Genomic DNA, 245,000 nt, shown 5'->3' on the forward strand with positions numbered 1-245,000 from the left:
AAGCACCAACGACACCTACTTGCGACATGACATTTAATTATAGCGTCAACTCGGTCCCGATAAAACTGACGTCTATGACCTAACGCGACTACCTACATTACGTCAGGCAATGAGCTGCACCTTTCTACACCTTTGTCAATGGCCCATTTAGTGGGAAGGCTCTGGCCTATGAATGTTTCACCCACACGAGAATAAGGAGCAAGACACTGCACCCTGTGCTCCGCATTCAAACGAGCACTGTTGCTTTTTTTAGGCATTCATAGCGGTGAGGCTTCTGAAGTGAATAAGTGGCCTATATATAACGTATATGAAGATTAGAATACGATGTTTGCTTCCACCTTCTTAGGAACTTTCTTAGAATTGTATACCCATATGTCGCGGGATCAAATCCTGGCTGCGGCGGGTGTATTTTTGATCGAGGCGAAAATGCTGTAGGCCCATGTGCTCAGATTTGGGCGCACGTTGAAGAACCTCTGGTTGTAGAAATTTTCGGAGCCATTCACTACGGCGTCTCTCATAATCATAAGGTGGTTTTGGGACGTTAAACTCCAGATATCAATCATTGAAATTAATCAATTCCGTTAAGCTGCACTCTGCAATAAGTGGAAGTGTCAAGCGTTCTTTAGACTGACAACTGTTTTAAAGAGCCGTGAAACCACCGCCCGGTAATAATTCGAAGCACTTTTTCATTCTGCCACTGGGTTTAGAGTGCAATAGCGCTCCTTTCTTTTAGTTGTTTGGCACTGAAATTTATTTTCTTTTCAGAATGCGCTAGCATGAGTTCGCCATGATGTTAAAGTTGCACTGACTGCTGCGCATTCATGGTGCACACTTGTGGTCCTTAAAAAAAGTGAAGTGAAGCAATAAGTGATGTGGAGAGCAGCGCAGTGTCCCGTCTTCTTTCAAGTGGTGTCGTTTCGTGCTAAGAGTATTCACTGCAGACTAATACCCAAACAGTGGGTCTACACCTCGCGGGTAAGAGCAGTCGAGCAAGAAGAAGATGACACATGCGAGAGGAATTTCGATGTCGTGTCCCCCCCCTAAACCTATATCTACACAGAGCTGGTCAGACAACATCACCCCTCTGCGCATTCTGCGGAGAAATGGAATCACTAGATCATTATTTTTTGTATTGTCGCCGCTACGAAATACTTAGAAAAAGGTTACTAGTTATGCCATTTCGGAAAATAGGTCTTACATTGACGGCGGAAACGGCGCTAAGCTTTGGCGCCTCAGCTTTGGGACATTGCCACAGGGATGCTTTCAATGCCGTTTGCGATTATATTCAGGCAACCAAGCGTATACCTTTGTGATCTTCAATCAAAAACAAAAAAAAATTATTTATTACTCCCAAGGGCAGAGTGAAGTAAACGCAGCTAAGTGGTAAACATAACACCTCAAATCTCAAAATTGCTCAACTTGATTTTTTTTTTCGTTTGCTCTTTTTATGTTGTTTTTATTTTTACATTAGTCTTATTATAATACCAATTCATTACACATAGTTAAAATGATTATAGATAAACTGCACTACACTTTCTTGGCCAATCCCCCTAAGTGGGTATGAGCCAACCTCCCAGGGAAACAAAACAAAACAAAGCATGAGCCGAGTTGTTTCAGGTGACAAGGCAAGACAAGGTTCTGCATTGGAACTGACGGTATCGCCCCTGCATCACCGCTACCGACGTCGTTCAGGTCCAGAGGCACCCACGGACTTATCGTGTGCCGAGTCCGCACTCCGGTACGGGTCGTTCGTGGTCCTCGCGGCGTTCTCCGCGACCGCGACGTTACTTGTGACGCCCGCGTTGCTGTTGCATGTCGCCGGGAGCGCCGGCTGCGGCGACAAGTGCTTCTCACTCGAGGATGAGCTGCTCGCCTCCATCGACCACAGCGTGCACCCGTGCGACGACTTCTACCGGTGCGGCACTTTCCCATTATTCTGTTTTGATTTCCCGCTTTTAAGCGAAGTGTTTACTGTGGCACATATTCATCCTCATCTTTCAATCACCATTGGTTTTGGTTGATCATCCTAATCTTTTTTTCGGTGTGCTCTTTATCACCGGATCCGTGGCGCTTGTTCACTCCAGAGTTTACAGCCATGTCTGTGGCCAAATGAACATCAGCCAAATAAACCCGACCAAACAAGCGGCCAAAAAAACGAGTTCGCGGACAAATGAACGTCGCGATGACCGAGTCATCATACATTGTAGTGGTTAAAAGAGGAGAAATGCACCTAACTTCTGCAGCCCGGCCGGGAGCATGGCGCAGTGCCTGCCATCATACGTGGTGAAAGTATATTCACGTCCTCGGTCCTCTCCTAACCTCACCTGTTCGGTGGAGCTCCATTCGGGCACGCCTTGCACTCTTTGTCCTCCAACGTGTCGCAGAAGTAAGGCACCTGGCCTCTTGCATAATCGCCTTGAATAAGGAGGAGGTTGCTATCTTGTCGTCAGTTCCATATCACCAATGACCGGTTGTTCTGCTCGCCACCACACGACGGAAATAGAGACTGTGGTTGCTGTCGCTCCCGCTTGAACGCGCTACAAGCAGCCACCGGAGTTCACGGGCCATGCGTTCGCGTGTTCCCTTTCATAAAAATTGATACTGTACACTGTAGTTATTTATAAAAGGGAACGCGTGTCCTGCGCTCTTCGGCGGCTGCCTACAGCACCATCAACCGACAAGTGAAGAAAGCACGTTCGCTTTTGGCGTCATCTATGGTCAAGCAAGATAACGAGTCATAACCGGTAGACAAGCGCTGCTAGATTACGTTCCCTCACCGCTCGCATGACCAGCGATATCGAGTGATTACTGCGGTCTGCGCAATGGTGGTGGTAGGGGTATTGGTTAGAAGAGGAGAAAGGCACCTAATTTCTGCAGCCCGTTTGGCAGCATGACGCAATGCCTGCGCCGTGGTCGCGCACAACGTTTGGTATGTTGGCATTGAGCTACGCACTGCAGGCCTGAGCAGAAAGGGAATGCAATCTAGCATCGCTTGTCTACCGGCCACAACTCGTTTTTTTTTTGGGGGGGGGGGGGGGAACAGATGATGCTGAAAGCGAACGTGTTGTCTTTTGCTGTCACTTGATGGTGCTGCAGGCAGCCGCTGCAGAGCACAGGCCACGCGTTCGCGTTTTCCTTTTCATAAAGGACGACAGTGTACATCTGAAAGGTTTTAAACACTATGTCAGGGCGTTTGCTTTAGCCGGTGGTCGGTTGGTTGTTGGACATGTAGCGTAGCGAGTAAGCGCCGAACATGTGTTTCCCTAAGCAGTCATCATCGAGTAAGTGGACTTGGAAGGATCTCGTCAGGATCTTGTCGATGTTCTCGTCGAGCCGCTACTGCTCGAGCTTTAGCAGCAGGGTCCTGTTGGCGTTGTCGACGAGCCACAGTTTCCCGCGCTCACAGCTCCGAGTTAGCTTTGCGTAGTTGTTTTACCGCCGCTTTTCGAGCTCGGAGCCCGGGGTCAACCACGTTAAAGATGCAACACGCAAATATATTGCCACGTTCCTTCCTCAAGTTCTCTTATCACCCGTTACGCTGTACGCGATTCTCGGTGCGAACCGCGCCTACAGTGTTCGAGAAGATTCAGGACTGCAGTAGATCATTTTGTTAAGATTACGCCCACTTCGTGAGCATTTCAGATTATTCTGGAATCTACGTCGCCGCTATAGCGATAACGTTAGAATGTTCGATGGCGAGTGTATAAATGCCGTCACGCTTCGTCGCTTGTCAGTTGATCGACGACTGACGCTGCATTTGCCGCTATCAGTGCAAGTGCGCTACTGTAACCCGACTTTCCGTTTACCGGGCACAGGATCAACCCAAATAAACACTTTGGCCTAACCATCTAGTCTCCTGACTTCAGCCACGTCACAACCCCATGACAATATGGACATGGCTTACAGTAGAACCAAAACTTGAAATGACCCCCTTATTTTTTATGTTATGGTTCACCTTGTCGTGCACACTGCTCAACATCGCCCCGCCGTGGTGGCCTAGTGGCTAAGGTACTCTGCTTCTGATCCGCAGGTCGCTGGATCCAATCGCGGCTGCGGCAGCTGCATCTACGAAGGAGGCAAAAATGTTGTAGGCCATGGTGCTCAGATTTGGGTTCACGTTAAAGAACCCCAGGAGGTTGAAATTTCCGGAGCCCTCCACTACGGCGTCTCTCATAACCATATGGTGATTTTGGGACTTTAAACCCCACATATCAATCAATCAATTAACCGCTAGTACTCGGATGATCATGTGGAAGGAAACAGTTAAGGCATTACGAGTTACAGGATTGACACTGCCCTATAAATCAAGGCGCGAGTTATACAGATAAAGTACTGGTTCGATAATGAGAAGCGAATATAAGCATTTTATGAAATACCGGAAACGCATTGCTGCCAAGTTTCACGTGTGACGTGCCTTTGCTTGGCGAAGCGAAAAGGTCTTCTTTTTCTCTTAAAGGGGCCCTGCAACGCTCTTTGAGCATGGTCAGAAAACGCTGCTGATCGGTATAGAGGCTCCGGACAACACGCGAGCGAAATAATAAATAACAATACGTGGCCTGGAATTCACAATAAGTTATCAAATTCAACTAAAAATTGCTCTCTTCTCTCTAGAAATGGCGGAATATGCCCAAGAATCACACCTGAATTACCCATCTATCAGTCATTGGCCGATTTTAACACGGCACGCTCACTCGTTACAGAGATCGCCGCGGGAGGCCATGACTTGTCCACACGTGCGCGCGCGATCTCACCAAAAAAGCGGCGCATTCGAAGAAAAAAAGTACTCGAGGCCACGAGGCACGTGTGACGTTCTTTTGTGGCCCTGCTACCCCTCCCCGCTTAGCTTCCAGCGCTTTTGTTGGGACGAGAGAAGAGAGAATGCAATTGCAGCATGCGACAAGCCTATGTAACTCCACTCTCACTGAACGAATTTTTAAAAATTTTTGCGGCATTGAATTCGTGAGGCAATAAAATATTCCAGTGAATTCAATCCGTGGTTACTTGAAAAAGCGTTTCAGTGCCCCTCTAAAAAATGGCCAGCTCACTTCCGACTGAAAATGTAACGAGATTCCCGTGGCCTCTGCATTATCGAGATATAATCGATATATCTTAATTGTATTCCACTACTGAGATAGAAATGCATTTTGAAAATGTATCTGGATATAGAAACACAGATACTCGAAAGTACCTCTAAGTTACTATAGCGATACCGATGTATCGCAATAGTGCTGAGTCCTGCTTAGTGACTTCTGCTTCACCCGCTTCATCATTCAGGCACGTTTGCGGCGGCTGGGAATCTGTTCGTGGGCGCCGCCATGACGTGCCGGTGCACAAGTACCGGCGCTACGCCGACCGCCAAGTGATCAACACGCTGCTCGGCCGCGCCATTCCCCGGTGGCCCGAGAGCGCACTCGACAAAGCGGCCGTGTTTCTCCTGCACTGCTTGGGACAGGTATATACGACGCTGCACCCTGCATTACTCGGCGGCTTACGTGTGTCGATGATGAAACGCGTAAAACTCATTTGTCATACAACGATCGCTCTCGTACAATATCATTGCTCATTGTGATGATACTGCTCGACGAATATGTTTTTCATGCCGCATGCTGCTTTTCGACTGAGCTGACGCCGTTCAGTTTTCTTTACATCGCGATGTTACGCCGTTACATTTGTACCAAACGTGCGCAGTATGTACATTCGCGTGTGAGTCGCAATATCTACTATTATTGACCTGCAGCCTGCAAAGGAGTGCGGTAATGATTTGTTGCCGCATACTATCGGTGCTTTCGCGCGTTTTAAAATGCCAGAGCTGCCGCTTGCCATGTCAATTTGGCGCAATAGATACACGCCTTTGCAGTCCAGAACAAAATGGCGTCGGGGCGCGAGAGTATGCCGCCGGGATCCTAGGCGTCTTAGTACAAAATGGACCTGCTCTGGTTTGTAATCATGGGCCGATATAAGTGTCATAGAAATGCTGAAGGTGAGTTCATTGAACCACAGGACGGGAAGAAAAAATTGGCCCCATATCTGCATGTAATCTGCAAATGCCGTCGAAAGACGATAGTCTTGCATGTGGAGACAGTGAACAGTTATTTTGATGTTCTGCGCAAGAAAATCGGTGAATGGTATTTTGGAGGCGCTGCGTTAGAGTGACTCCAGCATGCAGTGGAGGCGAACAAGCGTATTAAGTCACGTCACACGTTAGACATGAGCGCCAACTGGCAGTCTTCTTGCAAAACAAAGTGCGTGTTCTGATGCGGGTGCGCGCGCCCGTCTCAGATGTGATGAGGTGAGAAACGCAAAGCGACAGGTAGGTGCCACCACCATCGCGTTTTAGCAAAGCGTTGGAAACACTCACCTTTTCGTGCAAGCATTGAGTGGTCAGCGCAGCGAGTTAAGCGCTATGTTGCTTAAAATTACTTATGTATGCATTTTCTAGTAAAAGATGATCAGGCAGAATATATACGTGTTCTTATGGTGCCCCAGACTTGCGCAATAAATGCTTATTAATTGACAATTGCACAAGTATGAACGCTAAACCTGGAGCAACATTGCTGGGCGCTGCGGGTGGGGTCGGCCGTTTCAAGTACCTGGGGCCGTTAGAGTGGACAAACAGAGAAATGTACAGACAAACAGGCAGACAGACAGACCAAAATATTTTCGTCGAAGGCCCCCAAGAAAGAGTTAGAGTTATCGTCTTTAAAAGGAGAGCTCACTTTGATGACACCGACAAATGTATTTTGTTTTTGGGGCTCCTCTCACGTATACTGACTAGTAAGCTCCTCAATGGGACTCACTCGGACTCTGCTTGAATACATTTTGTTTTCCAACGGGGTTCGCTCGGACTGAAACTCACCCAAATTTTACTAACACAGACTCGCTAAAACACAGACTTATGGCCCGATGAGTCTGATGTCTTAGAGTGAGTCAACTCATCAGTGAGTTAGTCGACATAACTGTCACGCCATGTATGCGGCAAACGCAGGGCTTGCACGAAGGAACCTCAGACATGAAGGACTTTCTTCGTGAGCTCGACCTGACGTGGCCCAACCCTTCGGCCGCCACTCGCGCTAACCTGCTGCGTTCGATGACCAAGTCATCGCTGGGCCTCGGGCTGCCGTTGCTCTGGGGTTTCCACGTGGGCCGGGACCCGGAGCAGCCGACACGACGAAACACCCTGTACGTGGCGTTCGACAAGCGAGTGCTCGGATGGATAAGCGACGTCCAGAAACTCGTCAAGCGTCGCACGTTCCGACTCTTTCTGCGCCGCGCTGCCGAGGTGATCGGCGGCGTCGGCCAGTCGTACGCGCTCATGATAGCCGACGTGGCTGCCACCCACAAACAGCTAAGCAAACAGGTAACTGCGATTCAGATTGCTTGAAAATGTGGCTGTCTATGTGCTGCGCTAAGTATATACAAGGTGGCGTAAGGTCTGTTGCACAGGAAGTCACTGAAATCCCGCAGATCCCATGCAGCGGCGATGCAAAGTACCATGTGACTACATTCGAAACCTTGAAGCAGCGAACGGGCTGTAGGCTGGAATGACTCTGACTTTACCATTGTGCACAACAACCTGCCTTCTCTAAATAGAACGTTAGTTACCATGCTAATAATAAAATTACCCTATCAGATGCTAAGTGGGCCGGCTAAGCCTCGTAAACCACTGCAGAAAACGTCATTACGACGGTAGCAAACAAATATTTCACTTTCTTTAAATAAAGGGTTTCCAAACACAATTCTTGAAGGACCCTGTGCATTGAAGGTGTCATGACATGCAATTTGCGACCGTAATATGAGTTATATCGGTTAATACTTGACTATTCTGAAATAAGACGGCGAAACTTTAGCGGGCTTCATTTACATATAAGCTGGCGGACTTTCAGCGTACTTATTTATCGGCTTCATTATTTTTGAATATTTTTACAAACACGACAATGTCTGAGACTCACCTGCATTCCAGCGATTGATATTTTTTACGCGTTCACCAGCGTGTAAAATCCAGATTTTTTACCTTTCCTCTGCTTGGCAGAAGAAAGCCGAGCAGAACATTTAGTCGGTGATGACGAAAGCACTCCTTGCTGCTCGTGACGTCACAGGCGTCTTGCAAAAACGGTGGTGGCTGGTAATAGGCGGCATTTGCAGCCGGTGACTTCTAGGACCTGTTACGCACGAAAATATGAATTTACGTCCAACTTCTAATACCTGCATAGGCATAATAGACCCTGCAAATCTTGTTTCGGCCGCAACCACAAATTGTTGGGTGACCGGGTCATGGTCTTTTAAATAGGATGACAGCAGCCTATGAAATGTATGGTGCTTTATGTGTATCACGTTTCCTATAGGTTCACCATCTGTGATTTATTAGCCGATCCGTATATGTCAGTGGTCATGTTTCCAATACCAGCTTATATTCAGAAGTGTGCACGAGTCTCTCTAGCACTAACATGTTTTGCAGTGAAGCATGTCAGCGAAACAAGGATGTACGACTTCCGAAGCATAGCTGAGAGAAAAACTGTCATATCCCACTTTCGGAATTTGGTACGCCTATGAAATTCTCAGTCGGATTTTGCAAAAGAGGCACGCCGGCCTTGATTACAGTGCAGTAGAATAAAATCTCAGTGTTAGAGCACTCCATGGTTACATATTTCGTGTATATTTTTAGAGAATTCCTGTTTTGCAAAGTTCATTGGGCAGTGGCTGTTCTAATGTATAACGTCGTATTATCAGCACCAGGGCCGTAGCCAAATTTTTTTTAAAGAAGGGGGGTGGGGTAGGTTCCCCCTGAATTTATAAGTGCTTTTGCGTGCACTTGTAGGCTTGCGTATTCATATGCACGTGCACAACAGAAAAAAATTGAATGGGGGGGGGCTCCCCTTCCTGGCTAAGTCGGTAACTATCGCTACGAAAAAAATTCCAGCATATCCACGAAGTGAATGACGATAAGTGGGACGAAGCCTCTGTGCATCCGTCCGTCTGTCTGTATCTGTTTGTATATATGTCCGTCTGTCTGTCCATCCGTTCATCCGTCAGGGCGTCCGTCTGTGCTTCTGTCCACCCTTCCGTTCGTGCGTCCGTCTTTCCATCCGCTCGTCCGTTCGTGTCTGTCTGATACTGCCGGTTCTGCCGATGCAGGACAAGGTTAGACTAAGTGGAGCTTCACCTCTACACCTGACTAAGAATTTAAATACGCACTCTCTGGGCTTCCATAACTGAAGACATAGCTATTCTGGGACTTTCATCACAATGTTGAGATTGCGCCAAGAAGCAGACTTAGGACTATTATACGCTATAGGCCATCGATGAAAGACTTAGCGTAGCGCGTATGCGCGCTCAGGTGCAGCGCCTGTGGGACGAGTTCTCGCCACCAGCGTACCAGGCGCTCAACGACAGTGACCTACGGCTGGCCATAAACAGCGAGTTGCCGGACGACTCGCAGCTGTGGTACGACGAGGCCGTGGTCAACCTGCAACCGCGCCTGTATAGAGAGTTCGAGCGCGAGCAGCTGTGGGCCGATGATCTCAGCCGCAAGAGGCTGAAGCTCTGGCTCGGTGCCTACGCCATGTGGACGGCGGCCCCATTCGCCTCCAGGTTCCTCTTCTTCTCTCTGCTCGATGACATCGGGTACGTCGACCTGAAGGTCGAACGACAAGAGCTTACCCAATGAACGATTTATTTCTGATCTAAATTTTATAAAAGATAACCTTCAGCCTGACCGCGCCTATATCAGGGTCAATGATTATTTCATGTTAAATAAATCACACAGTCCTGTACTTACTGGGATATCATACCTTCCGTAGACTTCGTAATCTCCTCCGGCGCCCCCTCCACCCATAGCGTTTTGCCACAAAGCTAGGTGGATATGTGACTTTCTCCCGTGACATTAAAGAACCTCCATTCATGTCAATTTCACAACTATCACACGTTACAGGGCCGAGTTAGGGCTAATATGATGTCATGCAAATTTTTCCTTGCAATATTTTAAAATATCGACATTTATTCGCGTTAAATTTTTGTGTTTTGTAGAACGTGATGAGTGATTACTATTGTCTTCGTGTCAATGAGAGCGGATATGTATACGTCGCTTAAAACTTCAGAAAGCGATTGTGAGCTTACAGTTACTGTCCTGTCGCTCAAATTTAAGGAATCTTATAACAGTGCAACAGACAACTACTGGCGAAGTATTACCAGTGTGGCGTCTCGAAATGTCAAACACCCCGCCACGCTATTAGAGTGAACGGACATGGCAGACACAGTTGGAACAAACCAAAGAATACACATTTATTTAACCAGTTTAGAACGATGATATCGTCCGACGAATTATTGTAACATCAATCGTGATCAACACGCTAGGACATCTTTACACAATGATAAACAATGCTCAACAACATGACAAACAAGGCGGTGTCGCTAACGCCTGACTCACCACGTGGGCCCACCACAGACGGCCCGTGGTGCCATCCACGGCAGACCCACCTCTAGAGGCAACCGTCCGCGCCACCGCCCCACGCCAAAAAAGACTCGCTCAACTCTATCGCCTGCCACCAAGGCTTACATGTCGCCAGGGGTCACCGCCAGCGCTACCGCTCTAACAACCATGATGATGATAGCGGTGATCTGCGCTCGCGAACACAACGCCACCTACCGCTCAATACTTGTGACCCCGAAATACGGCTTCTGCGCGAAAGACAAGTGCTACGCGGCGCAAACAACTCCACAGGAGGTGTCAGCACCCCCACGGCAGACAGCGCTTACTTTGAGCAACATGTATTGTCAAAGCGAACACCATACAAATGTGGCATGGAGGTATGCGTAGAAAGTGCAGTTATCGACCATGCCGATCACTGTAATGCGACAATGGTGAGCGCTGTGTGTGTGGTATTCGCCAGTTCTTGTCTGTGACACTGTTTTTACATGTTTAATGTCCCAGCAGTTTGTCCAAGTTTCCAGCCTTGAATTCACATATTATGCGGAACTACCATATCTTACGGCTCTGATAATTGAATGAAACGCGAGAAGTATCTTTTCTTTTGTTGTTGACAAGGTCGTCGTCCAACATGGCATTCGACTGATCTTCTATTGTACAAATGAAGCACTATGAGGGCAGCGAGGCGAAGAAGAACGTGGCAAATAAGAGTAAATGTGGTACCTCTTGCCTTTCCCTATGGTGATGCCACCGTTTTCGCGCTTAAATGCTACCACTCATTGTTTGCCTAAAATTGTCACATAGACTGCTTGCGAAGCTGCAGAAAGCATCTTTTCACAGTAGAGGGCAGCATGATCGATAGAGAAGTGATTATGGAAGGCACTATGTTACGAGTTGAAGCGAGCTTAGCGGGAACTACTTGAAAGTTGAAGCACGTAGATTTTCGCGCTTCATTATCGCCAAATGTTGTTTGCGTTTGCATTGGTAACAGTGGTGAGCACTGCATATGACTATCTGCAATTTCTAAATAAATAAAGGGTTGCTTAAAAATTGCATTAAAATGAAGAACTTTTTTTCGGACCATAAATTATTTTCTCATTATATCGCAAGTAAGACAGTTGCTGCGCGAAGAGACGTGCTAAGCGAGAAAATGCAGGAAAACAAATGCTGGTGGTGATGCCACCTTGAAGTTCCTGCAGCAATCGCCATGACGTCATACATTTTTCTGGCGTCTCTCGTAGCCGACTACGTGTCCCAGAAGTAGTAAAAATGAAGAAGTACATAGTTCTTTAGTAAAGCTTGCTGTCGAGCTATATTTCATAGATGCTTCAAGGTTATCTACTTACAGGTATGTTCGCGCATATGTTTACACGGCTGGACTTATATCAGCACATGAAAAACTCAGACATTACAACAAAAATTGACCTATCACCACCTACACCTACACATACCTTCACTAAGCCAATGGGCGGCTTGCTTGCTTCATTATTGGATGACGATAGTTATAGCGCGAGAACATAACGACGACACAGAGACAAGAACGACACGAAGGACACGAGCGCTAACTTCCAACTTCGTGTCCTTCTTGTCTCTGTGTCGTCGTTCTGTTATCGCTCTATAACTATCGTCATGTCACACCAAATAGCCCAAGCTGCCACACTTCGTTATTGGAGTTTTGGTGCCGAGGATATCAACTCATTGAAGTATGCACGCTGGCGCTTTCTTTTGCAGTTCTAGACTTATCCATGGAGAATACAAGTTAGCTCAAGGGCTGCCACACGCAAGCCGCTTTGCGGCCTCGGCACTGAAGCTCTCTTTAACATTGGACAGATATAGTTGGCGTCCACCGCCGCTGCGCGAACGCAGCCTGCAAGCCATTTCCTGCAACTGCTTGTCCGCAACTGCTTTTGCAAAGCTGTTGCGGACGCTCGACCATACCTGTCCATTAACATCACGCAGGAAACGTGGCGCGCACGTGCCGAACGTAGTCCGAGCTTGCGTCAAATCCGTGGACTTAGTGCTGCCCCTGGTGGTGTGGAAGATTCAGACGGACACTGTGCCGGACTTGACGCCCGCCTGGACGGCGCTGCACTCGGTGCGCAAATCCATGCAAGCCCTGGTGGCCGCGTACGCACCCAACATCGCAGCCCGAGTTGGTGCAGTGACGCGCTTCGTGTCAATCAACGCTCTGAACATGAGCGCCAGCTGGCGGGTGTTGGACGCAATTTATTCGTTTTTGACGGTAAGTCGATGGCATCTACGACGAAATGTGCGTGTCTGTTTTAGCATGTTTGAAAATAAGAACAATGATATTTCAGATGCAATGCAGCTTTTGCTCGGGGCTGTGTCCGTCTCTCGGCGACCAATGGCTCCGCCGCTGCACATGCGCCAACTCTTATCCTCTCCTTGCACTCACGTGAGGAGGTGGGAGCACCGCAGTTTTGCGTGAGCTTGAGGAGGTGCGGTGACGAAGGTGGCAAAGTGTTGCCTTCCCCTCTCCCGTTTATACACGGGAGAGGGGAAGGCATTATATACGGTTGCACGAGAGCTGTGCAACCGTATATAATGCTGCACACGCTCGCTCCATTGCACTCTCCTAGCAAATGGGACGGGGGACGGGGGTAATAAAAGCGGTACATGCCATTTGCGCAGCTCATTAGAAATAAGACATACACGGAAAGGTACAACTGCAGACACATGTGAACACCTGTGTGACTTCGCATTTCCACATGGTTCCCTTTAATAGGAGGTGGTGTAAACTTTAATGTATCTGAAAAAAAAACACTTTAAAAGGCTGACTGGTGGTCTGCACATTAGTTGTCCTATTTGTGCGACTAAAGTAGTACGTGTAAAATGAATCATTCTAAATGGTGCTGATATGTGCCATACATATTATTCTGTTTTATTACTATTTTACATTCATCTCGGAAGTTATAAATATAACATTGGACTGGTAAATCGCCCTTTTGTGCCTCTTGCGTATTTAGGTTTTCTTTGGATACATTATGCTGTATCTGAAAATCAATTTGTGCAGTACTTACCAGCTGCTTAAGCACTTGTGCATTGTATCATGATTGATCACACCCTGTGTTCCTTTTCGTTTCTCTAGTTCTTTTTTTTATTTGCTGTTTTCGGGGTACCTTGAAAGTTTAATTAAGTTAGCTTTACTTTTTTGGATGTTCTGAAGCTGATAAATGAATGTGCAAATGTTTATTATCCTCAGTGAATTTTTATGCAAAGGAAATAGTGGGACAGTCTTGTTAAGCTTACCGCATAGCAGGTTTAGGTGTCAACGACGCATTTTCTCCCTGCAATTCTCGTAAGAAAAATGCGGAAAAAACTTGAAGCTGATAGTAAAAGATGATGCATATTCTGTCTTCCAATGCCGTAGTAAAACTACGGCATCTTTATAAAGTTTGACACCTATGTTTTGCAATGCAGTCGAGCAGTAAATTACTGTCACGCTTGAGGAATATCTGTCTGTAACGTCCTCCTAATCTGCCAGGTATATTTGTAACGCCCTTATACTGAAAGGAAAAGGCATTTTGTCGCATCAAAAGACTGATATCAGACAGGGAGGCGCATTGCAAATAGCACCTGTGGTAGTGAAGAACAAAAAAAAAAAAGAACACTACAGCATAAAGCAGAACTGCAGCGGAAAGCATGCCTTCGTGGTGTCCCGCGTGTCAGAGCATTCGCACGGCAAGCAGCGGCCACTGTCTCATGTTCTATTACACTGGCTAGTCAGGAGGGACAGCAAGTTTTCAGTTTAGTATCTTAAATATTACAAGAAAACATTAGGGATGCAAGACTCGTCTTTCACTCGCTGAGACTGAGCTTCACAACCCAGGTTAGCGTGATGACGATGGCTATGTACAAATGAATAGATGGAGCACATGAATAGTGCTCATTATGAGCCCCCTCCCCCCCTCCTCTTCACGCAAGCGGCTAGCCCGGCCGCGCTTTAGATATAAACGAGACGTTGAACTAATGGTTTCATACACGAAACATGAACAATCTCAGAGCCACGACAGTGACGGTCCGAAAAAAGCTCGGTTGGAGTTAAATAGGGATGTTTGTTGACTGACTATAGGGCCAATAAACCATGACTGTTGTTTGTCGCACAAGCCTGCAGTACGAGTGGGCGCCCGAAGCAGCACTTCATCCCCAGGACTGAAGGAAAGATCGCAATGATAGCTGTCGTAGCGTTGTTTCCGATCTTGCTGATTAGCATCTGCGTTGAGGCGAGCGCGATACCGGTTTTGGTAAAGTCTGGAAAACAGCTCCGATGAGATTGCCGAGACGTCGGCGGGAATATTAAGGAAAGAGACGTCAATGGTGAATGTTTGCGAAGAGCCGTACACAAAACACGGAATCGTCGAAAAGGCAAAATTTTATCCCACTTGTCGTGGTGTGGTCCGATATACATTTATAATATGGCTAGCAGTATGGAATGAAATTTCTCATTCAACCCATTCGTTTAAAGGTGGTAGGCCGACGTCGTCTTGTGCACTGTGCGCCATGTACTCAGTAGATCTTCAATGACAGTGGAGAGGAAACTTGCCGCGATCTCTCAACAGGGCCTGAGATGCACGATGACAAAATATCGATGGAGGAGAAAATGCTGTAGGCCCGTGTGATCAAATTTGGGTGCACGTTAGAGAACCCCAGATGGCCGAAATTTCCGTAGTCCTCCACTATAGCGTGTTTAATAATCGTGTGGTGGTTTTGGAACGTTAAACCCCACATATCAATTGATAAACTAATCAACGATGACATAATACAATGTCTTTAAGGAAGAAATCTGCGACATCTGAAGTAGAACTTATACGTAAAGGAGCCGTCTCTGCCTACCGTGTCAGATGATCAAGAGCTATCACGACCCATCGATTACCTGTTGGCTTGATGGAGGTCTATCCCCATGGAGGCGAAAGGTGTCTCGGCACGCGGAATGCGTTTTTCATTAGGCCAGCCGGACCCGAAGTTGGTCGCTTGCACTTTCACGTACAGGACAAGATGAAACGTGCTTGACCACAAATAAAGACCAGGCCAGAAGAAACGCTGCCTAGCGCGGCTGCGAGTTTTGCTAAATCCCAAGTAGCCCACAGACGGGTCGTCGAGAACGGTTTCTAATACTTGTTGACGTAGAGAATGGGGAATAACTAGAACACAGCGGTGTCCATCCATATAGTGTATACGTAACGATGTAGCACTTTGTTATTGATCTTAAATGGTAGTAGTTGTCCCGTTCTGGGATCATGAGGGGGTCATCTATCACTTAGGTGTTCGTTATTGTGCTTGCAGTATTCGTGATCACTCGGGATCAAGGTGAACTGAGCGTGGTGATTCGAAACCTGCGTGTCAGAACCCGCTAGCTAGGATAATGTATGAGGTGACGCAGCGTCGGCATGACGTGACGAGAATTGACTAAACTGTCTCTATGGCAATAGTGTCAGAGGGCAGCGAGAGACAGTGTCCGCAACTTGGTGATATTTGCGAGATTTGCAGATGACATCGAAATGGTACTCTTGCAGGCAGAGTACCCAATGAACCAGACGACCAGACAAGTTTTTCAGTGAAGATAGCCAACATAAGGTGTGATGATCTGTAACAATTGTGAAGGGGTGTCCGTAACAATATATTCCAAGTTTTTGTACGGCCCAAACGACAGGAAGACAGTCCTGCTCAGTGATGGCGTAGCTCTGCTCAGCAGTGGTTAGAGCACGACTCGTGGTTATTTTTTGCGCTACGTATAGACGGACGAGAAGAAAGACATCATGAGCAGAAATTCGCAACTGATCTATTAAAAACAACAAAATGCACTTTTATCTTCGAGAATAACAAACTCATCCTGACGTTGGTCCTGTACACCTACGAGATAAGTCAAAAGATTTCTGTTGAATCATACATTATGAAAATAACACACTAACAAATTTTGAGGCTGACGTCACGCACGCAATCAGCAATCGTTACAAAGCGTAGGCTACGAACATCGTTATCTGAAGAAAGTGCAGTGTCTGTCATATGAATGGCTCTGTGTCAGCAACACATTACCGCAGAAGCTGAAGAGAGAAAGTCTCATATCAATATCCGTGACTGTGGTAGGTTTCTTTGCTGCCAGAGCGTTGAATGCTATGGCGTCGATGCCTCTGAGCAGATGTCGAACGCGGCCATTCTCCGCCATCGAGCAGTCGACGCGGCGGCAAAGAGCGAGGACGTCTTCCATATACAAGGTATTGGACAAGGTACCGGACTCGCCTGAGTGCTGGACCTGCACAGCAAGCTTCCATTTGGCAATGGCGGAGTGGACAGAAGGATGTGCAAGGACCTGACAGAGGAACTGCTTAAAGGCGGCCCAGTTGGCGAAATTTAGCTCATGGTAGAAAAACCAAGTCATGACAATCCCTGTCATAGAAAGCAGGACACAAGATATTTTCGCAGGATCGTCCAAGTGGTTCAGCAAACTCACGCAGTCATACTGCTCCATTCATTCCTGAGCATCTTCACCGCAAAGGCCAGTGAACTCCGAGGGATCCTTTTAAGGGGTGGAGGCAGATCAAGAAGGCCCCCCGTGGGCGCAGGTGGGGCTCATGAAGGCGATGTGCTCTGCTCATCGTGTGACATGGCGGAAATCGGGTTGTAAGGACGGCGACTCGAACGTAGCCCCATAGATGTTTTGTAGTGGTAGCAGATGAGGACCCAATGTACGGAGTAGACTAGAGGACGGGAAAGAACTTTACACCACATGTAAGGCAACGTTGAGGATGCAATACTCTTCTTTTATTTGCTGAGACTAAGCCCCACAACCAAGGCCAGCATGGTGATAATGAGTATGAACAAATGAGTAGATAGAGCGCACGAACATTTCTCACACTATACACGCATAGCGAGAAATGCATGCGCGAATATATATGAAATATTGTTAACCTCCTCCGCCTCCAGACAACCCTCTGCTGAGAAAAAATACCCCCGCCTCCCCGAAGGGAATCATGAGGAAATGTGAATGCATTTCTTGTGCCGAGAGAGGGTAACATTACCGTCAGAGATTCGCCTTCACCGACTTTTGCCACCGTCTTGAGAGCTGCCCAGCCAGCGAAAGGTCGATGATGATGATGATGTTTGATGTTGTGTGGCGCAAGGGTAATTTCACGGCCAAAGAGCGCCAGTTCATCTTACAAAATATATGGACAATGATTGTAATAAGCGGCTGTATAAGGGCCATAAAATTCCTCGTGGTAAGGCGGGCAAAAACATACAAGTAGTAAAATCATGACCATGCCGTAAAAGGTGTGTGTGGTGTGAATAAATCCCAAAAGTTGGTGTTAATAGAAAACGATGGTGGACATGTATGGCATTAGCACAAGTTCCCCACTCATTCATACCCTTGCGTCCAAGGGCTGTGAGGCAAGGGCTTTGTTGAGTGTAGCCACCGTAGCGAAAACCTCTCTGGAGAGGTCGTGCTACGGAATGCCCGGGTATATGATATGAAAACTACGAATTTTTTTTAAAAATGCTAACAATAATTTATGACTGAAAAGTGGTTCCATACTGACGAACATTGCAGGGTGTAAAGGTATATGTTGTCGGTAGGGTAATGGAAAGTGTTGTTTTCTTAGAGTTTCTAACTGTTTGCACTAAAATAAAATGCGAAGAACTGTTAGTGCTTGACTACATCTGTCACACAATGGTGGATCGCCACCGGACAAAAGATATGTGTGTGTCGTGTATGTGTGTCCTATCCTGAGCCTCGTTAGTATGACATCGGTATGACGTGTTTTTGATACTGGCGGCCGATGGCCAAGGTATGGCTTAATGATGTGTAGTTTGTTTTGTGTGTGTCTATTCCACTTGCTCTGCCAGTAGTCCCTGAGCATTCGTTTGAGAGAAGGCTTCAGATCAAGGGCCGGCATTGATATGGGTGTAGAGGCAGTGCTTTCGTGGACGGATGCAGCAAGCTGATCCGCCATCACGTTGCCTTGGATCTCGTGGTGCCCTGGCACCCAGTAGACTACAACATGTTGTTTGAGTGTATAGAGTGTGCATAAAATGGAGTAAAATGAGACGAGTACAGGGTTTTTTTGTTTTTTGAAGGGTTTGCAGAGCCGTTACCACACTGAGGGAGTCTGTATAAATTACTGCTTTTTGTATTTGTAATTGTTTGACGTGTTTAGCCGCCACAAGTATCGCGTAAGCTTCCGCTGCGAAGATACTTGTGCCTGGATGTAGAGGGCCAGCATCCGAAATGGATGGGCCGACAGCAGCGTAGAACACAGAGGAGTTAGACTTGGAGGCATCTGTAAAGAACTCAGGACGTGTGTATTTGTGAAGTTCCTGGAAGTATGTTCGGATATGGGCAATAGGCGCATGTTTTGTAACTTCTGGGAAAGACACTCGCAGTATATAGTCTGCCACTGCCACGGTGGCGGGTATGCTAAAGGATCCATTAAACTGTGTTCAAGTGACACTCCAGTTTTCTCAGCTAGATCCTTCAGGCGAACTGAGAAGGGCTGCCTAATCGAAGGCCTATTTTGAAACAGAATGGAGCTCAACAAAATAATAGTAGGCATCCGGTGTTGTCTGCGGACACCGCCGCAGACAACGCCGGATGCGTGACATAGCCCGAATAAGAAATGCATTCGCATTAAAAAAGCTTTGTAGCCATGACCCTTTTCTCTTAGTCTTGCCCATGTGGCAGGCACACGACAGGAATGGTCTTGATGTGCACGTGCACTCCTTCCCGCTGCTTTAGCCGCGGACGAAGAGAACAAGGTGGGGGAACCATTCAAACGACACATGTCTGTTGCTATAAGCCGCAAGTGCGAGAATACGAAGCTTCAATGCCAAAGGAATGCACACACACGTTTTCTTGGTTTGTACCAGAGAACATACTTCTGCACACTTTCACGCTGTGATAATCCTTCATGCACAGCACTTAAAGACAGACATGAAGTTTATTGGAGGCCAACGAGTGACAATCTCGTTTCCGGCAGGTCAAGGTGGATGGCAGCTATTTCCGCGTGCCCACCCGTGCCACCACGAGCTCAGTGCGCTTCCTCGTGCGCTCGCTGCATAGACCCAAGAGCAACGTGTACCACGTGGCCGGAGTAGCACCGATACGCACCTACCGACTGCTGGTGGCACGTGAGCTGGTGGTCAAGGACTTCCTCCTGCGGCCGCCACTCACGGAGGAACGGCATCCGCCAAGCGTACTGACCGCCATCTTGGGAACACCAATGGCACAGCAGATGTTCGCGCTGATCTACATACTGTTCTTCGCTAACGAGCGTTTCGAGGTGAGTTTGTTGTGCAGTGGTGCGTAGAAACTCGCAACATCCCAGAGCGCACATGTGAAACAAGCTTTAGGCGACTGCCTAAGGACCGTTCCACGTGCTACCCGTACAGCCGCAACGCATGTGCTGGCACATCTGCTGCACCCAAGCTGGAGAAAAATCAGTGAATCGGCGACGCTCTTTCACCCTCCGTTTGGGTGTGGCCGGGGTTTCGGCATGTGCGTTGCGGCCGTGCGGGCAGAGCGTGGAACGGCCTCTATGCATCCACCTAAAGCCTGTTTAACATGCGAGCGACTCAGTGCAAGGTGGTGGTCTCAGCGATGGGCAGCAGCAGCACGTGCGAGTGCGAATTCGTTTCACATGCTGTTTTGTGCAACGCCCGCCGATCTGAAGCGGTGTGTTGCCCGTGCTCGGCGGTAGGAGCTAGTTCCTTCCGACAGTGCATGTGCTCCTCGACTCCGATTCTGCCGTCCCATGCTCCTGGCGCCGCTGCTCCGTCGTAGGCCAAACCCTCTGCTGCGAGTGAATTTTTCGAGCTCTGGTGATGTTTAACGCCGCGTCTACAACACGCCCTGGAACCCTGTTTCGGGCTCATTCGACGGCTGCCGCTACGCTCTTGGGACAAAATCGCTCTCGTCTGAAACAGGCTTCAGACGACTCGAGCACAAAAGCCATCGTCTTTTCTTATAAGGTCACGTATTGACCCTCCCCCGCTCCTCCTCCAAAAGATTTCCTCACCTAACCACGTTTCTCACTGCCTTCGAGATTGGGCTATCTTTGACCAAGCGATATTGTCATGTCGACGGTGTCATAGTAACGCAATGATCATGTCACAAATGTATACAAGCTGTGACGTCAGGCTATGTTGTTGTGATGTAATGACGTGATAATGAGCTTTATCGTCATTCGTGTTCACACAGCTAGAAGTTTAACCTTCGCGTTTGATGAAGTGCTTGAGACGTTTGCCTTAAAGTGCATCAAACAAAATTTTCAAGTTGGCAAGAAGTAGTGCATGATTTCATGAGAGATGTGCCGCAAGGAGTGTCCCACTTAGCATATATGTACGCCATTACCAAGCATGAACCAGTTATTATTATATACTGTAGAAAGTTACAATTTCGCTGAAGGCGGCATGAAAGTGTCACAATCGCACCATAATATACTACGGCATGTACAAAAGCGTCTAGGAACATAGGTGTCTTAGCAGTTGCCTAGTTAGACACTCAGAAAGGCTCCCTGGTTGTTACCATGAAATTTGCCAGCTTTACTAGGTGCTGGCCAGTAAGAGGTGCCGAGGAGCTAGTAGATCACGTTAGCAACGAGAAAAACTTGTGCATGCATGTGCTGATCATTTCCTAATGATTTAAAGAGCGCTTTCAGCGTTAGAGTTTTAGAAGATACATTGTATATTCACGGAGTTCCAGTTACAATATTTCTATGACGTAGAATTACTGGAGCGTTATGCCCGATGTCGCTGTAGAAAATGAAGTTGCTATAGGGTCTCCATTGAAACTGATTTATCATTTTTATTGGCGTGCTTGAAGTTATGATTAACCCGCGGTGGCACTGTGCTCTGCAGGTGTAGTGATCGGCGGACATAACAGAGCAACCTCCTTGGAACGTCACTGGTGTCGAAAATTAAATCTGTAACCACGACGAACTCTTCATCTGGGAAACGATCTTTATGAAAAATCCACATGAAATATTCAGTTGTTCTTTGCAAGTTGTTGTTTAGGGCTAAGGAAGACGCGTATTTCTTCGAACCATAGGTAATCATGGCGGAGCTTTGCCGGGGTTGATGGACGAAACATAAAAGACAGGAAAAAGACTCCACCTTTTCGGAATGTGTGCACAGGACCAAAATACCAGGTCAATTTACCTCACTCTACTAAATGAGCAGTTGTGCGAGTCAGTTGGGTGGCAGATGCTTTGTCTACCACTTGACCATTGTACCGCTTGGCTGTTGTAGCTTTATACAGCGAACACGTAGATGAAAAATTATTTTTGTCTAGTGGATGACCCATTTTCTTTATTTCAAGCTTCCTCGAGCTGGCGGTCTTCTGCAAAACGGTTTCTTCAGGTTCCCTAGTAGTAATCCTTCCGCACAGGACAACTGCAAAACGTGGTTGTACCGCAGGAACTTTCGCGGGCTGACCTGAGCCCCGAGCAGATTGCCATCGAGGCCGAGGTCCAACGATTCAGTTCGCTGCTGGCGTCCACTACGAGTGGACTGGGGATACTGCGCTTGAGCGAGATCCGGCTACTGACCACGATGAGCCTCGGGGCCGCCGCTGCTAGCCACGCGGCGTCCGCCCTCGAAGCGGCCAGGTTGCGGTTGGCAGCGGAAACGCGTGAAGACGGAGGCAACGCCACGTTCGGCGGCATTCCTCGCGACAAGCTCTTCTTCCTCGCGGCCTGCTTCCCGTCGTGCGGTCTGTCTGGCAGGTCGCTCATTACGCAGGTACGTCGTCATCGATCTTGAATTGAACGTGAGCCACTATAGGGTTCTCCAAGGGTGTTAAGAACTTGAGGTCACGTTAGTGTTCCATTCAAGTGTGTTTAATAGGTTTGGTCTGTGTAGCGTTATGGTAAAGTTTCGGTTAAGAAAGAGAAATTGACAACCACCCGTTTGTAGGATGAAGCGATAAGATAAAGAAATGCATGCATTTGAATCTCTGAGAACGAAGGTTTCATAGCTGTCAAAAAAAGTCACTGTGGTTCGGGGAACGCACCCCGGACCAGGGCCTTTGGGGGATGGTCCCTATTTCGATTGAGCTAACCAGGAAGCTAGCTGTTGGTGGTTGTCAGTCTGCTTTTATATTTATTTACTGTACCTTGCGGGATTCCGTGGAACTTATTTACAAGTGTATGTTGCATTGGTTAGATCACATGTTCTATTTTGGTCGTCGACACACATAAGTTGGAAGGACTCCTGAATGTTGTTAGGTCTGTCCAAACCCTTTGACATTGCAGAAGCACTTGATTTTATGTGGTCTCCTGAATCAACCCTAGTGGAACGCTGTAACCCGGATGAAATGAATTCAGAGGCCTTGTAAAACCTTTTGGTTTGGTCGCAACAATTTCACGGGCTTCATGAAAACAGGGTGCTTTTTGAATGAACTCATTCAATTTACAACAATTGTGATTTATGTTCATTGGCCTTTACTCTTGATAAACATATTCTCTGACGCATGCAATGCTAGTGTTATCTTGATCCATCACCTCCCTTGTATATGAGTTTAGGGGTCCTCCGACACACCTGAGAATATCAGGCCTTATGGTTATAGCCTCGGAAGTTTAAAAGTGAGGAATGCGACGTAGCTAGAGCTAGTGCCATGAAAGCATATATGCTCACTAACCCTTGGCTTATTTGACGACCGTATAAGTGGCAGAGAGAGTGTTCAGTAAGAGAAATGGTATTACGAAGCAGAACTGTGCTCCAAAAGAGTTCGTACGAAAAACTTCCTCTATATTGTAACTGGACCTACCGTAATGGTCGAGTTATGGGGCTGGACTGTCGACTCAGAGATCAGGGGACCGAATTTCGGCCGCGGCGGCCGCATTTCCGTCTGAGGTGCAAATGCTTTAGGCCGTGAAGTTACATGTCGGTGCGCGTTAAAAGAGCCCACGGTTGGTCGAAATTTCCAGATCCATCTTCTTCTTCATGTCTCATAGTCATATGGTGGTTGCGGACGTTAAACCCCTGAAACATAAACCCCTGAAACGTTCATAGCGTGATTGTACATGAGTAAAGGTAAGCGGACAATGGCAAAAACGAAAGTCGCGACAAGAACAATTGTCAACGCGGCTCGAAGTTTGTGTATATCGATGACTAATAAAATACAGTACCAGTCACGTTATTAATTGCTGAGGTTTTTAATTCGCGCTCGGGTAAATCACCAAAGACACGGTAGAAATACAGGCCCACAGAACATGATACTGCAATCAAGATCACCCAAAAAGCACAAGAAGCGCTAAAATTGATACAGCTAACAGTTACATGTATGAAGAATTCATCCCAGCACTTAAATAGTTCAGTAGTGTAAACCTGTGGGCCAATAGACTTTTTTACTAAAATATTGAAACACACCCTTAAAGCCAAGTTCACTTTTTGCTTTTGGAGGGCGAGAAAGTTAGAAAACTCGCTAAAAAGCATTCTCCTAGTTTACCTTAGCGAGAGGATTTCGCCGTGGGGACAGTTTAACGCCGTTCCGTTGTCCTGGAAGGCGTGCTTTTACTACGCTTCTAAGTCACACGAGGGGAACATACCAACGCGAATTCATTATGCAGGTTCAGGAGTCAGTGGTAAATCAACGACATTATATCTATATCTACCCGTTCAGCGTGACCAAACCCTCCACGGACGCGTGCCCCAGCAACATGATTTGTATTGAAACTGCCAAAGAAACTGAAATAATCAGAACATACATGGTGTATTATTCACGTACCTCAGTAGATCTCGCGTATCGATGGTCGAGTAAATTCATAGACGCCGCTAGGTAACTACTATGTAGCTTCTACTGGCGCTTCTTCGCTTATACAGATTCTACTCAAAAGAACGCCTTCAAAAGTAAAACGAAACTATTACTTCTCGACATTGGATAACCATAACAGAAGTTTAGCATGGAGAAATAGGTAAGCTTCTATGCACTTGTTTCATCTGCTAACAAGCTAAGTGCCGAAAAAGGTAGCAGCTGCAGCCTAGCAAATGCAAACGTCTCACTGAATATCGCTGCAATGCTTTCTTGCGTGTATTTGCATTTCGTTCGGCTGCGACTGTCCTACTGTCAAATTGGCCTAAGCAACTACAACAGCTTTGAAATACGTGAGTATATGAGCACAGGTGTAATCTATTCCTGTGGGGTTGCGGATTGAACCATTGTTGATGATTTAGATTCCAGCAACTAAACGATTTTTATGTTATATTTACTGTTCAACACTGATCACTTCTTTGTTAAGCTAATGAACATGGTCAAAACAAAAAGTGGTCAAAATATATTTCATGAGATGCACCCGAGCGAACGCGACTGCCCTTTGAAGCGTGCTAGATGGATGACCTTCTGGCAGCGGCGTTAATTGTTAAAGCAACTCAGTAAACACTCTGGGCAATGTTTTGCCACCGCTGTCATGCTCCTTATAAAATCTTTATCACTACTATCACTTCCTCCATTTTTCATGTATGCGATATATTGTCCGGTACACTCTTGCCTTATTTGGTGATCAATCCGTACAACTACCTTCTAACCTGGTGGTACATTGTCAATTTTTTCGTGCCTTTGCATTTCGTTTGGCCACGACTGTCCTGCTGTCAAGTCGGCCTAAGTAACTACAATGGCTTTGAGAAACGTGGGTATGTGTATGGGCATAGGTTGTCACACAGGTCCCGTCAATTCGGGAGGCAATCGCCGGGCTAATTCCAAGGGCCGAAATATCGGCCCCCCGAACCGCACCACGAAAGCGTGGACAATTTAGAAGTGGTCCTTTTTGGCGCGCCAGCGGACGCCGGCTGTGGCCCAAAGAACAAGTCATAGCCGAGAGTTGATAAACAAACAAAATTATATTCTCACTAATGGCAGATCGAAAACAATACACAAGTATGCACACTTCACAATAGTTAAGTACAATATGTCACCAATCAAACAACGTACTACACAGTACAATCAACCACACTCGAAACAATGGACACAGACAACAATACGCACTACAATGCAGTCGCATGCATTGAACAACCAAGACACTTAAAGACTAAAGAGATAGGAAACCTATTCAGTCCGAAGTTCTTGGAACAAAAGTCTGGATGATACTCTTCCAAGAATCACTCACTAAAAGTCCAGCGTTGTTGTCGTTCCGCTGCCCTCGAAGTTTCTCTTCCAGGAAACCTCGCCGAAGTTTCTCTTCCAGGAAACCTCGCGTCTTCAATTGGCCACTCTCCAAGCTTCAAACTTCTTCGCCGGAAACATGTCGGCTTCACACACGCAGCTGTTGCCACGCGTATTCGCTCGATAGCGGTAAACACACACTCTTGCCTGTAGCTCGAGTCGTCACTCCTCAGGTGGAAACCCTCTTCTTCTCCTGTTTTGTCTCTACGGACAAAACCTTCGCCGACTACACGGCGGAACCCCTACGCGCTAACTTCCGTCTTCTCCTGATTTGTCCCTACGGACAAAACCTTCGCCGACTACACGGCGGAATCCCTACACGCTCGGGCGCTAACTTCCGTCTTCTCCAGATCTCTCATCACGGCTGCTCGATTAAATACCTTCCGCGCGAGATTCCAGAAAGTTCTCATCATTTCGTCGGCGCGATGGGCAGCGAAGGCTGCGGAAAGGTCGAGACCATACGAGGGCCGTCCTCGACGGGTGACTCAACCCGGCACGACCACGCCTCTTTCCTTCTAGAAATTTCGAGTGCTTGCTCGGCCGCCGATGTGGGGTGAGGAGGTTCGTCGGCGAAGCCACACTTCCGAGAGGAGAGGGAGCGTGCCCGGGGAGCTTGTTTTCTTTTTTCTCTTTTTCTTTTGACCTCGCGGCGTCACTGCGGCGTTTCGTCGCGGGAATTTGGCGGCGCGCCCTTTTTGAGCGCTCGTTCTGTGACATAGGTGTAATATCATATTGTGGGGGGGAGGGGGCGGACTGAACCACTGTTGATGATTAAGATTACAATAAGTAAACAATTCCTGTGTTATATTTATTGTTCATCACTGATCACTGCTTTATTCAGCTAGTGAACATTATGAAAACAAAAAGAGGTCAAAATATGCTTCATGGGAGGCAGCCAAGCGAACGCCACTGCCCTTTGAAGCGTGCTAGATCGGTGACCTTTTGGCAGCGGCCTATATTGTTAAAGCAACTGAATAAACACTCTGGACAACGTCTTGCCGTCGCCGTCATGTTTCGTATAAAATCGATATCACAACTACCGCTTCCTCCGCTTCGCATATATGCGATGTATTGTATGTTACACTCTTGCCTTATTTGATGATTAATCCGTACAACTACCTTCCAACCTGGTAGTACATTGTCTATATTTTCGTTTCTTTCCAGATAGCGTTCTGCAACGTAGCTCTGCCATCATCGGTGGCGTTCAGGCGGGCTTTTCAATGTGCTCCCACCCACCGGCTATGGAGCAATTTTACGTGGAAGGAATTTTGATGGGAACGCATTATGGTAATCACCTGTTAGATCCAGCTTGTGTGCCAACTACTGGAAGACATCGTCGTCTTTGAGATCTAGCCAACGTGACTTTTCTTTTACGAATTGCCACAAAACAAATTTGAAACCTTTTTGTTTAATTCATATTGTGTACTGAAATAAATTTATTGACGGTTTCGGCTTCGCTTTGCCGTATCATAATGTTGTTCTTATTTGATGGGGACACACAGAAAACGCAAAGGCATGAAAGAATTAAAGAGGGAAACGACCTGACAGCGGCCATCTAAGGGTGCACAATGCCGGCCTGCTTTTTGGGGAAAGGAAAAAAAAAACAGAAGAAAGGAAGGTGGGAGAAAAAAAAGAAAAAAAGAATAATTAATAACACATACGTAAACACAAATAAGTAGTCACATAGAAAAGCAATTAAAGGCGAGGCTAACCAGGTCTTTGTCAACAAAGTTGATAGGGCTCTGTGGGCCTGATAACGCCGTGCGTCACATCCGTCCGGCAACAGGCAATCGTCAGGGGTTGTGCTAGCGCCGCCTCTATTTTTTCAGTGCCTCGGCGAAAGCTCTCTTCAGGCCGTCATGCGTGCGCTTCATTTCCACTCGCCGCGGCCACGTGGCGGTGCTGAGCGAGTAGACTAGGCCGTGAGCATAAGGTACAGGAAGTGATGGTAGAAATAGTGAATAAATACAAATATTTGGGTGTATGAAGAAATAATGGGGCTCAGTATCTAAAAGACCACGTAAGATACGTAATGACTAAGGGCGCCAGGAATGCAGCTGTAAAAAAAATGGGGCACTATGGAACTACAATAGGTACGACGTTGTGGGAGGGATTTGGAAAGGTGACATGGTTCCGGGTTTTACGTTCGGCAATGCGATCTTGTGCATGAAATTAGAGGTTCAAGCAAGATTGGGAAGTAAACAACGTGGCATAAGTAGACTTGCCTTGGCAGCACACGGAGCAGCCCAAATCAGGGGGTACAGGGTGACTTGGTATGGACATTGTTTGAGTGCAGGGAAACTAGCAGCAAGATATAATTTGAGGAGCGATTGCGAAAAAATGGGAGGAGAGCGTTGGGCTAGGAAAGTTTTTAGGTACTTGTACATGAAGAATGTTGATACTAAATGGGGGAAGTGAACTCAAAAATTGTCGAGCAAGTATTCAGAAAACAGCAGAATACGAAGCCAAAAGGAAACATCGGATAAGATGCTTTGATGCATGCGCGTTTCAGCGCACCCGGCGTCCCTCCGTCACGAAAAGAGGGGGACGCAGAGTTGTCTGGGTAACGCATCGGCGCAAAATTCAGCATGTCACATTTCGCGCCGATTGCCGTGGGGCCGCGCCGACGAACGGTGGTCGCGCCTGGCATAAGACTATAAAGTGCTCGCGTATTGCTAACGTTGCATCGCTGTGTCCAGCGTGCGCTAGATTAACGTATATTCAACGCTAGATTAAAGTATATTGGGCCCTACATGATGCGCTCGCGGCCGTTTTGCTAGCTCCACATTTACCAAATCAGGTGTTACGTGACGTCAACGGACGACGAAATATATGACTGATGCAAACATGATAATCCTGACACGTGTGACATGTAAGAACATGACAACATACCAAGCTCATTACGTGCTGGCAGCCATTTCACTAGCTCCACATATACTAAATTTGGTATCACGAGACGTGAACAGATGACGAAGGTAAACGACACATCCAAACATAATAATCATGACACTGAAGTCATGTACAGCATCATTTACCTCCACCTTGTCACGTTGTGCTGATCTTAAGTGACATATCAACATTTCTCATTCGTTTTTCGCATATCGATTCCCACTGTACGTGGGATCTGCCAATTTTTTCAATTGGGAAATCGCAGACGCTGGCGAACATCCTTAAAATGGTGCAGCAGAATTTCGTCATGCCTCTCGGTACTTAAGTTCCAGGAAAACCTGCAAATAATGAGTTTTGTGCAATAATTTGATGTCTTTAGGCATGACTTAGACATCATCCAAAAAGAACTTTTCATGGAACCTTCTGTAGCGTAGGCTACACAGGCTGAATTTGAGCAGTTTCACGTCGCTTACGGTGAGCAGTTCTGCGCAAGCGTGAGGAGCAGTGACGTCACACGGCGTACAGTTGGCACGCCAGAGGCCTGAAAGCTCCTAGAGGGACATGTAACTAGTGGCCTGGAGCTTGAATCCAGTGAGATCGCTCACTCACTAGTCGATGCTCCATCCGTAATTCATCTGTCCATCCACCCTTCATTCGTCTCTCCAACCATTCGCCCGTGGTTCGTCCATTCATACGCCCATCCGCTATCGTTGGTCCGTCTGTCCATCCCTCTATGGTTCGTCCGTCCATTCATCCGTGTTCGTTGATGAGTCCGTCACTCCGTCCATTTGTGGTTCATCCATTTGCCCATTCATGACCGGTTCCTCCATCGGTGCTTTGTTCGTTCGTTTGCCCGTCCGTGTTTTATCTATCTGTTCATACGTCCGTGCGGCCGTAGCTCTCACTACGTGTACCATGGCATAGCCGAGCTTAATCCACTGTTAAATTTTGTAGAGATGATATTGGTTATTTAGAATACTATAGCGTTTTTAACTTTGACTGCTGCCAATGATGTTTGTGATGGCAAATATATTTTTATTAGCTGCCCACAATTTTTATTATTTATTACTTCAGCAGTCACAACAGTTACAAGTTCATAATTAGGGAAGAATTCAAATCCGACGTTACAGTCGTGCAGACTCCCACTTTGAACCCCTCAGAGAGAAAGATTGTTTGATTCCTTTCATCTTTAAATCGCATTCACTTTTCGGGAAGAGGCATGCCGTGAGGAAGATGGAGAAGCGATCCTGTTAAAGCCTTGATTATAATTATTCTTCTTTAGACATATGCTTTATAACAACAATGAGCTACTTTAAAAAATAATTGGTTTTTAAAGCAATTCATTTTCAACGCTAGTGTTTTGGTGAAACAATCTGCTGCCTGATTCTTGCATATATCCCCAATTGGCTTACCAAGGTTACGTGAGAACACAACCAACTTTGCCAAGTATTCATTGTGCTCACGAGAAGTCCCAGTGCCGCAAAAAAAATAGGGAAAACTGCCAAGCTACACTGTTTTCATTTTATGGTGTTCAACTGTTGAGTAGATTTAAATTCAGGTTACATTTCTAAATTGGGAGCTCATATATCTGTGAATATAGTAGTACGAAAAACCATCAGAGGCCTAACTTGGCTACGTCGGGATTTACGTAGCGTGGGCTACGAATTGATGGACGAACGAACTACGCATGGATGGATGGATGGATAGGCGAACCATGGACGGATGTACGAACAACCACGCGCGGATGAAACGGTGGACGCATGAACCCTAGATGGATGGGCGGATGACCCATGGACAAACAGACTTGCGAGCGAGCGATTTCATGCGAGTCAATCACCTACTCATTAGTGCACGTCACTACAGGAGCTTCCAGGCCTCCTCTGGTGCGCCAATTGTGGGCTGTGTGACGTGGCCAATCCTCACGCTTGAGCATAAGTGTTCACCGTAAGTGACGCGAAACTGCTCTACCTCAGCCAGTGTAGCGTACGCTACAAGATCAAAAAGAGATGTGTATATTATAAAAACTTGTCTTCGTTAATTAGGGCGTTGTGTGATTCTCTGCAATGGACATGTCTCATCTGCTAAGATATTCGAAACCCAAGAACAAATCGTGGAAGAAGAAGCACTGCTCACTAGCTGCGATATTGTCCATGTGCTCATGTTACGAAGAAACAGAAACTATTTAACGTTATTTTATGCCATGTCGCCATTATTTATTAGTTACAAAAAACTCTAGTTACTGCATTTTTTATAGTAGGCTTAAGCTTACTCCGGAAAGTGTTCCAACTTAGCTGCCACCGTTTCAGTGCATTTCAAGAGACATATATATGATGCAGCTTGTACGTTTACTGAAGCCACTCAACGCATTGTGTCTACTTTAATAAATACTAGAGAAATACTCGTGAAATAATTGTAAAGTGTGAAAAATTGTAGAACGTATGTTCGAATGTGATCGTGTCAGGTAACCTTAGCTATCACGTCAGCCGAAAATTTCAAACTTTCTTTCTTGTATTTATTTTCTTTTTTATTGTTTGCTCCTTATCATTGTACTTCTTTTCTCTTTGTACACTTCTAGTAGTAGGGTTGTAAACAGAAGTGCAGTTATAATCCATAGGCTACAATAAGCTATCCTGGTGAATCTCCAGAGGGAGTATGTGCTATAGTCGACAAGTCACAAGTAAACAAACAAGCTGCTATGCTTCTAGTTTGCTGGGGAGATTTGCTATTTATAGAAGTTTTATTGACAGAAGTTGTTAGGCTTCGGCAAGCAAGAATACGTGGTGCTGCCGGAATTTATCCCTACAACTTGGGCTTCGTGCAGGAAAGAAGACAGCGCCCAGAAATCACTGACAACGTGGCCCTCCGATAGGTGTGTGCCATATACGAAGGACAAGAAGAAGAAGAAGAGGAAGAAGGAGGTGGCAACAGCGCCGACAATTTTCTTGCGTAAGTGTGTACTTTTACAATTTTCGATTACTATACTTGGCTAGACCTAAAGGGCCAGACGAGTCATTGAATAGGCAGGATTCAGTAGAAGTGATATGCACAAAAGAGATCAAAATTGCATAAACTGCTCATAAAAAGGTACACAAAACTAATCATGTTACAACAAAGCTGTATGTATGAACACTGTTCAATATATAAATAATGGGATGCGGGAGTCATCTATATGTGCCCGTAGGATGTAATAAGGACATCGTCGGAATAGCATATGTGCACGAAAATTCATGTTCGAAAAACAAATTGTTAAGGTGAAACTTATAAGTCACAGTGGGATGACTATGTACACAATTAGCTGTGCACTTAGCTTAAGAAGTATATAGAGAACGTTTTACCACACGTGATCAGTAGGTTAGTTTAGGGTTGTTCACCTCTTATAGTTTTGCATATAGTCACGTACTTCAAAGTGAATAGCGTGCCACAAGATCCCAATATACAGCGATTTCATTATTTATTCGTTATTTGAAGCATCCCGCCCGAGTTCATGAGATAGTGACGCGCCGAGCCACCATTCTCTTCGCCATTGCTGTTCGTCAGAATTTATAAGCTGCCTAGTGCATACTGCAGATTGTGCCACCACAATCGGCAGTGTGGTCAGAGTCCATAATATCGTAGTTCACAAATTTCAAATGCGCCTGCATTACAAAACATATTGTCAACGTAAATGAAGACAAAGTGAACAGACAGCGGGTATATAAATTTTTCTCACATAAGGTCTTCTTTTGGTCAAGTACGACGATGTTCTTTTCGGTATACGAGGCTTCATGGCACCATGTGTGTATCTTATGCGAGAGACAAGGAACGGTCATACTACCGCACGAACAAAGGAAGATGTAATTGTTCTATTGAACTTGGCATGGGAAACAAGTGTTCGTTTCTTCTCAGCAAAATTTCCACCACACTTTAAGGTTCTTCACTATTACCGACTCTAACCACGCTGATTATTTTCGTGGCAGAATATGTCGGTGTGAAGTAGGCAGCTTAGGGACCCTGATGAACAGCTATGGTGCGCAGAATGGTGGCTCGGCGACGTACACAAGTTAGGAAGGACCATGAAGAAAGCAAAATTGTGCTAAATGAGTTAAAATTATTAGAGCGTTACACAAAACTTAGACATACCATTCAACCATACTGAAAAGGTGGCCAATGTTTACGTAAAATTCTCAACCTTGGCTCCTCATGAAATGAATCCATGAGGATGGCTTGTAAGATCATTCAATCAAGGTAGCTTTCCCAAATGATGACATTGTGCTTCCAACTTACACAAATAGAGCGAAATTAAAAAGTTCCTTTTTACTTGTCTCTCCCATAGAAGAGTACCATGTAACCTAAATCGTTTAACACTTTCATTCTAAACAACCACAATCCTGCCCACGAAATTACGAATAATTAAAGGATGCCTATGTTGTCTTGGACATAAAATTGTCAGATTTTTTTTGCTTTGAAATCATGTGGGTAGCTATTTATTTGTCTGATAAAAACTTGACTTGGCTGGTGAGTACAAACACAAAAATTAATCATTAACAATTTTTCTTTGCACCTTCTTGAAATGAAGATCAGTTTCTTGAGAAACCTCCTTGTCAACACTTTCATCTGTAGCCTTAGTTTTTTATACCTGACAGTTATTCAGCCCATTGCCATTAACATGTTACCAAATTGGGCATTTCAGCTCACACGTTAGCGATATCTTCGAAAAATGCGAATAGCGTTTATATAACGCTTCGAGTTTCTCGGTGTTTCAAAGTCTTGTTGTTCGCTCCCTCATTTTGATGTTTGTCTCTGCTGTCCATAGTCTGCAACCCCACATGCTCGTTAAGTGAAAACTCATTGACACATTTTTTTTTCACACTACGCATGCAAACACCAACACTATAATGTAGTATTGCTAATTTTGGGGAACAAGAGTATTTTATTACTTGCATTAACACCCACCAGACTCGTAACTGTAGAGAAATAGTGAAAGGCGGGTTAATTGGTTCATAACCACCCCCCCCCCCCCCAAAAAAAAAATCGTCGAGTCATTTCCTTTCGCCCTGTCTTTGCGCTGTTTTTCAACTTTTGAGACATACCTTTGGCCGTGAATTCTCATCTACGGTGTATTTGTCTCTCGCCGCTTGCTAGTCAACGGAGAAATTGTAGACACCGGGTGTTTAGGATCCTTTTCCATGCCTCAAAATACGGAAACTTTAAACACTTTCTGTTCACGAAGTACTGCGTAATCCGTCTTTTACAAAACGAGGAAAAAAAAGGCGCGACATAAATTTCGCCTCAACTTGGGGCCCTTGAGCAGGTTAGAATAACTGTTTTCGAGAATACATTTCACGCAATCATCATGTTGGACCCATTGTTACCAGGAACAGCCGGCCAAATAAAGTAAACACGGTTGACTTTTCAGTCATAGGAATCAGTATAACGAGGAATCGAAATGTGTCTACAGATGTAGTTGAACTTTTATCTCACTTTAATATATAAAAAATGACACTATGCTATCAGTTTTTGAGAGCTATATCACCGCTTACCACGTTTGCACCGACCTTCACGCCTGCTGTCGGTTGCTTTGCCGTTAGCGTAGGGGTAGTGAGCATGGTATCACTACCCGCAGTCCGAATGGTCATAAGTTCGACTTCCAGATAGTCCGCATAAACAAAAGCTTCATTCAAATTTTTTGGTTGTCTGGTTGAATGCAGTTTAAGAGCGACAGTCTTGTGATAGATTTGGCGCCAGTGCAGTCTTGGGGGCTCAAGGTATAAAACAGTTTTGTTAAGCAACACCTTGTGAACCTCCGTCGCAGGTTTGCTACAACACGAAAGTGGAGCGTGTTTTCTTGGAGGCAGTTGAATATTCATTGCCTAAATAGGAGAGCTTTCACAACGCTTTGGTCGGGTATCATTGTCCTTTTGGTTACATTTACGGCCTTACACTGTAAACTCACTCATAGTTATCTCCATACTCACCCAACACGTGCTGAAATGACAATGAACTCAAGAATAGAAAGAGGACTTTAAATGAAAATTTGAGAATTAAACTGTACCCTAGCACCAAACTGTAAGAGAAGAGACCCCATTTTCGCGACCGATTGGCAAACTCTGTGATAAAGTGCCGACTAACCGCCAGTGTGTAGCAGTGGTTATGGTGCTCCATTGCGTCATAACTTGAACGGGATCGGGAGCTCGATTCTGAAGTGGTGACATTTAGATGGAGGCAAAACACTAGAAACCCGTGAACTATGAAATGTCGTCACACGTTAAAGGACTGCTCAAAACTTCAGGAGCCCTCCACTACGGTGCCACTCATATTCATATCCTAGTTTTTGAATGTAAAATTGCAGGTATTATATTATCATTGGGTGCTGAATAAATAAAAACCTGTATCGAAGACGAAAATATTTGTGTAAGTCAGCATCTTCAACTGTACAGCCACCAGAAATAAGGTGTTCTAAGCTATCAGTAAACACACGTTAGCTCAATATTGGCCCAATAAGATGCATAACTGCATAGCTCATTTATTTGCGAAACTTTGCAGGTGACATCCCGCCCTTAAATGTCCAGACCACCAGACGACCCCAACACCAACTACAACCAGTCAACTCCCAGTACTGGTCCTGGTCAGAGCTCGACAGAAAATCCTGCCCCAGGACGCACAAATTATGGCGGGTCGAGCCCGCAGCACATTGTCACCAAACATGAAGCTCGCAGCCCCAGTACGCCCAGTGAAAATCGTAGCCAACAAGGACCATACAGTTCCACCGTACCTCAGAGCACTCAAGGCCCACCTCGGCACGTTAGCGGTCAGACGACGCCAACGAACTTAAGGGGTGGTCAAGCCGAATCAAAGCCAGGCGCCTCCACTCCTCAAGAAAGTGCACAGCATTCATTTGCTGCAGCGTATCATCGACAGAACGAGCAAGGGTCCCCGAGTCCTGGTAGACGAAAAATCAAGCAGAAAGCGCCTGGCTATCCCGAGTACGACCATGCGACGTTGAGTGGTCAAGAGCTTTACAAATACCCACCGAAATCCAACGCCTTTGGACGCATGAGCCCACTTTTCCCGAAAAGTGGCCGGTGGAGTCCACCCAGCCCAGCTGCAAGTGGCCGAGTTCCTTGGAGGTGTCTAGGTTACCGCTTGAGTAGCCCTAAGGCGTGAGTTTTAGCCGCTGTCAGGCTCCTACAGGCCTTGTTCGTGAGCTTGGAAATGCACCAGGAGTAAGAAGCCCGCAAACGCAACTGTCACAGGCCCTGTGGCTGCAGCATGCAGCTGCTATTAGCAAGCTCCTTCCGTCTAGTGCGCTTCCAAGCTTTGTAAGCAAGGGGAAAAACAGCGTTGGTTCCTTCGTGCAGGTGTTTGTAGCACATTTTACATGAACGAAATGATTCGATTCCATCATATTCCCTTCACTGGCTAAACATCTCGTAATGACAAGGGTTGAATTATTAGCAAGGATGACAGCGAAACCACATTCTAAATGTTTCTAAGCCAAGAGCATAAACCAAAAGCTAACTCGGTTCGAACGCCTCTCAGGTCGGTACTCTCACCTTCTAGGCTGGCAGCACAAGCAGGGGCGTTTACTAAAGGCCTTCTTTCACCAACCAGGAATCAGCCTACGACACAGACAGATCAGGTAAGCAAAAAGATGTTATCTCTTAATCATGAATTGCTCAGTGTACGTGCATTTCTCTCTTTCATAGTTCATCCATCTGGTTCAAGTGATCACGATGTTCATCATTATTCGATAACTGCATCGCTGCCCATATCGTGTGATCGCTTAGAGCTATTAAACTTGATAAGAGAGAGAACTTAACTGCGATCAACGCTGAACGTGCAACATTCTTAGGTTAGTTGTTCTTCTATCCCTGACAACGATTGATTGAAGAGAAACTGTAGAACGTTCAGGATTATTATAATTTAACTACATGATCAGTTAATCCCTGTTAAACAAGTCTTCCAATAGCGAGGCACCGCTTTGTGAGAGATTGCTAAACCATCTCTAAAACAATATTTTTAATTAGGAAGCTTTCGATATATATATATTATATATATATATATATATATATATATATATATATGTGTGTGTGTGTGTGTGTGTGTGTGTAAATTAAATAAAATTTACTTTATTACTCTAAATATTGTGAAACAACAATATGTTACTAGAACGTGGATATATTGTGGGTTCTGGTTAGAACGCCCATAAAGACGCAGGTTTTGCTCATTTGACTACATTGAGAGTGATCAAGTTCCATTTTACGTTTATTGAGCCTATTTGGGTGGAGAGTTACATGTAGGGAGAGGTATGCAGAAAGACGTCCCTTAGTGCGGCCACTTCAATGAGACCTCCTGTTAGAATACAAAAAAAAATAAAAGCAGAAGCATATTCGCGAGAAATAGGCGTGAATATGCGTACAGAATATTAGGAGGGGCATTATTGTATGTCATAACGTTTAGAATATTTGACATTACGCATAAAAATTAATTCAGGAAGTCAAATGTAACAAAGTGCAACGATGCAATCCTTAGGAGTGTACACAACTAAATATTTCACAATAAAAAGAAACTAAGGAAAGTAGATAAAGAAAACATGAGAAGCATGACAAAAGAGGCATGGCAGTAACTACACATAATTCAGAAATTCAAAGAATGATTTATATAAAGGCGAACTGAATGTTCAAAGACATTTATGAGGGGGAAGTTTTAGTCTCCAGAGGCAGAGTGTTTCATATCTTGATTGCGGAGGGACTTGCTGTTTTCAGTCCGTAATTTGTGCGTGGCTTCGGCAGAAAGATATTGAGTTGAAGGGAGAAACGTGTATTACTAGAAGAAGTTGTAAATTTTTTTAGAACTTTAGCACTGCACTCTCAAACGTGCTACAAATTAAAGGGCTTCCACAAAGCATCAGGATGTAATTAATGACAATCCATGTGCTTTACGCACCAAATTTTCACCCCGTACATAGATGACAATGCGTGACCATTCTGAACAGTACATTTGTGCGGTCACTTTCACCTTTGAATCTTGCCGATGATGTGTCTCTTACTAGTCTCGCTTCAATAAATTTCATAAGTTTTCATTCCACTGACATAAAAGAAATTAATAATGAAAATTTCAGCCCGTGTTGTAGAGCAGAATGCATCACTTTAATAAAAAAAACACCAGTTAGTTTTCCCCATCACACAAGTGTATATTCTGGTACAATCAACGTAGCCTGCTTCATTGCCGCAGGACTACAAGATAGGAAAGATAGCGCTAAAACTTGTCAAGCGCTTTACTCTTAATGCATATCCCTTCAATCAATAGCATGCATACAGAATAACGCAGCATGCTATTTTCGCTCCTCTTGTAAACTTTATTAAAGATAATTGCATATTTCCTAATCTTCGACATTGATTTCACTAATATTGCTCTTTTGAAACCCAGCTGTTTTCATTTACTCACGACGCACATGTTTACTTTGATTCTGGCATTTATACTAACTCCATATTTCTCTATTTGTCAAAGTCCTCTCATATTGCTAACCATCCTCTCCTTCTGCAGAAAAAAGAAGAAGAATATATACTAAATAGAGGGCCTGCAATAATCACCATGATTTGTGCGTTGTTTGTTTTTTGGCGTCAATATGTCGCCGTAATGTTATGACGTCTTACATTGCCCCTGTATAATACGGCATTCTCAAGGGCTCCTTTCTCTGTGTTTAACCATGGCAAGATGGTTATATACAGCATTTGAGGCAATAAATCATAAGAGGCCTAAATCATTTGCAGTTTTAATAAGAGAGTTTCTTGGTTCTGTCTAGTAGGAGAATTACAGTTCTCCATGTGAACCAGCTATTCCAGCATCATGTTTAGAAGTGACCTCAAGTTATTATTGTGACACGGAGACATTCAACGAAAATCAACAGCGTAGCCAAAGCTGAAGCATTAATGAGCACAACAAGCTGATGACCAGGACGTCGCCATTTTTCTCGACAACTATAGGAGAAGTGTAATTCTTTCGCGTTTGTTAACATATATGTGCAAGGCGTGCCATATTTGCAAGCGCAGCCCACACACCCACTCATGGAAGTCGTTAGATGGCTGAAATGACGACGCTCACTCATCATGAACGTCTCGGAAAAATATGGCAGGTGCATTTTTTGGTGTTTCGGTTTTGGTTTCGCCGCTGAATTTGAGTGAATTCGATTCGCAATTACTGTTAGAGGCCACATTTTTGAACTCTAAAAAAACAACAACAAAAAAACGGGGTTCTTCGCATGAAGTACTTCGATTCCCCTCTTTGACGTAACTACCCCAGTTCACTAGTTAAAAAGTAATTAATACAACTCTCTTAATTACAGTTCCGAATGATGTCTTCAGACAACTAATAACGCCGTGGCTACAGAAGAAGTAATTGTAATTGTAATTAACAAATATCATATTTGCTGATTTTCGATAATTTTGGACACATTCCTTAAAAGACCACGTGTCCTACGATATCCTTTTTGGAAAATCGTTTATACGCTGTAAACTGTCTTATGTATTGCGATGAAACCCCAACTTGTATCTTGGAAATCTGCAGATGACCACGATGCATGGACATGTCGACATGTGGCTTATCACGTTGCGCATAGAACATAAAAATAAGAATGCAAACAGATGCAAACTTCATCTTTCAGCAGAGCATGCTCCCTACATGAAATTCACAATCCCACTCTCGAAGTTTAACATCTCACTGACACCATCTCGCATGTAAAAATCATGTCCAACATGTAATATCTAAAAGCAAGTATACTCTGGGGGACAAAATGGATTATTTCCTCGTTATGTTTTCGTTCGCATGAATCTATAATAAATGACACATTTCAAACACTACGAAATTGCTCCGTTCTTTTCACATAAGCAAACTGTCTTTCTAATTGAAGCCCAAAAGTGTTTAAAAATCCTAGAGAGGCCCTGTAACACTTTCCGAGAATAGTCAGAAAACGTTGCCTATATCGGTGAGGTGAGAAAACATTACCCATGAGGATCACGAGTACATGTGCGCCAAATATTAACGCGCAGCATGCTGCCTGGAATTTGCAGTAAGTATTAAAATATAGCTAAAAATCGCTTTCTGTTCTCTGGACAAATTATTCTATGTACTCAAAAACCTTTTGTGTAATTGGCCCAAGTATCTCCATATTAGCTGATTTCAGCATGGCGTGCTCGGTAGTAACTGGGGCAGCCGCGGGAGGCCGCGACGTGTCCGTGAGTGTGCGCGTGATTGCACTGAAGAGTGCCGCGTTAGAAAAGGAACGGCTCAGGGTTTTCAGGCACGCGTGACGTACTTTTTTTACCACGTGCCATCCGCCCTTGCTTAGCTGCCAGTGTTCGCGTCGGGACAAGAGAAACGAGCAAGCAATTTCAGAATGCGACAAATATTTGTAAAACTCCGCTCATGCTTGACGGATTGTAAAAGTGTTTGCGGTATTTTATCCGTAAGTCAATAAATTTATTTAGTGAGTCCATTCGATGGGTACATAAAAATGTTTTGAATATTCCTTTAAGGAAGCCGCTAGGAGGCAAGACCTTCTAGCCGACACCTAGGCGGGAGCCCAGCCCACTAACACGCCAGGTACAAAATAATGTTTATTCTATCCATGCATCCTTTTTACATCGCATTGCTCGCTGAAAACCGAAAGCATTCTCAACCGTATTTCACTTTTCCATAAAATGTACTGTCACAGTATCACTCTGCAATTGCTCTTCGTTGATCCACCGCCATTCGCATACGTTCCTTGGGATTATCGCCAGAAAGTTAATATCTCGCCCTCTAGCACTGACACTTGCCCGCAGTCATATTACTCCCAAAAACTGGCTTGCAAGAAAAAACTTGACGTCATCAATGGCATATATGCGTGGTCGAATGCTTTCCAAAAGCAATTTAGCTATACCATCATCTATAGCTACAAGTTTTTTTCCTCTATTTAGGTATGGCGGACTAACGCCCTTTTCCTCCGCTACATTGTGGTACATTTTCCCTGCGTGAACTAAATTGACATTCGAGTGCGGCATTGTGATTTTTCAAATGAATCTTAGTTTTTGCTGTTTTATTTTACTGCGCATTGCCGCTGTACTCGCTACATTGAACTTACGCGTGGTTTTGCATGCTAATTTATCCATTCTTACAAATACCAGTGTTCTTTACTCGTTCCACTTATTTACTGTATTCTAACTTCATATTATCTTATTTATACTGTAAGCACATCAGCTATGACAGGCTCTCGTGTTAGATAGCTGTCAAAGACAAACACAGAAAATGTTGAAATAGATGCCCCACTGAGTGCTCGAAAAAGCACAACATATCAAAATTTGGTAACAATAATAGGGGGCGGGGGTTCAACATCCCAAAACTACCACATGAATATGGGAGACGCCTTAGTGGAGGCCTTCGGAAATTTTGACCACCTGGGGTTCTTTAACGTGCACCTAAATCTGAAAACAAGGACCTCAAGCATTTTCGCCTCCTTTAAAAATGCAGCCGGTGTGGCTGGCATTCGTTTCGTTTCTGTGATCCGCGCGTCAGCAGCCGAGTGCCTTAGCCACTACCCCACCATGGCAGCTACCGAAAAAAGAACAAAGAACAGAAACTGCATAGAATAAATGCCGTACTTCTCAGCCATATGGAAAAGAGAAAAAAAAACATATGCAAATACACCCCGCGTATGTCAGCAAAAAAAAAAGGAAGATTTAAAGTGATATACTACACTACAAATGTTCAACCAACAAGCGACCTAGAGCAAGACAATATTTTGACGAAGCCTTTTCAACGCCACATATATCGCAACATTCGACTATATGTTCAGGTAACTGATTCCAATCGTCAATGTACCGGCATGGTCAAAAGTTCTCAGACTGCTATTTCATGTAATTGTGAGGCAGTGTAGACTGGCAACTTCTCATCACTCCTGTACCTTGAGCATTTGCTTAAAAATTGTTTACGGAAAAAATCACAGCATATTCACTGAATGATTGATGATGAGTGGGGCGAAGAGACCGTCCGTGTGTCTGGACAGACGGACGCTTGGACAGAAGCACAGACAGACGGACGGAAGCACAGACGAACAGAAGCACGGACGGACTCACACATTGACGTACAGATAGAAGCACGGACGCACGCATGGATGGACGGAAGCATGGGCGGACACACGCACAGATGTACAGAAGCGCGGACAGACAGAAGCACGGATGGACGGAAGCAGGGACGGATGAAAGCATGTATGAACGGACAGTCAGACGGATGGACGGCAGCATGCACTGCTGCCCAACCCTCGCTAAACCTTGCTAAAACCAAGGAGGTTAGGCCCAGCGAATTTGAAGTGGCAGCCCTTTCTGCTCGGGTAGTGCTCAAAGTGTGTCCTTCTGATGATAGTTTCGTTTAGTAAGCATCAAAATCGAGGCAAATTTTGTTGTACATTAAGTCACCGATATTCGCCTTTGTTGGTTATTTCTTCGGAAGCAGTTATCTTTTGATTTGTGATTAACGTGCGTGGATTTCCTCCTAAATTCAAATGAGCGTGTGCGTGCCGCTCCTCTAGTCCGGTCATGGAGACGGCTACCATACTACAACGCACAACTACTACTACATACATTGCGGACGCGCGACCCACGGCTTTAGAAGCTTCGCCCCTAAAGTTTGTTAATGATTTAGAGTACTTGGTGCTCTACTATGTGAGAGGTGGAAGCCATCCCGCGGGCTTCACACATGGCCCCATCGACAAGAGCGGTACAGCACACAGACGATGTTTTAAGAAAAAGTATTTGGCGATTCGGAGTACTTAGTACTCTAGTAAGGGAGAGCAAAAAGTTCTCCCTAAAAACCAGAAGCAAAACGAAACACAGTGCTGCATGTTTAGAATAAACAGTGAACGCTTTTGAGTACTGTATGCACACTACTATGGGAGAACCAAAAGCTGGACTCAGCACCAACATTGATATGGTCCGAGAGATCCAACTACACGAGCGTTAACGCACGGCTTTTAGAACAAACGTTCAAGGATTTACAGTACGCTGTACTTCAGTATGGGTAAGCACTAAGCTGCCCCTGCCTTACTCAAGAGTACCATTCGCACGGTGTAGGAGTATTTTATTTATTTATTTATTTATTTATTTAAATACCCTAAAGGCCTCGAGAGGCATTACATAGGGGGGGGGGGGGATAATGTTAAAAACAAGGTATACATCAGTTCATATAAAAGGACCGCACACAGCGATCAGACATTACTAGGTAAAAGGTAGATTTTACGACAAGGATCTAACACATGGCTCATTTCACATCTCCAGTACATTTCAATTCCAGGAATCCGCATGGCACTAGTTCTTCATCGTTTCACTGGTACACAAGATATAACAACAGGGTAAGATATAGTAGCAGTAGACATATTACACATCAAGAAATGTACGCAGCACTGATTGGAATGCAGACGGATCATTTATCATCACAATCTCGGTGGGAAGCTCGTTCCACTCGGTTACAGATAACACAAAAGGGGAATTTTGGTACTTTTTGGTCCTTGCAAATATGGACGACACTTTACGAGCATGGTCAGTGCGATTGGACACATAATGGGCTGAAAAAATATGAGCGCATGAAAAAGGTGTAATACCATGATACAGAGAGTGAAAAAAGGTCAAGCGGAAGAATTTACGACGAGTGCTAAGTTCTGGAAGATTAAGAATCTGTTTAATGCTGAGACACTTTGGTATGGCGAGTACGAGTGCAAAATGAAGCGGGCAGCCTTGTTTTGAATAGATTCAATACAGTCGGACAGTATAGCTGTGTGAGGGTTCCAAATAATTGAAGCATAATCGAGGGTTGCACGGATGAGGGAAGTATAAGTGCGAAGTCTAGTTTCATGGTTTGCGAGATATAAACGGCGCTTAAGAAAGCCAAGTTTTTTTAGTGCCTTGTTTGTTACGTGTTCAATATGCATGGCCCAGTTTAAATCAGGAGTAAATATCACACCAAGATACTTGAAAGATAAGGTTCGTTTAATAACCAAACTGCATAACATGTATCAATTTAATGGAGTATTTGGATTCGAAGAAAATGACATGACCTTTGTTTTATCTGTATTAATTTCCATTTTCCACGTGTGGCACCATTTAGCCAGGGTATTTAGATCGCTTTGCAAAATAGCTACGTCATCAGTGCATGTGATCTGTCTATAAATTATACAGTCATCGGCAAACAGTCGAACTGTTGAAGTTATATTGTTCGCAATGTCATTAATGTATATCAGGAATAATAAAGGCCCTAAAACTGATCCCTGAGGTACTCCTGACCTAACGACACAGGAACTGGAGAGATTATTATTTATATTTACTTTTTGAGAGCGACCAGATAGAAATTCCTGAATCCAGCGGGTAGTTTTTATGTCTAACTTTAGGCAGTTTATTTTTTGGATGAGCCGTATGTGGGGAACACGGTCGAAGGCTTTAGAAAAGTCAATAAATACAGCATCTGTGTAAACCGATTTGAGCAAAGAGTCATGTAAATCCGTAGATAATTCAAATAACTGTGTCTGGCAAGACCGCTTGTACCTGAACCCATGTTGATTTTCGAATAAAACTTTATTAGTATTAAGATGTCTCATTATGTGGGAGTAAATTATATGTTCGAGCAGTTTACAACAAACTGATGTGAGTGAAATCGGGCGGTAGTTTTTTGGACTTGAGGGATCACCAGACTTATAAATGGGTTTAACGTGACCAGATTTCCAATCGTCAGGGACGCACCCAGAATCAAGCGATTGCTGAAAAGTTAAGGACAATAAAAACGATGATACGTGACTAGTTAATTTCAGTAGTTTTGAGCTGATGCCGTCAGGTCCAGGGCTGGACCGAAGCGGAAGTCTAGCAATTGCACGTGATACACCTACTTCCGTTACGATAATGGGCTCGCTGGGGCAAGCAATTGGAGTAGGAGTGACGGAACAGGACTCGTCAAGAGGTGGTTCGTCTGCAAAAAGATTGCCCGCAGCTTCCCTCGGGGGAACACTGAGGAGGATGCGGAGCATATAATTGGTTAATGGGGTGTTAAAGTGCGACTTACTTGGGTCGATGGCTAAATTGGTTAACGTGGTTGTGAAATGGGGTGTTAAATTGCGACTTACTTGGGTCGATGGCTAAATTGGTTAACGTGGTTGTAGGAGGGGGTGTTAAATGAGTGAACACGTACACACGTATGCGAAAGGGCGGCGCTGGTCGAAGGGACGTCGATCATTGTGTTTGTGGATTCGTTGGAATTCATTTCACCGCGACCTTGGACGTCGACACGCCGTACAAACCAACCGACGAGCGGCAACTGAGCGAGTGAGCACCGACCTTGAGTATATATACAGCGCGACGGCGCATGCACTGTCAGCTGTTGAGTGTTCTCGAAGCGCGACGGCGCGTCCACTGCGCGTCCACTGGAGAATCATGCGCGTCCACTGGAGAATCAGGAGAATTGTAGAATGTTCTCGAAGGGGAGAAGCGCGCGCGGCACAGATGGTGGGTGACGGTGCATGCGCGCGTCAGCTGTCGAATGTTCGAGAAGGGGAAGAAGCGCAACGGCGCATGCGCGCGCGTCAGCTGCCGATGTTCTCGAAGCGCGACAGCGCATGCGCGCGCGTCAGCTGCCGATGTTCTCGAAGCGTGACGGCGCATGCGCGCTACATTATACAGCTAGCGAATGTTCGTGAAGAGGAGAAGCGCACGCGGTGTGTAGAGGAGGAAGGGTGCACAGATGGTGGAGGAGTGAAGCGCGCGCGGTGTGTAGAGGAGGAAGGGATGCACAGATGGTGGAAGAAGGAGGAGGAAGCTTGCGGACGGCGCCGCACTACAAGCCTCGAGTATTAGATGCTCCGCATCTAAAACTTCGCTAGAGACATTGTTTAAAACCTCAGCACATTCAGAGGTAGGTACAATCGACCCATTTGCGTCTTTTAATGTTATTATGGTGTCCGTATCCTTAGCGTTAAGAACTCGCCAAAACTTTTTCGGATCAGATTTTAACAGATTCGGCAGCGTATCATTGAAATAATAATCCTTAGCTTCTTTAATAGCTTTTTCTGACTCCCGAGCTAGTTCTTTATACCTATTCCAAGTGCGGTGACTTAATTTGCGAAGCCTTTTTGTACGCTCTTTTCTTTTTGTTTAGGCAACTTTTAACCTTCTTTGAAAACCAGGGAGCACTTGTTTGTGATGTGAAGGAAGCCACAGGAATGCACGTATTTTCAATTTTTTTAAGGAAGTCCCGATATATTATCCAGTTTTCATTTGTTGTATGATCGCTAAATTCGTTCTGAAAAGAACATAAAAACTCAGTTAACATGCACTTATTTTTTTTCAATATCTGTTTTTTTGTAATTTAGTATGCGTTTAGGCTTTATTTTCTTGTTAAGGAGAGGCAGAGGGTGGGAACAGTGTACTACTCTGTGGTCACTAATTTCATCAAGGACTTGGACTACAACGTTTGTCGGATTGTTTGTAAAAATTAAGTCGAGGATGTGATGGCCGCGCGTCGGTGCAGTTACCATTTGAGTTAGCTCAAATAGTTTTAAGGTACGAAGGAAGCGAGATATTTCAAGTCCGACAGATAATGATAGTGATGATGGTGTGACCCAGTTAATGGAGGGGTAATTGAAATCACCGCCAAGCAGCAAGACACACTGAGGAAATTTGTTAAAAATTAATTCTAGTACATGGGTTAGGCGATCAACAAAATCTGGTTTGCTGTCAGGCGGCCGATAGCAGACCCCGATAACACAAGTGCAGCCGTCAAATTGGGTTTTTACGCAGAGTAGCTCGAGAGTGGTATCAATAGTAACAAGGGAGGGTTGATAAGAGTTTCTTACAGCTATTAAGACGCCACCGCCCCGAGACAAAGTTCTATCTGTACGGAAGACCGTGAAATAATCTGGAAGTGATAGTTCACAATTGCGTATGTCTTCACGGAGCCATGTTTCAGTGCCTAGAATTATATCAGCGGAGCATGCGGGACCTACTGAAAGCAACAAGTCAACTTTATTTATAATGCTACGGAAGTTTGCGAGAAGAATAGATAAGTTTTGAACTTTTGTTTTTCTAGGCTTGAATCGGACAGCTTGTCAATCCGTGATGGGAATTTCCGGAGGGTCTGTCTGAACTACTCTTGCGGAAACCACGTCATAGTGGTATATGTGTCCTTTGAGCTTCAGTTTGTTATACCGTATGCTGTAGCGTTCATCCTTCTCTTTGTTCTGTTTAGCGAAATCGCGGAGCATTTTACTTGCGAACTGTATTTTAGGGGAGAAATCTTCCTCGAGCCAGACTTAGGGTTCAGTGTTTTTGAGTTTATGCGCATTTCGAAGAAGGGAATCCTTCGTCTTGAAATTCAAGTACTTTATTATCAGTGGGCGCGTAAAATCAGGACGAGGCTGCCCAATTCGATGCGCCCGTTCAATGTCACCGGGTTGCAAGTTTATTTTTAGTTTCGTGGAACAGAAATCCCTGACTAATTTTTCGCTAGCCTCATAGTCCTCTTTCTCCTCTTCCACTAAACCTTTAATTAGCAAGTTATTTCTTCGTGAACGATTATTTAAGTCATCGACAACACCTTCAAGGTCACCATTTGTCCGCGACAAAGTCATTTTAAATTCCTCAAGTGTGTCATTCACTGCTTTGACGCCCGCGCCTATTTCAGGTACTTTAGGTAGATTTTGTTCAACTGCGAGAACTCGGGACCTAATGTCAGCAACATCCCGTTGAATTTCGTTTAAGGTTGCTGTAATGGCGTCAAAGTTCTTTTTGTTAGTTTCAATGCATTCTTTCAGTAGAGCATACACATCATCTACTCTGAGGCCTGGATTGGCTTCAATATCCCCAGCACAGAGCAAAAGCAACGTTAGGCAGATTAAAAGTGCTAGTGAGGGTTTGGGGCACAAGATACACAGAAGGCGGGACTCTGCATAAGGGCGTTCAGCATCCGCTATCTTTTTTCTGCAGCAGTTTGTAAAGCTTCCAATAGGAACCCTCTAGGTTGCAATGTCAACCCCCATGACACAAGAGACCAGGAGTGTAAGGCAAAATACAACAGTGGGGAATCAGCAGCCACAGCAAAGAGTAAAAAAATAATAAAAACAAAAACAACTAGGGTTCCAATGCGTACCTATAACAAAGCAGGAAGGCGTTTAATTTCTGCGCTGCGTGGCCGCATATCCCGGAGGGTCAGGGGCGAGCAGTCCTTTTATGCTGAGTGGTGGCGCTGCGACAGCGCTTAGCTCTTCTTGGTCTGTGACGTCAGACAGCCGAGACGATGGTCCGTTCCCTATCACCTTCCAGGCAAGAGCAGCACGACGCACGGGCAGCAGGCGGTGATGATGGCCGATATCTATAACAAAGCAGGAAGGCGTTTGATTTCTGCGCTGCGTGGCCGCATATCCCGGAGGGTCAGGGGCGAGCAGTCCTTTTATGCTGAGCGGTGGCGCTGCGACAGCGCTTAGCTCTTCTTGGTCTGTGACGTCAGACAGCCGAGACGATGGCCCGTTCCCTATCACCTTCCAGGCAAGAGCAGCACAACGCACGGGCAGCAGGCGGTGATGATGGCCGATATCTATAACAAAGCAGGAAGGCGTTTGATTTCTGTGCTGCGTGGCCGCATATAGTAGGAAGGAACGAGGTGTGTTTTCAAAATCTGTTCAACGATTAGGAGTATTGTGTACTCTATACTACAGGAGAGCAGAAAGCCGCCCCTATGATCTCGCGAATAAAGCAACGAGGTGTGTTTAGATAGAGTGGTTAACGATTTAGAGTACTTGGTACTTTACTATGGGAGAGCATAAAGTAGTCCCGTGGGCGATGAGGCCGCGCCTCACAAAAATGAGATTGCGGGGGTTTAGAAAAAGTGGTTGACTATTTTGAGTACTTGGTACTCAACTATGGGAGAGCATAAGATTGTTCCTCCTGTGTGTTTAGAAAAAGTGGTTAACGATTGAAAGTATTTGGTACTCTACTAAGGGAGAGCATAAAGTAGTCCCGTGGGCGATGAGGCGGCGCCTCACAAAAATCAGATGGTGGGGGTTTAGAAAAAGTGGTTGGCGATTTTGAGTACCTGGTACTCAACTATGGGAGAGCATAAGATTGTTCCTCCTGTGTGTTTAGAAAAAGTAGTTAACGATTTAGAGTACATAGTACTCTACTATGGGAGAGCTGAAAGCCGTCTTGTTGACTACCGAGCAAGCCAAACTGCAACAAAATACCGACAAATGGAATAAATCAGGACTTCATCCAAGCAGAGCGCAAAGACGACTTCGACTCGCGACGCCGTCTCTGTTTGCCAGGTCATGCATGGTTTCTTGCTATACCTAGAGAGAAATATGGCGCTGGAAGTTGCTCCGTGTTTGAGAATCTAAGGAGATGTCGGAATAATATTCAAATTTCGATCCAAAGATCTGATATCTCGAACGCACGTCTTGATAATGCCGCATTGAATGCGTCAAAGAGTTTTCCTCGTGTTGAAACAACGCGTAAAGAGCTATTATTATTTTCTTGCTGCTACACGCTAACTTGTTTTCAAGAAATGTGGAAACTTCCTATACATCCTATATAAAGAACAAGCTTTCTAATGGAGCACTGAACGACCCAGTCGTAACGAAATTCACTTGGTGTGGCACCTGCAGCTGATCCTTTGATGTTTGAAAACAATTTATCACTCATACTAACGCGATTTCTTTCTCGACATCAAGCCTGCCTGAAGCCAGTTATAAACGAGCTCTAACCAAGCACTAGCGTGTCTCAGTGGCAGAATACTGGGCAAGCATGTCGCGAACCCCGATTGGAATCCCATTGTATCATTTCTGTTTTTTATTTACCGAGTTTTTTTTTACGTTCGATGCTGATTACATGTGGCGGCGGAGAACTACGGCGCCACGCGTGACCCGTGTTCTGATCTCAAAACAGTTCTGATCTCAAAACAGGAAGCCTCCATATGTTTTAAAACGTCCCATTCGTACTACTCGATGTCTTATATATACCCATCTTTTGCAGCTGTTAAGTATACCTCGTTCGCAATTAGTTCAGTTTATTGTTTGTTTACTTGTTTGTTTTTGCCTGTACCACTCCCTTGTGGGGGAAGTTTTGGGTGGTGCGATTTCAACAGCTTCATCAATGAGAGGCACTTTAGGTAAAATGAACTTACAAAGTAATTTTTTGTTGTTGTTGTTCTCCTTGAGGCACATCGCAACATCAGAAATTTGAGTGTTGGGAGCGTAGCGCTCATGCAAATATAAGAAACGCGAAATCCCAGAAATGCAGAGCCGGTGCTACATTAACTACCTTTCAGAAACGAAGCGCTCACTTGTATTAAGCGCATTCAAGTACTGGCTTTTGTAAGTGCGCTGGAAACGATGCAAACACGGTAGTAATGTTATAAGCCCGTCATTTCATTATTCGTTATTTACCCAATATGTGCACTAAACATAGAAACATAGTCGTCATTATTTTTAGGTGCTTAACCTTCTCGCCTCTGAGTCGGTGCTCTCCGGGCACGTGTCGGCATATATATATATATATATATATATATATATATATATATATATATATATATATATATATATATATATATATATATATATATTGTAAGCACATTCCAAGCATTTGATCGTTCTCACTTGCACATACCCATCATCATCGTTCTCACTTGCACATACCCATCATCATCGTCCGCTCTCTTGGTGTGGTTCTGAGCGGAGCCAGACATCGCAGAATAAACGCTTCTGCTCGCCCTGCCTGCTCGCCGTACCTAGTCTGCCTGCGTCTTTCTGGACAAGCCAGGCCAGAAGCAGCGCGTCTTGATGCGATCGTAGGTCTTGTGGAAGCCTAGATGACCGGCAGCAATATCATCGTGGAATGCTTCCAAAACTCGAAGACGAAGGCAGCGGGGAAGAACTGGCACCCACTTGTTACCGGTGGGATGGTAAATGTAGCGCTTAAGCACACCGTCCTGAAGGCGAAATTGTCGAAGCTGGCGTCGCAAGCGGCTGTTGGGTGGTTTAGTGACACCGCGAAGGCGATCAATGAAAGACCGACAGTAGGAATCTGCCAGCTGAAGTGAACGTAAATCGGAGTTCGAAGATAGCTGCATTGGATCCAGCGATGCGAGCGATACGTGTTGTGAGGCAAGCTGGGTGTCAGAGTCATTCGAACGCGATGCGGTGGACGTATTGTCACGAGAGAGCGAAAGTGGGCACCGGGACAGCGCGTCGGCATCATGATGACATTTGCCAGACTTGTACGTAACTGTAAAGTCGTACTCTTGTAAGCGCAGTATCCAGCGCGCAAGACGTCCTGACATATTCTTCATTGATGAAAGCCAACAGAGTGCGTGGTGGTCGGTGATGATGGTGAAGTGCCGACCGTAGAGATACGGGCGGAATTTCTGTATCGACCATACGATAGCCAAGCACTCCTGCTCCGTGATGGTGTAATTCCGCTCAGCTGTTGACAGAGTCCGGCTAGCGTAGGCCACAACCTGCTCTTTAGAGGTGGAATCACGCTGCAGAAGGACTGCTCCAATGCCTTGTGCGCTTGCGTCAGTATGGAGTATGGTAGGCGCTCTCTCATCGAAGTGGCGCAGCACTGGTCCGGAAGTCAGGCGTTCTTTCAAAATTTCAAATGCAGATTCGCAGTCGTTGGACCATGAGAAAGGAGCACCAGTGGCCAATAACTTATTTAGCGGAGCCGCTAAGGTAGCAAAGTTGCGTATAAAGCGACGAAAATAGGACGCGAGACCAAGAAAGCTGCGCAACGTCTTTTGGTTGGACGGTCGAGGGAACTGTAGCACAGCTGCGATCTTCTCGGGATCTGGTTGGATTCCGTCTTTGGAAACGACGTGACCGAGGACTTTGATGCTTTTGCTGGCAAATGTACACTTCTTTGTATTTATCTGAAGGCCAGCCTTGGAGAGACATTGTAGCACCTCGTCTAATCGTTGAAGATGTTGGGCAAAGGTACTTGAAAAAACAACGATATCATCTAAGTAACAGAGGCAGGTCTTCCATTTTAGGCCACGAAGAACAGTATCAATCATTCGCTCAAACGTGGCTGGAGCGTTGCACAAGCCGAATGGCATTACATTAAATTCATAAAGGCCGTCCGGTGTGGCAAATGCAGTTTTTTCTTTGTCAGCCTCGTTCATGGGGATTTGCCAGTAACCTGATCGTAAGTCAAGGCTCGAAAAATAGTTCGCCCCTTGCAGTGTGTCTAAAGCGTCATCAATTCTAGGCATAGGATATACGTCCTTGCGTGTGATCTTATTTAACGCGCGGTAGTCAATGCAAAAACGAACAGAGCCATCCTTCTTTTTAACTAAAACGACTGGAGATGCCCAGGAACTCGAAGAAGGTCGTATTATATTTCGCGATAGCATCTCGTTCACTTCTTTTTCAATTATTTCTCTCTCTGATTGCGAAACCCGATATGGGCGACGGCGTATCACACGAGAACCGTCGGTTTCAATGCGATGTACAGCCGCGGAAGTCTGACTCAGTGTTGTGGTACAGCTATCAAAGCAGGCTTTGTGCTTAGCCAAAAGGGCCAATAGTGCTTCAGACTGTTTTGGTGTGAGGTCTGAACCAATGACAGGTCGAAAAGGGAAAGAACGTGAACCTGGAGCTGGTACTGGTGACGAAGACGGGCAGAGTGTCGCGATGGAGGTCAATGGAGAGAAGTCAATCTTTGCCACTGTCATTCCCTTGGGCAGCAGCACAGATTCTGCAGTTGTGTTAGAAACGGGCAGAAAAGCGCAGCCAGAGGAAAACCGGAGGAGGCAAGAGGCGACGAGAATTCCACGGGAGGTGCAGCGAAACGAAGGAGCCACAAGTGCATCACCGTCGGTTACTTGGGTAGATGCGACAGCTATCACGTGTTCGTGACCAGGGTGCAGGACGCAGTCTTCAACAATGACCAAGTTGGAGATCGAGGGTGATGAAACTGGAATGGGCGCATCCGTTGTATCCGTTATGTGAATGACGTTCTCTTTAAAGGATATAACAGCGGAAGCAGAATGCAGAAAGTCCCAACCAAGGATAAGTTCATGAATGCACGTGGGCAACACAATATATATATATATATATATATATATATTGTGTGTGTGTGTGTGTGTGTGTGTGGTGTGTGTGTGATTTTAATATTTCCGAAGTTCTCTAAAGACGAGACCTGTACGTAAGAAAAAATTCCCATTAAAGAGGCTAAATATCACTTTTCATTCCTGGGGTCAAGTGCTGTATTTTGCCAATGAAATGCCGCAATCGAGACAGTGTACGCCTGACATTTTTAACCTTTTCCTATCTGCAGCTTAATTAAGTTACGGTGCTATTGAAGCTCGCGTTTGAAAAGTATATGTCAAAGATAGTACATTAAAGGCCGATTTCTCTCAGTCCAATCTATTTTTTCTATTAGCCGGAATATTCGTTCCCCTGTCTCAGACTGTCATTTGCATTAGCAGTTTCTTCTTCCGTAGCAATACATTTGTCGCGGCGTTTCATTCCTCGAAATTCATTAAAATTATTTTGCGGGCATCTAGGCCTTATATGATGGCCTTAATGGGTTACTTTTAAAGCTGAATTCTACAGCCCTTTTAGGAAGCGGTGTACTCTTTATCACGAGCTTTATTTTTGTTCACATCAGCACAAATAAGTTTTTGTATTTCGTGCAAAGAAGAAACTTGTGAAATTTTGAACGTTCATGTTGACGTCGTTGTGAACCATTAATTAAAAAAATAAAAAATGGCGAGCTCAAGTCCTTTACATACAAAACATTGTACCCGTCATTTCGATTATCTTTGCATTGGAGATAAAACAAAGGAAACAAGGGTGGCAGAATTTCTGTGACTCTCTTTTGTTATTCTGGACGCTATAACAGCGCAAGGCTCCTGTTGGCGGTGACTCTCCGAGCCCTGGAAACGCATCTCCGCTCTGGAAATATATGTCACGCGGCTCGAGAAGCCCAACTAGTGCAGGTACTCCAGAAGGCACGGTTGGCCTCCAGTCTCAGACGAAGCCATCTGGGTGAGTCATTCTTGCATACTTCGCGTAAACGGCTTCAGGCGGGCAACTTGCGTCCCCTCTGTCTTGGATGAACGTCGGCCACTAGTGGCGACACGTGCAATTTCATAGTTGACTTCGCTGAGACGATGCAGTATCACGAAAGAACCGGCGTAGTGTGCCAGTAGCTTTTGGATCAAGCCACGTCTGCGTACTGGGGTCCACACCCACACTAGATCACCTAGATAGATCACTTGATAGGTTACATGCCTGTGTTGACTGTCGTAGCGAGTTTTGGAGGACCCTTGCGCTGCCAGTGTACGTAAACAGGCAAGTCGTCGTGTCTCTTCCGCATGACACAAAGTTTCCGCAATTGTTAAATCGTCATGGACGACAAAAGGAAAGATAGTGTCCAGCGTATGTCCAAGTGAGCGAGCGTAGAGCAGATAGAAAGGGCTGTAGCCTGTCGTTTCGTGTTTTGACGTGTTGAAGGCGTACGTGACGAATGGTAATACTTCATCCATGTTTTTGTGGTCGGAGGCGACGTAAATTGACAACATTTTGATCAACGTTCGGTTTGTGCGCTTGGTGAGGCCGTTAGTTTGTGGATGATACGCAGTTGAGTGTCGGAACTTGGAGGCACATAAGCACAGTAATGATTCGACAATATCAGTGGTAAATTATCGTTCACGGACACTTATTCTCACGCGAGGAGGTCCGTGTCGGAGGATGACTGAATGAAACAGGAATTCCGAAACCTGGACTGCCATGGCGGAGCATAATGCAGCAGTCTCGCAGTACCGCGTCAGGTAGTCGGCGCATACAATTATCAACCATTTACCCTTTGAGGAGCGTGGAAATGGTCCCATCAGATCAATGCCTACCTTTTCAAAAGGGGAACCGGGAGGCTTTATAGGCTGCAGGTGACCAACTGGACCCTAGGAGGGCCGCTTGTGGCTCTAGCACTGCGTACTGCTGGCCACGTAGTTCAGAATTGTTTTGCTCATTTTCGGCCAGTAGAACCGCTCTTTCGTGCGACTAAGTGTTCGTGCGGTGCCTAGATGGCCAGAGGTGGGGTCATCATGCGTGAGACGCAGAACAGACGTTTGGAGGGACGCAGGAACAACCAGCAGAAAGCGGGCGCCCGTCGTGGACAAGTTTCTCTGGTAAAGAAGACCATTTCGGACGCAGAATCGGCCTTCGCTTAATGAATTTCTCGCTCCAGGGAAGAGAGCTTTCAAGCTTGGGTCATTACGCTGCTCAGCGGCGAAAGTCACGACATCGGGAAAGCCAGACGACAGAGAAGCGATAAGGTGGTCAAAGTTATCGGCTTCACAATCTGTCGATGGTAGCGGCATTCTGGAGAGGCAATCCGCATCAGCGTGTAGACGGCAAGTCTTGTATGAAATGATGAATACATGTTCTTGCAAACGAATTGCCCGTCGTGCGAGGCGGCCGGATGAGTCACGAAGGTTGGCCAGCTAACACAGGGAATGGTGATCTGTGACGATAGTGAACGGGTGACCATAGATGTATGAGCGAAACCGTTGCACGCCAAATACTACCGCTAGGCATTCCTGTTCGGTCACTGTGTAGTTGCGTTCAGGCTTGCTTAAAGAAGGACTTGCGTACGCCACAACGTGTTACTTCTTGCCAGAACGCTTAACGAGAACGGCACCGATACCGATGCCACTTCCGTCTGTGTGAATTTCCGTGGGCGACGAAGGATTGAAGTGCGAAGTATTGGCTGCGAAGTTAACAAACACTTCAGTTGTGAAAAGCGGCATCACACTCGGAGGTCCACTGAAACGGGCTGTGCGTAGAAGGCTCGTCAGGGGGTGAACGACATCCGCAAACTTGGGTACGAACCGGCGGAAATACGAGCAGAGCCCGATGAAGCTGCGCAGTTGTTTCACAGATTTAGGACGCTCGAACGATTCGACAGTCACTGTCTTTTGTGGGTCAGGTCCAATGCCATCTTTGTCGACGAGATGTCCTAACACCAATGTCTGTCGCTCGCCAAAGTGGCATTTTTTTTAATTCAATACAAGGCCAGCTTTTTCAATGCAGCTGAGCACGAGATTTAGGATAGTGTTGTGCTCCTCAAACGTACGTCCAAAAATCACGACATCATCAAGGTAACACATGCATATATGTTATTTTAAACCACGCAATATAGAGTCCATAAATCTTTCGAATGTCGCAGGAGCATTACATAATCTTAATGGCATAACGTTGAACTAGTAAAGTCCGTCGGTCGTAACGAATGCCGTCTTTTCTTTGTCAGCTGCGTGCATCGGAATTTGCCAGTAACCTGATCTCAGGTCGACAGATGGAAAGTAGGACGCGCAATGCAGGCAGTCTAGAGCATCATCGATGCGCGGCAGCGGATAGACGTCTCTCTTGGTAACAGAATTCAGTCGGCGGTAGTCAACGCAAAATCTCCACGTAACATCTTTCTTCCTCACTAGAAAGACGGGAGCAGCCCACGGACTTGCCTATTGCTGTATTATTCCCTTTTCTAGCATTTCTTGGACTTGCTCGCTGATGATCTTCCGCTCCGATAGTGCCACTCGGTAAGGTTTCTGCCTAATGGGATGCGCCGACTCGGTGTGGATCTGATGTCGTATCCGGTACGCTTTGATTAAGGGCCTTTGGCTGTTTTCAGAAAAATCGAACACTTTCGAGTGCTTAGATAGAACGTCGAGCAGTGTATGACGTTTGCTTTGGTCGAATGACTTGCTGACCTTTTGTAGCAATTGAGCATCTTCTCAACCTTCTAAGCCTAGATGTTAAGCTTGCCTTGTAGCATCAACAAGCGCAACCAGCGTCGTACATGTTTCGGGTCTAAATACTGCAAGTTTCATGCCGCCTGGCAGAATTGCAGGCTCCATGAAACCGTTCCTTGTCCACACACCTGCCCGTCCATCAACGACTAACACTATACAATGGGGAATGAGAATGACCTTTTTCAGTCATGCCAAGGGAATCGGTTCAAGCGTGGCGTCAAACGTGCCACAGTTGTTGCTGGAACATGTCACGGGAGCACACACAGAAGAAAATGCAGGAACGACTGTGTCCACAGAGAGGAAAAAGATGCATTCCTCCGGACAGAAAATTTCCAAGAGCGCCGTTGGGAAAGTACCGTGTATAGAAACATGCCAACTTTTGCAGTCTACAGTTTCCCCACACTCGCACAAGATGTGAATACTCAAGATAACGTCATGTGTTGACCGCGGGATAACCGCAAACTCTGTGCAAAACACCTTGCCACACAGCGAGACGTCCACAGTACAATATCCCACCAGACACAAGACGTCCCCACTTACACCACGGAATGTCACCCCACGGTTCGGGCAAAACATCACTTTTGGTCCTAGCAGGTTCTTAAAATTTACACTCATCACCGAGACTGTCGCGCCTGTATTCACAAGTGCCATAATAGCCACTACCCACTTAAAGTCTATTTTGCCCTCACTGTTTCTAAGCCCCAGTGCTTTGAATAACTCTGCACCGTCATTATGAACTATAGGGCACCATCATTCTGAACTACAGAACATTATCAAGTGTTAGGCAGTTTCCTCTTCCTCTCCACAAGCACTGCATACCGTGTCTACCCATTCGTATTTGGCTCGATATGTCTTGGTTCGGAATACTCCCATCCTGGCCTCAAACAATTGAGAACTACCCCGAGTATTATCATAGATCCTTTTCTTGGCAATTTCCTGCTTAAAAGTTCAATAGATGTCTAGTGCGGACTTCTTAATCATGCCGATTCTCCACATATCGTTCTCAGCTTCCTTCACCTTCTGCTTAACCGATAATTATTTTTGGTTTGACCCCCTGCTGTTTTTAAGTATTTACCAGTCATTTTTCTGGTTCGCTTCCTCGATTTTGTATCGACATTCTTCATGTACAAGTAGCTGAATACCTTCCTAGCCCAACGCTCCTCCCCGATTTCTCTCAATCTCTTCTCAAATTTTATCTTGCTGCTAGCTTCCCTGCCCTCAAATGATGTTCATCGCATATCACCTTGTACTCCGTGATTTGGTGTATTCCCGTGAGCTCCTGTAAGGCAAGCCTACCTTTTCCGCGTTGGCTAATTTCTAATCTTGCTTGAACTTCTGATCTCATGCACAAGACCGCATTGCAGCACGTATGGCCAGGAACCATGACGCCTTTTCATTTTCCTCTCGCAACATCATACCTATTGTAATTCCACAGTTCCCTGTTTTTCATCACCGCTGCATTCCTGTTACCTTTAGTCGTCACGCATATTTGGTGTTTCCTTAGATACACAGTCCCATTGCTTATCCATACGCCCAGATATTTGTATTTATCTGTTATCTCTAGCGTGACCTTCTGTATTCTAAGCTCACTAACTTCATTATCATTAAAAATCATGACTGCTGATTTTTCCTTACTGAATCTAAAATCTAACCTATCTCCCTCATTACCGCAGATGTCCATCAATCTCTGCAAATATTCCTTGTTGTCGGACATTAGCGCTACATCATCTGCGTACATAAATGCTGGTAGTCCCTGTTCAATGAGTTTTTCTTGTTTGAGGAAAGAGAGGTTGAAGTCCAGACCACTTCCCTCTAATTTGGCCTCTAATCTTGGTAGGTACATCATGAATAACAAGGGTGAAAGAGGACACCCCTGCCTAAGCCCCCGTTTTATCCCTGTGGGCTTGGATACCTGTTTTTCCGACTTAATAACTGCCTTGTTACCTTTATAGATATCCTTTAAAAGATTAGTGACTCCATCTTCCACACCTAGTGTGTCCAGTATTCCCCACAAGTCCTCTTGAACCACGCTATCGTACGCTTCCTCTATATCCAAAAATGCTAGCCACAGGGGCCTGTGTTCCTTTTCTGCTATCTCGATGCACTGCGTCAGTAAGAACAGATTGTCTTCCAACCTCCTGTGTTTCTGAAACCCATTCTGCAGTTACCCCAGCACCCCCTCATCCTCTATTCATGCCTGCAGTCTTTCCTTTATAATCTGCATCGCCAGCCTGTCGGGCACTGATGTCACTGTTGTAAGACGGTAGTTGTGTATGTCAGCTGTGTCCCCCTTACCTTTATAAATCATGCTCATCCTGCAAAGTTTCCATCCTGCTAAGTTTCCATCCAAATTGTAGTGCTGGCAGCGCTACCTCGCGGCCACGGCTAGGCCGCTGCACAGCTGATGCTGCTTTCACAGAAAACGGTGACGTCGCACTGGCGTTTCGTCTTCTTGGAGCTCATGTACAGGCAGTCCAGCTCTGAAGGCGTAGACACGCCTTTGTCGCCAACATCGTCGTCCTCGCTGTCGTCGTGGTCAACATCGGCAAGTGATGATGACACCGACCGCCGCGATTGGCGGCGATGCTTGCTTGACATGCTCCGCGTTAAATGTAATGTATTCATCAGTCCCGACCGTACTGTCGGAGCTCAGGAACACCAACTACGCACCTCATGTCGCGAACGTTTGGCTGAATCGCTGCTTTCAGTGAATCGCTGCTTTCAGCTGCAACAGGGCACACGGTAGGAATATCCTCAGCCTCGAGAAGAGGCCTGGTACTGCCATATGAAACCCAACTGGTTCGCCAACACAAGATTTACCCTGTAGCAGCTCGCCGCAAAGTGAAGAGAGCAAATGCGGCTGTTCTCTACAGGTGCCCAGTCCCTCTGTCCAACGGCGCGTACGAAGTCAACCTACTCGCTGCGTTGAGGTTCAAGGCTTAGAAAGGCATGAAGTGCACGCACTTTCCGCTTTCTCCGTGCCTCGACATGCAGGTCCTCACTACGCAGCGGTTCCTCGACATTCTGGCACGTATTGTCGCTCTGAATGATCGTACTTGCACGCAGTGAAGCACAACGCAAATCAGTCTGTGCGACACGATGAATCGCACGCACGCTTCAGCGTAGCAAGGAGAGCCACCAGTGAGAGCATGGCTAGGAGTCGGCTCCAAACACACTCAGAGATCGTCGACGTCATCGGTAATAGCGCATCGTCACTCAGGAGGGTATTTGTGGAATGTATCACACCGAACACGTAGCACTAGTGTCGATTTCGCAGGGCAGTCTATTTTTCGTTTTTTCTCAGTAGCTTTTCTAAGCTGTTTGACGTCGAAATAAAAGAACTTCGACGTGACAGACACTATTCAAATCTGGCCAAGAAGACTTATGCATACCAAGTTATTGAATGATGGGGACATCTCGATCTTGAAATTTGATGTCAGTGCTCCTTTAAGGCCCGTTTGAGTATATTTAGGTGCACATTAAAGAACACTAGCTGGTCGAAATCTCCAGAGCCCTCCACTACGGCGTTCTTGATAATTATGTCATGTCTTCGGGACGTTAAACCTTAACAATTATTATCGGTGTTTTAGGTCACTGTTGCACCGTACGCCTGGCCTCGACGCAAGCGTACTCGGCTTACTCGTGCACTCACTCCCGATTTCTGCTGTTTAGCGGGTCTATTCGCACCACGATCTTTTTTGCGTGCTTGTTTCTATCACTCACGCACGTTCCGAGTTTCGATCTGCATTTTGGCGACACGTGTAGGTGAAATTTAACGGGTGCACTTTGCTGAAAAGTGAGCGTCCGAGGATAAATGATAAAAAGCCTTGCTTCCAAGGAGGTTGTGCTTGCAAACGACATACAGGCCACCTCCTAAAGTATCAGCATTTCCTCCATTTTGAGAGAGCCACGTATAAACGAGAAAACCGAGAGCTGGCCAGGCACCACGAGAAATGAAGATAAAGACTGCGAGTTGCTTAATAGTGGCTTGCGCGAAGCAATCATGAAACGTGAAAACAAACAAAAAAGCTGCTCTAAATCTTCCTTCCCAAGCAGTTCGTAGAATTAATCACGCATTTGTATTTTTCACAAAATGTATTTCGAGAACTCTGTCCTTCCCTCTTTGCTCGTACACCCAGCTCAATTTCGTTCACAACGGCTTGATCATCATCATCATGAATTTAACGCACTTTATATACCGGGTGTTCAAAATTAAGCTTTATGATTTTTTTAAAATTAGGCGCTCGAAGGCACGTGAGAACCACTTGTGCAAATAAGTTAAGCGGCCAGGGGGACAGAAAGTTAGATGATAATTATCGCTGTCAGCAGCCCAATTAACTAAAATTTAATAATTAACTTTTTACTGGCTGCGGTAAGTTGGCATGTTTATATTGAAAAAATGTAGGCAGTGGTGTTTGTACACAGTTTCAGTTGGAAGATTTTTTCTAGCACGCCTGTGTTCCGAGATATCCGGCTCCAAAGTTTAATTGTCTTTCGCACGATTACGCATGCAAGAGGGTGAGGGTCCGCGCAAAGCTCCTCCCTAAAGTGACGCATCTGTTGCGTGTGGTGTTTAGTGTGTGAAGAGGGTGGAAGCGTAGGCATAGGTGATAGCAATTACCCTTGCCCTCTTCGGCCGGCGAAATCAAAATGTGACAGCGCGGTGCGCCATGAGCCTTACGCATGATCCTGATGAACGCGATAACAGGAGACCATTTTTCGCGACGTTTTTTCGTGACTTTAGATCACACTGAGACATCTTCTTGTGAACGCGTTAGCAGGACCGTCCTGCACTAGGGTGCCTCCGGTTAGAGCACAGCGTCTCTGCATTGAAGGTCTACCAAGGAAATCCACGTGGAGTCCTTTCGAGCTAATATGGCTGCTTCTGGCGTGAGGTATTCTACCAAAGTAAAAGTAGACGTGGTGCTTGCAATGGCTGAAATGAATGGCAACGCTTCGTTAGCAATGGAGCTTTACGCGTCTCGCCACCCACACCGTCCCCTTCCAACAAGGCCCACTTTCACAAACCTGTTTCGACGCTTCTGCACAACAGGCTCTGTCCACCTTCCGAGACGGACCAGGAAGGCAATCGTCGATGAAGACTTTGAAATCGACGTTGTCGCGTGCGTAACCTCGATGCCAGAGCTCAGCATCCGACAGATTGCCGATCAGTGCGGTCGCAGCATCGGAACAGTCACAAATGTTTTAAGAAAGCACAAGTTCCATCCATATCACGTTTACCTTCATCAGGACCTAAATGAGGCGGACTTTGAAAGGCGAGTTGACTTCTGCAATTGGGGCCTCATCAAAACTGATCAAGAAAATGACTTTTTGCACAGAATAATTTGGACTGATGAAGCTCGGTTTTGCCGAAATGGAAGTGTTAATCTTCACAACGCCCATTATTGGGCACAAGAAAACCCACACTGGCTGAGGCAGCACAAGCATCAAGTTCGCTGGAGTGTGAATGTGTGGTGCGGCATACTCGGGGACAGGATCATCGGACCTCACTTTTTTGAGGACAACTTGAACGGAAAGATGTACACAGAAGAAATATTAGGTGTTGTCATTGATGATCTTGTCTGCAGTCTTTCCCTGAATGACCTGCGCCAAGTATGGTTTCAGCACGATGGAGCACCACCACATTTTTCTACCAGGGCGAAGAACTGGTTGGACAGACGTTTTCCACAACAGTGGATTGGGCGCGCAGGAGCGATGTTTTGGCCACCAAGATCACCTGACCTTTCTCCGCTCGACTTTTTCCTTTGGGGCTACGTTAAAGATCGAGTTTACGTAACAGAGCCCAGCGATGTTAATGACATGAAGGACAGGATAACATCTGCCTGTGCGAGTATTCCTGCAGAAGTACTGCGCCGAGTCATCGAGTCGACGCGACAGCGGTTCATGCTTTGCGTTGCTGCCGAAGGCAGGCATTTTGAACACTTTTTGGGGCATTGACGTCTTGAGAGGTGAAGAGTTTCGATGAGATTTGTGCATGACCGAAATATGCTTATGTAGCAGCAGGAAATATGCGTTAGCAAGGATAAAACTGTTTCAGTTATTATTGGTGGAGTTGTTGCTCTTGTTTCAATAAAAGTTACAGTACTCGGACATCAGCAGTCACGCTATTCGCGTAGCCCAGGCAACGACCACGCATGCTTCTCTAGTGATTATTACACACGCGCACTGGCATCCAGATTCTCCGCTCGCACCATTATCTCGGCATGGTATCTGCCACTATCGTTAGAGGCTCTGCAGTTGCGTGTTACGACACTGGTTGCAAGCGTTCTTCGATTTTTGATTTCGACGGCCGAAGAGGGCAAGGGTAATTGCTATCACCTATGCCTACGCTTCCACCCTCTTCACACACTAAACACCACACGCAACAGATGCGTCACTTTAGGGAGGAGCTTTGCGCGGACCCTCACCCTCTTGCATGCGTAATCGTGCGAAAGACAATTAAACTTTGGAGCCGGATATCTCGGAACACAGGCGTGCTAGAAAAAATCTTCCAACTGAAACTGTGTACAAACACCACTGCCTACATTTTTTCAATATAAACATGCCAACTTACCGCAGCCAGTAAAAAGTTAATTATTAAATTTTAGTTAATTGGGCTGCTGACAGCGATAATTATCATCTAACTTTCTGTCCCCCTGGCCGCTTAACTTATTTGCACAAGTGGTTCTCACGTGCCTTCGAGCGCCTAATTTTAAAAAAATCATAAAGCTTAATTTTGAACACCCGGTATTTCTGGACTACTGCGGGCTCTCAATCACTTGTTCCCAGCATAGATTTTCCTTAATGTACACTATAGAGGGAACTCTGGCGCAAGTGTCTATGGGAGCTGCAACGCACTGTGCTTCAGCGAGCATAGGAATGATGGGTAATGCTAGGATCTATCCAGTCTTCGTACTTCTGGCTCCGTGTGTGTTCGTGTGCCATTGGTTGAAACTGTTTTCTCGCGAAACGAAAATGAGCAAATGTTCAGCGTTTGCGCTTCACCACCTTACTCTGTTAGGCTTACCATTTCGAATCGGGTCACAAAGTTCAAAAGGGTTCGTTTTTTTTTGAAAACGAAACCGTAAGCAGCAATAAACAAAGCCGCAAGGACGATTCGCTGCGCGCAAGTACAAAGGCTAGGAAAATCTGTGTACTACCTATAATTCCCATGGTTGCTGAACGATCACAGCACCAGATTCTCCTCTAGTTATTATTACGAAGCTCTATGGTTCGCAGGACAACGGGGCATTGAAATCACTGATCTACATGACCAGGATTGAGAGACATGTGCATGTAGCGGAATCTATCGTCGGCCACAGCGGTGGCCTGCTGTAACTGAATGCAGGATAGGCGAAAAAAAATCATACCTGAGAAAGAAAAGCTAGTTAACACAAACGAATCCCGGTTTTATACAGCAGAGACTTACATCGACCCGTCTGGCAATGTTACAGTGCCGCACTACACACCCCTAGCTTCCCACACCGTTTAATGTTTAACAATGAAACTTCATGTCTTCTTACGGGTGGTATTCAATTGTTTTGGGAAGCCACCCACTCATTAGTGTGATACTGCATTGTTGCCAAAATTTACCCGTGGGCGTCTGCTACACATAGCCCGGGGTAATTTCTGATAACTTTCTTAAAGAGATATGACTTTTCTCGCCTATTTCCCATTCAGTTATGGCAGGCCACCTTTTCTGCAGCCAAGATATGGCGCCATGTTCAGGTGTCCCAAATTCCCGAGAATACCTTTAAACTAATATAACTAAAGCCGCTGCGTCTCAAAATGTCCTATCAAGCTTACTGTACCATTGCACGTTTTTTTCTTCATCACTGATTGTAATTTGCTTCACTGGATGTTCACTATTGTCGTGTACAAGATTTTTGCGATTATTCTGTGTAATGCTTCTATTTTTATGTTATTTGTATGCTTTTCTTTTTCTTGCTAATAACGCCGCACCCCCTCTGCAATGTACGTATTCCCTGAGGGTGAAATAAATAAATAAATAAATAAATAAATAAATAAATAAATAAATAAATAAATTATAGCCAAGCACGCGCGATCATGCTTAGCCCTGATGTCAACGTGACCACCATGTTTGGTTACTAGCTGAGCAAGAAGTTGGGCAGGTGATTTTGCGTCTAATCTGACATTGTGGTGGCACATTATGGAATCATTTCATCGACATTGGTAGCTTTGATGAATGGCTAAATTGAACACAAGGCAGGTCGCCTCCCTAATGTTCCTTGAACGTCCTTCCGCGCACGGAAGGCGGGGTTGATTTGCATTTGCGTCGATGTTAGGTAGACAAAATGATAAGCTTTTACGTGTTAAATTAACTATATTACTACGAGGCACGTCGTGGAGGCCAGAGGATAATTTTAACAACGCAAGGTTACTCATGTCACCCGAAATGTCCGCTAAGGGGTGTGTTGGAATTTGTGCTAGATTTGAACAGAAGCGTAGCGGCCGCAAATCAAACTCGTAACTACCTTCTTAGCTGTGAAACTATTACGCGTTCGCGTAGCTTCGAACCGTAAAATACTTAGGCATTCATAACCCAGTACTCCTTTTTTCAGATCACAGAAGGAATTTTTGCACAAGTATATATACGCCTTGATTGTTATTTGTATTATTGCCGTTTTCCTGATAGCCATGTTCGTGTTTCTCTTCATATTCTTTCCAGGTGAGTTTATGATTTTTATTTTTCTGGTTATTATAATTGAAATTAAACGAGTCTCATTGATTATAGTTCGATGGCTTGCCAGGTATGGATGCTTTGCAGTTGTAGAAGGCTGTAGCAGCTCCTTATGTAATAGCAATGACTATTTGACATCTACAGGCACTTGTATATATATTTTTCCCAGAACGTTTGGCGCAATAATTTGCTGTTATTTCTTTCTTCTTTGATATTTTTGGGCCATCCTCTCCATATATGCTTTTAGGGAAAGTAAGAAAACAGTATCTGTAAAGAATTCAACAAATAAATTGAAGGGCACTTCAGAAAAGAGCTCTTTTACCGCTAGGTGTGCTTGTAGCTCAGCTCTCCTGTAGATTTTGGATATCGACAATCGTTGTCGAGAGGGCACTGCGCCTGCGTAGGGACTCTGCTTTCTCAGAGGGAACATGACAGCCATATAAAATCTGTATCTTCCTTCACGATAGCCCAATGGTGCCATCTAGATTTTTGGTATGTTTGATCTCACTCCAGCAGCAAAGCTCGGGCGATATCTCATTCGGGCAAAGCTCGGCCAAAACTCGGACATCTCCATGTAGTTCGGCATATCAAGGCAGAAAAACATAGATCTCTTAACCGTGGTACCAATCGCGAGCAGATTCGAATGTCACTGCCACAAAAATAGGCGCCATCTGTCGAATGAGGGAAAAACTGCCAGTAGAAAAATAAATGGTCCTCGCACCACATGGTAGAAAATTCTCATGGTTTGAAGCGAGTCGACCATTACTGCAATGCGTTGAAGTTCTCATTTGTTGGTTGAGGCTACAACCAAAGAAACACTGACTAACGAACCACGGTGAAGGCCAGCACCTGAGCGCGAAAGATACGATGTCTTTTCATCGGGGCTGGAATCGCGGGACGATGTCTTTTGCCAATGCTTTTTGCTCTTGGTCAGTGGTCAGAGAGACGGTCCGTCCGCGTTATTAATGCGATCAACCAGCTGCCAGTGGTGGATGCTAAGAAAAACATAGCCCGATGCATAAGGCATCGCTCGTGATAGCCCCACAGAACCGAGCGACACACGTAAGTTGCAGCACGGTGAGAACATCTTGTAGCCACCATTGCAGGCTATAAAGTCTAGACCATCACATTCTGTAAAAACGCACAGTCACCGTTTGTAGCTCTGCAATATCAATAACTATAGCTTCTTTCTATACGTTCGCCTGGCAAAGCTAAGGTTACGAAGATCAACGCTGAGAAGATAGAGGAGGGAACTCCGAAAGACTGTATACCGGGTAATTCTCATTTATACGAATATTAGGGAGGCATCATCTCTGAATGCAGGTTTTCTATCAAGAAATGTGCATCTTCAAGTTTGAGTTGTAAGTGGACATGCTCTCGGCAAATTTAGTTGTTATCTGTGCAAGGAAAAAGAATCACCAGAGCCAATCCTTTTCTTTATTACATAAGTTGCTGTCACTACACAACACTTTTTTTTTCATTACGTAGCTGTAACTCGTGCAAGACACCGAACGCAAAGTAAATGCCCGTGGTAGAACAATTGTTTCATTGCGAAGCTTCTTCGCACGATGTCGCGCTTCGGCGTCGGCGGCTTCGGTGGTGGACACCGAAGAGCTCGCATTTCCTTCTCGGTGACAGCAGTCACTGGCAAATCGAAACCTACGCTACATTTGGCGAAAGGAAGCATAAAATGCCACCACCCAATTTCTGTTTCGCAGCTATTTCGAGTTATTCCTGGCCCGTCTCGGCTTATCAGATTTTTTTACTGTCAGTTAACTTTGGTCTGCGGATGCTTGCTGTTGTCCTGGTTGGAAGCGTGCTCGTGTTGTAAAATCAGCGGCAATCAATGCTCACATATTAACACATGATGATTACTTAAAATGTCTATATTGAGTTTTTATAGCACAGAATTGTCTCTGAAATAATTGCCTAATAAACTTCCATGCACGTTTTTTCGCATGTTTGCAGATTCCTTGTACGCAATTTTAAAGAAAGGTAAGCAACATATCTCAATAAAGCAGGGAGTGCCCATGTTGCACTATTAAAAATCGCACTCCTCGTATGGCTTTCAGAGCGGCAACGGCTCTGTTTTACAGGTGCCTGTAGTGCTTTTAGCAGTAGTGGGGGTATGAGCGTTTGTCGCATGCACAACCGCCGTCGAGTAGGGCACCGCAGGCGAGGGTGTGTTCAAACATTAGGCGCTCCGGGGGTATGCAAATAAAACTGAAATAAATTATTAGAAGCCAAAAGCCAAATTTAACCACACCTTAGCCAACAAAAAAAGCCTAATATCGGACAGTCGAGACAACATGCAACTGTGCGACACCGAGCTGCGTACCCTCCGGAATTCGTCGACGTCCCCGAAACCGGAGGACATTGTCTTGAATTAAGATGGTGCATCGGTAGTGTTCGATACATGAACCGGCAAAGCTCGACCTTTCATTCCGGCACCGCTTCGCAGACGCCTGTTCGATGCTGTACACAGTCTGTCTCATCCTGTAATTCGCGCGACACAGAAACTCATTTCTGGTCGCTACGTTTGACCTCTGCTAAACGCGCAATTCCGAGACTGGATGCGCTGTTGTTTGCCGTGCCAACGCTTCGAGATCCAGCGCTATCCCGTCCCTCCTGCAAAGTCCTTCCTTCCACGGAATGCACGTTTTGACACCGTACACTTGGCCCTGGTCGGCCTTCTCCCACCTTCCAAGGCCTACCGCTACATGTATACTGACATGCGTCGAACCGCTAAACATGGCGACCAGAAGCTCCACCCATTGCCGACATATCAGCGCCAACAGTTGCAGTAGGTTTCGTGTCGACATGGATTGCAAGGTTCGGCGGCCAATCTACTATAGTCAACGATCGCATTCGGCAGTTTGATTCGGCGCTCTTCAACGAACTCCTCAAGCTTCTCGGAACGACACGTATGCGCACGACCGCTGAACACTCACAAACAAATGGGCTGGTCAAGCGTTTTCACGGTCATCTCACGTGGCAGGGAAACAGGCTACCCAACCATTGACGGCAACAATTGGTCCGGCCCAGCACACGAGTCGCCTGCTCTGCCTCAAGGACAGAGCCACAGGGCAGCGTCTCCTAGTCGACACTGCAGCGGACGTAATAAGCGTTATTCCTGCTCAACGCTCCGACCGAAAAAAAGACGCTGGTGCCGTTTTTACAAGCCGTCAACGGTATCAAGATTCCAGTTTACGCATCACGTCCGGGTCACCAAACTGCGGCAAATTTGCAACTTTGGAGACCGGCGAAATCTCGGTCTTCCCAGAGAAAGAGAGAGAGCGAGCCCGACATGACCGCTGTGATTAGAAGTATTTTAATGAGTGTCTCGAACGCCAGCGTGCGCAGGCCCGTGGCAGCGTCTCCTGCCTCGTGCTAGAGTGAGCGTTTCCTCGTCTTCTTCCTGCGACGTCCGTACAGCTGCCGCTACAAAGCTTTACTTTGCAGATTATTCTAGGGGTTCCACGAAAAGCTCGCAAAAGTCCCAGCTGTTTGTGATGTTTTAACGCGAAACAAAAGATAATAAATCGCACATATTCACGACGGATTCAGTGATGAAGAGTAGGGCGAAGCGTCCGTACGTCCATCCGTCCATCCATCATCCATCCATCTGTCTGTCTGTCTGTCTGTCTGTCTGTCTGTCTGTCTGTCTGTCTGTCTGTCTGTCTGTCTGTCTGTTTGTCTGTCTGTCCGTCTGTCTGTCTGTCTGTCTGTCTGTCTGTCCATCTGTCCATCCGTTCGTACGTCTGCTCCTTTCGCACTAGAACACGCATAGAACGGACGGACGGACGCGTTGCCCCACTCGTCATCATTCACTCTGTGGATATGCTGCAAACTTCTTGTTATAACAGCACAATCGATCCTCTTTGAATCGCCGACTATACAAAAACCACTAACGCCTTCTAGTGATAATATTTCAAAGGACATATATCCGCAATGCTATCTAGCGAACGATTCCTAAATCTAATTGCAAGTGGCTACTACAGCATACTTTGAGAGAACGAACCACACCATAAGTAGCTTCGCCCTAAAAAATTACACCATTTTCCGTTAAAACTGTACTCACATGACGGACGTGATCGCGGACAGACCAGTCACGTAACACGAGACGCATTCCTGGTCCCTCCGAAGCCAGAATTGATACAACAGGGTAGAATTCACCTTGCAAGCGAGGATTTCGGCATTGCTCTCCGAGGATCTCAACATCCACTTGGGGATCCGCAGTTTCACGAATCGGTCCGCGAGGACGGAAGCGGATACGGCTGACGTATTGTGACGTAGTACGCAATCCGCAGGCTTCGAATCCCGATTTGGTCCATCGTGTGAATACAGCTTACAGGGACCCATGTGTAAATGCGAAGCAGCGGTCGCTAACGCTTACACTGGTGGGAACGTTGATTCTGGCGTTTATCGAGGCGTTGAGCAGGAGGAAAACCTGGGGAGGCGTGAAGCACGCAGTGATGAAGCAGCGTTTCGTACGGGAACACGTCAATCGCTGCTAATGGCCAATGAGAGACAGAAGACCCCGATCGGACACAGAGACCCACAGTCCGCTTTTCTTTAATGCGTACCCTGTGAATAATTATTGTTGCACAGAGCACAGAAGAAATCTCCCACCGGCACTACTTTGGAGGTAAAGATCCAGTGCCTATATACCAGGTGTTTAAAGTTCCGCTTTGCAATTTTCATAAAAATCAGAATAGCGATAGGTGATTGCCTTTTTGATGAGGTTAGATGTTTGTATTGGACGGGACGGCTTTCTGCTCTCCTATAGTAGAGTACATCGTACACTAAATCGCTAACAACTTTATCTACACACACAGGTAATGGAAGCCCCCTGTGCAGTTAACTTATGTATCCAGGCGGACACAAAGTGAGAGAATAATTTTGGCTCTAATTGGTCCTAATAACTAAAATTTATTAAAGAACTTTTCAGCAACTACAGCAAAGTTGCAGGCAGTCGCGTTTTTACACCATTGCAAGTGGAAGAACTTATCCAGCATGCTTGCGCTTCGAGATGTTCCGTGGCTAAGTTTACCGTAATTGTGCTTTACGAGATTACGCATGTAGGATAGCACTGGCGCGAAGCTCTTTCCCGATGGGCCGTAGCAGTTGCGTGCGTCCTTTAATCTGATAACGGATCGAAGGCATAGGGAAAGATAATAATGGTTACCCTTTTACTACCCGCTGGCGATAGCAAGCTTTGGTTGTTCGGCACATTGAGGTTGGACTCAGCACCCTGCATGCGCAATCATGGACTGCACAATCTAATATTGCCTCGGGATAGCACAGAGCGCAGACATGCTAGAGAAATTCTTCCACGTGCAATAGTGTAAAAACACGACTGCCTCCATCTTTTCATTACATATATGCGCGCTTGCAGCAGTCATTCAAAATTTAATTATTAAACATTGGTCATTTGGAACACGGACAGCCAAAATTACTGTCTCACACTATGTCACCCTAGTAAATATCTTATCTGCAAAGGTGGTTTTTAGTCCTTGCCAGTGTTGAATTTCAAGTGAACATTAAAGCTCAAGTTTAAACACCCGGTATATACGGGATGGCCAGTAAACAGTTGTGCAGCGCGAGCAGTGCTTTTTAATCAAGGAACTCGCTAGCAGGCGTATCTTGCATCGGCGTTGCGAAGCGAGAAAGGGGGAGCGTTGAAGAGGAGAGAGGGAGTGGACCCGCATGCGCAATAAAAGTGGTTACGCCGCACACTGTATTAAGTTCGACCCTAAGCTGCTTCGAATCTAAAAGGAGATCGGCGCTCATCGGCAGTAGTGCATAACCACCACAATGTGGCTGCTAAACCTGTCAGTCCTTACAGCCACAGTCACTCCGGCATACTGGAAGAGGAAAAAGATCCTCTAGTGGCTTGCGTGTAGGTACAGAAGCACATATAACCTCGGAAGCAGGAATACCTCTCCCAATAACGTGTGACTATCCAACGTATCATCTCTGTTTGTTATTTCAGAGCCATAGCTCTACTTTATGTACATGCCCAGAAATCACCTGGTTTCGTGCTTGTTTAATTATGAAGCACAGCCAACGTCATGCCAGCTTCTCTGGCACTTACAGGGTTGCCGTTGGGTGAAACTTAAAAGGCGCCAGAACTCAAGCCAAATGTAGCCGAAATATCCACGTCATTGAATTGACAACGCTGAATTGGAAGCCATGTAGAACGGGAGTGTTATTTTGAACAGAGTCTTTGAAGAATAAATAAAACCATTTTAAATGAGTAAAACCAGAAATTTAAAAGTAGCCAGTAAGTAGCCATTGCGCCAACTAGAAATTTTGTCACCAAACGGCTCGAAAAGTAGCATATTTGGCGTAAAGTAGCCAGAAGCGGCAACTCTAGGCACGTCGATCATACGCTTCTTTCCCCATGCTTATCATCGCGTCCCAAGGCCTGCGAGTGAGCTTCATCGAAAAGCCAGTCCGCCACGTTTGCGGAAACAAATAGTGTTAGTATTCATGATTCACATAAAAAACAGCGACAAAATGGAGGACAAGGAAAAAGAAGGAGACAGCGGCAATGACTGAAAACAGGATTTATTCGCTCAAACCGCGCTATGTATACCTAAGCAGTATCTGACAAAATTTGAAAAACGAGAAAACAATGAAAACAGATTTCACTTAAGACCACGTAATCATCTAATGTTTCGCTCCGCCACCAACAGAAGCGCTTGATTCATGTACGTTTTGTCAGCAGGAACACGTACAGTGAACGAACGCAGTAAACGCAACAAAGCGGCTCAATATCCACTACGCTCGAAGCGGTGGGTTTCTATATCGTCGTCAAAATTGAGTTGCGAATATCTCTAGTAAAGGTGTGTTGATTTCTCACAAATGAGTATGCACAAATTGTGACGCCCTGCAGTTTCCAGTTATAAGCTTTTAAGTTTCCCCTTTTGTCAAACATGTAAGGATAGTTAGATGAGTTAGTTATTTTCCATTTCATTGTTGTTTCAGCTGCTGAAACGTTTTTCCACGTTAGCGTTTAGTTTCTTTGCGAAAATCACCCGAAACTGGGCTGTAAAAGCATACTTTATGGAAATATCTGCATTTTTAATAGAAATTCTGCATGCGCTATTAGCGTTATAAGTTTATTGGCCTTATAAGTTTATAAGCGTAAAAGTTTATTGGACACACACACACACACACACACACACACACACACACACACACACACATACACACACACACACACACACACACGCACACGCGCACACACGCGCACACACACACACACACACACACACACATGACATCATTGTTCCTACGGCGTCGACAGCCAGCCTTGAATTTATATTTCCAGCCGGTTTTCAAATGCGCTATAAAAGTTTATGGTGCAGTTCAACCGGCTACTGTTACAGCATGCAGTTAAATTCATATTCGGAATATTTAGTCCTTTCTAACATTTGAGCGCCACCTTACAAAGCGTACCTGTCGTGGCTTATTTGTCCAAAATGTATACATGGTAAGTCTAGCGCCTTGTTTCGATACATCAGTGCAGCACCACTTCCCCCCTCACCACCCTCCTCTCCACGTTTTTTTGTGCAACACTGCTATGCAATAAAATATATTGCAGTATGCGGTTTACAGTTGAAAGCCTCTTTTCTGTCGAAAAGGGATTTCGCGAAAAACTGTAGCATCCCCCCCCCCCCAAAAAAATGGCAGCATATCCACGGAGGGAATCATGGAGAGTGGAGCGAAGAATTCGTCCGTCCATTCGTTCTTGCTTCCGTCCGTCCATGCGTCCGTCAGTGTGACCGTCCATCAGCCCGTCCGCGCGTGCGTCTGTTCGTGCGTCCGTCCCTGCGTTCGTCCATGCAGCCGCCCCTGCATCCGTTCATGCATCCATCCATGCATCTGTCTATGTGTCCGTTCGTCCATCTATTCAACACTCCAAGTACCACCATCTCGCATCTTTTCATCACATATTCCCCTTATAAAAGCACCGCCATCCAGCGGACATTCCAAGGACTAAACGAGAGGTGGCACACGCACACTTTCTTACGGCTTGCGCTTCGGGTCAACTTCCCACCTTTAACCACCTCGAGTTCATGGTATATACTAGTTCACTGTATTCATGGCACTGTGGCCAAACGCTCGCTAAACCTTTCGAAAACCAAGGAGGTTACGCCCAGCGAGTATGACGTAGCAAACTTTTTCAGTCAGATAGTGCTCAATGTACATGCCAATGTCTGCTAATGGGAAATTAGAGGCGGAGAATTCGGCTTTTACTTTCTTACGGCTTGCGCATCGTATCTACTTCCCATTTTTAACCACCTCGAGTTCATTCATGGTTTATACAAGTTCATTGTATTCATCGCACTGCGGCTCAACGCTCGCTAAACCTTTCTAAAGCTAAGGAGGTTACACCCAGTGAGTATGCCGTAGCAACCCTTTCTTGTCAGATAGTGCTCAATGTACATGCCAATGGCTGCTAATGGTGATCGCAGCCTGCGCGTTAACTAAAAGCCGAATGCTCCTGTCTCTGATTCCGCATTAGCAGCCATTGACATGTACATTGAGCATTATTTTTTTTGTTTAACAACGCACAGAAGAAGTCTTTCAGCGGCGCCACCTAGGAGGTCAAAATGTTATACTTGGTACATACTACGGGGGACGAGCGGGTGCCGCTATAAGGAGTTTTGCCCCTAAAAAAACTTCCACGTATCTCAATTGCTACTTAAAGAAGTTTACTTTCGAGACAATATAAAAACATTAGTGTCATTAGCTTTGTAGTTCAATTTTCAAAGATGAAAACTACAATGGTTTCTGCCTGCCTCAGATAACATTTTCAAAATTTTTGCGCGTCCAGTGAATGCGTAAAGCTTGCGGACAGCAACGCAAATAGTACAATTAAGTTGAATGCCAGTATTACTTTATTTTTCAATGTTAGTAAACAGGCCTTTAAAATGTTTAAGTGTGCAGAACATTGCTCATAGGAATGCCAAAAATATTTTACAAGACCTCTTTTTTGTGTGTTTTTTTCTGCACATAGCTGAGGCACAGCTTGAACGAACGACCACCGTGAAAGCGATATAGGCGCAAATGAAGGTGAGCTTGCTTTTTTTATGAATATTTGATTTTAATGTTTCCAAATTATATTATTCTTGTGGTTCTACATGAGAGATTCAGGACTATACGGAACGCCATGTCATAAAGGTGCTGAAATTTCGACCGCGTCGGGTGCTTTAGCGTAAATGTAAGCACATAGATTACTGGAATTATCGAATGTATTGAAACGCGGCCACTACAGCTGGAATGCGATTCCGCGATATTAAGGTAAGCAGACGAGGCAATATAAGCGCTTGAACACCACGGCAGGTTTACAAGATATATATCAGTAAAACCTTGTGTATTCTACAGATGGGCATGTTGCTCAAACTAGAGTGTGGTGTGTATTGAACGTGGATTGACAAATGTTATTTTTAATAGAAGCCACTTTATTCATTTGCGAGCCACACATTCTTTACAGTGATTATTAGTGATGTACACACCATGGTTCAACTCCGCAGAATTCGGACTGTGGCGTCAGTATACTTGTATATTTAGTTTGAAGCACAAGCATTTTTTGAGGTCCACTAACTCTAGTGTTATCCTTATTGGCATGGCATTTTCCTTTGTCATGCCCACAATGTTTTCAATATTTGAATATTCTAAGAGCCCGGAGGGCATTACATGGGGAAGATTATTAAAGAGTGAAATACAATCACATTTCAGGCATATACAGCAGATGCAAATAGAAAACTAGAACTAAAAGGCAGAAACAACAACATTTCACAAACAACGATAATATCAAGATAAACTTCTAGGTTTGTTAATTTTCTGAAATGAACCCAATCAAAGATGACATGCAGTATAACATACAACAAAGGGATTTGCTGAAATGTGTTAACCCGCTCTAGAGACGAGTGTAGCTCTAAGTGAAGAGACTGATGATGGTTGATAGCGGCAATGCTAGATGGCAGTAAATTCAATTGATCTGTTGATAGCGCAAGAGGTGAATTCTGGTATTTTTCAGTCTGAGAAAAAAACAACTAATTGACTTTACATGCGTGGTCTAACCTAGAGAAGATGAGATGGATAATAGAGTTGACACTAGAATACAGAGCTGTCAATACGTATCGCAGCCTAAATTTCTTTTTCCCGTATTGTGAATGCATAACTCTGCCGGGCAGAACCTGGAACGTACCACGTGCATTCTAGTCGGCGTGCTAAAAATGTTCGAGGATTGCTCATTTACGACAGTAAATAAAATCATCCCTACGTGCCGTAATGGAAATCATCAGTGCCAACAGCATTGTGTTGAAAGGAACTTGGCAGCAATTTATACTTGCCAAAGTTTAAATTAAACCAATTTGATGAGCAGTAATGAAAATAAAAAGCCATCACACGGTTGGAACCAATGCGGTATCTGGATGAACAGATCTCAACCATGTAAACTGTTAACCGAAGGTATTGCATTCAGGCATGCGAATGCAGAAAAATTATTTAAAAAGTGGAACGGGTTAAACTAAACGCCATATATGATTGAGTGGACTGTAAACTATGTCACAACTGAGAATGCGCTAACGAACTACGAAAATATTGCGTGTTTATGGCACATGACTCTTGAAGTTCCCTCTTTTTTGGTTCTCCCTGCCGAGAAAACTGAGGTGTCACGCCTCTGGGTAGTGGATAACGTAGAGTGAATGACTGAGAATGATACAGAGGCGAAAAAGTGGTAGCAGGAGATGCTGCTGCTGTGGCGTCTGCGCTGGCTGAGCCATTCCATTCCTCGCACTCTCGAATCCTGTCACGCGGCTCTTTCTTCGCCAGGGCCGGACGTACCAAGACGTTAGCCGCACGCACTTTGTGGACGCGTCTTGTGTTCCTGCAGCTCAAGGTCGTAACGACTTGATGAACGACCTCACGAGGCAGATGTAGCACTGTGAATGTGGGCGGTTGATTCATGGGAAGTGCTATAATAATGACAACGACATTCGCGAGTTCCATTTATTGCTTTTCGTAGTAGGGACACACCTGACGTGACACAGCTTGCTCACCACGCTTTTAACAAGATAACAACGCCCACAAAAAATGCTCCCTCATGCTCTAAGCACTAAAGGGCAACAGGGCAGATAACATTGCTGACATGTTTCTCGCGATTACAACAGGAATCACCCGGTCGCCGCTGCTCGTGAAAACACGGCACATCAGTGACCTTATTTCGCCAGTTCTCACACCTGCGTGAAGCTTTGGTAGGAATTTCTTAACTAGCAAATAACTTTAGTAGGACTTTAGTAACACCAAAACAGAAATGAAGTGCAAGGAGACAAGAAAGACTAAACAGGACCAGTATGGGCCTAGTTTTTTTTTCTTGACTTCATTTTATTGCGCTGTTTGAACCATGATTTTGTACCAACAAGCTTAAGTTCCTACACTTTATAGCATTGCGTAACACATTACTAACTTTTTTTTCTTTACAGACAGCATTCTCAAATGTGGCTCTGCTGGTATCAGCGGCGTTCTCACCTGCCATTAGGTGCATCTGTATTTACTACCTGTGGATAAATATCAAGTGCAATGTGTTATGATGAGAGCACATTCTTATCATCAAGCGGTACACCCAAATACCGGTTCAACTGCCACAAGACTTTCCTGATCGTGTTCGAGTTGACATGGTTTTATTTTCATTGATTTCCTGGCAATGAAGTTTTCCTTGTTTGATTTTGCGAAGTTTGTGTGTCAAACTAATTCTCAGACTGTCCTGAAACCTCGTTGGGGCAAAACGAGGGATAATTTTTACAGACCCAATTTATGTGTGTGCTTGCGAGAAAGATGCAAACACATGTCGATGACGTATAGGGAATAATACAAGATGACTCGAATGCTACGTCGGCGATATGGCTAGTTTTTGAAAGTAAGTTGTATTTTGCTACGCACCTTTCGAGCACTCACAGGTTAGTGCTTCAGAACGCTACACCATTTCCCTAGGCTTTAGTTACGGGATATTGTTGTGGATGAGTGGTACCACGCTACAGCCCATCAAATTTCTACATTGTAAAAGCTTTCGTTACTGAACGGAGCAGCTTAGTGTTAGAATTTCCACCAGACTTATGTGGCGCATATTTTATTGCGTTGAAGTTAATTAGAAACGTAACTTATGAAGTGCAGCGTGAAAGCGTCGTGTTATTTAGTACACAATCCAGCTATTCGGATGGAGGAAAGCTAAACTGCGAGTGGCTACGAAGTGAAGCTTCGGTTATATCGCGACGAACTGAAACTTCGTGCTCGGTATTTAACAAAAAGAGGACGTGTGAAAATTGGACGCATATATTTATCTTTCGGCCTCTATAATCTCAATCGAAGCTTTTCGAGGAACTTTGAAGTTCTTGTTGAATAATCTTACTTCAACGAGGACGAGTAGGCAAACGCTTTTTGGGGACAAAAGAGCGTACAATGAGCAAAAAAAAGGATCAGAAGAAGGAAGACACGCCATGTTGGGTCCGAAGGGAGAATGTGAAACATGATATAGTAAATGAAGAAGAGTCAGAAATCACTGGAGACTCGGATAATTAACCACAAAACCACAAACCCACAAAGGTGTGTAAATGATTAACGATTTTGAGTAATTTGTACTCTACTATAGGAGAGCATAAAGCCGTCCCGTTGACCTCTAATGGAAGACGAAGAGTCAGAATAAACTGGTGTTCTGACTGACGCCATGTCTCATCTGTTACACTAAGTCGACAGGATCTACCGCAGCAACATCATGAGCCCACCCAAGAAGATGATCAGCCTGCTGAAGTACACCGGAGCTGAAGACGACGTCCCTGTAGACAAGTGGTTGCACCTCTTCGAAACGAAGGCGAGCAACGTCAGCTGGTCCGAACGAGATCGCATCGACTGCGTCAGCGAGTACCTGGAAGGTGAAGCATTCCGCTGGTACCTCACCGAGATTTTTGAAGTAGAAGATGCGTGGGAAGGCATCAAAACAAGCATGATATCATGATTTTCTGCACCTGTTAGCGACCCTTTCCGCCAGTTCATACACTGCAGGCTCAAAAGAGAACAGCGAATCAGGCACCACTACGAAGAGAAGACACACCTTGGTCGCTTCGCAGACTTGAAAGACGTTCACATAGTATCAGGATTGGCCGACGGTGTACCTGAAGAGATTGAAAGGCGCCTCGCTGGCTTGACGCTCACCACCCCGGCCAAGTGGCTTGCTGCTGCGCTTCAAGCGGGAGACTCTGTCCACAGAGATGCTTCCGAACACTCGTCAGAACGGCAGCTCATGCGTCGAGAGCCTCATTCTACGTAGCCATGGGTGCCTCGCCGCGGTGGTCTAGTGGCTAAGGTACTCGGCTGCTTTACATGACGTCGATGAATGACGAAAGTATATGACTGGTGCAAACATGATAATCCTTACACGCGTGTCATGTAAGAACATGACAACAAACTACGCCCATAGCATGCTCGCGGCTGTTTCGCTAGCTCCACATATTTTAAATTTGGCATCACGTGACGTGAATAGATGACGAAGGTAAACGACACATACAAACCTGTTCGGTTAACTAAAGTCCAGCAGCAATCATCTTCATATGATTGTGCAAAGTATGAACATGCTCAGTGGACTCGTCAACGTAGGGGTTGGAAAGCTGGTGTACGTGTTGAAAGGTGTTGCCGTAAAGATAGAGCATCAATCGGGTTCCGACCATAATCCGGCTGCATCACGCACAGTAACAGAAAACACTTTAGACTCGATGAACTAAAGATTCCGTAACATAATTCGGCCTCTCTCATTGTCCCATTCTTTGTGACGCAACTCGTAAACACCACATTACAGCACACCTCCTAAACGAATGTTTTCGTGTTCTCATCTCTGAAGATATTGCTTAGAGATCCTCTGCAGTTTTTTGTATTATAGTCACCTGCATATTCGGCAAAAGGCCAAAAACAATTGATCACGTGGCCAATGAAGGCTGAGACTCCACATTCCATTCGACCAACTTTCACAGAACAAAAAAAAACGCTGATCTGGTGAGGCAGCATGGGATCTGGCACTTACAAATCCAAAATTATTTCGAAGAGCCTCACAACCTAATTATATTGCTTAGGCTTAGGTGTATAGGAAAGTACAATGGCAGTAAAGCATGACGACATCAGCCCTACTAAACGTGTTTCACATGTACGTCAGCTAAACAGGCATAATCGGGACATCCGAGAGTGGGTTGAACTATTATAATATTGTTGAAACTCGATTTAACCTAGTCAGGACCATGCACTAAATAAAAGTGGCATGCATGTTCGTCAGCTAAGAAAGAAATTTTTTGATGTTTCAAATTTTAAGGTAACGCTATTACAGCATTATCTTTGCCGCCGACCCACGCACCAGTGCGTGTGAGAAGATCGCAAATGTGGCTCGAGATCATCCCCGACATGGGTCCTTCCCTGTGCTAGGATTACGTTTAGTTGATAAAGGCCAGCTATGAACTATTTTACCTAAGACATATGGGTGCCGTCATCTTGGGGTGTTAATTGTATGTTTTCTTGTTTCTGTATATTGTGATACGAATAAATAAGAGCAATAAAACATCGTATTCATCAACTACATCATTTTCATGTGCATGCATCCACCATAACATTGTTCATTTAGTTGTGAGAGACGTAAAACACATATGTTAACAGCACAACAAGAAGGCACTGTAACCCTTCCGTAAAATAATGTACATATTGTGGTCATGCAAAGCTCTGACTTGCTACCGATATGGGAAGACTCATAAAACAAATGTAGGTGTTGTGTGTGCAATGAGACAATCATAGCACTGAGGATAGTTTCTGTGCTGTGTGTGACACAAACCATAGAATAACAACCACCTATGCCATGGAGCCCGGTACATGAGCGAGCTACTAATTTCCTTGCTGTGTCGTACATATAATTCGGCGCAAACCATCGTCACAATAAAAATAGGGCCCTGGGTCACGCACCTCCATGTTTTGGCGCGATAACACTAAAGCGTAAGAAGACATCGTTTCTGTAAGAATTCGAAAAAAAAACTTGCTTTTTCAATCAACCATCGATGGGAAAAGTTCGTTACATAAGTTTGCTGGTCAAGTTAGTTCGTCAAAGCACAAAGTCCTGCAGTGTTTTCCAACGAAGGTAAATTTCTTCAGTTGGTCAGGAACTTTGTGAAACTGGGCTTTGTTAGATCGAGATTCAACCTGAAAGCATTGACTGTGCAAAGGTATCATTACTTTCTGCTGTCCTCTGTTGAACTTGAAAAATCAAGAATTATAGAAAAATAACAGGGCCTATATGAGCAGGTCTAGAAACTGAATTATCATTCGAAGTACTGGTGTCAATACACAACACCGGCAAACTTTTTTTTCATTGCTGCAGTGACACACATTTCGCGTAATTATTCGAATGAAATAATTGCCGCAATACTGTTAAGTTTGGCCTGGAAATTCGTCTGGTCAGACGCCATTGTGCGTAAGCCGGTCCACTGGGAAGGCTCTCAATCCCTTCGGCGCCCAGTCTGACAGATGCTGTCGAAGATGTGAGCAATTATCCAGACCATGCGGCAAGCAAAGGCGAGTTCCCTTCTTTCAAATGCGGCCTTTTTGTCGTCTCTTCGAGCAGAAGCGGTGAATGATGCCCTCGGCCACTCCGCGGGCGACGGGGAAGCTGGCGTGACCGGCGCCAGAGCTGACAGGAGAGTGGCGCTCCTTTTAATCCCCAATCAAGTAGACGACCGGCCAGCTGCCTGTGCCCGCCAGGCATTGTCCCGGCAGGCCGGAGGATGAGACATCGTGTCGCCACGACGCCACGACGAGGGAGGACAACAAAGAAAGCATCTTCCTGGAAGAGACAGCGGCGGCCACCGCAAATCACACCGCTAATTGAGCGAACAAAATCGGCGGACCCTTTGAGGTATGCTGTCCGGATCGTGGGATCTCTCGACTAGCGGCACACACACGACGAGGAAGAGCCCTGCTGGCGCCACCTTGCAGTGCAGTGTTCATGACCCAATCTTGGACGTTCACGTGGACCGTGCATGCTTGTACCCCTCACCTGTTGTGCGTGTGTGATTGGTGCTCCCCTCAGAGAGGAGGAGCCCGACAGGGCTTAAAACGACGCCGCATAGTGCTGGACGTCGCTCTGAACTATGTAACGTTCAACCACCACGCTCGTGGTTTGTGAAACCACTAACTTTTCTTTTCTGTAAATATGTGTAAATAGTGCCATAAGCCTGTTTGTTCTCGTGTCCTCCTGCGACCTTCCTTCCGAACCTTAAGAACTGGTGGCCGCGGTGGGATGCCATCATGAGCAACCTTCTTCCCCAACTTTACAATACACAGCAGGCGACGCGAGAAAACCAGTTCTCAGCTGACGCGACTTCCCTCTTTCTCCACAAAATTCATCACATTTTACCAATCAGCTTGAGAGCATAACAATTGACTCTCCGTCCGGGGTGTGGCTCAGATGGTAGAGCGCTCGCTTAGCATGCGAGAGGTACTGGGATCGATACCCAGCACCTCTAGACCTTTTTTTTTATTGTTTGCCGTGGCAGGTCATGTTTTGCTTGATTTATGAAACAAAACAGTGCGCGATACAAGCAGCCGTCGACGCGAGAAAACCAGTTCTCAGCTGACGCAGCTTCCCTCTTTCTCCACAAAATTTGTCACCTAATTACCGATCAGTTTGTGAGCATAACAATTGGCTCTACATCGGAGGTGTAGCTCAGATGGTAGAGCGCTCGCTTAGCATGCGAGAGGTACTGGGATCGATACCCAGCAACTCCAGACCTTTCTTTTATTCCTTGCTGTGGCAGGTCATGTCTTGCTTGATTTATAAAACAAAACAGTGCGCGATACAACCAGCCTTCGACGCGAGAAAACCAGTTCTCAGCGGACGCGGCTTCATTCTTTCTCCACAAAATTTGTCACCTAATCACCGATCAGTTTGTGAGCATAACAATTGACTCTCCGTCCGGGGTGTAGCTCAGATGGTAGAGCGCTCGCTTAGCATGCGAGAGGTACTGGGATCGATACCCAGCATCTCCACGCTTTTTTTTATTCATTGCGATGGCAGGTAATGTTTTGCTTGATTTATAAAACAAAACAGTGCGCGATACAAGCAGTCGTCGACGCGAGAAAACCAGTTCTCAGCTGACGCGGCTTCCCTCTTTCTTTACAAAATTTGTCACGTAATTACCGATCAGCTTGTGAGCATAACAATTGACTCTCCGTCGGGGGTGTAGCTCAGATGGTAGAGCGCTCGCTTAGCATGTGAGAGGTACTGGTATCGATACCCAGCACCTCCAGTCCTTTTTTTATTCGTTGCTGCGGCAGGCCATGTTTTGCTTGATTCATAAAAAAAACAGCGCGCGATACAAGCAGCCGTCGACGCGAGAAAACCAGTTCTCAGTTGACGCGGCTTCCCTCTTTCTCCAAAGTATTTGTCACGTAGTTGCCGATCAGCTTTTGAGCATAACAATGGACTCTCCATCGGGGGTGTAGCTGAGATGGTAAAGCGCTCGCTTAGCATGCGAGAGGTACTGGGATCGATACCCAGCACCTCCAGTCCTTTTTTTATTCATTGCTGCGGCAGGTCATGTTTTGCTTGATTTATAAAACAAAACAGCGCGCGATACAAGCAGACGTCGACGCGAGAAAACCAGTTCTCAGTTGACGCGGCGTCCCTCTTTCTCCAAAGTATTTGTCACGTAATTACCGATCAGCTTTTGAGCATAACAATGGACTCTCCATCGGAGGTGTAGTGTAACGAATGGGAAGGAAGGACGCTGGTGGCATACGGAAACAGAACATGGGTTTATGACATTATTTACACATATTTACAGAACAGAAAGGTTAGTGGTTTCACAAACCACGAGCGTGGTGGTTGAACGTTACATAGTTCAGAGCGACGTCCAGCACTCTGCGGCGTCGTTTTATGCCCTGTCGGGTTCCTCCTCTCCGAGTCGAACACCAATCACGCACACACAGGTGAGGGGGCGAGCATGCACGGTCCACGTGAACACTGCATTGTGGTGGCGCCAGCAGGGCTCTTCCTCGTCGTGTGTGTGCCGTTAGTCGAGAGTTCCCACGATCCTGGCCGCATACTTCAAAGGGTCCACCGCACAGCTCGCCCAATTAGCGGGGCGATCTGCGGTGGCCCTCACGGGCTCTTTCAGGAAGACGCCGTCCTTGTTGCCCTCTTTCGTCGTGGCGTCGCGGCGACACGACGTCTCCTCCTCAGGCCAGCAGGGACAATGCCTGGCGGGCATAGGCAGTCGGCCGGTCGGCTACTTGACTGAGGATTAAAGAAGCGCCGCTCCGCCGTCAGCTCTGTCGCCGGTCACGCCAGCTTTCCCGTTGCCCAATGAGTCGCCGAGTGTATTAGTCACCGCTTCTGCTTGAAGGTACGACAAAAGGGTCCGCATTTGAAGGACAGGAACTCGCCTTTGCTTGCTGTTTGGTCTGGATAATCGCTCAAATCTTCGACAGCGTCTGTCAGACTGGGCGCCGAAGGGATTGAGAGCCTTTCCATAGGACCGGCTTACTCACAACGGCGACTGCCCAGATGAATTTCCAGGCCAAACTTAACAGCTCCTCCGCCGCCCGGAAAATCTCGGCTGGCCAGCGCTCCCAACCGCTGGGCACGAAGAGAATGGTTGGTGACGAGGACGATGGCCTGGTTTTTCTCTCTGCAGCTACGAACTCGAAACCGACTCCCAAACCAGCTCACAATGATAGACAACAGCAAGGTGAACCACACAACACTACCATGCTGCAGCCAAGCACATTGGACCCGCTTAGGACCCTCCAGGCTTCTCAAGAAACACAAACAAAAGAGAAACCTGTACGCTAAAATTTTGAGACAATTTGGTGCCGCCAAAGTTACAACAATCATGGATGTGGAGATGCTTATCAAAGATGGAATTAATTGCTGTGTGAGAAAAGCACACAAAGGCAAACATAATTGGGCCCCATATAACCATAATCCTATCCTTTACAAAACTAGCTTTCTCCTACCATCCGCACTACTAAGTTGTAACTTGCATTTAACTTCATGACTCATTTCATGAAACACAACCAAATACCTAAATTCCACACAAATGCAGCCTGAACCTACAAAAGGTAACTGGGCGCATTCTCTATTCTCTCAATAACCGAACTGTGTAAACCCTTAAAACGCATCCCTAATCTCAACGTTCGGTATATAACATAATGCTCAGCTAAAGAATCCACCTGATCCCTGAGCACATACTAAAATCACAAAGGGAAATGCAACTCGTGTACTAACACGCTCATTAACTGAATGTAGCGTCATGCCAGCCCATGTTTTTAAAGAACGCACAGGACGATGCTGTGCGCCCTAGCACGACATCATACTCTCATTCAAAGAACGGTACCACACCAATCGCACTCCTAACCGTAGGCCATTTCCCTGTAACTCAAGTAAAAACACTTGCAATGTTTTTTTTGTAATCTAGAAGGGGAAAAAACTGCATCTAAACAAACTAGCCATGAAGATGCCACAGGAACACCGCTTTAAAATCAAATATAAACAAACAAATATGTTTCCAAAAAACTCCTGTGTCCGACTCTCCAGCCTACAGCTGTCGCTCCCTCTTCAGTCGTACACGTGGCGGTCGAGGACTTGGCGGATTTCGAGGGCGCGCGAGGCAATGTCGCGTAAGTGCTACAAGCTGAAAAGCGCAGTCACGCATCATTCGCGATTTCTGCGGGCTTTTGTCAATCTGGCGGAGGGAACTCGAGCATTTCAAGGGAAAGAGTGACGGTGTCCTCTTTGGTCTAGCTTCCGAGCGGTGTTTAGCTATTGTGGCCTTTCTTCTAGGACCACGTCGAGACTCCTTTCCATGAAAAGCCCTAAATCTCCCCCGCGCATACCGTCGCGAGCATGCGCGCTGCGGCCTACCACCTCGCCGCTGGCGTTTTGCTGCACGACACAAAGGCCTCCCCGTCGAACTGGCCGATAACCCACTTTTCCGTTGTTCACCCGGCTGATTGCTACCTCCTTCATCCCTTCGCTTTGTCACTCGTGTACGCTTCTTCCTTTTACGGCGGCGTTTGCGACCGACCTTTCCCTCATTGGTTTGAAATTGGTCGCGGGTTGATTCATCGGCAGTACTACAGTTCAAAGGCAACCCATGATACTTGCCCTTTCCACGTGATTGCATTTGTAAAGAACCCACTATTCTTTTACTTGTTGTCCGGTGGCTCGGACTCATGTAGGATAACTTTGACGCCGATGAGAAACGCCTAATTTTGCCTGCTATGCTCAAATTTTGCGAGCTTTCTTCAACACGCATAGTGCCTTTTTTCGCGCTCGCGGCTCTTTGGCGTCTCTTGCGTCTGCGCCGCTTTTTGCGTCTCATTTCCGAGCCTCCTGATCGCATCTCACACTCGCGAACCCTCACACACCTTGCGTCAGCTGTTGAATCCACGCAGTCTAAATGATTTTCTGCAAAATCATCTCTCTCGCACTTAAGACTGGTGGAAAGCTCAACACACTCAAGAACACTGCCGCAGTTTTCCTTCACACAATCTACCTCGAATAGGTAGGAGCTGTCGGCCACAGTACTGTGATTCTCACTCTCTGCTTTGGCTGCTGCTCCTGAGCTTTCTCGGGTTTCCTTGCCTACTACCACATTGTTTGCAAGTTTCACCGTCGCGACAACCTCAGTTGAGGCCTGTACCAGCCTGTCTACAGATATCCTAGCTGTTTCGCTAGCATATAACTGGCACAGCACCTCGTCGCACACACTCTGGCCTTTGTCGGTCTCTCTACTCAGAGCAGCACCTTTCGCAGCTCTCAAACTCGATTCGGCTTTGAAACTGCTGCTATTTTCACACGTGCTAGCCTTCTCTTTGGCTCTAAACTGCACCTCACTAATTTGATCGTCGCACTTCTCGTGCGCTACACTTGCGGATGGCTGAATCTTTCGCCTCATTGCCTCGATTTTCTCTTCCAATTGTTCGAGCACGAAGGCGCGTGCTCGATTACGCTCTTTTCTATCCCTTTTTTTCCTTTTCTTCCCTTTCTTTTTTCTGTGTTCGTTCCTCCAACCTTTTTAAAGCTTTTAACGCGGTATCAATATCCACCTCACTGGCGCTTTCCAAAATTAGCTCTAAAATTTCGAAACTGCCCATTCCTTCCTTAACCTTAATACCCAGGTCTTCACAAATGTACAAAAGACCATCTTTTAGCAGTGTCCTCACCTCCATGATTGCCGTTGTACTTTGGTCCTGCATTTCACACATAATTAGGTGATCACTACAACTCAAAACTCACAAAAGGTAGTCTCCCTAATTCACACACAATCCAGCTTCTAATAAACTCACACAATTGAAGCCTGGAAAGTCAAAGCAAAGACCAAGCACTCACCACAGCACAGCACCATGTCGTGAAGTTCATCTCACCGCTGCCAACCGGTTGTACAGGGTCGGGAAGGAAGGAGGTAGGTCGTTCGCTGATGGCATCCCACCACTGCCAACCAGTTCTTAAGGTTCGAAAGGAAGGACACTGGAGGATACGAGAACAAACAGGGTTTATGACATTATTTACACATATTTACAGAAAAGAAGGGATAGTGGTTTCCCAAACCACGAGCGTGGTGGTTGAACGTTACATAGTTCAGAGCGACGTCCAGCACTCTGCGGCGTCGTTTTATGTCCGGTCGGGCTCCTTCTCTCCGAGTCGAACACCAATCACGCACACACAGGTGAGGGGGCGAGCATGCACGGTCCACGTGAACACTGCACTGTGGTGGCGCCAGCAGGGCTCTTTCTCATCGTGTGTGTGCCGTTAGTCGAGAGTTCCCACGATCCTGGCCGCATACTTCAAAGGGTTCCACCGCACAGCTCGCCCAATTAGCGGGGCGATTAGCGGTGGCCGTCACGGGATCTTTCAGGAAGACGCCGTCCCTGTTGCCTTCTTTCGTCGTGGCGTCGCGGCGACACGACGTCTCCTCCTCCGGCCAGCAGGGACAATGCCTGGCGGACATAGGCAGTCGGGCGGTCGGCTACTTGACTGAGGATTAAAGAAGCGCTGCTCCGCCGTCAGCTCTGTCGCCGGTCACGCCAGCTTTCCCGTTGCCCGATGAGTCGCCGAGTCCATTAGTCACCGCTTCTGCTTGAAGGGACGACAAAAGGGTCCACATTTGAAGGACGGGAACTCGCCTTTGCTTGCTGTTTGGTCTGGATAATTGCTCAACTCTTCGACAGCGTCTGTCAGACTGGGCGCCGAAGGGATTGAGAGCCTTTCCATAGGACCGGCTTACTCACAACGGCGACTGCCCAGATGAATTTCCAGGACAAACTTAACAGTAGCTCAGAAAGTAGAGCGCTCGCTTAGCATGCGAGAGGTACTTGGATCGATACCCGGCACCTCCAGTCCTTTTTTTTATTCATTGCTTTGGCAGGTCATGTTTTGCTTCATTTATAAAACAAAACAGTGCGCTATACAAGCAGCCGTCGACGCGAGAAAAGCAGTTCTCAGCTGACGCGGCTTCCTTGTTTCTCCAAAATTTTCGTCACGTAATTACCGATCAGCTTGTGAGCATAACAATTGACACTCCGTCGGAGGTGTAGCTCAGATGGTAGAGCGCTCGCTTAGCATGCGAGAGGTACTGAGATCGATACACAGCACCTCCAGACCTCTTTTCTTATTCGTTGCTGTGGCTGGTCATTTTTTGTTTGATTTATAAAACAAAACAGTGTGCTATACAAGCAGCCGTCGAGGCGAGAAAACCAGTTCTCAGCTGACGCGACTTCCCTCTTGCCCAAAAATATTCGTCACGTAATTACAGATCAGCTTGTGAGCATAACAATTGACTCTCCGTCGGCGGTGTAGCTCAGATGGTAGAGCGCTAGCTTAGCATGCGAGAGGTACTGGGATCGATACCCAGCACCTCCAGACCTCTTTTTTTATTCATTGATGCGGCAGGTCATGTTTTGCTTGATTTATAAAACAAAGCAGTCTGCTATACAAGAAGCCGTCGACGCGAGAAAACCAGTTCTCAGCTGACGCGACTTCCCTCTTTCCCCAAAATATTCGTCACGTAATTACCGATCAGCTTGTGAGCATAACAATTGACTCTCCGTCGGGGGTGTAGCTCAGATGGTAGAGCGCTCGCTTAGCATGCGAGAGGTACTGGGATCGGTACCCAGCACCTCCACGCCTTTTTTTTATTTTTGTGCTATCAACTGTCTCATTCTATTTGGTTGATAGACAGGAAGAAGCGTAATAAAGATGCGCGGGCACGAGGAAACCGCTCCGCAATGCCGTCAGTGTTCTTCCTTTATTGCCAACGGTGGCAGGCGAGCACAGATGAGGTCGTCAACATATGCTTGGCATCTCCGTCAGGGGTGTAGCTCAGATGGTAGAGCGCTCGCTTAGCATGCGAGAGGTACTGGGATCGATACCCAGCACCTCCAATCCTTTTTTTATTCATTGCTGCGGCTGGTCATTTTTTGTTTGATTTATAAAACAAAACAGCGCGCGATACAAGCAGCCGTCGACGCGAGAAAACCAGCTCTCATCTGACGCGGCTTCCCTCTTTCTCCACAAAATTCGTCACGTAGTTACCGATCAGCTTGTGAGCATAACATATGCCTCTACATCGGTGGTGTAGCTCAGATAGTAGAGCGCTCGCTTAGCATGCGGGATGTACTGGGATCGATACCCAGCATTTGCAGTCCTTTTTTTTTATTCGTTGCAGCGGCAGGTCATGTTTTGCTTGATTCATAAAAGAAAACAGCGTGCGATACAAGCAGCCGTTGACGCGAGAAAACCAGTTCTCATTTGACGCGGCATCCCTCTTTCTCCAAAGCATTTGTCACATAATTACCGATCAGCTTTTGAGCATAACAGTGGGCTCTCCATCGGGGGTGTAGCTCAGATGGTAGAGCGCTCGCTTAGCTTGCGAGAGGTACTGGGATCGATACACAGCACCTCCAGTCCTTTTCTTTATTCGTTGCAGGGGCAGGTCATGTTTTGCTTGATTTATAAAACAAAACAGCGCGCGATACAAGCAGCCGTTGACGCGAGAAAACCAGTTCTCATTTGACGCGGCTTCCCTCTTTCTACAAAGCAATTGTAACGTAATTACCGATCAGCTCCTGAGCATAACTATGTACTCTCCATCGGGGGTGTAGCTCAGATGGTAGAGCGCTCGCTTAGCTTGCGAGAGGTACTGGGATCGATGCCCAGCACCTCCAGTCCTTTTTTTTATTCATTGCTGCGGCAGGTCATGTTTTGCTTGATTTATAAAACAAAAAACGCGCGATACAAGCAGCCGTTGACGCGAGAAAACCAGTCCTCATTTGACGCGGCTTCCCTCTTTCTCCAAAGCATTTGTCACATAATTACCGATCAGCTTTTGAGCATAACAGTGGGCTCTCCATCGGGGGTGTAGCTCAGATGGTAGAGCGCTCGCTTAGCTTGCGAGAGGTACTGGGATCGATACCCAGCACCTCCAGTCCTTTCTTTTTTATTCGTTGCTGCGGCAGGTCATGTTTTGCTTGATTTATAAAACAAAACAGCGCGCGATACAAGCAGCCGTTGACGCGAGAAAACCAGTCCTCATTTGACGCGGCTTCCCTCTTTCTCCAAAGCATTTGTCACATAATTACCGATCAGCTTGTGAGCATAACTACGTACTCTCCATCGGGGGTGTAGCTCAGATGGTAGAACGCTCGCTTAGCATGCGAGAGGTACTGGGATCGATACCCAGCACCTCCAGTCCTTTTTTTTTATTCATTGCTGCGGCAGGTCATGTTTTGCTTGATTTATAAAACAAAACAGCGCGCGATACAAGCAGCCGTTGACGCGAGAAAACCAGTCCTCATTTGACGCGGCTTCCCTCTTTCTCCAAAGCATTTGTCACATAATTACCGATCAGCTTGTGAGCATAACTACGTACTCTCCATCGGGGGTGTAGCTCAGATGGTAGAACGCTCGCTTAGCATGCGAGAGGTACTGGGATCGATACCCAGCACCTCCAGTCCTTTTTTTTTATTCATTGCTGCGGCAGGTCATGTTTTGCTTGATTTATAAAACAAAACAGCGCGCGATACAAGCAGCCGTTGACGCGAGAAAACCAGTTCTCATTTGACGCGGCTTCCCTCTTTCTCCAAAGCATTTGTCACGTAATTACCAATCAGCTTGTGAGCATAACTATGTACTCTCCATCGGGGGTGTAGCTCAGATGGTAGAGCGCTCGCTTAGCTTGCGAGAGGTACTGGGATCGATGCCCAGCACCTCCAGTTCTTTTTTTTATTCGTTGAAGTGGCAGGTCATGTTTTGCTTGATTTATAAAACAAAAAACGCGCGATACAAGCAGCCGTTGACGCGAGAAAACCAGTTCTCATTTTACGCGGCTTCCCTCTTTCTCCAAAGCATTTGTCACGTAATTACCGATCAGCTTTTGAGCATAACAGTGGGCTCTCCATCGGGGGTGTAGCTCAGATGGTAGAGCGCTCGCTTAGCATACGAGAGGTACTGGGATCGATACCCAGCATTTCCAGTCCTTTTTTTTATTCGTTGAAGTGGCAGGTCATGTTTCGCTTGATTTATACAACAAAACAGCGCGCGATACAAGCAGCCGTCGACGCGAGAAAACAAGCTCTCATTTGACGCGGCTTCCCTCTTTCTCCAAACTATTCGTCACGTAATTACCGATCAGCTTGTGAGTATAACTATGGACTCTACATCGGTGGTGTCGCTCAGATGGTAGAGCGTTCGCTTAGCATGCGAGAGGTACTGGGATCGATACCCAGCATTTCCAGTCCTTTTTTTCATTCGTTGCTACGGCAGGTCATGTTTTGCTTGATTTAAACAAACAAAACAGCGCGTGATACAAGCAACCGTCGACGCGAGAAAACCAGCTCTCATCTGACGCGGCTTCCCTCTTTCTCCACCAAATTCGTCACGTAATTACCGATCAGCTTTTGAGCATAACAATGGACTCTCCTTCGGGGGTGTAGCTCAGATGGTAGAGCGCTCGCTTAGCATGCGAGATGTACTGGGATCGATACCCAGCATTTCCAGTCCTTTTTTTCATTCGTTGCTACGGCAGGTCATGTTTTGCTTGATTTAAACAAACAAAACAGCGCGTGATACAAGCAGCCGTCGACGCGAGAAAACCAGCTCTCATCTGACGCGGCTTCCCTCTTTCTCCACAAAATTCGTCACGTAATTACCGATCAGTTTGTGAGCATAACAATTGACTCTACATCGGGGGTGTAGCTCAGATGGTAGAGCACTCGCTTAGCATGCGAGAGGTACTGGAATCGATACCCAGCATTTCCAGTCCTTTTTTTTCATTCGTTGCTACGGCAGGTCATGTTTTGCTTGATTTAAACAAACAAAACAGCGCGTGATACAAGCAGCCGTCGACGCGAGAAAACCAGCTCTCATCTGACGCGGCTTCCCTCTTTCTCCACCAAATTCGTCACGTAATTACCGATCAGCTTTTGAGCATAACAATGGACTCTCCATCGGGGGTGTAGCTCAGATGGTAGAGCGCTCGCTTAGCATGCGAGATGTACTGGGATCGATACCCAGCATTTCCAGTCCTTTTTTTCATTCGTTGCTACGGCAGGTCATGTTTTGCTTGATTTAAACAAACAAAACAGCGCGTGATACAAGCAGCCGTCGACGCGAGAAAACCAGCTCTCATCTGACGCGGCTTCCCTCTTTCTCCACAAAATTCGTCACGTAATTACCGATCAGTTTGTGAGCATAACTATGTACTCTCCGTCGGAGGTGTAGCTCAGATGGTAGAGCGCTCGCTTAGCATGCGAGAGGTACTGGGATCGATACCCAACACCTCCAGTCCTTTTTTATTCGTTGCAGCGGCAGGTCATGTTTTGCTTGATTCATAAAAGAAAACAGCGCGCGATACAAGCGGCCGTCGACGCGAGAAAACCAGCTCTCATCTGACGCGGCTTCCCTCTTTCTCCACAAAATTCGTCACGTAATTACCGATCAGTTTGTGAGCATAACTATGTACTCTCCGTCAGGGGTGTAGCTCAGATAGTAGAGCGCTCGCATAGCATGCGATAGGTACTGGGATCGATACCCAGCATTTCCAGTCGTTTTTTTTATTCGTTGCAGCGGCGGGTCATGTTTTGCTTGATTTATAAAACAAAACAGTGCGCGGTACAAGCAGCCGTTGACGCGAGAAAACCAGTTCTCATTTGACGCGGCTTCCCTCTTTCTCCAAAGCATTTGTCACGTAATTACCAATCAGCTTGTGAGCATAACTATGTACTCTCCATCGGGGGTGTAGCTCAGATGGTAGAGCGCTCGCTTAGCTTGCGAGAGGTACTGGGATCGATGCCCAGCACCTCCAGTCCTTTTTTTTTTATTCATTGCTGCGGCAGGTCATGTTTTGCTTGATTTATAAAACAAAACAGTGCGCGGTACAAGCAGCCGTTGACGCGAGAAAACCAGTTCTCAGTTGACGCGGCTTCCCTCTTTCTCCAAAGCATTTGTCACGTAATTACCGATCAGCTTCTGAGCATAACAGTGGGCTCTCCATCGGGGGTGTAGCTCAGATGGTAGAGCGCTCGCTTAGCATGCGATAGGTACTGGGATCGATACCCAGCATTTCCAGTCCTTTTTTTTATTCGTTGCAGCGGCGGGTCATGTTTTGCTTGATTTATAAAACAAAACAGTGCGCGGTACAAGCAGCCGTTGACGCGAGAAAACCAGTTGTCATTTGACGCGGCTTCCCGCTTTCTCCAAAGCATTTGTCACGTAATTACCGATCAGATTTCAGCATAACAGTGGGCTCTCCATCGAGGTGTAGCTCAGATTGTAGAGCGCTCGCTTAGCATGCGAGAGGTACTGGGATCGATACCCAGCACCTCCAGTCCTTTTTTTTATTCGTTGCAGCGGCGGGTCATGTTTTGCTTGATTTATAAAACAAAACAGTGCGCGGTACAAGCAGCCGTTGACGCGAGAAAACCAGTTGTCATTTGACGCGGCTTCCCTCTTTCTCCAAAGCATTTGTCACGTAATTACCGATCAGATTTCAGCATAACAGTGGGCTCTCCATCGAGGTGTAGCTCAGATTGTAGAGCGCTCGCTTAGCATGCGAGAGGTACTGGGATCGATACCCAGCACCTCCAGTCCTTTTTTTTATTCGTTGCAGCGGCGGGTCATGTTTTGCTTGATTTATAAAACAAAAACAGCGCGGGATACAAGCAGCCGTTGACACGAGAAAACCAGTTCTCATTCGACGCGGCTTCCCTCTTTCTCTAAAGCATTTGTCACGTAATTACCGATCAGCTTTTGAGCGTAACAGTGGGCTCTCCATCGTGGGTGTAGCTCAGATGGTAGAGCGCTCGCTTAGCATGTGAGAGGTACTGGGATCGATACCCAGCATTTCCAGTCCTTTTTTTATTCATTGCTTCGGCAGGTCATGTTTTGCTTGATTTATAAAACAAAACAGCACGCGATACAAGCAGCCGTTACGCGAGAAAACCAGTTCTCATTTGACGCGGCTTCCCTCTTTCTCTAAAGCATTTGTCACGTAATTACCGATCAGCTTTTGAGCATAACAGTGGGCTCTCCATCGGGGGTGTAGCTCAGATGGTAGAGCGCTCGCTTAGCATGTGAGAGGTACTGGGATCGATACCCAGCATTTCCAGTCCTTTTTTTATTCATTGCTTCGGCAGGTCATGTTTTGCTTGATTTATAAAACAAAACAGCACGCGATACAAGCAGCCGTTACGAGAGAAAACCAGTTCTCATTTGACGCGGCTTCCCTCTTTCTCTAAAGCATTTGTCACGTAATTACCGATCAGCTTTTGAGCATAACAGTGGGCTCTCCATCGTGGGTGTAGCTCAGATGGTAGAGCGCTCGCTTAGCATGTGAGAGGTACTGGGATCGATACCCAGCATTTCCAGTCCTTTTTTTATTCATTGCTTCGGCAGGTCATGTTTTGCTTGATTTATAAAACAAAACAGCACGCGATACAAGCAGCCGTTACGCGAGAAAACCAGTTGTCATTTGACGCGGCTTCCCTCTTTCTCCAAAGCATTTGTCACGTAATTACCGATCAGCTTTTGAGCATAACAGTGGGCTCTCCATCGTGGGTGTAGCTCAGATGGTAGAGCGCTCGCTTAGCATGTGAGAGGTACTGGGATCGATACCCAGCATTTCCAGTCCTTTTTTTATTCATTGCTTCGGCAGGTCATGTTTTGCTTGATTTATAAAACAAAACAGCACGCGATACAAGCAGCCGTTACGCGAGAAAACCAGTTCTCATTTGACGCGGCTTCTCTCTTTCTCTAAAGCATTTGTCACGTAATTACCGATCAGCTTTTGAGCATAACAGTGGGCTCTCCATCGGGGGTGTAGCTCAGATGGTAGAGCGCTCGCTTAGCATGCGAGAGGTACTGGGATCGATACCCAGCACCTCCAGTCCTTTTTTTTTATTCATTGCTGCGGCAGGTCATGTTTTGCTTGATTTATAAAACAAAAACAGCGCGGGATACAAGCAGCCGTTGACACGAGAAAACCAGTTCTCATTTGACGCGGCTTCCCTCTTTCTCTAAAGCATTTGTCACGTAATTACCGATCAGCTTTTGAGCATAACAGTGGGCTCTCCATCGGGGGTGTAGCTCAGATGGTAGAGCGCTCGCTTAGCATGTGAGAGGTACTGGGATCGATACCCAGCATTTCCAGTCCTTTTTTTACTCATTGCTTCGGCAGGTCATGTTTTGCTTGATTTGTAAAACAAAACAGCACGCGATACAAGCAGCCGTTACGCGAGGAAACCAGTTGTCATTTGACGCGGCTTCCCTCTTTCTCCAAAGCATTTGTCACGTAATTACCGATCAGCTTTTGAGCATAACAGTGGGCTCTCCATCGTGGGTGTAGCTCAGATGGTAGAGCGCTCGCTTAGCATGTGAGAGGTACTGGGATCGATACCCAGCATTTCCAGTCCTTTTTTTATTCATTGCTTCGGCAGGTCATGTTTTGCTTGATTCATAAAACAAAACAGCACGCGATACAAGCAGCCGTTACGCGAGAAAACCAGTTCTCATTTGACGCGGCTTCCCTCTTTCTCTAAAGCATTTGTCACGTAATTACCGATCAGCTTTTGAGCATAACAGTGGGCTCTCCATCGGGGGTGTAGCTCAGATGGTAGAGCGCTCGCTTAGCATGCGAGAGGTACTGGGATCGATACCCAGCACCTCCAGTCCTTTTTTTTTATTCATTGCTGCGGCAGGTCATGTTTTGCTTGATTTATAAAACAAAAACAGCGCGGGATACAAGCAGCCGTTGACACGAGAAAACCAGTTCTCATTTGACGCGGCTTCCCTCTTTCTCTAAAGCATTTGTCACGTAATTACCGATCAGCTTTTGAGCATAACAGTGGGCTCTCCATCGTGGGTGTAGCTCAGATGGTAGAGCGCTCGCTTAGCATGCGGGATGTACTGGGATCGATACCCAGCACCTACAGTCCTTTTTTTTATTCATTGCTGCGGCAGGTCATGTTTTGCTTGATTTATAAAACAAAAACAGCGCGGGATACAAGCAGCCGTTGACACGAGAAAACCAGTTCTCATTCGACGCGGCTTCCCTCTTTCTCCAAAGCATTTGTCACGTAATTACCGATCAGCTTTTGAGCATAACAGTGGGCTCTCCATCGTGGGTGTAGCTCAGATGGTAGAGCGCTCGCTTAGCATGCGAGAGGTACTGGGATCGATACCCAGCACCTCCAGTCCTCTTTTTTTATTCATTGCTGCGGCAGGTCATGTTTTGCTTGATTTATAAAACAAAAACAGCGCGGGATACAAGCAGCCGTTGACACGAGAAAACCAGTTCTCATTCGACGCGGCTTCCCTCTTTCTCCAAAGCATTTGTCACGTAATTACCGATCAGCTTTTGAGCATAACAGTGGGCTCTCCATCGGGGGTGTAGCTCAGATAGTAGAGCGCTCACATAGCATGCGATAGGTACTGGGATCGATACACAGCATTTCCAGTCCTTTTTTTTATTCGTTGCAGCGGCGGGTCATGTTTTGCTTGATTTATAAAACAAAACAGTGCGCGGTACAAGCAGCCGTTGACGCGAGAAAACCAGTTCTCATTTGACGCGGGTTCCCTCTTTCTCCAAAGCATTTGTCACGTAATTACCGATCAGCTTTTGAGCATAACAGTGGGCTCTCCATCGGGGGTGTAGCTCAGATAGTAGAGCGCTCACATAGCATGCGATAGGTACTGGGATCGATACACAGCATTTCCAGTCCTTTTTTTTATTCGTTGCAGCGGCAGGTCATGTTTTGCTTGATTTATAAAACAAAACAGCGCGCGATACAAGCAGCCGTTGACGCGAGAAAACCAGTTCTCATTTGACGCGGCTTCCCTCTTTCTCCAAAGCATTTGTCACGTAATTACCGATCAGCTTTTGAGCATAACAGTGGGCTCTCCATCGTGGGTGTAGCTCAGATGGTAGAGCGCTCGCTTAGCATGCGGGATGTACTGGGATCGATACCCAGCATTTCCAGTCCTTTTTTTTATTCGTTGCAGCGGCGGGTCATGTTTTGCTTGATTTATAAAACAAAACAGTGCGCGGTACAAGCAGCCGTTGACGTGAGAAAACCAGTTCTGAGTTGACGCGGCTTCTCTCTTTCTCCAAAGTATTTGTCCCGTAGTTACCGATCAGCTTTTGAGCATAAGAACGGACTCTCCATCGGGGGTGTAGCTCAGATGGTAGAGCGCTCGCTTAGCATGCAAGAGGTACTGGGATCGATACCCAGCACCTCCAGTCCTTTTTTTAATTCGTTGCTGTGACAGAACATGTTTTGCTTGATTTATAAAACAAAACAGCGCGCGATACAAGCAGCCGTTGACGCGAGAAAACCAGTTCTCATTTGACGCGGCTTCCCTCTTTCTCCAAAGCATTTGTCACATAATTACCGATCAGCTTTTGAGCATAACAGTGGGCTCTCCATCGGGGGTGTAGCTCAGATGGTATAGCGCTCGCTGAGCATGCGAGAGGTACTGGGATCGATACCCAGCACCTCCAGTCCTTTTTTTTTATTCATTGCTGCGGCAGGTCATGTTTTGCTTGATTTATAAAACAAAACAGCGCGCGATACAAGCAGCCGTTGACGCGAGAAAACCAGTTCTCATTTGACGCGGCTTCCCTCTTTCTCCAAAGCATTTGTCACGTAATTACCGATCAGCTTTTGAGCATAACAGTGGGCTCTCCATCGGGGGTGTAGCTCAGATGGTAGAGCGCTCGCTTAGCATGCGAGAGGTACTGGGATCGATACCCAGCACCTCCAGTCCTTTTTTTTTATTCACTGCTGCGGCAGGTGATGTTTTGCTTGATTCATAAAAGAAATCAGCGCGCGATACAAGCAGCCGTTGACGCGAGAAAAGCAGTTCTCTGCTGACGCGGCTTTCTTCTTTCTCCAAGATATTCGTCACGTAATTACCGATCAGCTTGTGAGCATAACAATTGACTCTCCGTCGTGGGTGTAGCTCAGATGGTAGAGCGCTCGCTTAGCTTGCGAGAGGTACTGGGATCGATACCCAGCACCTCCAGTCCTTTTTTTAATTCGTTGCTGCGACAGAACATGTTTTGCTTGATTTATAAAACAAAACAGCGCGCGATACAAGCAGCCGTTGACGCGAGAAAAGCAGTTCTCTGCTGACGCGGCTTTCTTCTTTCTCCAAGATATTCGTCACGTAATTACCGATCAGCTTGTGAGCATAACAATTGACTCTCCGTCGTGGGTGTAGCTCAGATGGTAGAGCGCTCGCTTAGCTTGCGAGAGGTACTGGGATCGATACCCAGCACCTCCAGTCCTTTTTTTATTCATTGCTGCGGCAGGTCATGTTTTGCTTGATTTATAAAACAAAACAGCGCGCGATACAAGCAGCCGTTGACGCGAGAAAACCAGTTCTCATTTGACGCGGCTTTCCTCTTTCTCCAAAGCATTTGTCACATAATTACCGATCAGCTTTTGAGCATAACTGTGGGATCTCATTCGGGGGTGTAGCTCAGATGGTATAGCGCTCGCTTAGCATGCGAGAGGTACTGGGATCGATACCCAGCACCTCCAGTCCCTTTTTTTTATTCATTGCTGCGGCAGGTCATGTTTTGCTTGATTTATAAAACAAAACAGCGCGCGATACAAGCAGCCGTTGACGCGAGAAAACCAGTTCTCATTTGACGCGGCTTCCCTCTTTCTCCAAAGCATTTGTCACATAATTACCGATCAGCTTTTGAGCATAACAGTGGGCTCTCCATCGGGGGTGTAGCTCAGATGGTATAGCGCTCGCTTAGCATGCGAGAGGTACTGGGATCGATACCCAGCACCTCCAGTCCTTTTTTTTTATTCATTGCTGCGGCAGGTCATGTTTTGCTTGATTTATAAAACAAAACAGCGCGCGATACAAGCAGCCGTTGACGCGAGAAAAGCAGTTCTCATTTGACGCGGCTTCCCTCTTTCTCCAAAGCATTTGTCACATAATTACCGATCAGCTTTTGAGCATAACAGTGGGCTCTCCACCGGGGGTGTAGCTCAGATGGTAGAGCGCTCGCTTAGCATGCGAGAGGTACTGGGATCGATACCCAGCACCTCCAGTCCTTTTTTTTATTCATTGCTGCGGCAGGTCATGTTTTGCTTGATTCATAAAAGAAATCAGCGCGCGATACAAGCAGCTGTCGATGCGAGAAAACTAGTTCTCAGTTGACGCGGCTTCCCTCTTTCTCCAAAGTATTTGTCACGTAGTTACCGATCAGCTTTTGAGCATAACAGTCGGCTCTCCATCGGGGGTGTAGCTCAGATGGTAGAGCGCTCGCTTAGCATGCGAGAGGTACTGGGATCGATACCCAGCACCTCCAGTCCTTTTTTTTTATTCATTTCTGCGGCAGGTCATGTTTTGCTTGATTTATAAAACAAAACAGCGCGCGATACAAGCAGCCGTTGACGCGAGAAAACCAGTTCTCATTTGACGCGGCTTCCCTCTTTCTCCAAAGCATTTGTCACGTAATTACCGATCAGCTTTTGAGCATAACAGCGGGCTCTCCATCGGGGGTGTAGCTCAGATGGTAGAGCGCTCGCTTAGCATGCGAGAGGTACTGGGATCGATACCCAGCATTTCCAGTCCTTTTTTTTTATTCGTTGAAGCGGCAGGTCATGTTTTGCTTGATTTATAAAACAAAACAGCGCGCGATACAAGCAGCCGTTGACGCGAGAAAACCAGTTCTCATTTGACGCGGCATCCCTCTTTCTCCAAAGCATTTGTCACGTAATTACCGATCAGCTTGTGAGCATAACTATGTACTCTCCGTCGGGGTGTAGCTCAGATGGTAGAGCGCTCGCTTAGCATGTGAGAGGTACTGGGATCGATACCCAGCACCTCCAGTCCTTTTTTTACTCATTGCTTCGGCAGGTCATGTTTTGCTTGATTTATAAAACAAAACAGCGCGCGATACAAGCAGCCGTTGACGCGAGAAAATTAGTTCTCATTTGACGCGGCTTCCCTCTTTCTCCAAAGCATTTGTCACGTAATTACCGATCAGCTTTTGAGCATAACAGTGGACTCTCCATCGGGGGTGTAGCTCAGATGGTAGAGCGCTCGCTTAGCATGCGAGAGGTACTGGGATCGATACCCAGCTTTTTCAGTCCTTTTTTTTATTCGTTGCAGCGGCAGGTCATGTTTTGCTTGATTTATAAAACAAAACAGCGTGCGATACAAGCAGCCGATGACGCGAGAAAACCAGTTCTCATTTGACGCGGCTTCCCTCTTTCTCCAAAGCATTTGTCACGTAATTACCGATCAGCATTTGAGCATAACAGCGGGCTCTCCATCGGGGGTGTAGCTCAGATGGTAGAGCGCTCGCTTAGCATGCGAGAGGTACTGGGATCGATACCCAGCATTTCCTGTCCTTATTTTTTTATTCGTTGAAGCGGCAGGTAATGTTTTGCTTGATTTATAAAACAAAACAGCGCGCGATACAAGCAGCCGTTGACGCGAGAAAACCAGTTCTCATTTGACGCGGCATCCCTCTTTCTCCAAAGCATTTGTCACGTAATTACCAATCAGCTTGTGAGCATAACTATGTACTCTCCGTCGGGGGTGTAGCTCAGATGGTAGAGCGCTCGCTTAGCATGTGAGAGGTACTGGGATCGATACCCAGCACCTCCAGTCCTTTTTTTACTCATTGCTTCGGCAGGTCATGTTTTGCTTGATTTATAAAACAAAACAGCACGCGATACAAGCAGCCGTTGACGCGAGAAAACCAGTTCTCATTTGACGCGGCTTCCTTCTTTCTCTAAAGCATTTGTCACGTAATTACCGATCAGCTTTTGAGCATAACAGTGGGCTCTCCATCGGGGGTGTAGCTCAGATCGTAGAGCGCTCGCATAGCATGCGAGAGGTACTGGGATCGATACCCAGCACCTCCAGTCCTTTTTTTTTATTCATTGCTGCGGCAGGTCATGTTTTGCTTGATTTATAAAACAAAACAGCGCGGGATACAAGCAGCCGTTGACGCGAGAAAACCAGTTCTCATTTGAAGCGGCTTCCCTCTTTCTCCAAAGCATTTGTCACGTAATTACCGATCAGCTTTTGAGCATAACAGTGGGCTCTCCATCGGGGGTGTAGCTCAGATGGTAGAGCGCTCGCTTATCATGCGAGAGGTACTGGGATCGATACCCAGCACCTCCAGTCCTTTTTTTAATTCATTGCTGCGGCAGGTCATGTTTAGCTTGATTTATAAAACAAAACAGCGCGCGATACAAGCAGCCGTTGACGCGAGAAAACCAGTTCTCATTTGACGCGGCTTCCCTCTTTCTCCAAAGCATTTGTCACGTAATTACCAATCAGCTTGTGAGCATAACTATGTACTCTCCGTCGGGGGTGTAGCTCAGATGGTTGAGCGCTCGCTTAGCATGCGAGAGGTACTGGGATCGATACCCAGCACCTCCAGTCCTTTTTTTATTCATTGCTGCGGCAGGTCATGTTTTGCTTGATTTATAAAACAAAACAGCGCGCGATACAAGCAGCCGTTGACGCGAGAAAACCAGTTCTCATTTGACGCGGCTTCCCTCTTTCTCCAAAGCATTTGTCACGTAATTACCGATCAGCTTTTGAGCATAACAGTGGGCTCTCCATCGGGGGTGTAGCTCAGATGGTAGAGCGCTCGCTTATCATGCGAGAGGTACTGGGATCGATACCCAGCACCTCCAGTCCTTTTTTAATTCATTGCTGCGGCAGGTCATGTTTAGCTTGATTTATAAAACAAAACAGCGCGCGATACAAGCAGCCGTTGACGCGAGAAAACCAGTTCTCATTTGACGCGGCATCCCTCTTTCTCCAAAGCATTTGTCACGTAATTACCAATCAGCTTGTGAGCATAACTATGTACTCTCCGTCGGGGGTGTAGCTCAGATGGTTGAGCGCTCGCTTAGCATGCGAGAGGTACTGGGATCGATACCCAGCACCTCCAGTCCTTTTTTTATTCATTGCTGCGGCAGGTCATGTTTTGCTTGATTTATAAAACAAAACAGCGCGCAATACAAGCAGCCGTTGACGCGAGAAAACCAGTTCTCATTTGACGCGGCTTCCCTCTTTCTCCAAAGCATTTGTCACGTAATTACCGATCAGCTTTTGAGCATAACAGTGGACTCTTCATCGGGGGTGTAGCTGAGATGGTAGAGCGCTCGCTTAGCATGCGAGAGGTACTGGGATCGATACCCAGCATTTCCAGTCCTTTTTTTTATTCGTTGCAGCGGCAGGTCATGTTTTGCTTGATTTATAAAACAAAACAGCGCGCGATACAAGCAGCCGATGACGCGAGAAAACCAGTTCTCATTTGACGCGGCTTCCCTCTTTCTCCAAAGCATTTGTCACGTAATTACCGATCAGCTTTTGAGCATAACAGTGGACTCTCCATCGGGGGTGTAGCTCAGATGGTAGAGCGCTCGCTTAGCATGCGAGAGGTACTGGGATCGATACCCAGCATTTCCAGTCCTTTTTTTTTTATTCGTTGCAGCGGCAGGTCATGTTTTGCTTGATTCATAAAAGAAAACAGCGCGCGATACAAGCAGCCGTCGACGCGAGAAAACCAGTTCTCAGTTGACACGGCTTCCCTCTATCTGCAAAGTATTTGTCACGTAGTTACCGATCAGCTTTTGAGCATAACAATGGACTCTCCATTGGGGGTGTAGCTCAGATGGTAGAGCGCTCGCTTAGCATGCGAGAGGTACTGGGATCGATACCCAGCACCTCAATTCCTTTTTTTTATTCGTTGCAGCGGCAGGTCATGTTTTGCTTGATTCATAAAAGAAAACAGCGCGCGATACAAGCAGCCGTCGACGCGAGAAAACCAGCTCTCATCTGACGCGGCTTCCTTCTTTCTCCACTAAATTCGTTACGTAATTACCGATCAGCTTGTGAGCATAACAATTACCTCTCCATTGGTGGTGTAAAAAAAAGAGTGGTGTAGGGCAGGTGGTAGGGCGCTCGCTTAGCATGCGGGAGGTACTGGGATCGATACCCAGCATTTCCAGTCCTTTTTTTTATTCGTTGCCGCGGCAGGTCATGTTTCGCTTGATTTATACAACAAAACAGCGCGCGATACAAGCAGCCGTCGACGCGAGAAAACCAGCTCTCATTTGACGCGGCTTCCCTCTTTCTCCAAACTATTCGTCACGTAATTACCGATCAGCTTGTGAGTATAACTATGGACTCTACATCGGTGGTGTCGCTCAGATGGTAGAGCGCTCGCTTAGCATGCGAGACGTACTGGGATCGATACCCAGCATTTCCAGTCCTTTTTTTCATTCGTTGCTACGGCAGGTCATGTTTTGCTTGATTTAAACAAACAAAACAGCGCGTGATACAAGCAGCCGTCGACGCGAGAAAACCAGCTCTCATCTGACGCGGCTTCCCTCTTTCTCCACAAAATTCGTCACGTAATTACCTATCAGCTTTTGAGCATAACAATGGACTCTCCATCGCGGGTGTAGCTCAGATGGTAGAGCGCTCGCTTAGCATGCGAGAGGTACTGGGATCGATACCCAGCATTTCCAGTCCTTTTTTTCATTCGTTGCTACGGCAGGTCATGTTTTGCTTGATTTAAACAAACAAAACAGCGCGTGATACAAGCAGCCGTCGACGCGAGAAAACCAGCTCTCATCTGACGCGGCTTCCCTCTTTCTCCACAAAATTCGTCACGTAATTACCGATCAGTTTGTGAGCATAACAATTGACTCTACATCGGGGGTGTAGCTCAGATGGTAGAGCTCTCGCTTAGCATGCGAGAGGTACTGGGATCGATACCCAGCATTTCCAGTCCTTTTTTTCATTCGTTGCTACGGCAGGTCATGTTTTGCTTGATTTAAACAAACAAAACAGCGCGTGATACAAGCAGCCGTCGACGCGAGAAAACCAGCTCTCATCTGACGCGGCTTCCCTCTTTCTCCAAAAAGTTCGTCACGTAATTACCGATCAGCTTTTGAGCATAACAATGGACTCTCCATCGGGGGTGTAGCTCAGATGGTAGAGCGCTCGCTTAGCATGCGAGAGGTACTGGGATCGATACCCAGCACCTCCAGTCCTTTTTTTTTCATTGCTTTGGCAGGTCATGTTTTGCTTGATTTATAAAAGAAAACAGCGTGCGATACAAGCAGCCGTCGACGCGAGAAAACCAGTTCTCAGTTGACGCGGCTTCCCTCTTTCTCCAAAGCATTTGTCACGTAATTACCGATCAGCTTGTGAGCATAACTATGAACTCTCCGTCGGGGGTGTAGCTCAGATGGTAGACGGCTCGCTTAGCATGCGAGAGGTACTGGGATCGATACCCAGCATTTCCAGTCCTTTTTTTCATTCGTTGCTACGGCAGGTCATGTTTTGCTTGATTTAAACAAACAAAACAGCGCGTGATACAAGCAGCCGTCGACGCGAGAAAACCAGCTCTCATTTGACGCGGCTTCCCTCTTTCTCCAAACTATTCGTCACGTAATTACCGATCAGCTTGTGAGTATAACTATGGACTCTACATCGGTGGTGTCGCTCAGATGGTAGAGCGCTCGCTTAGCATGCGAGAGGAACTGGGATCGATACCCAGCATTTCCAGTCCTTTTTTTATTCGTTGCTGCGGCAGGTCAAGTTTTGCTTGATTCATAAAAGAAAACAGCGCGCGATACAAGCAGCCGTCGACGCGAGAAAACCAGTTCTCAGTTGACGCGGCTTCCCTCTTTCTCCAAAGCATTTGTCACGTAATTACCGATCAGCTTGTGAGCATAACTATCAACTCTCCGTCGGGGGTGTAGCTCAGATGGTAGACGGCTCGCTTAGCATGCGAGAGGTACTGGGATCGATACCCAGCATTTCCAGTCCTTTTTTTATTCGTTGCTGCGGCAGGTCATGTTTTGCTTGATTCATAAAAGAAAACAGCGCGCGATACAAGCAGCCGTCGACGCGAGAAAACCAGCTCTCATCTCACGCGGCTTCCTTCTTTCTCCACAAAATTCGTCACGTGATTACCAATCAGCTTGTGAGCATAACTATGTACTCTCCGTCGGGGGTGTAGCTCAGATGGTAGAGCGCTCGCTTAGCATGCGAGAGGTACTGGGATCGATACCCAGCACCTCCAGTCCTTTTTTTATTCATTGCTTCGGCAGGTCATGTTTTGCTTGATTTATAAAACAAAACAGCGTGGGATACAAGCAGCCGTTGACGCGAGAAAACCAGTTATCATTTGACGCGGCTTCCCTCTTTCTCCAAAGCATTTGTCACGTAATTACCGATCAGCTTTTGAGCATAACAGTGGCCTCTCCATCGGGGGTGTAGCTCAGATGGTAGAGCGCTCGCTTAGCATGCGAGAGGTACTGGGATCAATACCCAGCATTTCCAGTCCTTTTTTTTTATTCGTTGCAGCGGCAGGTCATGTTTTGCTTGATTTATAAAACAAAACAGCGCGCGATACAAGCAGCCGTTGACGCGAGAAAACCAGTTCTCATTTGACGCGGCTTCCCTCTTTCTCCAAAGCATTTGTCACGTAATTACCGATCAGCTTTTCAGCATAACAGTGGGCTCTCCATCGGGGGTGTAGCTCAGATGGTATAGCGCTCGCTTAGCATGCGGGATGTACTGGGATCGATACCCAGCATTTCCAGTCCTTTTTTTTATTCGTTGCAGCGGCGGGTCATGTTTTGCTTGATTTATAAAACAAAACAGTGCGCGGTACAAGCAGCCGTTGACGCGAGAAAACCAGTTCTCAGTTGACGCGGCTTCCCTCTTTCTCCAAAGCATTTGTCACGTAATTACCGATCAGCTTGTGAGCATAACTATGAACTCTCCGTCGGGGGTGTACCTCAGATGGTAGACGGCTCGCTTAGCATGCGAGAGGTACTGGGATCGATACCCAGCATTTCCAGTCCTTTTTTTATTCGTTGCTGCGGCAGGTCATGTTTTGCTTGATTCATAAAAGAAAACAGCGCGCGATACAAGCAGCCGTCGACGCGAGAAAACCAGCTCTCATCTCACGCGGCTTCCTTCTTTCTCCACAAAATTCGTCACGTGATTACCAATCAGCTTGTGAGCATAACTATGTACTCTCCGTCGGGGGTGTAGCTCAGATGGTAGAGCGCTCGCTTAGCATGCGAGAGGTACTGGGATCGATACCCAGCACCTCCAGTCCTTTTTTTATTCATTGCTTCGGCAGGTCATGTTTTGCTTGATTTATAAAACAAAACAGCGTGGGATACAAGCAGCCGTTGACGCGAGAAAACCAGTTATCATTTGACGCGGCTTCCCTCTTTCTCCAAAGCATTTGTCACGTAATTACCGATCAGCTTTTGAGCATAACAGTGGCCTCTCCATCGGGGGTGTAGCTCAGATGGTAGAGCGCTCGCTTAGCATGCGAGAGGTACTGGGATCAATACCCAGCATTTCCAGTCCTTTTTTTTATTCGTTGCAGCGGCAGGTCATGTTTTGCTTGATTTATAAAACAAAACAGCGCGCGATACAAGCAGCCGTTGACGCGAGAAAACCAGTTCTCATTTGACGCGGCTTCCCTCTTTCTCCAAAGCATTTGTCACGTAATTACCGATCAGCTTTTCAGCATAACAGTGGGCTCTCCATCGGGGGTGTAGCTCAGATGGTATAGCGCTCGCTTAGCATGCGGGATGTACTGGGATCGATACCCAGCATTTCCAGTCCTTTTTTTTATTCGTTATAGCGGCGGGTCATGTTTTGCTCGATTTATAAAACAAAACAGCGCGCGGTACAAGCAGCCGTTGACGCGAGAAAACCAGTTCTCAGTTGACGCGGCTTCTCTCTTTCTCCAAAGCATTTGTCCCGTAGTTACCGATCAGCTTTTGAGCATAAGAATGGACTCTCCATCGGGGGTGTAGCTCAGATGGTAGAGCGCTCGCTTAGCATGCAAGAGGTACTGGGATCCATACCCAGCACCTCCAGTCCTTTTTTTAATTCGTTGCTGCGACAGAACATGTTTTGCTTGATTTATAAAACAAAACAGCGCGCGATACAAGCAGCCGTTGACGCGAGAAAACCAGTTCTCATTTGACGCGGCTTCCCTCTTTCTCCAAAGCATTTGTCACATAATTACCGATCAGCTTTTGAGCATAACAGTGGGCTCTCCATCGGGGGTGTAGCTCAGATGGTATAGCGCTCGCTGAGCATGCGAGAGGTTTTGCGATCGATACCCAGCACCTCCAGTCCTTTTTTTTTATTCATTGCTGCGGCAGGTCATGTTTTGCTTGATTTATAAAACAAAACAGCGCGCGATACAAGCAGCCGTTGACGCGAGAAAACCAGTTCTCATTTGACGCGGCTTCCCTCTTTCTCCAAAGCATTTGTCACGTAATTACCGATCAGCTTTTGAGCATAACAGTGGGCTCTCCATCGGGGGTGTAGCTCAGATGGTAGAGCGCTCGCTTAGCATGCGAGAGGTACTGGGATCGATACCCAGCACCTCCAGTCCTTTTTTTTATTCACTGCGGCGGCAGGTGATGTTTTGCTTGATTCATAAAAGAAATCAGCGCGCGATACAAGCAGCCGTTGACGCGAGAAAAGCAGTTCTCTGCTGACGCGGCTTTCTTCTTTCCCTAAGATATTCGTCACGTAATTACCGATCAGCTTGTGAGCATAACAATTGACTCTCCGTCGTGGGTGTAGCTCAGATGGTAGAGCGCTCGCTTAGCTTGCGAGAGGTACTGGGATCGATACCCAGCACCTCCAGTCCTTTTTTTAATTCGTTGCTGCAACAGAACATGTTTTGCTTGATTTATAAAATAAAACAGCGCGCGATACAAGCAGCCGTTGACGCGAGAAAAGCAGTTCTCTGCTGACGCGGCTTTCTTCTTTCTCCTAGATATTCGTCACGTAATTACCGATCAGCTTGTGAGCATAACAATTGACTCTCCGTCGTGGGTGTAGCTCAGATGGTAGAGCGCTCGCTTAGCTTGCGAGAGGTACTGGGATCGATACCCAGCACCTCCAGTCCTTTTTTTATTCTTTGCTGCGGCAGGTCATGTTTTGCTTGATTTATAAAACAAAACAGCGCGCGATACAAGCAGCCGTTGACGCGAGAAAACCAGTTCTCATTTGACGCGGCTTCCCTCTTTCTCCAAAGCATTTGTCACATAATTACCGATCAGCTTTTGAGCATAACTGTGGGATTTCATTCGGGGGTGTAGCTCAGATGGTATAGCGCTCGCTTAGCATGCGAGAGGTACTGGGATCGATACCCAGCACCTCCAGTCCCTTTTTTTTTATTCATTGCTGCGGCAGGTCATGTTTTGCTTGATTTATAAAACAAAACAGCGCGCGATACAAGCAGCCGTTGACGCGAGAAAACCAGTTCTCATTTGACGCGGCTTCCCTCTTTCTCCAAAGCATTTGTCACATAATTACCGATCAGCTTTTGAGCATAACAGTGGGCTCTCCATCGGGGGTGTAGCTCAGATGGTATAGCGCTCGCTTAGCATGCGAGAGGTACTGGGATCGATACCCAGCACCTCCAGTCCTTTTTTTTTTATTCATTGCTGCGGCAGGTCATGTTTTGCTTGATTTATAAAACAAAACAGCGCGCGATACGAGCAGCCGTTGACGCGAGAAAAGCAGTTCTCATTTGACGCGGCTTCCCTCTTTCTCCAAAGCATTTGTCACATAATTACCGATCAGCTTTTGAGCATAACAGTGGGCTCTCCACCGGGGGTGTAGCTCAGATGGTAGAGCGCTCGCTTAGCATGCGAGAGGTACTGGGATCGATACCCAGCACCTCCAGTCCTTTTTTTTATTCATTGCTGCGGCAGGTCATGTTTTGCTTGATTCATAAAACAAAACAGCGCGCGATACAAGCAGCCGTTGACGCGAGAAAACCAGTTCTCATTTGACGCGGCATCCCTCTTTCTCCAAAGCATTTGTCACGTAATTACCAATCAGCTTGTCAGCATAACTATGTACTCTCCGTCGGGGGTGTAGCTCAGATGGTAGAGCGCTCGCTTAGCATGCGAGAGGTACTGGAATCGATACCCAGCACCTCCAGTCCTTTTTTTATTCATTGCTGCGGCAGGTCATGTTTTGCTTGATTTATAAAACAAAACAGCGCGCGATACAAGCAGCCGTTGACGCGAGAAAATTAGTTCTCATTTGACGCGGCTTCCCTCTTTCTCCAAAGCATTTGTCACGTAATTACCGATCAGCTTTTGAGCATAACAGTGGACTCTCCATCGGGGGTGTAGCTCAGATGGTAGAGCGCTCGCTTAGCATGCGAGAGGTACTGGGATCGATACCCAGCTTTTCCAGTCCTTTTTTTTTATTCGTTGCAGCGGCAGGTCATGTTTTGCTTGATTTATAAAACAAAACAGCGTGCGATACAAGCAGCCGATGACGCGAGAAAACCAGTTCTCATTTGACGCGGCTTCCCTCTTTCTCCAAAGCATTTGTCACGTAATTACCGATCAGCTTTTGAGCATAACAACGGGCTCTCCATCGGGGGTGTAGCTCAGATGGTAGAGCGCTCGCTTAGCATGCGAGAGGTACTGGGATCGATACCCAGCATTTCCAGTCCTTATTTTTTTATTCGTTGAAGCGGCAGGTCATGTTTTGCTTGATTTATAAAACAAAACAGCGCGCGATACAAGCAGCCGTTGACGCGAGAAAACCAGTTCTCATTTGACGCGGCATCCCTCTTTCTCCAAAGCATTTGTCACGTAATTACCAATCAGCTTGTGAGCATAACTATGTACTCTCCGTCGGGGGTGTAGCTCAGATGGTAGAGCGCTCGCTTAGCATGTGAGAGGTACTGGGATCGATACCCAGCACCTCCAGTCCTTTTTTTACTCATTGCTTCGGCAGGTCATGTTTTGCTTGATTTATAAAACAAAACAGCACGCGATACAAGCAGCCGTTGACGCGAGAAAACCAGTTCTCATTTGACGCGGCTTCCTTCTTTCTCTAAAGCATTTGTCACGTAATTACCGATCAGCTTTTGAGCATAACAGTGGGCTCTCCATCGGGGGTGTAGCTCAGATCGTAGAGCGCTCGCTTAGCATGCGAGAGGTACTGGGATCGATACCCAGCACCTCCAGTCCTTTTTTTTATTCATTGCTGCGGCAGGTCATGTTTTGCTTGATTTATAAAACAAAACAGCGCGGGATACAAGCAGCCGTTGACGCGAGAAAACCAGTTCTCATTTGACGCGGCATCCCTCTTTCTCCAAAGCATTTGTCACGTAATTACCAATCAGCTTGTGAGCATAACTATGTACTCTTCGTCGGGGGTGTAGCTCAGATGGTAGAGCGCTCGCTTAGCATGTGAGAGGTACTGGGATCGATACCCAGCACCTCCAGTCCTTTTTTAATTCATTGCTGCGGCAGGTCATGTTTTGCTTGATTTATAAAACAAAACAGCGCGCGATACAAGCAGCCGTTGACGCGAGAAAACCAGTTCTCATTTGACGCGGCATCCCTCTTTCTCCAAAGCATTTGTCACGTAATTACCAATCAGCTTGTGAGCATAACAGTGGACTCTCCATCGGGGGTGTAGCTCAGATGGTAGAGCGCTCGCTTAGCATGCGAGAGGTACTGGGATCGATACCCAGCACCTCCAGTCCTTTTTTAATTCATTGCTGCGGCAGGTCATGTTTTGCTTGATTTATAAAACAAAACAGCGCGCGATACAAGCAGCCGTTGACGCGAGAAAACCAGTTCTCATTTGACGCGGCATCCCTCTTTCTCTAAAGCATTTGTCACGTAATTACCGATCAGCTTTTGAGCATAACAGTGGGCTCTCCATCGGGGGTGTAGCTCAGATCGTAGAGCGCTCGCTTAGCATGCGAGAGGTACTGGGATCGATACCCAGCATTTCCAGTCCTTTTTTTTATTCGTTGCAGCGGCAGGTCATGTTTTGCTTGATTTATAAAACAAAACAGCGCGCGATACAAGCAGCCGTTGACGCGAGAAAACCAGTTCTCATTTGACGCGGCTTCCCTCTTTCTCCAAAGCATTTGTCACGTAATTACCGATCAGCTTTTGAGCATAACAGTGGACTCTCCATCGGGGGTGTAGCTCAGATGGTAGAGCGCTCGCTTAGCATGCGAGAGGTACTGGGATCGATACCCAGCATTCCCAGTCCTTTTTTTTTTCGTTGCAGCGGCAGGTCATGTTTTGCTTGATTCATAAAAGAAAACAGCGCGCGATACAAGCAGCCGTCGACGCGAGAAAACCAGTTCTCAGTTGACACGGCTTCCCTCTATCTGCAAAGTATTTGTCACGTAGTTACCGATCAGCTTTTGAGCATAACAATGGACTCTCTATTGGGGGTGTAGCTCAGATGGTAGAGCGCTCGCTTAGCATGCGAGAGGTACTGGGATCGATACCCAGCACCTCAATTCCTTTTTTTTATTCGTTGCAGCGGCAGGTCATGTTTTGCTTGATTCATAAAAGAAAACAGCGCGCGATACAAGCAGCCGTCGACGCGAGAAAACCAGCTCTCATCTGACGCGGCTTCCTTCTTTCTCCACTAAATTCGTTACGTAATTACCGATCAGCTTGTGAGCATAACAATTACCTCTCCATTGTTGGTGTAAAAAAAAGAGTGGTGTAGCGCAGGTGGTAGGGCGCTCGCTTAGCATGCGGGAGGTACTGGGATCGATACCCAGCATTTCCAGTCCTTTTTTTTTATTCGTTGCCGCGGCAGGTCATGTTTCGCTTGATTTATACAACAAAACAGCGCGCGATACAAGCAGCCGTCGACGCGAGAAAACCAGCTCTCATTTGACGCGGCTTCCCTCTTTCTCCAAACTATTCGTCACGTAATTACCGATTAGCTTGTGAGTATAACTATGGACTCTACATCGGTGGTGTCGCTCAGATGGTAGAGCGCTCGCTTAGCATGCGAGACGTACTGGGATCGATACCCAGCATTTCCAGTCCTTTTTTTCATTCGTTGCTACGGCAGGTCATGTTTTGCTTGATTTAAACAAACAAAACAGCGCGTGATACAAGCAGCCGTCGACGCGAGAAAACCAGCTCTCATTTGACGCGGCTTCCCTCTTTCTCCAAAGCATTTGTCACATAATTACCGATCAGCTTTTGAGCATAACAGTGGGCTCTCCACCGGGGGTGTAGCTCAGATGGTAGAGCGCTCGCTTAGCATGCGAGAGGTACTGGGATCGATACCCAGCACCTCCAGTCCTTTTTTTTATTCATTGCTGCGGCAGGTCATGTTTTGCTTGATTCATAAAACAAAACAGCGCGCGATACAAGCAGCCGTTGACGCGAGAAAACCAGTTCTCATTTGACGCGGCATCCCTCTTTCTCCAAAGCATTTGTCACGTAATTACCAATCAGCTTGTCAGCATAACTATGTACTCTCCGTCGGGGGTGTAGCTCAGATGGTAGAGCGCTCGCTTAGCATGCGAGAGGTACTGGAATCGATACCCAGCACCTCCAGTCCTTTTTTTATTCATTGCTGCGGCAGGTCATGTTTTGCTTGATTTATAAAACAAAACAGCGCGCGATACAAGCAGCCGTTGACGCGAGAAAATTAGTTCTCATTTGACGCGGCTTCCCTCTTTCTCCAAAGCATTTGTCACGTAATTACCGATCAGCTTTTGAGCATAACAGTGGACTCTCCATCGGGGGTGTAGCTCAGATGGTAGAGCGCTCGCTTAGCATGCGAGAGGTACTGGGATCGATACCCAGCTTTTCCAGTCCTTTTTTTTTATTCGTTGCAGCGGCAGGTCATGTTTTGCTTGATTTATAAAACAAAACAGCGTGCGATACAAGCAGCCGATGACGCGAGAAAACCAGTTCTCATTTGACGCGGCTTCCCTCTTTCTCCAAAGCATTTGTCACGTAATTACCGATCAGCTTTTGAGCATAACAACGGGCTCTCCATCGGGGGTGTAGCTCAGATGGTAGAGCGCTCGCTTAGCATGCGAGAGGTACTGGGATCGATACCCAGCATTTCCAGTCCTTATTTTTTTATTCGTTGAAGCGGCAGGTCATGTTTTGCTTGATTTATAAAACAAAACAGCGCGCGATACAAGCAGCCGTTGACGCGAGAAAACCAGTTCTCATTTGACGCGGCATCCCTCTTTCTCCAAAGCATTTGTCACGTAATTACCAATCAGCTTGTGAGCATAACTATGTACTCTCCGTCGGGGGTGTAGCTCAGATGGTAGAGCGCTCGCTTAGCATGTGAGAGGTACTGGGATCGATACCCAGCACCTCCAGTCCTTTTTTTACTCATTGCTTCGGCAGGTCATGTTTTGCTTGATTTATAAAACAAAACAGCACGCGATACAAGCAGCCGTTGACGCGAGAAAACCAGTTCTCATTTGACGCGGCTTCCTTCTTTCTCTAAAGCATTTGTCACGTAATTACCGATCAGCTTTTGAGCATAACAGTGGGCTCTCCATCGGGGGTGTAGCTCAGATCGTAGAGCGCTCGCTTAGCATGCGAGAGGTACTGGGATCGATACCCAGCACCTCCAGTCCTTTTTTTTATTCATTGCTGCGGCAGGTCATGTTTTGCTTGATTTATAAAACAAAACAGCGCGGGATACAAGCAGCCGTTGACGCGAGAAAACCAGTTCTCATTTGACGCGGCATCCCTCTTTCTCCAAAGCATTTGTCACGTAATTACCAATCAGCTTGTGAGCATAACTATGTACTCTCCGTCGGGGGTGTAGCTCAGATGGTAGAGCGCTCGCTTAGCATGTGAGAGGTACTGGGATCGATACCCAGCACCTCCAGTCCTTTTTTAATTCATTGCTGCGGCAGGTCATGTTTTGCTTGATTTATAAAACAAAACAGCGCGCGATACAAGCAGCCGTTGACGCGAGAAAACCAGTTCTCATTTGACGCGGCATCCTCTTTCTCCAAAGCATTTGTCACGTAATTACCAATCAGCTTGTGAGCATAACAGTGGACTCTCCATCGGGGGTGTAGCTCAGATGGTAGAGCGCTCGCTTAGCATGCGAGAGGTACTGGGATCGATACCCAGCACCTCCAGTCCTTTTTTAATTCATTGCTGCGGCAGGTCATGTTTTGCTTGATTTATAAAACAAAACAGCGCGCGATACAAGCAGCCGTTGACGCGAGAAAACCAGTTCTCATTTGACGCGGCATCCCTCTTTCTCTAAAGCATTTGTCACGTAATTACCGATCAGCTTTTGAGCATAACAGTGGGCTCTCCATCGGGGGTGTAGCTCAGATCGTAGAGCGCTCGCTTAGCATGCGAGAGGTACTGGGATCGATACCCAGCATTTCCAGTCCTTTTTTTTATTCGTTGCAGCGGCAGGTCATGTTTTGCTTGATTTATAAAACAAAACAGCGCGCGATACAAGCAGCCGTTGACGCGAGAAAACCAGTTCTCATTTGACGCGGCTTCCCTCTTTCTCCAAAGCATTTGTCACGTGATTACCGATCAGCTTTTGAGCATAACAGTGGACTCTCCATCGGGGGTGTAGCTCAGATGGTAGAGCGCTCGCTTAGCATGCGAGAGGTACTGGGATCGATACCCAGCATTCCCAGTCCTTTTTTTTTTCGTTGCAGCGGCAGGTCATGTTTTGCTTGATTCATAAAAGAAAACAGCGCGCGATACAAGCAGCCGTCGACGCGAGAAAACCAGTTCTCAGTTGACACGGCTTCCCTCTATCTGCAAAGTATTTGTCACGTAGTTACCGATCAGCTTTTGAGCATAACAATGGACTCTCTATTGGGGGTGTAGCTCAGATGGTAGAGCGCTCGCTTAGCATGCGAGAGGTACTGGGATCGATACCCAGCACCTCAATTCCTTTTTTTTATTCGTTGCAGCGGCAGGTCATGTTTTGCTTGATTCATAAAAGAAAACAGCGCGCGATACAAGCAGCCGTCGACGCGAGAAAACCAGCTCTCATCTGACGCGGCTTCCTTCTTTCTCCACTAAATTCGTTACGTAATTACCGATCAGCTTGTGAGCATAACAATTACCTCTCCATTGTTGGTGTAAAAAAAAGAGTGGTGTAGCGCAGGTGGTAGGGCGCTCGCTTAGCATGCGGGAGGTACTGGGATCGATACCCAGCATTTCCAGTCCTTTTTTTTTATTCGTTGCCGCGGCAGGTCATGTTTCGCTTGATTTATACAACAAAACAGCGCGCGATACAAGCAGCCGTCGACGCGAGAAAACCAGCTCTCATTTGACGCGGCTTCCCTCTTTCTCCAAACTATTCGTCACGTAATTACCGATTAGCTTGTGAGTATAACTATGGACTCTACATCGGTGGTGTCGCTCAGATGGTAGAGCGCTCGCTTAGCATGCGAGACGTACTGGGATCGATACCCAGCATTTCCAGTCCTTTTTTTCATTCGTTGCTACGGCAGGTCATGTTTTGCTTGATTTAAACAAACAAAACAGCGCGTGATACAAGCAGCCGTCGACGCGAGAAAACCAGCTCTCATCTGACGCGGCTTCCCTCTTTCTCCACAAAATTCGTCACGTAATTACCGATCAGCTTTTGAGCATAACAATGGACTCTCCATCGCGGGTGTAGCTCAGATGGTAGAGCGCTCGCTTAGCATGCGAGAGGTACTGGGATCGATACCCAGCATTTCCAGTCCTTTTTTTCATTCGTTGCTACGGCAGGTCATGTTTTGCTTGATTTAAACAAACAAAACAGCGCGCGATACAAGCAGCCGTTGACGCGAGAAAACCAGTTCTCATTTGACGCGGCATCCCTCTTTCTCCAAAGCATTTGTCACGTAATTACCAATCAGCTTGTGAGCATAACTATGTACTCTCCGTCGGGGGTGTAGCTCAGATGGTAGAGCGCTCGCTTAGCATGTGAGAGGTACTGGGATCGATACCCAGCACCTCCAGTCCTTTTTTTACTCATTGCTTCGGCAGGTCATGTTTTGCTTGATTTATAAAACAAAACTGCACGCGATACAAGCAGCCGTTGACGCGAGAAAACCAGTTCTCATTTGACGCGGCTTCCTTCTTTCTCTAAAGCATTTGTCACGTAATTACCGATCAGCTTTTGAGCATAACAGTGGGCTCTCCATCGGGGGTGTAGCTCAGATCGTAGAGCGCTCGCTTAGCATGCGAGAGGTACTGGGATCGATACCCAGCACCTCCAGTCCTTTTTTTTATTCATTGCTGCGGCAGGTCATGTTTTGCTTGATTTATAAAACAAAACAGCGCGGGATACAAGCAGCCGTTGACGCGAGAAAACCAGTTCTCATTTGACGCGGCTTCCCTCTTTCTCCAAAGCATTTGTCACGTAATTACCGATCAGCTTTTGAGCATAACAGTGGGCTCTCCATCGGGGGTGTAGCTCAGATGGTAGAGCGCTCGCTTATCATGCGAGAGGTACTGGGATCGATACCCAGCACCTCCAGTCCTTTTTTAATTCATTGCTGCGGCAGGTCATGTTTTGCTTGATTTATAAAACAAAACAGCGCGCGATACAAGCAGCCGTTGACGCGAGAAAACCAGTTCTCATTTGACGCGGCATCCCTCTTTCTCCAAAGCATTTGTCACGTAATTACCAATCAGCTTGTGAGCATAACAGTGGACTCTCCATCGGGGGTGTAGCTCAGATGGTAGAGCGCTAGCTTAGCATGCGAGAGGTACTGGGATCGATACCCAGCACCTCCAGTCCTTTTTTAATTCATTGCTGCGGCAGGTCATGTTTTGCTTGATTTATAAAACAAAACAGCGCGCGATACAAGCAGCCGTTGACGCGAGAAAACCAGTTCTCATTTGACGCGGCATCCCTCTTTCTCTAAAGCATTTGTCACGTAATTACCGATCAGCTTTTGAGCATAACAGTGGGCTCTCCATCGGGGGTGTAGCTCAGATCGTAGAGCGCTCGCTTAGCATGCGAGAGGTACTGGGATCGATACCCAGCATTTCCAGTCCTTTTTTTTTATTCGTTGCAGCGGCAGGTCATGTTTTGCTTGATTTATAAAACAAAACAGCGCGCGATACAAGCAGCCGTTGACGCGAGAAAACCAGTTCTCATTTGACGCGGCTTCCCTCTTTCTCCAAAGCATTTGTCACGTAATTACCGATCAGCTTTTGAGCATAACAGTGCACTCTCCATCGGGGGTGTAGCTCAGATGGTAGAGCGCTCGCTTAGCATGCGAGAGGTACTGGGATCGATACCAAGCATTCCCAGTCCTTTTTTTTTTATTCGTTGCAGCGGCAGGTCATGTTTTGCTTGATTCATAAAAGAAAACAGCGCGCGATACAAGCAGCCGTCGACGCGAGAAAACCAGTTCTCAGTTGACACGGCTTCCCTCTATCTGCAAAGTATTTGTCACGTAGTTACCGATCAGCTTTTGAGCATAACAATGGACTCTCTATTGGGGGTGTAGCTCAGATGGTAGAGCGCTCGCTTAGCATGCGAGAGGTACTGGGATCGATACCCAGCACCTCAATTCCTTTTTTTTATTCGTTGCAGCGGCAGGTCATGTTTTGCTTGATTCATAAAAGAAAACAGCGCGCGATACAAGCAGCCGTCGACGCGAGAAAACCAGCTCTCATCTGACGCGGCTTCCTTCTTTCTCCACTAAATTCGTTACGTAATTACCGATCAGCTTGTGAGCATAACAATTACCTCTCCATTGTTGGTGTAAAAAAAAGAGTGGTGTAGCGCAGGTGGTAGGGCGCTCGCTTAGCATGCGGGAGGTACTGGGATCGATACCCAGCATTTCCAGTCCTTTTTTTTTATTCGTTGCCGCGGCAGGTCATGTTTCGCTTGATTTATACAACAAAACAGCGCGCGATACAAGCAGCCGTCGACGCGAGAAAACCAGCTCTCATTTGACGCGGCTTCCCTCTTTCTCCAAACTATTCGTCACGTAATTACCGATCAGCTTGTGAGCATAACAATTGACTCTACATCGGGGGTGTAGCTCAGATGGTAGAGCGCTCGCTTAGCATGCGAGAGGTACTGGGATCGATACCCAGCATTTCCAGTCCTTTTTTTCATTCGTTGCTACGGCAGGTCATGTTTTGCTTGATTTAAACAAACAAAACAGCGCGTGATACAAGCAGCCGTCGACGCGAGAAAACCAGCTCTCATCTGACGCGGCTTCCCTCTTTCTCCACAAAATTCGTCACGTAATTACCGATCAGCTTTTGAGCATAACAATGGACTCTCCATCGCGGGTGTAGCTCAGATGGTAGAGCGCTCGCTTAGCATGCGAGAGGTACTGGGATCGATACCCAGCATTTCCAGTCCTTTTTTTCATTCGTTGCTACGGCAGGTCATGTTTTGCTTGATTTAAACAAACAAAACAGCGCGTGATACAAGCAGCCGTCGACGCGAGAAAACCAGCTCTCATCTGACGCGGCTTCCCTCTTTCTCCACAAAATTCGTCACGTAATTACCGATCAGTTTGTGAGCATAACAATTGACTCTACATCGGGGGTGTAGCTCAGATGGTAGAGCGCTCGCTTAGCATGCGAGAGGTACTGGGATCGATACCCAGCATTTCCAGTCCTTTTTTTCATTCGTTGCTACGGCAGGTCATGTTTTGCTTGATTTAAACAAACAAAACAGCGCGTGATACAAGCAGCCGTCGACGCGAGAAAACCAGCTCTCATCTGACGCGGCTTCCCTCTTTCTCCACAAAATTCGTCACGTAATTACCGATCAGCTTTTGAGCATAACAATGGACTCTCCATCGGGGGTGTAGCTCAGATGGTAGAGCGCTCGCTTAGCATGCGAGAGGTACTGGGATCGATACCCAGCACCTCCAGTCCTTTTTTTTTCATTGCTTTGGCAGGTCATGTTTTGCTTGATTTATAAAAGAAAACAGCGTGCGATACAAGCAGCCGTCGACGCGAGAAAACCAGTTCTCATTTGACGCGGCATCCCTCTTTCTCCAAAGCATTTGTCACGTAATTACCAATCAGCTTGTGAGCATAACTATGGACTCTCCGTCGGGGGTGTAGCTCAGATGGTAGAGCGCTCGCTTAGCATGCGAGAGGTACTGGGATCGATACCCAGCATTTCCAGTCCTTTTTTTATTCGTTGCTACGGCAGGTCAAGTTTTGCTTGATTCATAAAAGAAAACAGCGCGCGATACAAGCAGCCGTCGACGCGAGAAAACCAGTTCTCAGTTGACGCAGCTTCCCTCTTTCTCCAAAGCATTTGTCACGTAATTACCAATCAGCTTGTGAGCATAACTATGGACTCTCCGTCGGGGGTGTAGCTCAGATGGTAGAGCGCTCGCTTAGCATGCGAGAGGTACTGGGATCGATACCCAGCATTTCCAGTCCTTTTTTTATTCGTTGCTGCGGCAGGTCATGTTTTGCTTGATTCATAAAAGAAAACAGCGCGCGATACAAGCAGCCGTCGACGCGAGAAAACCAGCTCTCATCTCACGCGGCTTCCTTCTTTCTCCACAAAATTCGTCACGTGATTACCAATCAGCTTGTGAGCATAACTATGTACTCTCCGTCGGGGGTGTAGCTCAGATGGTAGAGCGCTCGCTTAGCATGCGAGAGGTACTGGGATCGATACCCAGCACCTCCAGTCCTTTTTTTATTCATTGCTTCGGCAGGTCATGTTTTGCTTGATTTATAAAACAAAACAGCGTGGGATACAAGCAGCCGTTGACGCGAGAAAACCAGTTATCATTTGACGCGGCTTCCCTCTTTCTCCAAAGCATTTGTCACGTAATTACCGATCAGCTTTTGAGCATAACAGTGGCCTCTCCATCGGGGGTGTAGCTCAGATGGTAGAGCGCTCGCTTAGCATGCGAGAGATACTGGGATCGATACCCAGCACCTCCAGTCCCTTTTTTATTCATTGCTGCGGCAGGTCATGTTTTGCTTGATTTATAAAACAAAACAGCGCGCGATACAAGCAGCCGTTGACGCGAGAAAACCAGTTCTCAGTTGACGCGGCTTCCCTCTTTCTCCAAAGCATTTGTCACGTAATTACCGATCAGCTTTTGAGCATAACAGTGGCCTCTCCATCGGGGGTGTAGCTCAGATGGTAGAGCGCTCGCTTAGCATGCGAGAGATACTGGGATCGATACCCAGCACCTCCAGTCCCTTTTTTATTCATTGCTTCGGCAGGTCATGTTTTGCTTGATTTATAAAACAAAACAGCGCGCGATACAAGCAGCCGTTGACGCGAGAAAACCAGTTATCATTTGACGCGGCTTCCCTCTTTCTCCAAAGCATTTGTCACGTAATTACCGATCAGCTTTTGAGCATAACAGTGGCCTCTCCATCGGGGGTGTAGCTCAGATGGTAGAGCGCTCGCTTAGCATGCGAGCGATACTGGGATCGATACCCAGCACCTCCAGTCCCTTTTTTATTCATTGCTGCGGCAGGTCATGTTTTGCTTGATTTATAAGACAAAACAGCGCGCGATACAAGCAGCCGTTGACGCGAGAAAACCAGTTCTCATTTGACGCGGCATCCCTCTTTCTCCAAAGCATTTGTCACATAATTACCGATCAGCTTTTGAGCATAACAGTGGGCTCTCCATCGGGGGTGTAGCTCAGATGGTAGAGCCCTCGCTTAGCATGCGAGAGATACTGGGATCGATACCCAGCACCTCCAGTCCCTTTTTTATTCATTGCTGCGGCAGGTCATGTTTTGCTTGATTTATAAAACAAAACAGCGCGCGATACAAGCAGCCGTTGACGCGAGAAAACCAGTTATCATTTGACGCGGCTTCCCTCTTTCTCCAAAGCATTTGTCACGTAATTACCGATCAGCTTTTGAGCATAACAGTGGCCTCTCCATCGGGGGTGTAGCTCAGATGGTAGAGCGCTCGCTTAGCATGCGAGAGATACTGGGATCGATACCCAGCACCTCCAGTCCCTTTTTTATTCATTGCTTCGGCAGGTCATGTTTTGCTTGATTTATAAAACAAAACAGCGCGCGATACAAGCAGCCGTTGACGCGAGAAAACCAGTTATCATTTGACGCGGCTTCCCTCTTTCTCCAAAGCATTTGTCACGTAATTACCGATCAGCTTTTGAGCATAACAGTGGCCTCTCCATCGGGGGTGTAGCTCAGATGGTAGAGCGCTCGCTTAGCATGCGAGAGATACTGGGATCGATACCCAGCACCTCCAGTCCCTTTTTTATTCATTGCTTCGGCAGGTCATGTTTTGCTTGATTTATAAAACAAAACAGCGTGGGATACAAGCAGCCGTTGACGCGAGAAAACCAGTTATCTTTTGACGCGGCTTCCCTCTTTCTCCAAAGCATTTGTCACGTAATTACCGATCAGCTTTTGAGCATAACAGTGGCCTCTCCATCGGGGGTGTAGCTCAGATGGTAGAGCGCTCGCTTAGCATGCGAGAGATACTGGGATCGATACCCAGCACCTCCAGTCCCTTTTTTATTCATTGCTGCGGCAGGTCATGTTTTGCTTGATTTATAAAACAAAACAGCGCGCGATACAAGCAGCCGTTGACGCGAGAAAACCAGTTCTCATTTGACGCGGCATCCCTCTTTCTCCAAAGCATTTGTCACGTAATTACCAATCAGCTTGTGAGCATAACTATGTACTCTCCGTCGGGGGTGTAGCTCAGATGGTAGAGCGCTCGCTTAGCATGCGAGAGGTACTGGGATCGATACCCAGCACCTCCAGTCCTTTTTTTTTATTCATTGCTGCGGCAGGTCATGTTTTGCTTGATTTATAAAACAAAACAGCGCGCGATACATGGAAGGACCAGAGATGTAACTCTGGGAGAAAAGGCGGTGATGTTTTTCATAGTGCAACTAACATACATTAGAGGTTCACATTTCACTTAACTCACCTTTTATTTCCTTAAAGACCCCCTGTAGGGGTATTAGTAAGGGGGGTGTATAACAAGAAAAGAGAACTGTACAACTGTGTTTTTAATGGCTTCTGCAAACATAGATGGGTTTTTGATGGCACAGATGGCGTGAGGAAGGCCGTTCGAGTCTTTTTCTGCTCTTAAGAAAAAGGAGGCTTGGAATTCAGTGGTCCGGGTAGGTGGTATTGCGACTTGTAACGGATGACCAGTGCGATGGGATATGTGTGGAGGGGGCATGATGTACGGTGGATGATTCAGTGAACTGTTATAAAACATATGAAGAAGAGAGACGGTGGCACACTGTCGGCGTGAAGCAAGGGTTTCTAGTCCTGATTCCACCTTTATAGATGAGATGCTGGCATCGTACCAATATGCAGAATGAACGAACCTGGTAGCCCGATTTTCGAGTAATTCGAATTGTCTTATGATGTATGATTGATGAGGGTTCCAGATGGAAGATGCATACTCGAGTTTGGACCTGATAAATGATTTGTATGCATGCGTCTTGACGTGAGGTGGAGTATGGCGTAAGTGTCGTCTGAGAAACGCGAGTGATTTATTAGCAGACGAGATGATGTTAGTAGTATGATGACGCCAATACAGGTCATGAGCCAATGTGATGCCGAGGTATTTGAATGATTGAACTGATTGTATGGGAACATTAGCGACGAAATAGGCAAACTCAAAAGGGTTACGGTGGCAAGAAGAAGAAACAAGCTTACATTAATTAGGATTTAAGATCATTAACGAACAATCATACCATGTTTGTATGTTGTTAAGATCATGCTGAAGGTAAATGTGGTAACTATATGAAAAACTTCAAGCTGCAAAGTAGGCATTGATTTTATTATTGCCCGATTGCGTTATGCTGACGGACGGATAAAAATCAGTGGCTAAAATGAGTTGCGCGTAGCTCAGTTAAACTGAACTTCATAATTGGGCATGCATCCGCTGATCAACTGAAATATGCATGGCGATGAAATGAAGGGTGCCAGCAAATTTCAAATTCACAGGGATAAGTCCTGTTCTTCTACGAGAGTATTGAAGCATGGTGTAAGCGCCCCGCCGCGTTGGTCTAGTGGCTATAAGGTACTCGGCTGCTGACCCGCAGGTTGAGGGATCGAATCCCGGCTGCGGCGGCTGCATTTTCGATGGAGGCGGAAATGGTGTAGGCCCGTGTTCTCAGGTTTGGGTGCACGTCGAAGAACCCCAGGTGGTCGAAATTTCTGCAGCTCTCCACTACGGCGTCTCTCATAACCATATGGTGGTTTTGGGACGTTGAACCCCACATATCAATTAATCAACATGGTGCGAGCAGTGCTACAAGAGTGAACGACGAGAAGGCATAGACCATGGCGCTAATGATTGACTATATTTCATTCCTCCCGATTCCTACCACAATCAAACAGAACTAAACAGACAAAATGGCAACTGATCCTGCGCCGAGGCTAACACAAGAAGGATTAATTAGACAGGAATGCCAACCCTATCGGAAGGAGAGAAGTTTAGCGCAATACCCCTTTTAACTAACGTAGTGTTGCTGCAAAAAACGGGAATGTTACGCACAACTAGGTCTTGAAAATCACCTACTCTTATTATTTGTATTTGGTAAAACATCCGCTCAATACTATTCGGGGGAGGGGGGGTAAAGACTGCCCAGGCCCCGAGAACACCCCCCCCCCCCTGGCTGCAGGTTTGCGCACAACATTGCCACATGCAACAAACGTCTGCCGAAGCTGCTTATTACATCAATTGTTTTGTTTTTGATCTCTGGATTTACTTGCTGGCCCAAGCTACACCAAGCTTGCTTCTGGCGGCAAACAGCCTAACGTCTGGCCTGCTGACCGCTCTCTAGAGATTGTGCGCTGCCTTAGGCGCATAAAGTGTATACCACTGCAGTTTGCCGCGAATGTGCTAAAATAAATTGATTGTTCGATTCATTTTGAGCTATGAGGAGGCGTTAATCATATGAAACTACTGCCCTGCAGTAGATGTTTTTCGTGATGATGTACTCTACAGCGTCATTCTTACAAGTGAACACATATTAAAGGCGTCGTTTTTTCACTCGTATTTAGAATCACGCTGAATAACTAAAGCGCAAGATAAACAAAGGCAAAGTGCACAACAGACCCAAAATGCCAAGACAACTCACTCTGGACATGCCCAGTGTGCTTGAAAGGTGTGCAATCTTGCGTCTCACTGACCACTGAAACATCCAGCTGGACAACTATACACACACCTTAACGCCCATCGCGGAAAGGTTTACGATGGCTGTATGCGCCAGCTAGGGGCATTTAGATCTAACAGAAATGACGTTCTCAGAACGCAGTAGCAAGGAAAGGCAACATGGTACTGTACGCTATCCAAGTGAATGGCGGACCCAATAAAGTTCAGTTGTCAGTTCAGCGCTCGTTTTGTCCGCTGTGTTTCTTGGTCCTCGTCACTCTATTGCGCTGTGTTTCCACGGATGAGATAAATATACAGTAATATAGGTATTGTTATAAATAAAGCGGAGGCATGTGAAACGCTTCAGTGACCCTATGTACTGGGCAGAGAAGTGGCTGCCAATGATTTACGGTTCTTGAGTTATTCGTGTCCCATGCGTTGCTGGCGTTGTGTGTTGGTACCGGCATGAGGGCATGTCAACATAGTGAGCGTGCGTTAAAGGTGGCTCAACGTCGACATAAACTGTTTGTAATATATAAAAAACACACATATTATAATATGCAGGGTGTGGTCGTATCTTTTCGCGCTTGATACAGTCTTTGTCCTTGTTGCCTAAAAGCGACACTAAATAGGAACATCGACTTTGCTTAGATTGATAAACTGCACTCTGAGAACTGTAATGCTTTACGATTCAGTTTACAAGTTCACTATTAGCGGAGAAAATCACGGTCAACGTTTCATTTTGGAATTTCGTGTCGAAATATTCTTGAGTGATGCCGCGAATTTTTAATTGTATTTTTAGTATTCTCCCTACACTGGCTGGGTAAAGTTTTCTTATATTTCGTATGCTAGGCATTCGGAACGCACGGCTGACAATGTGCTTCATTTTCATTCATTAGAAGCCACGTGGCACCCAGTAGATGCCTTGCAAATCAATGACGTTACGATGTTAGGCGCGGAAATCTCATGATGGAGTCTCCACCCGTAATTTCTAATTACGCATTTTTCGCCTACCAAGCATCGGGTTGGGGTAAGAGTGGTGTTTTCAGGATTAAGAAATTATGCTATACTAATACGCGAAAATTGTCTTCCTCTTCATTGTCGCTTTAAAAATATAGTAATAACAAATGATTGTAAATTAGTCCCCAATCGTGCATGCTCTTCATTTGTGAACAGTACTCAGTGCGTTAGATTCAAAGGAAAGGCTTGGGAAATAGTGAACGTGCGAAGACTCGAATCATGGTACCTTGTATTTTAGCGTAGAGGGCGTGTCGTAGACAAAAGTCATGGCTTTCTTTCTGTCCACGACGTAACTGCAGCTCATCTCCTCGCTTTTGAGAATGCGTTCGTACTTCGGATTCCTGCACACCTGCGAAATGTCACGAAATACCAAAAAAAGGCGAATAAACATCAAGAACACATAATAATAATAATAATAATAATAATAATAATAATAATAATAATAATAATAATGGTGATGAAACCTTCTGGACATTTCTATTGATTGATATGAAGCATTTAACGCCCCAAAACCATCTCATGATTATGAGAGACGCCGTAGTGGAGGGCTCCGAAAATTTCGATCACCTGGGGTTCTTTAACGTGCTCCCAAATCTGAGTACACGGGTCTGCATTTAATTTCGCCTCTTTCGAAAATGCAGCCGCTGCAGCCTGGATTTGTGGACTTTTGTGGACTTTTCACAAGCTCAGGCGTGTGATTGGGGAAAATAAAACATCACTGCCGCGTTTGAGTAGTGTAAAGGGTAAGGAACTAGTTGATGATGGCATGCCACAGCTTCCACCAGTTGTCAAGGGTTCGAAGTCGATGGCCTGCCTAGTAGACCGGCTTACGCACAATGGCGTCTGCCCAGAAGAATCGCCGGGCCAAACCTAACAATAGCCTTAGGTCCACATGTTAGAAGTCTTTCTGTATTCTACAAATGTCCAGATTTAATGAACTTATGCGAGCGCTGTCCTCACTTTATTATATCGAGCTCTGGCTTCACACTCCAACGCATCCGAACACCATAAAACAGCGCAATATTTGGAGAAATGTGCGTGTACACACCAGTTTCGTTGTTACGTCATTATGAACTGCTTGATGGTATTGGATGAAATAATACTTCAGTCTTTGGTTTGCACACTGGTCCGTCGAGGTAGACCAGTCGATATATTGTGCTCGGCTGCAGAACCGAAGGTCACGAGTTTCATATCGGCTGCGGCAGTCACATTTCAATGGAGGCTAAATGGTAGAGGCACTGTGCAATGTGAGTGCACGTTAGAGAACACCAGAGTCAAAATTTGAGGAACTCTCAACTGCGGCGTCTCTCGTAATCAGGCTTCGGTTTTCGGACGTAAGACTCCAGATTATGTTACTATTGGCACGGCCGCTGGATGAAAGAGCGCTCGCGCACGGCCCGCCGCATGCTCCGAAACCGGCGTGACAGGTCTAGTTCCCGAACCACCGCTGCGGCTCCAGTGGGGTGGGGGGAGGGAGGTGGGCAGTTTTTGCGAGCACTTATAGAATCGCATGCGCGGTGCACTTGCGGTATAGTTACCATTGAGGGCGTGCATCTTTGTGTGACCCACGAAATCTTCTTTCAATATCCATCTGGCGTGTGCGCACCGGGTAGGTACCGTCCTTGCTTTTAGATACCTGCAGCTCTTGCAAATTTTCGGTACTGTCTTACCCGAGATGGAACCTTGCACACCGATCAGTTTTCGCGAAAGTAAGAATTGTGAGCACACTTTACTCGGATCCTACAAGATCACAACTAATAGATCTGGAAGAGCTACACTTTTCTAATGCATTTAAATTAACTATATTAACTGTATGTCACTTCAGAAAACGTTGCTTCAAACTTAATAACTTCATTTAGAATATTTCACCTCAGCAACTGCAGTTGCCACTATTCTTTTAACACAAACAAAGATAGACATCTTACTTCCTCCAAACACGTATATAGTATTCATACAATGCAGTATCAGATGCAACAGCCACGAAATATACTTAGCATGTGTGCGACCTCATAAGATTGGACTCGAGCCTCTTTAAAATTTCAGTGTCTGTAATTTGAATGCTAGAAATTAAGCGAGCAGTTATGAAGCGAATAATATGCAAACTGCGAGACGAAAAGAGCGATGAAGTACTGCAAAATGTGAACACAACCTCTTGCGTTCCTGCGCTTTTGAGTGTTTTCGTCTCCGTCCCGGCGCTCATATGATAATGCGAATAATTCAACAGTGAACACATAATCAGAACAAGATGTGTGAAAATATTTCAGTTATTCTCAATTTAGGGCTGATCCTGGCATTTTTATTTTTTTTTACTTCTTTACACTTTTGCATAATAAAATGACTTGACAATTGCGCCAGCTTGTGCGCCCAAATTTTGGTTTTTGTGTCTATCGACAATAAAATCATCCGTTTGGTCTTTCCATGTCAGCCTCTTCACGGGCACTGGCGAATCCCGATAGCACGCCATGCGCGCTTGTCTTCTAGCAGTCTCCGTCGTGCGGTTCTGTCATACATTAGTGTTTGTTTGTTCTATTATGAATTGTCGAAAAATAGGCACCTGTGCTCGCTAAAACGAAGTCACGCCACGTGCACTCTCCTGTCCTGCCCTACGTCGGCATTGGTTTTGCGATATATAAACATAATAAAAACGTGGTTGTCACTTGACATGGACGTATATATATATATATATATATATATATATATATATATATATATATATATATATATATATATATATATATATATATATATATATATATATATATATATATATATATTATGAGACCACGTCCGGTACGGCAGCAACCAGGTTATCCTTCTTTAATCCAGGCGCACGAGCCAGAGAGCCAGCCCGCGTGACATACGATGATGATCACTACAATGGCTTGGTCATACAGATGAAGATGAAGTACATAGTCAGCGCTCACACTATTTTCCCCCCCTTCGCGAAAGAGGGCAGCAAGTTAGAAAGGGTTGGGGCGCCGAATATATCGTTTCAGTCGAGAGACGTGGGCGATCTCGGTGTGGCGGCGACGACGATCAGAAGCCGCGTTGACAGGAGCAACGCGATAGTTGACTTCAGATGTTCGTTCCAGGACGGTGTATGGACCGAGATACCGGTGAAGAAATTTTTCGCAGAGCCCAGGTACACGAACAGGTGTCCACAAAAGGACTTCGTCGCCTGGGCGGAACACAACAACTCGACGCTTTGCATCAATGTCGATTTTTCTCTTGTCCTGAATGGTAGCAGTGTTGGCGCGGGCGATTTCACGGCAGCGGGCGACGCGAGCGGCGAACTCTTCCGGGAGAGATGAAGATGGATTGGAAGATGTGGACAAAAAGGTGGTGTCCAGAACAAAAGTCGGTACACGGCCATACACGAGAAAAAAAGGGCTAAAATTTGTTGTACGCTGTATGGCAGTGTTATATGCGAACGTGACGAAAGGAAGTATTGTGTCCCAGTTTTTGTGATCTGGTTGCACGTACATAGAGATCATGTCGGACAAAGTTCGGTGAAAACGCTCAGTCAGACCATTAGTTTCTGGGTGATACGCTGATGTGGTCTTGTGGATAGTGTTAGAGGCCTTTAAGACTTCAGCAAGGACATGTGAAAGAAATGTCTTGCCACGGTCGCTAAGGAGCACACGCGGTGCGCCATGTCGTAAAATAATAGCGCGAAGGAAAAAATCGGCCACTTCAGAGGTAGCACCAGATGAAAGAGCTGCCGTCTCCGCGTAGCGAGTAAGGTGGTCTACGGCAGTAACAATCCAGCGGTGACCGGCTGACGTAAGCGGAAGAGGTCCGTATAAGTCTATGCCCACAAATTCAAAGGGAGTGGACGGGCAGGGCAGTGGTTGCAGTGGCCCTGCGGGAAGAGACGTGGTACGTTTTCGGTGCTGGCATGACGCGCAGGAAGCGACGTACTTGGCGACAGAAGTGGAGAGGCCAGGCCAAAAGCAGCGAGTCCTGAGGCGGTCGTAGGTCTTGTGGAACCCTAAGTGGCCAGCTGTCGCATCGTCATGAAACGCTTGTAGAACTTCCAGACGAAGTGAGCGAGGAATGACGGGAACCCATTGGTTACCGAGAGGATGGTAAATTTGCCGACATAATGTTCCCTCTTGAAGCTTGAAGCGGGCAAGTTGTCGTCTTAGGCGGCTGTTTGGAGCACGCGATAAGCCGGTGAGCCGATCGATGATTGTGCGGCAGTAGGTATCGGCATGTTGGAGCGAGGCGAGATCTGTGGACGAAAGAAGGTCCGCCGAGGCAACTAACTGTTTCGAAGGAGCAGCCGTCTGTTTGGTCACTTTGGCGGGCGGTGACGAACAGATGGAAGGGGACACTTCGGCGCTTTGCGAGAGCGGGCAACGGGACAAAGCGTCGGCATCTTGGTGCTCTCGGCCCGACCTTTATGTGACGCTGTAGTCATACTCTTGCAATCGTAGTACCCAACGGCCAAGGCGTCCCGACAAATTTTTGAGAGACGATAACCAACACAGAGCATGATGGTCAGTCACTATTGTGAAATGCCGGCCGTATAAGTAAGGACGAAACTTTTGGATGGACCACACGATGGCGAGACATTCTTGCTCAGTGATGCTGTAGTTTCGCTCAGCATGTGACAGAGTACGGCTCGCGTAGGCCACGACTTGTTCTTCGGAAGCTTGGTTTCGTTGAAGAAGGACAGCACCGATGCCAAGTCCACTTGCGTCAGTGTGTAGCACAGTAGGTGCTGCAGGGTCGAAATGGCGAAGCACTGGCCGTGATGTGAGGCATCGCTTGAGGGTGTGAAAAGCGGCTTCGCAGTCATCCGACCAGACAAAGGGTGCGCTCGTGGTCAGAAGTTTGTGCAGAGGAGCCGCAATAGTAGCGAAATCACGTACAAAGCGGCGGAAATACGACGCTGAGCCAAGGAAGCTGCGGAGGTCTTTCTGTGTGGTTGGTGTAGGAAAGTGCAGCACCGCGGCAACCTTGTCGGGATCGGGCTCAACGCCATGTTTACTGACGACATGACCTAATACCTTGATGCTGTGACTGGCAAACCGACACTTCTTAGTGTTGAGCTGGAGACCGGCATTAGCTAAGCACGTGAGGACTTCGTCTAGCCGTTGCAGGTGCTGTGAGAAGCTCGACGAAAAAATGACAATGTCGTCCAGGTAGCAAAGGCAGGTCTTCCATTTTAATCCCCGCAGTACCGTGTCTATCATCCGTTAGAATGTGGCTGGGGCATTGCACAGGCCGAAAGGCATTACATTGAATTCAAAGAGCCCATCTGGCGTAGCAAACGCAGTCTTCTCTTTATCAGACTCGTGCATTGGAATCTGCCAATAACCGGAGCGCAAGTCGAGACTTGAAAAGTACTCGGCACCTTGTAAAGTATCAAGAGCGTCGTCAATGCGAGGCATTGGGTAGACGTCCTTACGAGTGATTTTGTTGAGTGATCTGTAATCAATGCAAAACCGTACCGAGCCATCCTTTTTTTTCACTAGTACGACAGGAGAAGACCATGCGCTTGTCGAAGGCCTGATGACGTTGCGCGCGAGCATGTCGTTGACTTGTTCTTCTATAAGCTTGCGCTCAGAAGCCGACACACGGTAAGGGCGGCGGCGAATCACACGGGATCCGTCGGTGTCGATACGATGGGCGGTCACTGTTGTTTGACCCAGACCTTCGGAACAAACGTCAAAGCAAGTTTTGTGCTTCATTAATAACGCTAGCAAGGCATCCGTTTGCGTTGGGTTGAGATGTTCACACAAAGTGGCCTTGAGAGCAGGAAATGCATCTTCCGCTGGCATACACTTTGAGAATGACGAAGCAGATGAACCAGTGACGACACAAAGCGGTGCTTCTTCGGTAATGCTGGCAACAGTGGTCCCCTCAGGCAAAAGAAGCGGTTCTGGCGTCGTGTTGCAGGCCGTGATGCTTGCATAACCACTGGAGAACCGCACTAAACAAGATGCGATGGTGATCCCTCGAAAAATGCAGCGCTGGCAAGGAGCAACCAGAGCGTCACCATCTAGAATGTCACGTGACTTGATCGTAAGGACACGTTCTCGTCCGGGAGGCAGGAGGAAATCCGCAGCTGTCACAAGGTTGGGCGACGAAAGGTCGGCAGCAGAAGAAAGCTCAGTGTCCGTAATACAAATGAGGGGCCGACCACACGAAATTACAGCAGACGCCGCTGACAAGAAGTCCCAGCCTAAGATTATCTGATGAGCGCACGAAGACAGCACAGCCAATTGTATGTGATGACGGATTCCATCGATGAGAATACGAGCAGTGCACAACCCGGTCGGGCGAATTGGACTGTCATTAGCACCGCATAACATGGGACCGGCATAAGGAGTTTGCACTTTACGCAGGCGAAAACACAATTCACGGTCAATTACTGAAATTGCGGCTCCAGTGTCTATAAGGGCGTCAACAAAAACACCTTCCACAGAAACAGGCAGTAAATTAGCTGGACGAGACGGAGGAGTTGTAGCGTTCCGACGACAAGCAGTTTCCCCTCCAAAAACTGCACCTTCTAGTTTTCCGAGTCCCGAGAGATCGGAGCGGGACGCAAGGGTGATGACGTACGCCGAAACGGTGACGGAGAACGGCGGCGAGATGAACGAGACGGATGAGGCCCAGCATGAGACCGTGGAGGGGAGGGCGACTGACGGAAGGTGGATGGATACGGTGCGGGATCGTATTCATCGGGTCTCGGGGAAAAGTCTCTCTCGTAAGCTGCGTAACCACGTCGTTCATCCTGCTGACGGCGGCGGCAGAAACGGGATATATGACCCCTTATGCCACAGTAAAAGCAGATGGGGCGGGGAGGACGCCATGTAGAATAGTGGCGTGGCCTTGGCGCATGCGTTGTCATCGCAGCCACATGGTCGCATCCGACGTCCGCAGGCACGGTTGGAACTGGTGCAGGGGCCTGTTCAGAGACGCCGAGTAAGACACGAGCATGGCTCATAGCAACAACAAGAAGACCCCCCTTTATTCCCAACTGCCCCCCTGCTATATACCCCACATGAGGTGGCGCGCGCATGCCGACAGCGCCATCCATTAGAGGATTAACATAGCACTCAGCGTCCACTACATCTTCCCTCCCGGGATAGTTACATGTTCAACCTGCGCGGCGGTTTCACGGCACGGCCAGAACGCGTACGCTTAGGTTCATCACACTGAGGCGCACTTGCTTGCACAGGTAGCGTCTGCACTTCAGGCGAGGGAGGCATCTTCACAGGCGGCACAGGTGATGCGCACGAAGCACTTGAAGCACTTGGAGACAATGATTCCGACGCTGAGGTCGAGGCTGAGTCTCTTGGCGGATTTGATGACAAGGTTCCATGCGTCGGTGATGAAGCCATTGATGCTTGCTGTTGGACATTTTGGTCATCTACAAACGGCACCAGATGGCAACGGTTCCTCTGGACAACACCACTTTGAGTCTCGACCACATATGACCTTGGTCGCTGAGCTGGGCTGAGGACACGACCGCTGCAACCTAAATCCTTTATCCACACATCCTCCCCCATACTGAGAGAAATCAGAGGAGTAGTACTGTGACGGCTATTGTAGTCCTTCGCCTGTTTCAACTTCGCCGCAGTATCCTGTGCTTGAAATTCCTCGTGATTGGGTAAGGCCGGAAGAAGTCGTTCAGGCAGAACCGGAAGACGAGTTTGTAGTCTCCTTCCCATGAGTAACTGAGCTGGAGAGACGCCCGAAACTCCAGGTGTGTCTCGGTATGCGAGTAGAGCGAGGTACGGATCCGGGCTTTTCTTCAGCAAATCTTTCACGGTACGCACCATGCGCTCTACCTCTCCGTTACTCTGAGGGTATCGAGGGCTGCTGGTCTCGTGGCAGAATCGATACGCCGTTGCAAAGTCGGCGAACTCCTTGGACGAGAATTGAGGTCCATTGTCCGTCCGCACAACGTCTGGTATCCCAAAACGGGCAAAACAACTCTTGACCGCAGCAACAACCGCTTTTGCTGATGAAGTTCCCAGTGTGACTATTTCTGGAAATCGGGAGTAGTAGTCGACAATGAGGACGTAGTCGCGTCCTTCCAGGTGGAACAAGTCGATTCCCAGGCGTTGCCATGGTCGTTCCGGTGTTGGCGTTGGTGACAGTGGCTCAGAACGCAAGGTTCGCGTCTCAGCACACTTAGCACATTGAGCCACAAGGTCCTCAATATGCTGGCTGCAATGGGGCCACCAAACGCACTCGCGGGCGCGCACTTGACAGCGGCGGACACCTTAATGTCCTTCGTGCAGTAGTGCGAGAATGTCCTTGCGTTGGGCTGACGGGATGACAATGCGGCGATCCAGTAAGAGTAACCCATCGTACACACTCAGTCTTTCTCGCTCCTTCCAGTATGGTGCTAAATGGGTCGGAACTCTCTTCTTGGACGGCCAGCCTTTCTCACAATAAGTCATAATAGAAGAACACTCGCTATCTTGAGCTTGAAGACGACGGATCTCGTCTAGCTGATTTTCCAGTTGTAAAGGTAGCTCCTTGAGAACTTCCCCTATATAGACTTCCAAGCTGCTGACTGCTTTAGAAGTTGGCAAGTCGCAGGGTGCTCTTGATAGTGTGTCCGCTGTGGCTAGCAGTTTTCCAGGAACATACTTGACGGCGAACTGATAGCGCATCAGTTTTATTCGCATACGTTGAATTCGAGGTGGCAAGATGTCCAGATCTTTACTTGACAGGAGAGCTACAAGCGGAAGGTGATCGGATTCGACCTCAAAGCTTAGTCCACGTAGGTATTGATCGAACCTGGTGACAGCCCATGTGACAGCCAGAGACTCCTTTTCCGTTTGACTGTAGCGTCCTTCTGTAGTAGTGAGAGATCTGGAAGCATAGGCAACTGCTCGTCGAATTCCTGACGGTTGATCTTGGAGTAAAACGGCACCAAGGCCATGAGAGCTTGCGTCAGCCGATACTATAGTTGGGTAATGGGGATTGTACATAGCCATACATGTGTCGGAGCTGAGCAAAGACTTTATCTTCTTGAACGCTTCCTCTTGGTTGTAACTCCAGCTCCACGCGTTATTCTTGTTGAGGAGTGCACGAATAGGTGCGGAGATCTCAGACAGTTTTGGAATGAATCGAGCCACATGGTTTACCATTCCAAGTAATCGGCGAACACCACTAACATCGATTGGTGGTGGGAGATCCATGATAGCCTTGACTTTGTCCGGGTCTGGACTAATTCCTTGCTGGCTGACGACAACTCCTAAGAACTTGACAGAAGAGACCCTGAACTGACACTTCTTTTCATTAAGAGTGACACCCGCTTGAGTCAACCGTGCCAAGACGTCAGCTAGACGCTGGTCGTGCTCTTGATGGTTCCTACCAAAGACGAGTATGTCGTCTATCATGTTGACGACTCCGGTGATGCCTTCGAGCAGTCTCGACATGAAGCGTTGGAAATACTCGGGTGCTGTCGCAATGCCAAAGGGAAGACGCTTGTAGCAATATCGGCCAAAAGGTGTGATGAATGTCGTCAGTTCTTCACTCTCACGAGTTAGTTTTATTTGGTGGAAGCTGGATCTTGCATCGAGCTTGGAAAAAATTTGTGCCCCACCAAGCTGACCTAAGATGTCTTCAACTGTCGGCAGAATGTAGCGTTCCCGCTGGATAACCTTGTTAAGCTTCGTCAAGTCGACACAGAGCCTGTACCCGCCCGACGACTTCGGCACGACGACGAGGCCTGAACACCATGCGGTAGGCGTGTCAACCTTGCGAATGACTCCTTGGGTTTCCATTTCATCCAATTCCTTCTTCACATGCTCTAGCAGAGGCAGAGGTATTCGTCGAGGAACACTTAATGAAAAGGGACGAGCATCTTGAGCGACGCGGATGTGGTATTCTTCCTGTACTTCGCCAAGTCCACGAAAAATTTTTGATTGAGATGACGGAATACCATCCACAGAGTCCAAAAACTGAACGATGCCCAAGTCTTCAATTGCTGGTAATCCCAGGAGGTGTGTCGTCTGGTTCTTGATAACATACAGTCTTTGCACAGACACTTTGTTACGCCACTGCAAGGTAGCAGTGAAAGATCCCAGAACGTGCAGCCTTTGATTTCCAGGACCGGATACCTCGGCGTCCACTTTATCCAAAACAGTAGGTAATGCCGGAAAAGAAGGTGAAACCACCGTTATTTCGGCCCCTGAGTCTATCTTGAAGTGTGCGAGGTGACCATTCACGTGAATGTCGGCATATCGTGCCCGACGCGTACTGAGCGCGTGAAGTTCCACTGAGCCTAACAGCTCTTTCCGATGCTTGGCCCGGCAAACAGCAATAAAATGACCTTGCTTCTTGCAGAAATTGCATGTGGCTTTGCGAGCTGGGCATTCTTTTCGAGAGTGGTGACCACGGCCGCAGTAATCGCAAGTAGACTGAGTTGGCTGCACAGATTTGCTGCGACGCGATGAAGCGTTCTTCGCGCGTTGCGCCGCGTCCACGTTTAAGCTGTCAAAGGCCCCGTTCTCGCTGGGAGTTTCACGGGATAGACGCTCTTTTTCGGCTTCTTCATGAACACGCGCTTGGCACAACGCTTCCTCAGCTGTAAGTTTCGTACATCGGCACAACTGATCCGATAGCTTCTCATTCCGCAATCCAACGACAAACTTGTCTCGCACAAGGCGGTCTTCGGTCTCGGCGTTGTTGTACCCACAACGCTTGACAAGATTCCTGAGCGCGGTGAAAAATTCATCAACCGGCTCCCCAAGTTGTTGCACTCGGCGGTGAAATCGGCGGCTCTCGTAAATCTCATTGATAGGGTGGACAAAATGCGAAGTGAGCTTAGCCTTGACTTCCGCAAACGGGCGGTTTTCCGGAGCAGACAGTCCTAGCGACGACAAGACGCTACGTGCTTGGGAACCCATGCAATATAAAAGAGTTCGCACCTGCACCTCGTCGGTGGCTGTGTTGATACCGGCCGCGAAGGCGTAATCTTCGTACCTCGTTATCCATGTTGTCCATTCCCCAGGGCTGGTGAAGTTGAAAGGCGACGGAGGCTGAAGTCCCGGTGTACCGACGTGAATGAAGTTGAGCTGAGAAGGTCCGGCGTCTGTCTCCTCCATAACTCCGCGTTAGACGCCCACTTCTGACACCATGTTCAGAGACGCCGAGTAAGACACGAGCATGGCTCATAGCAACAACAAGAAGACCCCCCTTTATTCCCAACTGCCCCCCTGCTATATACCCCACATGAGGTGGCGCGCGCATGCCGACAGCGCCATCCATTAGAGGATTAACATAGCACTCAGCGTCCACTACAGGGCCCGCGATGCAACTTCTGCGTACGAAGGCACTGGGAAGCGCACAGGAGACGGGGCATGTGCAGCGCCTGTCATTGATGCCAGTTCGTCCTTGATTATCTCTCGCAGGTTGGGAGGAGGTGTGTGGACAGACGCAACGGTAGGGTTGCCTGGAATAAGGCCGTGAAGTTCTTCTCTGACAATTGTGCGGATAAGGGCCCGCAATTCATGCTCTTTGGTAAAGCGAGCGTCGCAGGAGGCGTGTGGAAGGCGCATGGAATGAAGCGCGTCCAGGCGTTGGCATGTAGTGATGACGTCCCGGACGGTAGTCGGATTCTGAATCACGAGAGCATTGAAGGCCACAGAGTTGATGCCTTTCAGTAGATGTCGGACGCGGTCGGCCTCCGTCATGTCATTTTGTGCTCGGCGACAGAGAGCCAGAATATCTTCAATGTAGGACGTATACGATTCGTCGTCCCCTTGAATTCGGGTTGCGAGCTTCCGTTTCGCTACTAGAGAACATCCTGCAGACGTGCCAAATACCTGACGGAGATGCCCCGTGAAGGCCGACCAATTGGAGAAGTCGCTCTCGTGGTTGTAATACCAGGTTTTAGCAACGCCATCGAGGTAAAAAGGAACGTAGCGCAGTTTGTGCGCCTCGTCCCAATAATTACAAACGCTGGTTCGATCATAACTGTCGAGCCATTCTTCGACGTCTTCGTTGCGAAGGCCGGAAAATACCGGAGGGTCTCGATGAGAGGTACTCACGGTGTAGTGAAGCCTAAGTGGCTGAGAAGGAGCGGTTGCAGCAGTGGGCGGGTTGGGTTCTGCCATTGCTGTTGCTTGAGGGCACAACCGTCGACCAGACCGGAGCTCCAGGGGTGACGGGTAGAGCAGGAGGACGTGGGAACCAAAGCACGCTCCACCACTTATGAGACCACGTCCGGTACGGCAGCAACCAGGTTATCCTTCTTTAATCCAGGCGCACGAGCCAGAGAGCCAGCCCGCGTGACATACGATGATGATCACTACAATGGCTTGGTCATACAGATGAAGATGAAATACATAGTCAGCGCTCACAATATATATATATATATATATATATATATATATATATATATATATATATATATATATATAAAAGTCCCGTATATATATATATATATATATACGGGACTTTTGTTGAAGTGGGGTAGAAGAAAAAGAAGTGAATGTGTTCTGTGCCAGGCTTAACTGCTGCAACCAGCTATCATCCCGCCTGTACAATGAACATCTCTCACCTGTAACATAATTGGTGGAGCTGCTGGGTAACGTCTTGGAGCACCGGACAAGTACGGCGGATGACACACCTCTGGAGCTTCGCCGGAGCCGCAGAATCGCAGGACTTCCGCCGCTACCAGGCACATGTCATGATGAACCCTGACGGCGAAACCCAACCAGCTGCGCCTAATACCTATGAACACCGTTACAAGGAACCGCGCCCGTTCTCTGGGAAACCTGGAGAGGGCGTCGATGAATGGCTCAAGCACTATCGGCGGGTGAGTCTGTATAACTAACCACTGGGACACTACCGGCCAACGCAACTACGTTCCATTTTTTCTTGAGAGAACCGAATTGATGTGGTCCGAGAATCATGAGGAGAATTTCACTACATGGGCGAATTTCGCGGACGAAATGAAGAAGTGTTTTGGAGATCCAACCACGATAAATAAGTGTGCTGAGCAGACCCTGAGCCAATGTGCTCAAGTCCTTGGGGAGACATGTTCGATGTATATTGAAGAAGTTCTCAAGTTTTGCAAGAGTGTGGACCCACTAATGACTGATGAGGATAATGTCGGGCATCTCCTTAAGGACATTGCGGAGAATATCTATCACTACCTTATAGGAAAGGATGACTTGCAGTCAGCCAATGACATCATCCCACGTTGCCGAACATTTAAGGCTCTTAAAGCTCGGCGCATTTCGGCAAAGTTTGGTAGACTCCCCAACGTCACAATGGTCGCAAGCATCGACGTAGTAATCCCTCCACCCAGCGATCTGGCGTCAACAATACCGGAAATAGTGCGCGAAGAACTTGATCGGCGGCACGCTGCTGCGCCGTCGATAGCACATGGCCACGGTTCTTATACGCTATGCGGTCCCCCGCCTGCGTCCATCAACACTGCGGGCTTCGTCGACTCTCGACATAGTAACGCTCAACATAGCCAAAGCGTACGAGTGTCGAGTACTCTATTCTGCTAACCACCTTGCAGAGCCTAAAGTTTCCTCAGTATATTACTGAGTGGATAGCAGAATTATTAAACTCAAGGAAATTGTATTGCGTGAAGGATGGCTGTTGTTCGCATAAATTCAAACAGAAACGTGGTGTTCCCCAAGGGTCCGTCCTATCTCCAGCATTATTCAATATACTGATGGGCTCTATTCCAATTGTTCAGGATGTCAGTGTCTACAATTATGCAGGTGATATCGCGTTCTACGCTGCAGAGAGCGACATTTACTCACTACATCAAAAATTGCAAAGATATATTAATACACTATAAATTTGGTTGCTCTCCATTTCATTGTCATTGAACATCAGTAAAAGTGGGCTCTTGATGTTTCCTATAGCAGATAGTTTCAATTTTTGTATTGTATAATCGGGAACCTATTCCACAAGTAGATTCAGTCAAGTACTTAGGAATGATTTTGAATGAAAAGCTAAACTGGAGCCCACACATATAATATACAACAGCAAAGGCACAACGGGCGTTAAGTTTATTACGCAGGTTAAGCAACAGAAAATACGGGCTGCGCAGACACACGATGTTAATGATATATAAAGTGTATGTGAAACCAATATTGGAATTTGGGTGTGTATTATTCTCGGGGGGCCGCTGGTTATAAAATTAAACTGCTAGTAATGTTAGAGCGAGAAGCTCTGAGAATATGCCAGGGACTTCCCATGTTCGTGGCGAATAATGTATTGTATCAAGAAGCGCGATTGCCAACACTCCTCTGTCGATTCCGCATTCTAACGGTTCAAACCTTCTTAAAGTTCTACAGTTTACCGGCGCGAAGATCAGAGTACGCATTTATCAGCGACCCTGACTCTTTCTTTCTTGCACATTGGCCTCGATTTCATACCCCTCAGATAACTTTCATTAAAAAGAAACTGGATTGCATAAATGTAGACATTAGCACAGTGATTAAAACTAATGCCTCAACCCTCAACATTAGAATAGAGTACGATAAAATCTTCCCCCCACAAGCCAAGTTGCAATCTTTTAGATTTTGACCACTACATTAAAAGATTACTTGGTGCATGCAGAAACAAAAAAATGTAATAGCTACAGATGCTTCTGTTAACAATGAAAAGTCGGGCGCAGGAATTGCGTCTGATTTCCTCGGCTAATATTTTTCAGTAAGGCTTCCAGATTTCACTCCTATATTTGATGCCGAGCTAGTAGCTATTATTGTAGCTCTTCGAAAAATTCCTACGACCGAGACCAGTGCAATCATCCTAAGAGACTCACTTTCAGTGTGTGCAGGTCTGACAACCTCCGAACAATCTCGTGCCTAGCAGCGTCCCACACGTTAGCACCACCGCATTTAAAAATCCTCAAGTTAGTGTGGGTCCCAGGTCACTGCGGATTACAATTAAATGAATTGGCAGATGCTTTGGCACGAGCATCGCTTGATGGACCAGTAATTTCAGTACTTGCCGAGTTAGAATACTTATCAGGGGTTAGATATAGAAAATTTGCTATTTTTACAGATAGTTTAGGAAATACCACACAATAGACAGATTATCAGCACCTCAAATTTCCATAGAAAGCCCAGTGGAGTCCGTCAAAAAACTTGAAATTATAATCTCCAGTTTCCGGTGCCGTGTCCCGCCATTAAATTTTTATTTACACAGAGCTGGTCTGACACTTTCTCCCCTTTGTCCGTTTTGCGAAAAATCAGAAACTATTGAACATTATTTTGGTTCATGTCGGAACTATGCATTAATAAGGAAACGAATTCTAGACATTCCATTTGCGAAGCTAGGTTTAAATTTAACCGCATAAAATGTTCTAAATTTTGGTGCCTCTGCTTTAGGAAATTGCCACAGAGATGCTTTCGATGGGGTGTGTAATTTTATTCAGGACTCTAAACGTGTTTCAACATAAAGCCCACGTTAGCAGCTACTCAAAAAAAAAACGGGTCTAAAAGTAATTTCCAAACCTGGATAAATCCGTGACGTACCAAATTAATCGGGTTCGGCAAAACCAGCTGTCTGGTCGGCTCCCAAAATCAAGGTATAGCTATTAGTGTCTACTTTCTTGTTGATTCTTTTTTCTCACTATCTAAATCTTTGGTTTCTTTTTTTAATATACTGTCTTCACTATACATCTCCCCCCACCCTTTTTTTTGCTGTAAGCAATAATGCAGTTATCGTCCATATGAGACTATATGTTCTCTTGGCCAATCCCCCAGAGTGGGTATGAGCCATGGATTAGAGGCTACAAACAAAAAACGAACTGTGGCGCACACCTACGCTGGAGGATCTTCCCTTGATCCCTTTAGTTCTTTTAAAAGCTGTAAGCTATCAAAATAAAAGTATTTCATGAGAATTATCCGGTTCTTGGATGGCATAGAGGCTCAAACAATAATATATTATAAAACTATGTTGAATGGCAATGTTACAACATTTTTTCGTTCCCTCTTCTTTTTTTTACCAAACAGCTTTAAATACTGGCATTGCTCGGTGGTAGAACCCCTGCATGCTGCGCTAATATCAACAGTTTTGGGGGTCTAACGTTCCAAACCACGATATGATTATGAGCGATGTCATAGTGGAGGGCTCCGGATTTCAACCAACTGGGTTTGTTTTTTCTTGACATGCTCCTAAATGTAAGTTCACGGGCCTCAAGCATTTTCCCTTGCATTGAAAACGCAGCCGCCACGGCCGGGATTCGGTGCCGCGACCTCCATGCCACGTGAAAGGCCCAGACGCAATTGTCTCTCGAATCCAAGATTTATAATAATTATTATTTATTTGCGTCTCTCTCGAATTTTCGCTCACACGAAACACCAATCTTTCGCTCACAACTAATGACGCAAACGGAAGTTTTGCCAAGAGAGCTCTTCAACCCGATCGCGTTGAAACTTTTTGATTTCCTAAACATGGTACAGCCTGTTTCATGGCCGATTCTACACAATGGCACTGGTGAGGTTACTGAGGAACACAGAGTAGAGCGTAGTATTCGTGGCACACACATACGCTGGTGGTTGGACAAGAGCTAAGTAGTTCTGAAAAATACTTCAATTTTGTTAGCTTACGTCTGTTAAAACGGTGAGGGAGATGAAGGAAGAAATACATTTAAATATAATAAACTGTTAGGAAGATATAAAACATGAAACGAATAATTTGAATCAAATAATAAATCAGTTTAGAAACCAGGCACTAAGGAATAAAGCTTTATACTACGTCCTGAATCTATATAGGCATTCAATCGACTCCTACAACTTATCGAAAGCCGTCCTGTCCCTGTATTTTATAGGGACAGAGCCTCCAAGGAAAGTACATTCGCATGTTTAACGAACAACCAACTGCTTCAGCTGTCATCGTCACTGTACACTGCCGCTGTTCTGATGCAGAAGAAGATGAAGAAGACGGAGAGAAAAGGGTCGACCCGGTTTGCTCCCGATTCTGGCGGTCCTACGCAGACCGTCAAGCGACATTCGGCGTCCACCAATGAGCCGCAACGACCGGCGGGCTCTGTCGCGCAGCCAAGCAACGCCCGAAACACGAACGAGGAGAATAACGTGCTACTGGACGTCGCCCGTCTCGTGAGTATCCGCAGAGTACTTAACAGTCGTAGAGGATTTACGTAGGCGAAATCGCAACATCGAGAGACGGTGTAGTGGTGGGCTCCGGAAATTTCGACCGTCGGGAGTCCTTTGAGGTGCAGCTGAACCAAAGCACTCGGGCGTCCTTTCGTACCACTGCACGCTTTAGTCCACGTGTTACACGTTCCCGCCAACAACAAGATGTGTTTTTTTATTTTCGCTAATGTTAGCTTAGGCAATTTATGTGTCTGCTGTCTGTCGGCGGGCATGCCCTTAAAGACCAATGAGGTCTTGGCAGGCTAATTTCATATTGATGCTCTGGCTTTCTGTTAGTCCAGTATTATTATTATCTGGTGTATCACTTCCATTGAAACTTGGCCGCCGCGGACAAGATTTCTTCCCGCTACCTCAGAATCACCAGTCAAATGTCACGACCTCTACACCACTGAGCCGGGAGACTGGTGTCAGCTAGGGTTACCCAGTCGTTCGTACGGGGGGGGGGGATATGTACCTTAGTATGGGCAGTCAGCGAAATAGTTTTCCTTATTGTTACCATAGATGACAGGAGTGGGGGGAAAATGGGGGCTGAAATTTCGGATGATATTTTGTAGCAATAAGCTATACGCAGCTTTATTAGCACACACTGTCTGTTTGTGTCTGTCTGTCCATCTGTTCGTCCGTCTCTGTCTGTCTGTCTGTCCGGCCGTCTGTCTTTCTATCCATTAGACAGCCTGTGTGTTCCTTCGTCCGTCTGCACCTGCTGAATAAGTCATCTAACTATGCAGTCACGTATCACGAGCTAGGAGGGTCAGACCCACAGCTTTAGGAGCTTCGCCCCTGAAGATCTTTAGCTTTATTCATAGTTTTGTCTTTAGTTTTATTCATAGTTTTATCCATTCGTAGTTTTATCGGTAAACCGTGATTCGTCCGTTCATCCGTCCATCCGTCTGTCCTTCCATCCATCTGTCTGTCTGTATGCCCATCCGTCCGTCCGCACCTGATGAGTGAGTCTTCAAACTGGGCAGTCAAGTACCATGAGATGGGAGGGACCGACCCACGGCTTTAAGAGCTTTTCTCCTGAAAATTCCGCGGACGGTCTTGATTGTGACGGCTTCTTGAAGTGGTACTTGAGCTGGCTACGGGCAGCTCAAACATTTTCATTTGTTGTAGAATGTACTCGTAAAGGTCGCACTTCGGCAGTTGAGCCAGTTCAATAAGTTGCAAAAGCTCCTCGCAGCCACCGCTAGCTGCTTCGTTCGTGCGATTTGTGCAACCTTTGTGTTCCATAAAATGATGAGCGTTGTTGGGCGTTCGTGGAGTCACAAAAATTTTAACCTAACGGAATGAAACAAATCCGGGACATACAGCCATACTGACTGAGACGGCACGGGACTCGGGACGCTGCCTGAAAAGTTCCGCAAAATCTAGGATGGTTGGTAATCCTAATCTCAGCTGAATGACAGTGTAATGCAGTTAAAAATATTACAGGTCTACACTGAACTTCGTACCCTGGTGTACCCACAGACATAGGCGTCCGAAGACACGGATGAGATTTTAAAACATAGTGAAAACTATTATGCAAGGGGCATGGGTGGCTTACCATAATGACTAGCGCTGCTAAGCTCGAGGACACGGGTTCGGTTCATGGTTACGACTGCCACATATTGAGTGCCACAAAATGCAAGAGCAGTTGAAATGCAGGCAGTTGAAAGTTAAGGAACCAGAGGTGGCCTCGCCGCTGCTGAATGTCGCATAACCATATCTGTTATTTGTCATGTAAAGATCTAAAATAGGATTATGTTTTTGGGGAATCAGGGAACACTCGTGACACACGGTGAGGGAGAAGAACGGAGAATGATACGCACGGGACAAATATAGAGAGAGGAATGCATGTGACAAACTGTAGTCAATGAGCTTCTAGTTATCTGTTGCGCTCAAAATATATATTAAATGTAAATCATAAGATGTGTGACACAACACAAGTGATCCGCTTGGATATTGCACAGTATATTGCACAATTTATAGAAAACATGTCATCTCAAAGTTCCGAAACATAAGAATATACTTACGCCGCAATAAAAAAAGTAGTGGGACCACCTATATCAATTTTGTCACAAAGTGCTGTTATTGCTATGTAGAAGCAGCCCTCCCAGAAACTCGACCAAAAAAAGCCGTCATGTTAATTAGCTTGTGATCTTGTTAATGTATGTTAATTAAAAGTCTTGTTAATTGCCTTGAGGCTTGTTAGTTAGCTTTAGTGCAAAATAGATCACACAACATCATGCCAGCAGCTTGAAGTTGTTTGTGAATGCTGTGATTTTTGCAGCACGCGAAGTCACGGTTCTTCAGTTTATTATTCGTTTGAAATACTACACGTGTGGTAACTACTGCACGTCATCTTTAAGACGTACCTCACAAGCGTTCGCAAGAACACTCAGTACAGCTAAGGTACGCGTATAACTAAGAACACCGTAAAAACCGTATACCAGTAGAGCAGAAGATGGATGCATGCTTCATGAAATGAAGCGTCGAACGAAGAATGCCGCAGGAGTCAACCTGTTTATAAAAAAAAAATCACAGCATATCCCCGTATTGAATGATGATGTGTGGGGTGAAGCGTCCATCCGTCTAGCTGCCACACAAGTCAGACGGACAGAAAGTCAGACAGACTGTCTTGACCACACTCATCATCTTTCACTCCGTGGGTATGTTGTGAATTTGTTATTATGACCGCCATCTTTTCTCTTTAATGGTCAACTATACGAAAACCACTAACGCCATTTAGTGATACTATATTCAAGGATATGTACACACAACGCCATCTTATGAGCAATTTTTAAACTAAGTAGAAGTGGCTAATACTACAACATACAACAACTAGCAGTGAACGGCCCACACTCTACGGAGCTTCGCCCCTAAAAGACTTGTCACAGTCAGTTCTAGCCTGCCAAAGCCGAGTCTTCTTGTCTACACGTTAACAACGACAGCGTCCCCAGTGTAGTTATGCGTGCACCTAGTTGAATAAGTGACACATAGGCAAGCACTATTGTTCGCCCTTCATTACCTAGTTGAATGTTCTCAATGTGGCACTCCCTAATCTAACAGGACTCTAAAACCCCGCGGAGTCTCTAATGCATTCGCCTAAAATGACTAAAAGGTGAAAGCCATCCTTTTTGTTCTCAGTGAATTGTTTTGACTAACCCGCTCCTGAAAGCTTTAGGCACCAGGAGTGGATTCCCACTGCATCCATCGTCTATGTCCGAGCGACAACACCATGCGATGACGTCACGTGATGGAATGCCACAATGACGTCATAATATTGCGAAATTCGTGGCACCAGAGGCAGGCGTCATCACATGGTGTTTTTTTTTACTCACTCGTTTTTGCGCCACTGACGCCAACGGTGACTTTTTTGTGTTTGATGGTGCGCCTAAATCCATAAGCACACTTACGAGTTACGACGCGCCTGCGCATGACACGTGGCCCCAGCCCCACGTCGCGTTCCTATGGAGGAAGAGGATACGCGTAGAGAGAGGACATGCCACGCGCTGGTGCTTGCATGTGGTTACAGCTTTAGAATAGCACCTTGATATTCAGCGCTGTCTCCACTATTGCTGTGGCTCGCCATACCAGGTGGACAGGAACATCACCGAAACCGAGCTACGCCACGCGGGACGACAGAAGTGGTCGACTCACAACAAGGCCGCCGTCGTGGCGTCGATAGCGATGTTGGCCATAGTGCTGCTCATGGCGGCCCTGGTGATATGGCGGGAAATATACGCCGGCGGTGCAGGACCGGGTCCCTTGTGCGACACGAACGACTGCCTGCGCTTCGCCTTCATCGTCACGCAGTCTATGGACCGCAACGTCGACGCCTGTGACGATTTTGGGACGTTCGTTTGCGGTGGCGCTCGGCGCCCGCAGCTGCCTTCCTGGACGCCCGAGGCGAGAGACTACCTGCAGTACAGGTGCGACAGGGGCTGGTTATGTGCATGTCTTGAAGGAAAAGTGATGAGACCACAGAAACGAAGGGAATGATCTCACTCATTGACTCGCTCATTCACTGAGAAGCACAAGTTAACTTGAGGAGTTGTTCAACACACAAGGTGGTAGGAAGGCGCGAAGGTTAAATCAGCAAAAGTAGAGGCAGTAGGGATCGTTGTCTCCTTGCCCTCTTTTACCCCCTCCTTTACTGGCCTAAATGGCATCCTTCCTCGGGAAAACGTGCATGCACGCAGGTACACTGAGCTCCATTAACAGTACACAACGCTTGAAGTGACCTTCCAACGAAATAAATTTACTTACTGTGCAATCATCCATTTCCCCAGGTTATTTTATCCCGCCAAAAGCTCTGCTATACAAATGTACCAGATGCGCCAAATCGCTTATATGAAGAGATACCCAATTGCTCACACACTTACACCACAACGCCCAACCACACTCGCTCATACAGACTCGAGTGAACTTTCATCAAGTAGTAGCGCACACATTGATTAACGCATCATTCAGTACGCACACGTATTCGCACTCAAATGCGATGAGTATGCATTAAGACGTACACTAACACGCTGACACGCACACACTTCACAAACGTATACATGTGTGCACTCAAAAGCAAATAGACGCACATAAACGACCTAGTAATGTCAGAGGTAAGAGAACGATGCTCAGTCACTAGACGGCGTCTGACGGAACGGGAAGATTATGAAAAGTGGCTGATCCGACGAGCCACTAAGCCGTTGCGTCTTGTGCAAACAGTTGGCACAAGACGCAAGCATGCGGCACCATACGCGGTGCTTGAGCATGCGCAGTAAAGATGGGGACATCACCGCCGACACATGAAATCATGCGACTAAGAAATGCTCCAGACGTAAAAATATTTCCAGGCCTGTTCACTGCCTCCATGACGTCACTCGTTTTGCCAGAGTGAGGGCGCGTACAGGAGGCTGTGAATTCATTGCCACCACCTTCTCCCGTTAGTGGATAAGGCGTTGGCGGATAGTTTTACATGTTTAATGTCTTTATTGTGCCTTTTTCGATAAAAAAGGCGCTGGTTTAAGTAGTGCACGTATTACGCTTGAAAGCGTTTAGAGATTAATCTGTGAGCTATTTCTTCCATGGAAAAGTCAAAGAATGTGCGCTAATTGATTGATATGTGGAGTTTAACGTCCCAAAACCACCATATGATTATGAGAGACGCCGTAGTGGAGGGCTCCGGAAATTTCGACCACCTGGGGTTCTTTAACGTGCACCCAAATCTGAGTACACGGGCCTGCAACATTTCCGCCTCCATCGGAAATGCAGCCGCCGCAGCCGGGATTTGATCCTGCGACCTGCGGGTCAGCAGCCGAGTACCTTAGCCACTAGACCACCACGGCGGGACAATGTGCGCTATCGAACGTTTGGTAGATGTATGAGAGTAAAATTTGATGGACCACCAAAGTGACTAAATAAATATTGTAAATTTTAATAATTCTTTATATACACACAAACAAACACACATACACATACAAACACTATCTAGAACATGTCGAGAAACTGTTCCTACTCATTTGCAAACTTTCTGCAGTTTTATTTGAACTGTTTCAAACATCTGTCTTTATCGACACGTAGTTATTGAGGAGAGTATGTGGTGCTGCCACAAGTATATGTTATTGATCACAATGTGAGGGTATTGAACACTGCAAGAGAAAACAAAATCTTTCGTGTCACAAGCATCTCTTGTGACCTACACAAGAAGCGATGTTTCTCCTTTGCTCTGGCTCTTCTCCCAGTGGCGCGTAGTCGATCCTATAACTTAGGGCATGAGAAAAATGTTAGTACTGGATCGTATACCCCGTGGGCGCTTTTCCTGCACTGTCGGATCATGGATCGGCATATTTAATAGTGGTTTTTAAATATTTTAGCTTGAAGTAGAGCTCACGCACCTGAAAACTTTTGAAGAAAGCATTTTACCGTAAGTGACTACACACGCCTAAATTTCAAGTAAACATATTAGGCTAAGGTGCCGACAAGGCTGGTACAAAGTTATAATACTTCAAATAAGTGTTTTGAACACCGGTAAAAATACTGGGCACAAAACCTCTGCACTAAGCAATGCAACAGCCATAGTCAACACGGTCCTCGAGGGACACGCGAAACCTGCCTCCTTCGGCATGGGGCGCGTAGTCCTCATTCTTAAAGAAGGTGCACCGCCGAACGACCCTGCTTCTTGGCGCCCGATCACGTTGTTAAATGTAGACTACAAGATCGTGGCGTCAATCTTGAACAGCCGACTAAAGATCTTTCTGCCGGATATTATTGCTCCACACCAGGCTTGCGCAGTCCCGGGCAGATCAATGTTCACCAACCTGACCACGACAAGGGACGTGTTCCAGTACGCTTCGGAGAAAAGAGTCACTGGAGCCTTTTTTTTTTCACTTGATCAGGCCAAGGCTTTCGATAGGGTCAGGCACGCCTACCTGTTCGAAACCCTGCGAGAGTTTGGCCTACCGGCAAGCTTTGTACAAGTGATAAGGCTCCTGTACTCAGACCTCAGGTGCCACGTAGTAGTAAATGGCTCCACGACGGACACCTTTCAATACACGAGAGGGATCAGGCAGGGGTGCCCGCTTGGCCCAACCCTCTTTGTACTCGCGATAGAGCCGCTACTTACATCCCTGGCAAGCGACGCGCACATCCGGGGCCTTCCTCTCACAGGAACTGCGGACCTGAAAGTCCTCGCATACGCTGACGATATCTCCCTTTTTGTGCGAGATCCAAGCAGTCTCGAGCGCTTTCACCAGGTATTCGCGTCATACGCCCTAGCATCAGGTGCACAGCTAAATGAGAGGAAGTGCAAAGCCCTCCTATTCGGCCATTTCCCGGCGCACGTGATCGGCATTTTCGAGGTAGTCACCGCTGTTAAGGTCCTTGGTATATACTTTTCCCGCGAGGGAGTTACGGCCTCTACGTGGTCCCGAGTCGTGGACAGGGCTGCAAAAGTGTCAGAGAGCGCTAGCCTACAAGGCCTGACGCTATGCGAGAAAGCAGAAGCCGTCAAAACAAGCATTTGCGCCCTAGCCTCGCATGCGAGCCGAGTAGCGGTGATGCCCACAAGAACAGCAAGCCAGTTCACCAAACTCATTAACGCATACCTCTGGGATGGGAAACCGCCACCATTGAAGCAAAACTTGCTACAACTGGCAGTGTCAGAAGGGGGTCTCGGGCTACCACATGTGTCGACCACGAGCAGAGTCCTGGCCCTGAAAACCGCCCGCATGCTCGCGCGCGCGAGCGATTACGTAGGGCGCAACCTACTCCTCTACTGGAGTGGAGTGAAGCACGACTGGCTGGATGCAGGCCGCCACACCGGGCCCTTTGCTGAGGCACCCGCGCCCTTCTATAAAACGGCGTCGGCTACCTGGCGCATGTTGAGGCAAGAAGTGCGCGAAGGCGATGTGGATGAGGACCCGCCAGCGCGCATCGTTGAAGCCATCACGCGGAAGCAGCTGAGCGACACTGAACAAAAACAAGCTGAGCGCGCGAGGCGCGAATTACTCTCGCTCCGTTGCGGCACCCCCCGTGATGCACACGATTTCCTCCTGAAAAAGGCCTGGGCCGTCCTCCCCACCAGACAACGCCTGCATAAATTCGGAATAGTCCCGGATGCACGTTGCCCGAACTGTCACGCAGTTGAATCGCAGGATCACGCGCTGTTCCAATGCGTGGCGGTGAAACCCGTGTGGCGCACGGTAGCCCACTCCTTTGGTATCCGCCCACCTCCCCACCACAAGCGCAAAAAAGGTGCCTTCTGCCAACTTGTGCTGATCTTCATGATGCTAGCTATTTGGGAAAGGAGATCGCTAGCGGAGGCGCGTAGAAAGCCTGTGCGGAGCGCGTTTCCGGTAGTCTCGCGTATCCGGCGGTTGCTATGGGCCCACCTATCCGGCGAACTCGAGGCCAGCGGCGAGGAAAACTTCCTTCGTCGCTGGCATACCAAATTCTTTTTTTCTGAGGAATGGCAAGCTAGCCGCCCCAATCACTACCTGGTGACCCCCCTCCCGCTGTCTAACACATGCAGAAGGGGACTTGTATATATATATATATATATATATATATATATATATATATATATATATATATATATATATATATATATATATATATATATATATCTGTATCACCTTTTTCATTTCATCACCCCATTGTCGTTGTTATTTGTAATCGATTCGGGCAAAGTGTGCTGGTCGACACTTGAGTTAAAATTTGTATAGCGCCTTCTTCAATGATTGGCGCCTTCAGTCAGTTTTTTACGCGCAGATTGTTGCTGATGCCTTATTTGAAGGGAGACAAGAGCCCCCCCCCCCACTCCCTTGTACCCCCCCCCGGCGCCCCCCAGCCTCAAGGCCTCTTTTATACTTCCGGGCATGCACTTACTGTGTACGAAAGCAGCATTGTTTCAGGCGACAAAAAAGAAATAATACCTAGAGTTGTACAGCGCTAAGTCGCTACTTGTTCCCACCGCGTGTTGAGAAGACCTACCGCCGCGCATGATTAAGCCAGCTGGAGCACCACGCGCTGTACAGTAAATAGAGGGGTACATTCCCCCATATACATTGTACCTCGGTAGTGGTGCTTTCCAGATTGTACATGCACCCTTTTATAGTCGTGAAGCTCGATGTTTTTGTCATGTACTTTATCCTTGGTTGGAAGTCAATAAACTTCTCTTTGTTGCAACAGCATTCCATATTTATCAACCAAGTAAACAGAAGTAATACAAGAAGTCGACTGTGCTAATCGCCAACAGCAAAATGTTTACCAACCTTGAAGAAAAAACGCCTGTGCTGAAATTTTACTGCCACGCGCGTGATTTCAATGCCAGGGCTAACGCTAAGAAGTCAGAAGCACACATGACTCCTTAATTTATAAAAGAAATATATAAAATGGACACACGTATCTTCTGGTCACGAAGAAAACAGATGTGGATGCTGCAGCTTGGTGAACGACACTCTCCCATTTCGTTCATTGGGGAACACCCCCAACTTCGGTGTCTTTGTCGCGATAGTTTGCCACGCAGCATCGCCCAACCGTTAGGATTTGCAGCCGTACAAATTGCGAGTATCCAGTGCCGACAAATAGCACCACATATTCACGCTGCAGGTCACGGACACAGAAAAACACGATATTTCTCGAGATGCCAACAAGCAGGCCACGAAAACCTTTGTCAGGCTTGGCAATCCATGTCTGCCGAGCAATGAGAGCAAGTGTAGGCGCGCCTGTGCAGCTAAACACACCGTTTTAAACAAATAGACGTTATATAGAGCCCGCTGAAGAAGCAGTGATCAGGCCTGAAATTATTTAGGCGGCATTTTCGAGGCATGTGTATCTAGCTGCCTCATCGCCGCTCAGTCCAGCGTCGATTTTAGAATCAATGCTCCGACGAAAAGCGAACCTAAAATGATTCGTCACGATGCGATTCAATATTACTCAGTGTTTTCATCGTCGCTTGGGGACGCTGATGACGGCGGTGACGACAACGGATGTGACGAACCTATGCTTAACGCGGGCGTGCCGAGCGCACGAAATGTCAACTGAAGGTCATGTCATCATTTAGTGTGACCATGTGATGCGATCGGGCATGGCCGCGAGAGGTGGCCACTTGGCAGTGCTGGCAGCGCTAAATATTGGCGGGCTTTGCACCTGTTTTGAACTGGGTTCTATACTGGGCATGAATATGACACATATTATTCATCCCTCGGTTGCATTATTAGTACGGAATCGTAACTAGTGGATGGATAACTACGCGTTGTCGCAAAAAAAAAACGCGAAATACGTCGCTTTGCACCATTGCGGCAATACTTTCAAATGGCACTTGATGTACTCGAACTACAGCTATAACTACAACAACGTGGTTCAACAACAATGAATAGTAATGTGCGCTGTCTAAGGTTTCCGCGTTTGCATTAAATTAGCAAAGCGTTCAATGAACATGTAAAAAACAACATAACTTTCTTTTACTATTGATTTCTCAGGTGGACGAGCAACGTCATTGAATCCTTGACTGCAGCTGAAGGGGGCAATAGTGCGAGCAAGGACATGCGAATCCTTGGCGACGCAATGACCATGCTGCAGTATTGCCTCAAAGGAGCGTGCGACGCAGAAATGTCGAAGCGAAACGCTCGGGACCTGCGCGCGTTCCTGGAGCAGCGCAGGCTCGCATGGCCCGGCGAATTTCAGCGAATTGACGTGCACCCTCTGGACGTCCTGTTAGACTTGGCAATCAACTGGCAGATGCCTCTGTGGTTCAGCGTAGGCGTACTGACAGTTTCAGCTACAGTAAGTGACACGTTAGGCAATAAGTATTCAACTTAAATTGAGGACGACGCAGTGAACCATGGGAGCGAAAAAATCACAGCATATCCACGGAGTAAATGATGATGAGTGGGGTGAAGCGTCCGTCTGTCCATGCATCAGTCCGTCCATCCGCACGTCCTTCTGTCTGTCAGTCTGATATGGCAGATCACGTCTGACACAGAATACGATTAAACTAAAAAGAGCTTTGCCCCTAAAAAATAGTATATTTAAACTTAAGGGCCACTCGCCATGGTTGTTTATGGGCTAAAGCACTCGGTTGCTGACCCGCAGGTCGCGGGATCAAATCCCGGTCGCGGCAGTCACATTTTCAATGGAGGCGAAAATACTCGATGCCCGTGTGCTTAGATTTAGAGGCACGTGAAAGCACCCCAGGTGGTCAATATTTCCGGGGCCCTCCACTACGGCGTCTCGTATGGCGGTGTTGGGACGCTAAGCCCTAAATGTATTATTAATAACCTTAAGGGACAAGAAGAGTTGGTCAGCGAAGAAACGTGTGTTAAAGGTATCTCAGTCGCAGTGAAGACGAAATGGATATGAGCTGCGCTTGAAGCAAGGCAAGGTAGGCACTGGTTATCAGGAAATACAGAATGTTCTAGGGGAAGGCAAGCAAGTGAGGGGTAAGCAGAAAGTTAGGCGGCTAGATCAGATAAATAACATATAGCATCTCGATTTTTTATGATAGAAGAAAGACCAGCACAAGAAAGATTACAGGACAGGTGCCACCAACACCTAGCTGGTTTCGTTCATTGCAGTGATCGCCATGAAACATACGGCACAGTGATGTGCAGACGTATACCGAGCACATATCAAGACAACACCACTTTGGAGGCTAAGGACATGCTGCACAAACAATCCTAATCTCGCGAGGATAGAGGTTCATAAAAGCCACATTATATTTTTTTAATGGAAGATATAGCGTTAGAGGATTGGATACTTGAAGGTCAGTTTGGACTATGCCACATGCGCAATGCCAATCTCCTGAAGCATGCGCGGATGCGCCCGACGAAAGGAACGACGATCTCTCACTGCTGGCTTTTGAACTGAAACGGTCAGCTGTGCCGACCACGGTTGTAACAATATCTCATATATATATATAGTCTATGGTGCAAGCGACTCGTCATTGACGCAACAATATATTACATGAAACTCCAAGCTGATGTTTATTGCCGTAAGGCCTCGACTTGGTTTGTTATGGAATGATATGATTAGGCAAACAATTAGCTTATGCACGTATCACAAATAGCAGACAATTCACAGTACTGCGTGCGGTGCTATGGAAGTGCTGTAATTAATGATGGGTCGCTCAGGAGCGAGCCAGATCTTTTGAGTGGCTCTTTCTAAAGAACGAGTGATCCACGGCTCAGGGCGCGTTCACAATTGAGAAGTGAAAACGAAAACTTCAGAGTGGTCGGAAAACCTCAACCACACGAGTCGAAGATGTTCACATTCGTTCTGCCCAATTCGGCTGCCGCCTCCGTCGCTACCTTGAGAATTGATTCGATTTTGCCTGCTTTCTGAGCACTAAATTTTGTACCAAATTGTAGTTATTCACGCAAAGCAGTGAAAAGAAACAGCTCGCACCTTTTCAAGTGTTGTCTTGGGAGATAAGCGAGCAGAAACGACACGGACGAACGCACCGGCGGTTTCAGCTGGCTACACAAAAGCGCGAGACACGGTGGCGCATGCTGACTCTCTGCTGCTGCACTGTGTAATTCCAGAGTTCTCAGCAACCATTATCCAAACTAAGCTCTCAATGAACGCGTCCTTGCTTAGGCTGTCGAGCTTCGTCATGCTGTACGGGTAGTTTATAATTTGAGCCAATGCGAGCCACTGCCGACGCCTTTCCCGCCATGTTGAATCTACGGCCGGTTGGTTAGATCACGTGGTTTGATCTAGCACCGCCAAAGCCGTGAAGCGGAAACCGGATACGCTTGCGATGTGGGAAAATTGGTCTCGGACCGATTTTAGCGCGCCGGCCGTCTGGCGTGGTTTTCCGGCCACTTGAGCGGCGAAACGAGCCAGTTTACAAAGAATTTCGCCGCTTTCGCTCTCTTCGAGTTTGAGTGCGAACGCGGCCTAACCCCTAGTTCACACTGAATCATACGCTTTCTACAGCGAGCGAAATTCTCCTGTCACTGAAACGCAGTGTCGATCGCACTGCACGCGCACCACACCACCGGATTCACCGAATAGCCATAGTGCCATCTGTTGAGTGAACAATCAACCATGGGACAAGCGCGGGGTAGAACCGCTGTTTCCCGGTTGTTGTCGGAGGTTAACTACTTCAGTGCGCCTGTGAAGAGTTTGTGGTGACCTCGCTACTCACCGTAGCAGATGATCACCGCGGGTTCACGCTTAGCGAGCCACAGGGCCGCGACTCCGTCACCTACTCGCGTGTAGCGCACCGCTCCGCGCGCGCTCAACTATCAAAGCGTGTAGCGCGGCGCGGCAAAAGAGACAGTGTTCAAATACAAAATACACAACACTTTATTGCCTTTGGCGGCACCACGAACAACAGTACAACGCTCCCGGGACGCGAAAAGCAAAGGCACCCACCCGCGGATGTTCACAATGAGGGGGAAACCGCGAGCACGTCACAGCTGGCAATGGCGAGCTTTGACACGCCGGTCGGGAAAAGGTCCCTCGCGGCTATGCTGCGCAATCTCATGATGGCCGCTGGGCCTGGTCGCGATAGTTGGGCGAACCTCGTACGCGTAGGCCTTCGGCAAGTGCGGCTTGTTGTGGTGGGACCACTTCAAGCACTAGGCACCGCTGTTGGCTTAGCGTACGGCACCGAAGCTAACATTCAAGTGCCGTTGTCAGATCGAAGTCAAGTAAACACGCCTGCCAGGGATGCCAAGGCCCCCAGACAGGGAACAGTACGGCTGTTTCCAAAGGGTACGCGGATGGAGGAAACACGTGCTTACCAGGCGCCGACCAACGAAGGAGAGGCCCTTTTCGGCGCGCAATGGCTCGGCCTCCCAATTTTCGCAGCCCGAAAACACGTGCCCCGCCCGCGTGTGGCACCATCTATCGCCACGCGCCGTTACCAGAGCCCGGGAAGGGAAAAGGAGAGCGGCCATACGGCGGAATGCCCGCAAAATGGTCGCAGGTGCGCCTCTGATCCCCACAAGTTCTATCTTCGTTTTGTGTGTTTTAACACTCGTTCTAACTCGGAAGAGAAAGCCAAGTACATATCAAGGTGATCGCGATTTAAGGAGCAAAGCCACATACGCTGATGAACTTGAACTTACCAGTCAATCCCAGCTCATTTCCTATTTTATTTCACAAGTCCTTTAGCAAACTGTCAAGAAGCTTGGGGCGGTATTTGTCGTATAACCAAGTGGTTGCGCATCAGTTCAATGAGCATTTCTACTAAGCTCAGGTTACTTGACTATGACGTGACGAGCGAGTAGGACTTGGCCGCCATTTTGCCAAGTTCCTCCTCTAGCGCTCCTATTAGTTCGCGGTGAGCCCATCCAGTGGCAGACGCCGTAAAAATCTCTGAGAGCGGTCGGTGCGGAGATGTCCCTTTCGACGAAGCTCGCTGCCGCCAAATGAGATTTGGAGTGCTTTCAGTGGCCGGAATGTTCCGTACGTCTAAATCAGTCTCAAAAGGAACCGCGATTATCCGGGAGACGCCTCATGGCAAAGCCAACCAACCTGTTCTTCGAGTGATACGTATGGGCCGATGGCTTACCGGTTCAGTGAGAGCCAATTGACCCGCCCTTCGATTGATCCGTCTTTACAGTATGGATCTGACGTATCACTGAAAAAGCGAGAGCACAGAAAACCGCCGCCCTGACTCTGAGTGACCGAGAGAGATTCGTCGCCGAGACCACTCGTTGGCTATCTCTGAGCTAGGCGAGCGAGCTGACCGACAGCCCATTATTCAACTGAGCGACATCCCACACTGCCCACTTCGCTCTGTTTCGTTCGCGTACCGTGAGAGCGATGGGCGCTGGCTGGGTCTGAGGTTGAGTGTGGCTTTCACGCCATAAATTGACGATAAAAGAAAACAACTTCTAGTAGATGGTGCCAGTGTTGCGGGCTTTCCGCGGCCTGGCTAGCTTCGAAGTCGCTCAGAAGTTTTGTGTATGACGTTTACGAAGCTTGCGCTGGCGATTACCACTCGTCCTTTTCATGGTGCTCGCTTCCTCTGTGCTTGTGCGCTGCGATGTTTTACGACTCGCGCTGTTCGTGCATCATCTTTTCTTGCTCAAGTACTCCTAGAACTAGCTCCGGAAGCTAGTGCCGAGCCTCAAAAGAAAGACAGCTAGGTGAGTGTGCCTTTTGAGTCATAGCTTTTATTCTTTTTGGTAATTCATGTTCACGTTCATATACCAACTAAATTTTTTTTGCATTGTGGAGACAGTGTTTTCAAAAGTGACTGATTGCAAAAGCGTATGGTGCTGCCTTTCTATCGTTGTACGAAAAAGCATTCCACGGGCAAGCACATGCGTCGTAACCATATTTGCATAATTACAACCTTCATAGAGCTACGTGCTCGAATTTGTGCTCTCTATTTGTGTCGGGCTAATGACGCGTCATCGCTTATAACCATGTTTCTAATACCGGTGTCATATGGGCACCTTTAATTGCGATCAGGGCGATACGGATCAGTTTTCTTGATCGCGATCAACTTTATGACCGCTGCTACACGGCTCAAGCTAATACGGTCCCAGCATGGGTCAGATTAAATGCCCCAGTTGACATGTGCGTGCCGTAAAACATGCCACTGACAAAACTAGGCATACGGTATATCTAAAGAGTCCTTTCTTAGCAATGTTATTCATGCAAAAACCTCTCGAACGTCAAAAAATTTGCATGCCACTACAATGGTAACTTCATTAAACTCTCATTCGAGAGTTTTTCTAGCACTTACCTGCGTTGTTGTGTGAGATTCTTAACCTTCGATTTTATTTGTGTTGGCTCCGTCTTAGCCGTGTAGCCGTAGTGAAGCGTAAATCTCGTTGTACGCGCAAGTGTTTCACTTCTGGCGCCTCAAGTCTGTTCCAGTCGCTCCTGCCAACGGCCAATAACTGTAAAGATCTCTTCATTCGACCACGAAGTGCGCGTACGTAGCGATGTAGTCGAAAGGCTTGCAACACTCATAATTAGTTTGCTTCTAGGGGCTCCAACAGCTCCCGGGGCGAGAGTTGAACTAAGCGCTGAAGGCAACGGTCGACTGCTTCTCATCTGTTCGTCGTCTGCTTCTCCCGTAACTACATGCAGTCGATGCGAATCCTAAAATACCCGAAACTTCAGATATTGTTCCAATTTAAACCATATAGAATTTGCTTTTGAGAAACATGTACGGATTAAATTGTTTTTATTGAACTATGCTCGATTTTCTTGTTTATTGTGATTTCAACAAGCTCGGCTAGGGGGTGCGGACGACAAAGAAATCGTGATCTCTCATGCAGAAGGATAGTTATAGCGCGAGAATAAAACGACAACACAGAGACAAGAAGGACACGAATTCGTGTCCTTCTTGTCTTTGTGTCGTCGTTTTGTTCTCGCGCTATAACTATCGCCATGCCGTACCAATTAGCTCAAACTGCCACACCTCTCGGGCAGATCGCGATGCGCGGATCGTAGCAGTCTTGATCCCGATCACGCCTGATCATGATTACAAGTGACCGTGTAGCAGCTCCTAATCTTGAACGTGGTTAATCCGGATCGACAGTAATCGCGATTAAAAGTGTCAATGTGTCACCAGTATAAGCCTCTAAGTAGTTGCATGAGAAGTTGTACTGCTCTGTGACGAAGGACGTGTTGGTCTTTTGCACGAGTCGCCAGTGCTCCTTATCTCATTGAATGTTGTCACTTTTCTTCACGATCGAAGCGTTCCTAAACTCTTTCGGAAGACCACAGCTCATGAGTGCGAACAGAAGGCAGTCGAAGAATAGCAGAATCAGCGCTCCAAGGACAAATAGCATGCATCATTCGATACTTTGTGTTCGTTTTCTTCGTGTTTTTCGTACCACAATCAACTATTCTGGGAGTGTAATCAAGAAAGTCATGCCAAGATTAGTTCAAAGTTGATGTAGAGTATCAATTGCATATTTCGATCTTTACAACATAATTCTATCTCTAGGTACTTCAACTGCTTTCATTGTTCCACGTATGCTGTGAATGTTCCAGTTTTTCTTTGTCCTAATAATGTCATACAAACCCAGTTTTGTCCCATATCGTGCGCGTAAATAAAAAGCTCTTCTGCACTTTTGTCAGTATAAATATTATTTTTTAATGCGTGCCTGCCTTGTGCTGTGTCAATTTTGATGCTAATGTTGCTGGAAGCCTTCGTCATCATTGAGATTGATATGTGGGTTTTAACGTCCTAAAACCACCATATGATTATGAGAGACACCGTAGTGGAGGACTCCGGAAATTTCGACCACCTTGGGTTGTTTAACGTGCACACAAACCTGAGCACACGGGCCTACAACATTTCCGCCTCTATCGGAAATGCAGCTGCCGAAGCCGGGATTTGAACCCACGACCTGCGGATCAGCAGCCGAGTACCTTAGCCACTAGACCACCGCGGCGGGGCGTCATCATTGAGATTGAACATGTGTACGTTCTCTAAAAGAGTTGGGAATAGCTGAGAATGCGCTGATTTGATTCATTCGTGGGGTTTAACGTCCCAAAACCACCGTATGATTATGAGAGACGCCGTAGTGGAGGGCTCCGGAAATTTCGACCACCTGGAGTTCTTTAACGTGCAGAGAATGCGTACTTGAAGAAATGAAGCACAATGAACGGGACAACAAATAATAGGCCCACATGACACAATGGTTCGTCCTGCGTGTCTCCGTCATTTCACTTTTGTATTTATTATTCTTTTGCTTACCCCTTATTATTCTTTTGTGTTGTTATTAGATGCGGAGCATCTTATACTCGCGCCTTGTAGTGCGCCGTCCGCGTCGTCCGCGCCGTCCACACCGCTTCTCGAACATTCGACAGCTGACGCGCGCGCATGCGCCGTCGCGCCGTCGCCCACTCTTCCACCATCTGTGCATCCCTTCCTCCTCTACACACCGCGCGCGCTTCACTCCTCCACCATCTGTGCACCCTTCCTCCTCTACACACCGCGTTCGACATCTACAATTCTCCTGATTCTCCAGTGGACGCGCATGTGGCGTCGCGCTTCGAGAACATTCAACAGCTGACAGTGCATGCGCCGTCGTGCTGTATATATACTCAAGGTCGGCGCTCGCTCGCTCAGTTGCCGCTCGTCGGTTGGTTTGTACGGCGCGTCGACGTCCAAGGTCGCGGTGAAATGAATTCCAACGAATCCACAAACACAATGATCGACGTCCCTTCGACCAGCGCCGCCCTTTCGCATACGTGTGTACGTGTTCACTCATTTAACACCCCCTCCTACCACCACGTTAACCAATTTAGCCATCGACCCAAGTAAGTCGCAATTTAACACCCCATTTCACAACCACGTTAACCAATTTAGCCATCGACCCAAGTAAGTCGCACTTTAACACCCCGTTAACCAATTATATGGTCCGCATCCTCCTCAGTGTTCCCCCGAGGGAAGCTGCGGGCAATTTTTTTTCTTTTGCTTATCTCTTGATCGCTTCAGTTTGTGTCGCACCACATCTGATGAAAATGTTGATTTTCTGAAACGCGGCCAATGTCATTTTGTGCCGAGTGTAATTCAGCCTGTTCTATTTATGCACATTTTATTACAGAATGCATGACTGCAAAATGCGTGAATTGAAACGCCCGAAGCACCGCGCAGAACGAGCAAAACGATGCATTGGTAAAATAGCCCCGGTATCTGCACCTCACAGCAAAAGACGTGCAAATATTGCAGTCTGGAAGCGCTGCGATGTGCAAGCGGACGTGAACGGGTATTGTGTACTAGAATATCAAGAATTCAAAAGGAGGAGGAATAAACTTTATTATTCAGAAAGGGGAGGGGAAATGGTGGAAACCATGTTTGACGGGGGCTAGGTTGGGGCCCAAGGGGCCACAACACTAGCAGACCACTCCGCCAGCTTGGCCTGTATATGCAAATTCGGTCTCCTTAAGGACCTCTTCCGGACTTCCGGTGAGGGAGATGGCTGCAGGAGCTCCTCGAGTGGAGGGTTGTTGGGGCAACCCCATAATACGCGGTCTTGTTTTGCCTGTGCTAGGCCGCAGTTATTACACTTTTGTACATTTTCTTCGGAGAAAAAATTGAAGCACTCCACGCTGTTTGAGTTATGGTGCCATCTGGCAGCGATCTGAAAAAAAAAGTGGTGTAGAACAGACAGCTACTTGTAGGTGGCAGCGTCATGCCATTTTTACTAAACGTAAGGAACGTCTGTTTTTTTTTGTTTATAGGGTCGCATTGTCATCGCAGCGTAGTAAACACTAAAGTCTTTAGAACTATGTATTTACTCATTTTCTAAATATAAAGCTGATGAACAGCAATGTTCGCAATATTCGGTTTTTTGAATGACGATTCGCACAAGTATGAACGTAGCCACCAGAACAAGAATCGTGGACGTTGATCTAATGGTAGAATTTTTGCAGGAGGCTTGGTCAAATGAGAGTCAGAAAAAAAATAAAAGGACAGCAAGACTAATATTTCGCGTTGCAAAATTCCTGGAAAGACTATCGTCTTAAGAACAAGCGTCGCGCACACGGCGGGGCGCAGTATGCGTGAGTGGGCTCATAAAAAAAAACCGAATGCAACAAGAAAGAAACGAAGAAAACAAAGCGCGATTTCTTTCCCAAAATCAGGCTTCCTTGGGCAAGTTTGTGAACAAGCCCCAAGCCTTGGCGTGGCTCAGTGGTATAAAACTGGGCTAGCACGCAGCAGACCCGGGCTCGAGCCCCACAGTCTTCCTGGTGCTATGATTTTTTTTAAAAGAAGATAGTCCTTCTTGGGGACCTTCGACGCATAAATTTTGGTCTGTCTGTATGTCTGTAGATTTGTCTGTTTGTCCACTCTTACCGGCTTTGGGTACTTGAAACGGCCGACCCCATCCGCAGCGACCAGCAATGTTGCTCAAGGTTGAGCGTTCATGCTTGTGCAATTGTCAATTAAAAAGCGATTATGGCGCATGCCTGCGGCACCAAAACAACACGCGTATATTCTGCATATGCATCTCTCACAATAAAACGCATACATAAGTAATTTTAAGGAACGTAGCGCTTATCACGGTGCGCTTACTATGCAACGCTTGCACGGAACGGGAAGTGTTTCCAACGCTTTGGTAAGACGAGATGGTGGTGGCACCTACCCGTCGCCTCGCGTTCTACACCTTATCACCTCTGAGACTGATGCACACAGCCGCGCGCTTTGTTTTCCAAAAGAAACTGCCAGATGGCGCTCATGTGTCACGTGAGTTGATGCGCTCGTTCGCCTCCGCTGCACGCTCGAGGCATTCTAACGCAGCGCCTCCGGAATACCATTCACCGATTTTCTTGCGCATAACATCAAATAAGTGTTTTTTTCACTCTCTCCACACGCAAGACTATCGTCTTTCGACGACATTTGCAGATTGCATGCAGATACGGGGCCGATTTTTTTTCTAATTTCTGTGATAGTGGTTACGGACATCGGCAGGGGGGGGGGGCACTACGGCGTCGAACGTGACCCGTGTTTTGATCTCATAGCAGCTTTCGCTGTAAAACGGTGCGCGAAATAGAGTTAGGGCGTGAGGCGCTGCTGGTAATAGGTTAGCCATGCCGACGCACAACGTGTGTGCCGCCATTGTTGCAGTTTGTCACTCTGAATTCCCCTCGCCAGGGTCGTAAATCAACAGAGATTTCGCACTGCCAGCTCTCACGTCATCAATTCAAGGACCTTATGGAAGGTACACGCAGTAACCAGTCCCGGGTGAACCGGTGAGCCGAGGCAATTCACATGGACCATTAAATCCGCTGACTAACGTGTGCCGCTATGCCTATCTCTAGCTGTATCGGCTGTTCTATGATAAGGTGAAGCTCAGCATGAACCTGCATATAGCATTTAGAACGAATATTCGGCGATTTAGCGTACGATGTTACTATACGAGGAATCGACATGGCACAAGTAATGCTATTGGCCGCGAGATAAAGCAGAGTCGCCCCCTGGCGGCAGCTGGCCGAAAAGGCGAAGTGTAGATTGCTCCGTACGTCGTCTGCTTGCCACATTGGGTTTTTATGTGCACGTATGTCGTCCTCGTTCTCAAAGTGTGGTTTGTCCGGTCATGTCAGCGCGAGTTTAACTGTTTCTCGTATGCCCTTGGTCTTGCTCGGCTGCTAATGCATTGTAATAAGATTATTGAGTGGAACTTTCCAGATTGCTGTTTATTGTCGTGGTACCCTGCATTCACCGGAATAATTTTCAGAGTGGCTGCCGGTATCTGTGTCAATCACAACGCAAAATGATCTTGGCATCGTAGCAGACAGGAGGACTATTAAAAGGTGTGTGAATGCAGCGTTTTATAGCGACTCGATTATAGAAAGAGAGAGGCTTTAGGTTATGCACTTGCGCGCTGTTGGTAGGTGTACAACTACGGCACGGCAATTTATCAATCATGGCAGGACCCATAGTTGTATTAATCTGGCTGTGGTACCACTACATAGCTATATTACTATCACATAAACTGTGACACATCGGTACTTAAACTGTAATTAAAACAGAATTACCACGCGCAGCAGTGTGCTTGGATTTAGGAAAGTTTGAAAGAGCCCAGATGTTGAAAATAATTCACTAATATGTGGGGTTTAACGTCCCAAAACCACCATATGATTATAAGAGACGCCGTAGTGGAGGGTTCCGGAAATTTAGACCACCTGAAGTTATTTAACGTGCATTCAAATCTGAGCACACGGGCCTACAACATTTCCGCCTCCACCCTAAATGCAGCCGCCGCAGCCGCGATTCGATCCCGCCACCTGCGGGTCAGCAGCCAATGAAAATAATTCAGACGGCATGGATTATATATAACGTCATATAATTTCACTGGAAATTTCATCTTCTTTACATCGTTTTAAGCGTTTGTGTGGCATTGTTGGGGACCGATGGAAGGCAATGGTGATTTTTCGTTTTTTGTCTGAAAAAAAGTATGCTTGTCCCATTAACCAGGCCTTTGTTGTAGCACTGTCATGCACGTAATCCATCGATGAAAGCTTTCTGCTGAACTCTCATACAAGATTTATATGTTTTTAGTGGTGCAGGAGCATGTGCGTACACGTGGTAAACGCAGTGTAGCGAAGAGGGCCGTCAGCCACTAAGCTTTCCTGACTAGATTTATCGACCATCCCAGATTTTATTGGGAACAGAATGAGAGAAAAGCATCATGCGTATAAGGTGCGAACGTTAGTTTTGAACTGATCGTGCAGATATGCGGGCTTTCTATAATCTTTATTTCTCTATTTTTTGTAGTATGCAGATGACATAGATGTAATTGAGTAGTTCAGTCACACGGCAGCAGTGCGTAGCTGGCGGAACACAAGCTAACCACGTACAAACAACACACCAATGGCGTGAAGAGAGTCACCGCCGACCGCCTATCCACCCTTGCGCGGGGACGGTGCTGCCACCTATAGCCCGATCTCGCCGTGAATGACGCTCTAATAACTGCGTGTTTGGAAAAAGTGTTTTACGATTTCGAGTACATCGTACTCAACTATGGGAGAGCAGTGTTACGAAGCGCACCTCCGACGACGTTACGAAGGGCGCAACGAAACTCACCGCTGCAACCACTGTTACGAATGACGGGGACGCCAACACGGTCCCGAAGGCGCCACTGCTTCGAACTCCGCCGGGAAGGTCACCAGCCGTTTGGTAGCGTAGGTTTCTCAGCTCGCGACTGCTTCTGCGCAGAGCTGATAGACGAGCGGACGAGACGACGGTGAGTAAACAAGGTTTATGTACAGCATAGATACAGAGGCGTTACAAATTCGGCACTGGGGCCGACAGCTTAGAGACTCGAAGAGCCGAGCTCTCTTCTCTGACACATAGGCCGTATGCTCGCGACGCGCCGCAGGGCTTTTTTTATATGCACCGGGTGGATTCTTTGAGTAACCAAAAGTCCAACCAGAAGTGCCGTGAGGTCAAAATCCTCCCATGGGGGTCGCCGCTGGGCCGCGTCATTCTCATCGAATCCGGAGTCGCTGCCCTTGGTTGCAGCCAAGGACGAGTGACGTCGCCACGTATTGCGTAAGACTCGCCAGACAGGAAGGCGCCGATTGCTTCGACGGGCTCGTGGGCTGAGGGGCTTGCTGTGCTTTGCGCGACAAAAAGGCGCCGCCGCGTAATGACGCTGTTGAGTTGTTCGCGTCAGGCGGGCTCGCGTGCCGGCCTTGACTCAGATTGCCTTTTTCAGAGGCATGGACGTTCGGTGTGGACTCGCAGACATAACAGCAAGGAGCCGTCCCTATACAAAGTTTATGGAAGAAATGTGTTTAGAAGAAAAACTGGCCCCGTATCTGCATGCATTCTGCAAATGTCGTTGATAGTCTTGCGTGTGGAGAGAGTGAACAACTAATTTGATGTTCTGTGCGAGAAAGTCGGTGAATGGTATTCCGGAGGCGCTGCGTTAGAGTGCCTCGAGCGGGCAGCAGAGGCTCACGAGTGCATTAAGTCACGTCACACGGGAGCCATGAGGGCCACCTAACAGTTTCTTTTGGAAAACAAAGCGCGTGGTCGTGCGCGCCCGTCTCAGCGGTGATAAGGTGTAGAACGCGGGGTGGCGGGTAGGTGCCACGACCATCTCGTCTTAGCAAAGCGTTGGAAACACTTACCGTCCTTGCAAGCGTTGCATGGTAAGCGCAGAGTGATAAGCGCTACGGTCCTCATAATTACTTCTATATGCGTTTTCTTGTAAGAGATGCATATGCAGAATATATGCGAGTTGTTATGGTGCCACAGACATGCGCCATAATTGCTTTTCAATTGACAATTGCAGAAGCATGAACGCTCAGCCTTGAGCAACGTTGGTGGTCGCTGCGGATGGGGTCGGCCGTATTAAGTACCCGCTGGCGGTAAGAGTGGACAAGCAGACAAATGTACAGACAGACAGACAGACAGACAAACCAAAATTTTTGCGTCGAAGGTCCCCAAGAAAGACTACCGTCTTTAAAAATTGTTTAAAGTTTAGAGCACTTGGTACCCTACTAAGGGAGAGCATAAAGCCGTCCCGTTGGCCGCGCATTTCATGAGGCCGTGTCGGCGAAAATTGCACCGTGAACGAGCCACCGCGTGGCATGATCGTTAAACTCGTCCAAAGTTGGTTTAGACAAAAAAGAAAGGTGTTAACGATCCAAAGCACTGGGTGCTCTACTATGGGAGACCAGAAATCCGCCCGTGGGTCTCACATTTCACGAGGCCATGTCGACAAATATTTGTTTCAAAGACTGTTATTTCAAGATCTATTTAGGATGACTGCCAGTTGGGCGTGTTGGTAAAGGTTCATGATGAAACAAGCGCAAAAATACACACACTCACAGAGGACACCGACAAGTGCTTACTAGCAACTGACAATTTCATTTCGAAGCGAACACTAATAAATACATCACACGCATGTACCTCGTTCCCGACTTCCCCTGTCATTATCAACAACATAATATAACAAAATATGCACGTGCCCACAATCGAAAACAAACACGTGGCAAGAACTAAGAAAAGAAAATGTAAAAAAAACAAAAAACAAAAAAACACAGAAAAAACCAAAGAAACAAAAAAACAAAAACGTAACACAGAGAAACACACTAGGTTATGTGACGTCCAAAAAAGCGAATTCCGCATCTGTTAGTAGAACTGACGCTTGGCTGACGCAACTGTCCCCTCCTTTCCTTATTCTATACGCTTCCATTATTTCTCTCGTCGTCTGCTTGTTGTGCCTGTCAAATATTCGTGTGTCGGAAAATTTCGGTTGGCAGGTGCACTCCTTGCAGTGCATCGCTAAGTGTGAGTAAGGGGCACCCTTTAGTGAACTACTCTCATGTTCACTAAAGCTCACATAGGTTGAAAAGTGTTGCATTAAGGTATGGCGTGCGGGTTGTTTTTTCAGCTGAAAACAAATTATCAAAGATTTGTCCAGCAGTAGAATGGCTAGTCCACAAGAGAGGAACTGGGGAATCGAACAGATGTAGCATAAAGCATGGCAGGAGGTACGTTGAGTGCAAAAAAGATGTTGTATACGGAACTCCGTTCACATGTGGAAAGGAATACGTTGGTGAGACGGGTCGGTGCATAAATGTGCGCCTTCGTGAACATCAGAGTTCACTAAAGGGGGCCCCTTACTCACACTTAGCGATGCACTGGAAGGAGTGCACCTGCCAACCGAAATTTTCCGACACACGAATAATTGACAGGCACAACAAGCGGACGACGAGAGAAATAATGAAACCGTATAGAATAAGGAAAGGAGGGGACAGTTGCGTCAGCCAAACGTCAGTTCTACTAACAGATGCGGAATTTGCTTTTTTGGACGTCACATAACCCAGTGTTTTTCTCTGTGTTACGTTTTTGTTTTTGTTTTTTGTCTCTTTGGTTTTCTGTTTTGTTTTTTTGTTTTTCGTTTTTTTCACATTTCTTAGTTCTTGACACGTGTTTGTTTCCGGTTGTGGGCACGTGCATATTTTGTTATATCACGTTGTTGATGATGACATGGGAAGTCGGGAATGAGGTACATGCGTGTGATGTATTTATTAGTGTTCGCTTCGAAATAAAATTTTCCGTTGCTAGTAAGCGCTTGTCTGTGTCCTCTCTGAGTGTGTGTATTTTTGTGCTTGTTTTATCATGTTCCATATCTATCTTACATGACTTATGTGTACACAAAAAGATATACAATGTTGTTCGTGTGTATGTACTGTGTAAGCTGTTATGAACAGCGAAAATAACTTATTTGCGTATGCATTGACGTTCATATGTACAATTCAAAAGTTTGTTGAAAGACTGGACATTCATATCATTCAAGATGATGAAACATGCATAAACAGTAAAGGCTATCTATGCAAACAAAGGAGTCTTTCACAAAGTGAGGTGACGTTTTTGCATCCACCTATGAGGACAATTCGCTGTCGTGCTAAAAACAACAATTACCAAAAACAGACATGTTCCTGACAAAGAGAAGGAGTATGTTGTGTTTAGAAAAAATGGGTAACGATTTAGAGACCGGGTACTCTACTAAGGGAGAGCTCCAAGCCATCCCGGCAAAGCACTCAATAAGGAGTGTGTGTTTAGAAAAGCAGTTAACGATTTAGAGTACTGGGGGGGGGGGGGGGTTAGAAAAAGTAGGTAACGATTTAGAGTATACTAAGTACTCTACTATGGGAGAGCTTAACGCCGTCCCGTGGGAGTATGCAACATGGAAATTGTCAACGAGGCATGATTCGGCGGGGGGGATGGGGGGGGGGTTAGAAAAAGGGGTAACGATTTAGAGCACAGGGAACTCTTCCATGGGAGAGCTTAAAGCCGTCCCCAGACAACAGGTTCACAGCATTAGATTTCTGTGAACTACGGCTAAGTACCGAATCAATCAGCGGCTGTGATTTTTCAATCATACTATTAGAAATTCGGTCAAAAAGTGCCAGTTGCGCACGTGCAATTATCAAGTTATAGGCTTAGTGCTTGTTCCATTGTTAGGTTGAGTAAAATGTTTTGTTTGGGACTCGAATACAAAATAAAACCTTTAAATAAAGTCTTCAATTTACCGCACTGTTGTGCCGGCAAGCTGCAAATGTGGAGGAGATTTTCAAAGCATTTGTTAAAGCATCTACGTGGCTCGTTCAGCGAGAGCAATGGCACAGGAGACGTGCTGCATTTTGTCAGTGGCCGGACTACCCATTTACCCACAAACCTATACCGCAATACTATGACAGTAACTGTATCGCAATTTGAGGCAACGTTACTAGAATGAAATCAGTTTGAAAGCTCCGCCGGCGTGGTGGGTCGCGTGGCGGTCGCGAGAACTAGTGGCGCTGCAGTACGATCTTGCTTGGAGTTACTCTATATGCTACCTTTAGGAAGGTAGCATATACAATACAGCGTGGAAGAAGGAAAATTATGGGAGAGGCCATGACGTCATATTAATGAAGCCGCCGCATCGCAAACACCTGCACTACCTCCTAGCGGAAAAGCCGATAAACACCGCGATTTCCGGTGAGCAGCCGCCGCAGCGGCCTTCGAAGCGGCGCCAGCTGAGTGGTAGGTGTTCTCCACGGATCAAGAAGAGTTTCCTTTCTCCGTGGTGTTCTCTGCCGGCAGTGAGGCAATGCTACAGTCTACTAGAAGGGGGCAATGAAGTGAACGAGGCGGCCGCGCCGTATGTCGGCTGATTCTCCGGCGGTTGACAGTAGCGGCGGCGCTGTAGTGTCATGATAGTGTCATGGTAGTGTTATGGTGTGCGAAAGCGCGTAATTGCTCGTTTTTTTAGCGCGTTCAATGCGTTTTTGAGCCTTAAAAAGTGTATGCACACCTGCTACGCGCCGTGGTGAACGAAGAAATACGCAGGCATGCCGAAATTGCGTCAAAACATTCACTGTTTCAAAAACCTACCGACAAAAAAAAAAAAAAAAAAACGGGACACGTTAAGTCGTATTTTGAGCGGATCCGCCTAGCTTCTTACTCAAGCAGCCCTTTGAGCTACGCGACATCATTAGTGGCTGCTGGCGAACTACAAAGAGAGGAGAAGTATCAATATTGCGAGTAAATTATACGCCCGCTATGTCGGCAATGTCTACGATATCCAGAGCACTGTTACTCATATGAGCCCACATGCGCTCGATTGTTTCATGAGAAACCCGAGTATAACTAATGTTGTCACAACATTTACATCGGCGACGACTCAGTTTTGTCATGTCAGTGTTGCGGAAGAAAAATAATGTTTTCTGAAAAGCTCAAATTGTTTAAGCCGCGTGCTTTCGCTCTTAGCCCGCTTCTTTTATGTAAGCTTCAAGTGCTTATAATACTGGGAGGCCGATCTGAAGGAAAGCGTGTGCCTAAGAGTCATAAATTCTACGCGAACGGGGTTATCTTAAACATAATATAAAGTACCAATTGTATATATAGACCGCCTGTGAATCTGCGTAAATTCAGTCTAACCAGTTCCAATTTTGTATTCACAACTTAAATTGTGCTGCTTTCCAAGTATTATAATGGCGTAGGCCATTACAAGCCCAGCAAATTCATGACGATGTTTTGTAATATAAGTGTAGTTCTTTTATTAAGTGTCAGAGCTGTAGGCAAGTAGTGGTGCATTCTGTCTTGAGAAATTCAACTTGTGTACACACACACACACACACACACACACACACACACACACACACACACACACACACACACACACACACACAAATATATATATATATATATATATATATATATATTTCCGCAAGTATACGCACATAAGTCACACGTCACGCCCCACTCACAATATCGATACGACCGCTATTTTTACGCGGTGCGTTTTTCGTCCGACTACGTTGGACTTGAAGTAGTTTTGAGACCTCATACTGTCGAAAAGGTGACATTTGCAGTGCGCATTTGTACAGAGACACGCTAAACGTACGGCGCAAAGCTACCCAGAATTTTTTTTTTTTTTAGGAGGAGGGGGGTGGGTGGGTTGTGTGCAGCAGAACGACTAACTTTGGCAATTGGGGGTCGCTGTAAATGCGAGTGAATATTTTAGTATACCCTAAAAGGTTAAATTACGAAAGTATTTCGTAGTGTTGGGGGTTTAGATTCCTTTCCTCTCCCCTATCTACTTACGGCCTCCTGGTTCTGCGTGCGTTTGACGCGGTATTTTTTTTATCTCACAGGTTTCTGAGCGCATCTAACTTCTAAATTATCCGCTCAGTTATTCTGAATATTGTAGACGCCTAACCAACAAAAAGAAAACAGTTAGGACAGAAGAAATCACAATAAGACATGCCCTTTCTGTTTCTTCTGTGTCTTATTTCTTCCAGCAGTGGTTCGTCGTCCATTAATTATAAGTGTTACATTTACTGCAACTCAGCGGACTTCCAATACATGTTTTTGTATAGTAAGTAATGTTTACTTGTAAATGGGACCATTATTATGATATAGTGCAACTCACTTGTGTTAAGCTCCGAATAATGATGATCTTTCACATCTCTGAAGCCATGTTTTCTTTAATCAACGCAGTACCAGCTGTTTTAGACGATGCGCTCCGTCCGATGTTCACAATACAAAAGTAATTCGAAGCACATTTAACTTCAGGTAACGTTTGTAAACGTGCAAAGGCTATAAAGCATGGCTGTGCCAATCATAATTTTTTCTAATCGTTTTCGTACCTGCAGTAACCAAGTTAACGGTTTAACCGCAGCAAAATATATAATTTTCGATCTCTCACAAGGGTTTTATAGAGCTCGTATTCAGAATATTGGGTTGGCGTGTCATACTTAAAGGGTTATGACATCATGTGTTAGACATGAATGATGGGCAGGTACGAAGAAATCTGCATCAAAAAAGCACGCCGGAGGAGCCATGGCGCATAGCAATTCCTGCACGTGGGGGAGGTGGCTCTTTCAGTACTCTTCGACTGGAGCGCCGCCGCCACTTGGCAACACGGAAGGGAACGGGCGGTGAGGCGCGGTCTCGCCACTCAACACTTCTAGTACACTCTAGCAATGCACGAGTGCTGCTTCTCTTGCGTGTTTTAGGAGAGCTGTGCGATGCCCAGCTGTAGTGTATACTCGGTGCGAATCGCGTGCGCCACCGGATGTACCTGGTGGCACTTTTCACGTATGTTTGCTTCACTGTTGATCAATGATGCATGGTATTTGCATGCGGAGCTCTCAGCTGCACGCTACGGTGGTTGTTACTCATTGCGTCAACTGAGCTAGAACTCACGCGAACTTTCGTTTTAGTGTTGTAGGCATCTTGTCGCGTTTTTAGAACCTGTGTTGTTCATACGGAAGGACAATAAACTTTTCTTGTTATCGGACTAAATGTTTATGTACTGTACGGTATGCGCTCGCTGCGTGTTGTGTGTGCGCGCCCTGGAATTACACACTTTACGTGCACGATCGCGTATACAGTACAGTGGTGCTTTCTTACTGACGTGAAGTACGTCAAGTACCAGGCTGGCGTTGCACGGAATAGCACCGAAGGAAGCTCTGAAAATCGTGCATTGCCACAATGACACTATATACGAGCAAAGAACTGCTAATAAGCCAGAAGATTGGTAAATCTGACTAAGAGAAAAAAGAAGGGCCCTATGGCAAGTAGAACGCGTTTGTCTCTGCCGGGTGAGTTTGAGTACGATGATGCAGGGGCTGAATGATTTTGATTACGACAGCTAACGGTGCTTTCTGTGCTGTTGCACAAAAATACTCCACGAAGCATTTCAGCACGCCGCGCTCGGACCTGCCACGAACGAACAGTTTCGGAAAGGTGTGCTCGCAACATTTTACTGCATGCAAACCGTACAATACTCGTTGAGTTTACGCCGGGGCTATAAGTCCGCGCAGAAGCGAACCAGCGCTGAGAGCACGCCGCGGAGCGTCTGCTGTTTTCTTTGGCCCATACCGGTTTGTTTGCCTCATAAATTTGGCGTCGCTTCTGCCACACTTCTCGCAATGCATTGGGCTGGGATAGAGCCTCTTCTCGGTTTTTCCTTCCTCCATGATATACAGTAACTGTAATCTTGCTTGAAGTGCTCTGGGGGTGCTCTTGGGGTAACTCTAATCTTGCTCTGTGCGCGCGCCCCCACTCAGGGTGCTGCTACTTTTGTACTGCTCCCTCTGCCATTTCAGTGCCTGCAGCGTCTTCGCCAATCTGTAGAGCTCACGTGCCGGCTTTCTTCGGCGTGTTATGCCTAGATTTTATTTTATTTTATTTATTTATTTTCAGATTTACTGCCAGCCTTTGAAAAAGGCCTTTGGCAGGAGCGGGCAGAACAAATAAAAGAATGCGAGAACATACGCAAATACGTCCACAAAACAACCGCAACAATGAGCGGGAACAAAATAAAAATAAAAATATACAATTACGCAATCAACAAAGTGACAGCAGGTACTATTAACAACTTGTTTGGTACCAAGCCAGACCTACACTGATAGAAACTATTAATAATATACAAGACATGACTGGAAAGAGCAGGAGAAATCTGGACCGCGGTGCACCGCTAAACAAAACAGAGCTACAATGTGACACACTCAACATCAACAACAAAAAAAGGAAAAAAAAACATCAGAACAACATTATTGTTTCACAATCACATATCAGTTTGCAGAAGTCGCGATACTAGAAAAGCGGAGTGACGACCAAGATACCGAAAAAATTACAGATAATCTGACAATGCTTTAGCAAAAGAATTTAGTGTATTACAATCAATTACATTGGATGGAAGTCGATTCCATTCACGCGTTGTTCTCGGAAAAAAAGAGTTTTTGAATGTGTCTGTTTTACAGCTAAAATCCTTTATCTTTTTCGTGTGGTGTGATCGCGTCGAGCGCTTACCAACCAGGTCGATAAAATTACTCTTGTCTATTGCCAGCTTATCATGATAAAGGGAGTACAAAAACTTGAGCCGTTCACGCTGACGTCTCTTTTGCAATGTATCCAGCTCTGATTCTGCCAAGATTGAAGTTACAGATACTTGCCAGCGATAGCAATTATGAACAAACCTGATGCCCTTCCTTTGAACGAGTTCTAGTTTATCAATGTTGTTTTTTGTGTACGGATCCCATATAACTGATGCATATTCTAGGGAGGGCCTAATGAAAGTTTTGTAAGCCAGTAACTTTATTTCTTTGGTTGATTTTCGCAATGACCTTCGAAGGTATCCAAGTTTACGCATGGCTTTATTTGTAATATACGAAATATGTTCATTCCATCTAAGGTCCGAGGTAATAATTTCGCCTAAATATTTGTACCTTTCTACAACGAAAAGAGTGAGTAAGAAAGAGTGAAAGAGTGATGTTGAGTAATTCAGAGATACAACCATTAGCGTTAAGCTAACGGGCCGCTACGTGCCAGAGGGACACCGGTATGCACTGGGAGTGACAATGGCGGCCGCCGCAGAGTTCTTCACTCCGCGCGGAGGAGAGGGCATCGAGGCATTCTAATCTTGCTCCAGCGGCCCGAACCGTGCGTGTTGTGATCGGCGGCGGATACGTGTAAGCGGCTACCGCTAACGGTGCGCTGTATTCCCACGTCACTTTTCGGACTTGTTTAGGCAAGGCGCAGTTTCTTGTACGTAAACGCGTTTGTCACATTTCAGGCGTAGCGAGGAGGAGCAGATTTATCTAGGGCGAAGTACAGTGACTAGCTTTGCGCCAGGCTGCAAAAACGGCGACCACATGACGACCCAGTTTCACGAAACTTGTTCGTTCGTTTGTTTATTTATTCATTAATTCATTTTCATTGTAACTATGGGTAGACAGTGGCTTGGGCCAACATAGAAGCTGCCATGAGCAGCTTGAGAACCTCATATATGTAGCCCCCGATCTTTTTCGCCTTGAGGTGACGGGCTAGCCGACGACCGATCGTAAGCGAATTGGCAGCCTAGCGTTGCACATTGTAGTGCAAATGAAGTTATAAATCCATATATTATTATTATTATTATTATTATTATTATTATTAGTATTATTATCATTAGTAGTAGTAGTAGTAGTAGTAGCAGCAGCAGCAGTAGTAGTAGTAGCACATGCGGTAGTAATTGGCGGATATGGCAGAGGTGACGCCGTGTATTGTTATGTATATTGGGTAACAACAATTACACAACAGTCACAAACACAACATTTTCAAAACTTGGAGGGCGCTTGAGCTTCGCTTTCAAGAGTAGACCACAATAGCGCAGCCGGGCCCTGTGCTAATCACCGTCTCAATTAATAGCCTAGCTTCGGTCTCGGTGTCTGCCTCAACCGTGCCGTGAGAGAACGAACACGGAAATGTGTGCAACACTGGCCGCTTCAAAGTATCGTAGAATGTCTACTGCAAATACAGCTGCGAAGTGCCCACTGCGCCATAATTTTTTCCTTTTGCGAATCGGCAAATGGGCCTTTACGCGTGCGTGAAGCAACACGCGAACATAAGTGAGCGCCCTGTAATGACTTGTCCCTTCTAACACCTACTCGTTGCGAATTTCACATGGTTAGACATCTGACGCGATTCTACGCTTCTAGCAGTTAATGTTGCGTGGATTGAAGAAATTCCTTCTATCACATGAACAAAAGAAGTGTAAACATAACGCTTCGCTTTGTGGACTGGACACAATAATAACGGGAACTTCTACTACACCACATTCATATATTTTTTTTTCGAATAAGCTTCAACCATTGGCGTGCCTCTGTGACACTTGATTGCCACGCAGAGAACCTGGGATCGATTCCCACTCGTACTGAAGTTTTTAGATGCGGAGCATCTTATACTCGCGCCTTGTAGTGCGCCGTCCGCACCGCTTCTCGAACATTCGACAGCTGACGCGCGCGCATGCGCCGTCGCGCCGTCGCCCACTCTTCCACCATCTGTGCATCCCTTCCTCCTCTACACACCGCGCGCGCTTCACTCCTCCACCATCTGTGCACCCTTCCTCCTCTACACACCGCGTTCGGCATCTACAATTCTCCTGATTCTCCAGTGGACGCGCATGTGGCGTCGCGCTTCGAGAACATTCAACAGCTGACAGTGCATGCGCCATCGTGCTGTATAATATACTCAAGGTCGGCGCTCGCTCGCTCAGTTGCCGCTCGTCGGTTGGTTTGTACGGCGCGTCGACGTCCAAGGTCGCGGTGAAATGAATTCCAACGAATCCACAAACACAATGATCGACGTCCCTTCGACCAGCGCCGCCCTTTCGCATACGTGTGTACGTGTTCACTCATTTAACACCCCCTCCTACAACCACGTTAACCAATTTAGCCATCGACCCAAGTAAGTCGCAATTTAACACCCCATTTCACAACCACGTTAACCAATTTAGCCATCGACCCAAGTAAGTCGCACTTTAACACCCCGTTAACCAATTATATGGTCCGCATCCTCCTCAGTGTTCCCCCGAGGGAAGCTGCGGGCAATTTTTTTTTAATCGGCAGGTATCTTGATTTTTTTTGTGATGGACAAGATTATGTCTACTCGCTCACAACCAGAAACACGGACGATGACGCTAACACCAGAATTTCTATGAAACGAGCTTGTTAAAGGTATCACGTTCTTATAATATAAAACGGATAAAAACTATGAATTTAAGTATAGGCAAAGAGACAGTCGTTTATCCTACAACTTATTTTGATAGCATGATCAAAGCACACATTGAAATGTATTTCTAACCTCTAACAAAAATAACCCGGGAAAGTGACCAGTCGATCGAAACACTTTGAGACCATGTTACTGTAGTAGAACTTTCAAATCGGAATAGTGAAAGAACCTTCGGGAATTTGGTCGATCTTCTCGGACTCGAAGGCATCTCTTCAATGTCTTATATCACCCTTTCGCCATGGACCTAATGAACAGTTAGTAGCTGAAATAAGGCTCCTTCATCACCAAGCAACCGAAAAACAGCACAGCATTGTGTATCAGTGGATACCAGGCCATTGCGGTATATATGGCAATGACCGCGCAGATGAGGCCGCTAGATCTGCACACGATGGTACCCAATACACAGCCATCCCGTTCTCAAGAACCGACGCAGCTACAAGACTTCGTTCGCTTGCACGTGACCTCACACTGGCACAGTGGAACTCGACAGACTTCACAAACGCGCGCCTGCATAACTTGGATCCCGATCTGCAGCTTCGTCTTCCCCCAAGGATATCTCGAGCTGAGGAGACTCTTCTATGCCGTCTGTGGCTTGGAGTGGCCTTCACGAACGCATACTCTTATCTCATCGGGATGGCCAGCTCTCCTACATGCACTTACTGCAGTGTCGAAGAAACCATCGCGCACCTTCTGTGTGAGTGCACCCATTTCAACGTGCAAAGACAAGAGCTCACTGCAGCTCTGGATAGACTAGACAATCGGCCTTTGTCGGAACAAAGGATTCTGGGTCATTGGCCAAGCCCATCCTCAGCCCAGAAGGCTTTGAAAGCTTTGCTGCGCTTTTTGCGGACAACTGGCCTCAGAGACAGACTTTAGTGTCTTATACTCTTTGATGTTGCCTTTCCTCTGTCGCATTTTTTTTTTGTAATTTCTCCCTCTCTTCGCAACATTTCTTTATAACATCTATCATTCCCCTCACCCCTTTCCCCAGCACAGGGTAGCCAGCCGGTCTAAGAACTGGCTAACCTCCCTGTCTTTCCGCTTAAACTTTCTTCCTTCTTCTTCCTTCAAATCGGACGTAGTAAAGTGAATTAGTTGTATGCCATCATTTATTCTTGATTGGTTTTTAAACTAATTAATGTTCGTGACAGACTTCCGAACAAATCCGGCGCAATTCAAAAGGCGGTACCAAACTTTGCGTCGCAAAGATAGAAAGCTCACTGCCAAACGCAAAGTCTGTGACGTTTAATGTGGGAATGATGGAATCCTAACGCACTAGCTTCAGATTTGCTGGACAAGAAGCTTTGATCTCACGCAGAAAGTGGGAGCTCGCAACCGGTACCCGTCCGCGCTTGTTCCCAGTGACTCCACACCACATATCGAAGCCAAAATGTCCATAACCAAAGTGCCACTCCCCTCCCCCCCCTCCCAAACGCATCACACCCCTCGAATGCTCAGTGCCCAGTTTGGAAGAGCCGCCAGATGTAGAACAGCAAGACGAAAGGCACGCGACGAGTAACGCTGGCGATACTTAGAGTTGCATCACACTGATATTCGATCAATTGTCAACTGTCTCACCACGTTAAAAGCAGCGGATAATTTTGCTTCAATATATATTTCTCTTATTAACCAACACAAACGTATGTAAACGTATGTAAGTGGCCGTGTTTTGCCAGTGACCATGTTTTCTTACATTTTCTAATTGCAGTAATAGATAATTTTCCCAATCGCAGTGCTCTCATTTTTATGTAACGGTGGCACATGTCGGTGTCACTTCTCGCTGCAGGGAAGTGCACCAGGAAGTAGCACACCATGAGTGCACTGAATTTGTGGGTACCTTCGTGAAAAAAAAATGAATAAGAGACAACTTGTAAAGAGGACCTGTAGTATCTCTCACAAGTACCTCTGGAGTAGGCGCACCCAAACCACACGAAAGTGCACTTCTTCAGATGATGTGTTTTCAAGAAGGCTGCTTAGATGATCCCTTACACGGCCTTCTTTCTACATTAAAAGCAATTGAGAAAACTGTCGAGAGGCCTTTCGTGAATACCCCTTGGTTGATAACCTCTTTTGGATTGGGCTTGAAAAGTTGGAATGGTTGCCAGTGCATAGTTTGAGTCACATACTACTCATCATGAGAACGTGATGGTAATGACTTACAGTGTTTATTTTATTTATTTTTATTCATTTATTTACAACATACTGCAGGCCCACATGGGCCCAGGCAGGAGGGGTAAATTGCAAAACAAAAACACAGCATTTCAAAAGGCGAAAAACAAACAAAATAAACGCTTACATTTCAATTTCAATGTTAGGTTATGAGAAATCGATCAGGTCAATTGACTCAACTGAATCAATCAATGATAATGGCAGTGAGTTCTATTCGTTAATAGTGCGAGGAAAAAAAGAAAATTTGAAGGTGTTAGTACTTGTATGATATGGAGTTAAAGATTGAGGATGATGATGTCTGGTTAGTCTAGTTGATAACGGGCGTAGATATGGTCCAGGATGAAAAGAGAGTTTGTTATTCTTCAGAAGAAAAAGAAATTTGAGCCTGAGTATTTTACGTCTTAATTTCAATGTTTGTATTCCATGAGTTTGCATGAGCGCTGTTGGTGAATCGGTGGAACGGAATTTAGAAAAAATAAATCTAACAGCTTTGCGCTGAACCATTTCAAGTTCGTTAGTATTGTGGTTGGTGTGATGAAAAGATTCGTTTTTTCTTTTTTTTTGCAAAAAAAAAACAACCAGGAGCTTTGTGAAAAGGTGGAAAACGTGAGAAAGGAGGTTGAGCTGCTGTAACATTTTGCACTCTGCTCTGAAGTGGTAGCCGTCGCGAAGACTTGTCTGATGATTAGTGTGAAACCTAGATACCCTTTCTTGAAGAAAGTCTTTTTTTTTGTAACAAGTCGAAAACATGAATACCGTTTTTCTAGAGCATTTTTGTATTCCAATAAATCAATTTCTTTGAGGCTTTTACAGACGTTTTGGGGCCGCTTTTCGTCTAGGCTAGACGACAGTGGTTAAAATAGTAGCGGTCGTAATAAAATTTTCACGCAGAAATTGCTCATTCACGCAGAAGTTTTTGTACTTGAAGAATAAATTAATGCAGACAGCGAAAATATAGGCAGGACATTGATTCTTAGCGAACTTGCATTGAGGAACACATCTGGGCCAATCTATATACAGGAGATCTTATGTGTATCCTTATAAGCAGTCCACAAATGCACGCGATAATGCTCACTGAAAGTACACGATGAATGGTCAAGTTCGATAACAGTACAACAGGCAAGCCGGCGCGAGGAACAGCGCAGTGAAGCACCGTGGTACGTTGACGTAGCAGACGATGCGCCGAGTGTAGCGTAAGATAAGACTGCAGCGCCACTAGTTCTCGTGATCACCGTTCGGCCCATGCTCTTCCGCTGGCAGAGATACGGAGTTTTCAAACTGAGTTTATTCTAGTAACGTTGATTTTATGGGCGAAGCTCCTTACGCCGTGGGACGCGCGTCAGTGATGTCTGCAGTAGTAGTAGTAGACGTAGTAGTAGGTAGCCACCCTCACGGCCTGACTAGAGGAGCAGCACGCACGCCCTTTTTTTAATTGAGTTGGAAACCCGCGTACGTTAATCTAAATAAAAAGATGGTCGTTTCTGTTGCAATAGCCTACAGTGACGAGTATCGGTGACTTATGGCGTCATCCATTGGCAGATTTGGAGCGACCCACGAACTCTGCGCAGGAACACTCCACTATGGTGGAGGAAATACAGAAAGGAATCTACCAATGGAACACACACTCCCTCTGGAGCAAATGGCAGAGTCAGAGTGGAACGTGATGCGGGCGTCTCTCGTCTTGCATGAGTAGGCACGATGAGCACACCGACGCTACGTTAGAAAAACATGAGCCCAGACGCGAGACGCAACTGAACCGACCGGCGTCCGTTGGCGAGCCCAAAGTTGGCACCATTTAAAGGCACGAGGCACTTGCGACTTCCGGTCGAATCCGCCGATTTCGGCGCAGTAGAAAAAGTTGCTCCGTGGAGTGGATCTCACGATGGAGCTGCTCCAGATCTGGCAATGGAACATACAGGGAGAACTCTCAATCCGCCAATGGAATAGACTTGCTCCGCATGGAGCACTAGAAATTACTACTAGAAGTGCTCCGAATCTGCCAATGAATGTCACCATTGATGTCCAATAAAATTTGCCTTGAATTTGATGCTTACTAAAAAAAAAACTAGCGACAGAAGAACGCATTTTGAGCGCCATCTGGCCGGAAAAATTCGCCTTGTTAAACTCGCTGGGCGTAACGTCCTTTGTTTTAGGAAGGCTAATCGAGGGTTGGGCCGCAGTGCCATGAACTAGCGGCGGTGAAGGGTGTGAACTAGACACAAAACGCAGGCCGTAAGAGAGTGCGCCCGTGCCGCTTCTCTAGTTCGGTCATGCCACATCTCGTTTAGTCCTTGGAATGTCCGCTGGATGGCGGTACTTCCATATGATGAATATATGATGAAAAAATGTGAGATGGTGGTACTTGGAGTGTTCACTAGATGGACAGACAAACGAACAGACACACGGACGGACAGACAGACAGATGCGCGAATTGAAGCACGGATGGATGGATAAATGGATGGATGGATGAACAAAAGCAGGGAGGAACGCACGGATGGTTGCACAGATGGACGGACGCACGAACGAACGGACGCACGGTCACACATATGGACGCACGGACGGATGGAAGTAAAGAACGAACAGACGGACGAATGCTTCGCGCCACTCATCATCATGCACTTTGTGGATACGCTGTTATTTTTAATCGAGTGTTCTTAGATGTGCATTAAAAATAGTTATGTTGCAAGAACTGTATATTTAGATATATTTACGGAACTTCTGATTGCGTTACAGTGACAAAATGTTGATATTGTATACAAGATTTAGAGCCGCGAACATTGATGTGTAGTTTTTCATGAATCACTATTTCTAAGTAAATGATATGACAAATTACTGGTGCCGCATATTCTGTATTACTTTTTGAGGTATACGAAGAGCTTATTTGAATTAAAAATATACATTCTCGAGTATGAAAGTGAACGGTCATACATATATAAAATATACCAGATGTAGGTAACAATGAGAGACGAAGCAGCCAGCAAGCGCAAGCTCGGGTGTCGCGTGTGTACCGCCAACAATGTGGCTTGGCTTGCCGGCTGGCCTTACTGGCGCCGACCTGCTACAGAAGAGGGGAAACTGATCTCTGCAGCTCTGGTGGCGACAGCTGCATACAAGTCGAACTGTTCAAGACCTCCATCTCTTTCGCCGCAAAACGTTATCGATGTCAATGTTGAGGGGACTGTCACACAAGCGCTTATCAACAGAGGGGCCACCGTTTCCGTAATCTGCGAGACTCAATGCCGCAAGCTAAAGACGGTGACGGCCTCTCGGGCCTGATGCTCCACACGGCCAACTAGCAGTGCATAGAACCTTCAGCTGTGTGCACTGCACGTGTCACTATCTAAGGTGAACTTCATGTCATTGAATTTTTCGTGCTGGCGTGATGCTTCCACGAAGTCGTTCTTCGATGGGAGTTCCTTTCGCGTCATGGGGCCATCATAGACTGCTCCCGCGCAAAAGTTGGCCTTATACAGCTGCTTACTTCTCTTTAGGTGGATTCCCTTCTCGAAGCTTGCAAAGTTGTCGTTGCTGCAGACACGGACATATCAACGAAAACATCCACCCTTGTAGTCCTGACCTGTACGGCCACTTCTGCCGGAACTGTCTTGTTTACTTTGTCTGACGTATTTCTCGGCCGCCGTGGCCTACACCGGCCCTTTGCCGTACTCACCGTAAAATCTGGTGCTATCATCAAGCTCATTGTGAGCTCGTTATCGTCGCCAGTTACCTTACTTCGCGGAGAATGTTTGGGCAGCATACAAGACGTTGACCTTTGCACCCTCTGGAGTTGGCCGAAAACCAACCTCATCTCCAGCTTTATGCCATTACGCCAACTGTATGTAGCCACACTGCCCGCACATGACTCATTCCACCCTTCTGCTGCCGCTGAGCTGTCGCGAACACAACGATGTTAACTCTTGGCCCTTCTTCGATAGTTCCGCTCGTCCTCCGATTGCGCTGAACCATCTTTGGGTCACACAGTGAACATTACGAACCACATTGACACCGGTTCTCACGCTCTTCTACGCAAATGACCATATCGAGGTTCGTCGGAAGAGCGGCGTATTATTAACGAACAAGTCGATATACGCTCAAGCATGGTGTCATGCAGCCATCGCAGAGCCTTTGGTCGTCCCCTGTTGTGCTTGTGTGCAAAAAAGGATGGGTATATTCGATTCTGTGGTGACTACTGCCGGTTCAATAAGATAACTTGGAAGGATGTGTACCCGCTGCCACGCATTGATGGTGCTCTCGATTGCTTGCAAGGAGCAGAATATTTCTTTTCTTTGAATTCACGCTCAGGTCATTGAAAAGTTCCAATGGCTAACCCTGACCAATCGAAGAGTGCATTCGTCACACCTGATGGACTGCATGAGTTTAACATCGTGTCATTCGGAGTCTGCAACGTCCCAGCTATACTTTCGAACAGATGATGGACAACATCCTTCGCGGCTACAAGTGGAACCCGTGCCTCGGCTAGCGTGACACCATGGTCGTTTTTTTCTCGTGACTTTCTGACCCATGCACCTTGTTCGTCTTCGTGCTATTATCACGTGTCTTACCTCTGCTGGCCTTCAACTTAACATCAAGAAGTGCCATTTTGCCGCACTCTAGCTCACTATATACTGGGCCACGTCGTCTGAAAAGACGGTGTTCTCCCAGATCCTGCGAAACTCCGAGCCGAAACTGATTATATCCGAAGCCCAATTCTATGAAGACGATTCAAAGTTTTATCGGGCTGTGTTCATACTTTCCTCGATTTATTCGCGACTTCGCTTCCATCATCTCACCTCTTACCAATCTGCTGACAACCCCCAAAGGCACTTGGTCAAAAGAGTGCAACAAATCTTTTACCACACTTTGACGGTTATTATTATCGCCTTCAATACCCTGATGAGCCTACGGACATCTACACCGACACCAGCGGTGTCGGTCTCGGCGCAGTATTGGCTCAACGAAAACCATGCAGGGTTCCAAGAATACGTGGCAGCTTACAAAAAACCCCAAGAAAACCGAGCGTAATTATTCCGTCACTGAGAAAGTGTGCTTCGCAAGTATCGAGGCTTTGGCGAAGTTCCGCCCATACATTTATGGCCATCCTTTCGAAGTCGTCACGGACCACTGCACTCTATGGTGGTTATCATCGCTCAAAGATGCGTCCGGAAGGCTTGGTCGTTGGGCGCTTCGCCTACGGGAATACGACATTCGTGTTGTATACCGATCCGACCACAAGCAGTCCGACGCTGATGCGCTATCCCGCTCGCCGCTACCGGCTGATCAAACCTCCTCGTCACCTCCCTCAGCTGTCATGACACCAATTGACGTCGCAGAAGTGGCATTGGAACAACCCAAAGATGCGTGGATTTCCCAGCTTCACGACTTTCTGACTGGTCTGTTAGCTCATGCGGTGTCAAGAACTATCCGCAGTCAAGCCACACATTTCGCTATTGGAGACGACCTCCTTTATCGGCGGAATTACACGTCGAATGGTTGAAGGTGGCTGTCAGTGATACCCAACCACATGCTCTCAGAAATCTGTACTGATTTCCACAACGACGCGCAAAGTGCTCACGCCGACGCTCTCAAAACGTACACCCGCGTCAGGGGTACTACTGGTGCGGCATTTGTTTGCAAGTATACGTACGTGATGTACTGCATACCAGCGACGTAAAGCTTCACTTCAAGGCCCAGCCGGTACACTTCAGCCTCTGACTTGTCCAGCGCATCCATTTGACCGCGTCGGTATTGACTTACACGGACCACTATTCTCGTCGTCTTCTGGAAATAGGTGGATAATTGTCGGCGTGGGCCATCTCACGCGTTACGCGGAGACGGAAGAACTACCCACAGCAACCGCAAGCGAAGTTCCGTTTTCCACCTTGCGCAACTTTGATATTCGTAACGGTGCTCCCCGCGAACTTTTGAGCGACAGGGCGTGTGTTTTCTTGTCTGACGCCATTCAAGCATTGCTCGTTCAGTGCAATATCGCATGACGACAGCATATCACCCGCAAACGAATGGCCTCACAGAGTGATTTCATCGCACTCTCGGTGATGTGTTGATAGTGTACACTGCTTCAGACCAGAACAATTGGGACACTGTCCTTCACATTCGTCACGTATGCGCACAGCGCCGTTTCGTGCGCGACCACAAGGTTTTCCTTTTGTTTCTCTGGTACGGACAGAAACCATCGTGCACGCTGGGCACTACCCTCCCTACACGCCTGACTCATCTGAGTGCACCGCAATTGGTGATGTTGCCAGGTACGCTGAAGACAGACAATTGGCCCGTTCCCTGACAACCTAGGACCAAGGCCACCAAAAGCTACGGCATGACCCCGACAGACCTCTCTCTACTTTCACGACTGGTGCCCTCGCGTTTGACCCTGGATTCCACAGAGTACTCCTTGAATTTCGTCGGAATCACTGGCGCGGTACCATGGGCCCTACCACATTGTCGCCCGTTCCTCACTGTTACAAGCTGCTACTCTAGCGTCGCCAGCGCGAAGTCGGCGACGGGAATGACAGCAGGTTGGTTCGTTCCGCACGCAAGCAGAGGCAGTGAAGAGATCAGAGACGTGAGAAAACAAAACAGCCTTACTCTAGTGATATTGCAGCACACGGGATCTAATACAACACTTCAATACAAATAACAAAATACATCAACTTGATACAACTAAAGAAATATATAACAAAAACAATCAACCAGCTTACGAGAGAGAACCATTACAAGCTACACAAACTAACAACAATAGAACTACGGAGTAGAAAGTTCGAAGATATAAACAGGTGAAGGCATACGTGTGATGACCGGCAGCGTTGCGTCCCCGACGATCGGATACGAGAAGTCGAAGAGAGTTCTGGCACGAGTGCGATGTCGGCGGTGTTGCAACGCTGGTGGCTCCGGGAGGCTAGTGCTTGCAGGTGACTTCGAGCAGGTTGAGCTAACTCGAGGCGAAGTCCCGATGTCTACGTTGCAGACGTTATTATCGCGTCACAGCTAGACGAACGGTTAAGTTTAGGTGGCCAGCCGATACAGAGCCACACTTAAAACTTCTAGAAGAGATGCTTGTTGATCTGTTTCTACACCATGTTGGTCAGTGACTAGTCTGCCTAGCAGGGCAAAATCCTGCGCTTAAATCCCCCTCGTGTCTCCTCGCTCTCTTCCTTGGGGACAAGAGACCTCTACCTCGGTCCAATCATGCACGTTTAATTGATGGGAAACTCCGCCCCAAAAATATTTTGACCCCACCCCTTTTTAATTGGGAGAGGGACCTCAACTAGCGAGAGTGACAACCTGTCGGGTTGTTGTCATACGGCTTGGCCACCAGAGCGTTTCCCACGCTTTTCCCCGTGGGAACGGTCAACCACTTAGCTCTCAGCGGGGGCGTCTTGTAGTCTAATCCTTGTTCGGGGTATACCGCGGCCTTCTACGACCTTGCAGACGCCAGTTTTATTACAAAAGGATTAACCGTCGGCGGCGACGTTCTAAGAAGAGCACCCCATTCGGCCCTTCTCGGCTCCCTTTCATGCGCCGCCGTTTCTCACGGTCAGTCGGGGAGTACGGCGCCCGTTAATTGCCGTGACGCGGTGTCGCCAAAAATGGCCGTCCGTGACACTCACCAGTAAATTGTGAGATTGATCTTTTGACACTGTCTGATGACTTACGTTGTCGTGACAGAGAAACTGTACATGTTATTTGCCTGAAGCCGTATTATAAACCCGCTATAGTGACTACGCTTTAAGTCGTCAGGATGGCTACGCTCTTCGCCGGCGGCCAATGTATGGAACAATGCGAGACGACGACAGAGCAGCAAGTAAGGCAAGTCACAGCGTTGGTGATATACACGTGCGACCCGAGATTGCGCTTACTTGGATTTTGGCCTGCGGACGTTCCTCGGCCTCCCAGTACGTCTGTACTTGAAGAAGTCACGTGACACATAGTATTTATAGGCCCTTGGCAAAAATTAATAGAGCTGCGATTTAATTATACTTTATGTGTCATGCACGGGCTGAAATACCACGAATTTTTCTAATTATGATATGTTGCTACTTCTGAATGTTTCTAGCTATATTTTTAAAGCGTGCACTTTTTTACCTCAAAGGTATTGCTATATGTAGCATTCTCAAAATAGAACTTCCAAAGAATGTATCTGACTTTGCAAGTGTGCACGTACGTTTACAGATTTTCTTAAGTGCATAGCATGTTGAATATCTTTCACCTATAAACTTCTGCGTGAACATTGCGAGTATATACAGAGCGAAATTAATGGTTACAAAACAGGTGCATGCCCAGAGCCTCGGTCTTTCTTGTTCGCATACAATTCACGCTTGTTTATTTGCTCGGTAGTCGACTACCAACACTCTCATGCTATGACAGATATTTATGCATAGTCCTACGAGTAATAAAGCTGCCAAAAAATAACCACTACCAAATTTCTAGATCCTGTGGGCGTATTAAAACTGATAACCGAATATTCGCAGTTGGTTGTCCAAGGACCTGCCTATTAAGATTAAAAGTTCTGGCTTCAAATGATCCAACGGATGTCCTACGGGGCGCTGAAAACGGGACATCCCAACTGAAACGTTGGCTGGATGTTCACCGAACAAAAATGTATCGCCTGGGTAGCGCCTCATAACAAAAGCTTGTGTTCGGTTCAGTTGAAGCAAATTAATACATGGCAAAGCAGTTGCTGCCACCAACCTTGTCTGCAGCAACAGAGGGATGGCATGTGTTAGCCTTTCTGCAGAATGAGATACTTTCAGTGCAGTGAAATTATGTGCCGTATAATTGAGCAACTTAACTTTAAAACAACAAAAATTAATTTGAAAAGACTGCGTAACCGGTCGCAATGCCCACACCACACTATCTGTGCAGGTGTGCTTACGCTACACATTCACCTCAGTGCCGTTTTTGAAGGCTGCCCGAAGAATCCGAATTCTCGGCTGGCCCGAAAAGTATATTAATAACGATTTAAACTCAATATACGAAAATTAGGGGGTACTACAGCACAGAAGAAGTCGACAAGCTATTCGGGAGAGTCGGAGGTGTGGTTGGAACCCGTGGCACAACCATCAACTAGCCATGTCAGAAACGAAATATTAAACAAGTTTAAAGCCCTTAAAGCACCTAAAAAACCTGGTATAGTACCACAGTCTTGCGGCATGTAAAGCAGCCTACTGAAGTAAATTTTACTGAGAGGTGCTGGCGGACGCATCAGCGCACCAGTGCTTCGTGGATCTAGGTAAATTGAAATACAGACGAGAAAAAGCACAGACCTACTGAATTGCTCGTAAAGTGAACCTTCTACTGGTGAGTCCGAAACTACAAAAATAGAAACAATCGCCGCAAATCTACAGAACACATGATGAGTGGGGCGAAGCAACCATTCATCGGAGGAACAGACCAACAGGCGGAATAAATGAACGGATGGACGAATGACGGACAGACGGACAGAGGCATGGATGTACGGACAGATGAAGCTTGGACGAAACCATGGACAGATAGACACATGGACGAACGGACGGAAGCAGGGACGGACTGACGAACACACGGACGGACTTACGGACGGATGGAAGCACGGACGAATGGTCGGACGGGCGAACGGACGGATGAGCGAACGAACGGATGCTTCGTCCCACTCTTCATCATTCAATCGATGGATATGCTCAGAAAACTACTAACTCCATGTAGTTACATCATTCCTGAGGACATAACACAACGCTATCTATTGACCAACTCATGAACAACAGGTGGCTACATACTGCTAGAAGTACAGCTGAGTGGATTACCCTTAACAGAATGAGCTTCGCCCCTAAAAAATGTTGCCGCTCATTCTTTTCGAGGACAGTGAGTATAAAATGCACAAGTTCATTGAGACCTAAGCGGAAAATTTCCTAAATTTGGCAAAAACTTGCGAAGTCACTACTTATAATTTTTGGTCGCCACGGACCTCTCATGCTCGCCAATTTGACGAAAAGTAGTAACTATGTGGCAATCCTGGTGGCAGCCATCTTTCGCTTCAGTACATCGCGGGATGTAGAACTTACGATGCTCGGCTGCTGATCCGTAGGTCGCGAGTTCGGTCCCAGCCGCTCAAGGCGAACTTCGTTGGAGGCGAAATGGTAGAGGCATGTATACAGTGCGGTGTCAGTGCACGTCAAGAAACATCAGATCGTCCAAATTTCTGGAGCTCTCCATCACGGTGTGCCTGAATCATACTGTCGTTTTGGCACATAGAACGTCCTATATTATATGCGCAATAGTTTGTTATTTTTACACTTGTTTCCGTGCCTTGAGAGGCGGCGTTCGGTGGCGCCACATTCGTGTTTGACGGCCAACACAGTTTATCCGATGGCGTTCTACAGCAAAGATTCTGCTTTGAAAAGGCGTCTGTGTTCGTTCCGAAGTTAGGTACGTATGCGACATGAACGCATAAACCACTGTGACGTATACTGGAAAACAGCAGGACCTTCTCTTCTTCTTTGAAGCACGTGCTGCCATTTGGCCGGTCATTCTCGCTTTATTGGCGTGGTTCGTGTGTTTCAGCATCATTGTGGCTGGGACACACGAAAGCTTTTCATGTGGCTAAAGGTTTTTAACATTCACCAAACAAAATTAGAAAGACTGTGGTAATAGTGATTTAGTGCAATGATTGCGTTCGGTGAAGAAGTGTTACGGTAATCAGTTCCTCGTCAATAAAATGAGTGCTAGAAGAACCATATCTGGTTCTTCCTTTTCTTCTTTCTTTTACATTTACTGACGCAACAATTATCATCGCGTACAACAAGCAGTGTTGGTGCATCGGAACATCATTAAAAACAAAAAAAAACGTATATATTCAGCTCGAAAAATTCTGTTTTAAAGCTTTCTGCTCGCTTTTAACAGAAATAGCTGCTAGGTTGGACACCTCAGACGATAAGCTTTCTAGTGCGACCCAAAAGAAAACTCAATGAAGGGCGGTAAACAGACTTTTTAGGCAGGCAAAAAAAGAAAAAAGTAAGAAAAATGCTTGCTTTTAGGCAGATGGCTATACACTCGAGACCATAACTTTTTTATCATTGTCCTAACGTTTTGCTTAGCCTTCATCTTGCTTGGACAGCAAGGTAGTCTTCATTGTTTTCGCTTAACAGCTGGCAAACAGTGAGGTTTGTCAGCTATTTGACAAATGAAGTAAGGCTCAATACTGCCGTAGCACTGGCAAGCTTTGTCTCATTTTGAGCGAGTGCATTTACGCCCTCTTAATGTCACTTCAGAGGCATGATGATACACGAGTAAGTGGTTTTGAATTTATGGCAGTTGATTTGATTGATATGTGGGGTTTAACGTCCAAAAACCACCATATGATTATGAGAGATGCCGTAGTGGAGGGCTCCAGAAATTTCGACCACCTGGGTTTCTTTAACGTGCACCCAAATCTTAGCACACGGGCCTACAACAGAAATTATGGCATTGGCGATGGGTACCTAAGCAGCGCAGCTGATGTTCGCTATCTAAGGCAATGTTTATTAAGTACTAATTTGTTGCGGATATAAGTAGACGTTCAAATCTTTTCGCACAAACGATGCGGCTACGGCCATTGCATGACATGTGCTCGGCATGGCCCTGGCGGTCGTAGTTGTAAGCTGCCCGCGAGCATGAATATTTTTCTTTTTGTGGTATAGCATGTTCTAATGCATAAGAATATACCTAATTACAATATCGACTGAAGAAAAATGAGGCTCCTGTTGAGTAGAAAACGGGGCTTATTTTCAATGAACAGTCACCTGAATTCGTAGGTTATTGCTACAACGCGTGAACTGAAGGCCACGCCGTCTTATTCATCGATTTTTCTCCAACAACAGCTTAAAAAAATGTCGAGAACTCACCTTCGGATGGTAACGTCTTTATCGTCGAACCACAGCTGCCTACGTCAGACACTCCGTCGCAGCCAAGTGAGTTTGGCGAGCGCACTCACCGACAAGTGCACTTTGCCGTGAGTGTCACCAAGGTTCGCGTGTGGCAGAGTGGTAAGGACACTAGCGGCGAAGTACGCTATCTCAAAGTGCCCTTAAATTGCCTTTTGTGACAGAGTACTGACTGTGTATACTCGACCGTCTACAGGGATCAAGTACCGAAACACACCATGATGTTTCATTGGCTGTTGTTTTCTATTTCGTTCGGTTAAGTTGCATGACTCTGTTACAGCCTGTTGATCTGCTTTTGCTCGGCCAACTCCGCAGGTTTCGGCGCTCCGCGTTGACTTCGGTGTGGATAGCATCGGCAGGTGGCTGCCAGTGGACGCCACGGGTCGTCCAACGTCGCCCTCTACCGGCAGTCCTGAGAGCAACCATTCCTCCTCAGTAACATCCACCCGCGAGGGCGGCAATGTCGACGGGGATGCTGACAGCACGAGTGCGGCTGACTTCGACAACTACGTATTCAGCACGTTGTCGAAGCTGGCCAGCAGCCACTCAACCGGGCTGGAGCCCTCAGCCATAAATCTCGGGGATATGGACGCTCTGACGCCTCATCTGGAGCCAAATCTCTGGATCGCGTCTTTGCAGAAGCACATGGGATCGACCATGGTCATCAGCGAGAAGACGCAGGTTGGCAATAGTGACTCTAAGAGCCCGCGGACACCTAGCTGCTTTTTTAGGAATGCGGTAATGTAACGGTCACCATATTGGGCTCTGTTCATGGCCGTTATGTGTCTGAAACAACCTAGCGACGACCATCGTTTTGGCTATGCCCCTGAACCGGAGTACACAATAAAGACAAATTGACGGAAGAATGAGGGTTGGCTGGAGCGCGTTAGGTAGACCCTCCAGAACATTGTAAAGAAATAGGCACGTGATTAGAGCTAGCAGCGTAGAATCACACCATACGGCCAGTTCCAACATATGGGGCTCAACATGGAGGATATCACAACAACCAGTTGAAGAATACCCACCATGCAATTGAACGAAAAATGATAGGAATAACACAAGAAGATTGGAGGACGGCACAACATGTCTGAGAACGGACAGGGGTCGCCGACAGGTTAGTTGACATGAAGCGAGAAAAACGGGCCTAGGCTGGCCACCTAAGGCGTAGAACAGACAATCGACAGAGGTTCACAGGAAACTCGCACATGATAGGGTAATGTGGAGATCATTGGGCGAGACCTTCATCATTGAGTATAGAACTGTCTGTTAATCATGATTATGAGACATATATTTAGGCATGAATTACCTCTAAGAGCTTACCTCATGCGCAACGATTCGATACTCGGCATACGCTCATTGTCTTCACTGGTATGTCTTCGCTCAATCAATTCATTCAAGTTGAGCGGCAGTTTACGACCAAAGATGACGCCAACAAATTTGTGTTTTTTTGCTTACTGATAATGTTTTCCAAGTAAGTATTATAGCGGGGTCTTGTATCATGTCACTTAGTTTAGCACAGATTTTGTCATATGGGTTCATCTTTATCACCTTTTGACAAATTGGCTGCAGTGTAAAGAATAAAAATATGCAATGACTGCTTTCTCCCGCACAGATACTGGCTGCAGACCACAGGTTGCTGACGACTGCGGACCATTTTTTCGATAAGTTCTTGCATACGGAACTCTTGGACCACATGTCTCGCTGCATCGTCAACGCCTTCTCGAACACCATCTACTCAGCAGTGTTGGCGAACGACACGGACGTTGAGCTGAACAAGTTCCTGCCCTGTCCAACATCTGCTGTCAGGTGCGCACACTTTGAAGGCTAACAAATTCAGGGACTACATTACCGTGTGATGTCAAAGTTAGAACAGCTTGTCTTGGTCAATTATCGACCTGCAGCGTTCAATTTTATCAGGTGATAACGTTGAATGCTCACGTTTTCTTTACGAAATGGGTGGTGCAGCATCGTAAATATCTTCCCATCATTTTTGATATTTTTTTCGGCAGTAGTCTTTTTATAATATCAGATCGGCATAGCCCGCTTGCTGAGCTCTGCTGCAGAGGGAACAGTGAGGGACCTCTGAAATAGGCATTGCGCAAAGAAACATGACAATGTCTTTGTTGAAGGCGTTTTAGCGATTATTTTACTTGTGGTCGCTGTTACATTGGCCAAGTAGGCAGATGCACGAATGATTAGATGCGGGAGCATGCCTACTCTCTCAAAGGCTCTGTCTTGAACCATGTGGCTGACCACTGTAAAACTACTGGCTGTTGGCCATTTTTAATTCTATTTTATTTTATTTATTTTCGCATAACTACAGCCCTGTTAAAGGGCTATACCAGGAGTGAGTACAGAACAGTAAATATCATACGAAAGAAACTGCGAATAAGTCACATAACGTACAAAGAATGACAGGTCAAATAAGTATGAAAAGTACCATAAACCATGGTACTTTGCAAAGCTAGAAGTTAGAAGCTAGAACATTGCAAAGCTAGAAGTAAGGATTAGTTTATAGCGTCTTTTAGTGCCCTCAAAACGTATTCTCATTCTAAAGAACGAATGTGACCTGATATGGTATTCCACTTTTCAGTAAATCGGGGCAAAAATGTATTTGAAGAAAGCTGTGCGATGATGAAACACGGATACGTTGAGTGCACGGATACGCTGAGTGCACGGAAACACGGATACGTTGAGTTGAGTGTATACGTGGCTGTTTTGGTGAATGCTATTTTGGCAGGCGTTTTGTATTTTTGTGCGATGAATACTGTGGCTTAAATTGAAAGAGAAAATGCGTTAGTTCAGATGACAATGAGAAATAGCAGTCATATATAGCCCAAGCGTCGCCGATTCGCTCATTTGTCCTCCGCTTGGGTGTGGCAGGTGTGCCGGCACGTGCGTTGCGGCTGTGTGGGTAGCGCTTGAAAAAGCCCCAACGGATCATACACACTACGTCTGACCATCCGTCTTTCTATGTCCTGGAACGCTGCTATCTGTGGCCTCTTCCCGTTACACTCTTACCAATCCCAGGATGGTGCAGCAGCTCACAGAAACAGTTGCCCCACCACAGCTGTGGCTCTTTCCCTTACACTCTCTCAGCAATAACGTGACGACACAGCGTTGGCGGCCATCTTTGTCCGTCCTCGCTCCCTCACACTCTCTCAGTAATGACGTGATGGCAGAGCGGTGCATCTGGAAATGCTCGTTCATTAGACGTCTCGTTGCAGCAGTCGAGTTAGTTGGATGGCTCTCAAGTGGCTCGGTGACGCTTTCGCAGCAAGCGGTTAAGAGAAGCGTCCCAAGAATATGGTTCGGTGAAAGCTGGCGCCTATTCCACTGGAAGTGTGATGCAAAAAAAAAGGGAAGACGTTCGCCAAACGCACTTCGAAGTTTATAGTGTCTTTCAATACATTTTCTAACAGCCGCAAGAGTTCAACCAACTGCCCGTAACTGATATGAACCACTCCGACCCACATAAATTCAAGGCTGCTGTAGAATAACTCCATCCCTGCCATTAATATTCATCCCTAGCTCATGCACTCCATATCACCTATTTCATGATGATACGGGGCGCGAAAAAACGACACACAACAGAGAACAAGTACACAGACGACGCGAAGAAGTACACAGTCTTCTCTGTTGTGTGTCGTTTTTTCGCGCCCCGTATCATCATGAACCAGCACCAACTCGCCCAACTTTTCACTTCTTCTCTGTTGTGTGTCGTTTTTTCGCGCCCCGTATCATCATGAACCAGCACCAACTCGCCCAACTTTTCACTTCACCTATTTCTCACAGGGCACCCGCTATGTGGGAAATTGGTGGCGTGTGACCACGATACATCATATTTTATGTATCTGAAATAAAGTATGTAATGTACTCAGCGACACTGTAAGGCTCAAGTGAGCAGCTCCGTTTCAGTCAGACAACCGACAATTTTTTCTCCGATCGAGACTTGATAGTGTGCACTGACCTGGGTGGTAAAGTACGCAAAGATATTGACGACAGGAAAAGCAACGTGCGAAATGAACTTGGGTTGCAGCAATCACGTTGAGGTTTTTTTTTTTTACGTGGCGTAAAATGTGTTAAAATGAAGAAAGTCTGCCACTCAGTGGAAACATTTTAGTGCCATATCCTATATCAAAAATACTACAGGGCAACAACGAAACGTTTATGAAAACCAGAAGATATCTATCCATCAGCGCTCTGGAGAACACAGAATGTGAAACTAGAGAAGCCCTTATTTAAGGGGAACAGCAGAAAGAAGAACGGAAGGCATCATTCTTCATACAAAATAGTTGTGAATAACCGTTTTGAAAGCGTCAAAATAATTACATTATAAATGTAACCAGTGCATGTTGAAAATCGGCAACGTTTTAACCAACTTGTTGGTTATGAGAGCCGTTAGCTGCTGTGTATATGCTTGGTGAAAACAAAGCTGCAATACAATGATGACCAAGAGCACCTATCCCGTGCAATGCTTTGCTGTGTTTGCCTTCGTTTACAAGCTGTGAACATTTACACGCTGTACGTTTACACGCTGAACGTTTACAAGCTGTGAAGCGAAGCTTCAGTGAAGCCTGAATTTCGGTGGTGGCAGAATCGTTTGCTAGAAACATTGTGCTCGCGAGTGTACAGACTTGAATCTGTACCGAAATGCGGATCTCGAAGGTGCAGGGTTCAGAACGGCACAGCAAAGAAAAAAAAGGAACACGAACACAGGCACCAACTGAACACACAGTGATTTGTGAGCCGCCGCTTGTGTTCTTTTTGTTTAATAGCCTTTTTGCCTTTGTCAAGTCGTTCTAAAACGATGCACTGGTACCTATTCGATCAACTGTCAGTCTTATATGATCATCATCATCAGCCTGACTACGCCCACTGCAGGACAAAGGCCTCTCCCATGTTGCGCCAGTCAACTCGGTCCTGTGCTTGCTGCTGCCACTTCATATCCACCAACTTCTTAATCTCATCTTATCTAATTTTGTCTCCCCCTCACCTGCTTGCCTTCTCGGGGAATCCAGTCAATTATCCTTAATGAGCAGTGGTTATCGTGCCTACGCGCTACGTGCCCAGCTCATGCCCATTTCTTATTCTTCATTTCAACTATGATATTCTTAAGCCCGGTTTCTTCCCCGAGCCACTGTGCTCTCTCCTTGTCTCTATCATTTTTCTTTCTATCGCTTGCTGTGTCGTCCTCAATTTAGGCTGAACCCTCTTTGCAAGCCTCTAGGTTTCTGCTCCGTATGTAAGCGTCACCAATATGCCTTTCTCTTGAGGGATAGTGGCAATCTACCAGTCATGATTTGAGAATGCTTGCCAAATGTGGTCCACCCCATTTTTTTTTCTTCTATTACTTCAATCTCGTTTCTCGGCATCCAGGTTACCGCATGTCCTAAATAGACGTGCCTTTTTAAAACTACAAGTGCACTCCAACATATCTCGAAGCGCTGTTCTCTTCCGAGGCTGTCGTACTTTACTTTCATTTTCTGCAGATTAATTTTGAGAGCTACCTTTCTGTCCTCCTTTTCTAATTCAGTAATCATGAGTTACGCTTCGTAAGCTGAGTTACTCCGTAACGAAATGCGTTCGGTAAAGCGCCAGTTACAAAGGTACTCTCCGTTAACTCTAATCTCTAACTCTTCCCATTGTAGGCCTCCGAAAACCTCCTGTAAGCACGCGGCAATTAACATTGGGAAGATAGTATCCCTTTACCTTACACCCTTCTTCATCGGTATTCTGTCGCTTTTTTTGCGGAGAACTATGATGGCAGTTGATCCTGTGTAGATTTCTTACATAATGTTTCTTTCTTCGACGCCCTGATTCCGTAGTGTCTGTATGAGTGTTGATATCTCTACTAAATCAAATGCCTTATCGTAATCCACGAACGCTATGTGTAGGGATTGAGTGTATTCTGGGCATTTCTCTAACACCTGATTGATTGTAGGAATGTGGTCGATTGTTGAGTAGCCTGTGCGAAATCCTGTTTGTTTCTTTGGCTGATTGAATTCTATCGTCTTAATTCTGTTAGCAATTACCTTCCTAAGTAGCTTGTATACGAAGGAGAGGAATCTGATCGGCCTGTAATTCTTTAAGTCCTTGTGGTCCCATTTACTATGGATTAAGATGATGTAAGTATTTTTCAAAGATTCTGGTACCCTACCCGTCAGTAGACACTTCGTAAACAGGGTGGCTAGTTTCTCTAGCACACTCTGCCCTCCGTCTTTGAGCAGATCTGATGTTACCTAATCCTTACCAGCAGCTTTACCGTTTGCCTTCCCCCCGAGGCCTTGCCGATTTCGTCTGTTATTGCTGGTGCGATGTCATATGGGTTACTGCTAATTGTTACATTATGGTCGTGGTTGTCCAGGCTACTGTACAGATCCTTGTAAAACTCCTCCGCTACTTTAACTATACGATGCATATTGGTAGTTACATTGCCTTCCTTGTCCCTTCTTGCATAAATCTGGTTTTTGCTTATCCCAAATTTCTTCTTCACCGCTTTGACACATCCTCCGTTTTTTAGAGAATGTTCAATTTTCTCCGTGTTATACTTTCCTACACCGGATACTTTACGATTAGTAATCAACTGTGAAAACTCTGCCAGTTCTATATTGTCTGTTGTGTTTGAGGCTCTCTTGCTTTGGCGTTTCTTGATGAGGTTCTTTGTCTCCCGAGATAGCTTGCTAGTGTCCTGTCTAACTGCCGTACCTTTAACTCCCACTGCACGCTCCGTAATGATACTTGTCAGATTATCATTCATTGCGTCAACGCTAAGGCCGGTTTTCTCCACAAGAGCCAAGTATCCGTTTTGACTTGAGACTCTAAATACCTGCACTTTCCGTGTAGTGCTAGCTCATTCATTGGCTTCTTGCGTAACAGTTTCTGTCGTTCTTTCTTCAAGTCTAGGCGAATAAAAAGCTTACTATTCTGTGATAACTGCACCGTACCTATTAAGCCCTTTCAAATCATTTACGATGTCTGGGTGAGCACTCAGTAAAGTATATTTTGTCCTTATTTTCGCCATTAGGGCTCCTCCATGTCGTCTTACGGTTCACTCGTTTTCAGTAAAAGGTATTGAAGATCCGTAAATTGTTGTGTTTGGTGGATTCTACTTATAACTCTCTTTTGGAACTTCTAGCATCGATGAATTAATCTGGCCCCTATGCCTGGTCCCCAGCCTGCTTCTTGCTTACCTTAGCATTGACGTCGCCCATCGGTATAGTATATTGTGATTTAACTTAGCCATTGGGGATTCCACGTGTTCAGTCCATGTCTTCGGTCCGATATACTTAAACTGGTATATGCGCGGGTCCTATGTTATTTGTATGTGACGTCAATCATGGGCAATCAACTGTTTCTGATATATGGCAGCCTGACCTTCTTTTGAGGTCACGTCACTTCCCGTCACCAAATGTTGTTGTTTCCTGTATGACAGTCATTGTTGCCTGTTACAACAAATGTATCGGAGTGCTGAGCATGTGGGGGAGGACCAGCATCTGTTATGGACCAAGGAAAGAGTTAGCAGGTAGAATCAGTGGAGTGGAAAAGAAATGAAAAAAAAAACAAAATAAGCCAGGAAGAGAACAATTGTAGGAAAGAAGAAAAACAGTACGTCAGATTCTGTTTAAATTCAATGCGTAGAGTCCAAGGACTGGGCTCCTGAAAACTGTGTAAGGGCCCTGGGAGTGAATTTTAAGTTTTTCTACTGGAAAAACGAATGATTTTTCCCTACTGTCTCGTTTTCCCCTGCAGGCTGGGGCAAAATGAGGCATCTGGAGAATGTTTTATTTTTAAAGTAATGCTTTGAATGATGGCAATTCTGTACCATTTATGTGGCACACACCTTGTACCTTGAGGAAAGTATCTGAACTGATGGTTAATTGTAAGGAGTGAAAATGAAAATTGATATTCACTATTTTAAAATTTTTGTCACATAATAGCGCACGCCACTTGCCCCCATTTTCGCGATACGGTAAGACCACTAACTTCTGTAACACGTGTTACTGCCCTGTGCTTGCAGGGCCCGCTGTCAGATGCAGGTCGAGTTCACGTACCGGCTGCCTCTCGCGGTGAACTATGCCCAACGCAACGAAATGACCTTAAGACGGAGACGCCTGTTCTCCGTACTCGACGAGGCCCTTCGTGCAGCCGTCGCAGCCCTTGTGCATCTCAAGAGCCCATCACCAAGCGCGCGCCCGTACGTGCAGGTCTACTGACCTGTGGTTCGAGTATATAGATGGCAGTTGCGCAACTATTAGGGTAAGGTGGGGTAAAACAAGGCACGGGGCAAAACGCAACATTTCAATTTGCCGGCCTCCATAGCTAATAAAAAAAACAGCACACTGCTCGCACGGGAAGAATTACGTAGCTTGTGTCAGTGTGTTCGCCACCCGTCAAAAACAGCAAGAATTCTGCTCTGCCGAATTTTCGGATCCGTGCATGAAGCTACTCCTGCGTTAGTGCAACAACGTATATATTTATCTTATTGATTTAGACTACAAGCTAAATGTCACCAAAACTTTATATCACTTGGTGCTCGGTAACAAAGCTGTTTTTTTTCATATTTTGGCATGTGTAAGGGGCAAAGTGTGACGAAAAGGCATCCAATTGCCTTTGAGAGTGTCTTAGTATTTGAACCATTAACGTACACAGTTTCTCTAAATTATGTTTCTTTGTTTAGGAGGGCTTAGACATACAGTACAATACCATATAAAGTTTCCTGAAAAAAAAAAGTGACAGGAAAGAACACTGATTGCTGTTCAGGACATGACTTTCTCTATTCGCGCTCCATATAGGTTTTTTTTTTTTCGAGTTCCCAAAAATGCTCTCAAGAGACCAATAAAGATGGCGAAATCGCCAAGTCAAGTCGTTCACAAACACGTCTTCAGATAGAATTGTACTCACGTTTCTCTAATAACCTAATTGAAACCAAAACAAGCGCTAGAAAATATGAATCTAGTCCTTTTAACTTCATTGCCTCACAAAGCCCAGCGGGCGAAGTTAAAAGCCATGAAATGCCTGAACAGTTCTGGATCAAGACGGCAAAAGATATGAAGAAAATAGGTCTAAACTTCTTAAGCATTCAATTATTGTATAACACAACATTAGCACAAAGACGACGCCCGCCAGTCTTGAAGACCGCCAGTCTTGAAGACTGGTGGTGTTTGATCTGCAAGGTGTTTCGAAGCAAAAGAACACAGCGTTTTGTATAATTTCAATGCGTAGAGTCCAAGGAAACCGCTCCTCAAGACTGTGTAAGGGCCCACGGAGTGAATTTCAAGTCTTTCTACTGTAAAAACGAATGTTTTCCCCACTGTCTCGTTTCGCCCCGCAGATTGGGGCAAAATGAGACACCTGGAGAATGTTTTATTTTTAAAATAATGTTTTGAATGATGGCAATATTGTGCCATTTATGTAGCACATACCTTGTACCCAGAGGAACGTTTCTGAACTGATGTTGAATTGTAAGGAGTGAAAGTAGAAAGTGATATCCACTATTTTAATATTTTTCTCGCATATTACCCCATCCTACCCTAAGCAAAACAAATGGAGGGAACAGGAAGAGGTCTGCGTTTGCGTCCACTTCCTTTCTTTTATTTTTTCTGAACCATCTCGCGAACGTCAACAGCAGGTGCGTAAATAGAAATATTCTGAGAACCAGTTGAGGGCACATATTCTTTTCTTATTAAAACCTTTGTTATTGTACGTTAACTACTTCTTAAGTAACTTCAACAACGGATTCGATTGATGTGCACAAATGTTGCACCATTGACACTTTTTTCTAGATAACGAGTCAATGTTTGTATTATTCGAAACAATCTATAGAAACGTGGCTGTATTCGGCATTTTTCAACGAGGTACAGTACAAACATTTATAGTTTGGTAGCGTCATTAAACTTAATTATACCTTCAATGATGCTTTGTTTTTTCAGGGAATAGTACGTTCACATTCGTTTAACATCATGACTTTGTGCGAGCGTGAGCTTTCACGTGACGCCATGCCTATTTTCGGATCCGAAACTTGCTGACCGGTGCTGCATGCGCGTTTGTTACAGGTATGGCAGTTTAGACGCAACCATCAACCGACTGCATAGGCTCGATCTGGACGCCTGGCCCAGCGATGATGTCATTCGCAAATCACACGGTGACTTGGACCGAATGTACGCCAACTTTCCGGATCCGGCAACGTCGCATTCGTACTTGGAGCACCTGTTCGCCACGCGCCGAGTGATGCGCACCCTACTGGGTTCAGCCAGCTACCACGTCATGATGGGAATCGGCTCTCGCGGGGCAAGGAGCCGCAACGGCTTCTTCGCCTACGACCCTTTCGCGAACGGCGTATGCGTGTGGCCAGGCGCGATGCAGGAGCCGATGTTCTTCGCTCGTGGCACGAACGCCATGAACTATGGAGGCATCGGGGCCGCCTTCGCCCGGCAGCTGACCGCGGCCATGGACGTCGACGAAGTGGTCTTCGACACAGCGTAAGCATGCATATAGAGCAGGCATTCCATGCGTAACGAAACGTCCGTTTCTACAACAACGCGGCAATAAACGCAGGCGTTTGAAGGGGGAAGGGGGTTGCAAAAGGGACACCTCGCCCTCAAATCCCACCAGCAATTGACTCCCACTGAAGCCACTCCAAAGATTCTCCCCGCCATCATGCAACACCGCTTTGCACCCCCCTCTAGACAACAAATTCTGCCATTGCCCATGAATACAGGACCGTTGGGAGTGAACGTTTTAATTGTGCACTGATTCAAGCAATCGCTACGATGACGGACGGAGAGGTTGACGTACGAAGTGCTACCTTCGAGCGTTTTTTCGTCTGTCTTCTTCATTGCACTTCTGTTAATTAGAGGATAATGAAAACTTCGTCGTGTACCTACTAGCCCGAGTCATCCCCTTGCGGAATCTCGTGTGGTTTATGGTACTCTGCCAGGAGGAGATATTCCGGTGATAGTGGAATACCGGCATCACCCGTGGCGTACATAAAGCAGGCTTTACGTAGGGCGATACCAGTCACAGTATGGCCCGCTACTCATCCGTTTCAAAATACAATACTTTGGGATATAAAGGGTGATTTCAGGCCCTGTGTTCACGGTCGATGGCAGTTTGCACACGTGGTGTCATAATTACGCATCAATACCTGTCCTTTTTTGCAGCCATTGACGTTTAAGACTCGTGCTTAGCCAAGGCTAAACAGGAAAAGCACGTGGGCCTTCGCCCACGCGCACTCCGCTAGTACGCCTGTGGTGGCACGAAGCAGAGAAATAAAAATAAGCAATGAGTACTAGACGGGAAGAAAAGGAAAGAGAAGACCATGCGCGTGTCTGTAAGTGTGGGGCTTGGTTTGCGGAAGTTGTTTACAATGCCATACGGACATGAAAATAATCCATTTTCCAATACCACAATGCCACATGTATAAAAACAGCTCCAAATGCTGAAGAAGCAAGCAGAACTAACATTGCGCATGTTTAGCAAAAATGGATGCTCGGAGGCGTAGATACCGTGCTGAATTCAATTATTATTTCTGCTTCGAAGACGCAGCCTTCTTATGGCGCTATCCGATCTTGGGATGATAATGCCCCGTTCTGAGAAGTTTCTGAAAGGATAATCGAAGAATTGTGCCAATGCCACCTAAAGCTTTTAAAAACTGGAGCGCATTCACTACAATAAACGCATTATCTCCCCCCCCCAATGAAATAAACGTAATTACGAATATACGACCATTGTTATAGCGTGATTGTTTACCCATATAAAACCGCAGAAGCCAAAAAGTTGCGAAGGAGTTGCTCGCACTAGCTGTCTATTTAGTGAACGCTTTGCAATGCGAGAAAAGATCAAAATCATGACTATAGGCGTGCGCAGGCTTCCCATTTGCCCTTCAGGGGGCGGGAGTCATCGCAGCTCCCCGTCCTCCTATTAAGTTGCTGTATAGGGCTGAATTGCGTCCCCCCTTTTAAGTGACTACAGGAGGCATTCTCCCCTTCCCCCCTCCCCCTGCCACTCTACCCCCCGTACGCACGCGTATAATGATCAAAGAACGCGGCCTTATACAGCTTCTGTCGGTGTTGTCTGAGACGGACATTAGGAAACCTATTCGTCTATCCGGCACAATGCCTGCCGCACGACAGTGGCTTAGAGAACAGTACTCCATGCGCACATAGCGCCAGCGCTAGTCAGTGCTTTGTTTCGCACAGGTCTCAATAGACTCAACTGAAGCGCAAGTTGAAGCAAACTCAAAGTAACATGAGTGTTTTTTTTTTGTCATTTTTAGTGCAATGTACGAAACTGACTGCCCTGTCAGTTGCATTCGCTGCGAAGCGGTAATTGTGACGTTATGTTGAGCCGATTGGATTTAAAAGTTACCGCCAGCATACTTTTTTTTTGTTATCGGCGCAGGACCGGTTACTGGTGGTTCACCACCGGGAACACGACGACATCGACGACGTGATCGCCGAGCAGCGGGCCCTGCGAATCGCTTACGATGCCTTCATTGAGCACATGCTCTTTAACAAGAGCAACATGCGGGGCGAGCACGTCGTGTCGCTGGAGGAGTATTCACCACAGCAAATCTTCTTCGTCTCGTACTGCCACAGCCTGTGCGAACTATCTCCGATACGCGGACAACAGCGATGTGCGAGTACCGTGAAGGGCTTCGAGTCCTTCCAAGAAGCTTTTCAGTGCAATTCCGGCAAACGAATGGCGCAGCGGTCGTAGACGTTCCCTCCCGCTGCCTGCCTCTACAGGAAGATGCGTTCTCAAGTGAAGCGAAGAGCAAAAGTGGGAGCCCTCAAGAGGCGTTAACTATTTCGTTAAGTACGTGCGTATGGAAAGTATAGCTTATAATAAAATGCCATCACGATGTGCTGGAGTTGCGAGTGCTCTGAAAGACAACTTCAGGGTTCAGAAAAGAACAGAATTCATGGATAGGTATTAGAGAAATGGTTCAGGTAAATATAGAGGACAGAAATACTCAACACCGAGTGTGGCTGGAGTGTACTTTTGGGCAAGTAATGTTGCATTCAAGGCAGCGACTGAAGAATATTACTGTTTGATGAATACAAGACCATATTTCGAAACGTTCGCTGCAGTGAAAACTGGTGTTCCAGAATACACATAGCCCCAGGACAAGTATGAAGAGAAACCGCAAAAAAAAAAAAAACAGTGATGAATTCGTATTTTCTCACTCAACTACTCTTACTTACCCGAGTTTGCCGCTTTAAATACAGGGCACCGTAATTTTGTGCGAATGACGAATAATTCAGAGTGGCAGCAATGGGCCAACAACCCCACTATGCAAGGTTTGTACTTCGATCAATCACACACATTAAATTTTGAATTCGGGCACGAACCATGCTCAACAGGTAGGAATGAACATGGACTCTTCAGTAATAAGCATATAAACATCCCCGCTTGAGAAACAGGAACACTCCCTGTTGTGATTCTGTATCAAGAACTATGCCGAGATAGGTCGTAAAATTTTTTGCCAACATCAAGTCCGAGATCTCAAGGCAGAAAGATGTCGGAGACATCTTGAGAGAGCCCAAATGCCAGTCAGGTTGCAGTTTCCAGTTTTCCTAGAGATCTCTCAACCTAGGAGCGACAAAGTGGGCGCCCACAAATCCATCTGCTATCTTGGCCAGCTCGAGCGTGCATAAATAAAATAAATACGTATATTGATAATGACGCTGTCGAGATTCGATAATTCAACATGTCATGAGCTCTAGCCACGCTTCCTGGGCACTCGATAATAATAAATCCGAAATTATGGAGCTTGAGAAGGGTGTTTATCAAAGCTCGTTGGTTGGAGAAGGTTGGAAATTTTTATTCAAAGATAGTGTGCATCCTATTTAGAAGACTATTTTTACGAAGAAGTGGCATTGCAAACAGAATCGAGTCGAGAGTTGTGGGGTAATTTCTTCATGTTTAAGGGACAATGTTTAATCCTAAAGCCCATCTGCTCTCTAGATTACATGCAAACGACATGGCCTCCCTCTTGCGGCGCATCTCAAAAATAACGTTACGCTACCACTCTTCTCAGAGTTTCGCGTGTCGCAGTCAGAGACAGCGCACGTCAAGTGAGCACCGTTCTCGGCACACCCAGAAATCTCGTCGCTCTTGGCCGTTACATAGATCCTCGCTGCGACTTCATAGTTTCATCGGGGTATCTACAGTTACAACTATTATAAAAATTGAGGTATACAAGATTTGAGTTACGCTTATCCAAATTCTTTAGCGTGGCAGCAAAGCATTATATGGCCGGTAAACCTGATTTAAGCCTCCAACACCGAATGCTTTAGCTGATGAAAATATATCGACTACTCTGCTTTATAACGTAAATTAATTGCGTGGGTTGTGTGTTAGACATTGTGGTGCTGAAACATGGCTTGATTGCGGGAAATCTGTCCTGTTCGGGCTCAAAAACACAGGCTTTCGAAAATGAAATCCCGCAGTTGCTTACCGCAACTGAAGAACAGCCATTGGTTTCACGCGAGTTCTGACTTCTTTCTGCATGGACGGGAAACGTAACAATACAAAGTCGCACTGCCGTCATAGTGGGTGGTTAAGCCGTTTATCGCCTATAGTGTGTCGTATCGTGCCAATGGCGGAACTGTGTCTGGAAAGGAAGGAAGGAAGTGGTCGAAAACTGTGGCACACACCCACGCTGGAGGATTGGCCCAGAACTGGGCCTGCAGGACATCTTGGACTGAAGAAGACGAGCATCGAATGCATCTCAGAAAAAAATTTCTCCTGTACTAATTTTCCAGCTATCATCAGGATCAAATCACTGGTCATTTTAACGAGATAGCGTCAAAGAGCTCGTTTCGCGGAAATTCAGGCGTCGGCGTCGTTGGTTGTGAGCGAGGAATTATCAACTTGTGCGTGACCGTAAATAGAGAACTACGGAAAAAATAATAAAAAATTATAGGTCAGAGTGGAGATTGTACCAGCGTCATTTGGGTCCGAGTGGTGATCGACCCTGGGTCATTTGCGTGGCAACGTTAAATTAACTTCCCCGGCTTGGAAACGCAGTGAAGGTAACACATGCTTTACAAACCGACGTGTCCTGTATACATGCTTCACAATACAGCATGGAATATTGCAGTAATAGTGCGTGGTGCAAGTGGCCATGGCCATCGGGCGTTAGAAAATGTTATTATCATAATGAATTGATGGTTTAAATATAGTAACCCACTACAAAAGGCACGCACACTACTGCGCCTGTTCTCTTAAGGCCCGGGAGTGGGTGCATAGCAAGTTCGAAAAGGTTTCATGCACTACATGTTCTAAGTACGCACTAGGAAGAGAATATCGCTATCGCATTCAAGTCTTAAAAGTGAAGCTTTAGGGTCCCCATTTTTTTTTTCATTTTCTTGTCGCCAATTCTACGTATTCAGGAAAAGGATATATACTCGCGGACAACTATTATTGGCAATGAATGGAACGCTATACGGAGCCAAACCGGGCGTGTGTCACCGCTGAAGAATACAGTCATACAATGGTGTCCGTATTTTCCAGGTGAGGATCATAGAAAAAAACATTACTTTATATTACGTGTGGTGTTGTTTATAAGAAGACGCAGCACACACCAACGACATATTCACAACTCTTTCACTTCATGCAGTGTCATTTCGCGTTTTTGCACTTGTCAAAACGTCGCTCGTTTTAAGTACACCTCACTGTCACAATGGCGTTTTCGTCTTTGGGTGAGCGCTCGTCGCCATCCAGCTATTTCGACGACTCGCCGAAAAAGCTCGCGTCCGATTTCGCTCACAAATGGCTGCATAAGATGACGCAGTAAATGGAATGCAGTGTTATTATTCGGACACAGCCGTCATTCGAAGCGCGAGTCGAACCGGACTACTTGGCTGAGGAGTACACTTGCAGTAGCTTTGCCCCCGTACTTTTCCTTCATTGCCAAGAAAAGATGTTCACAGGTATAATACCGTCTCTTCGATAACTAGGTCTTTCGATGACATTTGCAACGAAGCGCGCAGAAACGTGGCCATTTTTTTGCGTTCATGTGTATATTGTCACGTGATTACAGAACGACCACAACGTCTGTTCACAGGAGCAGCACTGGACGTCGAGCCGAACCGAACGTTAGAGCACGAGCACACCAACCGTCCTCTTCTTCTTTCCCACCATGGCACATATTCGCATTGGCATGGCTAAACCTCGTTCCATGCTTGTGGCATCACCCCCCCCCCCCTTTGAAAAAAAAAGTACCACCCCGATGACGAATGCCGATTAAAAGTTAAAGTAATCGCGTACACGCACAAAGACGCATGATTAAGCAGTGTCAGGTGGCTCGGAGGTAGTGTGGCTTCATCCGTGACACATGAACAATGTCGGCCTGTTGGGAACGTCGACATCGCTGAGCTGTGTCTTCAAGCAGAATTTCGTAGTTGACATCTGTGAGGCGCCGTAGTACTCTATAGAGACCGAAGTAGCGGTGAGTAACTTTTCGGAGCGGCCCCTTTGGCGAACAGGGATCCACAGCCAGACCAGATCACCGGGTTGGTAAATGACATGGCGATGACGGGAGTTGTACCTCTGCGAGTCGATTCGTTGTTGTTTTCGGATCCGCTCGAGTGCAAGGTGGCGGGCCGCGTCGGCGAGCCGGATAAAGTCGTTCGCATCAGTAGTATTATCGGTCGTGTCAGGCAACAGCATGGCATCAAGCATCGTAATTGCTTCTCGGCCGTGAAGCAACCGGAAGGGAGTGAAACCCGTAGTCTCTTGAACCGCAGTGTTGTAAGCGAACGTTACGTATGGCAAAATTGCATCTCAGTTTTTGTGATCACGGTCGACGTACATAGATAGCATGTCAGCGAGCGTCTTGTTTAATCTCTCCGTCAGACCGTTGGTTTGCGGATGGTATGCGGTTGTTTTGCGATGAGCTGTTCCACTAAGTCTCGTGACGTCTTGCATCAATTGGGCTGTAAAGGCTGTTCCACGGTCAGTGATAAGAACTGTTGGCGCTCCATGGCGGAGGACGATGTTGTTGATGAAAAAATACGCAACCTCATTAGCGGTGCCTCGTTGTAGGGCTTTTGTTTCGCAGTACCTCGTTAAATAGTCAGTAGCGACTACGATCCAGCGGTTGCCATCATGTGACTTCGGGAAGGGCCCAAGCAAGTCCGTGCCGATTTGTTCAAACGGTTGTGACGGGGGTGCAACAGGCTGCAATAAACCAGAGGGGCGCACAGGCGGGGCTATACGGCGCTGGCAATGATTACACGTTTTAACGTAATGCTTGACATCCTGGGTGAGCTTTGGCCAGTAGTAGCGAGTCCGAATCCGGGCAAGGGTACGTGCGAATCCTAGGTGGCCGGAGAAAGGCTCGTCGTGGCAGGCAGATAAAATGTCAGCACTTAGCCCTGGTGGAACGACGAGGAGGTACTCAGTCGCATAAGGTTCGAACTTCTTTTTGTAGACGATGTCGTTGCGGAGACAAAATGACCCTGAACGTGCGAATGCCGATGGTGGACTCGAGCTGCGACCTTGAAGGTATTTGATAAGTTGTTGGATCTCTGAATCATTCCACTGTTGTTGGGCCAAGTCAGATTCACTGACTGCACAAAGAAAATGGCCATTGGTATCATCGTCCCTCGATGTCGTCGCGAGGGGTGCGCGCGAAAGGCAGTCGGCATCAGTGTGCCTGCGGCCCGACTTGTAGACGACTGTAACCTCAAATTCTTGAAGGCGTAAGCTCCACCTCGCGAGGCGCCCTGAAGGGTCCTTGAGATTGGCCAGCCAACAGAGGGCATGATGGTCCGTAAATACTTTGAATGGGCGGCCATACAGATACGGTCGGAACTTTGTTATCGCCCAAATAACAGCAAGACATTCCTTCTCCGTGGCCGAGTAGTTAGTTTCCGCAGATGACAAAATGCGGCTAGCATAAGCGATGAGGCGTTCAGCGCCGTCTTGCCACTGGACGAGGACTGCACCAAGACCGATGTAGCTTGCGTCAGTGTGAAGTTCGGTGGCGGCATCTTCATCAAAGTGCCCTAGTAAGGGTTCACTCTGAAGGCACTGCTGAAGCTGGAAAAAAGCAGCTCTCTGCTCTGGACCCCACACAAAAGGAGTATCCTCCTTTGTTAAACAGGTAAGGGGTTCAGCGATGTTGGCAAAGCTCTGGAAAAAGCGCCTGTAGTCGGCGCAGAGACCCAAAAACCGGCGCAAATCCCGTTTGTTCGAAGGTGGGGGAAATGCAGCAACAGCCATGGTCTTTTCTGGGTCTGGTCTAATGCCATCGTGACTGATAAGGTGGCCGAGGAACTTCAGTTCTTCGTAGCCGAAATGACACTTCTCCGGTTTTAGCGATAGGCCTGCGGATCGAATAGCGACGAAGACCGACTGAAGTCGTTGTAAATGTTGTTCAAATGTTTTGGAAAAAACGACGACGTCGTCCAAATACACGAGGCAGGATTCCCACTTCAGACCGGACAGGACGGTGTCCATCATCCTTTGGAACGTTGCCGGTGCAGAGCACAATCCAAATGGTAACACTTTGAATTCGTAAAGGCCATCGGGAGTTATGAATGCTGTTTTTTCCCTGTCACGTTCATCGACCTCGATCTGCCAGTAGCCGCTGCGTAAATCCATTGAGGAAAAATATCGGGCATGTCGAAGTCGATCCAGTGAATCATCTATGCGTGGGAGAGGGTAGACGTCTCTCTTCGTCACTTTGTTGAGCTTCCGGTAATCGACGCAAAATCGAAAAGGGCTGTCTTTCTTTTTAACAAGTACGACGGGTGACGCCCATGGACTGTTCGAGGGTTGGATGACGTCGTCGTCGACCATCTGTTTCACTTGAAGACGTATTGCCTCTTGTTTTTTTTTGCGACACGCGGTAGGCGTGCTGTCGTACAGGCCGTTCGGCAGGGTCCGTTATAATGTGGTGCTTCACGGTTGGGGTCTGCTTGATTTTGGAGGTGGACGCAAAGCAATCACTATACGTACGTAAAATCATGCGTATCTGCTGTTGCTGCGCACAGGATAGCTGGCAATTGACGTCAACTGTACTGGCTAATGCAGTGTTACCTTCGGCAGCAGTGGCAATCGGAGCGATAGTGGAACATTCTTCATCATCAATGGCTTCAAAGTTCGCGATCGCTGTTCGCTTTGCCAAGTGTTGGTACTGGCCGCTGAAATTCGTGATCAGAAGCTGAGCCCTCCGATGTTTCATTTTGACGATAGCACGCGCGACACAAATCTGCCGAGCCAAGAGCACCGAGAGGTTAGTTTCCGCGATGCCACTACTCTTGTTGTCACAGTCGCTCTCCACAGTTACCAACATACTGGCTCGCGGCGGCAGTGCGATGGTGTCGTCAGCAATTCGAAGTGTTGTGGTCGGCGCAACTGCATCCTTTCGTAGGGCTGTATGGTCGTTAGATAACGTTATGAGCAGGTCGCGAAGGTTAATAATGGCTCCATGCTCGCGGAGAAAATCCATTCCGAGGATCAGGTTTTGGGAGCATTCGCGCAATGCAACAAAGGAAACAATGTACGTCGACTCACGAATTCGGAGGCGGGCGTCTCCAATTTGGCGTCTCCAAAATTTTGGAGACGCCAAAATTTTGGTCTGTCTGTTTGTCTGTCTGTATGTACATTTGTATATTTGTCACTCCTACCGGCATCGGGTTTACTTGAAACGGCCGAACCCATCCGCAGCGACCACCAATGTTGCTCAAGCTTAAGCGTTCATGCTTGTGCAATTGTCAAATAAAAAGGAATTATTGCGCATGCTTGGGGCCCCATAACAACACACATATATTCTGCATATGCATCTCTTATTAGAAAACGCATACATAAGTAATTTTGAGGACCGTAGCACGTATCACGCTGCGCTTACCATGCAACGCTTGCACGGAACGGGGAGCCCCGCCGCGGTGGTCTAGTGGCTAAGGTACTCGGCTGCTGACCCGAAAGTCGCGGGTTCAAATCCCGGCTGCGGCGGCTGCATTTCCGATGGAGGCAGAAATGTCGTAGGCCCGTGTGCTCAGATTTCGGTGCACGTTAAAGAACCCCAGGTGGTCAAAATTTGCGGAGCCCTCCACTACGGCGTCTCTCATAATCATATGGTGGTTTTGGGACGTTAAACCCCACAAATCAATCAATCAAATCGGAACGGGGAGCGTTTCCAACGCTTTGCTAAGACGAGACGATTGTGGCACTTACCCGTCACCTCGCGTTCTACACCTTATCACCTCTGAGACGGGCCAGCACGGCCACGTGCTTTGTTTTTCAAAAGAAACTGCCAGATGGCACTCACTTCTCACGTGTGACGTGACTTTATGCGCTCGTTTGCCTCCGCTGCACGCTCGAGGCACTCTAACTCAGCGCCTCCGGAATATCATTGACCGATTTTCTTGCGCAGAACATCAAATAAACGTTTGTTCACTCTCTTGACACGCAAGACTATCGTCTTTCAACGACATTTACAGAAAAAAAATTGTGATAAAAAATTTTTGCATTTTTTGCCTATGCATTGCTTCTTTATGCTTGGCATGATAGGTAATATGTTAAATTATGCTCACTGTTTATATGTAATGGCACATTGTGGTTCTTAGATTTTTTGTAAAGGACGTGCCCTGCTATTTATTGTAAACAATGATTAGATTTATGCCCACACCTGTAATGGCCCAATCAGCCAACAGTACATGGAAATAAATAAATAAACAAAATAAGTCATACATTTTTTACAATATTTAAAATTTTTACTGATGTGTTGAAATGTTCGTGTTGATAATGAATATGCTTGCGAATATTGTGTATCTTTTTTTTTCGTTCCTCATAACGAGTGGGTACAGAAAGGGCCACGTTTTTGTGCGCGTCCCAAACACATTTTGCAACGAAAATGTAGCAGCTTGGTGTGGTAGAAACGAAGCCTGTATACGCTCATCTGAGATCTGCAAACTGGCATGGGTAATGGACAGCTTGCAGAGTGCACGTTTTGTGGGCACTTCTCCGGTTGCAAAGCGTTCAGCACGCCCCAACATTACTGCAAGTTTGAATCATACTCACAAAATGTGCTTCATGTGTTCTTCTACTGTTGTTATTAAAGAATCAATACGAGTATGACGCTATTGGAATGTGACCGATACACAGGTGTGTTTGCTGGCCTTCTTTTCTTGTCTTTATATTGGATGACGCTTCATTTCTCAATCGCGCACATTTTGCTTTGATTATTGAATTTCTCTCGAGCACATTCGAAACTTGTGTTACCATTAAGTGCCTCCTCAGCTGTCTTGCTGACAACTTTACCGAACACATTGTATTACAGGAGTACTTCATTTCACTGCATTATAACCCAGCTAAACTTCATACTTTTTGCTATTCTGCTAAAGTAAATGATCAGCGAAAACCGTACACATGGTCAGCAGAGCAATTTTTCGTGCAAAGCGTTGCACTTTTAGCACACCAAGGTCTTCACAACAAGGTTTTTAAATTTACGTATATAATACTTTTAATAAAGAAGCACACCGTCTGACACTTATGTATTGATATTGAGCCTCATATGTGCGCAATATTGCCTTTTTGATCGATATTGTGCGCAAGTATGAACGCAGCCACCAGTTAAAGATGGCTGGGTATTCAGAAAGTGCTCCGAGAACACCGACGTCACACCTTTCGGCTGAATGCGCATCATGCGGACAGAATCAGTTTTTCAGTAACACCGTTATTTTGCTGAAACAAAATTAAAACTTCGCGTGCACATAATGAAGCGTGCTTCATCAGAAGCGAGGGTACTAAATGCATATCTGAACCGTCTCCCTGTCTAAACTGAATTACGAGGTACGCGAGTACAGCAATTTTTACACAGTTTGTTGATTTCAGTGCAAGTAATTTATAGCTTTCCTCAGACGGGCTGACTTCGACCTCTTCGGCAATTTCAGCTATACAGCTTTGCGATGGCTTAAGGTCATTTAGTTCTTGCTCCTTGATTTTTACTTCTTGATTTACTTGACAATATTCACGGATGTTTTGGTTTCCACGTATCTCCAAACAAGAAACGCTCAACAGAAATAGAAAAGGGCAACAGCGACAGAGGACACTCTTGAGGCACTCCTGATAGGACCGGTATATTGTCATTGAGTCTTTAATTTGTTATGAGTTGAGCAGAGCATTTCTCATAAGCCATGGCGACCCCGTTGTGAATGATTCCACCCACATTGATGTATTGCAACGTGGCCAGAAAAACGCTGTGAGCCACTCTTTAGACAGCTTTTCCCAAATCAAGCTGGACCATTGCTACGCACTTGAGGTTCGCGTTACAGCACTCCAACATACTTCTAGCGACGCGACTGTTAGTGAATATTGTTCTCTTCTTCATTCCGCAACTTTGGTGAGAACCAAACATCGTGTTAATAACAGATTGTATAGTACTTTCATGTATATTTCACACAAGCCAACTACAAACTTATCGGATATCTTGAGCTGTCTTCCTAACAACGTCTGGTATAATGCTCAGCAAAAGCTGTCACTATTTTGCTTTGGTCTGCCGACAACATGTCGTTGAACCAGGTTTGCTTAATACGGTTACCTGATACGTAATGTTTCTCTTCACTGAGCGTGCGTTGTGTTGGTGCCTCCCCGTGCCATAACCGCTTGGTTCACGCCCCTTGAAAACGCTCTGAATCCATCACTTCAAGTTCATTTTTGATCATTTTCGTTTCTGTGCTAAATAACTCCGGTACAGCGCACTCGTCGTTTCGAAAGCAATCGAGCATGCTTTGCAATTAGTTTTCTCTTGATTTTGCTTTCTCGTGACGCATCACTGTTCTTTCGATCGCAAGCAGTTTGACTTCGTTTTGGAAGTTCTCCCATGCCTCCGCTAGGTTTACTTCATCTTATCCTACTGTTGCTAGTTTTTTCATTATATATCTCACAAAGCACTAAGTCCTTTAAAGTATTATAATTCATTTTCAAAAGCTACCAGTTACACTTCGACGCATTACGCTTTTTCCCGGTCGTACACAGCATGCTGTGGTCACTATAACTCATATGTTGCACTGCATAGTTCGTGACCATTGAAAATGGATCCGCAGTCATGTATATTAGGTCTAGCCGAGCATTGCTCTGCCCTTGGAAGTGAGCGTAAGCAACTTTATTTACACTTAAAATATTTCTGACGTCTGTTAATTCAGAATTGGACACAATATCGTGAAGCCTCCTTGCACTGACATCTCTCCCTCTCACATTCCACACTCGGTCATCAGGCCTGCAAACAATTAAAACCTTCTAGAAGAACCAATTTCCTCTCGGCTGTCAAAAGGGTGGGCACATACTCAAAAAATGCATTGCTTTACGGTGCGCTGTGTGGAGCATACGCACATACTATTCGCCAGCATCCATCATTTAAAGCGAAATCGCACAGTACCAGTCTTCCATCCAGGGAAGTTAACACGTGTTGTTCAAAGACACCGAAACCGTTAAGCAACATTAATAAACGTCCCCCTGACCTGCCAAGCCAATGACTCACACAGTGCTTCACCATGATTACACCATGATTTAAACCATGATTACCATTACACCATGATTACACCATTCAAAAATAATTAAGTCACTGACTAACTACGCAAAATTGATTGATTTGTGGGGTTTAACGTCCCAAAACCACCATATGATTATGAGAGACGCCGTAGTGGAGGGCTCCGCAAATTTTGACCACCTGGGGTTCTTTAACGTGCACCCAAATCTGAGCACACGGGCCTACGACATTTCTGCCTCCATCGGAAATGCAGCCGCCGACGCCGGGATTTGAACCCGCGACTTTCGGGTCAGCAGCCGAGTACCTTAGCCACTAGACCACCGCGGCGGGGCTCCCCGTTCCGTGCAAGCGTTGCATGGTAAGCGCAGCGTGATACGTGCTACGGTCCTCAAAATTACTTATGTATGCGTTTTCTAATAAGCGATGCATATGCAGAATATATGCGTGTTGTTATGGGGCCCCAAGCATGCGCAATAATTCCTTTTTATTTGACAATTGCACAAGCATGAACGCTTAAGCTTGAGCAACATTGGTGGTCGCTGCGGATGGGTTCGGCCGTTTCAAGTAAACCCGATGCCGGTAGGAGTGACAAACAGACAAATCTACACACAGACAGACAAACAGACAGACCAAAATTTTGGCGTCTCCAAAATTTTGGAGACGCCAAATTGGAGACGCCCGCCTCCGAATTCGTGAGTAGACATACATTGTTTCCTTTGTTGCATTGCGCGAATGCTCCCAAAACCTGATCCTCGGAATGGATTTTCTCCGCGAGCATGGAGCCATTAACCTTTGCGACCTGCTCATAACGTTATCTAACGACCATACAGCCCTACGAAAGGATGCAGTTGCGCCGACCACAACACTTCGAATTGCTGACGACACCATCGCACTGCCGCCGCGAGCCAGTATGTTGGTAACTGTGGAGAGCGACTGTGACAACAAGAGTAGTGGCATCGCGGAAACTAATCTCTCGGTGCTCTTGGCTCGGCAGATTTGTGTCGCGCGTGCTATCGTCAAACTGAAACATCGGAGGGCTCAGCTTCTGATCACGAATTTCAGCGGCCAGTACCAACACTTGGCAAAGCGAACAGCGATCGCGAACTTTGAAGCCATTGATGATGAAGAATGTTCCACTATCGCTCCGATTGCCACTGCTGCCGAAGGTAACACTGCATTAGCCAGTACAGTTGACGTCAATTGCCAGCTATCCTGTGCGCAGCAACAGCAGATACGCATGATTTTACGTACGTATAGTGATTGCTTTGCGTCCACCTCCAAAATCAAGCAGACCCCAACCGTGAAGCACCACATTATAACGGACCCTGCCGAACGGCCTGTACGACAGCACGCCTACCGCGTGTCGCAAAAAAAAAATAAGAGGCAATACGTCTTCAAGTGAAACAGATGCTCGACGACGACGTCATCCAACCCTCGAACAGTCCATGGGCGTCACCCGTCGTACTTGTTAAAAAGAAAGACGGCACTCTTCGATTTTGCGTCGATTACCGGAAGCTCAACAAAGTGACGAAGAGAGACGTCTACCCTCTCCCACGGATAGATGATTCACTGGATCGACTTCGACATGCCCGTTATTTTTCCTCAATGGATTTACGCAGCGGCTATTGGCAGATCGAGGTCGATGAACGTGACAGGGAAAAAAACAGCATTCATAACTCCCGATGGCCTTTACGAATTGAAAGTGTTACCATTTGGATTGTGCTCTGCGCCGGCAACGTTCCAAAGGATGATGGACACCGTCCTGTCCGGTCTGAAGTGGGAATCCTGCCTCGTGTATTTAGACGACATCGTTGTTTTTTCCAAAACATTTGAACAACATTTACAACGACTTCAGTCGGTCTTCGTCGCTATTCGATCCGCAGGCCTATCGCTAAAACCGGAGAAGTGTCATTTCGGCTACGAAGAACTAAAGTTCCTCGGCCACCTTATCAGTCACGATGGCATTAGACCAGACCCAGAAAAGACCATGGCTGTTGCTGCATTTCCCCCACCTTCGAACAAACGGGATTTGCGCCGGTTTTTGGGTCTCTGCGCCGACTACAGGCGCTTTTTCCAGAGCTTTGCCAACATCGCTGAACCCCTTACCCGTTTAACAAAGGAGGATACTCCTTTTGTGTGGGGTCAAGAGCAGAGAGCTGCTTTTTCCCAGCTTCAGCAGTGCCTTCAGAGTGAACCCTTACTAGGGCACTTTGATGAAGATGCCGCCACCGAACTTCACACTGACGCAAGCTACATCGGTCTTGGTGCAGTCCTCGTCCAGTGGCAAGACGGCGCTGAACGCCCCATCGCTTATGCTAGCCGCATTTTGTCATCTGCGGAAACTAACTACTCGGCCACGGAGAAGGAATGTCTTGCTGTTATTTGGGCGATAACAAAGTTCCGACCATATCTGTATGGCCGCCCATTCAGAGTAGTTACGGACCATCATGCCCTCTGTTGGCTGGCCAATCTCAAGGACCCTTCAGGGCGCCTCGCGAGGTGGAGATTACGCCTTCAAGAATTTGAGGTTACAGTCGTCTACAAGTCGGGCCGCAGGCACACTGATGCCGACTGCCTTTCGCGCGCACCCCTCGCGACGACATCGAGGGACGATGATACCAATGGCCATTTTCTTTGTGCAGTCAGTGAATCTGACTTAGCCCAACAACAGTGGAATGATTCAGAGATCCAACAACTTATCAAATACCTTCAAGGTCGCAGCTCGAGTCCACCATCGGCATTCGCACGTTCAGGGTCATTTTGTCTCCGCAACGACATCGTCTACAAAAAGAAGTTCGAACCTTATGCGACTGAGTACCTCCTCGTCGTTCCACCAGGGCTACGTGCTGACATTTTATCTGCCTGCCATGACGAGCCTTCCTCCGGCCACCTAGGATTCGCACGTACCCTTGCCCGGATTCGGACTCGCTACTACTGGCCAAAGCTCACCCAGGATGTCAAGCATTACGTTAAAACGTGTAATCATTGCCAGCGCCGTAAAGCCCCACCTGTGCGCCCCTCTGGTTTATTGCAGCCTGTTGCACCCCCGTCACAACCCTTTGAACGAATCGGCATGGACTTGCTTGGGCCCCTCCCGAAGTCACATGATGGCAACCGCTGGATCGTAGTCGCTACTGACTATTTAACGAGGTACTGCGAAACGAAAGCCCTACAACGAGGCACCGCTAATGAGGTTGCGTATTTTTTCATCAACAACATCGTCCTCCGCCATGGAGCGCCAACAGTTCTTATCACTGACCGTGGAACAGCCTTTACAGCACAATTGATGCAAGACGTCACGAGACTTAGTGGAACAGCTCATCGCAAAACAACCGCATACCATCCGCAAACCAACGGTCTGACGGAGAGATTAAACAAGACGCTCGCTGACATGCTATCTATGTACGTCGACCGTGATCACAAAAACTGGGATGCAATTTTGCCATACGTAACGTTCGCTTACAACACTGCGGTTCAAGAGAATACGGGTTTCACTCCCTTCCGGTTGCTTCACGGCCGAGAAGCAATTACGATGCTTGATGCCATGCTGTTGCCTGACACGACCGATATTACTACTGATGCGAACGACTTTATCCGGCTCACCGACGCGGCCCGCCAGCTTGCACTCGAGCGGATCCGAAAACAACAACGAATCGACTCGCAGAGGTACAACTCCCGTCATCGCCATGTCATTTACCAACCCGGTGATCTGGTCTGGCTGTGTATCCCCGTTCGCCAAAGGGGCCGCTCCGAAAAGTTACTTCACCGCTACTTCGGTCCCTATAGAGTACTACGGCGCCTCACAGATGTCAACTACGAAATTCTGCTTGAAGACACAGCTCAGCGATGTCGACGTTCCCAACAGGCCGACATTGTTCATGTGTCATGGATGAAGCCACACTACCCCCGAGCCACCTGACACTGCTTAATCATGCGTCTTTGTGCGTGTACGCGATTACTTTAACTTTTAATCGGCATTGGTCATCGGGGTGGTACTTTTTTTTTCAAAGGGGTGGGGGGTGATGCCACAGGCATGGAACGAGGTTTAGCCATGCCAATGCGAGTATGTGCCATGGTGGGAAAGAAGAAGAGGACGGTTGGTGTGCTCGTGCTCTAACGTTCGGTTCGGCTCGACGTCCAGTGCTGCTCCTGTGAACAGACGTTGTGGTCGTTCTGTAATCACGTGACAATATACACATGAACGCAAAAAAAATGGCCACGTATCTGCGCGCTTCGTTGCAAATGTCATCGAAAGACCTAGTTATCGAAGAGACGGTATTATACCTGTGAACATCTTTTCTTGGCAATGAAGGAAAAGTACGGGGGCAAAGCTACTGCAAGTGTACTCCTCAGCCAAGTAGTCCGGTTCGACTCGCGCTTAGAATGCCGGCTGTGTCCGAATAATAACACTGCATTCCATTTACTGCGTCATCTTATGCAGCCATTTGTGAGCGAAATGGCACGCGAGCTTCTTCGGTGAGTCGTCGAAATAGCTGGATGGCGACGAGCGCTCACCCAAAGACGAAAACGCCATTGTGACAGTGAGGTGTACTTAAAACGAGCGACGTTTTGACAAGTGCAAAAACGCGAAATGACACTGCATGAAGTGAAAGAGTTGTGAATATGTCGTTGGTGTGTGCTGCGTCTTCTTATAAACAACACCACACGTAATATAAAGTAATGTTTTTTCTATGATCCTCACCTGGAAAATACGGACACCATTGTATGACTGTATTCTTCAGCGGTGACACACGCCCGGTTTGGCTCCGTATAGCGTTCCATTCATTGCCAATAATAGTTGTCCGCGAGTATATATCCTTTTCCTGAATACGTAGAATTGGCGACAAGAAAATGAAAAAAAAAAATGGGGACCCTAAAGCTTCACTTTTAAGACTTGAATGCGATAGCGATATTCTCTTCCTAGTGCGTACTTAGAACATGTAGTGCATGAAACCTTTTCGAACTTGCTATGCACCCACTCCCGGGCCTTAAGAGAACAGGCGCAGTAGCGTGCGTGCCTTTTGTAGTGAGTTACTATATTTAAACCATCAATTCATTATGATAATAACATTTTCTAACGCCCGATGGCCATGGCCACTTTCACCACGCACTATTACTGCAATATTCCATGCTGTATTGTGAAGCATGTATACAGGACGCGTCGGTTTGTAAAGCATGTGTTACCTTCACTGCATTTCCAAGCCGGGGAAGTTAATTTAACGTTGCCACGCAAATGACCCAGGGTCGATCACCACTCGGACCCAAATGACGCTGGTACAATCTCCACTCTGACCTATAATTTTTTATTATTTTTTCCGTAGTTCTCTATTTACGGTCACGCACAAGTTGATAATTCCGCGCTCACAACCAACGACGCCGACGCCTGAATTTCCGCGAAACGAGCTCTTTGACGCTATCTCGTTAAAATGACCAGTGATTTGATCCTGATGATAGCTGGAAAATTAGTACAGGAGAAATTTTTTTCTGAGATGCATTCGATGCTCGTCTTCTTCAGTCCAAGATGTCCTGCAGGCCCAGTTCTGGGCCAATCCTCCAGCGTGGGTGTGTGCCACAGTTTTCGAGCACTTACTTCCTTCCTTTCCAGACACAGTTCCGCCATTGGCACGATACGACACACTATAGGCGATAAACGGCTTAACCACCCACCATGACGGCAGTGCGACTTTGTATTGTTACGTTTCCCGTCCATGCAGAAAGAAGTCAGAACTCGCGTGAAACCAATGGCTGTTCTTCAGTTGCGGTAAGCAACTGCGGAATTTCATTTTCCAAAGCCTGTGTTTTTGAACCCGAACAGGACAGATTTCCCGCAATCAAGCCATGTTTCAGCACCACAATGTCTAACACACAACCCACGCAATTAATTTACGTTATAAAGCAGAGTAGTCGATATATTTTCATCAGCTAAAGCATTCGGTGTTGGAGGCTTAAATCAGGTTTACCGGCCATATATTGCTTTGCTGCCACGCTAAAAAATTGGGATAAGCGTAACTCAAATCTTGTATACCTCAATTTTTATAATAGTCGTAACTGTAGATACCCCGATGAAACCATGAAGTCGCAGCGATGATCTATGTAACGGCCAAGAACGACGAGATTTCTGGGTGTGCCGAGAACGGTGCTCACTTGACGTGCGCTGTCTCTGACTGCGACACGCGAAACTCTGGGAAGAGTGGTAGCGTAACGTTATTTTTGAGATGCGCCGCAAGAGGGAGGCCATGTCGTTTGCATGTAATCTAGAGAGCAGATGGGCTTTAGGATTAAACATTGTCCCTTAAACATGAAGAAATTACCCCAAAACTCTCGACTCGATTCTGTTTGCAATGTCACTTCTTCGTAAAAATAGTCTTCTAAATAGGATGCACACTATCTTTGAATAAAAATTTCCAACCTTCTCCAACCAACGAGCTTTGATAAACACCCTTCTCAAGCTCCATAATTTCGGATTTATTATTATCGAGTGCCCAGGAAGCGTGGCTAGAGCTCATGACATGTTGAATTATCGAATCTCGACAGCGTCATTATCAATATACGTATTTATTTTATTTATGCACGCTCGAGCTGGCCAAGATAGCAGATGGATTCATGGGCGCCCACTTTGTCGCTCCTAGGTTGAGAGATCTCTAGGAAAACTGGAAACTGCAACCTGACTGGCATTTGGGCTCTCTCAAGATGTCTCCGACATCTTTCTGTCTTGGGATCTCGGACTTGATGTTGGCAAAAAATTTTACGACCTATCTCGGCACAGTTCTTGATACAGAATCACCACAGGGAGTGTTCCTGTTTCACAAGCGAGGATGTCTATATGCTTATTACTGAAGAGTCCATGTTCATTCCTACCTGTTGAGCATGGTTCGTGCCCGAATTCAAAATTTAATGTGTATGATTGATCGAAGTACAAACCTTGCATAGTGGGGTTGTTGGCCCATTGCTGCCACTCTGAATTATTCGTCATTCGCACAAAATTACGGTGCCCTGTATTTAAAGCGGCAAACTCGGGTAAGTAAGAGTAGTTGAGTGAGAAAATACGAATTCATCACTGTTTTTTTTTTTTTGCGGTTTCTCTTCATACTTGTCCTGGGGCTATGTGTATTCTGGAACACCAGTTTTCACTGCAGCGAACGTTTCGAAATATGGTCTTGTATTCTTCAAACAGTAATATTCTTCAGTCGCTGCCTTGAATGCAACATTACTTGCCCAGAAGTACGCTCCAGCCACACTCGATGTTGAGTATTTCTGTCCTCTATATTTAGCTGAACCATTTCTCTAATACCTATCCATGAATTCTTTTCTTTTCTGAACCCTGAAGTTGTCCTTCAGAGCACTCGCAACTCCAGCACATCGTGATGGCATTTTATTATAAGCTATACTTTCCATACGCACGTACTTAACGAAATAGTTAACGCCTCTTGAGGGCTCCCACTTTTGCTCTTCGCTTCACTTGAGAACGCATCTTCCTGTAGAGGCAGGCAGCGGGAGGGGACGTCTACGACCGCTGCGCCATTCGTTTGCCGGAATTGCACTGAAAAGCTTCTTGGAAAGACCCGAAGCCCTTCACGGTACTCGCACATCGCTGTTGTCCGCGTATTGGAGATAGTTCGCACAGGCTGTGGCAGTACGAGACGAAGAAGATTTGCTGTGGTGAATACTCCTCCAGCGACACGACGTGCTCGCCCCGCATGTTGCTCTTGTTAAAGAGCATGTGCTCAATGAAGGCATCGTAAGCGATTCGCAGGGCCCGCTGCTCGGCGATCACGTCGTCGATGTCGTCGTGTTCCCGGTGGTGAACCAACCAGTAACCGGTCCTGCGCCGATAACAAAAAAAAAAGTATGCTGGCGGTAACTTTTAAATCCAATCGGCTCAACATAACGTCACAATTACCGCTTCGCAGCGAATGCAACTGACAGGGTAGTCAGTTTCGTACATTGCACAAAAAATGACAAAAAAAAACACTCATGTTACTTTGAGTTTGCTTCAACTTGCGCTTCAGTTGAGTCTATTGAGACCTGTGCGAAACAAAGCACTGACTAGCGCTGGTGCTATGTGCGCATGGAGTACTGTTCTCTAAGCCACTGTCGTGCGGCAGGCATTGTGCCGGATAGACGAATAGGTTTCCTAATGTCCGTCTCAGACAACACCGACAGAAGCTGTATAAGGCCGCGTTCTTTGATCATTATACGCGTGCGTACGGGGGGTAGAGTGGCAGGGGGAGGGGGAAGGGGAGAATGCCTCCTGTAGTCACCTAAAAGGGGGGACGCAATTCAGCCCTATACAGCTACTTAATAGGAGGACGGGGAGCTGCGATGACTCCCGCCCCCTGAAGGGCAAATGGGAAGCCTGCGCACGCCTATAGTCATGATTTTGATCTTTTCTCGCATTGCAAAGCGTTCACTAAATAGACAGCTAGCGCGAGCAACTCCTTCGCAACTTTTTGGCTTCTGCGGTTTTATATGGGTAAACAATCACGCTATAACAATGGTCGTATATTCGTAATTACGTTTATTTTATTGGGGGGGGGGGAGATAATGCGTTTATTGTAGTGAATGCGCTCCAGTTTTCAAAAGCTTTAGGTGGCATTGGCACAATTCTTCGATTATCCTTTCAGAAACTTCTCAGAACGGGGCATTATCATCCCAAGATCGGATAGCGCCATAAGAAGGCTGCGTCTTCGAAGCAGAAATAATAATTGAATTCAGCACGGTATCTACGCCTCCGAGCATTCATTTTTGCTAAACATGCGCAATGTTAGTTCTGCTTGCTCCTTCAGCATTTGGGGCTGTTTTAGGGGCGAAGCTCCTTAGGGCGTGGGCTGTGCGTCCCCTGTAGCCTGTATGTAGCCACCTCTAGTTAAGTTCTTGCAGTGTTCACTAGACGGCGGTACCGTCCCCTGTATGTAGCCACCTCAAGTTTAGTTCTTGCAGTGTTCACTAGATGGCGGTACCGTCTCCTGTATGTAGCCACCTCTCGTTTAGTTCTTGTAGTGTTTACTAGATGGTGGTACTTGTAGCTGATGATGAAAAGATGCAAGATGTTATAAACTTGAAAGCGGTACTTATAGTTGATGAAAGACGCGAGATCTTATAAAGTAGGAATGATGTCACATATGGCGCGTGTCATTGGTTGAAGGCAATCGTTCGATTTAGTGCGGCGACGTACGCTAGGGGGAGCGATGTAATAAAATCGAGTGGGCAAAATGTACAGAGGATTCATGGTTTACCAGGTTTACCTCCGGAGCTTCGCCCACTCATCATCATTCACTTCGTGGATATGGCGGAATTTTTTTTTATACGTGTGGCATTGTGGTATTGGAAAATGGATTATTTTCATGTCCGTATGGCATTGTAAACAACTTCCGCAAACCCAGCCCTACACTTACAGACACGCGTAAGGTCTTCTCTTTCCTTTTCTTCCCGTCTAGTACTCATTGCTCATTTTTAATTCTCTGCTTCGTGCCACCACAGGCGTACTAGCGAAGTGCGCGCGGGCGAAGGCCCACGTGCTTTTCCTGTTTAGCCTTGGCTAAGCACGAGTCTTAAACGTCAATGGCTGCAAAAAAGGACAGGTATTGATGCGTAATTATGACACCACGTGTGCAAACTGCCATCGACCGTGAACACAGGGCCTGAAATCACCCTTTATATCCCAAAGTATTGTATTTTGAAACGGATGAGTACCGGGCCATACTGTGACTGGTATCGCCCTACGTAAAGCCTGCTTTATGTACGCCACGGGTGATGCCGGTATTCCACTATCACCGGAATATCTCCTCCTGGCAGAGTACCGTAAACCACACGAGATTCCGCAAGGGGATGACTCGGGCTAGTAGGTACACGACGAAGTTTTCATTATCCTCTAATTAACAGAAGTGCAATGAAGAAGACAGACGAAAAAACGCTCGAAGGTAGCACTTCGTACGTCAACCTCTCCGTCCGTCATCGTAGCGATTGCTTGAATCAGTGCACAATTAAAACGTTCACTCCCAACGGTCCTGTATTCATGGGCAATGGCAGAATTTGTTGTCTAGAGGGGGGTGCAAAGCGGTGTTGCATGATGGCGGGGAGAATCTTTGGAGTGGCTTGCGTGGGAGTCAATTGCTGGTGGGATTTGAGGGGGAGGTGTGCCTTTTGCAACCCCCCTTCCCCCTTCAAACGCCTGCGTTTATTGCCGCGTTGTTGTAGAAACGGACGTTTCGTTACGCATGGAATGCCTGCTCTATATGCATGCTTACGCTGTGTCGAAGACCACTTCGTCGACGTCCATGACCGCGGTCAGCTGCCGGGCGAAGGCGGCCCCGATGCCTCCGTAGTTCATGGCGTTCGTGCCGCGAGCGAAGAACATCGGCTCCTGCATCGCGCCTGGCCACGCGCACACGCCGTTCGCAAAAGGGTCGTAGGCGAAGAAGCCGTTGCGGCTCCTTGCCCCGCGAGAGCCGATTCCCATCATGACGTGGTAGCTGGCTGAACCCAGTAGGGTGCGCAGCACTCGGCGCGTGGCGAACAGGTGCTCCAAGTACGAATGCGACGTTACCGGATCCGGAAAGTTGGCGTACATTCGGTCCAAGTCGCCGTGCGATTTGCGAATGACATCATCGCTAGGCCAGGCGTCCAGATCGAGCCTCTGGAGTCGGTTGATGGTTGTGTCTAAACTGCCGTACCTGTAATAAACGCGCATGCAGCACCGGTCAGCAAGTTTCGGATCCGAAAATAGGCATGGCGTCACGTGAAAGCTCACGCTCGCACAAAGTCATGATGTTAAACGAATGTGAACGTACTATTCCCTGAAAAAACAAAGCAGCATTGAAGGACTAACCAAGTTTAATGACGCTGCCAAACTATAAATGTTTGTACTGTACCTCGTTAAAAAATGCCGAATACAGCCACATTTCTATAGATTGTTTCGAATAATACAAACATTGACTCGTTATCTAGAAAAAAGTGTCAGTGGTGCAACATTTGTGCACATCAATCGAATCCGTTGTTGAAGTTACTTAAGAAGTAGTTAACGTAAAATAACAAAGGTTTTAATAGAAAAAGAATATGTGCTCCTAACTGGTTCTCAGAATATTCCTCTTTACGTACCTGCTGTTGAAATTCGCGAGATGGTTCAGAAAAAATAAAAGAAAGGGAGTGGAGGGAAACGCAGACCTCTTCCTCTTCCCTTCATTTGTTTTGCTTAGGGTATGATGGGGTAATATGCGAGAAAAAATTTAAAATAGTGGATATTACTTTCTATTTTCACTCCTTACAATTCAACATCACTTCAGAAACGTTCCTCTGGGTACAAGGTATGTGCTACATAAATGGCACAATATTGCCATCATTCAAAACATTATTTTAAAAATAAAACATTCTCCAAGTGTCTCATTTTGCCCCAACCTGCGAGGCGAAACGAGACAGCGGGGAAACATTCGGTTTTGCAGTAGAAAGACTTGAAATTCACACCGTGGGCCCTTACACAGTCTTGAGGAGCCGTTTCCTTGGACTCTACGCATTGAATCTATACAGAACGCTGTGTTCTTTTGCTTCGAAACACCTTGCAGATCAAACACCGCCAGTGTTTCTTTGTGCTAATGTTGTGTTATACAATAATTGGATGCTTAAGAAGTTTAGACCTTTTTTCTTCATATCTTTTTGCCGTCTTGATCCAGAACTGTTCAGGCATTTCACGGCTTTTAACTTCGCCCGCTAGGCTTTGCGAGGCAATGAAGTTAAAAGGACTAGATTCATATTTTCTAGCGCTTGTTTTGGTTTGAATTAGATTAATGGAGAAACGTGAGTAAAATTCTATCTGAAGACGTGTTTGTGAACGACTTGACTTGGAGATTTCGCCATTTTTATTGGTCTCTTGAGAGCATTCTTGGGAACTCGAAAAAAAAGAAACTTATATGGAGAGCGAATAGCGAGGGTCATGTCCTGAACAGCAATCAGTGTTCTTTCCTGTCGCTTTTTTTTTCAGGAAACTCTATATGGTATTTTACTGTATGTCTAAGCCCTCCTAAACAAAAAACATAATTTAAGAAACTGTGTACGTTAATGGTTCAAATACTAAGACACTCCCAAAGGCAATCGAATGCCTTTTCGTCACACTTTGTCGCTTACACTGCCAGAATTTTTTTAAAATCCGCTTTGTCCCCGGGCACCAAACGATATAAAGTTTTAGTGTTGTGTAGCTTGTAGTGTAAATCAATAAGGTAAATCTATACGTTGTCGCACTGACGTAGGAGTAGCTTCATGCACGGATACGAAAATTTGGCTGAGCAGAATTCTAGCTGTTTTTGACGGGTGACGAACACACTGACACAAGCTACGTAATTCTTCCCGTGCGAGAAGTGTGCAGTTTTTTTTTCTATTAGCTGCATCGGCCAGCAAATTCAAGTGTTGCGCTCTGCCCCATGCCTTGTTTTACCCCACCTTACCCTAATAGTTGCGCAACTGCCATCTACACTGAAACCGCAGGTCAGTAGACCTACACGTACGGGCGCGCGCTCGGTGATGGGCTCTTGAGGTGCACAAGGGCTGCGACGGCTGCACGAAGGGCCTCCTCGAGTACTGAGAACAGGGGTCTCCGCCTTAAGGTCATTTCGTTGCGTTTGGCGTAGTTCACCGCGAGAGGCAGACGGTACGTGAACTCGACCTGCATCTCACAGCGGGCCCTGCAAGTACAAGGTAGTAACACGTATTACAGAACTTAGTGGTCTTACCGTATCGCGGAAATGGGGGCAAGTGGCATGCGCTGTTATGCCACAAAACTTTTAAAATAGTGGATATAGATTTTTATTTTCACTCCTTACCACTAACCATCAGTTCAGAAACTTTTCTCTGTGTACAAGGTATGCGCTACATAAATGGTACAGCATTGCCATCATTCAAAGCATTATTATAAAAATAAAACATTTTCCAGATACCGCATTTTGTTTGCCCCAGCCTGCAGGGCAAAACGAGACTGTAGAGAAAAATAATTCGTTTTCGCAGTAGAAACACTTGAAATTCACTCCGTGGGCCCTTACATAGTCTTCAGGAGCCCCGTCCTTGGACTCTACGCATTGAATTTAAACAGAATCTGGCGTACTGTTTTTCTTTTTTCCTATATTTGTTCATTTTTGTTTTTTGTTCTTTTTAGTTTCCTTCCCATTTCACTGATTCTCCCTGCTAACTCTTTCCTTGCTGGTCCTCCCCCATATGCTCAGCACTCCAACACATTTGTTGTAACAGGCAACAACGACTGTCATACAGGAAACAACAACATTTGGTGACGGGAAGTGACACGTGACCTCAAAAGAAGGTCAGGCTGCCATATATCAGAAACAGCTGATTGCCCATGATTGACGTCACATACAAATAGCATAGGACCCGCGCACCTTCCAGCTTAAGTATATGAGACCGAAGACATAAACTGAGCACGTGGAATCCCCAATGACTAAGGTAAAAACACAATATACTATACTGATGGGTGACGTCAATGCTAAGGTAAGGAAGAAGCAGGCTGGGGACCAGGCATAGGGGCCAGATTAATTCATCGATGCTAGAAGTTCCAAAAGAGAGTTATAAGTAGAATCCACCAAACACAACAATTTACGAATCTTCAATACCTTTTACTGAAAACGAGTGAACCGTAAGTAGACATAGAGGAGCCCTAATGGCGAAAATAAGAAGAAAATATACTTTACTGAGTGCTCACCCAGACATCGTAAATGATTTGGAAGGGCTTAAAAGGTACGGTGCAGTTATCACAGAATAGTAAGCTCTTTATTCGTCTAGACTTGAAGAAAGAATGACAGAAACTGTTACGCAAAAATTCAATAAATGAGCTAGCATTAGACAGAAAGTGCAGGAATTTAGAGTCTCGTGTCAAAACAGATACTTGGCACTTGTGGAGAAAACCGGCCTTAGCGTTGACGCAATGAATGATAATCTGACGAGTATCATTACGTAGTGTGCAGTGGGAGTTAAAGGTACGGCAGTTGGACAGGACACTAGCAAGCTATCTCGGGAGACAAAGAACCTCATTAAGAAACCTCACAGCATGAAAGCCTCAAACACAACAGACATTATACAACTGGCAGAACTTTCACTGTAGATTAATAATCGTAAAGTATCCGGTGTAGGAAAGTAAAACACGGAGAAAATTGAACATTTTCTAAAAAACGGAGGATGTGTCAAAGCGGTGAAGAAGAAAGTTGGGATAAGCAAAAAACAGATTTATGCAAGAAGGGACAAGGAAGGCAATGTAACTACCAATATGCATCGTATAGTTAAAGTAGCGGAGGAGTTTTACAAGGATCTGCACAGTAGCCTGGACAACCACGACCATAATGCAACAATTAGCAGTAACCCATATGACATCGCACCAGCAATAACAGACGAAATCGGCAAGGCCTTGGGGGGAAGGCAAACGGTAAAGCTGCTGGTAAGGATTAGGTTACATCAGATCTGCTGAAAGACGGAGGACAGATTGTGCTAGAGAAATTGGCCACCCTGTTTACGAAGCGTCTCCTGATGGGGAGGGTACCAGAATCTTTGAAGAATGCTTACATCATCTTAATCCTTAGGAAATGAGACCACAAGAACTTAAAGAATTACAGGCCGATCAGATTGCTCCCCTTTGTATACAGGCTATTTACCAAGGTAATTGCCAACAGAATTAAGACAATAGCATTCAATCAACCAAAAAAACAAGCAGGATTTTGCACAGGCTACTCAACAATCGACCACATTCACACTATCAATCAGGTGACAGACAAATGCCCAGAATACACCCAATCCATACACATAGCCTTCGTAGATTACGAGAAGGCATTTGTTTCAGTAGATATATCAACACTTATACAGACACTGCGGAATCAGGGCGTCGAAGAAACAAGCATAATGTAAGAAATCTACACAGGATCAACTGCCACCACAGTGCTCCACAAAATAAGTGAGAGAATACCGATGAAGATGGGTGTAAGGCAAAGGGATACTATCTTCCCAATGTTATCTACCACGTGCTTACAGGATGTTTTCAGAGGCCTACAATGGGAAGAGTTAGAGATAAGAGTTATTGAACAGTACCTTAGTAACCTGTGCTTCACCGATGACATTGCCGCGCGGAGTAACTCAGGTTACGAAGAGTAATTCATGGTTACTGAATTAGAAAAGGAGAACAAAAGGTAGCTCTCAAAATTAATCTGCAGAAAACGAAAGTAAAGTACGACAGCCTCGGAAGAAAACAGCGCTTCGAGATATGTTGGAGTGCACTTGTAGTTTTAAAAAGACACGTCTATTTACGACATGTGGTAACCTTGGTGCCGAGAAACTAGATTGAAGTAATAAAAGAAAAAAATTGGGGTGGACCACATTCGGCAAGCATTCTCAAATCATGACTGGTACATTGCCGCTATCCCTCAAGAGGAAGGTATTTTGGTGACGCTTACATACGGAGCAGAAACCTAGAGGCTTGCAAAGAGGGTTCAGCCTAAATTGAGGACGACACAGCAAGCGATAGAAAGAAAAATGATAGAGACAAGGAGAGAGCACAGTGGCTCGGGGAAGAAACCGGGCTTAAGAATATCATACTTGAAATCAAGAATAAGAAATAAGCATGAGCTGGGCACGTAGCCCGTAGGCAGGATAACCGCTGTTCATTAAGGATAATTGACTGGATTCCCCGAGAAGGCAAGCAGGTGAGGGGAGACAGTTAGGAGAGCAGATGAAATTAGGAAGTTTGCGGATATGAAGTGGCAGCAGCAAGCACAGGATCGAGTTGACTGGCGGAACATGGGAGAGGCCTTTGTCCTGCAGTGGGCGTACTCAGGCTGATGATGATGATGATCATCATATAGGACTGACAGTTGATCGAATAGGTACCGGTGCATCGTTTCAGAACGATGCGACAAAGGCAAAAAGGCTATTAAACAAAAAGAACACAAGCGGCGACTCACAACTCACTGTGTGTTCCGTTGGTGCCTGTGTTTTTTTTTCCTATTTTTTTATTCTTTGCTGCGCCGTTCTGAACCCTGCACCTTCGAGATACGCAATTCGGTGCAGATTCAAGTATGTACACTCGCAAGCACAATGTTTCTAGCAAACGATTCTGCCGCGGCCGAAATGCAGAGTTCACTGAAGCTTCGCTTAAATACGAAACTGCATCAATGTCCATGTTCACAGCCTGAAAAAGAAGGCAAACCAAGCAAAGCATTGTACGGGATAGAAGCTCTCGGTCATCATTGTATTGCAGCTTTGTTTTCGTCAAGCATATACACAGCAGCTAACACCTCTCATAACCAACAAGTTCGTTAAAACGTTGCTGGTTTTATATTCCTAAACGCATGTGTTGAACAGGCACTCGTGGCATTTATAAAGTAATAATTTTGGCGCTTTCGAAGTGGTTATTCACAACTATTTTGTATGAAGAATGATTCCTTCCATTCTTATTTCTGCTGTTCCCTTCAAATGAGGGCCTCTCTAGTTGACCTTTCTGTGTTCTCTAGAGCGCTGATGAATAGATATCTTCTGGGTTGCATAAATGTTTCGTCGTCCTGTAGTATTTTTGATATAGGATATGGCACTAAACTTTCTCCACTGAGCGGCAGACTTTCCTCATTTTAACACAATTGACACCACGTAAAAAAAACCTTCCCGTGATTGCTGCAAACCAAGTTCATTTCGCAGGTTCCTTTCCTGTCGACAATATCATAGCGTACTTTACCATTCAGCTCAGTGCACACAATTAGGTCACGATACGAGAGAGAACTTTCGGTTGTCTGATTAAAACAAAGCTGCTCACTTGAGCCTGACAGTGTCACTCAGTACATTACATACTTTATTTCAGATACTTAAAATATGATGTCTCGTGGTCAGATGCCACCAATTTCCCACATAGCGGGTGCCCTTTGAGACATAGGTGATATAGAGTAGTGCATGAGCTAGGGATGGATATTAATGGGAGGGATGAAGTTATTCTACAGCAGCCTTGTATTGATGTGGGTCAGAGTGGTTCATATCAGTTACGGGCAGATGGTTTCACTCTCTTGCGGTGTTAGAAAATCTATTGAAAGACACTCTAAATTTCGAAGTGCGTTTGGCGAACGTGTTGCCTTTTTTTTTTGCATCCCACTTCCAGTGGAATAGGCCCCAGCTTTCGCCAAACCATATTCTTGGGACGCTTCTCTTAACAGCTTGCTGTGAAAGCATCACCGAGCCACTTGAGAGTCATCCAACCAACTCGACTGCTGCAACGAGACGTCTGACGAACGAGCATTGCCAGATGCACTGCTCTGTCATCACGTCATTACTGAGAGAGTGTGAGTGGGCGAGGGCAGACGAAGATGGCCACCAACGCTGTGTCGTCACGTTATTGCTGAGAGAGTGTAAGAGAAAGACGCCACAGCGGTGGTTGTGCAACTGTTTCTGTGAGCTGCTGCACCATCCTGGGATTGGTAAGAGTGTAACGGGAAGAGGCCACAGATAGCAGCGTTCCAGGACATAGAAAGACGGGTGGTCAGACCCAGTGTGTATGATCCGTTGGGGCTTTTCCAAGTGCTACCCGCCCTGCCGCAACGCACTTGCCGGCACACCCGCCACACCCAAGCGGAGGGCAAATGAGCGAATCGGCGATGCTTGGGCTATATATGACTGCTACTTCTTAGCGTCATCTGAAATAACGCATTTCCTCTTTCAATTTAAGCCACAGTATTCATCGAACAATAAATACATAACGCCTGCCAAATAGCATTCACCAAAACAGCCATGCACTCAACGTATCCGTGTTTCATGCATCGCACAGCTTTCTTCAAGTACATTTTTCCCCCGATTTACTGGAATGTGGAATACCGCACCAGGTCACATTCGTTCATTAGAATGAGAATAAGGTTTGAAGGCACTAAAATACGCTATGCACTAATCCTATCTTCTAGCTTCGCAATGTTTATATAAATATGTTTATGGTTTAAGGTACTTTTCATACTTATTTGACCTGTGATTGTTTGTACTTTATCTGACTTAATCGCAGTTTCTTTCGTATAAGATTTACTGCTCTGTACTCACTCCTGCGATAGCCCTTTAACAGGGCTGTTTTATGCGCAAATAAATAAAATATAATAAAATTATAAAATGGCTAACAGCCAGTAGTTTTACAGTGGTCAGCCACATGGTTCAAGACAGAGCCTTTGAGAGAGTAGTCATGGACCCGCAGCCGATCAATCGTTCATCAGCCTACTTGGCCGATGTAACAGCGCCCACAAGTAAAATAATCACTAAACCGCATTCAACAAAGGCATTGTCATGTTTCTTTGCGCAATGCCTATTACAGAGGTCCTTCACTGTTCACTCTGCAGCAGAGCTCAGCAAGCGGGCTATGCCGATATGATATTATAAAAAGACTACTGCTGAAAAAATATCAAAAATGACGAAAAGATATTTACAATGCTGCAACACCCATTCCGTAAAGAAAAGGTGAGCATTCAGCGTTATCACCTGATAAAATTGAACGCTGCGGGTCGATAATTGACTAAGAAAGGTTGTTCTAACTTCGACATCACACGGAAAAGTAGTCCCTGAATTTGTTAGCCTTCAAAGTATGCGCACCTGACAGCAGATGTTGGACAGGGCAGGGACTTGTTCAGCTCAACGTCCGTGTCGTTCGCCAACACTGCTGAGTAGATGGTGTTCGAGAAGGCGTTGACGATGCAGCGAGACATGTGGTCCAAGAGTTCCGTATGCAGGAACTTATCGAAAAAATGGTCCGCAGTCGTTAGCAACCTGTGGTCTGCAGCCAGTATCTGTGCGGGAGAAAGCAGTCATTGCATATTTTTATTCTTTACACTGCAGCCATTTTTTCAAAAGGTGATAAAGATCAACCCATACGACAAAATCTGTGCTAAACTAAGTGACATGATACAAGACCCCGCTATATTACTCACTTGGAACACATTATCAGTAAGCAAAAAAAAACACAAATTTGTTGGCATCATCTCTGGTCGTAAACTGCCGTTCAACTTGAATGAATTGATTGAGCGAAGACATACCAGTGAAGACAATGAGCGTATGCCAACTATCAAATCACTTGCGAATTAGGTAAGCTCTTAGAGGTAATTCATGCCTAAATATATGTCTCATAATCATCATTAACAGACAGTTCTTTACTCAATGACGAAGGTCTCGCCCAATAATCTCCATATTACCCTATCATGTGGGAGTTTCCTGCGAACCTCTGTCGATTCTCTGTTCTACACCTCAGGTGGCCAGCCTAGGCTCATTTTTCTCGCTTCATGTCTACTAACCTATCTGCGACATTTGTCCGTTCTCAGACCTATCGCGCCGTCATCCAATCTTCTTGTGTTATTCCTGTCATTTTTCGTTCTATTGCATGGTGCGTTTTCTTCAACTTTTTCACTGATTATTTTGCTATCCTTCATGTTCAGCCCCATATGTCGGAACTGGCCGTATGGTGTGATGCTACGCTGCAAGCTCTAATCACAGAATATTTCTTTACAATGTTCTGGAGGGTCTACCTAATGCACTCCAGACAACCCTTATTCTTCCGTAAATTTGTCTTTATTGTGTACTCTTGTTCATGGGCATAGCCAAAGCTATGGTCGTCGCTAAGTGGTTTCAGACACAGAACGGCCATGAAAAGAGCCCGAGATGGTGACCGTTACCTTACTGCATTCCTAAAAAAATTGCCCGCAGCTTCCCTCGGGGAAACACTGAGGAGGATGCGGACCATATAATTGGTTAACGGGGTGTTAAATTGCGACTTACTTGGGTCGATGGCTAAATTGGTTAACGTGGTTGTAGGAGGGGGTGTTAAATGAGTGAACACGTACACATGTATGCGAAAGGGCGGCGCTGGTCGAAGGGACGTCGATCATTGTGTTTGTGGATTCGTTGGAATTCATTTCACCGCGACCTTGGACGTCGACGCGCCGTACAAACCAACCGACGAGCGGCAACTGAGCGAGCGAGCGCCGACCTTGAGTATATATACAGCACGACGGCGCATGCACTGTCAGCTGTTGAATGTTCTCGAAGCGCGACGCCACATGCGCGTCCACTGGAGAATCAGGAGAATTGTAGATGTCGAACGCGGTGTGTAGAGGAGGAAGGGTGCACAGATGGTGGAGGAGTGAAGCGCGCGCGGTGTGTAGAGGAGGAAGGGATGCACAGATGGTGGAAGAGTGGGCGACGGCGCGACGGCGCATGCGCGCGCGTCAGCTGTCGAATGTTCGAGAAGCGGTGCGGACGGCGCGGACGGCGCGGACGGCGCACTACAAGGCGCGAGTATAAGATGCTCCGCATCTAAAATGCCGCTAGGTGTCCGTGGGCTCTTAGAGTCACTATTGCCAACCTGCGTCTTCTCACTGATGACCATGGTCGATCCCATGTGCTTCTGCAAAGACGCGATCCAGAGACTTGGCACCAGATGAGGCGTCAGAGCGTCCATATCCCCGAGATTTATGGCCGAGGGCTCCAGCCTGGTTGAGTGGCTGCTGGCCAGCTTCGACAACGTGCTGAATACGTAGTTGTCGAAGTCGGCCCCACTCATGCCGACAGCATCCCCGTCGACATTGCTGCCCTCGCGGGCGGATGTTGCTGAGGAGGAATGGTTGCTCTCAGGACTGCCGGTAGAGGGCGGCGTTGGACGACCCATGGCGTCCACTGGCAACCACCTGCCGATGCTATCCACGCCAAAGTCAACGCGGAGTGCCGAAGCCTGCGGAGTTGGCCGAGAAAAAGCAGATCAACGTGCTGTAACAGAGTCATGCAACTTAACCGAACGAAATCGAAAACAACAGCCAATGAAACATCATGGTGTGTTGCGGTACTCGATCCCTGTAGACGGTCGAGTATACACAACCAGTACTCTGTCACAAAAGGCAATTTAAGGGCACTTTGAGATAGCCTACTTCGCCGCTAGTGTCCTTACCACTTTGCCACACGCGAACCTTGGTGGCATTCACGGCAAAGTGCACTTGGCGGTGAGTGCGCTCGCCAAACTCACTTGGCTGCGATGGAGTGTCCGACATCGGCAGCAGTGGTTTGACGATATATACGTAACCATCTGAAGGTGAGTTCTCGACATTTTTTTAAGCTGTTGTTGTTGGAGAGAAATTGATGAATAAGACGGCGTGGCCTTCAATTCACACGTTGTAGCAATAACCTACGAAGTCGGGTGACAGTTTATTGAAAATAAGCCCCTTTTTCTACTCAACTGGAGCCTCATTTTTCTTCCGTTGATATCGTTATTAGGCATATTCTTATGCATTAAAACATGCTATATCACAAAAAGAAAACTATTCATGCTCCAGGGCAGCTTACAACTACGACCGCCAGGACCATGCCGAGCACATGTCATGCAATGGCCATAGCCGCATCGTTTGTGCGAAAAGATTTGAACGTCTACTTATATCTGCAACAAATGAGTACTTAAGAAACATTGCCTTAAATAGCGAACAACAGCTGCGCTGCTTAAGTACCCATCGCCACTGCCACAATTTCCAAACCACTTACTCGTGTATTATCACGCCTCTTAAGTGACATTAAGAGGACGTAAGTGCACTCGCTCAAAATGAGACAAAGCTTGCCAGTGCTACGGCGGTATTGAGTCTCTCTTTATTTGTCAAATAGCTGACAAAAAAATAGCTGACTGTTTGCCAGCTGTTAATCGAAAACGATGCAGACTACCTTGTTGTCGAAGCGAGATGGAGGCTAAGCAGAACGTTGGGACAACGATAAGAAAATACTGGTCTGGAGTGTATGACCGTCTGCCCAAAAGCCAACATTTTTCTCAACTTTTTGTTCTTTTTTTTTTGTCCGCCTAAAAAGTCTGTTTACCGCCCTTCATCGACTTTTTTTGGGCCGCAATAGAAAGCTTACCGTCTGAGGTGTCCAACCTAGCAGCTGGTTCTCTCAAAAGCGAGTAGAAAGATTTAAAACGAAATTTTTTTAGCTGGTTTTATATGGTTGTTTTTTTAATGATGTTTGGATCCACCAACACTGCTTGTTGTACGTGATAACAATTGTTGCGTCGGTATGTGTAAAAGAAAGAAGAAGAAGAAGAACCAGATATGGTTCTTGCAGCACTCATTTCTATCTTTAACGACGAACCGATTACCGTAACGATTCTTCACCGAACGCAACCGTTGTACTAAATCACGATTACCGCAGTCTTTCGAATTTCGTTTGGTGAACGTAAAAAAACCCCTTGCCACATGGAAAGCTTGGTGTGTCCCAGCAACAATGATGCTGCAAAACACGAACCACGCAAATGAAACGAGAATGACCGGCCAAATGGCTGTACGTGTTTCAAGGAAGAAGAGAAGGTCCTGCTGTTTTTCAGTATACGTCACAGTGGTTTATGCGTTCATGTCGCATACGTATACGTAACTTAGGAACGAACACAGACGCCTTTTCAAGGCAGAATCTTTGCTGTAGAATGCCGTCGGATAGACTGTGTTCGCCGTCAAACACGAATGCGGCGCCACCGAACGCCAGCTCTACCCGCACGGAAGCAAATGTGAAAATAACAGACTATTGCGAATATATTATATGAGGTTCTATGTACCCAAACGACCATATGATTCACTTGAATGTAAACATTCGACAGAAGTCTGTCTGGTTAGGTATGAAACTGGGAGATGATTTAGACTCAACCCAAAACTTTTGAAGAAGCCCGACGTTTCGCAACCGACTTGGTTCCTTCCTCAGGGGTGACTGCGGAGCTATGTAGCAGCAGCGTCTTCAAAGCACTCGCGGGGTAGATAATGAACCCCCCTCCCGCTCTCTTTTGTTTTGCCGTGGAGCGCAGTCCATGTGTATACACTGGGGTAAGGGTTCCGAGAGAGCGGTTGACGTTATGGGCTGTCCTTTGTATGTGCCACGGCGTCTCGCTGCGCTGTTCCTCGCGCCGGCTTTCCTGTTGTGATTGATTGATATTTGTGGTTTAACGTCCCGAAACCACCATGTGATTATGAGAGACGCCGTAGTGGAGGGCTCCGGAAATTTCAACCACCTAGGGTTCTTTAACGTGCGCCCAAATCTGAGAACAGGCTTCCCTGTTGTACTGTTATCGGACTTAACCATTCATCATGTACTTTCAGTCGACATTATCACGTGCATTTGGGCACTGCTTATGTGGATACACACAAGGTCTCCTGTATAGATGGGCCCGGATGTGTTCCTCAATGCAAGTTGGCTAAGAATCGATGTGCTGCCTATATTTGCACAGTCTGCATTCAGTTTATCCTTCAAGTACGGGAAATTCTGCGTGAATGGGCATTTTCAACGTAAAAATTGTATTACGACCGCTACTATTTTAACCACTGTCATCTTGCCTAGACGAAAAGCGGCCCCAAAACGTCTGTAAAAGCCTCAAAGAAATTGATTTATTGTAATACAAAAATGCTCTAGAAAACAGTACTCATGTTTTCAACTTCTTACCAAAAAAAAAAAAAGACTTTTTTGAAGAAAGAGTATCCAGGCTTCACACTAATATTCAGACAAGTCTTCGCGATGGCTACCAATCCAGAGCAGGGTGCAAAATGTTACAGCCGCTGCACCTCCTTTCTCGCATTTTCCACCTTTTCACAAAGCTCCTGATTGGTTTTCTTGCAAAAAAAAAAGAAAAACATATATTGTCATCACAATGTAGGTCATTACCATCACGTTCTCATGATGAGTGGTATAACTGAAAATCTGCAGTGGAAACCATTCCAACTTTTCAAGCCCAATCCAAAAGAAGTAACAACCAAGGGTATTCGTGAAAGGCCTCTCGACCGTTTTCTCAATTGCTTTTAATGTAGAAAGAAGGCCGCGTGAGGGCTTATCTAAGCAGCCTTTTTGAAAACGCCTCCTCTGAATGAGTGCACTTTTGTGTAATTTGGGCGCGCCTGCTCCAGAGGTACTTGTGAGAGATGAGGTCCTCTTTGCAAGTTGCCACTTATTCATTTTTTTTTCACGAAGGTACTCGCAGATTCAGTGCACTCATGGTATGCTACTTCCTGGTGCACTTCCCTGCAGCTTGTGCCACCGACTTGTGCCACCGTTAGCTAGAAATGAAAACACTGTGATTGAGGAAAATTTCTACTACTGCACTCAGGAAATGTAAAAAAAAAACTTGGTCACTGGCAAAACACGACCACTTACATACGTTTGTGTTGATTAACGCAACTCTAAGTATCGACAGTGTTGCTCGCCGCGGGCCTTTCGTCTTGCTGTTCTACATCTGGCGGCTCTTCCAAACTGGGCACTAAGCGTTCGAGGGGCGTGATGCGTTTGGGAGTGGGGTGGGGAGGAGGGGATTGACGCTTTGGTTATTGACATTTTGGCTTCGATATGTGGTGTGGAGTCACTGGGAACAAGCACGGACGGGTACCGGTTGCGAGCTCCCACTTTCTGCGTGAGACCAAAGCTTCTTGTCCAGCAAATCTGACGCTAGTGCGTTACGATGCCATCATTCTCACATTGAACGTCATAGACTTTGCGTTTGGCAGTGAGCTTTCTATCTTTGCGATGCAATGTTTGGCACCACCTTTTCAATTGTGCTGGATTTCTTTGGAGGTCTGTCACGATGAACATTAATTGGTTTATACACCAATCAAGACTAAATGATGGCATACAACTGATTTACTTTACTACGTCTGATTTGAAAGTTCTACTACAGTAACATAGTCTCAAATTGTTTCGATTGTCTGGTCCCTTTCCCGGGTTATTTTTGTTAGAGGTTAGAACTACTTTTTATTGTGTGCTGTGATCATGCTCTCAAAAAACTTGTAGGATAAACGACGGTCTCTTTACCTATACTCATATTCGTGATTTCTATGCGTTGTATATTAGTTCAACATGATAGCTTTAACGAGCTCGTTTCACAGAAATTCTGGTGTTGGCGTAATTGTCAGTCTTTCCGGTTGTGAGCGAGAAGACATAATCTTGCCAATCACAAAAAAATTAAAAAAAACATTGGCAGCACATCCATGGGGTGAATGATGAAGAGATGGGCGAAGCATTCGTCCGTCCATTCATTCTTGCTTCAGTCCGTCCATGCGTCCGTCTGTGTGACCGTCCATGCGTCTATCTGCCCGTTCGTGCGTGCGTCTGTTCGTGCATCCGTCCCTGCGTTCGACCATGCATCCGCCCCTGCGTCTGTTCATGCGTCCATACATGCATCTGTCTGTGTGTCCGTTCGTCCATCTATTCAACACTCTAAGTACCACCATCTCGCATCTTTTCATCATATATTCCCCATATAGAAGCATCGCCATCTAGCGGACTTTCCAAGGACTACACGAGAGGTGGCACACGCACACTTTCTTACAGCTTGCACTTCGGATCTACTTCCCACCTTTAACCACCTCGAGTTCATGGTATTACTAGTTCACTGTATTCATGGCACTGCGGCCAAACGCTCGCTAACCTTTCTAAAACCAAGGAGGTTTCGCCCAGCGAGTATAACGTAGCAACCTTTGCCTGTCATATAGTGCTCAATGTACAATACCAATGGCTGCTAATGGGAAATAAGAGACAGGAGAATTCTGCTTTTACTTTCTTACTGCTTGCGCTTCGTATCTACTTCCCACATTTAACCACCTCTCGTACTAGTTCATTGTATTCATGGCACTGCGGCTCAACACTTGCTAAACCTTTCTAAAACTAAGGAGGTTACAACCAGCGAGTGTAACGTAGCAACCCTTTCTTGTTAGATAGTGCTCAATGTACAAGCCAATGGCTGCTAATGGGGATTGCAGCGTGCGCGTTTACTAAAAGCCGAATGCTCCTGTCTCTCATTCCCCATTAGCAGCCATTAGCATGTACATTGAACATTATCTTTATTGTTCAACAACGCACAGAAGAAATCTCTCACCGGCACCACCTTGGAGGTCAAAATGTTATACTTGTTACACACTAAAACGGCTACGAGGGACAAACGGGCGCCGCTGTAAGAAGCTTCGCCCCTAAAACCTGCCAATCAAAAAAATTGGCAGATCCCACATACAGTGGGAATCGGTTATATACTAAGCACGAATGAGGAAGGTAGATATGTCACTTTAAAATCAGCACAACTTTACGAGGTGCAGGTAAATTATGCCGTACAAGATTTCCGTGTCATGATTATCATGTTTGGATGTGTCGTTTACCTTCATCATCTATTCACGCCAAGTGGTACCAAATTTAGTATATGTGGAGCTAAATCGTCATTCACTGACGTCACGTAACACCAAATTTGGTATATGGTGAGCTAGCGAAATGGCCGCAAGCGCCTTATAAAGGGCCCAATATACTACATCGTAACGTTGACGTAACGCGAACGCTGGCCACAGCGATGCTAAATTTGCAAAACTCGAACACTTTCTAGTCTGTCGGCAGGCGCGACCGGCGCGACTAGCGTCTGTCGGCGCGGCCCGACGGCAAGCGGCGCGAAATGCGACATGCTGCATTTCGGGCCGATTTGTTACCAAGACAGCAAGCACTGCGTCTGCCTCTTTTCGTGACGGAGAAACGCCGGACGAGCTGAAACGCGCATGCGTCAAAGCGACGCAGCGCATCGCACGGCTGCGAGTACATGTCTGGACCGGCGCCTGGCGTCGCAACGCTGGCGTGACGCGACGATACGAACGTCGAAATGTATTGGCGCCTTGAATGTGGCATGTAGTGATGTTCTCACATGACACACACCTCATGATTATCATGTTTGCACCAGTCACATACCTTCGTCGTACATTGACGCCACGCAATACCAAATTTGGCATATGTGAAGCTAGCGAAACGCCCGCGAGCTCGCCATGAGTGTGGCATGTAGTAATGTTGTTACATGACATGCATGTCGTGATTACTATGTTTGGATGTGTCATTTACCTATGCCGTCCGTTCGCGTCACGTAATACCAAATTTGGTAAATGTGAAGCTAGCGAAACGGCCAGGAGCACCTAATGAGCATAGCGTGTAGTCAGTCATGTTGTTACATGACACGCATCCCTTGATTATCATGTTTGCACCTGTCGCATACCTTCGTCATCCATTAACCTACCGTAATACCAAATAGGGCATATGTGACGCTAGCGAAACGGCCACCAGCGCATCATGAGCGTGGCATGTAGTCATGTTGTTACATGGCATGCATGTCATGATTTTCATGTTAGGGTCTGTCGTTTGGGTTCACCGTGCCACTGGTATGGTATGTCATACCATACCAGTTTTGCAACATGTCATGGAAACGAAACCACCGCAGGAGCAGCAGTACTTTGAAATGTAAATCATGACATTCATGGCATACATGTGATGGTTTTCATGTTATGACTAGTCAAATATGCTCGTCATGCAGTCATGTTATGTCGTACCAAGTTTGGTATCGATACCATTATCAAAACAGCCAGGGGAGCTAAAAGTCGTAGTGGATAGATAGATAGATAGATAGATAGATAGATAGATAGATAGATAGATAGATAGATAGATAGATAGATAGATAGATAGATAGATAGATAGATAGATGGGTAGGTAGGTAGGTAGGTAGGTAGGTAGGTACGTAGGTACGCTCAAAGTCACCGAAGTTCGCTAAGAAATGCTTCGCATTTAAATAAAAAAGCTTCAGTACGAGTGAGAATCGATTCCAGGCTTTCTGCGTGGCAATCAGGTGTCATGCTACAGAGGCACGCCAATGGTCGAAGCTTAGTAAAAAAAACAATAAGAATTTCGTGTAGTAGAAATTCCCATTAATATTGTGTCCAGTCGAAAAAGCGAAGCGTTATGTTTACACTTCTTTTTTTCATGTGATAGAAAGAATTTCTCACTCCACGCAACAGTAACTGCTAGAAGCGTAGAATCATGACAAACGTCTAAACATGTGGAATTCGCAACGAGTAGGTGTTAGAAGGGACAAGCCATTACAGGGCGCTCTCTTATTTTCGCGTGTTGCTCCACGCACGTGTAAAGGCCCCTTTGCTGATTCGCAGAAGGAAAAAATGTGGCGCAGTGGGCACTTCACGACTGTACTTGCAGTAGACATTCTACGATAGTTTGAAGCGGCCAGTGTTGCACACACTTCCGTGTTCGTTCACTCACTGCACGGTTGAGGCAAACACCGAGACCGAAGCTAGGCTAATAATTGAGAAGGTGATTCGCACAGGGCCCGGTTGCACTATTGTGGTCTACTCTTGAAAGCGAAGCTCAAGCGCCCTCCAAGTTTTGGAATTGTTGTGTAATTGTTGTTACACAATATACATAATAATCAACGGCGCCACCTCTGCCATGTCCGCCAATCCCTACCGCATGTGCTACTACTACTGCTACTACTACTACTACTACTGCTACTACTACTACTACTACTACTACTACTACTACTACTACTACTACTACTACTACTACTACTACTACTACTAATAATAATAATAATAATAGTAATAATAATAATAATAATAATAATAATAATAATAATAAAATAATAATAAAATAATAATAATTATATAATTTTTATTTCAATACAATGTGCAACGCTAGACTGCCAATTCGCTTACGATCGGTCGTCGGCTAGCCCGTCACCGCAAGGCGAAAAAGATCGGGGGCTACATATATGAGGTTCTCAAGCTGCTTATAGCAACTTCTATGTTGGCCCACGCCACTGTCTACCCCTAGTTACAAAGAAAATGAATTATTCAATCAATAAACAAATGAACGAACAAGTTCCGTGAAACTGGGTCGTCATTGTGGTCGCCGTTTCTCGAGCCTGCAGCGCTTAGCTAATCGCAGTACTTCACCGTAGATAAGTCTGCTCCTCCTCGCTACGCCTCAAATGTGACAAACGCGTCTTCGTACAAGAAACTGCGCAGTGCCTAAACAAGTCCGAGAAGTGACGTGGGAATACAGCGCACCGTTAGCGGTAGCCGCTTACACGTAGCCGCCGCCGATCACAACACGCGCGGTTCGGGCCGCTGGAGCAAGATTAGAATGCCTCGACGCCCGCTCCTCCGCGCGGAGTGAAGACCATTGCGGCGGCCGCCATTGTCACTCCCAGTGCATACCGGTGTCCCTCTGGAACGTAGCGGCCCGTTAGCTTAACGCTAATGGTTGTATCTCTGAATTACTCAACATGCAGGTATAACATGCCGAAGAAAGCCGGCACGTGAGCTCTACAGATTGGCGAAGACGCTGCAGGCACTGAAATGGCAGAGGGAGCAGTACAAAAGTAGCAGCACCCTGAGCGGGGGCGCGCGCATAGAGCAAGATTAGAGTTACCCCAAGAGCACCCCAAGAGCACTCCAAGCAAGATTAGAGTTACTGTACATCATGGAGGAAGGAAAATCTGAGAAAAGGCCCTATCCCACCCCAATGCATTGCGAGAAGTGTGGCAGAAGTGACGTCAAATTTATGGGGCAAACAAACCGGTATGGGCCAAACAAAACAGCAGACGCTCCGCGGCGTGCTCTCAGCGCTGGTTCTCTTTTGAGCGGACTTGTAGCCCCGGCGTAAACTCAACGAGTATTGTACGATTTGCATGCAGTAAAATGTTGCGAGCACACCTTTCCGAAACTGTTCATGCGTGGTAGGTCAGAGCGCGGCGTGCTGAAATACTTCGTGGAGTGTTTTTGTGCAACAGCACAGAAAGCACTGTCAGGTGTCGTAATCAAAATCATTCAGCCCCTGCATCATTGTACTCAAACTCACCCGGCAAAGACTAACGCGTTCTACTTGCCATAAGGCCTTTTTTTTTCTTAGCCAGATTTACCAATCTTCGGGCCTATTAGCAGTTCCTTCCTCGTATATAGTGTCAGTGTGGCAATGCACGATTTTGAGAGCTTCCTTCGGTGCTATTCCGTGCAACGCCAGCCTGGTACTTGACGTACTTCACGTCAGTATAAGAAAGCACCACTGTAATGTATACGCGATCGTGCACGTAAAGTGTGTAATTCCAGGGCGCGCACACAAAACTAACACGCAGCGAGCGCATACCGTACAGTACATAAACATTTAGTCCAATAACAAGTTTATTGTCCTTCCGTATGAACGACACAGCTTCTAAAAACGCAACACGATGCCTACAACCAAAAAACGAAAGTTCGCGTGTGTTCTAGCTCAGTTGACGCAATGAGTAACAACCACCGTAGCGTACAGCTGAGAGCTGCGCATGCAAATACCATGCATCATTGATCAACAGTGAAGCGAACATACGTGAAAAGTGCCACCAGGTACATCCAAAGGTGCACGCGATTCGCACCGAGTATACACTACAGCTGGGCATCGCACAGCTCTCCTAAAACACGCAAGAGAAGCAGCACTCGTGCATTTCTAGAGTGTACTAGAAGTGTTGAGTGGCAAGACCGCGCCTCGCCACCCGTTCCCTTCCGTGTTGCCAAGTGGCGGCGGCGCTGCAGTCGAAGAGTACTGAAAGAACCACCCCCCACGCGCAGGAACTGCTATGCGCTTCGGCTCCTCCGGCGTGCTTTTTTGATGCAGATTTCTTCGTACCTGCCCATCATTCATGTCTAACACATGATGTCATAACCCTTGAAGTATGACACGCCAACCTACTATTCTGAATACGAGCTCCGTAAAACCCTTGTGAGAGATCAAAAATTATTTATTTTGTTGCGGTTAAACCGTTAAATTGGTTACTGCAGGTATGAAAACGATGAGAAAACATTATGATCAGCACAGCCATGCTTTATAGCCTTTGCATTATTACACACGTTACCTTAAGGTAAATGTGCTTCAAATTACTTTTGTATTGTGAACATTGGTAGGAGCGCATCGTCTAAAACAGCTGGTAATGCATTGATTAAAGAAAACATGGCTTCAGAGATGTGAAAGATCGTCATTATTCGGAGCTCAACACAAGTGAGTTGCACTACATCTTAATAATGGTCCTATTTACGCGTAAACATTAATTACTATACAAAAACATGTTCTGGGAGTCCGCTGACTTGCAGTAAAAGTAATACTTATAATTAATGGACGACGAACCACTGCTAGAAAAAAGAAGACAAAGAAGAAACAGAAAGGGCATGTCTTATTCTGATTTCTTCTGTTCTAACTGTTTTCTTCTTGTTGGTTAGGCGTCTACAATATTCAGAATAACTGAGTTGATTAATTGAAAGTTATATGCGCTCAGAAACCTGTGAGATAAAAAAAATACCGCGTCAAACGCACGCAGAACCAGGAGGCCGTAAGTGGATAGGGAAGAGGAAAGGAATCTGAACCCCCAACAATACGAAATACTTTCGTAATTTAACTTTTTAGGGTATACCAAAATATTCACTCGCATTTACAGAGACCCCCAATTGCCAAAGTTAGTCGTTCTGCTGCACACAACCCCCCCCCCTCCTTCTGAAAATAAAAAAAATCTGGGTAGCTTTGAGCCGAACGTTTAGCGTGTCTCTGTACAAATGCGCACTGCAAATGTCACCTTTTCGACAGTATGAGGTCTCAAAACTACTTCAAGTCCAACGTAGTCGGACGAAAAACGCACCGCGTAAAAATAGCGGCCGTATGGATATTGTGAGTTCGGTGTGACGTGTGACTTATGTGTGTATACTTGTATATATATATACATATATATATATATATATATATATATATATATATATATATATATAATTGATTGATATGTAGGGCTTAACGTCCCAAAACCACTATATGATTATGAGAGACGCCGTAGTGGAGGGCTCCGGAAATTTCGACCACCTGGGGTTCTTTAACCTGCACCCAAATCTGAGCACACGGGCCTACAACATTTCCGCCTCCATCGGAAATGCAGCCGCCGCAGCCGGGATTCGAACCCGCGCCCTGCGGGTCAGCAGCCGAGTACATTAACCACTAGACCACCGCGGCGGGGCTATATATATATATATATATAAACTTCGAAAATAGTGCAGTATACATCCTCTACTTACATCCTCCGAAGAAGGCTGGTCCGCCTGCCGAAACTGGTAGGAATAAATAAATATTTTATTGTTTTGTTTCCTATACTGCACTATTTTCGAAGTTTATAACTTTTATTACGGTAGCCGGAAGGAACTGTGATCATCTATTTCATCTATATATATATATATATATATATATATATATATATATATATATATATATATATATATATATATATATATATATATATATATATATATATATGGCATGGTGGTTGAGTGGCCGTAGCGTTGCATATAGTCCAGTAGATCCTCCGTGAGCGGTCACAACGTGGTTTATTTCGACGTTTCGGCCTAGAGTCTGGCCTTCATCAGGATCAGCACCAACTGTATCTTTAATCCTGATGAAGGCCAGACTCTAGGCCGAAACGTCGAAATAAACCACGTTG

The 245,000-nt window shown here is 46.4% G+C and overlaps 1 protein-coding gene and 85 non-coding genes across 86 annotated transcripts; all 86 read left to right on the forward strand.

Moving 5' to 3' along the window:
• The first annotated feature begins 81,469 nt into the window (after positions 1-81,469).
• Positions 81,470-81,542, forward strand: TRNAA-AGC (transfer RNA alanine (anticodon AGC)). Its single transcript has one exon. It is a non-coding gene; the product is annotated as a tRNA-Ala (tRNA).
• A 189-nt stretch (positions 81,543-81,731) lies between these two features.
• Positions 81,732-81,804, forward strand: TRNAA-AGC (transfer RNA alanine (anticodon AGC)). The gene has a single exon. It is a non-coding gene; the product is annotated as a tRNA-Ala (tRNA).
• A 707-nt stretch (positions 81,805-82,511) lies between these two features.
• Positions 82,512-82,584, forward strand: TRNAA-AGC (transfer RNA alanine (anticodon AGC)). The gene has a single exon. It is a non-coding gene; the product is annotated as a tRNA-Ala (tRNA).
• A 5,548-nt stretch (positions 82,585-88,132) lies between these two features.
• Positions 88,133-88,205, forward strand: TRNAA-AGC (transfer RNA alanine (anticodon AGC)). Its single transcript has one exon. It is a non-coding gene; the product is annotated as a tRNA-Ala (tRNA).
• Positions 88,206-88,391: 186 nt separating this feature from the next.
• Positions 88,392-88,464, forward strand: TRNAA-AGC (transfer RNA alanine (anticodon AGC)). Its single transcript has one exon. It is a non-coding gene; the product is annotated as a tRNA-Ala (tRNA).
• A 710-nt stretch (positions 88,465-89,174) lies between these two features.
• On the forward strand, positions 89,175-89,247 carry TRNAA-AGC (transfer RNA alanine (anticodon AGC)). Its single transcript has one exon. It is a non-coding gene; the product is annotated as a tRNA-Ala (tRNA).
• Positions 89,248-89,434: 187 nt separating this feature from the next.
• TRNAA-AGC (transfer RNA alanine (anticodon AGC)) lies at positions 89,435-89,507 on the forward strand. Its single transcript has one exon. It is a non-coding gene; the product is annotated as a tRNA-Ala (tRNA).
• A 190-nt stretch (positions 89,508-89,697) lies between these two features.
• Positions 89,698-89,770, forward strand: TRNAA-AGC (transfer RNA alanine (anticodon AGC)). The gene has a single exon. It is a non-coding gene; the product is annotated as a tRNA-Ala (tRNA).
• Positions 89,771-89,959: 189 nt separating this feature from the next.
• Positions 89,960-90,032, forward strand: TRNAA-AGC (transfer RNA alanine (anticodon AGC)). The gene has a single exon. It is a non-coding gene; the product is annotated as a tRNA-Ala (tRNA).
• A 189-nt stretch (positions 90,033-90,221) lies between these two features.
• Positions 90,222-90,294, forward strand: TRNAA-AGC (transfer RNA alanine (anticodon AGC)). Its single transcript has one exon. It is a non-coding gene; the product is annotated as a tRNA-Ala (tRNA).
• A 187-nt stretch (positions 90,295-90,481) lies between these two features.
• TRNAA-AGC (transfer RNA alanine (anticodon AGC)) lies at positions 90,482-90,554 on the forward strand. The gene has a single exon. It is a non-coding gene; the product is annotated as a tRNA-Ala (tRNA).
• A 450-nt stretch (positions 90,555-91,004) lies between these two features.
• TRNAA-AGC (transfer RNA alanine (anticodon AGC)) lies at positions 91,005-91,077 on the forward strand. The gene has a single exon. It is a non-coding gene; the product is annotated as a tRNA-Ala (tRNA).
• Positions 91,078-91,529: 452 nt separating this feature from the next.
• On the forward strand, positions 91,530-91,602 carry TRNAA-AGC (transfer RNA alanine (anticodon AGC)). The gene has a single exon. It is a non-coding gene; the product is annotated as a tRNA-Ala (tRNA).
• A 189-nt stretch (positions 91,603-91,791) lies between these two features.
• TRNAA-AGC (transfer RNA alanine (anticodon AGC)) lies at positions 91,792-91,864 on the forward strand. Its single transcript has one exon. It is a non-coding gene; the product is annotated as a tRNA-Ala (tRNA).
• A 447-nt stretch (positions 91,865-92,311) lies between these two features.
• On the forward strand, positions 92,312-92,384 carry TRNAA-AGC (transfer RNA alanine (anticodon AGC)). Its single transcript has one exon. It is a non-coding gene; the product is annotated as a tRNA-Ala (tRNA).
• Positions 92,385-93,613: 1,229 nt separating this feature from the next.
• On the forward strand, positions 93,614-93,686 carry TRNAA-AGC (transfer RNA alanine (anticodon AGC)). The gene has a single exon. It is a non-coding gene; the product is annotated as a tRNA-Ala (tRNA).
• Positions 93,687-94,390: 704 nt separating this feature from the next.
• TRNAA-AGC (transfer RNA alanine (anticodon AGC)) lies at positions 94,391-94,463 on the forward strand. The gene has a single exon. It is a non-coding gene; the product is annotated as a tRNA-Ala (tRNA).
• A 190-nt stretch (positions 94,464-94,653) lies between these two features.
• On the forward strand, positions 94,654-94,726 carry TRNAA-AGC (transfer RNA alanine (anticodon AGC)). Its single transcript has one exon. It is a non-coding gene; the product is annotated as a tRNA-Ala (tRNA).
• Positions 94,727-95,171: 445 nt separating this feature from the next.
• On the forward strand, positions 95,172-95,244 carry TRNAA-AGC (transfer RNA alanine (anticodon AGC)). The gene has a single exon. It is a non-coding gene; the product is annotated as a tRNA-Ala (tRNA).
• Positions 95,245-95,434: 190 nt separating this feature from the next.
• Positions 95,435-95,507, forward strand: TRNAA-AGC (transfer RNA alanine (anticodon AGC)). Its single transcript has one exon. It is a non-coding gene; the product is annotated as a tRNA-Ala (tRNA).
• A 189-nt stretch (positions 95,508-95,696) lies between these two features.
• On the forward strand, positions 95,697-95,769 carry TRNAA-AGC (transfer RNA alanine (anticodon AGC)). Its single transcript has one exon. It is a non-coding gene; the product is annotated as a tRNA-Ala (tRNA).
• A 973-nt stretch (positions 95,770-96,742) lies between these two features.
• On the forward strand, positions 96,743-96,815 carry TRNAA-AGC (transfer RNA alanine (anticodon AGC)). Its single transcript has one exon. It is a non-coding gene; the product is annotated as a tRNA-Ala (tRNA).
• A 450-nt stretch (positions 96,816-97,265) lies between these two features.
• On the forward strand, positions 97,266-97,338 carry TRNAA-AGC (transfer RNA alanine (anticodon AGC)). The gene has a single exon. It is a non-coding gene; the product is annotated as a tRNA-Ala (tRNA).
• Positions 97,339-98,048: 710 nt separating this feature from the next.
• Positions 98,049-98,121, forward strand: TRNAA-AGC (transfer RNA alanine (anticodon AGC)). The gene has a single exon. It is a non-coding gene; the product is annotated as a tRNA-Ala (tRNA).
• Positions 98,122-98,310: 189 nt separating this feature from the next.
• Positions 98,311-98,383, forward strand: TRNAA-AGC (transfer RNA alanine (anticodon AGC)). Its single transcript has one exon. It is a non-coding gene; the product is annotated as a tRNA-Ala (tRNA).
• A 189-nt stretch (positions 98,384-98,572) lies between these two features.
• On the forward strand, positions 98,573-98,645 carry TRNAA-AGC (transfer RNA alanine (anticodon AGC)). Its single transcript has one exon. It is a non-coding gene; the product is annotated as a tRNA-Ala (tRNA).
• A 188-nt stretch (positions 98,646-98,833) lies between these two features.
• On the forward strand, positions 98,834-98,906 carry TRNAA-AGC (transfer RNA alanine (anticodon AGC)). The gene has a single exon. It is a non-coding gene; the product is annotated as a tRNA-Ala (tRNA).
• Positions 98,907-99,095: 189 nt separating this feature from the next.
• Positions 99,096-99,168, forward strand: TRNAA-AGC (transfer RNA alanine (anticodon AGC)). Its single transcript has one exon. It is a non-coding gene; the product is annotated as a tRNA-Ala (tRNA).
• A 448-nt stretch (positions 99,169-99,616) lies between these two features.
• Positions 99,617-99,689, forward strand: TRNAA-AGC (transfer RNA alanine (anticodon AGC)). Its single transcript has one exon. It is a non-coding gene; the product is annotated as a tRNA-Ala (tRNA).
• Positions 99,690-99,877: 188 nt separating this feature from the next.
• On the forward strand, positions 99,878-99,950 carry TRNAA-AGC (transfer RNA alanine (anticodon AGC)). Its single transcript has one exon. It is a non-coding gene; the product is annotated as a tRNA-Ala (tRNA).
• A 190-nt stretch (positions 99,951-100,140) lies between these two features.
• Positions 100,141-100,213, forward strand: TRNAA-AGC (transfer RNA alanine (anticodon AGC)). Its single transcript has one exon. It is a non-coding gene; the product is annotated as a tRNA-Ala (tRNA).
• A 449-nt stretch (positions 100,214-100,662) lies between these two features.
• TRNAD-AUC (transfer RNA aspartic acid (anticodon AUC)) lies at positions 100,663-100,735 on the forward strand. The gene has a single exon. It is a non-coding gene; the product is annotated as a tRNA-Asp (tRNA).
• A 188-nt stretch (positions 100,736-100,923) lies between these two features.
• TRNAA-AGC (transfer RNA alanine (anticodon AGC)) lies at positions 100,924-100,996 on the forward strand. Its single transcript has one exon. It is a non-coding gene; the product is annotated as a tRNA-Ala (tRNA).
• A 187-nt stretch (positions 100,997-101,183) lies between these two features.
• Positions 101,184-101,256, forward strand: TRNAD-AUC (transfer RNA aspartic acid (anticodon AUC)). The gene has a single exon. It is a non-coding gene; the product is annotated as a tRNA-Asp (tRNA).
• Positions 101,257-101,443: 187 nt separating this feature from the next.
• TRNAA-AGC (transfer RNA alanine (anticodon AGC)) lies at positions 101,444-101,516 on the forward strand. Its single transcript has one exon. It is a non-coding gene; the product is annotated as a tRNA-Ala (tRNA).
• Positions 101,517-101,964: 448 nt separating this feature from the next.
• On the forward strand, positions 101,965-102,037 carry TRNAA-AGC (transfer RNA alanine (anticodon AGC)). Its single transcript has one exon. It is a non-coding gene; the product is annotated as a tRNA-Ala (tRNA).
• A 189-nt stretch (positions 102,038-102,226) lies between these two features.
• TRNAA-AGC (transfer RNA alanine (anticodon AGC)) lies at positions 102,227-102,300 on the forward strand. The gene has a single exon. It is a non-coding gene; the product is annotated as a tRNA-Ala (tRNA).
• Positions 102,301-103,290: 990 nt separating this feature from the next.
• TRNAA-AGC (transfer RNA alanine (anticodon AGC)) lies at positions 103,291-103,363 on the forward strand. Its single transcript has one exon. It is a non-coding gene; the product is annotated as a tRNA-Ala (tRNA).
• A 189-nt stretch (positions 103,364-103,552) lies between these two features.
• Positions 103,553-103,625, forward strand: TRNAA-AGC (transfer RNA alanine (anticodon AGC)). Its single transcript has one exon. It is a non-coding gene; the product is annotated as a tRNA-Ala (tRNA).
• Positions 103,626-104,593: 968 nt separating this feature from the next.
• On the forward strand, positions 104,594-104,666 carry TRNAA-AGC (transfer RNA alanine (anticodon AGC)). The gene has a single exon. It is a non-coding gene; the product is annotated as a tRNA-Ala (tRNA).
• Positions 104,667-104,853: 187 nt separating this feature from the next.
• On the forward strand, positions 104,854-104,926 carry TRNAA-AGC (transfer RNA alanine (anticodon AGC)). The gene has a single exon. It is a non-coding gene; the product is annotated as a tRNA-Ala (tRNA).
• A 710-nt stretch (positions 104,927-105,636) lies between these two features.
• Positions 105,637-105,709, forward strand: TRNAA-AGC (transfer RNA alanine (anticodon AGC)). Its single transcript has one exon. It is a non-coding gene; the product is annotated as a tRNA-Ala (tRNA).
• Positions 105,710-105,896: 187 nt separating this feature from the next.
• TRNAA-AGC (transfer RNA alanine (anticodon AGC)) lies at positions 105,897-105,969 on the forward strand. The gene has a single exon. It is a non-coding gene; the product is annotated as a tRNA-Ala (tRNA).
• Positions 105,970-106,941: 972 nt separating this feature from the next.
• Positions 106,942-107,014, forward strand: TRNAA-AGC (transfer RNA alanine (anticodon AGC)). Its single transcript has one exon. It is a non-coding gene; the product is annotated as a tRNA-Ala (tRNA).
• Positions 107,015-107,723: 709 nt separating this feature from the next.
• TRNAA-AGC (transfer RNA alanine (anticodon AGC)) lies at positions 107,724-107,796 on the forward strand. Its single transcript has one exon. It is a non-coding gene; the product is annotated as a tRNA-Ala (tRNA).
• A 190-nt stretch (positions 107,797-107,986) lies between these two features.
• TRNAA-AGC (transfer RNA alanine (anticodon AGC)) lies at positions 107,987-108,059 on the forward strand. The gene has a single exon. It is a non-coding gene; the product is annotated as a tRNA-Ala (tRNA).
• Positions 108,060-108,249: 190 nt separating this feature from the next.
• Positions 108,250-108,322, forward strand: TRNAA-AGC (transfer RNA alanine (anticodon AGC)). Its single transcript has one exon. It is a non-coding gene; the product is annotated as a tRNA-Ala (tRNA).
• Positions 108,323-108,510: 188 nt separating this feature from the next.
• TRNAA-AGC (transfer RNA alanine (anticodon AGC)) lies at positions 108,511-108,583 on the forward strand. Its single transcript has one exon. It is a non-coding gene; the product is annotated as a tRNA-Ala (tRNA).
• A 187-nt stretch (positions 108,584-108,770) lies between these two features.
• TRNAA-AGC (transfer RNA alanine (anticodon AGC)) lies at positions 108,771-108,843 on the forward strand. Its single transcript has one exon. It is a non-coding gene; the product is annotated as a tRNA-Ala (tRNA).
• A 189-nt stretch (positions 108,844-109,032) lies between these two features.
• Positions 109,033-109,105, forward strand: TRNAA-AGC (transfer RNA alanine (anticodon AGC)). Its single transcript has one exon. It is a non-coding gene; the product is annotated as a tRNA-Ala (tRNA).
• A 190-nt stretch (positions 109,106-109,295) lies between these two features.
• TRNAA-AGC (transfer RNA alanine (anticodon AGC)) lies at positions 109,296-109,368 on the forward strand. Its single transcript has one exon. It is a non-coding gene; the product is annotated as a tRNA-Ala (tRNA).
• A 187-nt stretch (positions 109,369-109,555) lies between these two features.
• TRNAA-AGC (transfer RNA alanine (anticodon AGC)) lies at positions 109,556-109,628 on the forward strand. Its single transcript has one exon. It is a non-coding gene; the product is annotated as a tRNA-Ala (tRNA).
• Positions 109,629-109,816: 188 nt separating this feature from the next.
• TRNAA-AGC (transfer RNA alanine (anticodon AGC)) lies at positions 109,817-109,889 on the forward strand. Its single transcript has one exon. It is a non-coding gene; the product is annotated as a tRNA-Ala (tRNA).
• A 187-nt stretch (positions 109,890-110,076) lies between these two features.
• Positions 110,077-110,149, forward strand: TRNAA-AGC (transfer RNA alanine (anticodon AGC)). Its single transcript has one exon. It is a non-coding gene; the product is annotated as a tRNA-Ala (tRNA).
• A 448-nt stretch (positions 110,150-110,597) lies between these two features.
• On the forward strand, positions 110,598-110,670 carry TRNAA-AGC (transfer RNA alanine (anticodon AGC)). Its single transcript has one exon. It is a non-coding gene; the product is annotated as a tRNA-Ala (tRNA).
• A 186-nt stretch (positions 110,671-110,856) lies between these two features.
• On the forward strand, positions 110,857-110,930 carry TRNAA-AGC (transfer RNA alanine (anticodon AGC)). The gene has a single exon. It is a non-coding gene; the product is annotated as a tRNA-Ala (tRNA).
• Positions 110,931-111,659: 729 nt separating this feature from the next.
• TRNAA-AGC (transfer RNA alanine (anticodon AGC)) lies at positions 111,660-111,732 on the forward strand. Its single transcript has one exon. It is a non-coding gene; the product is annotated as a tRNA-Ala (tRNA).
• A 188-nt stretch (positions 111,733-111,920) lies between these two features.
• TRNAA-AGC (transfer RNA alanine (anticodon AGC)) lies at positions 111,921-111,993 on the forward strand. Its single transcript has one exon. It is a non-coding gene; the product is annotated as a tRNA-Ala (tRNA).
• Positions 111,994-112,180: 187 nt separating this feature from the next.
• Positions 112,181-112,253, forward strand: TRNAA-AGC (transfer RNA alanine (anticodon AGC)). The gene has a single exon. It is a non-coding gene; the product is annotated as a tRNA-Ala (tRNA).
• A 189-nt stretch (positions 112,254-112,442) lies between these two features.
• On the forward strand, positions 112,443-112,515 carry TRNAA-AGC (transfer RNA alanine (anticodon AGC)). Its single transcript has one exon. It is a non-coding gene; the product is annotated as a tRNA-Ala (tRNA).
• Positions 112,516-112,705: 190 nt separating this feature from the next.
• TRNAA-AGC (transfer RNA alanine (anticodon AGC)) lies at positions 112,706-112,778 on the forward strand. The gene has a single exon. It is a non-coding gene; the product is annotated as a tRNA-Ala (tRNA).
• Positions 112,779-112,965: 187 nt separating this feature from the next.
• Positions 112,966-113,038, forward strand: TRNAA-AGC (transfer RNA alanine (anticodon AGC)). Its single transcript has one exon. It is a non-coding gene; the product is annotated as a tRNA-Ala (tRNA).
• Positions 113,039-113,226: 188 nt separating this feature from the next.
• TRNAA-AGC (transfer RNA alanine (anticodon AGC)) lies at positions 113,227-113,299 on the forward strand. The gene has a single exon. It is a non-coding gene; the product is annotated as a tRNA-Ala (tRNA).
• Positions 113,300-113,485: 186 nt separating this feature from the next.
• Positions 113,486-113,558, forward strand: TRNAA-AGC (transfer RNA alanine (anticodon AGC)). The gene has a single exon. It is a non-coding gene; the product is annotated as a tRNA-Ala (tRNA).
• Positions 113,559-114,006: 448 nt separating this feature from the next.
• TRNAA-AGC (transfer RNA alanine (anticodon AGC)) lies at positions 114,007-114,079 on the forward strand. Its single transcript has one exon. It is a non-coding gene; the product is annotated as a tRNA-Ala (tRNA).
• Positions 114,080-114,265: 186 nt separating this feature from the next.
• Positions 114,266-114,339, forward strand: TRNAA-AGC (transfer RNA alanine (anticodon AGC)). The gene has a single exon. It is a non-coding gene; the product is annotated as a tRNA-Ala (tRNA).
• A 991-nt stretch (positions 114,340-115,330) lies between these two features.
• Positions 115,331-115,403, forward strand: TRNAA-AGC (transfer RNA alanine (anticodon AGC)). Its single transcript has one exon. It is a non-coding gene; the product is annotated as a tRNA-Ala (tRNA).
• A 187-nt stretch (positions 115,404-115,590) lies between these two features.
• Positions 115,591-115,663, forward strand: TRNAA-AGC (transfer RNA alanine (anticodon AGC)). Its single transcript has one exon. It is a non-coding gene; the product is annotated as a tRNA-Ala (tRNA).
• A 188-nt stretch (positions 115,664-115,851) lies between these two features.
• Positions 115,852-115,924, forward strand: TRNAD-AUC (transfer RNA aspartic acid (anticodon AUC)). The gene has a single exon. It is a non-coding gene; the product is annotated as a tRNA-Asp (tRNA).
• A 187-nt stretch (positions 115,925-116,111) lies between these two features.
• Positions 116,112-116,184, forward strand: TRNAA-AGC (transfer RNA alanine (anticodon AGC)). Its single transcript has one exon. It is a non-coding gene; the product is annotated as a tRNA-Ala (tRNA).
• Positions 116,185-116,895: 711 nt separating this feature from the next.
• TRNAA-AGC (transfer RNA alanine (anticodon AGC)) lies at positions 116,896-116,969 on the forward strand. The gene has a single exon. It is a non-coding gene; the product is annotated as a tRNA-Ala (tRNA).
• Positions 116,970-117,436: 467 nt separating this feature from the next.
• On the forward strand, positions 117,437-117,509 carry TRNAA-AGC (transfer RNA alanine (anticodon AGC)). Its single transcript has one exon. It is a non-coding gene; the product is annotated as a tRNA-Ala (tRNA).
• Positions 117,510-117,960: 451 nt separating this feature from the next.
• On the forward strand, positions 117,961-118,033 carry TRNAA-AGC (transfer RNA alanine (anticodon AGC)). Its single transcript has one exon. It is a non-coding gene; the product is annotated as a tRNA-Ala (tRNA).
• Positions 118,034-118,222: 189 nt separating this feature from the next.
• Positions 118,223-118,295, forward strand: TRNAA-AGC (transfer RNA alanine (anticodon AGC)). Its single transcript has one exon. It is a non-coding gene; the product is annotated as a tRNA-Ala (tRNA).
• A 186-nt stretch (positions 118,296-118,481) lies between these two features.
• Positions 118,482-118,554, forward strand: TRNAA-AGC (transfer RNA alanine (anticodon AGC)). Its single transcript has one exon. It is a non-coding gene; the product is annotated as a tRNA-Ala (tRNA).
• A 187-nt stretch (positions 118,555-118,741) lies between these two features.
• On the forward strand, positions 118,742-118,814 carry TRNAA-AGC (transfer RNA alanine (anticodon AGC)). The gene has a single exon. It is a non-coding gene; the product is annotated as a tRNA-Ala (tRNA).
• Positions 118,815-119,001: 187 nt separating this feature from the next.
• Positions 119,002-119,074, forward strand: TRNAA-AGC (transfer RNA alanine (anticodon AGC)). Its single transcript has one exon. It is a non-coding gene; the product is annotated as a tRNA-Ala (tRNA).
• Positions 119,075-119,261: 187 nt separating this feature from the next.
• On the forward strand, positions 119,262-119,334 carry TRNAA-AGC (transfer RNA alanine (anticodon AGC)). Its single transcript has one exon. It is a non-coding gene; the product is annotated as a tRNA-Ala (tRNA).
• Positions 119,335-119,521: 187 nt separating this feature from the next.
• TRNAA-AGC (transfer RNA alanine (anticodon AGC)) lies at positions 119,522-119,594 on the forward strand. The gene has a single exon. It is a non-coding gene; the product is annotated as a tRNA-Ala (tRNA).
• A 187-nt stretch (positions 119,595-119,781) lies between these two features.
• Positions 119,782-119,854, forward strand: TRNAA-AGC (transfer RNA alanine (anticodon AGC)). Its single transcript has one exon. It is a non-coding gene; the product is annotated as a tRNA-Ala (tRNA).
• Positions 119,855-120,041: 187 nt separating this feature from the next.
• Positions 120,042-120,114, forward strand: TRNAA-AGC (transfer RNA alanine (anticodon AGC)). Its single transcript has one exon. It is a non-coding gene; the product is annotated as a tRNA-Ala (tRNA).
• A 187-nt stretch (positions 120,115-120,301) lies between these two features.
• On the forward strand, positions 120,302-120,374 carry TRNAA-AGC (transfer RNA alanine (anticodon AGC)). Its single transcript has one exon. It is a non-coding gene; the product is annotated as a tRNA-Ala (tRNA).
• A 187-nt stretch (positions 120,375-120,561) lies between these two features.
• Positions 120,562-120,634, forward strand: TRNAA-AGC (transfer RNA alanine (anticodon AGC)). Its single transcript has one exon. It is a non-coding gene; the product is annotated as a tRNA-Ala (tRNA).
• A 187-nt stretch (positions 120,635-120,821) lies between these two features.
• Positions 120,822-120,894, forward strand: TRNAA-AGC (transfer RNA alanine (anticodon AGC)). Its single transcript has one exon. It is a non-coding gene; the product is annotated as a tRNA-Ala (tRNA).
• Positions 120,895-121,081: 187 nt separating this feature from the next.
• On the forward strand, positions 121,082-121,154 carry TRNAA-AGC (transfer RNA alanine (anticodon AGC)). The gene has a single exon. It is a non-coding gene; the product is annotated as a tRNA-Ala (tRNA).
• Positions 121,155-137,129: 15,975 nt separating this feature from the next.
• Positions 137,130-202,066, forward strand: LOC142772305 (uncharacterized). Its single transcript, XM_075874505.1, has 9 exons — positions 137,130-137,327; positions 141,412-141,603; positions 145,237-145,571; positions 151,617-151,920; positions 189,517-189,882; positions 190,814-191,007; positions 197,222-197,398; positions 199,257-199,682; positions 201,604-202,066. Exons 1-9 carry the CDS (start codon positions 137,130-137,132, stop codon positions 201,653-201,655), a joined length of 2,244 nt encoding a protein of 747 aa, XP_075730620.1. The 3' UTR covers positions 201,656-202,066.
• Positions 202,067-245,000: the final 42,934 nt, after the last annotated feature.

This window comes from Rhipicephalus microplus, chromosome 9 (assembly GCF_043290135.1).
Source record: "Rhipicephalus microplus isolate Deutch F79 chromosome 9, USDA_Rmic, whole genome shotgun sequence".
NCBI classification, from domain to species: domain Eukaryota; kingdom Metazoa; phylum Arthropoda; class Arachnida; order Ixodida; family Ixodidae; genus Rhipicephalus; species Rhipicephalus microplus.

Bases quoted from the DNA above. Each gene is read 5' to 3' on its own strand.
- LOC142772305 (XM_075874505.1), top strand. From the start codon at position 137,130: ATGACACACCTCTGGAGCTTCGCCGGAGCCGCAGAATCGCAGGACTTC. The intron at 141,604-145,236 runs GTGAGTATCCGC...TCGCCATACCAG, and splicing joins TACTGGACGTCGCCCGTCTC to GTGGACAGGAACATCACCGA. The intron at 145,572-151,616 runs GTGCGACAGGGG...TTGATTTCTCAG, and splicing joins AGAGACTACCTGCAGTACAG to GTGGACGAGCAACGTCATTG.